The sequence below is a fragment of the Triturus cristatus genome, chromosome 5_2 (assembly GCF_964204655.1).
Source record: "Triturus cristatus chromosome 5_2, aTriCri1.1, whole genome shotgun sequence".
In the NCBI taxonomy this organism is placed as follows: domain Eukaryota; kingdom Metazoa; phylum Chordata; class Amphibia; order Caudata; family Salamandridae; genus Triturus; species Triturus cristatus.
Genome location: NC_140588.1, coordinates 998,827,660 through 999,116,017, shown reverse-complemented (window position 1 = coordinate 999,116,017; position 288,358 = coordinate 998,827,660). Strand labels below are relative to the sequence as shown.

Sequence of the window (288,358 nt, the reverse complement as noted above, 5' to 3'; positions counted from 1 at the left end):
ATCCCTATCAGACACCGGGGAGTACACAGCATGGAAGTAATCAGCAAAACACTCCACAATCTCACCAGGGTCAGTCACACTCACTCCCTTCGACGTCTGGAGCACGGGGACCACTCGATTCACTCTCTCCTTCTTATCAAGCCAAGCAATCAATTTACCCGCCTTATCCCCTGCATCATACAGCCTACCCTGCTGTTCCCTATACATTGTCCGAGCAGCATCCGTAACAAGGGACTTATATTCGAATTGCTTCAGGCTGAGAGCGTGGAGCCCGTCCTGAGTGACAGCCGTCTCCAAGGCAGCCTCCAACCCCGATATCTCAGCCTCCAACGCAACCACCTCCCCGTTCTTAGCTTTCTTGGCCTCCACGATCAGGGATAGGGCGTGTCCTCGGAGAACCGTTTTGAAAGCCTACCACAAGGACACTGAGGACAAGACGGACCCCTCATTCTCAAGAAAATACTGGTCAAGCGACTTAATGAGACCCTTGCGGATCTTGGGGTCACGCAGGTACCGGGGTTAATGGGGGCGACCCGCCCGGCGGATCGCATCCCGGTATCGAAGAGGAGCCACAATGGGGAATGATCGGAAATGCCCCGGGCCAGGTGCTTAACCTCCCGGACCCGGGTGGTCTGGGCCGCTGGCATAAGAAAATAATCTAGTCTGGAGAGACTCCCGTGAGCCCCGGAGTGGAATGTGTACTGACTCTGTGTCGGATGTATCAACCTCCAGCAGTCCACTAGGCCAAAAGTGTCCAAGAACCCGCCGAGCCACGCCTGGGCGGCAGAGAAGGCTCTGGGAGGGTAACGATCCAACTCGCCAGAAATCACGGAATTAAAATCCCCACCCACAAGCAAGAAACTATCAGGAAGTTCAAGTAACATACGACCCACATCAGAGAAAGTGGAGGTCTGGAGGCCCGGGGGAACATAGACCGAGACCAATGAAAGAGTCTGACCCTCCCACCGTCCAGTCAAGGATGCATAGCGCCCTCTATCATCAAGAGTAACTTTGTCAATCTCAAGCGGGAGGGAAGATCGCAGCAAGATGCCCACCCCTCTGGATCCAGTGGTGAAGCCAGAATGTGCAACCAGTCGGTAGCCCCCCCTGTTCATGGCATGACATACATTGCCCACCAAGTGCGTCTCTTGAAGAAATACCACATCAGGGGCCAATCGGCGCAAATATTGCAACACAACCCCACGTTTGATACGGTCCCCCAATCCGTTGACGTTCCAAGACATAAGTTTCAACCCGTCCCCCCCCATCCCAACACAAGAAGCTGGAGTCCCCGGGCACGCAGCCAGACACCTAAAACTGAAAGGAAACCAACACACCGCCTTGAAAAGAAAAAACACACAACCCAACAACCACTGTCCCCCTCCCACCCCCACGCCATTGCAACTCCCCCCACCCTGCACCCCTGCGGACTATACAGCCCCCCCAACTTGCAGTGTGCCTGTCGCCCTAACAATCCCATGCTACAAAAAGACCCTAGGGGAGGAAAGGGACCCGTCCCCGCCCGCATCCAAACAGAACATTAATAGACAAAATATACAATTGAAGTAGAACCTGGCTGGGCGCAGAAGGAAATGTCAAAGTAGAGGACCAAGAATCATTCCTGCGGAGGCCCTCCGCCCTCAGCACCGCCAGTATGCCCAGATCGTTCGCCCCGGTCCGGCAGGGAGTCTAACCAGTCACTCACAGTGTCAGGGCGTTCAAAAAAGATAGTCCGATCTTCATATTCCACACGAAGCCTGGCAGGGAAAAGCATAGAGTATTTAAGTTCCAGATCTCGAAGACGGCGCTTCACCCCCTGAAAGCCCATTCTCTGTTTCTGAACGAGTTGGGTGAAGTCCGGAAAGAAGTTAACGGAGGCATTCTCATAGTTAACTGGGCCGTGCACCCTCGAGGCCTGCAGGATCGCATCCCGGTCTCTGTAATGAAAAAGTTTTGCAATAATAGGCCTCGGGGGAGCTCCTGGTCGAGGCCTACCGCCCGGGACACGATGGGCACGCTCCAAGGAGCAAGATGATTGAGGACGAGATCTTCGACCATGAGGTCCACCGGACGATTGTCGAGAGTCTCCGGTACACCTATGACGCGGATATTATTGCGTCGTGCCCGACCTTCGAAATCCTCCAGCCGCCGGGACATCGTGTCGTTTGCCGACTTTAGATCGCCAAGAGTTGCCTGGAGGTCTGATACATCCGTAACAAGAGTGGATGTCCTCAAGTCCAGCGATTGAACCCTCTCGTTAGTCTTAGAGAGATCCGCCCGAATTAACGTAACATCAATGGCAACCGTGTCAATTTTACGGGCCAGAGCCTCGTACTGCCGGGCGATGGTCTCCCTTATGCCGTTGATGGCACCCATAACGTCTTGCAGCGATAATTCCGTGGGCACGGACGGGCCACCACCAGAGTCCTCCACGGCGGCACTTGCTGGCCCGGGGATCCTTTGCCCTGGGTATAACGATCCATGATATTACTCTGGACTGGTCCCCCACGGTGGGATGTCTTGGTCCTCCGTTTCTCGGGATCCCCCTTGCCCGCCATGTTGAGCGATGCTCACCGGAGGGGTCCGCCAGGACCGATAGCAAAGGGGTGCCAGCAGATCAGACACAGACTGTCCAAGAGCCCGCTCGGAAGAGTGGAGAAAAAGGCACAAATCAGTCCAGTACAAAGGCCGGAGGACGCCCCAGCCGCGCGAAGTAGCTCCTAGATCAGGCCATGCAGAAGTGCAAAAGCGAAACTGAAAGTGGGGTCGCGGTCATTGGCAAGGCTCCGATGCTGTTGTTGTTCAACTACTCCCCGGCCCCACAGTTCACCAAAGCCCCGGGCACAGCTTCCAGGTGGGCCTCCAAAATGCAAGACGCTATATTTCAGGTCTCCCAGGTCCGATTTACGTTCTGAAAAGAGTTATGGATTCAGCCAAGGTTCATCTTCCAGAATCCGTCCACCAATCCAGGATAATGTCAGGATAAGTTGCGAGGAGCGGGAAGGGTCCGGGGAGCCCTGTGCCTACGCGTCCATCTTGGTTGCGCGCTAGGCTCCTCCTCCACTACTTCTATCTTGTTGCTCTGTAGTTATCCACAGAAAGTAGCCAACTGTCTCCAATCTTTTATTCTATTTGGACATCTTCATGTCTAGCACTCTAGGCCCTTACCTATACATGGTAGCATGCTTCATCAAAAGGACTGCTCCACACCTAGCATTTTTTTCCGTTTGTTGAGAAGGGCCCCCACGGTCTGTGGAGCTCTTCGTGTGGGGAAAGCAGGTGTGTACCTAACATCTACCCCACTTGCAAGCTAGTGTGCTGTAGTACACCATCAAACAACTGGTGCTGTGCAGGCCTCCTCAAAGTTAAAACTGCCTAAGATTGAGTATTATTAGTGTGGCTTTATGACAACGTCTAAGTTCCTAGGTCTTTGATGAGATGCTGCAGTGTGTCTGTTGTCTTTCAGATGGAATAACACCCCTCGCATGAAACATGACAGTCCATTGCCAGGAAAGGATGCTGACCGCAATCCACACTTGAAGCCAAAAGTCAAGAGCAGTAGCAGAGGTCGCAACACTATGACCTCCACATAGTCCTAACTCAGAGAGGTTTTAAGGTATATGCAAAGTGAGCAATCACGCAGGGTCCGCGCCTTCCAAGAGACCTCTGGGAAAGTGAACTTTTTCTCTGTCTTAAACATCTATTTCTCCATCGCAACCTTTAACGTATTATTTAATATGGTTTGGCATCAGGGGGCTTGAATTAGTGGAAATTGGCTAATAAAAGGCAAAGTTTGTGTGAACAGGGCCGCTAAAAAAAGTCTTTTAGCACTATCCGCACTGCTGTTCCTTCACCCCTGCTGGAAGGAAAGACCACCATTCCCTTCAGAGCAGCTCTCCGGGCTCCAGCAGGTGTAGCTATCAGTAGCACAGAAGGTGCAGTAGCACCAGGGCCTGGGGGTGTGAGGACCCTAATACACCCTGATTAGTGATTTTTCTTTTACTACCAAACCAGGATGGGAGGGCAGGGATTCATTTGCCTGCAGCGGGGGCCAAAATCCTGAACCAGTTTCCGCCAACTGACCTTACACGAGGAGACCAAAGCCCCTGGCAGTGCCCCCAAGGCAAGACGCCATGAAATGCCACACAAATTACTAATGCACGTATTGCACCGTTGCCTCCATGCTGGGTTTTAACTAAAGAGCAATAATTTGTTTATAACAAGTTCCTTTGCTTTCCTTTTTGAGGAATTTACATATCTACTAAGGGCAATGCACTAAAAACTTTTAATTAGGTTATAAACTTTTATTCAGGACAGGATTTGATTCCTATGAACCGTGACCATTTAACCAAGGCCCATATAGATACCTCTGACAAAAGATTTACATATAGGAAGGTCAAAGTAATGGCAGAGTGCCCTCTGCAAACAGTGTGGTAGGATGGGGGGATTGGTGTATTTGCAAATGTAGGTGGGGTGAGTAGGAGAGGAGAATGGCCATCGAGTGCAGACTAGAGTGAAGCCCCCCCGCCCCCACCATGGATTGAAGAGTTGGAAATTAGTGAAGGAACCTGGTTTAATCGTGGCCTTGCTCGAAAAAGGCCAGTCTTTGTTGTTTCTTTTGAAATAAGTTACATATGCAGTTCATGTCTACTACTGACAAAAAGTGATGACTTCTAAAGAGTTACCTCAACTAATCTTGTAAAACAATTACGACAGTGACAAACACTCTCCTTCACCATGATAGGAATTGCTCAGTTGAGGCCTCCATGAAAATAAAACCAGTTTTGCAAACAAACATGAAGAAAAGAACTGGGAGAATATTATATACAATTTATGTACAGAGTAATGGTTGAGGATCCATTAGGAACTGAAGCCCCTCAAACTCTTGGTATTGGTATCAGGGATTCAACTAGAAAAGTCTGTATGTTGTTCCCTAAATGTTTTATTTTGTATTCGCCAATTAGTCTTTCACATTTCTCTTTTAAGAAATATACATGCCACACATTAGACAACTTAGATACTCGTGTATTTCCCTAGTGGTGCACATAATGCAGAATTTGTCATTTCATCACAGGAGAAAACTTAAAAGGTCTGTCTTAAATGCAGTCCTGGAAGCGCGTTTCTTGGGGTGGGTAATAGGTGTAAAAATGTTACTTTTTAAAGTCCTTCATTTCTCCGTTGTAATTAAGCTGAATTGGTTACATCCTACTGAAAAGCATTTATGTGGTGTGTTGTGACCCTTGGAACCAGTTTGTTGGGTCTTCTTCAGTTGTGTGTGTCCATATTTCGATGGTGTAAGGGATATAAGGTAAGAATGTAAATAGAAGATGTGTGCCATATATTGGTAAAAAGAGTAAATCAGAAGGTGCTGTCAATTTTAAGAGGGTGCAGAAAGTGCTGTGGTTTTGTTGGGAAGAAAATATCTACAGAAGTTCAAGGACATGCACAGCGCAAGCGGGCCCTGCTTCCTTTCTGCTGCTCAAGTAGATTTTCTACTCGAGCGGCAGCCTTCTCAACACAAACAGACTGTTTCTCAAAGCGAACAGTCACGAGCATACGCAGCCACATGCATTGAGAAATCCAACCGCCCGTGTTGAGAAATCTCTCCTGGAGGGGGATTTTCCTCGCTCGCCAATTTAATGTTGACGAGCGTGATTTTTTCAGAACTCGGCGAGCTCCTTGTAAAACAGTGTGTAAAACTCTGCGAGCGGTGTTCACCGCCCGAGCTTAATTATTAATTAAAAATGCATTTAAAGGTTTCAATTTTCATGATATGGAATTTAAAAGATTCTTTGGTAAATTGCAGTGCCTACCACTGGAAGGGAGTCACACTCCAAGCCCAGCTAATCTGTGTACCCACAATCCTGGAGACATTATAGGGCATATTTACTAGAAACTGACAGAGCGCGGTGTTATGCCAAAATTGGTAACATTGCAGTCTGTCAGTTTCAAAACACAGGGATGTGCCGTATTTACAAGAATGTTGTTCACCACTGTATTGCCCCTAGCACTAGTGCTTAAAAAAAAAAAAAAACTGCTTATTAACAGCGCAGGCACCTTTGTGCCATGTTGCAAGGGTGCCTGCGCTGTAGGGGCAATTGTTCAGGTGCAGAAAGGGACACCTTCCTGCACATAAACAATCTTTACAGGCAATTTGCTGTTTCTATGTCTGCTGCAGAATACAGTACACATATTGTCAAGGAGCTATCGCCGAGTTAACGTCACTTTAGCGCAGCCAAAGTCGCGATAAACTCATCACCCCATTCACAAGCTGGTGCTAACAGCCCATAACACCAGTTTAACTGCGATAGCAGTCACAAAAAATATCGCCACAGATGACCCCGGCAACTATGGCTAATGAGATGCAGAGTAGGCGTTCCCGAGCAAAAAGATGAAACAACACCACTCTACAACATTCTCAACGACCAGACAGATCTACGAAAAGACCACGAAACATGCGATAAGGCGTGTTAGCTGCAGGAAATTAACATCTGCTCCGACCTGGTGCAAAGTCGGACGGCAGCCTGCACCACAAAAGGGAGCCCAGCCCAGACCCACACCTGAAGAACAACAGATGCCATGGAGCCACAGAACATGCGGCCCGGACACCCAAGAGGGCGCCAACACCCCCATGACCGCCCTCCCCCCCTCTGACCATGTAACGCCCTGAACGTCTCAGGATCGTTTAACAGACACGATAATGAGAACGCAACCACTTGTGAAGGTTTAGTTATTTTAATGAAGGCAAAAATAATACAAGGAATAAACAAAGGTTATAGTCACTGGAATCCTCCAGGCTAAGTACGTTACCAGCCCACAGCACGGATGGTCCTAACCGTCCTCTGCATATACGCCGATCCCGGCGTATGCCAACAGAGGGCAGAAATGAAATGGCCGACAATGCCAATCGGTAGGCTGTGAGGGGGCACGAAGAGTGTTGGGGAGAATCGAGGAGTCAGGGAAACACCCAGCCGGGGTCTCTACCTGAAGGGAGCAGCCGCTCAACCTCTTCCTCAGACTGCACCGGGACGCGGAGTCACCTCCTGGTGATGCGTCACCGATCCCCCAATCACAAGCAAAGAAGACTGAACCGAGAGCAGCCGCTCGATCGATCCTGTGGACTTCCGAGTCTGTAACGCGGCAAACACCTCCTGGTGTGCGTTACAGCTGGCAGTCCCTGTATCTCTGGTCGGGTTGGGAGTTACGACTCCAACCAGCAAAAGCGCCACTGCGCTTTGACTCAGCCGAGTCAAAAAGCGAAGCTCAATGGTTATCCGGTAGAGCTTCCGGGTCCTTCACAGGTGACGATGGGGCAAGACACGGCCCAGGGAGTAACGACTCGACCTACCTCCGTTCTTGCCTTACTGAAGCACCACTCCAGAACACTGCTCTTCACTAAGCAGGTACGTCGGTGTAAACACAATATCCGACAGCGTTGTACCTCCCGGTTCCTCCCTTTATAGGGCGTGTTTTCCTTGAGTTATGTAACAGCTCTCCTGTTTACATAAGGGCGTGTTTTCCTTGAGTTATGTAACAGCTCTCCTGTTTACATAAGGGCGTGTTTTCCTTGAGTTATGTAACAGCTCTCCTGTTTATATAACCTCTCAACCGCTAAGCATCCTGGGAGATGTAGTCCGTTTTCGCTGGTTACCGTTTTCCTCCCCTCGCATGACAGGAATTCTTGACAGTACATCCTCCCTCTCAGCGGCTCCCCACGGGTCCAGCGCTGGCAGGAAAACGCCGATGGAACAAGGAGACCAAGCGCGGAGCATGAACCCCTTCAGCGGGTTCCCATGACTGCTCCTCCGGGCCATAGCCTTTCCACGCAACCAGGTACCACAGCTTCCCCCTGCGCCATTTGGACGCCCGTATGCCCGACACTTCATACTCCACCTCCGACTCCACGCATACCGGCCTAGGTGTCCCAGACGGCTTGGAGGGTGCTGGTTTGAGCAATGATACATGAAAGACAGGGTGTATCCGCAATGACTGGGGCAAGCACACCTTCACGGGACCCATACACTTGGTAATTCGATAGGGGCCCATGTACTTGGGATGGAACACACTGTTCTTTCGAAACCTCATGTTTCTTGTGGATATCCAGACGTAGTCTCCAGTGCGGTACAGTGGCCCGGGCCTTCTCTTCCTGTCTGCCGCAGCCTTGTATCTTCTCTTGGCCTCTATTAGGACAGCCCTTGAGCGCATCAACGTGTCTTTTATGTGTGCCACCCTGTCCGCTGTGGCGGGAATCCTGTCCTCTCTGAACTGATGTAGAAATGGCAAGAACCTGGGATGTTGGCCATAGTTGCTATAGAACGGAGATGACTGTGTGGAGCTGTGAGTGGCGTTGTTATAGGCTATCTCTGCAACCCATAGCAAGTCGACCCATTCTTCCCTGCCCTGGTCCACAAAACATCGCAGATACTGTTTGAGCGTTTGGTTCAGGCGCTCGGTTTGGCCGTCCGTTTGAGGGTGGTAGCTGGTGGACAGGGCGGTCTTAACATGCAGCGCAGTGCACCAAGTCTTCCAGAATAGCGCAGTAAACTGCGACCCCCGGTCCGACACGATCACCCCAGGTAATCCATGCAGTCGTACCACATTCTTTAGGAGTAGTGACGCCAATTCCCCGGCCGTAGGGACTCTCTTGCAGGGGATGAAGTGCCCCATTTTCGTCAAGTAATCCACCACCACCAGTATTGCCGTCATCCCCTGGTCTACCGGTAGGCCCACCACGAAGTCCAGTGATATGCTATCCCATGGTCTATCCGGGGTCGGAAGTGGATGTAAGAGCCCTTGGGTTCGGCCATGGTCGGCCTTCATGGTAGCACACGTAGGACACTCCTGTCCCCACCTCCTGACATCCACTCTCATGGTTGGCCACCAGAAATGCCGTCCCATGCTAGCCACCGTTTTTTCAAAGCCCAAATGACCTGCGCATGGAGAGTCATGGCACCAGATGAATGCTTGTTTCCTTAGCCTAGGCGTGGGTATCAATAGGCACCTGCCCTTCAGGGGTATCCCGTCCTTCAGCTGCCATTCTCTGTGACTGAGGAGCCACCTCCGCCATGCGAATGACCTGATCCCTCTCTTTATTCCCCCCAGGAAAGTATCCGGTTGGATAACCCCCAATACCATCCTCGGGGAAATGATGGAATGCTCGGTCGCAGGCAATGGTTCCTTAACTGCAGATTGACGGGACAGGGCGTCCGCCTTCCGGTTTTCCGTCCCCGGCCGATATGTGATGCGGAAGTTGAACCCCGCAAAGAAGATCATCCACCGCAGCTGTCTGGGAGAAAGGTGTCTTGTGGCCGTCATGAACTGTAGGTTCCGATGGTCCGTGTACACCGATACCACATGTCTTGCCCCCATCAACCAATGCCTCCATTCGGTGAAGGCGTCCTTGATTGCGAGAAGCTCCTTCTCCGCAATATGGTAGTTGCGTTCGGCGTCGTTGAGTTTGCGGGACATGTACGCAACAGGATGAAGCACCCCTGTGTCGTGGTTGCGTTGGGACAAGATAGCCCCCAGCGCCACATCCGATGCGTCAGCTTCCACCACGTAGGGGAGATCCGGATCGGGGTGAGCCAACACCGGCGCCTTACCAAAGGCGCTTTTCAGGGCATCAAAGGCTTTGTTCGCTTCAGGGGACCAGACAAACTCCTTGGACTTCCTCAGTAGCTGTGTGATTGGGGCCACCAATCCTGAAAATCCATCTATAAACCGCCTGTAAAAGTTGGCGAAGCCAATGAAACTTTGGACGTCCTTCACGCTTTGGGGCACCGGCCATTCTTTCACCGCCTTGATCTTTCGTTCTGCCATCTCCTGTCCCTCTGGACTCAGCATCACTCCGAGGAATTCCACGGATGTGACATGGAAGTCACACTTGCTGAGTTTACAAAACAGCATGTTTTCCCTCAGCTTTTGGAGCACAGCTTTGACGTGGTGTACGTGCTCCTCCACACTGGACGAATAGATGAGGATGTCGTCGATATATACGACCACGTAGATATCCAACTCCTCTCTGAATACCTCATTCAAAAAGTACTGAAAGGCTGCCGGGGCGTTGCACAGACCGAACGGCATGACGAGGTACTCAAAAAGGCCGAACCTGGTCTTAAAGGCGGTCTTCCACTCGTCTCCGTCCCTCATGCGCACCAGATGGTATGCCCCTTTCAAATCCAACTTGGTGTAGATACGAGCTTTCTTGACCTGTTCCAGAAGTACACTAATGAGAGGCAAGGGGTACCGATTCTTTACGGTTATCGCATTCAATGCCCTAAAGTCCACACAGGCTCTCAGCTCCCCATTAGCCTTCGGGATGAAGAAGAGTGGCGAGGCGGCCGGAGACTTGGACGGGCGGATGAATCCTAGCTTGAGGAGTTTATCCAGGTACCCCCGGAGATGCACGTTTTCAGGCTCCGTCAGGGCATACAGCCTGCCGCTGGGAACGCTGGCCCCTGGCACCAGGTCGATCTGGCAGTCAAACTGTCTATGTGGTGGTAGCACTTCCGCCTTCACCTCATCAAATACATCCTCAAAACTGTGATAAGCCTGGGGGAGAGCCACATCTTTTTCTGCCGCTGTAGCCACCGTCTGACTCCCGCTCTCATCTGCGTCAAGGGATTCCGTTCTTATTCCACAATGCAGGATGCAATACGGTGACGTCAGTTCGATGCGATGTGTTGGCCAATCCACAGAGGGGTTGTGTTTCTGTAGCCACGGCAATCCCAATATGACGCCATATTGGGGCGCTCGGATGATGTTAAAATCGATTTGTTCCAAATGGTTCCTCCCACATCTCATCGGAAGGACCCCCGTGTGCTGCCCGATGGGCCCCGTCACCAATCACCTTCCGTCTACAGCATAGACGTCTTCGGGTACAGCTTTGGGAAGAAGCACTAGCCCTAGCCTGCATGCCTCGTTGTGGTCCATAAACATGCCAGTGGCCCCTGAATCCACCATGGCCACAACGGGTATCCACTGGTCATGCACTCCCACGTGCACCGTGAGAAACAGGTGTCGTTGTCCCTTAGTGACCGAGTTGGAAAGTGAAGGGATGGATGAGTGACTCCGAGATGCCCCTTCTTTGGTCTGGGAGTCCTCTAGTTTTCCGCCGGTACGTCCACCACGGCTGTTACTGACCGGTTGGCCCGATAACGTGACGTCTTCGGTTTGGCAGGGCATTCACGTACGTAGTGGCCTTTTTTGCCACAATATAGGCACAATCCTTGTTAACGGCGTGACTCTTTCTCCGTGGCTGTGAGGCTCGCTCGTATTGCGCCGATGTCCATGGGTTCTCCCTTGGATGCGGTGGAAGTTGCAGGACTTCCCACTGTCACATAGGATGGAAGGGATTTTCCTGTTCTCCCAGGATCCCCCTTTCTTTCACTTAGCCTATGTTCCAGCCGTAATACCAGGTTGATAAGGCCCTCACATGTCTTGGGTTGTGGGTCAATATGAGCCACGGCGTCCTTGAGCTCATCGCACAGCCCGTGATGGAAGAGCGCCGTCTGTTTAGCAACAGGCCACTTGGTTTCCGCAACCAGACTTCGGAACGCGTTGAGATACTGCACCAGGTCGTTGGATCCCTGTCTCAACTCAAGCATTTCACAGTCCGCCGTGTACGAGTCAGCCCTTCTGTCGAAGACCTTCAGGAATTCCTCGCGAAAAGCACCCCAATCACATAAGATGGGGTCGTCCCTGCTCACCAGAGGTACGGCCCATTGTGCCGCGTTTCCAGCCAAATAGGATATAAGGAAAGCCACACAAGCCTGACTCGTGGGGAACGCCCTTGGTTTGCACGATAAATGTAGCGCCACTTATGTGAGGAATACCTGCACTGTGTTAGGATCCCCACTGTACCTCTCTGGTGTTGCCAAGGGGACGGCTACCGGCATTTCCACTACTACCGCAGGGGTCTGGTTCGTGAGGGAGGTGCTGGGCGTGAGCGGGTCCAATTGGATAGCATCCAGTCTGGCTTTTACATCGGCTGTTTCTTGCCTGGAGGCAGCCAATTCAATTTGCACGGTCGCTAAAGCAGCCAGCACATCATCAAGTGTTGCCATGTCTGTTATCGACCAGGAGACAGTTAGTGTTATTAGGGTCGGATATTTTGTAACGCCCTGAACGTCTCAGGATCGTTTAACAGACACGATAATGAGAACGCAACCACTTGTGAAGGTTTAGTTATTTTAATGAAGGCAAAAATAATACAAGGAATAAACAAAGGTTATAGTCACTGGAATCCTCCAGGCTAAGTACGTTACCAGCCCACAGCACGGATGGTCCTAACCGTCCTCTGCATATACGCCGATCCCGGCGTATGCCAACAGAGGGCAGAAATGAAATGGCCGACAATGCCAATCGGTAGGCTGTGAGGGGGCACGAAGAGTGTTGGGGAGAATCGAGGAGTCAGGGAAACACCCAGCCGGGGTCTCTACCTGAAGGGAGCAGCCGCTCAACCTCTTCCTCAGACTGCACCGGGACGCGGAGTCACCTCCTGGTGATGCGTCACCGATACCCCAATCACAAGCAAAGAAGACTGAACCGAGAGCAGCCGCTCGATCGATCCTGTGGACTTCCGAGTCTGTAACGCGGCAAACACCTCCTGGTGTGCGTTACAGCTGGCAGTCCCTGTATCTCTGGTCGGGCTGGGAGTTACGACTCCACCCAGCAAAAGCGCCACTGCGCTTTGACTCAGCCGAGTCAAAAAGCGAAGCTCAATGGTTATCCGGTAGAGCTTCCGGGTCCTTCACAGGTGACGATGGGGCAAGACACGGCCCAGGGAGTAACGACTCGACCTACCTCCGTTCTTGCCTTACTGGAGCACCACTCCGGAACACTGCTCTTCACTAAGCAGGTACGTCGGTGTAAACACAATATCCGACAGCGTTGTACCTCCCGGTTCCTCCCTTTATAGGGCGTGTTTTCCTTGAGTTATGTAACAGCTCTCCTGTTTACATAAGGGCGTGTTTTCCTTGAGTTATGTAACAGCTCTCCTGTTTACATAAGGGCGTGTTTTCCTTGAGTTATGTAACAGCTCTCCTGTTTACATAAGGGAGTGTTTTCCTTGAGTTATGTAACAGCTCTCGTGTTTACATAACCTCTCAACCGCTAAGCATCCTGGGAGATGTAGTCCGTTTTCGCTGGTTACCGTTTTCCTCCCCTCGCATGACAGGAATTCTTGACAGACCAACACTGAGGCAGCGCAGACAAAGACAGCGACCCTCCAAAAATGCACCAACCTCACAGACTCAACACCAAAGAATGTCATTGCCCACTACATGCTCGAAGGGACAACCCTCCTCCTCATCCTGACCACCATTGCCCACAGTCTGACGGTACCAACACAGCGGACAACCAACACCCCACCTCAGACAAAGCTGATGGCTGTGCTGCACCTGTTGGCATCTGGTACCCTCCAACCAACATCCGCCTGAGATAGAGGAGTCACACATCCAGGCCAATACAAGTCCCTCACAACGGCCATGGATGACACCATCAGCTTGGTATCCCACCATCTATACTTTGCACACACTGCGCATGAACAGCCCGAGACCAAGTAAGGCGTGTATGCCACAGCTGACTACCCGCACGTGTTGGGGGGGCAATTGACTGCACACATGTCCCACTAGTGGCCCCTGGCAACACTTCACACAATAAGCGCAACAGAAAGCGCACATATCCCACCAATGTCCAGGCAATAGTGGACCACCGGGGAATCCCCGCCAACGCCGCCGCAAACCACCCAGGCAGTGTGCATGATTCCCACACCTTCCGAGAGTCCATCATCAACCTGCGCCACCAGGATGGCACCTACGGAAATGCACTGCTCGTTGGCCAATACCAAATGCACACACCTCAACTCCACAATCATGCAACACACCACACAGGAAATGCACGTCACAAGCTCACATACAACATGCACACCGACCAGACACGACAGCACAACTCAGTGTGGGAACCTGTGCCAGCCATGTACATTACCCATCAACGGCATGGCACCTTGGCCACACCATCGCAGATAGTGTGAAGAGGTGGGCACCAGGCATGTGCGAAGGAGGCAAGTGACCCATGAACGAGTATGTACACAATACCAAGTGTGGCATGGATGTGCTGGACAGACTGGAGTATGCAGACCACACCCATATCAATGTCAACATACACAGCTGGTGTATGGGACAGTGGACGCAACCATGTCACCCCAGCCAGGGGGGAAGATCGGGAAATGTAGCCTGAAACGTCCCCCCCCCTGTAAGCGTGAGCGGAGTGGGATGGCCCTCCGTATGCCAGGCCAGCGTAGGGGTGTGAATAAAAAGCACGTAGCCATGACGCCATGTGGTCGTACTGTTGCTTCGGCACTCGTCGGATTTCACTTCACGGCAAACATAGGTTGATCCACTTCAAATACATAAATAGAGTCTACTACACGCCGGAAAGCCTGCATAGGTATGGCCTGCGGGAGGAGGCGTCATGCGATAGATGTGGCCACTCAGTAGCAGACTTCTATCACTTAGCGTGGGATTGCCCGGGCATCTTCAAATTCTGGGAAGCTATTTTTCAGGAGTTGGGCAGAATAGCTACACTGGAGCTCACCCCTGACCCTGTAGTTGCACTTTTGGGATACTCTAAGGGATTACCTAAGGCGGCGCGGAGGCTTGTCGACATGGGACTTCTGGTGGCAAAGCGCAGGGTGGCGATGTGCTGGATTCGGGGGCCACTGCCAACAATGGCACAATGGGAGCGGGACGTACTTTACTGCTGCACGCAATCAGAAACCTTTAGCAAACTACTCTCACTGCGAAGCAGACCGAAAAATTTCTGGGGCCTATATGCGGATTACCTTAGGAGGGACCGCACGGCAGCGGATATTGAGCTGGGGGCGGAAAATGAGGTGGATGCTGGGGGAGCTGTTGTCTAGCCAGTTTTTACGATAAATGTCAGGAGCGTGGGGTGTCGTCGGTGTTGGGGAGTGGGGGTACCCTCTGCGCAGATGGGGCGTAAAGATTGGGGATCTCACTACGGTCGTTGCTGACAAATTGCTGAGTGCGATTTGTATTGCAGTGGGGAGGCGGCTTCTGGAAGGGGACCACAAGGCTGGATGGTTTATCGGAGAGGGAAGTACGGGAGGGTTGTTGACTAGATGCTACTAAGGCTCGGGCGAGGGAGGTGTGGGAGTTGGGCGTTTTGTATAGTTATGTTAACTGAGAAAACTGTAATCTCTGGTAGCGAATACTGCTACAGAACTGATGTACTGTGCTGCACTATTGCCCGCTCATAATACATTGCATATTTGACAACTGTGCTATCAGGTTTCCTGGATGTGAAACGAGAGGTGCTGTAATATACCTCACGAAGTTCTGTCAGCCGGCCTCCGGGTTGTAGGCGCGATGCAATGTACATCACTCTGAGTTATCAGTAAAAAATAAAATAAAAAATAAATAAATAAAAAAAGCACGTAGCCCTGAGCGTGGTCCTCTTCTGGAATGCCCAACGTCTCTGCCAGAGCGGCACCTCTCACCCCGCCACGAGCCAGACGCCATCGTCCTGAGCGGAGTTTCCTGTGATCCTGTGCGCCTGCTGAACCCGGGGCCGCTGGTCCCCGAACCCGTCTTGCCTGTCCCGGTGCAGCCAGGCCTCACTGCTCACCTGCCGACACAGGCGTGTGTCAAGGAGGGCCCACCACGTGCCGATGCAACCTCCAAGCCCGAGGCCCGCAACCTTGGCAGCCTGCTCAGACCATCACGGCCTACTTGAGCAAGACCCTCAGTCCTCCTTTCTCGTTGACATACTCCACCGGCATACACAGTGGACAAGTGAGTCACACATTTGGAACTGAGTCTTGATTTATTCATTTCAGAGTGTGTACCATTGTATGCAAGGAGAGAAGTAAGAGGAAGACGCGGTTCAGTCCGGAGGAAGAAAGGATCATCGTTACGGAGGTGATCGAACACTACCAACAACTGCTCTTGTGCAACTAACTCTGTGCATCGTAAGCCAACGACATGTGACTGTGGGCCCCTGCTAAACCATGGCTCCGGACTGCACTGTGGACAAGTAGGTCACACATGTGGAACTGAGACAGGATTTATTTATGGCAGATTCTATGCCATTGTACACGCATCAACGCAGACTGCATCCCCTTTCAGCACTTGTGCTACTACCTATGTGCCCCGTAATCCATGTACACTCCCTGGTTGAACTTTGGTGGTGTGTGAGACTATGGCCTGGGTGTTATCATCATCATGTAGCCGATACTGATTTGCTGTCAAGTATGTGTCTAGCATTCATCTCCCACATATTGTCTGTGAGTGCTTGGTTCTGCCCTCTGCATCAGGCCCTGGAAGAACACCTTCCACTGTCCCCTGAAACACTCCGCATCATTCACCTTTGACATCGACGAGGACCCGCTCAGCTCTGGTGTCCCTATCTCACTGCACCGTAAATCACCATCCCGTGGCGGTGTGCCTGTGCCGGCCGCACTGCATCCGGGGCCACTAACTCTGTGCACCACAACTCATGGACCTGTTCTGATTGAGTACTGTGCTGTGGACAGTGCACGCAACAATGTTACCCCATGCAGTGGGGAAGACCTGGGACTATGATGAGGAAGATGTGGCAAGTGTGCGGACAGGAGAAGGCACAGACAATGGGAGGGCAGGAGGCAACAACCCGAAGGCAGGAATGTAGCCTGGAGGTGGTAGTCCAGCTTCACACCCGGATCTTTTACTGGGTATTGCGCTGTGGACTGCGGATGCAACTGTCACCTCAGGCAGTGTGGAGGACCTAGGACGATGATGGGTGAGATGTGGCAGGTGTAACATGTGAGAAAGTGCCATCTTTCTTGCATGGTATGCCCCCACTTTTTGCTAAATTGCTGAATGTACTTTGACTGAGTGTGCCCTGGACTCCTGCCAATCAGGTGCCCAGGGCCTATGTTCCTTCCTTAAAACACACAAACTCCAAATTGGCAAACCCTGGCCACATGTCAGCCCCTGGTAAATGGTACCCTAGGTACCCAGGGCCTTGTGACCAGGGAAGACCCCTAAGGGCTGCAGCACTCATTGTGCCACCCTTAGGGGCCCTGTACCCTTACACACACACTGCCTTTGCAGGCTGAGTGTCTGGGTGCAGGACAAAATGAAGAGTCGACATGGCACACATCTGTGTGCCATGCCCATCACCTACACTGCCAAGGCATATGTCAGTCACCCTTCTGGCTGGGTGCCTTTTGCCCATGGTGTGGGCACAGGAGCAGGAGCCCTGTGCCCCTACAGTACCCAGGTCCATTCCCGGGCACTGTAAGTGCAGTGCTGCCATTTAAGAGTACATGGTGCTGAGAGCTCGTCAAACACGAGCTCCACAGCACCATAATGGCAACACTAAAGACTGGGAAGTTTGGTATCAAACTTCTCAGCAAATTAAACCCACACTGATGCCAGTGTGGGATTTAATGTTCCAAGCACCCCAGAGGGCATCTTAGAGATGCCCCCTTACAACTAACCTACAATCCACATCTGCTCTGAGGCTGCCCAGGCTGCCACACAGCAGACACGTTGCTGGACCCCTGGGTGGGAGAGCCCCTGCTCTCCCGGGCCTGCAACAATGCACATCCTGGGTGAGGGGATAGATCTCCTCCCCCAGGATGAGCAAAGGGAAGCTTCAAAGGCCTGCCGCCTCTAGGAGTTTCCCCAGGCCACTGCAACCCCCCACTCTGGCGGGAAGCTTGGCCGGAAACCCCATACAAGGACAGGGGATGTGCCAGCCTGCCCACCCCACCCCTCAGGTGGGGGAGGCGAGGTGAAGCACATCTCCGGGCTCTCGCCATCTTGAAGATGGGAGGCCCTACCCTATCAGGATTAGGCTACTGCCCCCTCCCACAGGAGAGAGGCAGGATAGGGGGTGTACCCACCCCAGGACAAGGACCCATTGGTCCCTGGCCTTCACCTACCTGTAACACCCCTAAATCTAGTATTTAGGGGCACCCTGAACCTTCCTTCCCCAGATTCCAAATTCCGAAACTACAAGAAGAGCGAGAAGAAAAGAAGACCTGCCCTGCAGCTGCGAAGGAGAGGGAGACACCAACTGCTTTGGCCCCAGCCCTACCGGCCTGTCGACCTCGGACTTGCTCCTGCTCCAAACCCGGCATCTCTTGTGGCCAGCAACCTCAGAAACCCCGGAGGACCTGGCTACCTTTGAACTCTGATCCCCTGGGACTCCCATGAGTAGAGGCTCTACTCAGAACCTACCTTTCACCCCTGGCAGCAGCCCGGAACCGCGATCCCAGCCTACTCTGCACCCGCCAAGCCTGGCCGGTGCCGGAGTGAACTAAACCCACGAGGACGACCCCACGGCGACTGTGACCCCGAGTCCGGCACCCAAGGACCCCCCCTTGACAATCCTGAAGAAGCCTGCAGCCTCAGAACAGAGTGCCACCCCAACCGCGATCAACAGAGGGTAAGATTCCCGACCTCAAAAGGCACCCCTGCACCCGGCGCCCCACGGCCCTCTGTGCCCAATCCCGGGGTACCTACCTATCCTCCAACTACCCAACTTACCCCTCGAAGTGGTGGTGGCACCTGAAGAGTCCTCGTCCCCGAGCCTGCAGTCTTTTTCCAAACCGGAGATTTCCCATAGAAATCAATTGAGCGCCCGACGGCTCAAAAGCACCCTGCACCCAGCCGCCCGAGTGGCCCTGGCAGTGAAAACTCTACTCTAACCTACTTCCCCACTTGCCCTGAGTAAGTGACCAGGAGCCCAGCTCCCACAGCCGCGTGGCTTGCCAGACAGCAGCCACCAACCCAGGCCCCCCTATCCCTCATAGGATAACATTGGGCCTAACTCTCTCTGCACCCGGCCGTCCTAGAGTCGCTGAGGGTGAAACAACTATACCTACCTGACCCTGGGAGACCCCTGAGTCTGTGCCCAGAACCTCAACACTGCCAGTCGAGTACTTACCCTTAAACCGCAAACTCTATTTTCCTCATAGGGTAACATTGGCTGGCTTTTTCCTGAAATTTCTTCTAAGTGTGGACTTTTCAAATCTTCAAATAATCACCAAAAATCAGCCGAGTGACAAAAACGAATTTACTCACCTGCTCTTAGGTGAGCTCCCAGTGCTGGATCTTGGTGCCCAGCACGGACTCTGAAAAGTACCCACAACTATACTTACCTTTAACTCATTTTTCTTCCATAGGAAACCATTGACTGTTTTTCTGTGAAATTTCTTCTAAGTGTTGATTTCTGCAATTTCTAAATATTCGTCAAAAATCATATAACATCTGAAAACGTAATTACTTACCTGTTTTGGATAAAGGTCCCAGTACTGAGTCTAGGCACCCAGTACTGGATTACAAAAGTAACGATAACCTACTGTACCTGTAACCTACATTTTCTTCCATAGGGAATCATTGATTGTTTGCTCTGAAATATTTTCTAAGTGCTAACTTTTAAAATAGCTAAATATTAGTTAAAAATCATTACAGTACTAAAGTCGACTTTCAACAGCTGATTCTGAGAACTGACCCAGGACTGGATCTAGGATCCAGGCCTGGAATTACAAAAGTAATCTAAAAAGTAATCTGTTGCATATCATTTGAATTGATCATTTAGCTCAATGTATTGTGTTTAGAAATAGAGTTGTTTATTGCAACTACTAGTAACTGTTTACTAAAAAGTCTATTGCATATACAAAAGAATTTTTATGAAACATCTCCTGTCGAGAAAGTATATTTTAATTCCAAGTGTTGGTTCTAAAATAAAACAAGCATATATTTTTTATATACAAACCATTGGCCTAGAGTTCAGTTATTGAGTGTGTGGAACTATTTGCTGACTGAGTGTGTACAACAAATGCTTTACACTGTCCTCTGATACTGCCTTACTGCTCGACCAGGCTACCACTTTGGAGAGTAAGGTTATATCTAACTTTAACCTCTGTTAAACCCTTGGGGTCTGTGGACTCTGTACACCCTGTACCTATTAAGGAACAGTATATACAGAGCCACTTTCTCACATACACACCCTACTGCAGCTGCAGCAGGGATATCCCGAAGGGACACAATCCGATACAATATCTCACACGAGTACGCTCAGCCCTGGTGCCCCTACCTCAGTGTACTGCAACTCACGGAACCTCCTGACTGGATATTGGGTGACCTCTGTACTTGCTTCACCCATGTTGCTCTGCAGTTATGCTGGTGTTTTCTGTTTCCATTGCACTGGTGTCCACTGTTCAAGTTGTTGCCAGCACCATGCACTCCGTGAGGGCTGGCTTATACTCACCCCACACACATCCAGCACAGGCTTTATAGGAAGTTGCAAAACAGTAGGAGAGGGGGGGGGGGGGGGACAGGGAGCGTTAAAGAAAGTAGAAGGTCCAGTACCATTACCCACAAGAACAAATATGTACTCACTGGTTGGTGACTGTTCTTAGATTAAAGACTGAAACCTACTTGGTTACATAAGAAAGAAGTTAGAAACTGATCTCTATATGTGCTTCCAGTCCGATGAAGATGGGGGAATTTCTCCTTTGGAAATTAGTGCCCTCACACACTCTTGCGAGTGTCATGCTTCATCTTCGGGCATTGCTCCTTGTCCGGGTGGCACTGCTGTCCTCCATGGGCCCCGTGAGAGGGCTTTGTCGGAGATCTTTTAGGAGACCCTGCAGTTGTGCATGTGGGTGGTTTGGCCTAAAAGGGAATGGTGCAAGTGTATTAAAATTACCCCATCGGTACCCTGAAGTCAATTTTTATTCGTAGGTCCGAGAGGTAAATGTTAAAGAATTATCCGGGGGCGGTGAGGCACCTCTATTAGCAAATATGTTAGAGGTCGAGATATTACTCTTCTGCTCTCAGTGCCTGTGTGTGTTTAAGAATGTGAAACCTGGTCGACATGTTGTGCGCTGGAACAAAGGTCCCTAATGGATCCTGGTGCGCTTCATCAGGACCGTGTAGTGAAAATTGGTGAATAAATGTGAGTATAAAAATAGGAGCAGGGAAACAGACACCCTATAATCCTATAATACCTTTATTAAGGTTCTGAGTGAGTTATAGTACTCATGGGAACATCTCATTTGTGTTCCTATTATTACCCCTTCACAAGAATGGAGTGCCTCAACGGCGAGTCCCCGCGGTCTCGAGGGTAGGGGGTCTGAAGTCACCCTTCCGATCTGGCCTTAAACCTGCCCTGCTGCTGGATGAATGCCTGAGAAGTTGGCCTGGTAAATGCTGTCCACTAGTTATAGTGGGCACCTTGCACCAGTCCAAACAACCCTTTTCGATGATTAGGTAAAAGACAACCTTTATTGAAAGCTATCCTAGTGGTAGCAATGGAGAGCTGCCTTCAGGCTAAGTCTTGAAGGAATGTAAAGCAGCTCGGTTTAACAGATTATAACCTCCTGAATGACCAAATGAAAGGAGAACCACAAAAGGTATATATATATATATATATATATATATAAAATATATGTATTTATTACTAAACACTCTCTACTAACCTCTTTATGGGATTAGAGAACAAGATACACAATATTAAAGCACTAGAACGACAGTAAATAGCACAATACACAGTGGGCTCCAGGGGAAGACCAAACCATAATACTAAGAAAGTGGTATAACAACCACAACTTGACTAGACAGTGCCTAGAGCACATAGAAACGCTGAGACCCCAAGGAACCATCCAAGGTAGTGACACAGGGCACCCATGGAGGACGTGTGCAGTGTTAGAACACAGCCGCGAGCTCCATACAACTCTATGGGAAAGCCGTGGTTGGAATTTTAAAGATTAAGGACCCTTAGGGAAGGACTTCAAGCAAACCCTATGGAACATAGAAGGTTCTAAGGCCAGCAACTTTGAGAGTACCGAGGTACCTGTGTTACCTATCCCAGGAGAGCCGGGTGCATAGTGGTCAAGTGGTGTTGTAAACGCTCGTTGATTTCAATGGCGTGATGCGAAGAAGTGCTGCTGCCGGGAAGATGAGAAGTGTCCGTTGTGATCCTAGCCTGGATTGGAGCTGAGAAGAACCTGAAAGCAGAGGGGACAGAGTATGGGTCACATCACAGTGACCAGGGGCACGATAGACGAATGCCCACCGATGTCGGGTGTTTCAGGTGAGAAGAGTTGAAGCTTGACTCTGCAGCCAAGGGGACCAGGAGATGTTGACGACAAGCAAAATCCACAGGTGAGCTGTCCTACGAAGGATGTCGAGTGCTGGGGGGGTCAGTGTCCAGATTGAACACCAACAAGCCTTGGCAACTGCAACCAACGCAGTCAGAGTAAAGATGCTTCGGTGAGGACCAGCAAGGTCCTGGGGACTCCTCAAGTGATGGAGAGTCAGGGCACGTCTGGAGCAACCAGGAAAGCCCACTTAAAGTTACAATTCCCGTCTCAGGGACCCACAGGTCGACGGACCAGAGATCGCAAAGGGACCTCAAGCTGAATCACAAAATACCAGCCCACGGAACACTCGTGGAGTGTAGGCCAGAAATCTTCAGTGGAAATACTGCTCGGGGTCTGGACTACAAGTAGCCCAAAGCACAGCCTCAGGGATCACCAAAAAGCATATGCTGCTGCAAATGTACACGGTGCCCAGGGGTTCAGGTTGTACGGTCCCCACGATGGATGCGGGTCTCAGAATTGCTGAGCGCACAGATCAACCTCAGAGACAACGGAAACCCACCTCCTGTGTTGCAGAAATCTTCGTGGTCCTTCAGGAGCTGCGTAGATGCAAACCAGTCAGATGCGTTTCAGGTGCCTGCCTTGCAGGGGAGTAAATCCTTTACTCCAAGGAAGATTCATCAGTCATCCAGCGTCGTGTAGATAGTACTTTGTTTCTGTAGCAGATTTTTGTCCAGGTAAATCTAAAGTCCTGTAGTCAGTGGTTCCTACTTTATACCCAAGCAAGGGGTGGGGCAAACTATGGGGACCCACCTATGGGAGGGTCAGGACAGAGGGGTGGCTACACCCATGTCCTTTGTCCAGTTTCACGCCAGAGCAGGAGCAAATGGCTCCTGCAACCGGTTTGAGCTGGACTATGCACAGGGACACCAAATGTGCCCCCAGTGCAGACATCAAAGCACTCTCAGAGTGCACCCACCCAGCCCCAATACACTAAAGCCTGTCTGGAAGGTGGTCACACCTCCCTGTGACAGGAAAACTATTGTCCAGCCTTCCCCTGCCGGAGTTTCGTCCAGCAACAGGAGGGCAGACTCGTGTCTGTGGCTGGCAGCATCCATTTTGTGATGCCAGGTTCTGTTAAGCTGGTACCAGTGTTACAGGTGTTGTCATATTTCTCCCTCTAGGAAGGTGGAATCATACCTCCCACACCAGTTACTGGTGTGGAGGTATGATTCCAAGGAGTTTGACACCAAACACAACATGTTTCCATGCAGCCGTTTTAAAGTGAGCATTTACCGCGAGGTTATAATGCACTTAAGTATATATGGTTGGCTGCATCACAAACAACCCCAGAATATAGGTTCCGAAGGCTGCAGAGGGGTTCTGCTCATGCAGGTGCACCCTCTCACATAAAACCCAGCACCCCGCCTTCAGGATTGATAAGGCCTGCCATAGTGAACCTATATCTAAGCAAGGGGTGCATGCACCACCTTACACAGGCTGCAGTAGCAGACCTGTTATGTCATTTTAAATGGTCTCCCAGGGGTGGCATAATATATGCTGCAGCCCCTGAGAGGCCTCTGGGATACATATGCTGTGGGTACATAGAATACCATATACTAGGGACTCATAAGGGTACTCCAGTATCCAATCTGGAGTGTACCTAAAGTACATGCAATCAATATAGAGGAGAAAGCAGCTAGGCTGGGGTCCTGGATAGCAGGATCCCAGCCAGTCTAAGTCGAAAACAGTGAAACATCAGCAAAAAGTGGGGGTAACTATAAGAAGCAGATCCTACTCTCCTACAGGCGTCACTGTACATGTGGCCCTGCCAATAAAGGGGCCGGGCGCACGTGTTCGTAGCCAGTTCAACATGATATGCATGTGTCCCTGTGGTCTTGTATGCATGAGGGCCCTGGGCCCTACAACATTACATTGTGCTGTGTACAGAGGACGCAGACAGGTCACCACAGGCAGCGGGTACGACCATGGACATCGAGCTTTGACGTCAGCCACTCAATGCGTAAGAGGAGTGGACTGGGCCATCTTACGGAGGACCAGTGTCAGGGTGTGAATGATGATTCTGTGGCTCTGGGCGTGGTTCATTGCAGGACATGTGCACATGCATGTGTATCTGTCGCGGTGTGGGTCTCCTTTGTGGGGTGTAGGTGGTCCCTGAAGAGACTTGAACACCCACATATGTGATTTAGTTTGGCTTCCATGAGCTCTGACCCCACACGCACCTGTTCGGCCACCTCCTTTTGGCATTCTGACACGTGGCATTGGAATGCGATGTGTGCCAGGGTGAAGTGTTAGGAGCCAGCTGTGGTGGCGGGTGCTTCCTGCTGTGTGGTCTGTGCAGGGGCTGGGGTCTTCTCCATGTGGCTTGGCTGCCCTGCTCCTGGGGGTGAGTTGCCTGAGAAGTCCATGAGCTGTTGTAGGGCATCGGTGTCGGAGGTGTTGTGGTTGTCTCCAGCATCACTGATGGGTTGTCTGGTCTGACCTGCTGGGGGTGTTTTTTTTTTGTCCCTCTAGAATGTGAAAGGGGATGCATGTTGACATTGTGTTGTTCTTGTTTAAATGCAGACTGTGTGACAATGTACATTGTTACTGTTTTGGCGGTGCTGGCAATTGGGGGAGAAGAGTGGACATTAGGACTACATGACAGATGTGAGATTGTACCCGTGCATATGCATCTCACAGTTCCCGGCTCTGTCCAATGTGATTGGCCTGTTTCTGCGCATGGGCGGACCCAGTTGTGTCCCCTGTTCTGCAGTGTTGGTGTGGCACTTGGGATGTGCTGTGATTGCTCTGTGTGTGTGTGCGCGCTGCAGTGTGCCACGGGGATGAGGGAAATGATCCTGGGTCATTGTGGGTGTGCAGTGTGCTATACTTGATTGTGCATGTGTGCCATTGTGCCCATCTCCCCCCGTCCCCCGAGTCCCTGGTCTTTACTCACCCTGTTGTTGTATCAGGTCCTCTCGAGCTGTGTCCGTACTCCCACCTCCTTGCACAGTCTCCACACTGATGACTGGCCTCCATTTCCTCCTGCTCCTCCTGTGGCACAGGACTCCCACCTCCTGTCGCCATTGCTGCCTTCCTGTGGCAGCGGGTTTGTGCCTGGTTAATATTTTCAGGTCATGCTAGCGCCTCTTGGCCTCATCCATTGTCCTCCTCGACTCTCCGGCTGCATTCCAGGTCGTCTGATTGTGGGTCAGTTGCTGGTTGTGTTCTGTCACCTCCGTGACGCTGGTCTTGTTTTCCTGCGGACTGCACCCCATCTTCCTCTCCCTCTTCTCCTTGGCCTTCCCCAAGCCCGTTGTTCCTTGCTGGTGGTCTGTGGGGCTTTTGGGGTTCGTGTTGGCCTCTGCGCTCGGTCATGGTGCATTCATGTTGCTACACACTTTGGATTGTTTCTGGTGTGTTGTTTTTGTTGCTTTTATAGTTTAAAGGCCTGTGGCTGGTTTTCGTAGCTTTTTGTATCGTGCTCGGCCTCATCGCAGCTTTTTTTGCGTTCGTGTTTTGCATTTTTGTGGCGTGGCGTTGATTTTAACGCGGCCATTTGGCGCATTATCTGGTGACTATCGCATGGTACCGCCATGTTGTGAATACTTGGTTAACACGGCGTAAATTTCCCGCGTTGGACTGCGATGTTGTCGGTTGCATTAAGTTACTTTTGCGATGGTTATCACACATTCCGGAGAATATGCCCCATGGAAAGAGAAAAATACGAGGAGAAATTAAACATTGCTCCTTGTATCGCCAGCTTAAGACAAGGTATTTTCTGGTGATATTTTTGGCGCTGCCCCAAACCTAACAAGCATTGGCATAGCCAATAGGTCTCGCCTTTGGGACCTTATAAGTGTTTAGCCATGCAACAGTTGCATAACTAAACACTTATAAGGTCCCAAAAGAGAGACCTATTGGCTATGCCAATGCTTGTTTTAACTGCTGCAATCTATTGAAGCCTCACGGAGAACATCAAAGCGGCCGTGAATGTAATCGCGGTAAAGCGCGACGCGCGCGCCCACGCACATGCACTGTAGCTCTAGGCTGGCCTGGTAGCACTTTTTGGAGCCCTCAAAAATGTCTCGCCAGACCAGCGCATGCGCTGGGTCAGGCGAGACCTAAAAATGGGGCAGCGTCAAAAAGCAATGGGTGTTGAGGCGGAACGCCCACTGCAACACCGATTGCCTGCCCCTTTCATGCTAAGTGCTGCGTGAATAGGGGCATTATTTACAAGGCGGCGATGTTCTGGTGGCGTTAACTCCTTGTAAATTTCCCCCAATGTGTAACTTATGCAGCTACTGGCATGTACAAAGATGAAACATCACAGTGAATCACTTAGTTGTCTTCGGATCCGATATGCAAAGGACAGTAAAAAACAAATCGAGTAACTTGACAAATCGATGACGTACTATTCTGAAATTTGGGATTCGCTTAACAACAAAATGCATTGTGGGACTTGTAGTCCTCGTTCTCTTGAAATGAATTTACACCCGTAAACGCAATGATTGGTTAAACAAAAAAACTCCATGACAGGAATTCTGCGTCCCTTAAATTATCTGTACATGACGCTTCCGGATTGTGTTTTGGTGCTTTAAATACCAAGTGTGCAGATTAGGCAACGGAAAAACACTTATTTGCTGAAGGAGATGGTAGGTCGGCACCTTAAGAATTCAGGCCAGTGCAGGAGGCGGCCTAGCCACCGAGCGATCTCCCTGCACAAGACTTGACTCTGCTTCTAAAGACTCGACCGGCCTGTTCCTGCACGGTCTGTGCTCCTCACACAGATGAACAGAGGCCATTGGGTTCCTGCCAGTTGCTGATGCAAGAAACATGGCTGTTGGTGCAGCAGGGCTCGAACCATCACCTCGCCGCCTGCCCATGGTCTAAAGAAAGCTTACCCTGTGTCCTTGCTGGCATCGACCAAACCCTGGAGAACAAGAGCAAGAGCCAGTCACGTCCCCATACCTGCAGGGTATCCTGGACTGCAAATGGCCATGCCCCAGTAACTAGCATTGCTCCATTAAATGGGAACTCTGATCTCTTGCTGGAGAGGGCTGTACCGAGTTTCTTGATTTTTTTGCGCTGCAAACAAGTTGCACAAGATGTTTGAGTGAATACTGCCCTGCAAGCGAAGTAAAGTGAGAGAGTTAATATACACTGCTGTTTGGGGGGTCGCTCCTTTGTTCCCAGCCCCGTCGCCCAGCACTGGGCCCGCATTTCTGCTTACGAGTGAGGACGGAAGGTGAAAGAAGCGATGCCCTGTGCCAGGGGCCGAGCAAGTCCAGGGGTGGGCGAGGGTGACTGAGTGCACACCATGGAGACAGGCCATCGGGGCTGCAGTGGAGACCACAGAATACGAAGCCATTTTATCCTGAAAACTCTCAAATATCACCCTAGACTCTTTATATTTAAGGAGACTTGCTACTGTCGAATTCAAGGACTAAAAGAAATAGCTAACTTAATCATGGCTGAATTCGAAAATAAATTAATGTACACCGACCATCCACTGAAAAACCATCTTATTAATTGGAAGACATACATAGATGGTATGATTCTAATATGAAGAGGACCAACTGAAACTTCCATAACTCGATCAACAGATTTGTGTGAAACCAGCAATTCACAATAAAGGACAGCACACAGGAAATCATGTTTTGGGGATTTAAGGATACACCATGAGGACAATAAAACATACAGTAGACTACTTCGCAAACAGACAATACCAGAACTCCAGAGAGCCGTCCTTAACCCTTTGACTTCTGTGGACCACCACCGAGTCATTATTGGAAGTTAGGGACCTCCGGTCTAAGCAGATTCTATGATTTGGACAGCAAAGCAGTACACAAAAAAATACAGAAACAAGTATACACCAAACAAATCGCCAAATATTGAAATATTTTCAATAATACACAATCAAATATAGAAAAAGTTTGGAAATGTTCAATTGTGCTTCTTAAACTGTATATACTATAGTCATTTTAATGTATTAATGTTAATATCATTACATTTTGTTAAACAGACGCGGACCCCCGGGTAGGCCTTAAGGACCTCCCAGGTGTCCTCGTACCACAGGTGAAGAACCGCTGCTCTAGAGTTTAGAAGTCAAGGAGCCCAAGAGGCAATTTGTCATCTGGCCAATTCTTAAGAAGCAAGAAAAATTGTTCTAAACATGGATGGCTATTCCAAACACGCAGATGGCTCGATTGGCAGATTAAGAAAAAGAGGATACCCTAATAAATTACTCTCTAGAAGTATAATAAGATCAAACAGTCCCATTGCAACCCCACATATAAATTCAAAACACCTGCGATGTACATAGGACACGCACAAAAAAACTACAATATATTAGTGCAAACCAACCAAGTAGGAGGTGACTTGGAAGAATGTCTTCTGTAGACAAAGGCAAATCTTTTCCTGATGTTTAAGACATATCAGAAAGAATTAAACACAACAGAAGAAATAAGTGACTTACACTTTCTTGGCTTCTGAGCATGTCATGACGGCTTCCATTATTCCCAACTTTATCAACAATTCTGTCCTTCAACGGCAGATGCTGTAATTCATAGTCCAATAGCTTCAACTCACAATTCTAACTGGAGCCCTGCTTTGTCCATAATAAGTGGGTCTAGGGTTGCAAAAGATTCCCTCACCGGTCATGCCCCTGCAACACCTTGACATTAGACAACCAGAACCATCAATTTGTCCATGCTCAGTGCTGCTAGGTCTCAGGAAAACGCCATCCCTCGTCATGCTCCCGAGACGTCATGATATCAGATGCCCTTGTCTTTCAGCAGGCTTTAATACGCTGATGGATGCCCACCAGCTTCACGTGCTACTCCAAGAATGCGACTTTGACAGGGAGAAATCTAAGGACTGGGACAATGATCCAGCCAATCAGTGAGGCAACAAAGACGAAAACATAGGCAATCTTCCCAACTGGCAGACCATGTACAATGCACCAGCCCACAAGAGAACTCCAGCTACTCCACCTCTGGAGGAGCCCCTTAAATAACAAACACTCCCACAGAGAAGCTCCTATAGATAAAAGACTCACACCCTGCTTTCCTGCTAATTTTTCGGTCGTTGCTCTAGACGGTGCGCATGCGCTGTCTCGAACAGAGACATGCTGTATCTACATCTGGGGTTAAACCCCCCCCATAATCTTCCCATTGCTTTGCATCACTGTCATTCCATTTTTTCTTCTCCCCGTTTGTGAAGGGCATGCATAAGTCAACTACGATAAACCTCCGCAGCGACCATTGTTATTCATTGTTTCGGGACTAATTTATTATTTATAAAACTGGGTGACTTGTTATGCGCTTGTGCTTTTGCTTTACTTCTTGGAGCAGGCCCAAATGTGAGTGTCTTTTTCTGCATGCTCCCGCATGTACGTCTCCCCACCCTCTCGCATCTGTGTTACTTTCCCTTACTCTGTTGTTGTGTGTGTTGTTGCTTGACCCCACCTGCCCTCCCCTCCCTTGTTGCTTGACCTCACCCGCCCTCCTTTCCTTGTTTTTGCTTGCCACCACCTACCCCCTTTCCTTTGTTATTGCTTGCCCCCACCTGCCCTCAACCAACCCTCCATTGTTGTTGCCTGTCCCTACCCTCTTTCCCTAGTTGTTGCCTGCCTCCACTTGCTTTCCCTCCTAACCTCGTTGTTGTCTAAAGTTTACCAGTGAGTAATTAAAGCATGCACAGCCATAGAACACGTTGCAGGTCACATTCCATAAACATTCACAAAGAACATAGATCAACACATGAGCCAGCACAAAGCTGGAAACACTGCTTCCATGTGGATCATCTGTGCAGAAGGACCTACATACCATATGAGGGTGAGCTGAACATGTGGGATATCTCGTTCCTCCTGACACTCTTGGGGGGGACTCTGGCCGTGGATCAGTTTGTGTCTAGACAACCGGAGGTGGCAGAAAACGTACATACACGACCCACATGTTCACTAGAACTGGTTGGATTGACACTTTGTCTTTTCGTCACTGTGTCTCTGGTTTTCAAAAGATTTGTAAAATTAGCAGTCAAACTGTTGCTCCCTCAATCCGGGGGCCTAACAGGTTTTGGTTCTTGGACTTGATCGTTTGGTGCCCAAGCCAGCCTTTGTTCGCAACAGTAGGATTTGGTGCTCCTCTGCTAACTGATGTACACTTATCAGACGAGCCAAGTGTGGCAAGACCTCTGACTTCCTGTCCAGAGACCTGCTCTCTCCCTCTGCAGCTCCACTGCTGTGCCCCTGCCCTGTGCAGTACTCGGTGGAGGTAGGGGTTCGAGCCACTGCCTGGACTGTGTTGTGCCTGGACTGTGTTGTGCCCGTTTTTTGTCCTATATTTTTAGTGTTATTGTTGCCTTTCATTGTGCCTTCTCTGTGTTGTTGTGCTGTTTTTCAGCCCTGTAATTATTTGTTTTTCTGTCCGTTTCCCGCTCCCTTTCCCCCCGCAGCTGCCCCCGCGGCCCCTGCCGATTCAAGCTCCCGCCACCCAGCAGCGCCTTCCTTCCCCCTCCCTATTTAATGGCGGCCGTGCCACTGGCATGGCGAAGGCGTGCCAAAGGCAAGCCTGTCAGCGCCAGTACGCGACCAGCGCCAGAGACCCTGGATCTCCGACCACCCACCACTACGACTCAGCTGCCCTCCTAGCACTCAACCCAAGAAGGGACAACTGCCAGCTGTCCACACCAAACACCACCCACAGCCAGTTCACTGCCGCCAGACCTGCACCACCATCTGCACCCACATGTCCATCGGCCACATGCCAAACGCCAACACCTCAGAAGCCCTGAGGTGCATCCTCCTCAATGTGCGCTCCCTGCACAGACACGCTGTAGAGATCTGGGATCTCCTGACACCCTCTCGCCAGAGGTCGCCTTCTTCACAGAAACCTGGACCAACTCCACCTCCACCCCCGACATCGCCACCGCCATCCCAGACGGATACAAGATCCAGAGGAAGGACCCCCCCAACCACCCAGGAGGAGGACTTGCCCTCATACACAAGAGTTCCCTCCGACTGACAACCTCCAGCTCGAGCAACAGCCCGCCCACCACCGAACACATACATTTCCATATCCAGACAACTCCTAGAACGACCCTAAGAGGCAGCCTCGCCTACAGACCTCCCGGACTACATACTGCGTTCGCCACGACCATCGCTTACCGCATCACACCCCACGCAATCGCCTCCATGGACTACATACTCATCAGAGACCTCAACTTCCGCCTCGACAATCTCAGCGACCCCAACTCCACCACCATCCTGGACAGCCTCACCAACCTTGGGCTGAAACAACTCGTTGTCACCCCCACCCACAAGGCATGACACACCCTCGACCCATCTTCATAGGAGGTAACAACATCCACTTCGGCCACACCACGCAACCCCCATGGATGGACCACCACTGCGTACACTTCCACGTCGACAAACCCTCGGCACCCAAACCTGCACCCGCCCCCCACGAAGAAACTGGAGTAAAATCACCGAGAAGCAGCTCAACTCCACCCTCAACCGCGATGCCCCCACCACCTCGCCCTACGCCAACCTCACAACCAAAGAACTCCACAGATGGATTTCGAACTGCGCAGACAAGCTTGCACCCCTACATAACCCTGACAGACAGCACCCCGGATAGGCCACATGCTTCACCACCGACCTCCAAAAAACCAGACGCACCTGCAGACATCTCAAGAAGAACTGGAGATACAGCAAATCCTCAGAAGACCGGACCGTCTACAAGAATGCCATGACAGAATACAACCAACGCATCAGATCGACCAAAAGGTCCTTCATCCAGAACAAAATCCTCACCAATGCCAGCAACTCCAAGGAACTCTTCAACGTCATCCAGGAATTCACCAAACCCCCCAGCGAAACCACATACATCACCGCCTCCCAGGACCTTTGCAACAAGCTCGGCTCCTACTTCCATCTGAAGATCAAGGGCCTCTACGACAACTTCAATGACCAGACACCTGACTCCAAGACCACACTATCCTCCAGCAATGCCAGCCAGCCCACCATCTCCCCCTGGACCCCAGTCACCACCGAGGACATCGCATTAACCATGAAAGACATCCAATCAGGAGCCCCCACGGACCCCTGTCCCCGCACATCTTCCACAGAGCTGCTGCCATCACTCCGGAACTACGACGCACCATCAACGCCACCTTCAAATTTGGCATCTTTCCCAATGACTGGAAATGCGTAGAAGTCAGACCACTACTCAAGAAGCCCTCAGCAGATCCCACGGACCTCAAGAACTACCGACCCATCTGCCGACTCCCCTTAGTGGCCAAAGTCACCAAGCAGACCGTCAACATCCAACTAATGAAGTTCATCAAAGAAAACTCCATCCTCGACCCCTCCCAATCCGGATTCTGCAGCAATCACAGCACTGAGACCACACTACTCGCCGCAACAGATGACATCCCTACCCTCCTCGACCAAGGACACACCGCAGCCCTGATCCTACTCGACCTCTCTGCAGCCTTCGACACCGTCTCCCACTGCACTCTCACCGCTAGACTCCATGAAGCCGGCATACAGGAAACCACTCTCGACTGGCTCCGCTCCTTCCTCGCCGGCACAACCCAAAGAATCAGACTTCCACCCTTCCTCTCCGAACCCATGAAAATCAGCTGCGGGATACCCCAAGGATCGTTGCTCAGCCCCACACTCGACAACATCTACATGGCCCTCCTCGCCACCATCGTCAGACAGCACAGACTAAGCATAGTGTCCTACGCCGACGACACACAGCTCACCCTCTCCAAGGACCCCACCACCACCACCAGACTCAACTTCCAGGAAAGAATGAAAGCCGTCCCATCCTGGATGAGCCGCAGCTTCCTGAAGCTCATCTCGGAGAAAACAGAGGTCCTTGTCCTCGGACCCTTCACCTCTGCATGGGCCAACTCCCTGTGGCTCACCACCCTTGGCAGGCCCCCAACTCCCATGGACCACGTTGAAACCTCAGCATCGTACTCGACTGCTCCCTCTCCATGACCCGACAGGTCAACAAAGTCACCTCCACCTGCTTCAACACCCCCTGCATCCTCCAAAAGACTTTCAAATGGATCCCCCCCAAATCAAGGAAGACCGTCACCCACGCACTCATCACAAGCAGACTGGACTACGGAAACGCCCTCAACTCCGGCATCAACAAGTCACTGCTCCGCAAACTATAAACCATACAGGACACCGCAGCCAGACTCGTCCTCGGCAAGCCTCCACAAACACATTACCCAGCACCTGCGTAACCTCCACTGGCTCCCCGTAGAGAAAAGAGTAACTTTCAAGATACCAACCCACACCTACAAATGCCTCCACAACACTGGAGCCCAATACCACAATGACAGATTCACCTTCTACGTACCCAAGAGGAGCCTCCGATCCGCCAACCTCGCCGAACCCCTACACATCCACAGAGCAAGAACGCATGGAAGAACCTTCGGGCTGCCTATCAACATCAGACGTGCCCCCACTCTACACATCTTCAGAAAGACCCTCAAGGCCTGGCTCTTCGACTGACCGGAGCAGCTACCACCACCACCACCATTCTCCCCCCCAGCACCTTGAGACCCTTACAGGAGAGTAGCGCACTTATAATCACCCCGATTGATTGGCCTTTCAATAGCTGGAGTTTGGAGCTGTGACCAAGACATCAGTCGACTCTCTCATGCATCAAATAATAATCTTTCATTTATGTTCTACCTAGCAGCATGGGGCAAGGCAAATGAAATCGTTCAGGTGCTACCAGAACTCCGATTTACAATCTTAACCCCTGAAAAACACATTGAAGAAGCATCACTTTCAGAGCTGTTTAGTTGGTTCTGTCAGTTCATAAACCTCACCCTGTACTGAAATATGATCTGTCAATTTCATTGCATCCTTCCCCAGCAGTAACCAACTGGTGTCCTGGAAGGGTGTGTTTCTAAGTGAAATCACTCCTGCTTGGAAAATCGACAAACTTGGGACCCTTGCCTCTTCTGAGATCCACTGTCCTTTAGAGGGTCTAAGTTGTCTTTTGTAAGCATTCATTATTAATTTTCCAAGGCTCTGTCAGATTTCCATGCCGATCCCTTTTTCCCCCATAACTTCTCTTGTGAAACTGAAGAATGCTTCCTTAATTCTTACTCGGATCAGACTTCACAATTTGCACTAGATTATATGGCACGACAGAGTCTCCCATTATGTATGCAACATATTTACTGTTGCCCCATGCAGCATTCCAAAGCTTAATCATGACATCACAATCAAATTAGATCACAAGCCATAACATAGATGAACTCCCCAACATGCTAGCAGCTCCCCCTCTTTTGTTTGCTGCTCCGTTGCAGAGAAGTACGGTTTCTCATTTGATCATTGTTTGAAAAGATCTTGTGTTTGTGGGATCACACCAACAAACACTGAGGTGGACCCGCCCTTATCCAAAAGGAAACCATCACCGCCGCAAATGACCCCATCCTGTTCATGGAAGAACTCAACTTCCAACTAAAAACAAATGGCAAAACCACCATCAGAGGCTCCCTAGCCTACAGACCTCAAAGACCATTCCACGGCTTCTGTGATGCCATACCCGATTTCATTGCACCGCAAGCCATCCATACCAAACACTACATCCTCCTCGGATACCTCACCAACTCCAACACAACACACCTCTTCAAAAGCATGAAGAACATCAGCCTCACCCAATTAGTCACCGATCCCACACACAACGCAGGACACACGCTCAACCCTATCTATACAGCCATCGACAGTCCAGCACAGCCATGTCACCGAGCTTATCGGGATGGATCACCCAATTGTCCACAATCACAGGGGCAGCCAGCACCTCTCACCTCAGCTGGAGTAAGGTATATGAAAGCCAATGGACCAATACCCTCAACACCTTGCAACCTGACACTGCAGGCAACCTTGAACAGGCCGTCAGAACTTCACCACCTAAAACACTGACTGCGCCAATAGAGTTACCCCCATCAGACTCACCCATCAGAACTGAGAACTACGTAATGCAACTGCAACCAACTAGAAAGGAAATGGTGCACTAACAAGGAGTCCACAAATCGGACCACCTTCAAGACTCCGCTCAACCACTACCACTCCTGAAAGAGAAGAAAAAGAATGTCCTAGCTGACCGCATCGAAGCCAGCTCCAACAGCAAAGAGCTCTTCAGCATTGTTAAGAGGTTCTCCAACCCTTCAGCAACCGGTAACATCATCCCTTCCCAAGAAATCTGCGACACCCTGGTGGACTTCTTCCACGACAAGATCTCCACCATCTGCACAGGTTTTGAACCCCAACCCACCACCACTGACAATCTCCACCTCCTTGCTCCCACAGAAACAAGCTCTGTCCACCAGATCACCACTTGAGACCAGTTCATCATACAGAAACCACAGCCATCATGCACTCTGTCCAGTCAGGAGCTCCCATGGACCCATGTCCCCACCACATGTTCAACATCAGAAACAGGACTATCAGCAACAAGTTCACCACCATCTTCAACACATCCACCACATCTGCCACCTTCCCATAAGAATGGTGACATGCTGATGTCAAACCCCTTCTCAAGAAACCATCCACTGACCCCAATGAGCTCAAGAACAATCGGCCCATCACCTTCCTCCCCTTTCCTGCCAAAGTCCTCGAAAAGGTGATCAACTGCCAACTCACGGAATACCTGGAGAACAAGTTTCTGGACACATCCCAATCCAGATTCCGCATGAACCACAGCACTTTAACTGCCCTGATCGCAGCGAGCAACTACATCAGAACCCTCCTCGACCATGACGAAATGGCCATCCTGATCCTCCCTCAACTGTCTGAAGCCTTCGACACCGTGTCTCACCACATCCTGATCAAGAGGCTTCATCAGATCGGAATTCCCATCTTTCCTCACTGGAAGAACCCAGTCAATCTGTCTACCACCTTCTACCTCGGAAACCTAGAACATCATCTGCGGTGTCCCTCAGGGTTCATCGCTAATCCCCACTCTGTTCAACGTCCACATGACCGCCCCCCCACCAACATTGTCAGAGCACATGAACTGAACATCATCACCTGCGCAGAAGACACCCAGTGCATCCTCTCCCTATCTCAAGACCATTCCACCACGAGGGCCAAGTTCCGCTCACCCATGACCAGTGTCACTAACTGGATGCAAAACAGCTACCTCAAACCCAGCACAGACAAAACAGAAGTACTGATCTTCTGGAACAACACCTTCCCGTGGAATGACTCCTGGGAGACCACGGAATTGGGACCATCACCATCCTCCACAGACCATGCCCGGAATCTCGGCATCATCCTAGACAACAAACTCACCATGAAAAACAAGCAGTCTCCTCTGCCTGCTTCCTCACTCTTCACATGCTCCGAAAGATCTCAATATGGCTTCCAGTCATCACCAGACGTATTGTCACTCAAGCCCTCATCACAAGTCGCTTGGACTATGGCAATTGACTCTACGTAGGAATCACCACACTCCTATTGACGAGACTACAGGCCATACAGAACTCAGCGGCCAAACTCATCCTCAACCTCCCCAAATGGACACAGATCACCCCTCCACCAAAAGAAACTCTACTGGCTACCTGTCCATAAGAGATGCCAATTCAAGATTCTATCCCACATCTACAAAGCCCTGTACAATCAAGGATCAGCAGACATTAACCACTGCCTGAGCTTCCACCAACCCACAAGAGACCTGCGCTCTGCCTTCCTCTCTCACAGCTGCCAAAGCAATAGGGAAGGATTCTCCTTCTCCTACATCGCAGCGAAGTCCTGGAACAAACTCCCCCTCTGGACCTTACCTACCATCCAGGAATTCAAAGGGAAACTCAAGACCTGGTTGTTCAACTGATTACACCCAAGAAGCTTGGCTGTCAGTGCCTGGATACCCCCACGGGTGATAAGCAGCCCTTTATAAATCCTGATTGAGTTATTTTGGTGCCCTTTAATTGAGACTCGTCTGTTTGCTGTAGTAGTAAGGTACATTTATTTAAAAAACAAATTTCTTTCGCCTTCAGATCAAGATGACGATGCCTCGGACTCCAACTGATGTGGGGAGACCCCGAGGTGTGTACGCGGGGAGGTGGATATTAAAGATGTACAGTTCTGGGGAAATGCTTCCTGAGGGATTGTCTCTAATAGTTGCTACTGTACTGTTCTATATTGTGGAAAATTGCATACTCAACTGTTGTTTTGTACTGGACGTGGAAAAATACTTCTTGTGGAGGTCCCATGAGAGTAGGCGGCCATTTTGAATTAGGATCTTGCCCAGTAGCTTCCATTAGTTTTCGTTATTGCAAGTCCGTGGTGACTCTTTTGGATGCAAATATCACTGTTTCCAGTGGCCGTTGTGCCTGTGAGTCTTTGGCAGGGTTTTTGTTCATGCTGAGTTTTTCTTTAGTGGATAAAGGATTGCATCTTTTTTTCCCAAATATAATTGGATGAAAGCCACGCAGAAGCAAGTACAGTGTCTAGTAAGACTGTCAAATAGATGAAATTCTGAAGAGGCTCATTCAGATGCAATTACAAGAATTTATTAAGGAAGTAATGAAATCAGTCTGGGGTGGAAAAAAATAGATGAGGGATCAAAAAGGGAGTTCCGGTATTTAGATAAGAGTGAAAAGAGAGTTGAGAAAAGTGGTGGAAAAAATAGAGGAAAACAAAGGTTGATGTTAGTTTGCATGATGGCTCAGATGGGTGATGCCCTGCTGGCCAATGGAAAGAATTGGGCAGCACACAAAAAGGTGTCCTTTGCGGTACTCAAAATTCTCATCTGTTATCCAAGGTCCTCTGGTCTGAAGTTACTTCAGGATTAGAGTATTTTGTTTATCTCTTTTAGGGGGAGGGATGTGAGCCGGATGCAGGGAAGGAATTTTCTGAAAAGTTATGGGAAAAGGAGGTTGTTAAAAACCTGGAAGAATGGGAGATGTTCTCAGTCTGATTCCTAGGAGTGCAGAGTGATTGCCAAAGAGTAAACATTAAACATATTAAGCAGGTGATTTAAACCAAGATGGCGATCAAGCAATCATAGAAAGGCTACTAAGGCTCACAAATAGCCTTTTAACTGTTTCACAGCAAGGCCTTGCTGGGATAAAGATAAATAGAAAAGAAGAACATCTAATAACTGGGTCTGTAAGGGTTGGATGTGCTGGGCAAAAACAGCAAACTTCTCCCGGCAACCTGCAAAATGACATCACTATTTTGAGAGGGAGATCAACTGTTGCAGCTCAATCTCCAACCATGGAGGTGTAAGGTGTGCAGGACTTTGCCTTGCGGCACAAGGTCCTCCTGAAGAGGTAGCTGAATCAGAGGGCATATGATGTGCTATTGCAGATAAACATATAACTAGCACCTCCCAATCTCCTGCTACATCACATTATACATGGATTTATATCTAACCATGAGGGCTGATTTTCGTATTAAAAAATAGAAGGTGGATTTCAATAACGATTGGATCCTGGTTTCTAGAAATGAGACACTGTGGTCTGAATAACCTACTTCGCCGAACATGGCAATAATTGGAAAGACTCTACTTGCAAACTCAACATTTATGGTACTCTGATACCTTGCCTATCTCCTTACCTGGATCCGGTTGTTATTGAAATCTATTTTAGTGTACTACAAACGCTGGTTGTATTGTTGAGAACACCATGTTAGATTGCGACGCTGTGTCATTCAAAATACATTTTTAGAATACAGTTTTATATGGTATTGCCCTGAGGAAGCCTATGTTTAGGTGAAATGCATTGGTTGTGCTTGTCTATAATACTTGAAGAAAAATGGAATAAAAAAAGAAAACCACAAGCAAGAAAAACAAAAAAAAAAACATATTAAGCAATGGGCAGGCCGGCCCATGAAAAAGGAGGGTAAATCAGTGATAAGAGCGGAGCACTCTAGACCCACGATCTCTAGAAAAGCCTGCAATACTCTGAAACCAGATTTAATTAGCTTTCTTTTCCACCTTGTATGTGCCCCGAGAAAGATGTTAGATAAGGCACTAAACCTGTGCCAAGAAAAGCTGTTGGATATTTTGGGCTATATGGTACGTATCTTGGATATGGCCGAAGAGGCGCATTGTTGAAGTGGATATTTTGCTGATTAATGGCTGGGGCCAGAGACCCATTTGTTTTCTGGGTGCAGCTAAATCAGCACTAATTGCAGAGTTGCAAAGCAATACTGAGGATTAGTCCTAAGTTAGCCGACTTTGTGAAAAGAGAGAGTATTGTTGCGAGCTGGGCGGGAGTATTGGGCAAACCTGTTGGCAAGTATGTTATCGCTTTTACAGCCCTTGATAAGACCCATATTTCACTAGAACACATATTTGGAGGTAATGGTGTCTTTTCAATGGCTGGGAGATGGGGACCTTTCCCTGCCAAAGAACTGCAAAGTCTCAAATCCAGTAGCAAGACAAAGGACATTTTAGAGGGTTCCAATCTGCTACAGGTTTCTTTTCCAAAAGATGGAGGACAACAGGATGGTTTATCAGTGGGAGAGGCCAGCAGTCAGCAAGGCGAATATGAGGCCTCTTTATGATTCTTCCCCAAAAAGGTTGGAGATACATTAGGCATCTGTTTAGAATAGCAACCGTTGGGTGTTGGACAGTTCAGGGTTATGTAGTAGAGTTCATAGGGTTATCAGTTCAAAAGAGAGAGCGAGCATAGACAGTTAGGTTTCAAGGAAAAAGATCTGGTGGAAACATAAGTAGCCTTGATTCTCAAGAAAGGGGCAATTCTGCTGGTGCAAGAATGCATGAAGGGATATCGGATTATTTTTGGTGGAGAAGAACAGCAAGGGCTGGAGGACCATGATAGATTTGAGGGATGTAAATCGTTAAGTGGATCCCAGACATTTCAAGACTAAGTGTATTCAGCTCCTGAGGGACATCTTGCAAGAAGAAGATTGGTTAGAAAATCTGAATTTAAAGGATGCTTAACACTTACTTAAGCTGCTTCCCGCTTTTTTATGTTATGTGCATTTGTAAAGCGCACTATCGCCTCTATGGAAAGCCTTGTTCTGAAGGGAAACTGTTTGTGTCTTCCCTTTGGTCGAAGCTCAGTTCCTTTGCATTTTACCAAGTTGATTCAGCCTGCAGTAAGTCTTCTACGAGACAGAGGTGTTAAAATGATCATGAATTTCAATGATTTTCTATCCAGGACTCAAGTTTCTGTTCAGTTGAATTGGACAGTTTGCCATTTAGGGTTTGTGGTGAACAAGGAGAAATCTATTGCAATTTTGGGGTTTTAAGGTAGACACGTTTGGGACAGAACTGACGTGGTTACCACAGATGGTGACTAGAATAAAGTCAGATATCGGGTTCATTTTGAGGAGATCAGTATTCAGGCAATGAGAGCATTTGCATAAGTGATAAGCCTCCTCTCAGCTTTAATTCAAGCTTAAATGCAGGTAGTGTTTCCAGGAGCACTTCATTACAGAGCACTGGAGTGTTTGAAGGCTTCTGCCTTTTAAAGGGATCTTTGGTATGGGGAGGATGCGAAGCTAACAGTGGAGGCCAAAGAGGAGTTACAGTGGTGGTTAAAGAATTTGGACTCTTGGAACAGCAAAGCAACATTTGGTTTGAACTATCAATTTGTTTTGGAACCAGACGAGTCTTTCAAGTTAGGGGTCTCGATTGAAAGAGATATAAATGGGGTAAAACAGATCGAATTGTCTTTCAGGTTTAGGAAAAAGAGTTTCAGGAATTCTGTCTGAATCATCTGCCAGGGTTATATCAGGTGGTGGTCTGAAATTCCAGATGTCTAAGAGACTACACTGATTAGAGTTTGGACGGATAGGACTTTCTAGAGCTTTATCAGATGTGGGGTACTTTGGATGTGGATCTTTTTGTGTAAAGGATTACAGCTCACTTATTCCTGGTGGAGACCAAACGCAGGTGCTCAAGCAGTGGATGTCTTCTTGCAGAATTGGAGCAATCTGAAAGCATAAGAGTTTCTTCCGTTCACAATGACGCAGAGGGTTATTTTGGAAGTGAGGAAGCAGAGGTGTCCTTGTGTTTACAGTCCCCTATTAGAATTCTCAGTCATGGTTTCCAAGGGTTTTTGGAGGCAGCAATAGAGGAACTGTGGTTGATTTCTGTATACACAGCAACACTGGTAGGTTGAGAAGGAGAGGATAGAATACCCAACAGTTAGAAAAAAGCAACGTATTCTGATGGTTACATCTAACCGCAGATTCTTCACCTTGTGATAAGATACCAAAGCAGTACCACCCCAGGTGGTGGGTCTGATGAATGACTCAGACCAGGAAATCCTGCAGGGCAGAACAGGCAAAATACCCCTTCTGCCGCACCTGGCTATCCAGACAGTAGTGCTTTGTGAATGTATGGCATAACAGCCACATAGCTGTCTGGCAGATGTCCATAACTGGCACACTTTATAACAGTGTGGTTTTAGCAGCCTTTGCTCTGATAGAATGAGTACATAGTAGGCCTTCTAGATGTGATTTCTCAGCCAACCCACACCGAATTTTGATACACAAGACAAGAAATGGTTCTTTTTTGTACAGCTTTCCTTTTTTGCACCAGAGAATCCTTCAAAAAGCTGACTGTCCTCCCAATGTTCTTTGGTACGATTGATGTAAAAGCGGAGGGCTCTCTTTGGGTCTAGGCGATGAAGTTCATCATCCTCTATATATAAATGGTTCAGGACTAATAATGCTGGCAGGCTAATAGACTTCCCTATCTGGAAAGTTCCGACAACCTTTGGGAGAAATGCCGCTTTTGTCCTCAGCACTCACCTGTCCAAGAAGAAAGTCAAAACAATTGGTGTATGGTTGCTGGACACAGTGTCTGTAATTCACTCATCTGACAATTTCATGTGATCACTATGAGGAATGTCATCTTCAACGTAAGGAGGCTCACCAAACAGATGGGAATTGGTTCAAATGGGACACATAAGGAAAGCGAGAACAAAACTAAGGTCCCACTGAGGCATCACAAATGATGTTGGTGGGAACATGTGGGTTAGCCCTTTAAAAAGTGAAAAGACATTTTAATAGAGATGGCTGATCAGGTACGAATAGGAAGACCGAAAGATAAACTTTAATTGTTGCCCCAGCCAGACCTTGCTGGGCTAGAAAAAGGCACAACAATGTATCCGACAACCGGTGCCTTTACGGGCTCAAACACCATCAACTATCACTGCTCAATGTTAAACGTATGGAGGTGAAAGTTGTGCAGGCTTGGGTGAAGGACCTTGCCCTGCTGCTGTCAGTCAGTCAGTCAAAAAAGTCTTTATTCGATTCACATCATAAAAGACATTCTACACATATTAAAAAATTTCAACTACAATACAATTCATATACAATACAAAACAGACTATAAAACCTTTAAAATGTTACATAAAATAATACACTAAAAATAATCGCTGCAAGTTAAAAAATACAATAAAATGCAAATAGGGACGCGCCTTTTAGCCCAAGGACCAAAGAGAATGCTAATTTATGACAGCTAACAACGCAGTTCACGATTTAAGTTTCCTGGCCCTAAGGATCCATGCCCAACTGATAAATTTGGCAACACCAATTACTATAGGTTTTGAAGTATCTGTTTTCAAGATTCTACTAGCAACCTGTGCAGAACGGGTACTCATTAATCTGCAGGCAGGTCGAAGCCAGATACGTCTGGGGAGATGGTAAATTGGGCAACAAAAAAGGAAGTGATCCATAGTTTCCGTCATGTCTGGACAAAAGGGGCATTTGTCACTACCAAGAGGACTCCAACTTTTGGTGAGTCCTCGCAGTGGTAGGGCACCCACTCTGAACTGGTGATACAGTTTACGATCGAGAAACTTCAGGATAGTATCCCAGTAGCTTTCGTAGACAGACTCGTCCTTAAAAGCTAGGAAAGTAACAGTCATCGTGGAACCTATAGGGGAAGCACATCTCCTGTTCTTAATATAATTCCAGTACGCATCCTTAAGGACCTTTTTTGCCGGGAAGACTTCTGTCTCGGGGTTAGCCCATAGGTCACGCATCCCGAGATCAAACAACAGAGTTTTGATGCTAGACAACCAGGGAATCCTATGCGACCCCTCCAACCCTTTGATCTCCAGGAGGGCTTTTGCATAGTTAGTTAGTTCTGGTGTCGTCCACAGACGACGCCAAAACACCAGGGGTCTATACCCTGCCCAGTCCTCTATAGGTTGAATTCCCAGATCATATAATAGGGGGATGCGCGGGGTAGATTGGGGAAGCCCGATAGCTGACCGGAGGAATTTATTCTGGGCGGTCATCAGCTTAGACAAGTTATTGAAACCCCAAATCTCGGCTCCATATAAAATTGCAGGTAAAATCTTCGAGCCATGAATCTTCATGAGAGGAGCTATTGGTTTTGTTAATGAGTGTTTGTGCTCTTTCAGCAAAGCTCCTCCCAATTGAGCATGCTTGAGAGCGAGGAGATCCAGCTGGTGGGACCAGCTGCATGTCTCGCTAAAAGTGACCCCAAGATAAGTAAACACTGCCGTTTGGGATAAGTTGACATCACCCAGACACACCTCCGCCTTAACCCGCCGGGGGCCGCGAAACACCATAAACTTGGTCTTCCCAACGTTTATCTCCAGCTCATGCTCGCGGCAAAATGTCTCGAAGCGAGACAGGGCCAGCTGCAGACCCTGTCTCGTCTTCGAGACCAAAAGGGTGTCATCCGCGAACATGAGCAGGGGAATCTTAATTCCTGCCAAGGTAGGTGCATCAGTAGGGCTATTTAAGAAGTAATCTACAACCCCATTGATAAATAATGAAAACAAGGTGGGAGCGAGTACACACCCTTGTCGGACACCTTTGGATACTTTGAATCTGTCAGTCAGCTCCCCGGGTTTACCCCAACGGACACGGGCATACGTATTTTTATGAATGGTGACCAGAAAAGAAACCAGTTCTTTTGGCATGCCCATATCCAAGAGTACTTTCCATAACTTGTCCCTCGGCACAAGGTCAAACGCAGACCTTAGGTCTACGAAAGCCGCATACAGCTTGCCTCCCCCCAGAAAAACAACCTTCCAGTACAGAAGTACTACCCTGAATACTTGGTCCAGGGTCCCAGTGTGTGATCGAAAACCTGCCTGAAGAGGAGACAACACATCCGAATCGGACATCCAGATTTGGATACGACCCAGAACAAGTCGTGCTATAATTTTTTGTACTGCGTCTATTAAACTAATAGGTCTATAATTGCCCGGGGCAGAGCGATCGCCTTTCTTATAGATCAGCAGTATCTCTGCCCCGAGCCACGAATCAGGGACAGCAGCACCACCCGCAAGGGCATTAGCCAGCAGGGTCAGATATGGGATCCATGCATCTTGCTCCTGAATAAATAAATCGGCAGGGATACAGTCTGGTCCTGGGGCTTTGGCGCTCTTGATTGATCGTAAGACTAGCTTAACTTCACCAGGGGAGAATTTTAATGTGTTTTCAACACCTGGAGGACAGAAGATCTGCTTGTCCGACGGAGTACCAACCTTAAACTGTTCCTCAAAATACGCTACCCACTGTTGTGGTTCTACTTGATTAGAGGGGCGAATATCTGAGGGGGAATTACCCCATTTAAGGAGGTGCCAAAATTGGACCATGTTACGGTCGTGGCATGCTTGATATAAATCCCTCCAACGATCTTCATCCCAGTTTTGCTTGGCCTCGGATTGGGCGGTTTTGTAAGCAAGTCTACATTTTTGGATGGTAGAAAGAGAGCCAGATTTAATGGCCTCTTTCAGAGCACATTGGGCCAATCTACAATCCTTGTTGTACCACGTACATGGCCTCAACTCTTTACCCCTGCCTGTGGCGGGAAGACTTTTCACGAAAAAGGATTTAAGCTCAGCAAAGAGTTTGTTGTGGGTGTCCCGGATATTATCCTGGATCAGATTTTGAGATTCCATTTGATTAAGTGAGGCTAGGGTACTATTAATTAATTTTCTAATGGCCGCTCGTGAAAGTTCACAAGTGGCGATTTTCGGCCATCTCACCCTTCTGAGATCATTGGTAAGGATGACATCTATAGGGGAACAACCATCAGAGGAGGTGGGGGAGGCTGCAAAGCTGTTATCCTTGATACACAGTACAAGGGGGTTGTGGTCGCTCTCGACTCTGCTTACTACCTCCATGTCGTCTATGAGCGGCCACAAATCCAAACCGACTAATATGTAGTCAATTCGGCTCCCTGATCTCCCATTGTCAAAAGTCATCTTCCCCATCCTATCGGATTTGGTTCGACCATTGACTGCTCTCATGCGCTGATTTAAACATAAGCCCTTCATGAAAAGGGCAGCATGAGACCATTTGCTTACTGGTTCCAACTCCAACATGGGAACACCCCAAGTTGAGTCTTCTTCCTCGGTGAAGTCCCCATAGTCGACCCCCAAAGGCTCGAAACAAACATTAAAATCTCCAGCCACAATCTTATTAGTGAACATAGGAGCGGTCTCTAAATAATTCTCCAATAGATGGCATGTGGGAGAGCATTTGCCTCCCGGAAGACCTCTTACATAGATATTAATAATAAGGAGGTTGAGGCCGCTACGGGATTTAACCCTAATAATCAGAATATCAGAACTATCAATTGGAACCTCTGTCACGGTGACACCTTCGCATTGACGGACCCAGGTGGTTAAGCCCCCCATGGGTCTGCCTCTGTGACTCTTAATAGCAGGTTTGTAGAAGTTCAGGAACCCTGTACGAAAGTGGGGAGACAGTGCCCAGGTCTCCTGAAATGCCCATATTCCAAACTCATCAACAAAGTCAGCCCAATCAGGAATATCAAGCCTTGACCCCAGCCCTGCTATGTTCCAGGAGCCCATTTTTAGTAAAGACTTTTCAGCCCTGGTTCCAGCTGATTGACCTGGGACAGACTGGGGGACGATCGTTTCAACAGATGGTAGCAAGTTAAGACCAGATGAATTAATCAAACAGGAGCGATCTTTAGGGGAGGGTGTCATAATGATAATATCCTGGCTCGGATGACAAATCGGACCCATCAACCCTGGAGCAGGCACTGAGATGTGTAAGGAACCATCCATATGTCAATCATTATCCTCCAATGTAGAAAGAATTTCGAAACGATTAAAGGGCACAATCGGCTAATCTAACCTAACGGGAATTATTGGAAAATTACAGTTATCCTGTAAGGGTTGTATAAAGCCTGGCCTATAAAAAAAAAACCCAGTGGGAGGATCTTAATTGAGTTAGGAGCTGGGGGAAGGTGATGGGCTACTTCCAGTATGTATTTAACTAGAGCAGGAGACTTAAAACTTAACACAACACAATCCCCTGGAAATGACTTGTGGGACTGTCCAATCCATTTAATGCGCCTGACCATATTAAAATCATCAAATAGGGCCTTGCTATTTCCAATTTTGGAGCTCAGATAATGAAGGGATTTGTTCTTAAGATTGGACCAGTGTTCATAAGATCCTTCCAAGAGGGGTGGAACGTTTGCCAAGATAATCGTATAAGGGGTGGCTTGGGGTGGAAGATGTAGGCTAGTGGGCTGTGGGGAAAGTCCTGCACCCTCCCCCTCAGTGCCATCCCTGTTAACTAGAGAAGGGCGTCTTTGTCGGTCATGATGAGTATTAATACCCCTATCTGTAACAACTTCATGACCTAAGACGGTGTCATTCTCTTCCCCTATAGATGGTAGCGAGGGCACAACCCCTACAGGCCTTGGTAATCTAGTACAACCGGCCACATTAGGCACCTCCACTGGCGTCACTCCGTTCAACGATATAGGTGGCCGTGGGACTAAAAGCTTGTTGCCTGGGAATCTAGCTTCCAATTGGTCCAACCTGTTGGCTACAAGGTCTAATTTTTGATGAACAGGGACAAGGAGACTAGTTAGATGTTCTTTGAGGCCAACAAGAAGTAAATCCAGAAGAGGTTGTATCTGGGCCTGGCTGGAGGGAATAATAATATGGTCCAAGTGGCGCCCTTCCACAATGGGCCCACTAGGCTTGGAGGGAAGCGGCTCTACAGTAGGTTTACTCTTCCCTTGGCCTCTCTGTGATTTGTTCGTAGCTTCTTTTTTATTGCCTTTAACTTTGTGGGCTAACCTCCCTCTTGTTATAACCCTGGAAGGACTCTGGATGGAGACACAACCCTGAACAGGAACCAGAGACTCCTGCACAGGGGGAGTGTGCGCGGGGGGGGGAAATGTTACCATCTATTGGGCTGGAATGAACAGAGGTAGGCGAGTCAGTTTGTAACTGGGCACATGGAAGGGAAGAGTTAGTAGGATCTAGGGAGAGTCTACGTTCCACCGCTAGAATCTCTAAGTTCAATACTGACTCTGCTCTTATTAAATAATCGTCAAGTGTCCCCCCCGGCTTATCGCCAGCCCTCCTTTTAGACATGCTGCTGGGACGAATAGGGCCGAACCTCTTTGTGAACACCCCGCCTTCCCTTGGAATAACACAGCAGCCTTGGTACAGTACACAACTAACAAATGGTAACAAGTCTCTCTAGCAACTCACAGTTCTTGAATTGGGCCACTCGGACGCCAAGCCCCTCACAGCAACGTCGAAAGGCACTGTGGCTGAGCAAGGTCCCATCACAAATGATAGAGGGTAGGCCCAGCCCAGCCTTATCCGGGCAAGGACGGGCCCGGGCGCTGCCCGCGCGCGTCCCGCGCTGCGGTGAGCGTCCTGGGTTTAAGAGGGATTCCCCTCAGCTGATCACGATCGCGCTGCGTGCGCTAGGCCTTCTGGGGGTTGTAGTTTGGGTAGAACAGCCGGCCACTGCTGTTGCCTTTGTGACCCCTGAGGCACCAGCACGAACAAACCAAGGGCAGCAGCACAGGAAAGAACCGTTCCCCTCACGGTATGCCTGGAAACTCCTTCGCTGCTGTGACAGGAGGTCCTCTTGACGGGGCAGCTAGATCAAAGGCTCATAGCCAGGGCTCCTGGTAATCACACTCTCCTCACCCAGTCCGGAGCCACTAGGATGGCTTGGGACTGGTCTTTCCTGATCTTCAGAACTCTGGGTGGGAGAGTTGGAGGCAGGAAGGCGTACAGGAGCCCTGCGTTACAATGCAAGCGAAAGGCATCGCCAAGCGAGAGCTGCCTTGGGAACTCCAACATGCAGAAGCTTGGACACTGCATGTGCTCTGCAGAAGTGAAAAGATCAAGCCAGAGTCTCCCCATTGTTGGAAGGACCCCCAAGTCCCCATCTCACCTCGGAGTACAGCTGCCATTTTTGATATGCTAGGTAACATCGGTGAGTTAGTCTAGCCTTGATGATTCAGCCACTTCCAAAGGCACAAAGCCTCCTGGTACATGAACCACTACCCGACTCCACCCGGTTTGTTGCAGTACCACATCAAGGTAGTGCTATTTGTGAGGACATGTACCTGTTCCTTTTTGATGAATGGGAGAAGGGCTTTCCGTGGCAAGCAAATTGCTCACAGCTCCAACAAGTAGATGTGGAGACAGGCTTTTGTTGCAGACTATAGTACTCTGATCTCTACACCTCCCCAACCCAGCTACAATGCATCCATCACAACAATTCACTCTGGGAGGGGTAGGGAGAGTCTCCCATTGGTCTAATTACAGTCTAGCAGCGACACTGCAGGTCTTTTGCTGTTTCCTCTGTGGCCTGGCTTAATCTGACAGGTTTCCTTGGTGCTAAGCCCAATGACAATTCAGATCCCAGTGCAGAGCGTGCATGTGACACCTGGCCTGATCCACGAGGACGATGCAGGAGGCCAAAAATCCTCAGAGCTGCTCTAATTGAGACCCAGGTCAAAGGTTGAAACATTGGGATCAGAGCCCAAATATTCTGAACTCACCAGGGCGGAGAGATGGCTCAGAAAACCACTGTATCCAGAATGGTGCTTATGAAAGGGAGCTTCTACGAAGAAGACAGGTGTGACTTTGGAGCATTGATGGAAAATCCCAAAGGTGTCAAAAGGTTGGCTGTCATCTAGAGGTGGTTTGTGGTGAGGCTACCTTCAGCAACCAGTCAACAAGGTATAGAAAGATTGGTATTCCTAATGGTCGAAGATGTGCAGTGACCACTACCGTCCCTTTCATGACAACCTGAGGGGACTGGTAAGTCTGAAGTGGGGCATTTGTAACTAAAAGTGCTTGTGGCTCACAAGAAACCACAGGCAACGCCTGTAGGACAGAGATGTGGAAATAGGTTTCCTGCAGGTCTAACCTTACCATCCAGTCTCCTGCGTCCATGGCAGACAGAACTTGGCCCAGTGCGAGCATTGTGAACTTGTAATTTCTGAAGTACAAGGGGATAAGGTAGAGGATAGGGCAATGGCTTCCGTCCTTCTTTGGCACCAAGACTTAACAGGAGTAACAACCTGACCCAACTTCTAATATTGTGCACCCTCTCTATGGCTCCCTTGTTCAAGAGAGACAGAAGTTCCCCTTGCAGAATGGAAAAGTGGTCCTCCAGGAGGCGATGTATTATAGGAGGGGTGGAAATAGAATAGTGTATCTTTTCTGGATAATCTGAAGCACCCACTGGTCAGACGTGATGCTTCTCTACCCATGGAGACAAAAGGTGATAAAGCCTCCCACAGGGCGTTTGTGTGCCAGCAAGGGTAAATCAATGTGGTATTGCTGTAGCGGCAGAGTTGGGGGCTGGGGGTTTGGGTACATTGTGCCCCTGCCGGCATGGACGCTGGCTGATAGACCAATCCCCTGCCTCTGCAGGCTTGGGAAGCCTGTTACTGCTGAGGCAAAGTCTTTCACTGCCTCTGCTGAAATACCATGTGAAGCCTCAAAAGGGTCAAAATAAATTCTACCTGTCCATGTGTTATTGCCTTTGTATCCCACTGCCACGGTCTATATCTACGTGAGCCAATGTCAATGTACCAGTGAGACCTTGCTGCAGCAGTGTTTCCCTGTATGAACAAGTCTGACTCAGGTCAGTGTACATAAACCCGCATATCTGACCCTGCCACCATTTGTCATTTTAAAAAGAAAAGACACATGAGAAATGTCTCCTGCAAGATACCAGGAAAAGCAAAAACCTAGTGCTCAGATTGTAATTTCCAGCATTAAAATACTCTTTTCATTACACGTCTGGTACAAAGCAAATAACCAATCCCATAAACTATGAATCCCAAGCACTGCACTAATGGAACTAATGTCAGACTCAGTTTAACAAACCAGCCTCTGGCTCAACTGTAGCCCAGGAGCTATGTGATGCCAAAGAGGGACACATTCCACCAACATTAGCAATGCCTTTGCCTCAATGTTTGCATATTACAGTATAGCCTACAGGTGAGTGAAGTCAGAATTGGATTCCTGGCCACGGCTGAACTATACTGAAATGCTTAACTAAATAAATTGCACATACACCATCACCTGTAGAATTTAGACCAAGGTACGGACTCCAACCACGAGATGGCACCAGGTAGAGGGTACAATATGTTTTCATGTCAGACGTCCACCTGGATTAAAGTTTCATTAAAAGTTTCCAGCTAGCAGAGCGAGCGGTCGTGTCAGGGTTAAGAACATTTTTAAGAAGGGCGATGTGCAAGATCCTACCATTCACCAATGTATCGCATTCTTGAGCTCCATTTAGAAATGGTTGTTTACTGACATCCTATATAAAACATACTTGTAAGTGTTAATAAATGTATTTCTGGCATTCAGGGATTGGGAGGGAGTCGATTTATTTATGCAATGCAAAATGTATCTGGGCGTCACAAGGCGGTGCCCCTCCATGGATAAATTGGTCAGTAAATCTGAAGTAGCTTCCATTACGAAGAGAACTGCAAGTTAAAGAGTTTACACTTGCAAAACTTGAACATTGCATTCTTATCTATGGAAACTTTGCAGGACGTTATGTCATAGCAATCTTTGGGTAATTAACATAATCAGCTAATTTTCTTTTTAATGGGAAAAATATTTGGCACAGTCATTGGAGGCGCAGTTAAAACAAATTGTATTTTCACAGAAGCCATTTAAAAAAAAAGCCTTACAGGTTGAGCCCAGCCCCAAGATACAGGCAGTTGTGCCTACTCTAGTAAACTAATAGTAAAACAAATCTAAAGATTCTCCTCATTTGGCCCCGACATAGACAACACCCCGACACTGGAATTAAATGGCCATAAATTGGTCTACACTTCCTGTTTTTTCTGTCTCCAGAAACAGCCGAGTTTTATTCAAGCCCAGTGTTATACAAGTCAATGGTTCTTAATCGCTTGACTTCTGTGGAACCCCACTTAATCATTACTGGAATCCAGGGACCTGCCACCCAATCATTATTGGAAGCCAGGGACCCTGGTCTAAGAAATATCAATGATTTGAACTGCAAAACAATACACTAAAGTACAGAAACATGATGGAATATTTTATTTAATTCACAAAACAATATACATTTTAATGTTAATGGGATGGTTGTTGATTCTCTAAATTCAATAGAGGCCACCCATTGTCCCTACAATATTCTGTTTGATGCATGTGCAACACTCCCACAAATCCATTGTAGGATACCAACTTAGTTTTTAACCTCAAATTCGAAATTCCTTAAGATTTACAGGACGTTTTAAAATGTCCAAGTTTACATTTTACTTCTAAGTTTATAAGGACTTTTTTAATGTCTGAAATTATTTAATTTTCAAAGCAGTTGTGCATCACCCTTAGTAGGCACTGCTGATCCCCAAGGGTCCCCAGCCAACAGGGTAAGAACCGCTGTTGTAAGTAATAATTTTCTCTTTATATACTTGGTACCCACCGGACCTACTTCAGCACTCTCGTCCCAAAAAGTCCAATAGATTTTGGCTGGAGCGGTTGTGCCTTAGCCAGCATTCTACATGAGTTGCGCACCTCTACCTAGGGCCTTACGTTGGCATGCCCATCTATCACTATACAAGCGCGTGACCGGTGACAATGCATTTCTCTGCCTTGCTGAACGGGTCGTGCAATAAGTCGCCAGTTGCCTGATCGAAATAGACCATAAACTCTTGTTGTGATAGAAACAGCCTCAAGCAGGAAGCACTTGTTCATCTCAGAGGAAACTTGTTTAAGAAGTTTCACAAAATAGAGGTGGAAAAAAGCTGCGGTGAGAGCAAGAGGATTTGTAAAGTTAATCTTTGAGTGATAAATCACGAGGTATTGGGGAGACTTATTCCAGTGGTGCCAGGGGCATTAAGCTGTGACTGACATGTATTCCCCAAGCAGAGGCATCACAAATTGATAAAGCCTTTTTTTTGTGTACATTACTGCTGGTAACCCTGCCTGATGCATTGGGGTGATTCTTGGTGATAGTCTTGAATAGTGTCACCACCAATGTAATCTTGTCTGATGTGGTCACTATTACAACACTAATAATATCAGTAGCTTGGGAAGATTTTCATTGAACATAACTAGCTCTTACTACAGAAAGGCTAGAGACCCCTGCTGTGCACCAGTAATGTCAACCGTGGAATATTGGGCGATGTTCCTTTTGGATATTTAATTCCACTCCCTGCGTGACCTACGGTTAGTCTATAGCAGCACGCCGACAGATACAGATGCATTCTAGTAGACCTGGCAGCTCATAGAAGTTCCTACTTGTGCACTCACCTCTTACTGAGGCAAACCTTTGTGGTCCCCATCTTGAGCTGGTAAGAAGGGTGGTGCTGGAGGATTGGAGAAGGATAGTCGATGACACACGTTCAACCATTTATCCGGGGTCATTGCAGACTCCAAGAAGTCATTTGGTTGCCGTCCTGCTTCCACAGTTCAAAGCCGGTCCTTTTATAGGTGGTATCAAAGCTGGGGCTGGGAAGGGGGCAGGGCTTTTTCTGGTGTCAGTCCACCTCCACCATCACCTCCCCCAGTAAAACAGGGACTTTTCCCTGGTGGAACATTTTGAAGACAGCGCAGTGGAAGGCCACCTGAATACATCTTTAAGCAAATGGGGTAATTCAGTGGCAGATGCTTGGGTTATTCAGACAATTCATTAAGGATACAAGATTCAGTTCAGGTCCAGAATTCTTCCATTCCTCTCCTGCCCCTTCTCTTCATTGAAGAGCTCCTCTGCAGGGGATTCTGAGCTGTTGGTCATAGAATCTGTTTCTCATGTTTCAGAGGCATAGCAAAGGCTAGGACGTTTCTCAATCCTATTGTCAGTGCACACACAGAAAAGGGATTTCACACAGTTCTAGACTCAAAGTAAGTTAATGCTTACATTTATTTATTTGAAAAGTTTTATATAGCACTGCAAGACCCGGGGGTAGCAGAGCGCTTTACATGAGCATTAAGATTCCAGTCGGTACAGTAGAATTCAGCGGAATCAAAAAAATATACAGACATTACACATTAAAAACACTTCTTAAATAAGCAAATAGGCTAACAGTTATGGCCCCGAGTAGAACGAGAATGTCACGGCAGATGGTTAGCACAGAAACAATAAAAAAGGCAAGGGAGCTAAAGAAGGGTTGTTTACCCGGGACAAGGCTTTTGTTTATAAAGTTAAATGGGATAGGGCAGATCATATATCCTTTTTCCGAAACATGCAGCACAGCTCACATTAGGAAAGGGGGAAGGGAGAAATAGGGGCTTTTAAGTGAGGAAGCAAAGAAAAATCGAGTGAAATAGGGTGGGAGGGAGCAGCGGAGAAGGGAGCAACGAGTTTGGGGAGATTGAGGAGGGGCTAGAGGTAAGGGCTAAAAAGAGGGAGGGTAGCATTAGAGTGGAGAAAATGTCTAGGAGAGGGGAAGAGTTGGACATTGTCCCATTCAAGTTGGTAACACTTGAATCCTTACTGCCTTTGATGTCTCCTGTGGACTATTTGGTTTCTTTGTACCTCAAGGACACCTATTTACATACCCAATCCCAGACATTCCCATTTTATTTGGATCTTCTGGCAACATTATCAGTTCATAGACTTGCTTTTTTGTCTGGCATCCGTGTCTGTGGGTATTTGTAAGCTCCCTTGGTAGGCATTTTGCATTCTATTGGTATAAGAACCTTTCGATACCTTGATGGTTATTTCTTGCTTCTTTTTTTAACGGAACAAGGGATGTGCATGAAGTCTGTCAGTTGACCCAGTCGTTTTGGTGGATAATTGAAAACACCCATCTTCAACAGGTCTTTCTTCACCAATCAAGGAGGTAGACTCTTATATCAAGTGTGAGAACCTTGTTGGAGAAGGATCAAGCATCAGTCATAGAATGGTTGATGAGTGATGCGGAGATGGCAGATACCTTAGTTGGTCCTTATGTTGCAGGGATTCTGCTCATGCACAGAACTATGCGCAGGAAACCAGGACCTCAGTGAATTGTGGTGTACCAAAAACTCACCTCAGAACCCAGAACCCCTTATCCGACCAGCATCAGTGTCCCATTCATTATCCGATTTTATCTCGGCGGTCCCAATGTATAGACAACCCAGAACAAGCGACTTAGTGTATTTCTCAGGAATGGTGGGAATCAGAAATACCTGTTCATAATTATTCTCATATCAGTCCACAACAAGAGTAAACAGAGACACGGTAAAGTTTAAAGAGTTTATTTTATAAACCTCGTGTCCTAAGATGCAGTACTTTGGCTAACATAAGCAGACAAATGATTAAGATCAAAACCATCAGCATAGTTACAATACCATAGAAATTGAAAGGAGACATCTTAATAAAATGACAGTGGACTACAGCCACCTTCCTTTCGCTAGTAAACTAATATTATTATTATTAGACTAATAGAAGGTCTCTAGGCTTGAATGGGGAACCCCATACCGTAAAGATCAGCTTAGTGGAATCACATCACAGGATCAGGTATACTCTGCTCCTGGGAAAGCTCTTCTTCCGAATGAGCCTGTAATAGTAAAAGCACTCGACTTTTAGGTATTTGCAGCTGCGCGCGTGTTATGGCTAAATAGTGGGCCGATCAACCTGAACCCAACAACATGCACCGTCTAGCGACCCAGACTGTTTCTTTACACGATGTTCAGACCAAGGTCGCAGCTCACTGCTAGGGATGTGAACAACAGACAGTTCTCATGTGAAGCAAAGGCGAGCAAGCATTTCTCAAATAATAACATGTAACTGCAGTGTCGTGTGCAAAAGTAACATCTAACGCGGTTGTGCTAACTTAGCAATGTACGTATATAAATAGCAGTCCTCACTACACCCCCCCTTGATCGGACCACTAACCAGTGGGGGCTCTATTTAAGAACGCAGATTTCAAGTTTGATAGAACGGAACCAAGGGCACAAATTGTGAATCCATATAAGGGAAGTGAAAGTTCGAAGAGAAAAAAAAAAACATTTAAAGGGGAAAAAAAATATTATCGATGGATATTCCATGAAAAAACAAAAGGCATTCCCCAGGAATTGTGGATGACCTCCAAGTTAATCCATCAAGGTATAAGCACAATAAGTTGCAACGGCTTCCAAGAGGAAATCATTGGAACGTCCTGCAAAATTATCTGCCATCCAATTCAGCAAGGGGAATGAACACACATGTTCCTCGACCACTGGAGCCTCTAGTACCATCAGAGGACAACTGGCGTGTTCTTCAAGATAACTTCTTGCCAAGAATTCAGCTGCAGCCGTTCCGATGTCCCAATTCCCTAGGACTCCATGTGCTGCTCCACAGGCCATAATCCTGACACCAGAACAGTCCAACTCATGAGCCACTAAGGTGCTCATTAGTCGATCATAATCCGGGGCGGGAGACACCGAGTTCGACAAGCACAAATCCAGAGCCCATTGGAACGGACATTCTAGGCAATGAAAGACAGGCTGTATGCAAGTAAAGTAGGGAAACCGGAAGGACAACCCATATGCTATGCTCAATGTTGCCAGTGGTAGTGTTCCATAGAATTCAAGCATCCGGTTACGAAGATGGAGCAGCCGGGTCATGCTGTCGTGTGACGCAAGTTGTGCATCCATAGCGTAGTAAGCAGACCAACAACAGTACCCCAGCCACGAGGGCGAGAATCAACAGGAGACCTCCGAAGACTGTGGAAAAAATAGAATGAAAAAATGCCGGGATCACACCAAAAATAGTTTGGAAGGAGGTCACGAGGCCGGAGCCCACAATTTTGAAAAAATGTGCCAGGCCACTTGTTGACGAGGCATTAAAGATATTCTGAATCAGGGCACCAAAATGAAGTGGGAGATCAGTATTCAAAAGCGCTTCCACCTCTGTGCGCATGTTTGCTACGTGAAGGACAAATGTTTCCCGGGATGAAGTCAAGGCGACTTCTTTTTGAGACAATAGAGTCCTTAATCTGCTCATCTTGTTGAACTCTGCTTTCAAGGTTGGAATGGAAGGCCAGATGGATACATCAAGCCGTCCATGCAGGGGTGGGAAAAGGACGTTATTACAGCAGACCACTGTCTGTGATACAGTCACTATGTAGGGAATTCCCACTAACATCCCACAGCAAGCTTCATTATTTAATAGCAAATAACTACCGTTAGCCAGCAGTGTAAAAGACGGTGTTATAACCGGCACTGGGATCCCCTTTAGGACGCAAGCTAAATTAAGAGCGTGCACATTACATGCACCATGCAATTGAATGTGCCGACACACCACAGAGCGATCCGGAGTGGAAGTGCACTCTTCACCTTTTAAGTAAACCTCTTTTCCGTCCCTCACGCATCTGTACGTGAATGGGAGTGACCAAACTTCATGCAGGAAGGCAGTACCTAGTTGTTCATATCTGCCTAGCTCATAATGTTTCATGCAGGAACTGAACTTAAACAGGGGAAACGGTAATGTGATTAACCCGTGGATAAGCCACATAGCGGAGTTTAACTCGGCAACAGAGAAAGGTAAAGGTTCTCACTTTTCAATGTGCAATAGGACAGACTTCAGGTGTTGGCAGCATCTATAAAAATAAACTATCAGGCTGCACACTCTTATATAGGAGAGCCCAAACAACCTGTTAGCAGCCTTAGCCCATTACATTAAAGCATAACATTTAATAATTACAACTACAATCAATTCCATCCTACGGCAACACAGACATTGCACTCCTACTACACATCACCTCGATCCCTCTTTGTGCTGCAAATCACTCCAATGAACCGCACCTCATGGTGTTCCCTGTAGAACATCAGTCATTCCTCCCTAAGAGTTGCTGGTCTATGTTGATCGTCATGTGCAATGTGCCCTTAAATGTGTGTGCTTCTGGGTGCATGTATTATACAAAGGCCAAATTTACTGGGTTTGTCAATGTGCATATTCAGTTTGAAAGATTTACCATAAACCTATATGGGTTCCACACATGAACTCAATGATCTTTTAAAAATCTTTTGGGGAATGGAGCAGGGCATGAGTAGGTCTGATTTGTTGACAGAATTACACAATTGCGAAGGGTGTAAACACAAAGGCATATTTATCAAGGGTTTGCATCACCTTTGGGAAATGCAAGGGGGGCGCAGGATGACACAAAACCTACAATGAGATTTACCAAGCCACGCAAGGCCACCTTGCGTGGCCCTGCAATGTTTGGTAAATGTGGAGGAATGCTAAGCAGGGCAAGTTGCTGCCTTGCGTTACTCTGCCCCAAAGAGGCGTTCCAGGGGTGGAGCGTGGGTGTTCTCATGCATCCACCCGTGGGTTCTGAAGCATCCCCAGATTTACCAATACTATTAGACCTGGGAATGTGTCAGAATGCTATGCCGTTCCAGGGGAGGTGTAACAAGAAATATCATTATTTCTCCTCGTTTTTTCCTCTTTCTGCAGAACACGTAGGAGGAAAAAGCCTTGGAAGATAGTTTTTGTGCATGAGGATGTCCCTTTCTACACAAACAAAATCCTGCTTGTAACTCAGGCACCCTTGCAACATGTTGCAAATGTGCCTACTTTGGCGCTAGAGCAGGAATGCACCATATTTTGATAGATACAGGGCATTCCTCCCTTCTCCCTTTCAAGTAGCACAGCAAGGTGTCTTGCTGAGTTGCGTAAAATAATTATAAATATGGCTCGTATTCTTTCAGAGTGATATAAGCACTACACCAAAATTCAAAAGTCCACGCTGTGCACATACAATATTTTTATTTCATTTCTTAAAATGACACTCACATTTAACTGAAACAAGTAAAAAAATTAACAGATTAGAAAGGCATCTTTAACAAGAAGCTGGTATGCACACTTGTGAATCAGGACCATGGTGAATTCTATTGGATTTGAGCTGTTTTTTTACTCTTTTAGGAAGGTTTAAAGGATCCCTGAAGCCAACATCTGGCACAAAAACAAACAAATAAAACAAAAAAACAGAAACGTACAAAGAAGAATACATTTTATGCTTTTTGAGCTCTTACAGCTTTCTTCGCGGATCCTACATAGAGATCAAAAAGCCTAAATAAATTCACATGAGAAAACATCAGGCGATACAAGCTTCACTAATTACTCACAACTTACACTCCTTGGTGCTTGATTCTTTACATCATGGATAACTAACTGACTTTCTTGTTAATTTATGTTCAAATAAAATATATATATGTGTAGCAGTAACTCTACACTTTCATTTTGTTCATTCTATTTAATTAAGGGGTTTCCTAAAGAAGTTCATATTTCATCAATGATCGTCTAGAAAGTTACGTATTTGGGACACAGCAGAGAGCAGCCATAATCGACTCATTACTCCCCACTGCCCTACCAAAGGGAACCACCCAAGCAAACCAGCTTATATCCTCTACCTGAGCTACTCGCAGCAAATGGCTTGTATACTTTGCACAGAAATAAAAGAAAGACATATTGACAGAAATGTGTTGACCTGTAGAAGGCAAGGCAGTAGAGGCAAGAGCGAACACGATCTCGTTCAAAGCAGTAAGGCACTTCGGAGGAGTCTCGACAGAGGCTGGTGTAAACTTTTTACATAATGTTAGTCGGGGGCCTACCTGAAGCTTTGTTTATTACACCTCTTAAACTTTCTAGGCAAACATCATTCTTAAAGTGTTACTTTCATAGAAAAGATAGTTATAGTTCTGAAAGCTAATCTAGAAAGGTATCCATTGCCAATACTCAAGCTCAGAGACCATCGGTCATTTGGCACGGCACTGCGCACTGGTGACAAGTGGTCGACCCAGGGATCAGGGTCTTCCATGCAAATGACATCATTACTTTGTGAAGCACTCGCCCTCACTACTGAACATGTTGCCTGTTTACTGGGATTTTGAGATGGTCATCGATTTGGTAGGTTATGAAGGGGCAGTTTGAAAATAAGCCAAAAAGTGACTGGAGGTTTAAAACTGCACACAAAATATTTAAGATCAGTATAAACATCCAATAGATTGTCCTCAATGGAGAATAAGCAACAGTGGACAACCAGCAACAGACCTGCAGGCAACTCTACCTTTGCACGATATGTGTTTTAGCCCAAACTTCGGCTGTTGTGTGTGGTATTATCCACACATGCTTCAATTGTCGTCCTACTGGTCAGCAATGATACCCCTTGGGAATTAATGATAAATGAGTTTGCAGTCAAGCATTCTTCCTGCAGTGTTGAATTGACTGAAGAAGTGCTTTCACATCTGGTAGGTGAAATCAGGTCCTCTACCAACTTCCCATGCATGCAGCAACTGTATTACTTTAGTGATGTTCCGACTCTTCCTGGTGTGATGGGGTGAAATGCCTGTATCGTTATGACTGCAAGGGTAATACAGCTCAGAAGGCACCAGATGATCCAGAGAAGATAGCCCAGGATGTCACCAGATTGCCTCTATGCCCTCAATCACAGGCATTGTATTGTAAAACTGGGTAAAAATGACCTCCCAAAGCTACACCCTCACTTCAGGCAAAGATAAACAACACAGATTGCTCTGGTGCATGAAGTGCAGTCCATTGGGCCTCGGACTCCATCCACAGGAGACCTCACTGCCTAGCCAATTGTAAAATAGCAGGGAGAACCCATTCAGGCAGAAAGCACCCACCTCCAAAATGACTTCTGCAAATAAACTCCAGTTCCTATGGAGAAAAGGAGCAGGAGGGATCAGTACAGAATCACCACTGAGACAAATTATAGCAAGGGGAAGAAACAGCCCTTCTTACTAAAGCATGTAAAGAACTACACTGCTACCACCCCATCTGCTCACCCATGGGTATTGCTCCAAAGAACCCATCACTGCAATAGGTCAAGTATCTGGGGTGCTATAGCCCAGTTCTTTTTCCCATAGGATTACACTTAAAACTATCATTGAGACTGAGAGAAATGGGATAAACCCTCCTTGCCTCCGACTCGGTCTTGCAAATAGCTAGAAGGAAGCAATCTTTACTCTCCATTTACATAGGATCCATGCGAATGAACCAGTAGAGTGTATTCCGACTCTCCTCCCGATTAAAACAGTGCCAAATGTACATATATGTCAGACAACTGAGGAGCTAATAGAAATGCAACAGAAAAATTATATTCAGCGAACGCTTAGTAACCAAATTAAAAATCAAGATGCATTTAGTTTCGCAAGCCTGGCACTTGAAGCCAAACTGAAACACCAAACAATTCTGGAAAGATCACGTCTCAAGTAAACCAAAGCAGAGTCACCTGTGTAGATGGTATAAGGTTGACCGACCTACCTACCTACCTTCTCCCCAGCTCAGTCTCAACTCGGACATCCTGGACAAGGAAGCAATATCAATTCTTTACGAAATTTAGCAAACATACGACCACTTAAAATGTAAAACCGATATCCTATGGATAAAGCTTCACACTCAACATTAATAAAACACATTATGCAATTTGACGGACAAGCAATTTTCATAGGCACTTGGGAGCAGGGCAATACAAATGAATCCTGTTCCATTCATCTATGCTACCAAGAGGATTGACGAGGCAGGAGAATGAATTAGTTAAAACAAATAATTTACTTTAAAAAAAAATTAAAAAGATTCTCTAGAAGGAGATAGTCCACGGTTCTATCTTGGTATCTTGATATAACAGGGTTACCAATAAATTGATTTCATCAGTCCAGAAAGGGTTTCACATTTTCAATATCTTAATCCATTTCATGGAATTCTGGGTTACATATTCGCTTTTCCAGGAATTAGAGGAAAGGGCCAGGCTTCAGAGACCAAGTAAAAAAATAAAACCTGTTTCTGTGGAAGAAATTAGGTAATTACATTCATTTCAAAAGGATTTACAGTAAAGACCAGCAGCAGCCAGACATAATGCATTACAGACACTTAAATTCAAAGAAAGTAGGGCTGTCTTCAAAGACAGGGCTCCATGTTACCTTTGCAGGAGCCTTCTTAAAGCCTCAAATTTGATACAGTCAACAGGAGGGCCCCGGCCTCACTAATGATGCGTGATCACTATCAAACAAGTACTCTGCATGTGAGGTTAGTTAGAGACTTGCTCAGCGCCTTGTCTGTGGACTCACCATTGCCCCAGGGTGACAACATCAAGAAATTAGGTTGTAAAGCACAATGAGCCCCGCAACCTTATTCCAACACGCTTAGTCAAACAGTTTACAAAAAAATTGTCAGGTCTCCGGCACACCTCAAAGCTCCAAATTTTTAATAACTTGCCCTCATGATTGACATTCATTTCGTGTACTTCTTTAACTAAAAATACAAGGCACCTTTTACAGACTGGTACATAGCTAAGAGTTCAATCTTCAACTTGCAGCAGACGTAAAAATAAATAAAAAAAACTTTGATTCAGGGCAGATCATTCAAAAATAATATCTATAGGGTAAGTAAAGGTGAACATTTCTACTTTTTTCCCCAATCGTAGGAGATCTTCCAGGTACCTTTGCAGCTCTAACGGGACTGGGCACACCAAACAAAATAATCATATAGCAGTAGCTGTGCAACCAAAATACATCCTACAATGTAGTTGTTTAAAAAAAAAAAAAGCCAGACACTAAATTCGTTCCTATCTAGATTTCTAATAAATCCTTAAATCAAATTATGCATGATTTTAAGAGACCTCAAATGTCTAGAACCGCTGCTATATGTTCCAATTTGTGAATCGAAACAAATTATTAAAGGCACATCTTAAATATACAGACATCCTTAGAATGGTAAGCTATTTCTTCTCCTCTGTATAACGAGGCACTGTATGTAATGCCAAAATCAAAATACCTGAGCCACTTGACGACAAAAAAAGGGAAAAGGTATGACATTATTAGATGTTTTTTAAATGTGATAGTATTGGGGGCTTTACTAGATATTTGTGAATCTTAACATAGAAATATCTCCTCATAAAGCAACATGCTTATCTTTTGACAAAAAACAGTCTGGGACAAGATTTTACACCGAAAACCTATCTCTGGAAAACGTCTTTTATAATATATGTACAATGTGTACAGATTTCCAAAGTCAGGGCTGCAATAAAAGGCGTACCGATTATTAAAGGGCACGCAGGTACCCACTTTAATTTCTTCAAATCATCAAAGTAAAAAATCAGGTCGCAACAGACCATATTATGCAAATATCTTACTGGCATTCCAATTAATGTAAAACGCCCAATCATCGGACAAGTCCCTGTACATTATAAATATTTCGGTATCATAAAAGGCGTTCCCAATTCTAGTTATTGCTACGGGTTTTTGAATGCCATTCCAGGTATAGGGATCAGGGTTCTGGGATTAGCTCGCTTTGCCATTTGTGTACAATCCTTTGACTGTGACGTAGTCATAGCGTGAACAGGCCACTCAAACAAACTTGTGCCCGAAAGGCAATCCAGTTCCACTGGTATCCATGAAAAACCTGTTCTACTCGACTGTGTTGTGCAACTCCTGTTTACACGGCGATGAGGCACATGGGGTAACATTGTTCTATCTGCATTCTGTTTCCCAGGTAGAGTTCAACTGTGTACAACACATTCATAAAATCTCCAAATGTAGACTTCAAACGTTTCTGAACTGGATACAGTTCAGCACACACACGGACTGAAAAAAGAGCTACAGCCAGTCAGGCAATTCACAGTTCTCATTCTGCGAAAACAAATTTACGGAAAGAAAGATTAGATAGGTTTACTTCTCTCTCTCAATCAAGTATGCAACGGGTAATCCACTCAACCCCCTTGGATATTCTGTTAAAAGGCCTGTGTGTGTATAAGGCCACTTAAAAAAAAGTACAAATCCAAGAAGAGACACCCACAAAGCAAGCAAAGCATGCTCATTCAGCTGACCAGTGTCAATCCTTAAATCTTGCTGCTCTGTAGAATTACTAAACACAGGTAAAGCAGAGCACGAACCTCTCCATTTTACAACTCTGGGTGGTATTTCTTCAGCATGTGATAGAGTTCATATCTTCACTTAAAAGAATCTTAGATGTTTTCAAAGGCAGGCTACTGCTGGAAGGAAGTCTAGACTGAGTACGATGTTCAGAAAAAGCTTCAGAATTCAAGAATTCACAAAAATTTTTGAAGGAGGGTGAGCTTCTTTGGTAGTTCGTCCACACTACTGGTTTGCACACGATGCTAGTCTAAATGTCTATACAGTTTCCTGCACCCTCGCCCATCAGACAAGGCTCCCAGGCCAGGAGACCACCATCAGTGTGACCTTGTTCCTCTGTTCCTTCAGCATGGGGATTAGCTGCGAGTTGCTCATTCCGGTCGCAGATTTTCCATTTACAGCAACTATCTCATCACCACACCTGTTCAGAAGGACCAAAACAAAGATGTTAGCAAAGACGAGCCTCGAACAATATGTGCTTTTTGAAATCTACGGCAGGTTCGAAGAGTCTTTAGAGGAGGAAGCAGTACAAGACCTCCAGGCTTGAATGCGATGTTCTAACAGAAAAACATTGCTTATGATCATGTGTGCTAAAAGCCTGCAACTTTGAAACCAAGAAAGATTGCCCTTATTCCGCACAAGACATCCGTGCCATAAGTATCTGCTGTAATTTATCATTAGGGGGCGTAAGAGCCAGATCTTCCAGACCTTGTGCAGTGTGCCACCTTGAACCCAGATACCTCTGTCCTCCCAGATACACAAACAGCTACAGAAGAAAGTAGTCCAATACAGCTTGTCTTCCCTCCTCATCCTCTGTATCCAGCTGCAGGCCCTAAGTGTTTCTATCAGGGAGAATGTGCATGGGAGGTCTGAAACTGTGGTGGGTGGCAGGGTACCCCTTTAGCTTCCTGGAGACCTTTGTGTCCTACCCTAGCATGTCTCACACAGTGGACTATGATTCCTACTTCCGGTCATTCTCTGATTCATACCAATTATCCCTCATCCTTCTGACTTCCATGTCCTATATCTCCCCCCGCCTTCTCATCTATTCCAACATCTAGATTACCTTTCCAGCACCCTACCTGCTGGTCAGACACACAAGGATTGCTACCCCAAAAAGATCCATCGCTGAGAGTGGTGGGATGCTGGCATTTCAGAGCGGACCATCCAATTTACTAAGCTCCTTCTTCAATCTGGTCCCTAAAGTTCTTTTCTCTTTTACACATCTCCCGGTCTCAGCTCGACACTTCGAAGAGACCATAACGTGGCATCAGTAGGTGTACAATAATCGACGTAAAAGATATTACAGCGCACACTCCATGGATTGTCTGTGGCTATAATAATACATAATATTAAGTCAGTTCCACAGCAAGTGGCACAAGATAGCACCCTCATTTCAGTGCTCTCCATTTCCGGGCAGGTAGATGGGAATATCATGCAGTTTGTTGGGATGAAGATGCTGTGTTCAGCCCTGCTTGCTGCATAGAACTCCACAAAACGACTACTTTGGGCGCCAGGTAAAGAAAAGTCGCCTCACTCAGAGTTGTACTGTGGAGTTTGCTTTCACTAAACAAAGACAACACCCTTGCAGCCACACACCCTACACGGTCTAAAATGCTAACCTTGTAGGCGAGCACTTAAAAGCCCCACATAGGTGTGGTAAGCACTATATAAATGTTACAATATAATAAAATAGGACAGACCATCTATGTTGCACAGTACACACTGAAAATGTAGGGGACGTTCTTTCTCTCTAAACAGAGAGAATCTTCCTACAACTGTCAAATTCTAAAGGATAGAGTGCTTTTTGGAGAAAAGTCAGACAGCTCTGTTCGGCACGTCTGTGCAGGGCTGGCACTGAAACAAAAATTCCTCTATAGGCTCTAGGACACTGGGGTCGCACTTCCCCACCATCTCTGACCCCCACAAACAAACATACAAACACCCAAGCAAACAAATACACAAACACACAAACACATACACACAAATGCACAACCAGACACACACCACTCAGAGTAGAGTAACATGTGGAAGACTTAGATTCTTGCAGTTACAATACAGATGGAATTACATACTTGAGCCTCCCATCACAATAGGCGGGTGTTGCAGGCACAATGGTTTTTATGAAGAAGGGCTGGTATCCTTTGTGCTCCTCGAAGCCCCCAACGATGCTGAAACCCCAGCTCTCCGTATTGCTTTTCTGGAGCGATATTTCCCTGCAGCAGTGGAGTGAGCTATAACCAGAAACAAAAGCTCAAAGTTAGACATTTGCCATAAACAAAAAGACAGATAATGGCACACAAATAACACAAAAACAAGGATGTAATATTTTTTGGGGTAGTTGACTTTTCTGGATTGGGGCTAATGAACATTAATGACGTGTGTTCATAAAGTCTGAAATGGCAGACTTCACCTGGGACAGTTTTAAAGGATTGAAGATGTGTGGGTTCTCCACTGGTGCAAGTGATTCTGCGGGGCGAGATTATGCATTGACATCACTGCACTCATAGTAGAGGTGACCGGTCCTCAGACACACCTCTTGGTGAGTCCATAAGGCCAGGAGGACACATGGAGAAGAGTCCACTACAAGAATCTTCTGATGGGGAAGGAAGTCCAAAAGCAAATCTGGGTGCCAATTTCCCAGAGAGCTCTTCCTGAGTATATACAGGCAGAACAAAGATGGCACAGGGGCATGCATGCATTCTTTGTGCCCCTTACAATACTTATACACAACCCACACTCCTTCGCCGATCAGCGTGGTGATCACCTGGCTCATTTAGGCGGACTTTAACATCCTGAAACATAATTTCTGTGTGCATCATATTTATGCATCCATTGTTAGCACATCATCTCTCATATAACATTGCTCCATTTCATTTCCAAGTTTTGAGAAGCCTAGAAAATGCCTATAACGAAGAGCCCAAGGAACCTGTACCTCTCCGAGAACCCACCCATCACCTTTACCTCCTAAAAAAAAACCAATAGAATAAAGATGGCGAGCTCTCAAGTACTAACAACGAGAACCAATTAGCATATTCAATATCACAGCAAGTGAAGCATACACACTTTGACATTAATGACAACATAGGGAACTGTCATCAGTTAAACAATGAACAATCAAAATAAATGTAAAGTTAACAGAACAACAAAACCTCACTGGTAGACAACTGACACACCGATATGTCTAAAAGGGTTCCTCCCATCACATGAAGGAGCTGTTGGTGGGGTATTACAAGAGGTGGGCGTTGCTTCCTGGAGTGTCTGCAGTTCCCAGGAGCAGCTCCACACAAAGCAGAATTCTGAAAGCAGGTGCATTTATAGATCAGGTCCTAACCCTTCCCAGCAGGTATGGCATTTAGCTCACTGGGAATGAGAGCTCAACCTGACTTCAAAATAAGTGAGTTTCACTCGCAATGAGTGAGACTTGCAGTCTCCGAAGATAGGTGGGAAGATGATGATAAGCGAGCTGCTGCCACCTATGCCCAGGCAACTGCAGAAACTAGTGACTAGATCTGGAACTCCCAGAGTCTCCCAAATAGTGGTAAAGTAGACACGGCTGATGAAAAAAAGAATATGAAGGGACTCCGAAGGAGGACCCAAAATCAAATACATTTCAAAGAACCAAAGAGTAAAGAGTGATGGAAGGGGGGTCACTCCAGTCACGGAGAAGATAATGCACAAATAAGGGGTGGGAGGGGATGAAGAAGAGAGGGAGGATGTCATACGAAGAGATACCAACAACAGAGGCATATGGACAAGGCAGGCCGGCACTTGTGCTTCCATTCAAGTAAATGCTAGGCAAAAACCTCTGTTCCCTTCACAAACTAGGGGCACTCCATTCATAACCTTTCCATATAGGAGGTCTGGCCTCACTTGGGTTCCACCACTAAAAACATCGTATCCAATGCCAGTTTGACTGCAACTGGCTCGCTTGGTTCCAATGAATAATGTAAAGTCTTGGATAACGAGTGCTTACTTGCACTTCAATGTTTATACCACAACAGCGATGACCTGAGTAACCAGGGTTTGCATTGTGTTAATTAAAAAACCCTCATTCACATATGTAGGTCAAAGGCGGTATATCTTGGTTCTCCGCCAAATTAAAAATATGACAGCATCATCATAGAGCTTCTTTTTCATATGCTTACCTCCATCCAGAGGGATACCACTGGTTATTGCAGTAGTGATCAAAGAGAGGTGAGTGCTCAAGTGAAGTGGATAAAAAGACAGTGTTTTTAATAAGTCCAGAATCGTGCAGGTGTCGTGGCGATGAGGCAGTATGAACATGACCGCTATGGGGAGTACATGGTAAGCATTAAAGAATAAAGCGTAATTTAACTTCGGTTTGTCCCATTCATTACATTTATGTAATTCTCTAAATCCTTAATCAGATTTATGTTTTCATTCGCTGTGGTGTATGCCAGAAAGAATGAAATATTTAAATCCGATGATTTCTGAAAATAAAAAAAAGACGATCTCCCATTACTTCGCCTATTCCGAAGCACATTAGCCACCTTCGGACCCACAAGGAGCAAATTAGCTTGCATTTGAACCTAATTTACATGCTTTGATAAAACAGAATCAACGCACATGCACCAATCTGGCTTAAACCTAATCCCAAGCACCAAAGTGCAAAAACTACTTGAAACCACCCAGTGGTGCTGTCCGCTGGCGTGGTCTGTGGTCCAGTTTCTTCAATTGTCAACATTTATTTTCTTAAGTTTGCCCATTAGTATCAACACCATTGCGTTTGAGCCCACTGCTGGCGACATTGGCTTGTATCTAGTCCTGCATGTCCTCACCTAAGTCAAGAGACTGGATAATGTAGCCAGTGGTAAGTCCACCTCCTCATTAAGCTCCTCGACCTACCTTGGAAGTGCGAGCCACATGATCCAATAAGGCGACCAAACGTTGCCCTTCTCTCGGGATGGAGTAGACGGCTCATCTGAGGATTCAAAGTCTCTCTCGGGTACAGGCAACTCCAGAGCTTTCAGGACTACTGTATGCGAAGCCGCATTGGACTTCAGAGTGGAAACAGCTTCTAAATAACTCAGTTGCGTCAAATCAGCACCATTAATACTCAGCAGCACATCTCCTGCAAGATAGGGACACAAACAGAACATTGGCTAAAGGACGAGTGCCGTAAACATTAAATCGACTTCACACTCCCTTATTTAAGCTTTCACAACCCAGATTTAAAACTCCAGAAAGTCAGCATTTCTTCACATTCACAAAGAGAATTGACAAAAAAAGACGGAAGGAACATAATCAAAACACTGCTAGGCCAAGAAAAGGTGGCTTAGTGGCTGGAGACAAGGGAATGTATGGCAATCTCGTCAACTGTCATAAAGGCAGAAAAGTTTACTCCTTCGGATAATAATGATACCACATTCTCACTCTGGAGTGACTATGCAATGCATACATATTTATGTAGTGGTGTAGTGAATGGTTGGTACCTAGCTTGAAGTCACCAGCAACAGCATAGCTACTAAATATCTTAAAGACGGTTTGACACTTACTTGAATTATAATTATCTAGGCTTTGTTTAATTTGCAACAATAAATGTATGTTGTACTAAATCGATGACAACCAGAGAGACGCATGTCAGGGATGGGTGGAGGTAGGTACAGGGAACTGGCCATAGGTTCAACTCAAAATACATTCATTAGCTGCAATAAATGATTGTCCAGTCACATACTTGCTTTTATGAAAAAAACAGTATTTATATATCAACACAAAGTAAAGTACAGCATACACACATAATACGCACAGTCCCCTTAGGTTGGGGATGTAGTGGTCGAAAGGCAGATCCTGGAGTACCACTTCCCTCTCACTAATGACAGCCGTTATTCCCCATTTACTATAGGCAACATTCAGGATGAGCCCCACTAGTAGCTTGAGTCTTGGGAACCCACCCGGACTCTTTCAAAGTCAAAAGTGTTCCAGCGCCCGAAGCGCTATGCAGCAGAACATATTCCCCTGGGGTCCCCCAGCCCTATGACCAGTCTTACCTGCTCCTGCAGAAGCTGTGCGACCAGAGGCTCTGGGAGAGTTTTACTCGCGGACGTCACAGAGAGCTGCAGTGGCTGCTGTTGGTGAATAGCACTCTTGTCTCTGCAGGGGCAGCGGCTCGGCATCTAGAGTGCTTCCTCTGGTGAGACCGTGAGTTCCTCTGATCCTATTCACAGGTGGCAGGGTCGATTGCTGCAGTTCAAATCCTCAGTCAGGGGCTTGGGTGCATACGGGTCACTATGGTGCCTCATCTCAACAATGGCTTAAACCAGGCCATGATCCTTGTCCTTTCTGGTGGGGTCACCAAACTTTTCTCACACAGGCTACAGCCAAATAAGCATGGCAGTAATCTTTAAGGCAGCTCAGTCTGGCATACAGAGTAACAGACCTCACACAGCACGTGGGCTATGGCCGATTGGCTCTGCGGTAATGACAAGCACGGCTAAGTTCAGAATGACGCTTCTGGCATATGAGGTTGCCGACTTAAATCTGCACATGGGCAGTGACCCGATCAGTGCAGCAGCCATCTCCTCACACTCCGCTACAGGGATCCATTCACTAAGATCCAGTTGTGCCTGGACCTCGCTCCCTACAGTGCTCTCCTCTGCTTCACAAGCACATTGGTCTCAACAAGCAGGCAGGCACTTGTTTTCCAGGTTCCAGAGGCAGGTGGTCTTTGGTTTACCTGGGTGATGCCCCTCATCTAAATGGGAGATTGGCAGACCCCCAGTTCTGGTCACAGGCAGAAGTCTTGCAGAGATTCTCGGGTCACAGCTCAACTGACTGCTCTACAGTTGACCATTTTGGGGACACGGAGCTCCCCTTCTTCTAGTCGATTTTCAGACACCAAATGGGATTTTGGGTCGGAGCCTTTGAAGTTTGTGTTGGGGGTTAGCTTCCTTTTTAAGTGCCCTCTCCTCTGCTCGGCCCTTGCACCAGAAAGCAGTCTGTCACAGCAGGAGCGACTCCAAATCTGATAGCCCCACAGCGCAGGCCACAGGAGTGACTAGAGGTTCACACTTAGATGTAATCCAAAGTGATAAGTGTATTAAAAGTTTACCTCACGGCATCAGCCCTACTCTTTATGATTCTCTTATGAGCCCCATTGCCTTCCTGAGATATGCACAGGCCTCCTCCCAGAGGCCTCTGCCTGAAGCAAAGAGCACCCTTACAAGTGTACTGAAGAGCCTGGATCTCTTTCCTCCAGTGTGTACCAACCAGTTGACTGAAATGCAGTAATCCACAAATCTGTCTGGGGGATTCCTCTACCTCCTCATTCCCCTCCAGTCAGCCCTAGATCGCTCAAGATGGAGCCCAGAATCTTCCATGTATTATATAATTCAAAGGCACACACAGCCAGGATATGCATACAACCACACACGTGCTGGACAGCGCTACATATTATCTTGAGGCGGCAGAGTGAAGCATACATCAGCAATACTTCACGAATGAATGTGTAGGCCTCATTCCAGTGACACAGGTAAAAAGGCCTGTTTATTTCTATTGATCACTACATGGTATGCTGCGACCAATGCACGTGTGCTACTTGACTCCTGGTAAAGGCAGTAGCCTGTCACTGCAATGAGGGTAGCTATTTGGGCATCCCTTGTGGTCCAACAAGACGTCAATTCATGACACATGCCCATGTCATGGCGCAAACGCACGATCTGTGTTCACCCACACCACCAAAAATCAGCACCAGGGATCCAGACATCGTTGCAGCTGGGCAACTTTATGGCAGGGGTGCACATCTGTCACCGTGTGAGGGACTTTTCCATTCCAAGAGCCATGAATCATGTTGTGAGTTTATTGTGAATAAGGTTGTTTGTTTGTTGGGTATGTCTGATTGACAGGATGTGGCTGGGAAATTATTGTGACCTCTGAATGAGAGGGTCTCATACTGGTCTGTCTCGCAGTAGGAGTCGGGTCTCCGGTTTGGTGAGGTGAGTCAGGGTGCTCATCGTAAAGCATGCCCTCCAATTTCCAAACGATGGAAAAAGCCTAATGTGCAGCTTTTTCTTTTTTTAAACTTTCTCTGCAGGGATGGTGAGCTTGTCTGCAAGATAATCGAGGTGCTGGTTGTGATAGCTCTGTAAATTATGTGGTTGGTGTGGGTTGGTAAAGGGATAATTAAGTAGAAGTGGATAGAATCAAGAAGCCAAGTAGTCCAAATGGCTAGATAACCAAGTAGAGGTGGCTAGATAATCAAGGTGAAGTGGTTAGATAACTGGCGATGGCCAACTGGAACCGTTAATTTCTAAACCAGACTTTGGGGGGGGGGGGGGGGTTGGTTGGGGGGGAATTTTTTTTTTAGTTTAGAAATAAGTAGCAAGGCTGAGGTTCAAATCTCAAACAGGACCACGCAACACCTGCCTTAAAAGCTCTGATCAGGCTTCTGTAAAAACATGGGTCACATTCAAGGTCCTCTGTACAATGCACAAAGTTACTGAAATAAATATCTGGATACCTCCAGAATATAGCAACAATCTATGGTCATCATTTGGAGTGGAAGTAAATCTCAATTTGGTTAGCAAGAGGGGATACCATACCAGGATTCCAAGCAGAGTCCCAAATCAGGATTACAACTTTTCAGGAAAACTATGACTCAATGCCTTTTTTTCACCTGCATAGTTTACCAGGGATAACCTGGCGAACTATAAAGGTGATAAACAACCCAAAAGGAGAAATTACAGAGGAAATGTGGTGCGTTAACTCCGATTATGAATTTAATTACCCATTTCTCAGGCTACAACTCTGAGTTACTGATATCTGTTGATCTGTAATTAAAAATGTTAAAACACTGTATTAGTAGTGCAGAGGGCTTTTGAATGAGGGCCTATGCGCTAACCAAAATGTAGAGATTTACATTGGCCTGCATTATCACACAACCTAGTGCCACATTGTATAAACAGAGCCCAAGGGCTTAGGCTAGCACTCCCAGGAGAGCTAAACCAAATCTCCTTCAGTTGAGGAAATACCTTAAATAAATAGAGGGTGCAACGTGATAAGGAATAGCTACTTCCCTCTGCGGACAACCACCAACATTCCACACCGAACAGGATCACCTAATATTTTGAACCAACTATTTACTGCAGTTGCTGATTGAACCTAGAAGGGTACACCCGAAAGAAAGCAACCTGTTAACCTCCATTCCAGTCACAGGTCAATGTGTTCTCTGGAAAATTGAAACTGGGATCCCATCTGATCTAACAAATCGTGGTCATCATTATTAACTGGCAGTTCCTTGTCTAACTCAATGTTGGGATAAGAGAATAGAAATTACTAGCCATGTATGAGCCAGAGGCAAATCTTGATCTCATGCACGTTGTTTATGGAAATTGCTGTCCCAGTCTATAAAATCACAGAGTTTTATTTTGCACTCAAGAAACAGATAAAGGCCTTTTTCAGAACTCATACAGCCAAGGGTTCATAGTGCTATCTCGACAGGAGGATTCCAATTGTTTGAGACATAAAACTCTATTTGCGTTTCATACTTTTTAAAATATAACTGACCACAGTCAAATCTCTTAGTATCATTGAAAAGGCCGAATGGGAGAAGGTGTGTGTGAGAGAGGGAGTGTGTGAGATTAGGTCTGCCATGCGCTGCTTCTGTCAGCTTCCATAGGGAAGACGGGCACGGCCCCCAGCAACTGAAGCTGCAACAGAAGCTGGCAAACGTCTGACAGAGGGTACACTCATCCATGGGCCGAAGTTTACGTAGCTCGACATGTGAAGACAGCTGATGAAGCCATATGGTCTCTAAAGCACCCCTCACAAAGTGAAATGTGCCACAGACCCATCAGGGAACAACCCTATGACAGCAGGGTGTGCACTACCAGCCTTTGAGAACATTAACTTACACTTTGAATTCTAACTTGGATGTATTCTTAAACATGGCAACATCTGGAGAAGGTACCGACTTTGTTAATATGACAAGCTTGCCACCACCCTTTGTGCTAGAATGAACATAACCTCACTGTCAGGCAGAAGCCAACATGGCTCAAAGGAGGCATCACAAAACCCCAGACGTTTGACACAACCTACAAATATAATGGGAAGCCCCAGAGTTCTGCTCTACTTCTACTAAAATGCTTTTCTCAGTTTCAGGTATTTAAACTCAAAATGTTCTACATTTCAATTAGTTTCTACACACTTAGGGTCAGATGCATCAAAGGGTTTTGCCTATTCTGTGTCTATGAGAAAATGTGTTCATGCATATGGCCCCTAGTCAATAGGTCCTCTTCTGTAATAAGCTCTGGGAAAACAGCCCTTCAAGATAATAATCAATAAGATACAGGAGCCGATCAACTTGTTTGTGCACCAATAAACGCGACCACTGCGTTTGCTGGTCTGTCCTTTAATGCCCCTGATTGGAATAAGCTTTGTGCAGCAATCTGCGCAATTACCTGAAGCTTCACATATACAGGCAGAGAAAAGAATCCATTGTCAAAACATGGCCCTGCTTTTAAAGGAGGCAAACAAAGATTTCCAGTCCGCACAAATAGTCTTGAATGAAATACTGCTGGCAAAATTGCAAGAGATTAGAGAAATGAAGACAATACAAGTGCAAACTATGCTGCAGATACGAAAACTTCTTAACCTTGATCAGAATTTAGCCCAGATCATTGACAGAGTAGAGGAACTGGAGCAAAGCATTTCATATCTTGAAGATCAGAAGATCAAGCTTCAAGAACGTTGCAATAATTTGGAGAAAGAGATAATTCATCTCTGGAACAAATAGAGGGACCTTGAAACTCATTCCTGCTTACCTATTCTTCGGTTTCTCGGCATCCCCAAAACTAAGGAGAATGCCCTGGGCACTATTCCATTCTTCGAAAATTTAAACATGCATGTTCTACATCATTTTTCCTCTGATCTATCAATCATTGAGCCCAGCAGTGCCGTGCAATCATGCAGTTTCCATGCTAGATTTCCAAGAACAGTGTTGGTAAACTTTGCAGACTATTAGGATCCAAGAACAAATATTGACTAAAACTTAAAACAAAACAATAGTCACCACAGCTCGGAGGCAGAAAGAGTTCAGATGTATGAGTGAATAATTCTAATCCATTGGTGCTTATGCCTCCTTAATACACCAGTCTAAATTTAGGTTCCAAGTGTGTGCGACAGTGTAAGATGGCAAATATTAATTGAAAGGTCTTGAAAGAGGAATCTAGCTGAAATATGGTTGCGGACATAAATATGAGCTTAGAATTTATCTGTACACTCGGTCTTTACTGTGCACAAATATCACACTCCTTAATGATTCTAAGACGGAATTAAAATAGTAGAGGATGCTGTGATGTTGGGATATCCAGCTAGTAAGCCTTACTTGGCAGCTATTAATTTACTAGCTACCCAGATTCTATTCAGTTTCAGAGATGAAGACTGGTTTGCCTGTACAATGATTTAATAGAGTCATAGTTGGCTCTTATGCGGTGGTAGGACAGTATTGGCTGCATTATCGCATCGCTAAAAGTAGAGTCAATTTGCTGTAAAGAAAAAGAAACTCAAGATTATTTGGGTAAAGGGAACCTAGTAGGACTACTGATGTTTGCTGATATTATTAATTTGTAAATGTCCTCCCTCTGCTTTGCAAAACATAACATGTTCTTCGATGCCCTTTCAACTATACCAAAATATTAACTACAGAAGGGTAGATATGTCTTGCCATGACATTTTCTGCAAAAAAAAATCATTTTGCAGATTAGAATATTTTCTAGGTTGAAATACTTAAATGGGGGGAGGTAGCTAGATCCATGTAAGAAACCCGGCAAAAGGGGCAACAACATGGCACTGCTAAAAGAGGAGTCAATTTGTTGAATGTGGGTGAATGTGGACAGTGCTCAACAGCAGCCACACAGGGTAGGGGCGACGGAAAAGTCCTCTGGGGAGGAGAAGGGTCACTGCGGGTGACCGGGAACAAAAAAATGGGGGGAAAAAAGGATGAAAAAAAATCTAGGTTCAAATCGGATTCAATGCATCTTAGAAAACCTCCAATGTAAGGTTTTTGTTTTGTACTTTATGGGCGAGGATGAATAGTAACTTGCAATGTAAACGGTATACCTAACAAAAGAAAATACTGAGCTATATTAAAATGGATAAACCTACAAAATAGTGATATAATATTTTTGCAGAAAACTCATCTGAAGAGTAAATAAATAGATATCAGGCTGGACTTTTTGTTCCTTTTTACCATCTTCCAATACCGCACATAGCTAAGCTGATATTTACTTCAAGCCCGCTTTAAAATTTGAGATACATAATACAAAGTCTGACTCCACTGGCAGACTTTGGAAAAAAACTGTAAAGTTTGTGAGCTACCCATCGAACAACAACGTGATTTTTTAGAATAACTTAATTTAGCAATGGATTCCGTAGAGCCTGTATTTTAACTTTATTCAAAAATCAAATTGAGGTTTCTAGAAAAGGTAAAAGAAAAAAGAAAAATCAAGCCAAGAAACCCTTACATTAATCTTGTGCTTTAAAACTGATTCTTGACTAGTAGATCATTGACCTTGATGGGCTGATGACCTAATGACCCCACCATAACAGAGTATACAGTTTTTCTGACTATATTCAACTTCAAGGTTAGACGGTCTTTCATTTCCCAAAGTAGACAGTTGTAATGCATTTATATAGTATGGGACACTTTTAAAGCAGATTATACTGGGCAATTAATAGCCTACAGCTAATTATAGAAAAAAAAAATTACTAAAATTGTGGCTATGCAAGCAGCTATCAAAAAGGCAGCTGTCTCACGACAAAGGAACAGACTTAAGCCAAAGAATTATATTAGCTGAAATTAAATTGAAATGAATAGCTAAAGCAAAAGCTAGAGGTAAAAATGGGATTCCTGCCAAATTTTATAGAGTTAATTCCCCCTCAGTTGCAGGGCTACCTATTAAGATTATTTAATCGGTCATGCCAGGTGATCAGATAGCATAATTATTATTTGAAGCAACAGTAGTAAGTTCCCTGAAAAAAGATAAACAATAAAGTGATAAAACTCCTACAGAACAATTAGTTTATTACATTCCGATTACAAATTATTCCTGAACATTTGATCTAATCACATTGCATCAGTAGCTCATGCAATGAAACATCAGAATCAAAATGGCATCTTAGCTGAAAACATTATAGCGGCAAATATGAACTCTCTCATAGAAGCCATTAACTATTTTTCTCAGCATACCCGTAAAACCGATATAATTATGGGTGATGCTGAAATAACGGTCAATCTAGTACACTGGAATGCATTAGGTTAAATACTTCAAGGGTTTGCTTTTCCGCCCCAATTTATACAAGTATTACAAATGTATATGCCACGTTTCAACTACAATTATGATAGATTCAGAACTTACGGGAACATTTGAGACCCCTCTGGGGACATGACAGGGATGTCTGATTTTCCTTGTCCCCATAATATTTGCCCTGTTAAATGAACCACTTGCTATTTCTATGCACACTGAATATATTTCCCTCAACTAAGAATGGCTAAGCTTTATTCAGATGACATGATTCTGTATTTAAAGGCTGATAGAACAAATATCAATTAGATAAAATAAAGAGAATTCACTGAGATTAGGAGTTACAAAATCAAGCAAATTGGACATTTTGTTGTTCACTGCATTTATAGACGGTCTTCCATCTATTCTGCAATGCCAACACACTCTAAAATGCCCTATAAGGTATCTGGGGATATTTTTCTACCAGCTATTCTGATCTCTTTGATCTATACTGCACTGCTATTATGACTAAAGTCAAACAGCTGTTTGATAGATGGAAGCTACTATTAATTTCAATCATTGGCAGGAGGTAGTTTTTATTACAAATGGCCCTTCCCAAATATTTACAATTTTAAATCTAAATATCCATATATGTATCATGACACTACAGCAGCCCCGGCATGCACTATCATCAAGCATGCACACGTATGCAACAGGATACTGTGAAAGACATTTATTTATTTACCATTCCAAGTGTGCAGACACTCATCGTGGAGTGCTAAACTATAAAAAGATTAGAAGAGCATGAAAATGAATAAGATTAGGAAAGAAAGGCCTGGCAGCAGACTGGAGTTGCTGGACAGTTCAAATAAGAAACAAAAACAATCATTAGAGAAAAGAAAACGTGGTAGCGAGGGGGAAGACAAGCAAGGGGGGAGATTGGGGAGGGTGGGAGCCACACAGAGAAAGCAGGGAGTACATTTGATAGAAAAGTAACAGCACATAGGGGAGAGCAAGAAAATACCTGCAGTCTCATGGAGTGCTGAAAGAAAAAATGTGTTGCCTGATTTATAACCAAGTCGTCTAATTGCAAGCATGGTAAAGAAGCTATGCTACCGGGGAGGGACAAACAAAAGAAGAAGAGGTAAAGTCAGACTAAGAAGCAAGCAAATGCGATTGACAAGAAAGTCAACCAATGTTAAGCAATGGGCTGGCCAGAATCCCAACTTCAGTGTTGATATTATGCACAATAGGACAGGAAACAGCTAAACGCGGTCTATAGGTGAGACCTAAAAATGAGAATGAGAAAGCTACGTACCAATAGGACATTGTAATTGTTCACTTATAATGATTACCTCGTTTGATCCTGCCATCTCGGAAAAGGCATCCGATGGGTTGTACACTTGATACATAGATGGGAAGTTTGTTACGACCATCTCTACCTCCTCCAAGAGTTATTCCCAATGACTCCCGGGGCTCCTTCTTCATGGTCACGGTCTTTTCGAGGGATAACGTTGTTGGGGCTACATCCTATGGAATAAGTTGTGCAAAACCAAAGCTCAAATTACAAAGCATTAATTAATTTATTTATTTTTGATAATCAACTTTATTGCGTTTTTAGCACAACAATATAGCGATAGCAAATCAAACACATCATCGGGGTAAATTACAATCAAGGTAAGCTGACAGACTCAAAGAGCACTGGTGAAGTGGATATAACATTGCTTATCAGTATGTAGTTCTCCAACATACTCGGGCCTCTCAAGTGGGCAGCAAGTTAACCCACTTGCCCCATATTTTGCCAAAAGGTTCGGGACAGCCTCTGACCTCGAAGAGGGGCTCCTCCTGGGCGCCACACCAGTCCAACCCAAGCCTCCACTGCCTCACAGTCGGTGGTTTAGCCTGGGACCATAGCGTTGCTATATCGCGCTTCGCCACTGCAACAGCTGTTCCTAGGAGGCGCCTATCTGCCCGGGACCCATCAAGGCCGTTGAACACCCCCAGGATCAGACGTAGTGGGTCGTGGGGGATCTCCCAACCAAGGGCCCGCGTAAGCTCAAGTTCAACCCCCCTCCAAAACGGCTCAAGAACGGGACACTGCCAAACCACATGCTAAAAATCTGCTGGAGCGTGGCTGCAACTCGCGCAGGCCAGGGAGGGATGCATGCAGGCGCTGTACAGGCGTGCGGGGATGAGGTATGCCGCATGGAGGTAATAGAGTTGGACGAGACGCAGTTTGGAGGTGGTTGTCAGGGTCTTAGGGGCCATAAGTGCGTCTCTCCAGTCCGCCTCCTCCAGGGGACCCAGCCATCCCTGCCATCGGGAACGGAGTCGGTCGAGGGATGTGGGACCATTGTTCACCAGGGATCGGTATATCCATGGCACCCCGCCTTTGCCAAGGTTCCCCATCATCACCTGGGCCTCCAAGGGGCTGAATTCCGGAAGGGCAGTACGAGAGGGGATGTGTGTGTGGAGGGCATGTCTGAGCTGCAGGTATTTGTAGAATTGGGATGGAAGGAAGGAGTGATGTTGTTGTAGGTCTTTTAAGGATTTGATATGGTCCCCCACCCAGACGTACCCATATAACAAGATCCCGACAAGATCCCATTGGCGGAAACCCTGGAGAGATGAGACCCCCATACCCCCCCCCCAACCATGCCCCGCTCCACAAGGGCGTCTGCCTGGTGAGTTTCCGGTCCCACCGTACGTGGCGTAGGGCTGTGCGCCAGGCCATTAGCACCATCTTAGTGATGGGGGGAGGATCCCGTGGCACTGGGCTCCCATATAGGTATGCTTGAATGTGCGCAAAGTCCATCGATCGGAGTTCCACCCGTTACGTGTGGCCAAGTAGTAGAGGTGGAGATTATTGACCCACATGCCCCCGTCGTAGGGAGGAATACGACAATGTGCTAGCGACATTCGCAGCCTCCCGCCTCCCCATAGAAACAGAGTGAAGACGCCATCTATTCCCCGAAACCAACTACCTGAGGGATGGGTGGTAGTATTTTGTAAGATGTACAGGAAACGGGAGAGAACCATCCTTTTGAAGAGGGCACTCCGGGCTAGGAGGTTGAGAGGGAGGGATTGCCATTTCCTAAGGTCCGCCTTGGCTCTGGCGACCAAGGGAGTGATGTTCAGGGCCCACTCAAGCTCCGGGAGGAGGGCGATCCACACACCCAAGTACTTGAACGATTGCCTGCGTAGGGGAATAATAGTTTGCCAGTCAAAGAACACCCGGGAGGGGTGCAGGGGAACCAGCATGGACTTTACCGGGTTGAGCCTGAGGCCGGAGACCCGTTCAAATGCAGAAAGAGCGGCCAAGCATCGCGGCCCAGATTTCTTTGGGTCTGCCAAGAACAAAATGACGTCATCGGCGTACAGGGTTATCTTGTCGGTGTGACTTGGATCCCAGGGCCAGCCCCGGATGAGGGAGTCCTGGCGAATGAGGGAGGCCAGGGGCTCCATCGTCAAAGTGAATAGAATCGGCGAGAGTAGGCAGCCCTGGCGAGTGCCCCTCTGGATGGGGAACATCTCGGACAGCACACCGTTAATGAGGACCCATGCCCGGGGATTAGAGTAGAGGACCCGGATGAGACGCCGGAAGGGGGAGCCGAAACCTATCCTCTCCAACACCTCCTCGAGATAACACCAATCCACCGTGTCGAATGCTTTTTCAAAGTCTATAAAAAGCAACGCCAGGTACGGGGTAAGGTGATGGCGGTGTGCAAGGGCGAGATGGAGGCGGCGTATGCAATGCCGGGTACCCCGGGCTGGCATAAAACCGCACTGGTCTGGGTGAACCAGGTTGTGCAGGTGAGGACGGAGCCGTTGGGCCACCACAGTGGCAAAGAGTTTGACTTCCATATTGATCAGGGAAATAGGGCGGTAATCCGCACAGTCAAGGGAAGGCGGCTGTGTCTTTGGGATGAATACAATAGTGGCCACGTCCGTCTCTGGTGGGAAGGATCCCTCATCCACTACGTGTTTAAATAGGGCTGTTAAGTGGGGAACCAGTGTGTCGCGAAAAGTCACATAGTATTCTTGGGGGCCGTGTATCTTTTCCGGATTGAAGGGGAGGTCAAGAGCCTCTGAGGCCGTCTGGGAGAGGCAGGGCAGATGAGTTCCGGCCTGGGCCAGCAAGTCCGCGAAGGATGTCTGTGGAGGTCGGGCCGCATACAGGGTCGCATAAAATCTAGCGAAGGTTTGAGCGATGGCATGAGCTGTGACATAGTGAGCCCCTGTCTCGGCCCGGATCTCCGGAATCATACGGTTGGCTCTGGGGTAGGACACTAAATTGTGCAGCAGTTTGCCATTTTTATCGCCCCAGCCATACACGGGCGCCACCGAGGAGCACCATAGCATTTTAGCAGACTCTAGTGAAATCTGGCATATCTCTTCGCGGGGCAGCCTGAGCGGAGTCCTCACTGTCGTTGGTGGCTTGGGCTTCCTCCAGCTGCGCCGCCTGGGCCTCCAGCAGCGCGAGCCGGGCTGACTGCTCCACACGCTTCACGTGGAACAGACCTCTAGCCACGCCCGGTAGTTCGGCCTTGCCAGCCTCCCACAATGTTCCCGGTGAGGAGACAGAACCAGTGTTGGTAGAGAAATAGAGCTCCATTTCCTGCCCGAGGGATGCAACAAAGTTGGTGTCTTGCAGGAACCAAGCGTTCATCTGCCATGCCGTGCGGGTGCCGTGAGAAGAGGTCCCCAGATGGAGGGAGACAGGGGAGTGATCGGAGATACCCCTAGGTAATACATTGACCCCGGACAATAGTTGACAGTCCGTGGCAGGCAGTAGGAACAGGTCAATACGGTTGTGGGTGTGGTGGGCTACCTAAGTATGGGTGTATTGTTCCTTATGAGGGTTCCACACCCTCCAAGCATCGCAGAGACCCAGGGCAGAGGACCAATCATATAAGCGTTTTGCAGAGGCTAAGCGGGAAGCCGAAGGAGTACCTGTTGTGTCACGCGAAGGTTGTAGGACAGCGTTAAAGTCGCCCCCAACTAACATCAGACCCGGTGGGAAGGAAGAGATTATCGATGTGAGGTGGCGAAGGGCAGAGGCCATAGTGGCGGGGGGAATGTATGTACACAAGAGATTACGGTGTTGCCCCTCGATTGTATCCGTCAGTGCCGCATAGCGAACTTGGGTGTCCATCTCGGCGTGGGCCAGGGTGAAGGGAAGTACCTGCCGCAGTAGTATGGCAACCCCCCGGGGAACCCCGTGTAAAATCAGAGTGCCAGACCCTTTCAAACCCGCATCTAGCGGGGAAGGTGCAGTGTGAGCCCAGGAGGTGTGTTTCTTGCAGAAACAAGATGTCAGATGCATGGCGGTGGGCGCTACGAAGGACTGCAGTACGCTTAATACGGTCACGTAGGCCGTTAACATTCCAGGAGAGGATGTGGAGGGCCCCATTGAAGGTGGACGCCATCAAGGTCAGCGGTGTGTGGATGTGCGGGTGCAAGCGCAAAGATGCCCGGGTCCCATGGGAGACGACGTGGCAGGGTCCGAGTCGTGGAGTGTGTGGTCCGGTGAGTCTCGTGTCAGCGCCAAAGGTGAATAGATGTGTGTAGCTACCGAATAAAGCTGGGGACAGTGGCCCGTAGGCGGCCAAAAACAACAAACTAGTGGGAGACAACGGTGTTCCACCCCCTCCCCGACCCTCCCAACGCCCCCAACCTATACTTCTGAAGAGGAAGCATCTGTTGGTCCGGTCGTCCACCGCACCAGCTGCCCCCCAGCACGGGCTCCGGTCAAGGATGAAGAGGAGGGGGAGGCATGGGGAGCACCAACGCTTCACCACTGCACCGCTACCCGACGCGGTGGCTGGACCCACCCCCAGCCCCACACGCCAGAGGAGACACTGTTGAGGGGAGAAGGGATTCACATGAGGACCCAGGTCCAAACTTCACGACGGAGGAAGGGCCGCAGCGACCCGCAGAAGCAGGCCCAGAACATTCCAGTCAGCTGTGGCAGAGGGAGGCGCCTCGCGGGACCTCAGGCCATCCGGGAAGAAGGCCCTGGCCCACAAGGGGAGGATTAGAAGGTTGGCGGAGAGGGGGGCGGGGGGCACCAGGGCACCTCCTCGCCACTCGATATGATGGCCGTACCCCCCACCGCCGGGAGAACACGGGCGCCTCCACCAGTAGGACAACACCAGGAGGCCGATCTCACCCTCACCCCAGGCCCTCCCGACAGCGGGCACAGCGCAGGACAGTCCAGTCAATGGTGGCAGAGGGAGGCGCCTCGTGGGACCTCAGGCAGCCCAGGCCCATCAGGGGAGGATTAGGAGGTTGGTGGAGAGGGGTGGGGGGCACCAGGTCGCCCCCCCCACCCGATATGATGGCCGCACCCCCACCGCCGGGGGAACAAGGGCACCACCACCAGTATGGCGACGACTGGAGGCCGGTCCTACCCCCTACCTCAGGCCCTTCCGGCTGCAGGCATGGCACAGGGCGCCGATTGGAGCGAGGTCGAGCCGGAGAGGGCAGTCCGCCCCGCGCCTCAGCCAGATTGGAAGCTCCGCTTCACTTGTGAGTCGCAGTTAAGAGTTCGGCACGTAGGGCAGCAGCGGCAGGCCCAGCCCGGGAACAGAAGGCCGCACCCCCGGCAGGCCCGTGCACCCGCAGGAAGGTCCCGGTTACAGGCAGGTCCGACGCCCAGCGGCAGCCCAAGGCCTCCGGGCTCGTTCGCCCCAGCTCGTTGCCGCCCAGTCCCGGCAGCCCGCCCCGCCGGCCAGGCCTACCACTCCAATGCCCAGGGCACACAGGTCAGAGCAGGCCGCGAGCACAGAGGCAGGCCCGGTCACCGTCTACCGCTCCCTGCCGCTGCCAGAGAGCGGCAGCCGAGGCGCCGCGACTCGCCGCAGGCAGATGCCGATGAGCAGGTACTCCTCTGGGGCAGCGGCCCGGGCCAGCAGCCGGTCACGGGCTCCGCTCTCCGGTGTGCACCACAGATGGCCGGGTCCACCCCACAGCCCGGGGCCGCAGTCAGTGCTGATCCTCCCCGGTCCGGACTCCGGTCACACCACTGGGCCGCAGATGGAGCCGGCCGCTTCCGCCGCCACAGAGGGGTCCAGGGTGAGGCTGCAGTGGCACCCAGGGCTCTCGGTTCCGGCTCAAACCTCCGACGGGGCCGCCATTTTCGGCGCGCGGCCGTGAAACCAGGTTGGCAGAAGCACAAATCCGCTCAGAAACGGCCCAGGATGCAGCTAGGGAGTGCAGCGGATCTCCTGCAGCGGACAAGTACAATGGATGGCACCTATTGGCAGCGGATGCAAGGCGGATGACGGAGGGGGTCCGGAGCACTCTTAGAGTGCGACTGCCATCTTGATGCCTCAGGCCACGCCCCCAGCATTGGTTTTCATCATTATTCCACATTCTACATAACACTGGGCTGTATGCAGTTGATACCGACACCCCTTTAATCCTTTCTTTTTATTACAATTTATGCATTAATTTGTTCCTACATCTTGCAACTGAAAAGTAGCTAATGGCAATGCAATTTCAAACAGCAAGCAACAGCTTAACGATTATATATCAAAATCTGGATAAAATGCATTAATTTGTTCCTACATCTTGCAACTGAAAAGTAGCTAATGGCAATGCAATTTCAAACAGCAAGCAACAGCTTAACGATTATATATCAAAATCTGGATAAAATGCTACACAAAAAAGAGCATATGAAAGCGTGGTAAGGGAACACTCTGTAATAACATCAACTTGCAGTACTAATTCATTCCTTTTTTTTTTTTTTTTTTTACAAGTTCCAAGACAATCTCCCTCAAGTCATGAAACATATCTATTCTCTCATCACATTTATAGTTTCTATGCAAACCAGCCTTGAGAGAGTCTGTAACCTTTATAGGAACGTTATTTTTAGTTTTGAGTTCTTTATGTTCACAATATCTATATATTTGCTCATTTGGAGATCTCTTTATTTACTGGTAATGTAATTAACTAATTGTTCTCTTCCCTAGTTTACTTTTATCTTTACAATAGTGATCTCAAAACAAATCTTTCCCAAAAGTGTCAAATGAAAGTACTCATAAATGCGATCAATGACATATCTTTTTTTAATATCTTCAACAATAGCCATTCTCTATTAAATGTAATTTTTTTATTTTTTGGGGGGACTTTTATCCGGTCTTATTTTGATATATGCTCTCATAATTATGTGATCATTTAATCTGCTGTTCTCGCTATTGTCATCTTTTTCCTCATAATATGTTTGTTAAATCTGAAGATCCATACAACATACACTTCATCAAGAAACAAAGATTCATTTTTCACTACCTCATAAGTATGTCTGTTGAGTTCATAGAGGTTATCAAAGATTTTTTAAGCTGTTTTGATGAAGATTCAAATCTGATGCAATATCTTTCAACAACCTCCTTCTACCACTTTACTTTAGGTTTTTGTTTTTTTTTTTAAAATGATTTTTATTAGCAATTTTTTCACAAAATTATACATAAACCTCCCACCCCTCCCTTTGGACCAAGATATTACTTCACATCATATTCATCCACAAGAGAAAACAGTTCGATAGATCTGGAGAATAATACAGCATATATTGTCAGACTCAGTACAATTACAATAAATATTCACCCAAATAAGATCATAATATTGACCAAGCATTTTAGGTGTGATCTAGTTGCCAATGCAAAAGCGGACCCCAAATCTGCATCCCTCTTCTCTTTTTTCTCCTCCCTTTAGTTTTATATATAGCTACTTCCAGAGTGCAGATTGCTAATAGTCTGGATCTCCATTGTGCAAAAGCCGGTGCAGTAGCATCCAGCCACGCTGAAGCTATACATAGTCGAAGGACAGCCATAGCTATAAAAATAAGGTCCTGCATATGATTAGGTCTTTGATTATTAGATATTCCTAGCACAATTTCCTCCCGAGTGATAGATATATTAGCTTGAAAAATTTCTGAAAGGAAGTCAGAGATTCCTTTTATCAAACCTGACAGTTTCTCGCATGAGGCAAACATGTGAATCATGTCGGCAGTGCCCAACGAGCAGGGTGGACATGTTGTTCCCTTTCCTACTGCCCATTTTGCAATCTTATATGGTGTATAATAAAGGGAGAAAAAAGTTTTATAAAATTGTGCCTGAAGATTTATAGACATTAAACACACTTCTGATAGTTCATACGCTCTCAGAGGAATATTCGGTGGGATTGCAAGAGAGGTCTGCCACTCCATTAAATGTTTTCCCAAGTCATCAGGGAGCTTATCCCTAAGAAGTTCATAGATGACCCCAATTTTAGGGGTATTTGGTCTACATATAGTATCTAGTACGATATTATTTTGAAATTTGTCACGTCCCCCTGTTTTCTTTTGCAAAAAATCCATGATCTGTAGATATTTTAAAAACTCTCTATGGTTAATGGAATATTCAGTCTGAAGATCGGAGAAAGTTTTTAGGCCACTTGAGTTATAAAAACAGCCTAATTGCTGAATGCCATTCTCGATCCATCTCGGCATACAAGTGTCGTGGAATAGAGCTGGTAGCTCATAATTAAGCTTAATTGGGGTGGAACATGAAAAGCGGCCCAATCCTAGCAGTTTTCTTACATTAATCCAAACTTTATATATACTAGAGATGGTCTTGAGTTTTACTTTCTTAAAATAGTTGTCGTTCATGTGTCACCAAAGACAACCCTCACAGCCTGTCCCTAGGAGCAGTTCTTGTGGAGTGATCCTATCGGAGTTGTGGCCTTCTCCTATTGATAAGAGCACGATACTATATCTGATTACCGTAGCCCAATAGTATAGCTTAAAGTTTGGCATTCCAAGTCTGCCTCTTTCTTTGGGCAACATAAGCCATTTAAGTGCTCGGCGAGGTCTCTTATAACCCCAAATAAATCTAGAAAAGATATTCTCGATGTTTTTAAACTGTTGGGGAGTGAACTCCAGGCATATTGTGCGAAAGAGATATAAGAATTTAGGTAAATATAGCATTTTAATAACGTTACATCTCCCGCCAATAGTAAGATGTAGGTTGTCAAGTCGGAATAGTTCTTTCTTGGTGTGTTTAATCAATGGGTCTAAATTTAAGCTAACTACACTATCTATGTTTGCGGTTATATCAACTCCTAGGTAGACAGCATGTTCCGTTACTCTATAGTCATCCATCTTGAGCTTGTCATTAATAACTATCTGTGTTTTAGTTGAGTTCAGCTTGTATCCGGAAATCTTACCAAAGCTAATCGCTTCCTCTTCTATCGCTGACATTGCTTGGATAGGATTACAGGTGGCTATGGCTATATCGTCGGCATACGCTAGGATTTTTGTATCAATATTAAATGCCTTTATCAGAGTTATTAGCGGATGGTTTTCTAATTTCCGTATGAACGCATCTATATAAACTGCAAATAGTAGGGGAGAGCATGGGCACCCCTGTCTCATTCCCCTAGTGATCTCAAATCTCTCGGAGAGTGTCCCATTGATCATAACGCTGGCTCCTGGGTCAACATATAATCCTTGTATGGCTGTAGTAAATTGTGATGTAAGTCCACACCTACCCATAATTTCCCAAAGGAACCTCCAGGAGACCCTATCGAAGGCTTTTTCTGCATCCAACAATATTAAAGCCATAGGGTCTCCTGTTTTTTCTGTGAAATCAAAAAGTGATATCACCCGTTGGACATGGTCCGATGTCGATCTCCCTGGGATAAACCCATGTTGACGAGGAGACACTATATTATGGATAATAGGGGCTAATCGGGCGGCCAGTACTTTTGAATACATTTTCGAATCCCCGTTTATTAGTGTGATCGGTCTATAAGAACCCATTTCCATGGGGTCTTTATTTTTTTTCAGGAAGACCATGATTTTTGCTGTAGACCATGAGGGAGGTGGTTTACCGCCACTAAAGATGGAGCTAAACAATTCATGCATAATTATTCTAAGCTGTGTTGCAAATTTTTCATAAAATTCTGAAGGGATTCCATCTATCCCAGCAGCTTTTCCATTAGCTAATGTTTTCAATGCCATCTGGATTTCCTCCCACGTAGGGGTACTATTAAGATTAGCCTGTTCCTCCTCATTAAGGCAGAATCCCTCATATTGCTCCAAGTATTCAACCATGTTCTCCAGTTCTCTATTAGGCTCTTTATATAGATCTTCGTAGAATCTCTTAAACACTAATATTTGAGGCTTCCGTTCTCACCCCTCCATCTAAGTCTTTAATGTTCTTTATTGTATTTAATGTATGTTCTTCTCTTGTGCGAACAGCTAAGTGGTGTCCAACTTGTTCGCTGAGTTCATAAGTTTTTTTTTTATAGATCGTAGCTTTGCTAATAGCTTTCTCAATAAACACTTCCGATATCCGATTTCTTGCCACAGCCACCCGTTCTAATTCATCAGTTACCTGCCCACTTAGTGTTGCTTTGACTAGTTCCGCCTCTGTCATACTCAGGTTCTGTTGTAATCTATCGAGTTGAGCCTTTCCTTCTCGGTTAAACCTAGCAGAGAACTGGAGAGTTTCTCCTCTGATCCCAGCTTTCAATGCGTTCCAAACTATCTCTATCGGAGCACTACCGATATTAACTTCCAAGAAAGCCGAGATCCATTCCCTCATATGGTTATTATAGCCCTCGTTCATTACTTTAGGTTTTATGGCGAAAATGTTTTTTAGGGGAAAAATTCTAGATTTTTTAACAGCTTTTCTACTTAACAATTTTACTATTTATGCTGGTTAATGCACAGCTATACATCTACTTGCAAATCTAGCAACACAATTTCTATTCCTAAATAGTTTTCTTATAAGCCAACGTGCAGGCTTTTACATGAAACAATTGTAAACTTTTTTGTTAAAATTTTATAACAAATATACATTTGGCTTTTCAGGCTTTTGAAATAGCCCCAGTTCCACCTTTTCTGGTTAAGTTATAGATCTCATAACTTTATTCAGCAAGAAAGCATAGTGACCGTTCTCAGTAACTGGGAAGCCACACCCTGAGCTTCTAGTGATAGTTTGTATGCTTTGTGTTGGTACATTCATTTTTTCTTCTCCTGAAATAGAGAAAAATTGTGTCTGCTAGAATCGTGAAACAAGACAATACATGGATATATTTTAAAGACATGGGAAAACAGGAAGAGCTAACATTTTAATGCATGCACTGCAACTCAAATACCTACATTCAACTTTCTGCATCTTTCAAAGTTATTGGCACTGTTGAGCATTACAATACAACTTGTAACCTCCTAATGAGTTCCTATGACTTTGTTGGGCAAGCAGCACACTGCTATACAATGGTTCACAGAATGTAGCAGAACATTAATGTATAACTCCATTGTTATCATCAATATACCATCTGTAATTTTGTCCTTTACACCTTGGCTTAGCTTCCGGGTTTCTAACAGATTCTGTCCATAAGCCAGTAGCTCACCAGGTTTTTCTCCCTTCATCTGAAATGCTTCAACATAATCTTTTCTGTGGTCTCAGTATGATGCACACTAATCTTGCATCAAACTTTTAGGACCTTTTTTGATCCTCATGGCGTTGGTTTGCTGTTCTCTTCTAATATTTGTAACTCGTCATGTTAATGCTGTTCCTATTTTCTCAACTGTGTTTCAAAGCCGATGTGGTGATCCGCTTTGCTCTCACCTCTGCCTTCAGTTGTTCTCAATCATGTTTACATCTTTCACAGATTCAGCACATCTGTCCAGAAGTGGCACATTTATTTTTTAACCACTTTATCATCTTTCACAATGAAAGGATACATTCCTCAAAGCTTAGTCACTGCTGGTTTTTCATGACTTAAAAAATAGCTCAATATACACATGATCAGAGAAATATATACTTCAAATAATAAAGGTTAAGGTGCTCCCTACAGATTATAAAATGATCAATCCTTCAAATGAATGAGAAGCAATGAATTGGGTTTGCCCAAGCTTTCAAGCCTCCTCCGCCTGTAAATGTGTTTTGTGCAGCAATGAAATAGCAGCAATTTTAGGTTTTAAGAAATGCAATATCTTCATCCATTTCTTTAGAGGCTTAGACCATTTCCCATTCTGGGACACTATCTCCATTGCAGAAGTCACAGCTAGTGTAGTTCACCTAAGGTAATGATAGCATTAATGCTACTAATATTTTTGATTATCACTAAATAGAAAATAAAAGCCAAGGGAATGGCATGGGGGTGAAAACACCAAGAAAAGATTAACAACAAAGAAAAGAAAACTGGATGCAAAATTGCACTCCTTAAACAGATGTCATAATGTATATTATACATACATTTGTACTTCTAAATCAGTTTTCACCCAAGTACTGTGTGCAAAATATCTCTATACTAGGAAAATTAGGATCTCAAGCTCAATTCAAATGACTCTTCCAAAAGGATTCCAGTACCAAGTAATGCAAGTACTTGCTTGCACAACAGCACTACAGTCATCAATCTTAGGGAAATGCAAGGCCTGATCACACCCGGTTTTCCAGTGACAATCTTTGCTCACTGTCTCATTTACTCAGTTTTAGCCACAAGGAACATTTGAGGCTATAAAGTAAACTTTAACAACTTGATTGATGACAGTGCAATGTTAACATCATCAAAATTATGCCTACAATTAAAAAAGGTGGTGTTGCTTTGCAGTATCTGAACTCAGTTGATACCTTTGAATGTTACAAAGTGCAAAATTTAAAACTCAAATTTAATTTGAAAAATTAAAAGGCAATCCAGCTATTTTATCTTGTCCCTTTGTCTATACCGGTCTGGTAGCCCAACTTTTATCCATGCCATTCTCATGGACCAGTGAACTATTTACTACAGTGTACAGTCGTAGAGCTGTTTAATGTTTAATAAAGAATTGCAGATTTCTACTAATTCTGGGGAAAGAGTAGGATTAGGACATTCAGAGGATCAGCCAAGTGTAAAATCTGGGTTATAGTTTATCTCACATTTAAACTATTACACATATGCCGAGTCACGCAGCAGAGAAAGGTAAATGATTGTGGAGCAAGGTTTAAAGGTGACTGTGGTCTAAATTTGATTCTCTATAGTGAGTCATAAATGCCACAGCATGATTTAGTGCCATACTCTTTGAATGCAATAATTAAGAACACATAGGCTTCATCTGGTTTAAATTTAAAGTTACTTTCTAAGAGAATTCTTTCAGTGAATGACCATTTTGTGAATAGTGCTAGCCAGCTGGTTCATGTTCTGCAGGCCCCAAAAGGATGAAAGTGTTACTATATCCTAACTATTAATGATTGACTGGTCTATCCAATCCATAGTCGGGTACATCTTGGTGTATGCAGGTGGACCAAAGCTAGGATTGTCATGCACAGATATAACTTTGAAGATCTAGAAGGGCTTGAAGACAGTCTTTATGGCCGTGTACATCAAAATGCAGATGAGGGGAAGGCACAGGAGTTGGAAGGCTAATGGGTGGTGACCATTCATACATAAGAGGAATTCAAAATGGTGGAGGCCCGGATGCATCTGAAGACCAAAACTAGACCAACAATGCTTAGCTAATGGAATGAAAGATGAAGCAAGATTAGGTAAGTGATGGGCTATGAGGGCCCAAAAGGATTAACTCAGCAGAGTGCAGACGTGTAGAGATGGATGAATGAAGGAAAGGGAGGGAAAGGAAGTAAAGCAGATTTTCTGCATATTGGAAAACTAAAGTCTTGGTTTACAGATATTATAGAAATTCAACATTGTAAAGCCATCGAGCAGGAATTCTATATTAAAGTTCAATGCATAAAGAATTGGCACTACACAAGGCTACAAGTACAAACAAGTTAGCATACTGACCTTTACCATCTGGGTTCCAAGCAAATATTCAAACAGATAAGGCATACAGTGAAGCAAAATATCAGTTACGCATCTAGTGATTCAGCAAGACTTGTGCAAGCATTATAATTTCCAGGATGCAGAAGTCTCATACACACCTGCTGGGACCCAGGCCAATTTTAAACATTTTTATCATATAACAAGCTTCACAAGCTATAAATAATCAAGCATGCATTGGCAATTTCTAGGAATGCCTGTACTCCTTTTTCAGTTGTGTTGCTAACCTAGATGCCAGCATGTCAAGATAAAAATTTGCTCTGAAGGATACGGTTACTTCCTGCAAACAAAATGGTGGCATGTCTCACAGATGTAGCCCTCAAAGCACAAGGACTTAGCCACCCTATATAAAAGTTGTTAGAAATGGTGACCTCAGCTCCACAACATGTTACACTGTGCTATAAGGTTAATAAAATATATGCCTCTGGAGAAGAGTGTGTGTTTAGCAGGATGAAGAATAAAGATGAAGACTATCTCACAAATGTTGGATTTCATTATGCTGACATCCTGCTTGCCCACCATTGAGAACTTGTGATAAATCTCACAGGGAGATAAATGAACATTTGGAGAACCTGTAAACAGAAACACTGCAAATTATTTCCTGGGCAAAAGCAATATCATTCCTGAAAGAACACGCTTAGCTGGTGCAGTAGCGGCTCATGGAGGGAGTGCCGCGGGGTGGGGGAGAGGCAGGATGGGGGGTAGTAAACTCCAGCTTACGCCTTACGGGTGAGCGGAGTAATGTAAATAAATAAATAAATCAAACCTATTCCATTACGTGCGCTGAAACCCCAAATGCATTTCAGCGCGCGCAATGAAATTCATTTTATTTATTTAGTTACATTACTCCAGTTGGCCGTGAGCCGGAGTTTACTAACCCCAGCCCCGCAGGACTCCCTCCCCGAGCCGCTACTGAGCTGGTGGTGTCCGTAACAGGCATGAGCAGGTTGAAAATTTCAAGCACATATCTCTTGCTGGCATAGGATGCTGCTCGGACTCTGGATTAACTCTAGCCAAACCTAGTAGCCTAGTGGGACTACTCGAAAAGCCAGATCTTCAGCTTCTTGTAGAAGTCAAGTAGTGAGGAGGAGGCTCTTATGTGTAGGACAGTCGTTCCATGCTTTAGGAGTGATTTAGGAGAAACTCAGCAGTACACCCTTGTCTCTGAAATTTACAATCATTTTTAGACTAAGGACTTTAGTTCATTACCATTTCTAGCTAAAGTAACATCCTCAAAAGGAGTAGTTGCTTCCCGCTTCATTACTAACTTGTACAGAATGAACGATTGAATTACTCCCCACTGACCAGTGGGCAGATGATCCTCTAGAAAATGCTAAACGTATATCTGTATCTAAAACACACGCATTTAGCACAATGGCATTTTACAGCATATTCACCTTATTGTTAAGTCTGCACTGCAGCCAATGAGGCGGAGAGGCGGAGAGGCCTGGAGCGCACCTTCCCCTAAGATCCACCATACCTCAGATTTTTTTATTTTTATTTTTTTTTTATTTTTTTTTTAAACCTTTATTCTGTAAAATCATTGACACAGCTATTCAGCCGACAACCCGGAGGTACGGCAGCTTTAAAAACACAACACATGCTAGCGTCAACATTCCAATGACAGAAGAATCGAAGGTTCTGTTTTAAATAAACACAAATCCAAACCTAAACACAAGCAAGGCGATGAGTACCGTAAGCACCAGAAGGGGTTCTCATCAGGGGAGGCGAGCCCCATTTCGTCTAACAGGCACAGGTCTGTAGTAAGGGAAGGGAGGGGAAGTCAGAGACTCAAGAAAACATACACATATCAGCAAGAAGTTCAAAGCCGGAAAGAAAGCTAAGGGGGAAAGCTGCTCCTTGGGCGGATCCGGGTCCGGGGGCAGGCATATGCCCCCTCTGTACTGGTTCCAGCGCCCCCATACAGATTGCCATTTCCGAGGGCGCCCTCGAGCACAATACACTGTCTTCTCCCTAAACATGCTCCCATCCATGTTTTCCATCCATGCTGTCAATGTAGGAGGCCCAGTAGAGCCCCACAGACGAGCAATGTCGCGCTTGGCAATCATGTTACCCAGGGTCACCCACTGAGTCTGTGCCGCGTCATGGTCAGTAGGACCCCAAACATTCAGAAGACAACACCGCGCCTCAGGCTGCATGACGATGCCCGTCACCTCCCCCATCACCTCGTGGATGCGCCTCCAAAACTCCATAATCGCACCGCATTCCCAAATAATATGTAGGAAGGTGCCCACCATACCACAGCCTCTCTTACATAAGCCCTTCTCAGAGAAACCCATATGGACCAGCCTGGGCCCCGTCACGTAGACCCTATGGAGTATTTTAAGCTGCACCAACCGCAGGCGCGCGGGGATCGCGACCTCTTTGGGAGAGGAAACTGCGTACTGCCAGTCCTCGTCATCTAGTTCAAGTCCATCCCTGGTCCATTGAGCACGTAACCCTAGAAGAAGATCTGCCCGAACATTAATAAGTTTCTTATAAATGAGCGAGATCGTACTCTCTGGCATATGGCCATCCAGGATCCGGTCCTCCAACGGGGAGGACTCGGGCACCTTCTCCCCGTCTACAAGAACTGACCGCAAGGCGTGGAACACTTGAGCGTATCGGAAGAACTCCTTGCTCCCCAGCTCATACTCCTTCTGCAGCTCCTCGAATGATTTTATCCTACCCTTAACCAAGAGGTCTCCAACCCTGGATATGCCGATCAGGTCCCATTTCTCAAACCCTTTTGTGTGCCAAAGCTTACCCAGAATATCGGAGTCAAATAGAGGGGTGGCGAGGGTAAGCTTACCCTTCCAACCCAGCGAATCCGTCGCAACCTTCCATACATGCACAGCAACCCTAGTGGGCCCCGTTAGGGTTAAGTCTGACTACTTCGAATACAGCGCTCTGGAGTAGTTACCCCCACGTAGCAACCATCGGTCCATGGCGAAACCAGGGCTCAGCGCCGGACCATATACACCATGGTTAATCGCACTCAACTGGGTGGCCCAATAATAACGTCGGATGTCCGGAAGCGCAATACCCCCGTCGTACCACGGAAGCGTCAACTTAGCAATCGCTATACGCGGACGCCCTTCCCACAATAGCGCGCGCTGGTGGCTTTCAACCTTGCGGAAGTAACTGGCCGGGACCCAGTCAAGAGTATTCTGCAGGGCATAGAGGAAACGGGGAAGAGACCTCATCTTGAACAGAGCGGCACGGCCAAGGAGGGAAAGCGGCAACCGCCGCCAGCCCGCCACGTCCGCCCCGCAGACGCGCCAAGGGAGGGAGCAAGTTCTTCTCGTACCGCAAGATGGGATCGATGGAAATATAGATCCCCAAATACAAAAAGCCCTGCTGGGCTATCTGGAGCGGGCAGTTGCGCGGGACAGGCGGGACATCACCACACAGGACATACAAGTAGGACTTCCCCCAATTAATGACAAGACCAGAGTTTCTACCAAAAGAAGTCAAGACGTCACAAACCACAATCAGAGATTTCTTAGGCGAGGCGAGGTATAGCAGAATGTCGTCGGCGTAAAGTGAAATACGGTCTTCGTGGTCAGGCGACCAGCGAATCCCACGTATGTCCGGGTGCCATCGTATCCACGCCGCCAGCGGCTCAAGAGCAAGAGCGAACAATAACGGCGGCAGGGGACAACCCTGCCGGGTGCCTCTCCCGAGCTCAAACGGTGCCGACGCCCGCCCGTTCACCATGACGCTGGCGAGAGGTCCCTCATAGAGCAACCTCACCCAGCCCACAAATCCAGGCCCAAAGCCGAACTTGGCTAGCACAGCCCACAGGTACGCCCACTCCACCGTATCAAAGGCCATCGTGGCATCGAGGGACGCCACCACAGCCGGCTCCCGCATCGTGCCCGTCCTGGCAATCACACCATGAAGGCGTCGAAGATTCAGTGCAGTGTTACGGTGCGGGATAAAGCCCAACTGATCCGGGTGGATCAAGTCGCCAAGCACCCGGACCAGGCGGTTAGCAAGGAGCTTAGCAAGGATTTTCGGCTCAGCATTGAGAAGTGATATCGGCCGATAGGAGCCACACTTGTCACGGGGCTTACCATCTTTATGTATTACCACGATCGTCGCCAGCCGCTGGTCGAGCGGAAGAAACCCCTTCACCCGCGCCTCCACGAACATGGCGCGCAGGTGAGGAGCCAACTTATCCGGATGAAGCTTATACAGCTCAACCGGCAAACCATTTGGGCCTGAGGCCTTACCGGAGCACAACGCGCGGATGGCACCAGCTACTTCGTCGACAGTTATATCACCATCGAGGTCATCCCTATCAATGGCAGAAAGGCAGGGCAGAGCGATATCCCGCAACAGGTCACACGAATCCTCAGTCGGCCTATCCGAGACCGAGGTGTATACCGTGCGAAAATGGTCCGAGAAACACTGAACAATACCGTCAGGGTCAATAACAACCTCTTCCCCCATCCGTAGACAACTCCGGCACCACTCGATTGACACGCTCTTTTTTGTCCAGCCACGCCAGCAATTTCCCGGCCTTATCGCCGACATCATACAGTCGACCCTGCTGTTCCCTATGAAGGGTCTGAGCAGCGTTCGTCACCAGATCCCTATATTCCCGTTGCTTCAGACTCAAATTATGCAGTGTGGCCGGTGTAACATCCTCTTCCAAGGCCACTTCCAAGGCCGCTATCTCGTCCTCTACTTGCGTCACCTCGGCATCTCTCCGCCGCAGGGCAGCCACTACCAGGGAAAGGGCCTCCCCTCTCAACACAGTCTTAAAAGCTTCCCACAAGGACACCGCAGATTCGACTGAACCCTGATTCTCTTGAAAATAACGGCCAACTGACTTCAGCAACGCACTGCGCAGCTTGGGGTCACGAAAATACCAGGGGTTTATGGGAGCCACCATGCCCCCCGCCACCCGGCCAATATTCAAGCGGACCCACACCGGTGAATGATCAGAAATGCCCCGGGCCAGGTGCCTAGCCTCAGATACCAAGGAGGCGTGCGCAGCCAGAGTGAGCAAGTAATCAATCCGGGAGAGACTCCCGTGGGCCCCGGAATGGAAGGTATATTGTCTCTGAGTGGGGTGCCGTAGCCTCCAACAGTCTACCAGACCAAAAGTGTCTATAAAATCGGGAAGCCACTTCTGAGCACCCCCGGTGTCCCTGGGCGGACACCTATCAAGCATTCCAGAACCAACCGCATTGAAGTCTCCTCCCACCACCAGCGTCCCTTCGGGGAGTTCCAACAAGGCCTTGCCCAGATCAGCAAACGTGGAGGCCTGCAGGGTAGGAGGGACATAAACAGAAACCAATACCAACGTTCTGCCCTCCCACCTCCCCGCCACAGCCACAAAGCGCCCCCTGTCATCAGCAATGGTGGAATCAACCTCGAATGGTAGGGAAGCTCTAACAAGTATGCCGGCACCCCTGGAGCCCGAGGAGAACCCCGAGTGAGCAATGAATTTATAGCCCTTTCTGTTGAGTGCATAACACGTATTCCCTATAAGATGGGTCTCCTGCAGGAGGACCACATCTGGCGAGGTCCGTTTCAAGAATTGCAGGACTATCCCCCGTTTAATACGGTCCCCTAAGCCATTAACATTCCAGCTGATTATGCTTAAGCCCCTATCCCCCATCCCCGAACACAAAGAGACCTCCACCCCCCCGGAGAACCATGATCGGACAATGCTGACAACAATTGCTACGCCTTGCAAGAAAAGAAACACCCCCCCCAACAACAACCCCAACATCCCAAATCCCCCCCCTCCCTGCACCCCTGCGTCAGCTTACAAAGCCCCCCCAACTTGCAGTGTGCCGGTCGCCCTATCAAAAACAAATCTACAAAAAGTACCCCAAGGGAGGAAAGAGCTCCTATCTTCCCCCCGCCGCCCTCTCATTACTGCAGGAAGGTGCGAGTCACTGTCCGGGGCCGAGTCAATACGTGCCAACACCGGAGGTATCACTTCTGTCCATCACGATCGCCTTCCGCTCCGTCCACGCTGTCCCGGCCGGGCCGCCTCCGAGGGAGCGCATCCAACCAGTCCCCTGCCATGTCCGGTGATTCGAAGAAGAAAGTCCGGTCCTCATACACCACACGTAACCTGGCGGGGAAAAGCATGGCATACTTCAGGTCCATATCCCTGAGCCGCCGCTTCACCCCCAGGAAACTCTGCCTCTGTTTCTGCACCATCTGGGTGAAGTCAGGATAAAAACTCACAGAGGCGTTCTGAAAAGGGACCGGGCCTGTCACCCTCAATGCTTGCAGGATAGCGTCTCGATCCCGAAAATTAAAGATCCGGGCTACAATCGGTCTCGGGGGGGCTCCCACCTTAGGCCGTCCTCCAGGCACTCGGTGAGCCCGCTCCACCGCAAAGAACTTGCTGAGGCCCTTAGGCGCGAGATGATTCACCACCAAATCCTCGACGAGTAAATCCACAGAGACATCCTCTGAGGTTTCCGGGACCCCAATAAGGCGCACATTATTGCGCCGGGCCCGACCTTCGAAGTCCTCGAGCCGGCGGGCGGAGAGGTCACTCGCGGTTCGCAACTTACGAACCTCAGCCTGAAGTTCCGAGACATCGTCCGCTAGACCAGTGGTCTTGAGGTCCAGGGACTTGACCCGCTCGTTGGTTTTGCCCAGGTCCGCGCGAATCAAGTTGACATCGATCAGAATCATGTCCACCTTGTGCGCCAGGGTCTCAAACTGTCGCCCAATCGAAGATTGCATCCCATCTATCGCCCCTTTGATATCCTGCAGCGATGGCTCCGAGGCAGGGGGTGAATCGGCCTTCTGCACTTCCAGCGACTGTCCTGATCCACCGGGCGACCACTTCTGCTGGGCATAACGATCCATATTGTTGGATTGGGTATAGCCTCCCCGCCGGGTAGTCTTAGACTTCGACCTGTCCGCCTCCGATTTGGTCGACATCCCGAACAGCAGGACAATCAAGTGCCAAAGGCCGTCCCTCACGCAGCTAGAGGCAACAGGGTCAAATAGGACTACCACAGTCAATCAGGACCGAATGGAGGTCCTCCAGTCAGAGGAGGATATGCGTGAAGCGCTCCCAAGCCAGAGCAAACAAAGGGCGAGAAAGCGAAAGCGAAAGTGCAGCGGCATCCGTCCGTCAGTTCACACCTCCTAGGGCCGCTGTTGTTCAATTAGTGGCCGGGCATCCTGCCAATGCAAGCCCCTGGCATCCTTCGGAGGTAGGCCGCAATCTTCCGCCACGCACAACTTCGGTCCCCGGTGGGCGAACCTCGCCCGGACAGCGTCAGTCGCCCCAGCTGTGACTCATCTGCAAGATTCTGTGCATGAAATTCAGGATTTAGGACAGGATAAGTGCCGAGGGCGCGAGGGTAGCGGGAGCTCCGGGCTCACGCGGCCATCTTGGTCAAGCGCTAGGCTCCTCCCCCCATACCTCAGATTTTAAATTAAACACAGCCTCATATGGAGTGAGGAGTGGGTATCATATAAATCTATGAAAATACCAATTCCGGGGAAGAGTAGTTATGGGAAAGAAGCTTTCTCCTAAAGCACTAATTATTTTATCGATGTACATGTGTGAATTGTGAACACTGGCAATGTAAAGAAATCAGGGAAAGAGTAGAAAGGGCATATCTTATGGAAATAGGTACTTCAGGACTGTATGTCCCATTCTGGATTATGGCCTAGCCTCAGCAGGGGTAGCAATAAACAGACTGGATCATTACGGGGGAGGGTGGGGTGGGAGTCCAACAGTTATGGAGCAGTGTGAGATTGTTGGCTTAGATGATGGCATCTTCCGGAATTTAAACTGGGCCCTTTTTCCAGCAATGGCTTGAACTGAAAAGCTGTTTCAGCCACTTTAGTCTAAACCCCTTGATACTGCAGTGGGAGAATATAGACAACCTTTCCAAAGCCGTATCTGACTGCATGGTAGCCTCTGGGCAGGTCCAGGTCTTTGTGGTGTCCAATACCAGTCTGTGCATCAATGTCTGGATAAACCAAGCACAGGTCCTCCTTGGCAATAGGCATAAATCCATTATAGTACTAACCATCCATGGGGACCCGCTGAAGTATCTTGATCAGATTCAGGACTTGAGCAAGACTGGACCTGTAATGGTGGTGGAAATAGAAGTGGAGTCTGGGCTTGTCATAGGGTTAGAGAAACCACACCACAGTTAGCGGTGCCAGCAATGGATAGGCAGGAGTTGCACCAGAGATAGTAGGACCTTCATTGGCACTGAAGGCTGAAGGAGCAGGATAGAGTACTCACCCTTTTGACTCTAGCATTCAAGGAAGAGTTGGGGGTGGAATACAGCAGAGAGGCAAAACATGCACTCTGATTAGAGGGGAGCTGGATAGGCTTATACCACACTCCTTATCCTGCTGTGCTTGGCCAAATGGGGCAGGACAGTCTACCCAGCAAAGAGAAACCTACAGAGACAGAATACCTATGGGAGGGACCACCAGTGCTGATTAATTTCTTAAGAGCATTGTAGAGTCATCACAAAGACAAATGAAAACTCCTGTTCTTTGCAGCTCTAGATCAGCAGGGAGGGAAGTGAGCAAGCATACTCAGAGGTGCAGAGTTGGTTGGCCTGAAAGGTAGGCCAGTGCATTTGCTGCTTCTTGTGCCTCTTGTAATTTGGCCAGACACAATTGGAATGCCCTAAAACTGAGGGATGCAGATGTCCTCTGATTTTCCTATAGACAAGGCTTACATTTTCCAAATAGGAAGGCACATCCCTTCTCAACTATTCTGCTCAATTGTGGGGTGGTGGATGAGCCAAGAAAAGGATATGCCACATCAAGCTGGGAGGACAGACACTGCCCACAGTAGAATCTAGGATGTACTCCAGAATACAAGTCTCCAAAGTCACCAGAGGGAACAGAGACTTTCAAGCAAGATGGTGCATGCACTCCAGAATAGACCAAAAATGACAAACTTTCTTATATAAGGAAATCAAATTAGTGCGTGCAAGCAGGCTATCACTCACTGATCCAAGAGCATAACTATGAAATGAAGAAAAGCGGCACTCCAGGGGTAGCGTCCCCTGTATGCACAGCCAAATGTCCACAAGTGGAGTAATCCAATATTAATCAGGCGTTAAAACGTTCATCAGGTATCAATATGAATTTATTAAATTCTCAGACGATTACTCATCAATTCCAGAATTCATCTCATTCATTTCTTGACATGAAGACTTAAGTAAATCATATTTATGCAGACCCAATGCATTTCAGGATCGCACTCTTTTTCGATCCTCGACTAAGACGTCAGAGTCACGTTAACTCACTCATGACGGTGCAAACTCCCCTGATGAAGGGCTTTGTTTGCCCGAAATGTAGGAACTGAGACTTTGTCATTTGACCCAAGCCCTGGAAGTAGAGTAGCTCAACAGGCCTTGAAAACCGTGACCGGTATGAGAGGCTGGCAAATTCCCGAGGTGAACTACTGATGGGGAATTCTGCACCAAGATAAAGGGCTACGCTAGACCTGATGATGGTGCAACACTCACCACAGCAGAAGGAAGTCTGGCTGCGAAAGGTTCATCAGCACCCCCAACTGAATCATGACATCTATTCTATGGAATATTGCACAGAACTAGAGAGGGTGTCCTCTAGATCGAGGCAAGAGGGCCTTGGTAGAATGCCTTGCAAAGGAGTCCCAGACCATGCCTGGTAGAAGATGTACATCCCTCCTGACTACATCCGGATAATTAAAAGCCAGTGGCTGGAAATCAGTTCACCCTTACTCTGCATGCAAGCCAGGCACTTCAGAAGGGGCTTTATATTGATGGCAGTGCACAGAGTGAAATCATGCTTTGGACTGCAGTTACTCAGTCAAGAGACAGAGTTTTTGCAGGTCATCTGCATCGGTCATCTGGTTGGTGACATGACCAAAAAGACTTGCAGCCAGCAGGTTACGACAAACTCCACTAGATAGCAGGGTACCGAAGGCTGAGAATGGAAAAGAACCAGGGTGTAAGAGTAGTTCTACATTTTTGACAGCACAAATTAGGAGACTAAAGCCATAAACTGATAAGAATAAAAATAAAACAAGTAAACAGCTCCACCAAACAGCAGACCTCACCTTCAGGTAAGTTGACCTCCGTTTGTAGGTACTCTGGTTTGGCCTCCGCCGCTGACGAACTGGGCTTCCTCCATTGCTGCTGCTGCTACTGCTCCCGTTGCTGGACGTGCCGCCATCTTCGATAATATCAGGAACCTGTGCACCAGCTTGTCTCATTACCACAAAGTTAACTCGGGCTTCACTGGACTGCAAGATTGGAAAAATAAACAAAGTCTTTATGTGATTCCCGCAATTGACTCAACGGTATGATTCATTGCATAGGTTTTCTAAAGCATATCTACCCTACTCTGCTACTTCCATAGTCACCATCCAGTTTGAAAGTAAAGAAACTGCATTTAGGGGTGGGGACAGGAGGGTCAGAGGTCAGGGTCACATGTGCACTGCCTGGATTATATTTTTGTCAGGAAAGCTCCAAAACTCTTTAAAGTGACTTCATTGTCTTTTTATTTTCTGAAACATTTTCCGATTCTTATTGCAGGTGTTGGCAGTTTCTAACTAGTTGGGAAGGATGGAGAGCAGGGTGACAGTGGTTACCAAAACCTTTTGATATTGACAAATTGAAAAGGTTACTAGGGACTTTCTTAAACTCTACGGTGATTAACTTTAAATATCACGACTTCCTAATTTAAAAAATACTCATTCAGTGCAGGTGTAAACAGTGGCGGCAAAGTAGGCAACATTTCTGCTTTTCTAAAAGATGCATCACATGCGAACACTTCTGCAGTCACCAACTCTACAACATAAAAAAATTACAAAGTTTACATGATGAACATGGTCTATAATTTTAGTTAAGTGCTTGCACTGCGAAGATAAAGAAAAAAGGCCAGCTAAACAATGCATGCCATTAGTAATAGCCTCGGGTACAGACAAGCATTGCTAATGCTAATAGGTGTGGCTCATAAATGAAAGTGTCTTTTGTGTCACTGATGGGTGTACACACTCAATACGTCATCAGGTATGCACTGTCGCTCATCTCTGCGCTCGCGCATCCATTCATCATTCCTCTGACTCATCCTTCCATTCACCCTGACACAACCACAACAACACATGAGAAGGAAGGAAGGAAAGAAAGAGAGTGAAAGAGAGAGAGAAAGAGAGAGAGAGAAAGAGAGAAAGAGAGAGAGAGAGAAAGAGAGAAAGAGTAAACGAGAGAAAGAGAGAAAGCAAGAGAGAGAGAGAAAGCTAGAGAGAAAGCTAGAGAGAAAGCAAGAGAGAAAGAGAAAGCAAGAGAGAAAGAGAGAAAGCAAGAGAGAAAGAGAAAGAACGAGAGAAAGAGAGAGAGAAAGAGAGAGAACGAACGAGAGAACGAACGAGAGAACGAGAGAAAGAAAGAAAGAAAGAAAGAAAGAAAGAAAGAAAGAAAGAAAGAAAACATGCTGGCTTCTAAACACGGGCATATGTTTGCAATACCAAAAATAAACATAGCGGAGGGTATTCATCTTGCAAAGGTATTGTGAACAGTCTATTGCGATTTAAAGTTGTAGCATGGCCGCCACGTACAGAACCAACGTGTTGGCCACCTTGGAATGGCAAACCAACGATACACTATGGACAACATTCCATAATCTCCTACTTTAGAAAGAGGCCTTGTGGCAAGTGGTGCACTGCAGCCAAGATCAGCGCAAGCAAACAAGTCATTAGCACTGCCTGGAGCACTGTAGCATCCTTTTAAGGATCACAATAATAAAAAGAGAAGAAGTAAAGAAATGAAAAGGGAACTATAAAAAGGTGGGAATTTAAAACAGAAGGACTCGCCAGCCAGTCGTGCGATTGAAGCGCACTCATTTTCTAGGGGATCTGCACATGTAATAAAAAAACGTCATCATTTAGAGGGCAAAGGAGCCAAGACTGATACAGACTGAATGATTACCCCATGCAGCTCACTGTCATTTATACTCTGCTTCAATCCATGACACTCAGACCAATGGCGGAACAGAGTGGACCCAAAGGCCCTCTATGTATCTATATGGCTATATATGGATGCATGTACTATTTAATGATTTTTCTTATCACAAGATCCTGGCAGACATCTAAGAAGAGATTCTAGAAAAAATGATCACAGTGCAGATCTTCTCCCACTATGTTTTGTCAGAGGCAGTAACCAACACCAAAATCATTCCTTACAAAGTTAATTTGACATTGAGTGTAACAGAATACCTCTTTGCAGGGTTTAATACAGTAACATAACAATCCACCATTACATACCTGCTGATTTTAACCTATGCTTTTGATAATCATTATGTCAATCCTAGTGTGTTTATCCTACCTTTTCATAATAAACGGATCAGACCTACGGCAACAAAAACATGTTTTCCTAGTCAACCAATCAGGCCTGTTACCAATGGCTTATCACCTTAACCATCTGAGGCCACCCGTATTGAGCATCGGTGTTCCCATAAGGCAACCATCAGGCATAAAATTGCATAGTATATACAATTACAGGTGTAAAAAAAAAAATACAATATCTTTTAAGAGGGCCTAACAAGGTTTTGGACAGCAAAAATCTTCTACACCTAAGGTTTGTCAGAGGGATTAACAGCACCAAAATGCTTCCTTCCTGTGCTAATCTGTAGGACTCCACGTAACGGAAAACCTATCCACAGGCTTCAGTATAGAGAATAACAATATACCCTTATATGTCTATGGACTTTAACATATGCTTTTCACAATCAATATGTCACGCCGACTGCCGAGATCGTAACTTTTCATTATAAACAATCAGGCCTATAACCTCTCTCATTGGCTGGTCAGCACAAGCAACTCAAGCCTACTGTGTTGGTTTAGGTGACTTCCTACAAGCCAGCCATCTAGTGCATGTCAGCGCTGTATTTTAACTTAGAGTGCTTTTATCAGCGTGTATTTCTTCCTGCGCTTTGCTGCTTGGCCGGGGTGCTAGGGTCTCCTCTTACCTGCACTTAAACTGTTTGATGCACCGCCGTTTTGGTGGGTCCGGGTCCCGAGGGGGCATGTCGACTTAACTTTGGCCGCCATTTTGGATTGGGGCTTTGGCGCTTTTGCGGGCGCCATCTTAGAGCGTCCTGACGCTCGCTTCAGTACAGGGGACGCCTATTTAAGGCGGACTCGGGGGATTTGACGGCGGTCAGGCTCTGTTGCTACTTGTGACCTAGCGTTTTAGCGCGTCGCTCCTCAGCGCTGTATTTTAACTTAGAGTGCTTTTATCAGCGTGTATTTCTTCCTGCGCTTTGCTGCTTGGCCGGGGGGCTAGGGTCTCCTCTTACCTGCACTTAAACTGTTTGATGCACCGCCGTTTTGGTGGGTCCGGGTCCCGAGGGGGCATGTCGACTTAACTTTGGCCGCCATTTTGGATTGGGGCTTTGGCGCTTTTGCGGGCGCCATCTTAGAGCGTCCTGACGCTCGCTTCAGTACAGGGGACGCCTATTTAAGGCGGACTCGGGGGATTTGACGGCGGTCAGGCTCTGTTGCTACTTGTGACCTAGCGTTTTAGCGCGTCGCTCCTCAGCGCTGTATTTTAACTTAGAGTGCTTTTATCAGCGTGTATTTCTTCCTGCGCTTTGCTGCTTGGCCGGGGGGCTAGGGTCTCCTCTTACCTGCACTTAAACTGTTTGATGCACCGCCGTTTTGGTGGGTCCGGGTCCCGAGGGGGCATGTCGACTTAACTTTGGCCGCCATTTTGGATTGGGGCTTTGGCGCTTTTGCGGGCGCCATCTTAGAGCGTCCTGACGCTCGCTTCAGTACAGGGGACGCCTATTTAAAGTCGTCCTCTCCGCGCAGCGGGAACGCGCAGCTGGGACGCCGTCGCGTGGCCGGAGTCGTGCCAGAGTCCTGCCCGTCTGCGCCCGTCCGCGCTAGGGACGCGCTGGACTCTGGCGAGGCCCTGCTGGTACGAGGTGCGGTTGGTTTCTTCCAGCCATGCTGACATACTCTTGTGACACCCTGCGTGACCTGGGACGTTGGACTGCTGGCTGTAGTCTACCCCTCCTTCATCCACTGGACGGCCCTTATCTTTGTGCTGGCTGTCAGTGGTTTCTGGAGCAAGCTATTTCTATCGCTCCCGCATGTCCGGTGGCAGCCGCTCGTTACACCCGCCCGGAGCATGCTCTCCGCATTTTCAGTTTTAATGCGAGGTCTTTGGTGGCACATTATCAGGCAGTATTTGATCTGCTGCAGGATGCAAGCCCGGACATTGTGGCTATCACCGAGACATGGTTGAAAGACGAGGACGCAGCCATTATTAATCTGGCGTTCCCCCCGGACTATACAGTCCGTACCCTTAATCGATCGTCTAGGGGAGGGGGAATTGCCCTGGCTATTCGTTCTAGTCTTACGTGCTCCTGGACCGCACTGACCATTGCGGGATGTGAAAGTGCGCTGTTTAAGATTCTGGTCACTCCTCACTTTTCGCTTTCGGGGATGGTTGTCTATCGTCCCCCAGGGAGCGAGGCGGCGTTTCGCGCCGCTTTCCCGGATGTGGTTAGCTCCTTGGTGGTGGGGTGCCCCAACTTTTCGATTCTGGGGGACCTTAATCTCCATTTCGATAGACCTGACCTACCCGCGGTCAGCGGCCTTCTCATGGATTTGGAGGCCTTACAGCTGCTGCAGCTTGTTCAGCAGCCCACCCACATCTGTGGCCATACGCTGGATCCCTTCTTCACCAATCTGACAAATGCTTCTGTCACTGCCGTTTCGCCCTTGGGTTGGACTGACCATTCTTTGGTCGCCATTAGTACCCCTTTGTCAGGTAGGACCGTCACCCCTCCTGCAAAGTTGATTGTAAGGCGGCACTGGGGCAAATTACGGTTGGAAGATCTGCACCGTGTCCTCGCGGCAGAGCCATTAGAGCCGTTTGTAACCGTTGATTCAGGTTACGATGGGTTCTGCGCGTGGATCTCTAAAGCGCTCGATGCGCTCATCCCACTTACTGCCTGTAAGACCAGTGCCAGAGAATCTAGCCCATGGTACGATGGTGCCCTACGTGCGCTCAAGGGCAGTTGCAGGCGTGCAGAGAGGGCTTGGCGGAAGGCGTATGACTCGGGTAAAAAAGCTATCTATCTCGCCTCCGTCAAAGTATACCATCGGGCTGTGTGCCGTGCTCGGGCTTTGTATTATACGGCCGAAGTAGGCCACAGCTCTAACCCCTCGAAAACTATTTTCAAGTTGATGAAGGATCTTCTAGCTAAGCGCCCCGATGCTCCTACGACGGGCTCTACTGCTCACTGTGAGGCTCTTGCGGCGTTCTTTCAGGAAAAGGTCCAAAACATCTATATGACCTTTCCTTCCACAGGACCTCCAGCTGAGTCTCCAGTCTCCATCTGTGGAGTCGCAGCCCTGCACTCGCTTCCCCTGTTGACATTAGAAGGGTTCAACATCTTGGCAAAGCAGGTGAAATCTGGGTCCCCCGCCGACCCTCTCAGTTCGGCTCTCTTTAGAGATGAGTCGTTCGTGGGTCGGACCATGATACACTCCCTGATTAACATCTCGTTGGAGTCGGGCACGGTCCCCCGTAGCTGGAAGCGGGCGGTGGTCTCTCCCATCCTTAAGAAGCCCTCATTGGACCCAGACAAGCCTGAAAATTTTCGGCCCATCTCTTTGCTTCCCTGGCCTACCAAAGTAATGGAGGCCTATGTCAACAAAGTTCTCTCGGCCCACCTCATCCAGTTTAACATCTTGGATCCCACCCAAAATGGCTTCCGTGCGGGTCACAGCACGGAGTCTGCCCTTCTCTCCATGGCCGAACATCTACGCACAGTGATGGATGCGGGGCAGACAGCGGCGCTCGTCTTATTAGATCTGAGCGCCGCGTTCGACACCGTGTCCCATCCTATCCTGTTGCATCGCCTGGAGGAGGCGGGCTGGGTGGCTCTGCCCTCCAGTGGTTCCGCTCTTTCCTAAACGATCGTTTCTTTAGCGTTGCGCAGCCTCCGTACCAGTCCCAATTTCTCCCTCTGAGACAGGGGGTCCCGCAAGGCTCCTCGCTGAGTCCCACTCTTTTCAATCTGTATGTGAGACCGCTGGCTGAGATCGTCAAGCAATGGGACATGACTATGGTCTCGTATGCTGACGATACTCAGCTAGCGGTGACTATCAGCGGGGATGCAGATCGGGATGCCCCCAGGTTTCAGAGTGGACTTAGGGCGGTGGCAAGCTGGATGAAGAACAACTGTCTCCAGCTCAACGCGAAGAAAACTGAGATCATGATCGTTGGCAGGAAGGCGGAACTGTGGGGGGACAAGTGGTGGCCCATTGAACTGGGGCCGGCCCCTTTCCCGGTCACTGAACTTAGGAATCTTGGAGTATGGATGGATCCCGCTCTAAGTTACGTGGGCCATTCGAAGAAAATCGCGGCCGGTTGTTTTGGCATCCTGCGGTCGCTGAGGCCCATTCTTAAGTTCTTTGACCGTGGTACCAGGCAGCTGATAGTCCAGGCCACGGTATTATCTCGCCTGGACTATGCCAGCTCGCTTTTGGTAGGGGCCAATATGGCGGAGACTACCCGCCTTCAACGAGTGCAGAACGCTGCGGCTAGAGCCATCGTAGGCCTACCCCGAAGGAGCTCTGTTTCAGGCGTTTTGAGATCCTTGCACTGGCTCCCCATCAAATCACGCATCCAGTTCAAGGTGTTGTGTCTGGCGTTTAAGATCTTGAGGGGAGTTGGTCCGCCAATTCTTGCTGACCTCCTGTCGTGGTATGTTCCTTCCCGCGTTTTGAGATCGGGAAGCCATGCGCTTGCGCTGGTCCCCCGTTACAGGTTGTGTCGGGCGGGTGGTCGCTCTTTTAGGGTGAGGGCGGCCGAACTCTGGAATTCCCTCCCAGGAGACTTGCGGCTTCGGACTGACCTCTTGGCCTTTCGCAAGGCGTTGAAAACGTTTCTTTTTAATTAGCTCTTTTTTGGTGTTGTGTTTTCTGCTTTCTGTTGCACTTTGCCTGCCATGCGCCAGGACGCCCCTTAGCTGGGGCAGCTGTGCGCAATACAAAAGTGCATAACATAACATAACATACATTTACAAATATGTACAAAATACAGCTGCCACAGCAACGCACAATTCCGACCAATGGAGCCTAATAAGGATGATCATAGTGCAAACCATCCATCCTCATGGTTTGTTCAGGTTGGCCACCAACTGCAGAATCCTTTTTCTACTACATTAATCTGCAAGATTCCATCTAACAAGATGCCTACCCACACGCTTTAGCACAGTGCAATAACAATCGACCCTTAAAGGCGGTTTGCCTTTAACACATACATTTCACAACAGGCACGCAAGGCAAACTTGCTTTGTCATCACTTTTCATTATCAACAGATCACATCTAAGCAATTTGACAGAACTTCTCCAAATGAAATGATAAGACCTCTACCCTTTATCAATGGGCTTGACACAATATACAGCCCAGACCTACTGAAGTGCACAGAAGGTGGCTACCCTCATGCACACATTTATAAAATTACAATTATATACAAAATTACAGTTGACAAAACAATACACAGCACCTCTCAGTAGGGCCAGCAAGAATAATCACAGTGACATTCTACTCCCAATGTTTTTCAGAGTGGGTGGCCAACACCATTACTCTTGACTACAATAGTAATTTATAAGATTACATGTAACCAAACAACTCTGTATGGCCTGCAACATAATGTGACAACACTCCACTGTTAGTGGCCTACTAGCCTTACCATATTCATTTCCCAATAAATATGCTGTCTTCTTAGTACCTTCTCATAATTAACAAGCCTGACCAATGGCATCTGGCATAACATTTTCTTGCACAGCAATCAAATCCGTGGCTGTTATTATTGACTTGTCACCATAACCAACTCAGGCCTACTGTACTGACATTCATCATTCCCAACCATCGGGCATATAGCCCAACATCGCAAAGGGATACAAAACTACAGTTCGGCAAAGCAAAATAGTATCTCTGCTTAAGAGGCTTAACAAGGCTGTTCACAGTGCAAATCTGATATACTCCTGTTTTTTGGGGAGGGGTTAGGGGTAATCAAAACCAAAACCCTGCCTGCAAAAGTAACCTAGGAGATTCCATGTAACAAAAAACTATCTATAGGCTTTGATTCCGAGTAATATTAACCTACCCTTAAATGCCTATTTACTATATGTTTTTCATATCAGGCCTACTGCAACTTTTCATAATGAACAATCAGGCCTATTTCCTTTATCATTGGCCTTTCACCACAATCAACTCAACCATTGTACCGAGCATAAACATTCCACAATGCAGCCATCCAGTATACAGTCATAAAAGTAAAAAAATGTTCACAAAATTACATTTCGGCAAGAAAAATACTTTTTCTAATGGGGCTTAACCAGGCTGTTTACAGTGCACATCTTGAATAGCCATGGTTTTTTGGGGGGTAACTAACATTAAACCCTCGCCTACTAAGGTGATTTAGCAGATTCCATGTACTCAAAAATCTATCTGTAGGCTTGAATTCAGAGTAATATTAATCTACCCCTAAAAGCATATGGACTTTAGCATAAGCATTTTACAATCAATAGGTCAGGCCTATTGAATTTATCATAATAAACAAAGCCTTTATCATTTGCTTTTCACCACAACCAATTCAGTCCTTTGTAAGGAGCATACTTTTTCCACAGGGCAACCATCCGGTATACAGTCGTAAAAGTACAAATGTACACAAATTACAGTTGGCAGAGCATAAGAGTATCTTACCTAATAGAGCCTGATAAGGATTACTGTCTTGCACATCTTATAACCCCATAATTTCTTCAAGTAGATCACCAACATCAAAACAATTGCCTACTACAGTACTCTGAAATTCCATATAAAAAAGTAACCTGTCTACAGGCTTTAAAACAGTGTATTAACAATGCATTCTTAACAGCCTACTGTTTTTAACACATGCTTTTTACAATGATTAGCTCAAGCCTACTGGCTTTGTCATAATGTTTGATAATAAAGAGGTCAAACATATGGACTCTTTTCCCAATGAACCGATGAAGCCTTTAACATTGATTTTACGCTTTACCAAACATCAGCCTATTTAAGTGCACATAAACTTGCAACCATCACACATACAGTTATAAACTTACAAATATGTACAAATATGCAGCTTGCCGAACAATATACAACCCTGCTTAAAAGGATTTAACAAGAATCATCACAGTGAAACTTCCCAGGGTTTGTAAGAATGGGTGGCCAACATCAGAACCCTGGCCTACTACAATCTGAAATTCTATGTAAGAAAAAATGCCTATCTATAGGTACAATATAGAGTAATACAAATCCTCACCTAAATCCCTATAAACTTTAAAATACGCTTTTCACAATAGATACTTCAGACCTAGTGCCTTTATTAATTTTTTTCAAACTTTATTTTCCCAGTTTTCTCTTAGTTACACATTACAGCAATGGTGGTTCAGTTATACAATGTTACATGTCAGTATTAGTCACATAGCATCACAATGATCAGTTATCACGCCTTTAATACCAGATAGTCCAAGTTTTCACCCGTTAGGTGTCTTATTCACATCTGCGTAGTCATGTCCCAGTAATCTATTCATAGCTGTTAAGTCCCTCCTACTGAAGCCTCCCATCAATAAATATGCGGCATCCCCTCGAATTATGGTGGCATGTCCTCAGTGAACAGTCTCAAAGTCCTGTAGTTTACATTCTAATGGCCACTTGTCATTACCCCACACCCTCCAGAACCAGGCCGCTTGCAAGTTGTGAGTTTGCGCCCTGCTGTTGAGATTCCACATATGCACGATATGGGCCCTATATGTCTTTGGGGCAGGACGAACTCGGATCGATGCTGGCATAAACCTCGCTATTTAGGTTACAGTGTGCCAAGCTGCGTAGCCATCCCAGCAAACTAGGTACCTTTCTGCAGCCCCAAACTAAAGCTATTGCCAGTTTGGCCAATAGACAAAGGGATGCGAACCGCCTTACTTTCTTGGGGAAATTAACTGTATATCCTAGCAATGCCACTTCCGGCGTGGGGATAAGGGTGAGATTAATCATGGAACCCAGTACAGAGTCTATTCGTTCCCAATAAGTCTGCAGTCTAGGGCAGCTCCATGTTAGGTGTGCGAAATCGGCGAAAGGGGCGTTACATTTCTGACAGTTCTGTGGCCTGGAGCAGTCTAACCTGTGTGTTTTGGCCAGAGTACAGTAAATGCGGCGTAAAAACTTGAAAAGTAGCAGCTTGTGTCTGTTGTTGAGAGAGACTTCCCGAGTGACTGCACAACACTTGGCCCATTGATCATCGGTAATGTCTCGACCCAGGTCTTCCTCCCATTCCTTACGTACCTTGTCATCGCTTACCGGACAGCTACCTACGCAGGCTTTGTACATCTTCGAGATAAAGTGAGCACTCAATGACCAAAGTTAGTGGCGCTAAAGAATCGGGTTCAATAGGGAACGTGGGTAGAGTGGCTCGCAGAGCTGAACGAATTCGCCTCAATACGAATTGGTCCATGAAAGGGACGTTCTGAAATTGGGCGTCGTCCGTTACTAAGAGAACATGTCCATCCGGATACAAGTCTCCCATCTTCGTGATTTCGAACTTGGCTAAGGTGCGTTGCACCAGCTTTTCTCCCGTAATCGGCAACCATTAGGGGTTAGGGAGGGGTAGAGCAGATGAATAAAATGTAGAGGCGCCAGAAAGTCGCCACAGCTTGTTCCACGCCCAACTGGTAGTAGATACTGTTTGTATGTCTTTTGGGTCTTTGGGGACGCCTTTCGGCAGCGCCAGCTTCTCAGGTAAAACAAAGTTAGCCTCAGGGCGCAGATACGCAATCCGGGCGTCTGGATTGAACCAGGCATACGCGTAGCCACATTGGGCCACTAAATAGTACAAGTGGAGGTCTGGGACCTCAAACCCCCTCTCTCATAGGGAAGGGTCAGAACCTGCCAGCGAACCCACGCAAGTTTCCCTCCCCATACCAGTTTGATGAGGTGTGAACGTAATGTTAAAAAGAAACTGTGAGGGGTATAGGAATATTGTTAAAAAGGTACAGGAATTTGGGTACTACCACCATTTTGAGTAGCATCCCCCATGCCAGCAATAGATAGAGGAAAACGCAGCCAGCGTTCAAACCTGCATCTCCAAGGCACATACTGCACGCCTGTAATTCAGGCTGATAATCTGCGCAGGGTCTTGGTGTATATGTATGCCCAAATATTTAACCGAGTCTCTGCACCACTCAAGAGGGAATGCACAGTCCAATGGAGTTTTACTGGAAGTTAGGGGGAAGATTACCGATTTGTGCTAGTTTATGCCTAGCCTCGAGAAGCGGCCGAATCAAAGTATTTCTCTGATTAACGGTTCTAAATTTTCCTCAAGTTGTCCAACATAGAGGATAGTATCATCTGCATAGAGCAAGACCAGCAGGGGACCAGTGTTGAACTGCAGGCCCCTATGCAGGTGCCTCTCCTGAAAATGGCGAATTAAAGGGTCCATGGCCAGAATAAACAAGAGAGGAGATAGTGGGCAACCCTGCTGGGTACCACGTGAAAGAGAAAAAGGTCCGGACAGGGTGCCGTTCAAGCGGAGTCTTGCCGTTGGCTTAGTGTACAATAAAGCAGTAGTGGCAATGAATACCATGGGCATGCCCATACGTTGCATCACCGAGAGGAAAAAGGGCCATTCTAGTGAATCGAAAGCAGTTTCCGCGTCTAAAAGTATAGCAGCGGCGGGAACGGTCGGATCGATTCTATGGAGTACCGAGAAAAGTGTTCGTAGGTGGGACGGTGGGGGACAAAACCCGACAGGGCCGGGGAGATGATAAACTCCATTAGCTGGGAGAGACGGTTAGCGATCATCTTTGCAAATATTTTGTAGTCTAAATTTAAAAGGGAAAGGGGTCGATATGAGCAGCAGTTGGCTGGGTCTTTACCCGGTTTGGGGAGGAGGATAATGACCACCTCACGTAGTGTAGGGGGCAGGTATTGTCTTTCCAGAGCCTCAGCATACACTTCTATTAACTGCGGTGCCAGCACGTCCTTGTACGCCTTATAGAAGTCCCCTGTGAATCCGTCTAGGCCAGGATCAGAGAAGCCCCATAGGATATCTATGGCACCAAGGACATCCGCTTCTGATATAGGTTTTGCTAAGAAATCCTGCATGTCCTTTTCTAGATACACCAGGGCAATCTCCGACAAGTAGGCCTCCCGTGCCCCGGAGTCGTCTCCAGTTTTGGTAGTGTATAATCCATCCCGAATGGCAGTTGTAGAGGGGAGTGTTTGATTTGTGGAGGTGCGTATTTCAGTAATGTAAGCTTTGCTATATGGGGGACGGAGCATCTGCGCCAAGACCCGGCCGGGCCGCTCTCCCTCGCCGTACTGCCTGGCCGTCTGATATTTACCCAGGTGTAGGACCTCTTGTTCCGCCGTCTCTCGGAATTCAACGAGAAGAGCCAAGCACCTTCCCTCCCTTTCTTGGTCGGAGGTGTGGGCCGGGGAGGCGTCCAGGGAAGCTAGTTCCCTCTCTATGCGTGCCAGTGTGTTACGAAGATCTTAAAGAACTCAGGAGTGTTTCGAAATGCAAACTCCCCAAATATATGCCTTATGGGAGGGCTCCCATAAGACAGTCCAGGTGTCTACCGACCCTGTATTAAGTGAGAAATATTAGTCGATGGCTTTGCGTACCTCCGCATTAAAAAGGTCATCATGTAGGGCGCGGCTCGGGAAGTGCCACAGTCTCTCAAAGCCCGGAGGTCGTGGGACCCGTAGATGAAGTTGCACTGGGGTATGATTGGAATATGTTCTTGGCAGCATCCCCGTTGACTGGAACCAACCGGTAATACCCGGGGAAACTAGCCAAAAGTCAATCCTGGTCCAAAGGTTGTGTTGCCCAGAATAGTGGGTTTATTCCATGTGTGTGGGGTTGCGTAGGCGCCAGATGTCGAGTACTGAGCATTGTTCACACAACTCTACTATTGCGCGGCACGCTCGTGGTTTAGTGTCAGGGGCCGTTGCAGTGCTGTCCAGCCTAGGGTTCATTAGCAAATTGAAATCCCCCCCAATCAAAGACAGGTTGGGCTCTAACTTGGCTAATTGGGCACGTTTTGGGGGGGCCGTGGGGTGATCAGCACCTCAGCCGCAGTGCAGGCGGGCTGCAGGGAGTAGGGACTATGCCAACGGGAGGCCTGTCACAGCTATCTAGGAGCTGGCACTGGTACGGATCCCCCCCGCCCTCCATGTCGCCTCGCCAGTGGAAGGAAGCCTTTCTGGCCCACAGCGGGCCCTGTCCCCGCCGCGGCCTTCTCAAGATGGCGGGCACGGGAGCAGGGGAGCAGGCACGGTCTACCCCAGCCGTGCTCCGCTTCAATCCGCGCTGTCTCGGGGGGAGCGGGACCAACGCTGCCGCTACGTGACCGGTACCTCCACAACTTCAGCGGGCCCCCACCCACCCACTACCCCGCACATTCACCTCCTCGCCGTTGATCTCGGGGCTCCGCACCACACCTCTCCTCGGTCCAAGTTCGTAGGGCGATATATCGGCGAGGACAAGTCCGTTTATTTTCGGCAGCAGTCCGCTGGAATCAGGGCGACCTCCGCGATCCAGCTCCGTCAAACATGGGGTCAGAATCACAGGATTCACCGGATTTGCTAGGCCAGACCACGGAGCTTCAACAGCAAGCGGCCATCTTGGTCGCTTGCGTGGCCACGCCCCCCAGACCTAGTGCCTTTATCATAAATTTTCATAAGAAACAGATCAGGCATATAGCCATTATCATTGGCTCGCCACATAAACTCAATCTGGCTGCATCGAGTACAAACTTTGCCACAAACCAAAAAGTGCAATACATGCAATCTTTTTAGTGGAAGCGCACACACATCTGGCCTCTCAAATCCTGTACTCAGGGGGTCACATATGTGTCGAGCCTACGCCGCTCTCCCAGTAGGACTCTAAAAGCTCTTTTTTGTTGATCACACAGTTAGGTGACAGTTGCACTGCCAATTCAGACCTAAAGAACCATTAGGTTAATGACTGTCCTGCTCCCATCTGTGCAGCTACCAGAGAAAAACACCATAAATGATATACTTATTAAGGCACTAGAATAGCATTACAATGTCATGTGTGTGCCCTTGAAAGTTCAAGCTCAGTCATCTGGATAAATAAACAAAATCATCACTGCTGTGTAGAAGGCAAGGACTTTTTTGTGGAAGCACATAAACCTCTGCCCAATCAAAACACGTACTTCTGGCTCCCAACATTTGGGTGGAGCCAAAGTCCTTTTCCTTGGGCCAGATGTACAAAAAGTCAATTTGTGATTTTCTAATTGGGAATTTTTGCGATTCGCTATTAGGAAATTGCAAACTCCCATGTACAAATGTGTCTTAGACACAGTTTGCGATGCCCAGTGGGGTGGAGTCACAAATAGACGTGCCTCATTAATAGCTATGAGGTAGGTCTCCCATTGGGAATGGCCTGCCCTTGCAGGGATGGTGGCCTGCTGGGATCAGCAGACCACCATGTCTATGATTGGATGCAGTACAAAAAAAATGCTTTATTCAAAAAACTGTTTTCCTTAGGAAAACATGATGCATTTCAAAAATAAAAATGAAAAGCGACCTTCTCATTTTTTAAGAGCAGGCAGTGGTCCATGGGAATGTTGGCGCCACCTTTCACAAATGGGAAGGGGTCCTCTGTGGATCCCTTCCAGTTTGTGAATGGGTTACCAGCAACTTTAAGTTGGTGGTAACTGTGAATGTTTCGCGAACTTATTCTCAGTCGCAAGACATTTCTACATACCAGTGCGACTCGTTATTAGGAAGGGACACTCTTACACGGCCCTTCCTAATAGCTAGACGCAAACCCTATTTTGTGAGACGGTAACAGCTTACTGACTCACAAAATAGGGTTGGTACGCGATAAAAAAACATTCTAGCAGTAGCAAAACGTTGAATGGGCCATTTGAAACCACTAAAATGCTTCGTACATCTAGCCCCTTGTGATTCTCACATAATTGTATGGCAACAGCTATGCTGTCAAGCCAGACCGCAAAAAATGGATATAAATATTGAACTTTCCCTTTTATTCTAATATGAAATGATTAGCCTTAGCTTTCACCCAACTTGAACTTTCCATTAAGTGTGTTTGAGCAACTAACAACTTTCCCATGGTGTGCCAAGGGGTCAAATGTAGTACAAATCAAAGAGGGGTACCAGAAGAAGGGGTAAGGAACAGTTCCATGAGAGTGTTCTTATAGAGATCACCACCAAATTCAACACACAGTCATAGCTTCTTGTGAAGTACATGCTTCTTTTTCGAAAGCTGTAATTATGTTAGTGTTTTCTGAAGAAATCCTTACAAGAGAAGAGGAAAAGTAGCTCTTGCATATTTAGCAATTTCTGAATCTGGGTCAAATTAGAACTGGAAACTTGACGTGACTGGCATGACATTTTTAAGGCTGTTATTATGTATTCATGAATCCTAAGTTGGATCTTTGAATCAACCAGACTCAAAATGGTATGCCACTCCATTTGGTTTTCTCAGGAGAATCTATTAATTTGCATGGCACCTCAAATATGATCTGGGATTACCAAGTGGCTCTGCAGATCCAGTGGAACTTTATTCTCCCTCCTCTTCTGGAGGAACTGTTAATTTGCATTTTACCTCTTGACAGGTCTTCTAGTACAAGAACTCCAAAGAAAATGGAAGCTGGTGCATCTGTTATGTTGACTTTACACGTCCCTTTGAACTGAACCCATGTTTATTTAATCATCATGGTTAACATTGTTGTACTCTTCTGCTTACGTTATACCAAGCTGGCGGTCATTTATAAAGCATTGGTAGGAACTGCCGTTACAACAGTTCCCTTCAATGCATATCGCTGGTTGGTGCAGGGTTGTGTCAACATGATGTAACCTTGCACCAAACAGTTTTATGTTGAAAACAGGATTTTCTTTTTCAAAATAAAAAATAATGCTCCCTCTGCCATGGGAGTCACCAACTATGGTGGGGGAGCATTATCTACATTTTACTGTCCCTCACCGCTAGGGTTTGGATGCCGGTGACGGACAGTAAAAATTGCTACTTGGGTGGGCGGACATGTAGCCATTTCTCACTCCTCGGGTCGATAGAGAAATTTGGCCACGGAGAAGATGCAGCAGTCTCTGCCATAGCCAAACTGATGGCCGTCTGAAATTAAATTGGGCAGGCAGACCACTATGTTGGCAGGGAGAGAACTAAAATGCCGCTGCAACAGAGTTCCCTTTCTGCCACCATATAAATCGGGCCTTTAGTCCTGGCTCCCATGTCACAAAATGCATCTCAAGAACACCTTGTATAACAGGGAATACACAAACTTGTTCCCATTATTCTGGAGGCCAGATCATTTACCAAACTCTTTCAGTACCAATTGAACTCGGTATCACTGTTTTTGCATCTTAAAGATAAATCGAAATATTGTTGGCATACAAGGAGATGATATACTCGGTGTCTGCAATAATAATTCCAAAATTCCTCCCTCGGTCTCTGAATCTACTGGCCAGCAGTTAGAACGACCGCAAAGATTAGGGGCGAGAATGGGCATCCCTATCAAGTCCCTCACCACGTGGAAGGCATCCTATATTGTTTTTGTGGTTTTTATGCTGGTCATGGGATGGGTAGAGAGTAGCCAGATCTACCACAGCGCCAACTCCCTCATGCCAAATTTCCCAAGCACTTGAATCAAGAATCATCATCAACTGACCAATTTGAAAGGCGTTGCCAGGTCAACAGAAAGCACCGCTGGCTGCAAGTGAGCATCTTGTGCAGAATACATGACCTGCATAGGAGCTTAATGCTGAGTGATGCGTTACAACCCAATGCAAACCTATTGCTGTCAGAGCGGACCAGCTCCAGTAACACCTTCTGTAACTGACAAGCTAAAATCTTACTAAGTAGCTTATAATCAAAGTTTGGCACTGGCCAGTGCATGCTCGGTCTAGTACACACTGAGCACTTTTAGGTATTAGGACAATCAGTGCCTCCCTGGTTGTACTTGGCAAGGTATCATTCTGGAGCACCAGTTTAGTACACTGTGAAAAGTCTTGGTCACAGCTTGGTAACATATGTTTAATAAAATTTTGTAGTAAGGCAAGGAGTGCCCGGCATTTTCCTGAACATTCCGTTAGCAAAGTCTCCTGAACTTTCTGCATTTTTATTGATGCATCCAAATCTTCCTTTTCTTCAGGGGTGAGACTTGGCAGTTTGGTGTGTTCTAGATACACCTTTAAATTCTTTACATCTACAATCTCTGCATATATGTCCTCATAGTAATTCTAAAATATTTTGTTAGTATTCCTTGGGGCATGCGGCCTATATTGCCTTTCAGTTCTGTAATTGGTGCTCTCTTGTGTTCTGGTTGAATACGCCAGGTGAGTAATACACCCCACACTTCTCACCCTGTCTTGTTCTCATGTGTTTTCTATAATCATGGTATTTGAGGCGATGCATTAGCTACGTATGTTTCTCTTTGACCCCTGCTGTGGATTGCTTAATTGATTCATTAACAGTGCTTGTTTCCTCGATTCATTTCTAGTTTCTGTATCCTATCAGGAGTTTCAATGAGGTGCACCTCAAGAAACCCATGTATCACATAAGTTGTTCTCATGCGGCACCCCCATACAACTGTTTTAAATGCCTCCCATACTACCAAAAGCACTTGATGCTGTGCCCTAATTTTCGTAAAGTACTAACTTACTGCTTGTCCTATTTTGTTTTCTGAATAAAGGACCCTCAAGTGCAGCTGTTTTCAGCATCCACATGGGATGTGCATTCTGTCACATCCGCCATGCATGTGGGATAGCAGCAGTTTGAGGTCAGAGTATGTCTGCCCTGAATATTCTGTATGTACTACTCTGGTGAGGACCTTTGTCGTGCAATAGACTTTATCGGAGTGTCTAAAGCGAGCTCAGATGAATAATACGAATATTGCCGTGTCTCAGTATATAATGTGCAGCATATGCCCTCTATTTTCCACCCAATTCTCCAAATGCTTTGGCTACCCTCAATGTGGCCAAAGCAGTTAAAGGAGCTGTGATCCATCCTCAGCATGTCTTTTGCTATTGTAACCTCTGATCACCAATGCGATTCTCTCAACTTCTGCTAACCAGGATGTAAAGCATTTGCAAAAGGATGTTTGCTCCACATTCGGGGCGTACAGGATCACTAGTAATGTGTCTTAACCATCAAGTCTATCCCACTGTATTGATCATCAACTTTCTATACCTTTTATTTCTCTTACCATTTTAAATGAGACTCCAAGTTTGATCATCTCTCAAGTCTGAGACCTTCTTCCGCTGTTAAATGAGATTCAATGGAAACAGGAGTGCATATTTCACTCCAATCTCTCCCAGTTTCCTCAATATTGGTACCTCTTCCTCTCAGGTGCGTACCAATGTTCTCTCTTAGTAACACTGTTTAAACCCCTAACGTTCCATATATTTGTTTAACAGCTACTCAGCAGGTGTATCTGTGCTCATTGGTACTATCTTGCACCACCACTCCAAGTCCCACCCACGTGCCCCGGACGTCCTAGCAGCCATCCACCATGCTCGTATGCAATTCACACTCCATCCTTTTATCTCCCCAAGATAATTTAATGCACTCACCCAGGACCAGGCAATAACCTTTTCCCATCCACAACTATAAAGTAACATAGTGTCATGTTCTCCCAAAGTGTGCCCACAGAGAGAGAATGGTCGATGGGGAGACGTAGGGAGGTGCAGCATGGATGTAGGGGGTTCCTTTACACTACTTACTAAAGTAGGTAGAACCCTTCTACTTAGTTTCGCTGCTCTTTATATAGCAGTCTACTCACACACACACACAAGATGGGCCATCCCATCATATTATTGTTTTATTTTCCTTATGCTGCAAGGCCATTGACCATGATCATTGTAAAAAGTAATTTTACTGCTGCATGGGATGGGAGTTACAGCCGCCATGTCACTGTACCGTCGGACTCTAGTTCTCGGCTAAATGTGTTCTCATCTAGTAGTTCCTTCACGTTGGAGCACCAGGCAAGTGGCTTCTCCTTGTCCTCCATTATAAGTTTCCCTTTCTTGTACCGCTTGCAGTGGAGTGGGGCACCCAGTGCAATCTCGAGCTGTGCTCCTGCTCCTTCTGTGTTTGTAACACTTCCTCTTTGGATGTGATGGCTCTGTCATCACTTTGTTGCTCCATTTCTCCACCCAGTCACTTGCTTCTCTGGAATCCACAAAAACCAGGAATAGGTATTTAAAATAACTATCCGTCTAACTTTGAATTGGAGTTCATATTTCAATCTGCTAACTCAAGTTGCCTCATATCCTACAAACGTTTATCTCTGGTGCTGGACTACCAGCCTATAATCCGGGGTGCTACATTTTGGCCCCTATAGTTAATAACGTCATCCCTGCCATCCTAGCAGGCTACTACGGCAGCAGTGGTCTGAGTGGCACGTAGTAGGCTCTCTCAACCACAAACAGTTGTGATAAAGCTTGGGGTGACACTTCTTTCTGCGCTTTCCTCACTCACTGGCTCGTCCTTCTAGGAATCAAATTCTTTCCATAAGTTTCCACACATGCAGTTGTAACTCCCCTGTTTAGATATTATCTCCTCAAGACTGTCTTTAGTCTGCTTTACTCACTCTGCTAATTTCTTCTTGTCATCTTTGAAGAGTTTCATATCCTCCATCACAGCATCTAATTTCTGCTCTAATGCTACTGTAGTACCTGCAATCGCTTTCACGATCCCATCCAGCTTCAAATGCGCACCTTAACTTTCCTTCACATCATACGGGAATGCCCTGAGGTGGCTCGCTTTTGGCGTCGGGTGCATGCTGTAATGGAAGAGGTCACTCATGTTGCTCTGTTTCCAGAAGCTAGGAGATGTCTGCTGAACGTGTGGGAGCCAAACGATTATAATGCGGCGCAGACGCAGTGGGCGACTTTGGGAAATATGGTGGCTAAACGCAACATCGCACAGTTATGGGGTTCCCAGAGGCCGCCCACGGTCTCGGTGTGGAAGGAGAACATGGATTGGTGCATGTTTAGAGAAAAGACGGTGTATGTGGCGAGAGGCAAGCCTAGGAAATGGACTGGGGTGTGGGGTCCGTGGAATTCTTATCGCGGAGACATCTGTGCCCCTCCTCTGGCTAATGTGTTGGATGTTCCTTTTTCCCCCTAGCAGGACATTCCTCATCTGTTAGGTTATGAGTAGGTCACAGTCTGATTTTTCCTCTGTTCCCGGGCCCCCCCTCCCTCTATGCCGCAGGTCATTGATTTCCTACCCCGGGGAGCGCGCCCCGATATTCACAATGCCTATTGCCTTGTTTGTGTGTAATGTTTATTAGTTTTAAATTGAAAGATGAAACCTTATTTAATATTGTCATCCAACTACTGCTTCTGCCTTCACTGGGAGTGCTGATGGGCTGACTGGATCCTTTGATTGACAAATCCGTATGACGGTGAAATGACACGTCTCATACTAATTAGCGGCCGGCCCAAGGGGTTGTAGGCCCATGTCTGTAACTCTTTGAAGTCAAATAAAGGTTTCTTTAAAAAAAAAATAATAATAATAAAAAAAAAAAATGCGCACCTTAATTACATTCAGCTGGTCCATGCCAATTCACAACTGCACATTTTTTCCTTTCTTTGGGGCTGGTACTCAGCCTATCGTTTGCCCAGGAACTAAGTATAAATCTCCTGAGTGCCAATCATCTGCTCCATGGAAAAACATTCTGAAGAGCACAGGATTGTATTATAATGACACCATGCTGCCTAACTTGAGTAAATGTAAATCCTCTTAAGCGTCCCCTTATCACCTGCATTTGTAAATGCTGAATCTTGCTCAAGGAGTTTGTATTTAGGGATCTGACAAATTAAAAGAAGGACCTCCTTAATTGTAAGGTTTGATCTGCTCTTCCCCTCCCACTGATTTTAGAGTTGCTTGAAAAATAAGAAGTGCCACTTTGGCAATAGACTTGTATTGAATATTGTTTGGTTTTAAAAGTGACTTCCAGAGTTTATTGTCTTGTGGAGCAGTCAGCTGCCACGGTACTGTACACCCACAACCTCCCACCTGATAAATGTCTTGTGATAGTGTGCAAACAGCAAGCACCCAGCTACAATACTGCTGCTGCTGGCCTCCAGCACACAGAAGTGGTGACCCACTGTGAGCCCTGAACTCTCCGGGCAGTGTTTCACCATCATCCTGCCTGGACATCGAGCCTCTACGCAGGTGCCGCAGCCTACCACTCAGATGTTGACACTGATTCTCAGAGAGACAAAGCCAAGACGTGAGGCTGAGCAGTGCAGCTAACAACTGTAAGTAGTGCTGGTGTCAGGTGTACACTAGTCACTCACGCTAAATCAGAGCTCTGAGACAACAGCTAGTATGTCTTACTTAACGTTATTTTAAAGATAATGTGACGGTCGCTGTGCCAGGTTCAGAATTATGCTTTCCCCCAAACACTCCTGTCATTGAGGTGGGAGTGGTTGGTCACTTGAGGGGGAGCTCAGCTCTGTGCTCCAGTGTTTTCAGATAAGGTGGGAGGCGGTGAAGGTGGTGGAAAAGGACGAGGAGGATGAAGTAGAGGACGAGGATGAATAATTGGAACAGCAGGTCTTGGGGGAGCAGACAGGTGCCCCGGTCTTGAAGTTTTCTAAGCTTTGGAGGTGGAGGGGTTTCAATGTTAGTTTCGATCTAAAAGTCAGCTTCCTGTTAAGAGGGAGAGTCTCCTAAACCTGTGATGGAGGCTTTGCGGTGACTTTCCCTGTCTGGGGATGAACAGTCTGATGCCCAGAGGGATGGGCAGCTCTCAGTCCTGGGAGTCTGGGCACCCAAGGCAGTTTTGGCCTCAAGGCCATATTTGACATGGACTTTGGTTTCAGCAGGGCGGTGTCCTTCGGAGCCAGCGCGGAGCCACTAGAGGGTGTCGCTGGAGTTCTCCGCATTGAGCCAGTCCTGGTCTTGAGTGGGTGGTTGAGCGTCTAAGTGAGCTCCAAATATTTAGATCAGTGCTGGCCATGGCTGGGAGACAGTGTCAGCCCAGGAGACAGTGTGCGCTCGCGGGCAGTGTCCCCAATTGTGTGGTCATTGCTCGACCCCCGGAGGGGGCGGTGAATGCCTTGGTGAGAACTAGTAATCACAGTAGTCATCTTCTGTTGCTGGCCAGGCATTGGCTGTGGACCTTGCACTTCGAAGTCCAAGGGGGAATTGGTCACAAGAGGTTATCTACACACAGGATCAACACTCACAAATGGTCTATTTGGTGTCCAAGTGCAGTCTGCTAAAGAGGGTTCAGAGACTCCAACTAATCATCCCAGCCAACACTGGTGCATCAAGACCAAAGGAAACCCAGTCTTAATGATGGCATGGACTCAGTCAAAAAAATAGGGTACTATGCAAAGAGCTGGATTTAAAACTGGGAGAGCAATTTAAGGAACTCCATGAGTAGCGGAGGGATCACCACAGAGTAAATAACAGAATATAATACAAAAATAGCAAACTAGACAGTGTTATTTAAAGTAACTTTCAAGTATTGACCTTAAGCAGGTGCACCAAGTTGATGTAGAGGAGGGATAAATGAGTCATTTTATATTTTCTTTAATCTTGGACTATTCCTTTATTGTAAACCCTCTATGGAGGACATAGTATTAATTCCAAGACTTTAAAGATAAAATACTACTTAATAGAAGGAAAATACATGAGTGTTGTGGCAATGAATATCACAAGGTATATCACAAGGGGGAATTGCCCTGGCTATTCGTTCTAGTCTTACTTGCTCCTGGACCGCACTGACCATTGCGGGATGTGAAAGTGCGTTGTTTAAGATTCTGGTTACTCCTCACTTCTCTCTCTCGGGGATGGTGGTCTATCGTCCCCCAGGGAGCGAGGCGGCGTTTCGCGCCGCTTTCCCGGATGTGGTCAGCTCCTTGGTGGTGGGGTGTCCCAATTTTTCGATTCTGGGGGACCTTAATCTCCATTTCGATAGACCCAACCTACCTGCGGTCAGTGGCATTCTCACGGATTTGGAGGCCTTACAGTTGCTGCAGCTTGTTCAGCAGCCCACCCACATCGGTGGCCACACGCTAGATCCCTTCTTCTCTAATTTGACAGATGCTGCTGTCACTGCCGTCTCGCCCCTGGGTTGGACTGATCACTCTTTGGTCGCCATTAGTACCCCTTTATCAGGTAGGACTGTCATCCCTCCTGCTAAGCTGATCGTAAGGCGGCATTGGGGCAAATTACGGTTGGAAGATCTGCACCGTGTCCTCGCTGCAGAGCCATTAGATCCGTTTGTAACTGTTGATTCAGGTTACGATGGGTTCTGCGCGTGGATCTCCAAAGCGCTAGATGCGCTCATTCCACTCACCGCCTGTAAGACCAGTGCCAGAGAATCTAGCCCATGGTACGATGGCGCCCTACGTGCGCTCAAGGGCAGTTGCAGGCGCGCAGAGAGGGCTTGGCGGAAGGCGTACGATTCGGGGAAAAAAGCTATCTATCTCACCTCCGTCAAAGTATACCATCGGGCTGTGTGCCGTGCTCGGGCATTGTATTATACTGCCGAAGTCGGCAACAGCTCTAACCCCTCGAAAACTATTTTCAAATTGATGAAGGATCTTCTAGCTAAGCGCCCCGATGCTCCGACGACGGGCTCTACTGCTCATTGTGAGGCTCTTGCGGTGTTCTTTCAGGAAAAGGTCCAAAACATCTATATGACCTTTCCATCCACAGGACCCCCAGCTGAATCTCCGATTTCCATCTGTGGAGACACAGCCCTGCACTCGCTTCCCCTGTTGACATTGGAAGGGTTTCACATCTTGGCAAAGCAGGTGAAATCTGGGTCCCCCGCCGACCCTCTCAGTTCGGCTCTCTTTAGAGATGAGTCGTTCGTGGGTCGGACCGTGGTACACTCCCTGATCAACATCTCGTTGGAGTCGGGCACGGTCCCCCGTAGCTGGAAGCGGGCGATGGTTTCCCCCATCCTAAAGAAGCCCTCACTGGACCCAGACAAGCCTGAAAACTATCGGCCTATCTCTTTGCTTCCCTGGCCTACCAAAGTAATGGAGGCCCATGTCAACAAAGTTCTCTCGGCCCACCTCATCCAGTTTAACATCTTGGATCCCACCCAAAATGGCTTCCGTGCTGGTCACAGCACGGAGTCTGCCCTTCTCTCCATGGCTGAACACCTACGCACAGTGATGGATGCGGGGCAGACAGCGGCGCTCGTTTTATTAGATCTGAGCGCCGCGTTCGACACCGTGTCCCATCCTATCCTGTTGCATCGCCTGGAGGAGGTCGGGCTGGGTGGCTCTGCCCTCCAGTGGTTTCGCTCTTTCCTGAACGATCGTTTCTTTAGCGTTGCGTTGCCACCGTACCAGTCCCAATTCCTTCCTCTGAGACAGGGGGTCCCGCAAGGCTCCTCGCTGAGTCCCACGCTTTTCAATCTGTATGTGAGACCGCTGGCTGAGATCGTCAAGCAATGGGACATGACTATGGTCTCGTATGCTGACGATACTCAGCTAGCGGTGACTATCAGCGGGGATGCGGATCGGGATGCCCCCAGGTTTCAGAGTGGACTTAGGGCGGTGGCAAGCTGGATGAAGAACAACTGTCTCCAGCTCAACGCGAAGAAAACCGAGATCATGATCGTTGGCAGGAAGGCGGAACTGTGGGGGGACAAGTGGTGGCCCATTGAACTGGGGCCGGTCCCTCTCCCGGTCACTGAACTTAGGAATCTGGGAGTGTGGATGGATCCCGCTCTCAGTTACGAGGGCCACTCGAAGAAAATCGCGGCCGGCTGTCTTGGCATCTTGCGGTCGCTGAGGCCCATTCTTAAGTTTTTTGACCGTGGTACCAGGCAGCTGATAGTCCAGGCCACGGTATTATCTCGCCTGGACTATGCCAGCTCGCTTTTGGTAGGGACCAACGTGGCGGAGACTACCCGCCTTCAACGAGTGCAGAATGCCGCGGCTAGAGCCATTGTAGGCTTACCCCGAAGGAGCTCTGTCTCAGGTGTTTTGAGATCCTTGCATTGGCTCCCCATTAAATCACGCATCCAGTTCAAGGTGTTGTGCTTGGCGTTTAAGATCTTGAGGGGAGTAGGTCCGCCAATTCTTGCTGACCTCCTGTCGTGGTATGTTCCTTCCCGCGCTTTGAGATCGGGAAGCCAAGCGCTCGCGGTGGTCCCCCGATACAGGTTGTGTCGGGCTGGTGGTCGCTCTTTTCGGGTGAGGGCGGCTGAACTCTGGAATTCCCTCCCAGTGGACTTGCGGCTACTGACTGACCTCTTGGCCTTTCGCAAAGCTCTGAAAACGTTTCTTTTTAAATAGATCTTTTTTCTGTGTTGTGTCTCTGCTATCTGTTGCACATTGCCTGCCATGCGCCAGGACGCCCTTTAGCTGGGGCAGCTGTGCGCAATACAAAAGTGCATAACATAACATAACATAACAAAGAATGCTGCTACAAAATAGTTCATGTCACACTCACACAATTGCTATAACTGTTGACACTTTCTTGCCTGTATTCAGTGATGCGGTCTAGTTCATTTATTTTTATTTTCTTGCTTGTTTTGCATTTACACCAAAGTTCAATAAACTTCATTAAAATTAAAAAAATAAGAACCTTTCTTACCTGAATGATATGGGCAGCAATCTCGGGGGTCCCCTGCCTCAAGTCCTGCCCATTAATTGAGAGCACTTTATCATTATATCTCAGGCTCCCATCCTTTGCAGCCAAGCCGCCATCCAACAAGTCCAGGATGAAAATGCCCGCCTCTTCAGTCTTTCTGATCAGTTTGATGCCCAGAGGCTCAGATCGATCTCTCTTCGAGAGTGTGACGTGGATGACCTTGCAGGGGCCAGGACTGCTGCCGGCATCTGGCCTGGAGGGTCTGTTGGAAAACCCCTTTTCCTGCAGGACTGTGAGGAGGAGCACTGAACATGGATTCCTCAGCAGGGAAATTGCATGACTGTGAGAGACATTGCTGATGTTCACACCATTCACCTGGACAAAAAACACAAGGACAAAAATTATAGTCACCTCGGCATTCACTACACAAAATAAGATGAACATTAGAAAAAGCCAAAGCATTTTATATTGCACATCCCTGCAATCTGTAATAATTGGTCCAAATACAACACAGTGCCTACATCTTTATTAATATCAGCCTCATGGCCATGGTATTGGCTGAATGATTATTATTTTTGCTTGCTACTTAATGCCACGCCATGTACTATGCCTGCATATCTTTAGAAAGTTTCCAGGCCTTCAGCCGGATAATGGCTCTCTGGCACTCCCCTTAAGCAACCAGTCTTCATGGTCACCCTGCCCAAATTCTTAGATCTAACAATTAAATCTCTGACGAGAGGGGCGAAAGAGTAGCTCTGCAGTCTCTTGTATCTGCATCACTGTGTGAACAATGCCTCAGAGACAGGCCCAAAAGGCAGGCAAATGTATCAAACCATGCTTCCTGGCACATTAGGCCTTTGCTGGTTCGCATGGCCTTGTAATGTTACTCACTACAATATAGCTCTGTGGACAACAGAATTGAAGCTTCCTCTTTAATACATTTTTGTTATTTTTTGTTAGCAAGACTGTCAACCTGCTTGTAAAACAATATGGCGGGCTCCCACCCTCTGTTAGGTTTTATCACCACCCAAAACATTAGTTTTCTAGGCCCTAAGCCTTTAACGTACACTTTCAAGAAAGTAATGGCATCCATGTTTGCCTTACAATAAGGCCCAATTTTATGGAACATGCATGTGTCGTCAGACGTGCCCTACCACATAAGTCACTGTGTGTGGGGAATAACTGGGCAGGGTTTTAAGCTGGTAGACCCAGCCTGGGTATCTGCAGTTATCGCCATAGGAGGGCAGTAAACGAGCATTGAACTGTACAGAATTCCTAGTCTGACACTGGGCTGGATCTGGACATCTGATGCCATTCATGGCACATGATGGCATCACATGGAAGCTGGATACTGGCATTGGAAGATGGCAGTGGTATGTGACGGTAGTACATGGACTGGGATGAAAAATCTATGCAAATGAAGCTGTCCCTCACATATAACCCTTTTATTTTTTATTTTTTTTACTATTTACAAAACACATAGTTTTTGTATTTCCCATCTTCATAAACCTAAAAATAGAATATTTCTCCTTAGGTGATGAATCCTGGAAAGCTTTTCCAGGCAAAATCTCTTTACCGGAAACTTTTACAAACAATGGCTCTTTAAAGGCTGAATTGTCTACCGTGTAAAAAAGAGTGTCCTTTAGAATGAAAAACGAACTCAAACATGCAAACCGGTTGGAAAGCCTTTGTATCTCACGGACTCAGTTTGAGTCTTCAGCCACATCCAATGGTGCCCTTGTGATTCACTCAGACAGTGCCTTCTTTTATAGCCTTATAAAGAAATAGCTTTTGCCCCTTAGAGAAATCTTTGTGAACTGCTTCAAACGGTTAAAAGGGTGGTTTAGTTTATGATGGCAGAAATTCCATAAACCTTTTTCTATCCGAAACCCCAATGTTCGCATTGGTGGACGTTGATGGAATCTTTTTCAGGTCCATAAAAAGGATGGTAGATTCAGATTTGGATTCATCGTCCTAAATAAAGGATAATGAACAGCATGCCTAAGCATTTACTCCTGCCTCCTGCAGGTGTTTACATGGACAGATGTTTAAAGAAAGAAAATAGTAGAACAAGACAACTTGAAGGAACACAGGTTGGATGATTTAGAAAAACTAAAAATGATTTGGGGTGGTACCGTGACCCCTCATGAGAAGTGTACTCTCTCTAAAAGGCAAGGAATACCTTTAATGGTCTCTAGATGTTCTCACAGAGCATCTCCTCATGGGTTTTCTCTTCTTCTCATGAATGTTGAGCTTCTTTCTCGGTTATCTGCCATCCAATTTATAAGAGACTGGTTTCTGGCCCTAAAGTGGGCAGTTGGTAAAAAGTAGGTTCTGAATCAGAGACCTGACTCCCTGGGCAACCAAGACTCAAACGTGTCATGGGTGCCCAGGGAGTCTAAAACATCTACCCCACAGTAATGTGTCAACACCAAATTCAGTGGTATTAGTCGACACCTCAACCAACAAATGTGTCCTCCATGAAACAGGTTTCTGCTGAAACTATGCTGACTGGGAGCCGGGATGTATTATGAAAGTTTCTATTTATAAGGGGAAAACCTAGCCACAAGGCAGTGGAGTGCTGCATAGGGTCACAGACCTGCATAAAGTCAACGTGTGATAGGAGAGGTCACTGGGTAGTGGACGGTTAATGCATTGTGATTGGGAAGATGGGGCGCAAGCTCCAAGGGTCCCTCAGATGTAGCAAAGTGAGCCTTAAAGTTAGAGATGGAGCCCTCATCATCACTCAGCAGCCTTTCTTTGGTTGGAACCATTAACAAAAAAAATAGAACTTGTGAGAAAAACCAAGACCAAACTCTGCCAGCAGGAAAGGAGCATCTATATTTCCTTCATCTCCAGTGTATCATTTGACAAAAGTTACATATCAACTGTGGGTAAAAAAAGACAAGTGATGTTAATCCTTCCAGGACTTCTCTCTCACAATCCTCCAGAGGAGGAATATTTATCAAGGAGAGATGGCATGTTGACTAAATACACAAATATTTAATGCTTTGTTGACGATAGGACAATAAATACTTCTTACCTCCACAAAAAACGCTCCAGAGTAGACAGATCAAGTAAAGTAAAAGAAGTCCTCTAAAATCCAACTTTAATATATATTTTTTTAAATGAAAAGTACGAAGGCTTGTGTTTTTAGGGATCCTTACGCCCCAAAGTGGAAGAATTGACTGCATATTGACCGAGCACTGCCTAAAGAGGTTAATGTCTTAAAGGGACAGTGTGACATTCCTCTTGAGTAAAAGGCATTGTCAACCAAGTTGCTTTCAAAGCCACCCCTCAACTCAAATTGGAGTATTTTAAAAAAGCAAATGAAAAAACACTATTTAGATTGTGTCTGTGGAAGACCACAAAGGTCTTTCGCTTTCATTGAGCGTAGATAGCTTTAATCTGGAGAAGTAAATTCAGCTAAAAAGAATAAATGGGCTGGAGTTTGGTTCAGATGAAACTTAAGTGCTCATTTAGCGCAAACACTGGGATTCTCTTCAAAGCCTGATGAAAGACACCCTAACTCAGTGACACATCCGAGTTGAGCTGCAAGAGTCAGTACAGTTTTCTATGTTACATATAAGGGAGGGAGCCATGAACAAAGGGATGTGAGAACCCACCATGGAAAAATATATAAATATCTATCCCACACACAATATTTTCTAAAACATTTGGGCTTCAGTTCAAGGGACTTTAGGGCTACACACAAAGCCTACAATTCACTGAAATGTGCATGTTATAGTGAGTGACACCACTATAAATCGCTTGTGGATTGGACTATTCCTAGTGGAGGAGGCCAAAAGCCGGATTTGCTAGTGGCCAGTTTTTGTCTGACATGGCACAGTCTGCAACACAAATGATGGAATGGATTGCGGCCCAGAGTAATTATACCAGGAGCAGGGTTTAATGCAAGCAATCCACCCATCACATTTTTGTTATGTTCCTTGTGAGCTACAAGCAAGAGACTAGACTGGTTCTAATCTAACCTCTTTGACATTTTCTTCTCAGCCTCCTGATACTCCTCAGGTTTCACCACTGACCTCCTCCCACCAGTCGATGCTACAAGGTCAACCGGGACTTCCCTATTCTCCCCATGCAGAAGACAGAAGGCAAAAGAATGCTGCCCGCCACCACAGGGAGCTGCTAAATACTATTAGCAGGAAAAGGGGGAAGAGAGGAGGTTTCTGCATGTTCTTTTCTGCTATGATATTTAATTACTTTGCTGTCTTCCTGTTTCATTGAGCTCTGTGCATGCCCTGGCACACACATTTATAGTGCTTTGGCAGTAGTGCCAATGTATTACATTACAGCAAATCTCAGAATAAAAACAGAGCAGTGAAGTTGTCCAAGATACGTTTACAAATGTACAGCTTAAGGGCTCTTCTAGACGTTTCGGCTTGTGTTGGCCTGCAGTCTAGTACTTCATTGTAGTCTGTGTACATCATTACTGAAGGCAATGCTCCAATTTAAAATTGTTAATATGGTGCCTTGAAACACAGGGTAAACTCAGCATCCAATTGTTCATAAAGATCCATAATTGATCCAGATTTCTGTACTTTATAAACTAAAAGAAACAGGAGCACAGCTGACCAGACACAAAAAGTAAGAAAGTACCATCACATGAAACGGTAAGGTGGTAAGCTACCTCAAGGATATGATCACCGGGCGAGATTCTCCCATCCAAGGCAACCAGAGAATCCCGAAGGACTTCCTGCACAACAATGTTCCCCAGCGGAGTATCTTTCCCACCTACAATGCGCATCCCAAGCTCCTCCTCGGGATCCTCACGACTAATTTCCACTCCGTTTGTTTCCGCCACAAGACTCGATCGGTGAGAATGGTCTGCAAATTGAAAGAAAACAATAAAGAATAAAACTGTGTGTTATTTATTTACGTTAAGGACACTTCTACTTCAAGGCCACACCTGCGAAGACATAATACATATAAACAGAAAACTTGGAAGTTACTAACTCATCCAAGAAGGCAGCACATTCCACTGCTGGGCAACATGTTGGAATCGTCACAAAAACCCTCCCAACTCAATTCCAAATTTACTTCACGAGCAACTTCAGCAAAATAAGCAGAAGCCAAAAAGCAGCCAAATATACAATGTTTTAAAGGCAAAGGTTTGATTTGTGGCGTGTGTTGGCCAACAATGGACCTCTGTAGATTGACAAGCACTGTCTTTAAGGCATGTAAAGCATAAAGCACTGAGTAAGTATGGATATTTTCTTTGTTTAGAGAGAACATGGATACATTAACAGGAGTGGTACGCGGTGTTACTTGCCCCTCCACAAGTGGGACCATTGTCTACTAGCATCATAAGAAAGAACTAGCTACAAGAGGAAACCTTTAGAGAAGAAGTGCTAGTGAAAATAATTAAGAGCAGACCAAAACACATTTTCTCTGCTTCCACATTTAGGGGCATATTCACAAACTGCATAATAAATGAAATAGAACTACAAATTGCTATTCACTAATCTATGGACGGAGAGCTCCGCCTTCGCATCCCTTATCTTTTCTATACAGAAAGTTCCAACGCGGTAGCGATCTCAACACGTACGAGTACATTTTAGTAGTAAATCTAGAAGGGACAAGGAGTGGCTGGACAATGAGGAATACTCACTACAAAATAGAAGAGCCTTAAATAAATGTATGGAGGGGTTGATGAAGGGTCAAGCAACTACAAACACCCACCCCAAAAGAGTAAGCCCATTGCTATTCACAAACTACACTTCAAAAGTTACTACAGCCCTAAAGGTGTACTCCAGCCTAGCCATGTTAACTCACAGGTACTGCAACATACTCCCATCGACAACAGGGATTTAAGATAACATCCCATAGGAACTAGTGTTAAACAAATAAAACTATTTCAGATAGGTTGACACATATATATATATATATATACACACATATACATATATATATATATACACACATACATATATATATATACACACACTTCAATCCGAAGGTTAAGGCATAAATGTTGAAACGGGTCAGGAAAGATTCTCATTTCTTCTGCAACTTTTCACTCGAAGAATAAGCATCGCAGTGAACCGTGAATTGGCTTTAGCATCTGTTTGTGTGCTTTTAATAATGGGCAACTTTGTCCCCATCAGCTGAGGCCGTCCTGCAGGGTCAGGGGGGCCCGACGACGGATTTGTTGTGATTATATAATTTCCAGGTTGTACCTGGAATAAACAACTACTGGTGTCAGCAACACTCTGAGTGATCACTTTAATCGCAACCAGGAAATTATTCTACCGTTTGGCGTAGCTTTGCCAACGGTGAGCGATCCTCTGCAGAGGGCGGGGGAAGGCAGAAGAAGCCAACATTGCAAAATAGGGAGGCTAAAACGCGACCTAGCACCAGATACTGTTTGGATTTAATTAACACTTACTGCTTTAAGCGCTGTGGTAGTCGTTCCTCTCCCGGTTCCACCACAGCTTGTGCCGATTGTGTGGAGGGAGGCTAAAACGCGTCCTAGCACCGGACTGTGATTTTCCTACTTCCTGTAGGACACTCTGTGGGGGCCATTTTGTTTAAGAGACGGTCTAGTCTCCTGGTCCAACCGGCTGCCTAGCAGCAATATAAACTTCAGATGGCGCTGACACGCAGCGGAATAGCTGCTTACTAGATCGGGGGTGATCAGCAGAGCTCGTACGGTGGGGACACGCTCTCTGCAATTAGTACAATTCTGACATCTCTTTTAAAAGTACGATTTTGTGTATATTTTAAAGTGCTTCGTCGAAATTGTTTTGGTGTTTTACTTTCACCCTTTTCCCCAGATACTGTTTGGATTTAATTAACACTTACTGCTTTAAGCGCTGTGGTAGTCGTTCCTCTCCCGGTTCCACCACAGCTTGTGCCGATTGTGTGGAGGGAGGCTAAAACGCGTCCTAGCGACTGACTGTGATTTTCCTACTTCCTGTCGGACACTCTGTGGGGGCCATTTTGTTTAAGAGACGGTCTAGTCTCCTGGTCCTACCGGCTGACTAGCAGCAATATAAACTGCCGATGGCGCCGACGCGCAGCGGGTGCGTCAAAAGCAAGCCCATCTGCGCTCGTCCGCGCCTGGACTGGGCCAAGGGCCAGAACCGCTACATCTCCTCCGCTAGGCCTGCCACTTTCAAGGGAGTTTTTACTGTCATTCAATTCAGCAGCCACTGTGTCACAACTTATTAGACGTTGCCACATGGGAGGGTACGATTAGTTGTAAAACCTGCAAAAAGGTGTTTAAGCCCACTCAGGCTCTTCAAGTAAAAAAGATTGCCATGCTGAGCAGTCTGCGCGGTGGCCTCATAAATACTAGGTCAATGGGTAAACATGCACTTCATATTTATGATTTATTAACTAATGGAAATCTTGACTGTCTTTTTGTGACCTAAACTTGACCCTGGGGCAACATGCTTTAAGGAGATAATGGATATACTTCGTCTAGAACAATGCTCCTTAGATGCCACACATAGTGCAGGCCATACGCTGGACTGTATTTGCTCCAACTTGAAAGTTTAAGCCCCCAGTTGAGCAAACGTGGACCGATCATAAATTTATCCCCTTCGAGATTTTTTCAAAAAAGGGGCCCCCATCTTAGGAAAATAATACTAAGGCCCCTCAACAGGTCAAACCCAGATGGAAGGAATTAACAGCTCACCCAGATTATCTCTCGGAAGCGCTGATGTGTAGACCTAAGCTACTAGGAGACTATCGCCGATACCCAGCTCTTTGGCCAATGGAGGTGTGCCCTGAAAGATCAGTTGGCACCTCCAGTTCAACATCAAAATAGACCAAACAAGAAGACTTCTGCCCCATGGTTTACGCAAGCTCTAACAGAATTGCAAAGCCAAGTCAGGTCATTAGAACGCAGATGGCGACGAAATTATGAGGATACAGAGCTAAACAATTTTAAAGTAGCCCTTAGGAAATACCATGCCTTGATTAAAACTACCAAAAAAGCCTAGTATACGGAGGCAATTAATAACACCAAGGCAAACCAGAAAGTGATTTTTAAAATAGTCAATCAATTCACGAATCCCAAAAGTTTACAACAAGAGATTCCCCCCTCTGAGAGTCTCTGTAATGACATTGCAGATTTCTTTGAAGAGAAAGTTCGCATACTACAAAAAGATTTCCCCCCGCCTATCCTTTCCTTCACTAATAATTATTTGTCTGCAGATCTGGACAAAACTTGTATGCGTATTTTTAAACCAATTTCTCTTGAAGAATCGCGCCAGGCAATTCGGTCCATGAAATCCGGTTCCCCTTTTGATCCTTGCCCCCCAGTACTATTACACACTCTGATTGATATTGTGAACCCTAATAAAACAATATATTAAATTCCTCTCTTTCCACTGCATAGATCCCAGCTGAATGGAAACTAGCAGCTGTAAAGCCTCTTCAAAAGAAACACATTCCGGATCCTACTACCCTATCTAATTTGCGCCCCATCTCTCTCTTACCAAGTTTATGTAAGCTGACAGAAAAATGTGTAAATAAGCAACTCACAACATACCTGGAGAAATCAAATTTGCTTCACTCCAATCAATCTGGTTTTAGAGTCCAACACTCTACAGAATCTGCACTATTGTGTACGGCTGAAAATCTCAAAGCCGCTATGGATCAAGGCAAAAGAGCAGTGTTGGTATTGTTAGACCCGTCGGCGGCCTTCGACACTGTCTCACATGCCATCCTTTTGGACCGCCTTGCTTCTTTTGGTCTCACGGGTACTGTCCTGGCATGGATAAAAAACTTGCTGCAGGATCGCAAGAAAGTGATTACACTTGGCCAATAAGTCACAAGAGAAGGCACTTCCCTCAGGGGTACCGCAGGGATCGAGCCTCAGTCCGACTCTCTTTAATGCCTATATGGCTCCACTGATTAAGCTGATATCGTCCTTCAATATTAATATCATCTCATATGCGGATGATACGCAGCTTATCTTGGTACTAGAGAATAACACCACACAGGCAGAAGAAAATCTCTGCAAATGCCTCACTGCAACTTTCAGTTGGATGAATGCAAACCATCTTAAGTGTAATTCAGAAAAAACTGATATTCTACCCCTACGCCAAGGCCACCTTTTCTCACCCAAATATTGGTTGCCAGCCAATACCACCTCTCCTCCAAATACAGTAAATGTGGTTAGGAATTTGGGAATTAAATTTGACACCACTCTGTCATTTAAACAGCAATTGCTGGTAGTTGCTGGAACTTGCTTCCATATTATTAAAAGAGATTCTTTGATCTGATCCCCTTTTCAGCAAGGCAAACAGTGGCTGTAGCCCTTATTACATCGAGGTTGGATTACTGTAATAGCCTCTATGCAGGTACTAATAAGTCAGTCCTGCATATGCTACAAATGGTCCAGCATGCTGCAGCACGACTAGTACTGAGATGGCCCAGGAAGTCATCTGCATCAGCGGCTCTCAACACACTTCATTGGCTGCCAATTCACAAACGTGTTCTTTTTAAGGTCCTCCTCATCACCTTTAGGGCTTTCCACTCATCGGGCTCTCAATACCTTCACACATGCTTTAAGCAATACGTTCCTTCCCAAAGTTTAAGATCATCAAAGGCCAATCTACTAAAAATAACGGCTTTCAGACTGGCAATGAAGGGAGGAAAGTCACTCAGTGTTGGGCTCAAAGGCATGGAACAAACTTCCCCCACAGCTTCGCCAGATTACTTCCGAGTCCCATTTCAGGAAAGCTCTGAAAACCTGGATTTTCAGCGCATCTGATTCTCTCTGCAAAACTCTGATCTGAGGTCCCTATCAAAACCATTAGCAGTTAACTAGGTTTCGAAGTTCCTATCTCTGGTTTCCGTTTAGCGCCATGATGCTCCTTGGAGTGACAGTTTGCGCTTATAAATGGATTGCATTATATATACACATACACACACACACATATACATATATATATATATATATACACATGCATTTCAAAATTATAAATAAGAATAACATGCTATGTATTTAAGTAATGACCTTAATTTCAAATAAAACTTTAATCGATTTAAAGAAATGTAATAAATAAATTTAGCACATAACTTAACAAGGATACCCTCCTGGCTGATAACGTGGTCTACAAATCTGCATAACTTAACATTTAATGCCTATTAAACAGAAACGTTACTGTATGTTTTAATAATGTGTTAAGAACTATTATTTATAAATTAAATATATTGTAACTAACTATTTAAAAACACTGTTAATTATGTGGCAACATTTTACTTTATTAGCTTTAAATTAATTTTACATTTATATTTTAATATATGAAATTGGGTTTTTTAAACGTCTTAAATATCTTTTATATAAGGAGATCTACAGCTACGTGTTAAAAGTTAATAGCAGTATATTTACACTCCTAATTCTTGCTGTAGGGAGCTCCACCAGAGGGTGGATACATACAAGCTTACCCTTACGTATAAATCACCTTTGGAAAATAGTAAATACCAAAAAAGTGTAGAATTACACATAGATGTAGTGGTAAGTATACATGTAAGCAAATCTACACAACAATCAATCATTCAATCAGGATTTATAAAGTGCAGCCGATCACCCGATAGGGTATCCAGGTGCTTGCAGGTCCCGGAGACTTACTCAAACATCCAGGTCTTGTTGGTCATTCGGAATTCCGGAAAGGAGGTGATGGTCTGGAGGAGCATCCTCCACTTCTGCTTTGGTGGATGCAGGAAGTATGGTCAAGTAAAAGGGAGGCGGAGCATAGTTTTCTCAACGGTTGGTGGAAGTTCAGGCAGTGGTTAATGTATGCGGATCCTTGGTTGTGTGGAACTTTGTGTGAATGGGTCTGCAGCTTGAATTGCCATCTCTTCTGTATGGGGAGCCAGTGGAGGTGGGGTGTGATATGGGTTTGTTTGGGGAGGCAGAGGTGAGTCTGGCTGTGGGGTTCTGTATGGTCTAAAGTCTCTGTAGGAGGTGTGCACCAATTCCTACGTGGAGAGCGTTGCTATAGTCCAGTCGGCTGGTGATGGAGCCTGTGTTACAGTGCATCTTGTGTGCTGGGGTAGACACTTGAAGGTCTTACGTAGCATGCGTAGTGAGGAGGAAGCAGGCAGAGGAGACGGCGATGATCTGTGATTTCATGGTGAGGTTTTGTCAATGATGATTGAGGTTTCTGGCGTGGTTGGAGGGAGTGGGTGCGTGTCCTAGGTCTGATGGCCAACAGGAGTCGTTCCATGTGTTGCTGATGTTGCCAGAAATTAGTACTTCCGTCTTGTCTGTGTTCAGCTGCAGGCATTTGTACCAGTCGGTGACGTATGTCATGCATCTGTAGACGTTGGTTCTGGTGGTGATGGGGTCGTCTGTGAGAGGTTGAGTTAGGTGACTTCTACCTAGGAAATTGTGTTTTCTTCTTTGACACATGAATATTTACCGTTGTGATTGGGCCCCTGTAGTGAAGTGTCTGTGCTTAAACACAGACAATTTTCAAAAGGTTCTTTTTTGTCAAATGCAAAAATATATTTCATGGATTAATTCACTTTAGTTGATCATCACCTCCAAAGACCGAGTACTGCAAGATACATTTTATGATACTCTGACCCACAGTTACAATTTTTGTAGAGCTGCAGGAACCAGCCAATGGAATTACAGAAACACTATTCAGGAGGTAGTCGGTTCTAAATGGCAGTGCTCCTCCGTCCCCAAATTTCCCAGTAACAGAATGAATACAGTATAGCTAAGTTGAATCTCCGGTCTTCTTTAACAGGATCTTACAAAAGCACCAGCAAGATTTTAGAGGCTCAGACAGAGCCGATAAGCCCCCAGTCCAGAATCCAAACTATGCGAAGCAACGCAGCTTTTTTGGTTCACTTCATTGCGTTCGAATCACTAAGACCGGTATTTTAGCAAAGCATTAGGTTAGGAGTGTCTAAGAATTGACACATGTACTATTTTAGTAAATAGTCTGAAATGGGCATCTTAAAGAAGTATCTTTGTTCCTTTGGAAGAGATTGTCAGAACTGGCAAATAGCAGAGGTTAAGAGCGATCAAATGTGGCAGCTGGACGTTTTTTTCCATCAGCTGTTTCCTCTAGGTATTCATAGCAATATTAGTCAGCAGAAGAATCTTTGAAAGAACCATTTAATGCTTTGCTTTATCCTGGAGTGATGAAACGTGGCAGCACTGGTGTTACAGCGTGATAGCAAAACTTGACCCTACACTACTTAGTAATCTACAAATATTTTAATTTTTAAAAAAAGAATTGAAAAAGGAAAAATAGTTATCTAAATCTGGCAAGGAAATGGGGTCTGAAGAGGCAATTGCTCTTGAGAATGGGCTAACATGTTTAATAACAGAAACGAAGCAGGATTTAAAAACTCCAAAGCATCTTTCTAAGTTGTCCGATTGGCTTGATATGGGATTTTGCCAGATGAAATGCTGCAATAGATAACTAAGAAATAAAGTATTAAGTTGAACTGTTATGAGTTAATTGTATTCTGTGCTCAGTAAGACCGACCACAGGGATGGCGGAGGATGTGAGCTAAAGAATCACTATAAATCACAGAGTATAGGTCTTTGTCAATGCTGGTGGCATGGATATGCTCCGAGGAGGACGTGCCTTCCCAGAGGCGATATTTACCATTATGCAGACTGGTCCAGGTTAATAAATGTTGCAAATGTCAGACATGAATTGGCCGCGGCAGGGCAGTTGTCTGGAAGGTGTGAATCCCACTGACTGGATGCGTGATGAAGCGTCTTTAGAAGATCCTCTGATGAAGTGTTTTGCATTAAATGCACAGGTGAAAACCTTGAAACTTTGACATCAGAAGAGGACAGCTATTTTGGATGGAATGTTAAAACAAGTACAGTCCTCCCGCTAAGAACAGGGGGATCCCTTTTAATCTACAGTGGAGGAGAAGATGTGAAGACACCATGATAACTTCTAGAAATTGAGACACAGTGGGCTTTCCATTTGTCCCAAATTCATTTGCATAGACACAGGAGTTCATGAGTACCATAGCTGAAATGGATTGAAAACCATATGGGCGTCGAGGGTTTAAGGCTTAATGAGAACTACTCCAGTCTTGACATCTGAAGGAGCTTGTTGACGTATGGAAATCATGTTTGTCAAATTGACAGCCAACACCTTGACCATGGTGCTGCATTGAAAGCCAGCAGAAAAGGAGATATTGCATAACAGGAAATCTATGTCACCTGAAGATGTATTTAGCCCCAGCCCACATTATCGTACTACGCATAAAAAGGTTTCCCTCACCCTTGGTAAACGCACAGGGAGAAGATGAAGATCTCTAGCCATCTCATCCTATATGTTTACAAATAGCAATTAACACAGTGTCAACATATTTGCTTGGCTTAGGATTGTGTCTCAAACCTCAGTTTCAACTTTGACTAATCCGGAATGATGCAGCAGGTCATTTCCTGGCTTGAAGTTATAAATTATTTCAGTTCAGCAAACAGCACACTTCAATGGCTCTATATTGATGGATGTCAATATCATGAGCCGTAACCGTGATCAATAAGACCTACTGAGGAAGTTACACCATTGATATTTAAATACAGCAATAAAATAAATAATCCTTGGGAACCATGGTGAACCGCTGCAGCTGCAAAATTCAGTTTCAGCATCAGAAAGCAAACAACCTTATGTATTCAACATTGTTTGCTGGTCCATAATTCCATTCTCTCACTGAACATAGTTGACAGCAGAGGCTCCTCCACAATGGCGGAGGAGCATCGCCCAACTGGCGATGAGCCAGCAGCTGAAACATAAAACAATATTTTATTATGGTTTTATTTTTCAGCCGCTGGCTGAGCCAGCGTGTGCAAGGAGGGGCTGGCCCGAGCCATGAGAGGAGGGCTGAGGAGGAGGAGTGGTAGATGTGCACTTTTAAGTGCGCATGTCAGTTTGGCTGGTTGTCTTAGGCCAGCCAAACGGATATGCGCACTTAGGATTCTCCAACCCAGCTGTATTGTACACAGCTGTATTGTTGGAGAAACAGCACAGACTCCATGTGCCTGAGTGAGCGTTAATCCTGCATGCTCAGGCCTATCCCCACGCTGCTCTCATGCTTGAGAGCAGTGTGGACATTGGATGGGTAGTCCATGATGCTGTACCAGGGACTGCTGGGACCAGGAACTGGAAATAGAGTAGTGCGAGGCAGCCAGCAGTCCCAGATAGGTCTTAATTCTTTTTTTTATTATTAAACAACCCTGAGGAACGATTCCCCCCTCCCCCCCCCATGTCTGCCTACACTGATATTTGATCAAAAAGACTTGGTTGATCACCAAGCACCACCCCCCTTAATGGCAAACCGGCAGGGGGGGGTGAGGGGGAGAATGCTGGGCGTACCCGGGGAGGTACTATGTAACCATGCCAAAACTGATAATATGCCCTGGATGCCCTGCATAAAGTAGCATGACCCATTGAATTCATGTTCACGAAGAATGAGCAACTTGGAGGGCTCCATATGTGCAGATTTTACCGGCCTTGGTCATCCGCAGTATGGTACTGAAATGCTTATTGCCCTCTTGGAGTAAGATAATGACCTCTAATTGGTTTGAATGTCCCTGGAAGTGCTCACCCAAACTGCAAACTGATTTTAAAAGATAGTGTGCTTTGGCATCACTCCTAGCATTCAAAGTTTACCTCAGGGCAGATACCAGTGTCAGTAACAAACTGCTCTATGAAGTTAAATAGCCTTTGAAGTAATGTATAGTTTGGCAACCTAGCAGCAACGCTGTACTCTGGAGGAAAGCGCGAGTGGAGTGTGAGGCAATTTGCACAATGCTACAGAAAAAAAGGAATCAGGAGCAAAAGTGATCTCCCTGAATCAGAAGATTGATTTATCAGTAAGCAGACTGTGCCCCAGACAACAAAGTGTGTAGCTAGTCGAACAGGGAAGGGGTCACAGGAATACAAAATAAATCATCTTAAATGACTATTCATTTAGTTTAAAAACTGGTAGCTGTACCCAGGGAGCCACGCTTGATCGAGATGCTGAAGAGTCAGATCTACAGCGATGAACAAATGTAGCAAGCAGATGTTAACAGCAAATCAGTTGCAGAAGCCATCAACCTTTGTCGCACTCGTCTGAAGTGTTGCAAATGGATCAAAAAGAGTTTCAAGTTGTAGCAGCCAGCCATTAAGATATGGACTACTCTTATCAACCGTTTCAGGGAGGTTGCATTAAGGCTGTTCTGACAGTCGCTGACCTCTGAATGAACAGCTTCAGGGATTTTCACACAACAAGTTGTCTCATGGGCTCTCTTCACAACACCCTCAAGTCAGAAGAGAAGCAGCCCTACGGGACAGGCAGGACTACAGGTCATTTAACGTGAAGATCCACACGCTTCTTACAGACAGACAGAAGAAACCCTGGTACTGCCAGCACTTCCGGCAGGCTGATGACTACGGTGTTCATTTCTGGGACATCAAAGCATTTACTGGTATCATCACTGTTGGCCACAAGGTTTCACAATTATGGCTTTGAATTTAGATATGACACTTTTCACAGTTTGCCTCAGTATTAGTTAAATATTTTAAACTCCATTCTTCCCAGAGTATGAAGCCATTGATGAATAAATGTTGTAATCCATAACTTGGCAAATTACTTTGCATACCAGGCACAAGCGGGGATATAAAAGGATAAATGGAGTTCCATGACCCTAATCTCCTGTCAAATACCTTTCCGCCATGGGAGGCAGATGAGGGGTATATCTCCAGGCTGATCTCCCAAGAAGAAATGGAAGCCCCACTAGACACCACTGAAAATTAAAAAAGATGAATGCAGGTGAGGACAGGGACAGCCCTTCCAGACATTTGGTTGCGTGATGAAGCTTCTTTAGAAGATCCTCTCATGAAGTGTTTTGCATTAAATGCACAGGTCCCTTCCAGTCTCACCATCCAGTTATCTCACACATCCTTCTGCCAAAATGAGAACTCGTGTGGGAATAGTCAGATCACATTAAATATGAATAATCCAAAGCTGCATTCACAGGTTTCTTGGATGAAGTTTGTCAATGAGCTCAGATAGGTGTTATGTTGACAGTTGTTGACTCCACGCTAGCACCATCCATCGTCATCTCCACATCCTTCAAAACTAGAAGAATATAAGCAGGTATGACCTGCATTTATTGCCCTCCGTTGCAATCCCTCCTATAACGGAACCTCAAATCACTCTTCTTGAACAAATACTACAAATCGCTCTCATAAGCCCACCACACCAACATGTGCATTGGCATGGCTTCTTGACCCAGCGTCTAATCAATCATTAATGCCACTGATGGATAATGTCATTTTGATACCTTTTAATATACATTTATGATAATGCATTGTTTTTTATTCCCTTGAATCTTTTTATTAATGCTATGATCTCTGTTCCTGTGTTCTCTAAAGTGCTCTGATACTCTCGGGTCGAGCCAGTCCTATATAAAACTCTCAATAAATAAATAAAACTATAAATATTTCCATGGAAAATATGTTAAATGTGAGTTATGGTCCTTTACCAAGAGAAAATAAGTGAAATAAAACAGAACATTTCCTAAATCATTTGTCCGTCAGTTGAATGGACCTTAAGGCTAGAAACAAAACCAAAAATAAATATCATTGAAATGTGGAGGTTGTAATAAGCCACACCATCACAAATATCTTCTGGACTGGACTGTTTCTAGTGGAGCAGGACCAAAGCGGATTGTCATATGGCTGGTTCTCGACTTCCTTTCTCACATTTATGTGGCAGTGAAAACCAGGATACCCATGGAACTCTACAAATCCCCAGCATCTCTCCAAAGTAGAGATTCAGCGTAATTCAGGAAGATGCAGCCAGCAATGACCCCATCCAGAAAGCTCTCCAAATGGCAGACTATGCTCATGTGACACACGTTCCTCAGAGCTACCCCGTCGCTTGGCTGCAGTACTTTGACCTGTGCGTGGTCGACACTCGGTAAACTAACTCTACCAACTTCAGGCATTTCTGAAGTCTCCAGATCCAGGGCAGTCCAGTGAGGTGGGTTTTCACTGACTCCCACATTAAAAAGGCCGGAAAAGCACCAGTTTCGTTTACACTCAAGCCAGCTGTCTATAAAGAAATCTCTCCTTGGCATGCTATCTGCCATCTGGCGGCTGGAGTCAATAAGGTTTAAGGCCGGTCTCGGGCCTTCCAACCCATATTTGTACTGCCATGCAAAGCATGGTGGCCCATGGTTGTCAACACCCTGCATACTAGAGCCACTGATTTTTTTCTAGTCAGGCAGGTGGATTTGGGGGTCTCCGTTGCTCCACAGGATTTGCAGCCAACCAGCTGAACCCCTCAAGGTCCCGTATATTTAACACCAGCATTAATATGTGTTCTAACTTTAGCCCCCTCTATGTGTTTAATTGACGTGTGAGAAAATGAAGAACCTTCAAAGATGGTAAATGCCTTAACATGTGAACGCTGCTTCTAAAATCAAGATTGGTGTTGCCACCACCGAGCTGGAGTCGGGTTTGGTGTATCTAGGTTTTGCCACTATCCATCTATACCATTGTTCAGAACCTTGAGCAGAGGATCAAACAGCTGAGTATTCAGCACAGCGAAGGATAAAGCGATACATTTTTCAAACAGAAGAAATGTATTTCAAAGTAGAGTCCACGAGTACTCTCACCGATTCAAGAAGATTGACCAATAGTGCATAGTCAACTGTGCTGAAGGCGGCAGAGAGGGCTAACAGCACTGGTAAACCAGGATCTTCTCCATTAGTGCAACGAAGAATATGGCTCACAACATTGTTGAGAATAGTGCCAGTGCCATGACCCATACATGAATACCGTTTGCTATCATGGAAGCCATTAATCTGAAAAGAAAGCCACAGCTGGCCCATTTATGGAGGGCCACGTGTTCCGTTAGTAGTCTGTTAATGGATTTAGTACTGGTTAAAAAACACTGGGGAATTCTAGTAACCACCATTGAGGGCAAAAGTCATAATCATGGTCCCTATGTGTAAGCTTATTTAAGAGGTTAGCAAACACAATAAGATGATGGACCGAGCGCTGAAACTTTTCAGATACTACCCCCAGTCACTATTAGATCTGGGTTGAATTAATCATCATTCTTTAGCTCAATTCGCCTCTCCAGTTCAGACCCAGCCATATGCAAATCAGTCTTGACCCTGTTCCTCATGGGAACAGTCCAGCCCGAACTGCCAAGCCAGGTCCTCCCTGGACCGGAAACAAGCATCCTAGGACTAGTTTTGGGGTAACACCCCTCATCAGCCAGGCTACCTTGAATCCAGTGGGCCTAATTACAATGGGTCACGGTCTGCAGGTTTGTCTTGTAGTTTGGGATCCTGTTCCGATGCCCATAGACAGGCACTGCAGGACACACATTGATCAGCATTTTGATGCCCCGGCACTTACCACAAGCAAATGTCACAATCTCAGCCATTAAAGAGCTGTAAAAGAGGTGCTTGGAGATGGCTAGGAAGACGGACTATAGCACAAGGCAGTTTCAGAAGCCCATTCAGCTAATGAGGTGCAAACAACCTTGAATGTGTGAAAGTAAATCATTCTGGGGACCTGCCTGGGAGTAGGCCCTTGGTGTTTGTTTCTTCTATTAAGCCGGTTTCAAAGTGCTGACACATTGCAAAATCGGTGGAAGGTGGCAGAGGAAGAGTTTTATATGCACAGGATCAAACAGTTTGTTAAATTTGTAGACCCCAGACTGTACACTGCTACTTGCTGCAATGGCCATACATTTAGCACTGTTTTACATTTAGATGAATATACACGTCACTTGGCACTTCTCCCCTCCCCCAGGTAATATCCAGTGGGTAGTTACTAGACAGTGAGTGGTGTAGGCAGCGATATTTACCACTGGTGTTTTGAAGTTCAAGACTGTTTCATTCAATTTGGATACTAGAGATGTTTATTTTCTAACTTGTCCCTGAAAATTTGCAATAGCGAGCAGTCGAGACTTACCCTAGGAGGTGGGAAAGCCATTAGAACTAAAATATATCATGAAAAGTAATTACGCTTGATAAACTCAATCTCCAGGAGAGTTTTCTTATAAGATAGCCTGCTTTATACGACATCAATTTAGAAGGAAACCCCCAAAATGTGTTATGTACGTTATAGTCTCCCTGCTCCCCAACAAATATCTTATGATGTCTCTGCATGCGCAATGTATCCCCGCATGCACAAATTGTCCTGTGAAGTGATAATGGAAAGTTAGAAACCCTACCTGAGGCTTGCAGTGGTAGACCAAGGCAGTGAGGCACAGGGAAGGTGGCGACCCTCTGCAGGACTTCACAATGTTGAGTCATATCCTAGGGAAGGGGGATTGATGTGAGGCCCAGGAGTTGGAATACAGTTCACTGGACCTTGCAGCACTAGGAACAGACCCGCTGCCTGGGCTCCACAGTGCTAGATCACACGGGAGTCCCAGGGGAAAGTGCTCCCTTGCCTGGGCCTCACAGCGCGAGATCATGGATGTGAGGCATAATGGAATGGGGTCCCTGTCCTAGGCCCCATATCTATGACCACCAAGATGTAGTTATTGTGCTATGGGGTGCAGCGCTTACCTGTATGATAGAGTAAGAGGTTTAAATATAACTGTGTTTTGATGTGCAGTGGAGGGGTGGGGGGGTCTAAGGACCCTTTACTTTGCACCCAGGACCATGGCATCATTGGAAAGTGGTTACTTTTCTATGGGGATCACAGGCATTTTCCAGTGTTGCAAGGCCCAAAAGAAGCCATCCCTCCTCTGGACTTCGCAGCCATGGTTGGGCACTCAAGGGACAGGCATCTGCCCATGGGCTTTTTAACACAGGATGCCTATTGCTTGGGGCCTATCTAAGGGGGCATGGCTATCAACTGCAGCAGGAGTAGTAATACCAGGACTCAGGGATGTTAGGGACTAAATGAACCCTAGTAATGCCTGTGCTTTTATGTCCAGCATCAATTGCTAGGTGCTGTGGGGGAACCGGAAATGTGTTAGTCTCAATGGTGCTTTGCTAGGCAGCCCATGAATCAGTACACGTCTTCCATTCTAAGTTTGTCAATGGCTTCATCCCACAATTGACATGCTCTCAAAAAAGTATTTTGCCTGTGACCCTCAGGCCTTTAGATACTTCAGTAATTAGTCAATATTGCATATTACAGGAACTGTCCTGGGTGAACCCCAAATCGATCTTGTGTCCCGTATAGATGGCAAACCAATCACCCGGGTATAGGGCACTTAGAGTGCGACAACCCCCCACCCCTTCAGCATGATATGGTCAGGTCTTTGTTAATTGCAACCGTGCAATATTTAAAGATCTAGAGAATCAGATCAGCACTCTGTTCACCGCTACTTTCCATCCATGAGCGGGCGGTTGCACAATGTGAGGGCAGTACTTGGGGGAATGTCCCCTCCTCTCCCCATCCCATCATCAAAAGGAACTACAAGGTCTCCAGTCCCAGGTGCCAATCTTTTTTCCAGTTACCGGTCTCCTGGCACCATTGTGCCGCAATATATTCTAATTAGAGGCCAGGGAGGCCAAGGGCTCAACCTTCAATGCCCATTTTCAAAATATCCAAACTAACCTTAGTTCTCATACCAGCGAGATCAGTGAACTGACGAACTCCTTGAATGCTGCATGCAGATATCACACAATGGGTTTACAGACAGCGGGGGGAGGCAGGGGGGAGGCGGAACACCATATGAGCCACCACAATACTACCATTCAAGGATAGAGGAATCCAGAATCTCACAGAGGCTCCAAGACCATCAAGTACCCATCCCATATTATAGTTAGATTGTTTATCAGCTGTGCACTGTCCGCAAGCACAGATATCGAAACTTGTCTATTTCCCAGTGCAGGCATTCATCAGGGTGTTCCTCACAAGCCAACTTTGCCAATCTACCCAAGGGGAAAGAGCACTGTTTTTTCTCTGCTGATTTTCAAACCACGTGCATGACCAAACTGCTCCAGGGTTTGAATTAAGATGTGCATAGAGATGTGGCCCTGGGTGGGTTCCCAGCACCCACATAACTGGAACTTAAGGTCAGAATTATGCTTCATCTGCCACCTCCAATCACCTACCCCTACAGACAAAAACTTTATCAGAATATCTTTGGGACATGAAAAACCATCAAAGAATCCGACTTCGCTACTTTTATGACGGAGTGCTCAAATGTAACAAATTTTCAAAACAGGCATATGCAACAGACTCACCCTCATCAGCCTCTTCAAACGCTGGGTTCACCAAACCTGGCTCGGGTGTGCCCATGGAGACGACCGCAGCACTAGAACTATCTGCGACCAGTGCACACATGCGGCTTGGCAAACTCGTCTCGGCCTGCCCATCAACGTCAACCCTGGTGATGGCATCCTTTTTGTGTCTACTGGAGCGTGGGTGTTTTGTCTTTTCGGTCTCTTCTCTGTGCTTCTTAAAACCAGGACATCTGAAGGGAACAGTATAAAAGCAAACGTTATCAGAGGGCAAAAGCTGAGCGATGTCACCCAATGCACAGCAAACAAGATGGTGTGCTCATTTGCCCAGCTTTTATGCACTTCGTTTCTTCGAGGCACTTAAAGGTCCATAGGCACTTTTCACACCTCCATCTAAGCAACAACATAGGCAAAAAATAGAAGAACATGTTTGTAATGGACTGCTGCTCATACAGGCAGCACCTGCATTATGATTGATTATCACGTCTGGTTAGTACTATAGCCTTATATAGATAGCCTTGGGCTATAGCAGTTGTTAAAGGACCTTAACCAGAGTTGGAGGCCCGAGCCTCAGGAGAGGACTTCTAACGAGGAAGAGGGCCTTTAACAAACGGTTTAGCCCAAGGCAGGAAGGCTATAAGGCTACTAGAACATTCTACCCACTGAGGGTAGAATGTTCTAAATTAAAAAGGGAGATCCATGGAGAATGTTTGAGCATCGGGCTTATACCAGCCATTATAAGCCCTGAACCACTTCGTTGTGTTCAATGGAGCTCTCAACATTCCAATGTTTTGCTATACTTTATTCAATGGTGACAAAATTGCTTAAGCATAAAAACAATATTTTAAAGCAGCACTCAATACAATTGTAACCAGATTCTAAACACTGCAATTTAAACAGTTGAATATAACGGATCAGCTGTTGCTGGGATTTAAAAGTCTGGCCTGTAGATCAGAACTAGTGAAGTCAGTGGGCACTAACCACGCTCATCAACCACACTGACACTAATAACAATCTGTTTCTCCTTTGTGAACACCAGGTTCTCAATATGAATAGAACGTTTGGAATGTTGAGAGCTCCCCTGAAGGCAATGGAGTATCTCTGGGCTAACGCTGGAGCCTCAATGCTGATCTTCAAGTTTCTCCCTTCTTAATTTAGAAAATTGTACCCTTCGTGTCTGAAATGTTCGAATAGTTTTATAGCCCTTATGCCTCAGGCTATATTGGTTGTTAAAGGCCCTCTCCCTGGTTATAACTCGGGTTCAGGGTCTTTAACAACTGGTATAGCCTGAGGCAGCGGGATACAGGGCTATATTAATCACAGCAATGAGGTATCACAAGTTGTTTCCCACTGTTGCGATGTCATAAATGAATTCCAGGCCGCCTTGATAGGGGCAGCGCCAACTTTCCGATCCTATGGAGAGAGCACAGCTTTAGGACGGAGTAGGGGAAAGCCAGCTCATAGGTGGTGGGATGGGTCAGGTTGCTTTTGTTTGTTTACCAGGTTATACATGGCTCCCCCGTCACTTCTCTGTCTTCATGTGGCCGCTGGAAGCATATGCATATATACATACTTCTATAAAAGTGCCTGTGGTCCTCTTCATCCACTGATCTGTTCAACAGACATTCACATTTTGTTTCTGCCCACAACAGCTTAGACCATGGAGCACTGAGTCAGCCCACCTCAACAACTGTCTCCCTTTTACTTCAAAGGACTTTTCCTCATCACACGTGCACACCCACCTAAAAAGAAGTGCACTTAAATGCCAAGGCCGGGGAGACAAGTACTTTACCAATGCTTTTTTCCTTTCCATTTATTATCCCTTTTGTTTTATTTAATCAAACTTGTGTTTTTAAACTATGTATTCAGGTTGCAATAACTCCAAACCAATAGGACATATTCTGTCAATAGGATTCATATTTGCCTGTGATCTTCATTAAAACTAAAAAGCTTTCCTATACCAGTTCTAAGTACAGCAGGTAACTAGAAAGCATTGTACTATTCTATCATGTTTTTCCATCTGGTTTTTTTTTTTCTCTTATTTACATTTTGTGGCATTTGCCTTCAATAGAAAAAAACATATCTTGCAATGTGCAGCCTTTATGTCCCAGGTAAGTACAATGAAGGCTGCTTTTAGCCCCATTATATCATGGTACTTTACATCGCAGGAAAGGATTTTTAAAAAGGTTTTTAAATGCCACGACATTAATTTTATAGACATGTGTTTAAATATACATCTACATATTATATATATATATGCACATGCACCGAATGTTATGATGCTTACATGGGGGTAGTAAAGGGTTTTTGGGATTCAGGGATAGGTAGTGCTAATGTGTAGTAAGTAGTTGGGGAGTAAGAAGGGTTACATTATTGGGTTATGGGGTTTACTCCCATCATAAAAAAAGAAAGAATTCAGTACCTTTACAATACCCCTTTCACTTGTGTTTAGAAATAGTATGTATGTATATATATATATATATATATATATATATATATATATATATATATATATATATATATATACACACACACACACACATATACACACACACACAATGCTGTCATCAATCTTACGGACGTCATTCTAACAAAGGCTGAAACTCAGCTCCTTGCACTTGGCCTGTTATTTTGTCCGATCAATCAATTGTCTTATAATTCTACTAGGATTGATGTCTTCAAATTTATTCGAAAGATTAAACGTATCAAATATTTCCAGTTGAATAAACCTCCCACACCACTTGCTGATGCACCCACTGGTAATGCCATTACGGATGGGACTCTTCAAGTTAAAGATATACCTAATTTACAGCTATTACACTCATTATCCACAGAGACCCTTAATGCATGTTCACTACTCACATCAACCGCATTGGTTATCGTTACCAACAAAGCTGCACCAAGTCAGTTTCGTCCTGCGTCCACATTCCTTCCTATGATGCCGAAGGATGCAGTGGATGTGTTTAGTGACGGAGTCATCACCGAATTGAAAAGTTTGAATAGAACTGTGCCATCTACTCATCAACGGAAAAATTACAGAAACATCCAATATCATGCTCTAATTAAAAACACTCCAAAAGAATCATGACCTTATTATAAACAAGTCTGATAAAGGTGGCAACACGGTGTTGTGGTCAAGAAGTCAATATATGGCGGAAGCTGACCGCCATCCATCTGATGGAAGTTGCTATAAAAAGTAAACTAAACTGGAAATGCGAACAGCTCATGATATGTTGAGCAAACTACTCCATCACTGGAAAAGAAATGGTTTATTGACTAAAGATAAATTAAACTTCCTAAATATGGAACATCCAGTGACTCCTAAGTTGTACTTTCTGCAGAAAGTTCATAAAAAAACTACACCTATACCAGGACGTCCCATCATTTCTGCCCAGAGGAGTATGAATGAGAATTTATCGAAATATATGGACTTTTTTCTGCAGCCACATGTAAAAACCTTGCCATCATATATAAAGGATACTACAGACTTTTTATTAAAGGTTAATGATGTGGTATGGCAACCTAACTATTTACTAGTGGTTATGGACAGAGTCGTTATACACAAGTATCAATCATGTGGATGGTATACCTGCTACTAAGTACTTTTTAGAGAATAGAGACATTAACATGAAAAACCACAATTGTATGCTTTTGGAAATGATTGAACTGTGCTTGTTGAACAATTTTTTTGTATTTCATCAGGATATATACCAGCAGGTGAGGGGTGTGGCTATCGGGGCATGCTTCTCCCCCAGTTATGCAAGTGTGCATGTCGGCTGGTGGGAGAGGTGTGTCCTCATGACCACACACAGAGACTGGTATAAGCACATCGTACATTATTGAGGTTACATTGATGATGTTAGTCTGATTTGGAACTGTACTAAGGAGGCAGCAATGGAGTTTATTGAAACTATCAACTCGAACAAACTCAATTTGAAATTTACTGTGACAATTGACAATGAAAGTGTAAAGTTTCTTGATGTTTTAGTATATATCAGTGAAGAGAAAAAACACACTAAGCTTCACCGCAAATCCACTGCGGGAAACTCTATCCAACATGCCGATAGTTCACACCCACGCCATCTGATTAAAAGCATACCGTAAGGCGAATTTGTGCGGATTCACCGAATCTGCAGTTTGGATACAGTCTCTAATGAATGCCAGCAGGAAGCACTTTGTCGTTTTTTGGATCGAGGCCACAAGGGGTCTCACTTGATCCAAGCACTGACAAAAGCAAACAATTTATTTAGAGAAGCCCTCCTATTGCCTAAATATAGTAGCACCACAAACTCATGTCTTGTTCACAAGAGGAAAAACACACTATTCGACTGATTACCACCTTCAGTCAAAAAGAACAAAAACTGCGCAGGATTATTTATTCAGAATGGCCTATAATACTCACTGGCATCACTCTGGGTCCCATCCTGCCCAATCTGCCTTCCATTACAATTAGAAGGGCACCTTCCATGAGGGATGCCCTAGTGAAGCCTATGCCGGAAGTAATACAAAATAGTACTTGGCTTAAAAAATGGGTTTTTACAAATTTAATTCATGGTGTGCCTGCACTTTTGCTACAAATGCAACTCATATGACAGCTTTTAGTGAGAAGGAAATTGAAATCAAGGAACATCTTACCTGTCGAACGGAATTTGCCATTTACAAACTTAGATGCACTTGTGGTTTAGATTACATAGGAAGTACTTAACTCCCTGTGCACAAACGTATTCTACAGCATGTGCGGGCGAGAGTAAATTCCGACTCCAACCACCCAGTGCTAGTCATTTTAAATTAGTTCATCACAATAAGTTAAAAGATCTGTAATACACGCTATTGGGAGCTGTATGATGGATAAGGAGGGATGAGAAGTAGGAATGATGGATGAGAAGTTGGGATGTGGAGCAGCGATGAGAAGTAGGGATGATGAATGAGGAGCTGAGAAGCAGGGATGATGAACTGAAAGTAGAGATGATGGGTACGAAGTAGAGATGATGGATAAGAAGTAGATGCTGGATAAGAAGTAGGGATGAAGGATGAGAGGTTGGGATGAAAAGCAGAGATGAGGAGTGAGGAGGTCGTAAATGGATGCTGTACAAAAACCTTTCTTGCTTGCCACCATTGTAAGTTGATAAATTGTGATTTTAAGATTTCATAGGTCTACTTCATCAGAGTATTACTCTCTCCTTTCCACCAGCAAACACTAGATACCATCTCTTAGAAAAGATAAGATGCTGCCATGTGTGACAGTCACTCCTAGTTCACAGGCAAAGCATGATCTGGTAGTGAAATCTCAGCTTATGAGTTAAGTCTCTCTGAATGCCACCGACCTGATGCTCGACACTAGGTAAACATTAGGTATAAACAAAGAGTGGGGCTCCTCTAGCTCGGTCTATTGTTGGCACACAGGAAGACTGTTTACCTTTCTCAGGGACAAACAATTATTAACCAAACATAAAGGTCACTTCCTGGTATAGATTGTAATGCACCTGGACACCTCATGAGGTTTTACCACTTAGTATATCTTTATGTTTAATGAAATTGTTTTGTCAACCTGTACAGCAGTACAATGCAGGCAAGCCAAGCAAGGTTGTAGGTCCACCCTGCAGGTAGGTCAGACTAGGTGTAGCCAACCGCAAAGCCCCCCCAGAATGTAGAGGCCAGGAGGAATGAATCAACTCAGCAGGGTCTGCAGGGATCCCTCAGGGACAACGAACAGGTCTACCACACCTTAACCGCACCTTTGCTTTTTGGATGTGAGAATTTATAGCACAGGTTCAATACAAGCTCAAATTTCTTATTCAAAGAAAGGCTGCAAACAGTTCTAAACTAATTTGAAGAGTTCATTAGTAGAGTCCTGCCGAGATAAGATGGATTTTCTCGGATCTGATTTCTGCTACACAATTTATAGATTCTCGACAGTGGAGTGATGCCGTACACCAGACCAGCAGCGAAGTTCCTGAAGTTAACTGACCGCCTTTTGTGCGCTAAATTCATGTATTTAAAGAGGTAGCAGGTTTGCCTAGATGACCTCAATATCCACAACTCATGGAATTTGGAAAGGGTTTTGTCTGCAGCAGGAAATAAACACCTTACAAATTTCAATGCATTCAAATGAAGCTGTCCAAATATTTGATATGAGAAATCATTGTTTCACTAGGCATCCAAGGTCATGCTGTTTCCTGTTTTTTTATGGGGTACGCCTTTAATAGTTTTTTTCAAGTATGCACCCACCGCAATTACAGTTACATAGGATACAACTGCCCAGCACAATGTCTCCGCTTGTCATTACAAATGTATAACAAAGTTAGAGTTTAGTACCGGAGTCGTGCGTTTTAAATGCATTGGTGATCACAACTTTGGGCGTGGGTTGCGCATGTTTAACAATATTGCAAGATATATCCGTTATAACAACAATACTCTACTGTTAGACCTGTCAGCCCTTTGGGTGGTCCCTCCTCATCATTATTTATTTTGTCCCACTTTTGCCTCAAACCCTGTTAGTATTTTTTCCTTTTTGGGAACCACCAGACTTTTTAGTATTGATGCAGATTCAGGGAGCCATTTTATCTACCCCTGGAACTTCTGTCTGAGGGCCTGGAGCACAAAATGGTGGCCACCTGTGACATCATCAGAACCCACTGGAACCTACCAGCACCTTCCAGAACATTCCAGAACCCTGTGACAGTTGGAGGCGGTTTGGAATGTTGGGAAGCTAAGCCAGAGTTGACAGTTGGAGCTGGCAGTTGGCACCTGACTGGTGAAGAGAGAGGAGCAGAAACCTGAAGGAGGAAGGAGTGAGGCAGCAGGGGTGGAAACTTGTGCCTGGAGTGGGGTCCATAAACCCACCCTTGATACTAGTCCCTACTGACTGAGCCCAGCCTGGAGCCCTGTGTGGGACAAAGCAAGAAAAACCATCTTAAGGACCTGGACAGCAGGAACAGGCCTTAGAAGTAAAGAAAAGCAAGAATCTGACCTGTTTATTGGTTTCCCTGGAATCCGACGTCGAGAAGCCTGAGACCTGGAGCCCGAGGTGGAGAAGCGGCGCTGACTGGAAAGCAGACGTCGTACCCGGAGCCGCCAGAGGTCGAGAGAGGGCGCCGACGGAGGTCGTGGAGAGTACCAGAGGTCGAGGAGGAAGTCACCCGAGGTCGAGTGAGCGGCGTCGACGGGGGAGTGAAGTCCGCCCTCCGGAGTCGCCGGAAACCGAGGTGAAGCATGCCGGAGGTCGGGAGTGGAGATCGCACTCCGGAGTCGCCGGAACCTGGAGAGAATCGTGCCGGAGGTCGGGAGTGGAGGTCGCACTCCGGAGCCGACGGAAGTCGACATCGAGCCAAGACAGCCCGACGTCATCGAACCGGAGGCCGACATCGAGCCGAGGCCGCCCACATCGAACCGGAGCCGCCCGAAGTCGACATCGAGCCAAGACAGCCCGACGTCATCGAGCCGGAGGTCGACATCGAGCCGAGGCCGCCGACATCGAACCGGAGCCGCCTATCGACGTCGTCAAGAACTGACATTGTGCCGAGGCCGCCGACATCGAACCGGAGCCGCCTCACGGCGTCGACTCGACTCCACCGACGTCGGAGCTTCATAAAAAGGGCAGTAAGTGGAATAGAGGGCGCCTAAGGCCCTGTGGAGCCCTGAGAGACTAACCTAGGGTGCTGGAACCAGCTTGATTGTGCCAGGGGTGAGCTGAGACTAATACAGAGGGGTTGTGTAGTGTGGGAGAGCCAGATCTCTAGATTCCCCCTTTATCTACCTCAGTTTAGGCCTCAGCCTTGTCCAAGCCAGGGAGTATACCCCTCAGGCCATCCAAATCTCTACAAGCTGGGATTGGGTCAAATCATCCCATAGTACCTCAGGAATGTGAACTGATTTACAAATGTCACTGTTGGCTTTTATTATTTATTGAGAGCACTGTATTTATTGTATTTATCCTATTGCCTCACAGTATTTATTGTTTCACAATATTTATTGTCGTACAGTATTTATTCCCTCATAATATTTAATTGCCTGTAATGTAATGCACTTATATTTATGCCTTGATTATTTATGATCTACCTTATTTATTGAATCGTTAAGACAGTATTTATTTGACGTACCCTTCCACAGAAAAAGCCTTGTGTACTGTGATTGTATTATTATTTATTTAATCAGCAACTAAGAGAAAAGAAGATAAAGAGATATATTTTCAGTATAATTTTTAAGGTGTAGTGTCGTTTTTGGAACGGATGCACGCATGGTTATTGTGTGGGTATTGCGTATGCTTAACACGGTGCCTGACCCCTGACCACTCGAGCCAAGCTACCACTGTGTATGTCTGGAAAGACCCCGTTACCACCACCCTTTCCGGTGTGGGAGTGGGGTTTTTCTAACATCTACATAGTAATAAAAGTAAATGTTGGGGAAGAGCGATATGAGTGTAGTCTATACATTATTATAACTCCCATTCCACCCCTTTCTCCTCATGCCCCCCTCACTTCGTTAGCCGGTGGAGGGGATCTCAGAATGACGTGGGGTTACTATCATGTAATGTATTTACCTTAATTGTAACAGAGGTGTTCTAAGTATATTCAGGTAGCTTGGGGATCAAGTACATTGTGTGGGGGGGGCAATGACTAGCTTCTTATATTTGTGTAATGTAGGAAGCGCTAACCAGTTGTGTCTGTGTTGAGCCCTGTCGAGGCATCGAGTTTTAGTTGCGTTTGATCGGCTCAGGCACCTACATCTAAGTTCATGTTAACATCACAGACCATATCCTCAAGACATCAATTGTTCTAAAAGGGCAAATGGAATTTAGAAGAATCCAAAACATCTTGCATCTTTATAAGGCCTTATGATCTGGATCCATTGGTACCTTACAAAAGACACATGGACATCATAGACATGAACCCGGAGATACATCCTGCGGCGCTGCCTAATGAAAGAGGGGCTTTGAGAGATCCTAGAATGTGAACACAGAGTACACACGAGACTGAAGACAAGCCAAGGTACATTATTGGGACGTGCAGAATAAAAGAGGTCCATCCTTTATTACAAAAAGTTCACACCCTAGGCTTCATGTCTGCTAGGTGAAACTTACATCGAAGATGGTGACCTTATGCTGTATGAAGACAGATTTGCACGTATACCATGTTCGTAATTGTATAGGGCCAACAGGAAAGGCGATTCCCTTCAATCACATATAGTTCATGGCCGAGAGAGCCATTATCTGTCCAACTTCCTCAAGAGTAGCTCGGATCTGACAGACGCTGCTGCTCATGTCAGTTTCTGAATTACTTATTTAGCCGGCGGAACTCTCTATGGAGCGGATCTTCACCATAAAAGCCTTACTATGAAGTATGGACGTGACAGAGGAGCGCATCGTCACCATACAACCCTTACTATGAAGTATGGAAGTAACAGAGGAGCGTATCTTCAGTATGCAAGTGGCAGAGGACAAGCTAGTAGGAGACAGACTTAGTTGTATGATCTTTATTGCTTGAAGTTTTCCTTCACAAGGATTAAGGGAAACAATAACACTATCTAAAAGCTATTTCCAGCTACCCGGACACCATCCGTCTGCTACATCTTTTGTAAACATACCTACAATAGTGGGACCGTTTTTTAATACAAACAAAAAATACAAAATCTGCCCTTTTACCGTGCACATTCAAGTTTCGAGGGACTCTTAGTGCGAAGAGAGAGAAAAGAGAAAGAACAAGCATTGGCATAGCCAATAGGTCTCGCCTTTGGGACCTTATAAGTGTTTAGCCATGCAACAGTTAATGTTGTTGCAGTAAGGATATTGTGCTGCATAACTAAATACTGATAAGGCCCCAAAGGCGAGACCTATTGGCTATGGCAATGCTTGTTAGCTGGTAGCGGCTGGGCAGAGCACGCGCATGTGGTATAAATGTCCGATCATTGCCATAGTAACCAACGCCGTCACACACATGGCTGCCGGAGACATGGCGCACCTAAACGGATTTGCATGTCTGTGTGTGTGTCTGGAGTCCTCAGCACAACTCTCAGTGCATCGAAGTTGTGACAAGGCACTTTGGACATTTCACATGATGGAGCGTTTCATCTTTCCTTTGAAGCGCATGCACAAGATTTTTGCCCTAGAGATCCAAGCAGCACATGTTTTTCCTGCGGGTACAATGGCAGCAAAGGTGGGTGCAACCTTCGAATGGTGGATTGTAGAGGATTATGCAACTGCTCAGTGCTAGCATCAGGTCAGGTCTGACTGGTGATGGCGCTTCCAGGAACGAGTAATTCAAGGAACCCCAAGTCTCACTCCCTGGGTGTGGATATCACATTTTGGATTGGAGCTGGAGTCTCACTTCTCAGTCTCCTGCCTCGCAATAATAGTCATTTTATTAGAACAGTCAAAAGAGGTTCCAACCCTTCAAATCTCAGTCCTGTAGATACGCGGCCCGTAAGAATCCAGGTAGCAGTGGCAGAATTAACCTGATAAGAATTCAAATCTGAGACCACATTGCTTCACCAGTGTACGAATGAGGGGAGTTATTGTAAATAAGTCCCTCATTTTGCACCTGCCCCATTCTTTTTTTCCCTCAACCATTTTGATTGCGTTTTCAGCTTTACATAAACATTTAAGCGGTAAGCAGACAGGCATCATGGGAAGTGTCAACAGGTCAGTTAATACGGTAATTATGCAACAGTATGGTGCAGGTGTGTAATACAGTAACAAAAAAAATAAACAAAAAGCGGTTAGAGGGATAATCATATATTATAAATGAGAGGTTTAAAACACGGGAGTGTTTAGTGCAGGTGTATTCCACTGTGGGTGTATAGCCCCAAGCCATGAAATGTCATCTGTAGGAAGCTATGATCGCGCGATTAGCGCCATCGAATGAGGGGTGCACAATTCGAGGACTGAAGTCATGGTAAGGCTAGACTAGGCTGGTCTGGTGTCGTCTTTGCTATCACTTTTGAATGTGAGGACCAAGGCGTCCCATGCAGACACAATGGGGCATTTGCAAAGACTTCAGCCCCTCCTCGCTATGCAGTGATCAGACTCTGGTTCTGTCCGTTGAATCACTGTGTCCTGCCACAGAGTGACCCCAGGCAAGGACAATGCCTTCCATCTCCTTGTGATTTGGAGTCTACCCAGAAGTAGGGCTGGATCAAGGAATCGATTTGTCACCCCTCCAACCTTTCATCACATTTAGAGCCCTAGTATGCAGTTCTCTGTGCAATTCAATTCAGGGGGCGGGAGGGAGAGAGAGAGAAAGGAAAAGAGTGAGAGAAAGAGGGGGAGAGAGAGAGAGCGACAGCAGGGGAGAGAGAGAGAGAGAGAGAGAGAGAGAGAGAGAGAGAGAGCGAGCAAGAGAGCGAGAGAGCGAAAGAGCGAGAGCCCAGGAGTGCTGCGTGCGTGCGCAGTCTGCTCATTTTCAAGCACTGTGCTTGTGGCGCGCCCCTGCTCGCTCGCACAATGTGGATGCCGCCACAAGCACGAGTGTGTGCTTGAAAATGACCAGAGCGACGGCTAAAGGTCCTCCTATGCATCGCATGCGCGCTGCGTATGCGAGACCTACAAAATATCCAGTAATAGGGGTCAGTACCTGGCCACCAGCCAAACAGGAATGATTCCCAGTCCCAAACCCCCTCCAACCCAGGAATGCAGGGTCCTGTGTCCCGCAGTGGAATCAGGCGCTACAGCCCCATGCTCTGCACAGGAACACAGCGTCTCTTCCCACACTACACACCCATGTGGAAAGATTTCACGTGGAATGGAGTATACAAAACACTAGTATTCAGTGTTATTGAACCTTGTTTACTCAATCTTTTTCTAAAGTTAGTTAATCATATGGTTTATTGTCCATCAAAATGCGATCAAAACATAGTAGGCAAAAGGAGAAGCAGCAGCACAAACAAGTAGTGAAAACTTGCAGAACAAAGACGGCTAGCAGGGTGGGTGTCACAGTGGCGATTAAACCTCTGCTGGCATCAGGTCCCAGCCAGGTGACGAATCAAAAGTTGTAGGTCACATTAACATGGCCTTATAAAGCTACTAACTAGTGCAATGAGGCCATCATCAATTGTGGGTGAAGCTTCTGCCCACCTACATGCCACCACCCAGACCAGAAGTGTCCCCCAGGTGAAAGTCACAGGCCTGTGTCCAAAATCTTTCCAAAGTAAGGAAGATCCCTCCGCAAGGTCCGCTAATTGGGGCCCAAGTTTTGAAAACATGAAGGAGAGTGAGTAACTCTGCACGCCTCCACATCAAATCTTGAAGCTCCCATAAGGTGGTGCTCTTCTCTGTAGGCCGGGATGCGAGCAGCTGGATTTACAACCCCTCTCCATCCACCAATGCAGTGTCAACTGACATAGCTTTGTTGGAATGTTTACATGGGTCACATTAACACTTCAAGCACAGGATTGAAAACAGTGGCAAAGGCAAATGCAATAAGATTATTAAAGAAACTAAGAATACAAATTAAAACATAAAACAATATCTTGGGATTCAAATACAGATATCTAAGATGCACAACATTAAATTCTGCCCTACACCTTCACTCCATCCAACCTCTTCCCCACTGGACGCAACCCAAAACTAACGCTGGCCCCATGGAGCCTTCCATACCACCCTCATGGGAGACAATCCTGGGCAACTGGGTCAGAAACCCAGACCTTTGGCGCGGGTGAACCTCGCTTAAACCACCATGTGACCTAGACCCCCTTAAACCACAGGATCTATATCAGTACCCAATAATGGTCCTGAAAACCAATGGTAGCGCCTCTTAGTGTCCCACACTAAGCACACCCTGAGCCCACCGCGGGGTAAAATAAACTATACTTGTAATTCCAAATTTAAAGAATTACCTTAGTGAATCAAAGCATGCCATTACGGAGTGCTTCCGCCATTGCCCTATGTGGTTCCCTACCCAGAAATCTAATCAGCCCTACTCTGCGGAAAGGCTTCTACCTTGTATAATCCTTCTGTCATGAAACAGTGTCTTTACCATGCGCTGCTGTGAGAAAAACTGAGCACAGGGACCAAACGCTGGTCTGCCAGTGTGTATTATAAAATGTAACGTTGCATATTTTCCAGTCTTAAAGTTGGTGAGTTGAATATTTATTGTATTTTACGCTAAACTTGTTGTCTGTTGCAGACTGCTTTGTGGCACATGAAATTGGGTTCACATAAATAGCTAGACGTGGTAGGTGTACTGACAGTATGACTGAATAAGTGGAACATGGGTGGGACTCCAAGTCCCAGCATGGCTAATTTGGAATTCAGTTTTTCCGTGGTGGTGGGTAAATTAATTTTCATTAACTTGAATAATTCTAAAAAAAGCTACTTATACCTTTAAAAAGTAGAAGAACGGTGTCATGAATCCGCAATATATAAAAGACAAACTACTACTGTCATGGGCGACTGTTACCTCCCTATAATGTATTCTACATCATTTTCTTATTACGGGTACCTTCTAATGACACAATACAGCTATGATAAAGAAATCTGCACCAATACTTGGAATAACTTGCAAGAAGTGAGCAGTGATATTGGTGTGGTGCAACAGCTGGTGCCACTGCACTTCAGGACTGAACTCCTTCCCCCTCGAAGACCTTGAGCTGGGCGGACAGAGCCCTTTCAGTTGACAAAGAGGGGTCCTCTTGAGTATGAGCCTCTTTGCCCATCCCAGAGGAGAGCTGAACGGTCGCGACATGTGTAGGTTTCGTTCTCCCGCCCCTTAATCCCCCACTTCCACATATGTGCAGTAAGGGTGCCCCGATAAAGAAAATGACTGAAGGGGTGGCTATTCAAGGTGGCACCATTTGCCAGTACTTGCACTGCGTCTAGCATCTCCCGCTGCCTCCAACTCCCTTGCCAAGTCTGTGCACACTGGAGCCCACCTGTCCACCCAGCAAAGCACCTCCAAAGGCAGAAGAGTCCGGCATCCAGCGGTCACGCCATAGGCCACTTTTAATGCCAGTAAAGCCTAGAACTATGGCCACCATCCTGCCACAGATCCCAGGAGCGAGGGGGGGCCAGTTACACCACACCGCAGGGGAGGGAAAGCCTTGGAGTTCACTGTCCAGGATTCCCCCGGATCCGGTAGAGAGCGCTGCTTCCGGGCTTTGCTTTTTATTCTTTGCATTCTGGGGCTTGTTTTTCTGCTTTTATAAACATAAAACAAAAGTTAAGGAATGCAAAGAAGAAAAAAAACACACACGACCAGATGAGCTAATTATGTTTGACCTGGTACAAGGTTTGAGCTCTGTGGAATGGTGCAAACCACTTATTATGTGTGACAATATAGCCTCAACGCACACTTAAAAAGATCTTGCAAGTCACTGGGTCCTTAAAGAAGCATTCAGCCTGGAGCCTCGGACCTCACGGAACTACTCCGTGATTTGCAGTGAGAGCTTATAACGTGCAGCTCGGAGTACATTAGTGCACATCATAATGTTACAAGGGGTTGCAAACAAACAAGCAAGTGATGAGGGCTGCCAGTGCCTAACTGTATAAATAATTCACGCCAATGCGTGTTGGGACATTGGAAACGCTCCTGCGTCTGTTGAACATCGGTGTGCGGCCCTATATTATTCAACCAGTGCAAACTGCTGAGCTGGTGCACTCCATTGCAGCCTCGCTCTGAGGGGGTCTCACCTGCTATCTATGAATATGTGCAGGGGTCCCCACAGACTGAAGAGCAACCTGAAATGAATGTTATTGACACTGTCCACTCTTTCTCTATCGAGTGAGATTGTAAAATAGAGCATTTGACAATTCCTCTGTCTGTTGTTGCTGTTTGGTATCTTGGCATGCAGAATGGGAGATGAAAATGTTGTTTTCCTTCCCAGGCCCTTTGTCATGGTGGCCCCACACTGGACTTCAACAGGCAGGCGCTCACCGATGCAGGTGGCAGCTGCAGGATTCCAGCATCACTTGACTCTGGGCCATGCTTGAGCTGCCTATTCTGCCGCAGTTGCATTTTCGCTGTGAGCTGCAGACTAGAGGGCTAATGTCAGAAGAGGAAGGGCTGCCATGACTCAACCATCCCTTCCTGGCCCGCAGCCTCCAGCAGTGCGAGCCTGGTGTGAGCATTCTCCAATGGCCGCTTTTTATTTCCAGTTCAGCTCTGCTCTGGGCATTAACCAAGGCCTGGCTTTGAGAGGGGGCCATAGGGACCACCCTCTTGTGGCATGGGGCAGTAAAGATGCAGTACCTGAATGTAGACAACTTTGTGAGTGAGCCAGATTCTTTTTTTTTGTGATAACATTTTATTAAAATTTTGCAATAATCACACACAGGGTATCATCATTGTTAGCATTTTCGTCGACCACATTATACATAGGCAAAGAGTCGTGAATTGCAGTTACTGTTTCAACACTTCCCTGAGTTCATTCTTCCTCATTGCCAATTCCACCATCGGGGATGTACATATATTTCCTCGATATACATTCCAGGCCTTCCATTTCTTATCCCACTTCCTGGGGCAACCACGAGTTATGAACACTTCCTTTTCTGCTACCATACATCTATCAAGCTCCTGTACCCATACCCGTACAGCGAGTGAGCCAGATTCTTCTCTCACCTGGCATTTCCTATCCCCTGGCTTATGATCTGGAAGCCTGGAAGCCCAGGCTATTCATATTTCTTCCAGCTGCTTTGGCTAGGGAAGGATGCTGCGGAAGATCCTGCTTCCACAAAATTCAAGACATGTGGTAGTAAAAGCCCTTGTTCTCTTGTGTCTAGACTATGTCAGTTCATTGTACTTGGGGTCTCCTAAAGGAGTGACACGCAAAGTGCAGGTAGTTCAAAATGCGGCTGCACGCATTTTACTTGCGATCCCTAGAGAGCAATCAGACAGGGCCCAAGAGACCTTCAGTGGCTCCCCATTACGCAGAGAATAAAATTTAAGTCACTCTGCATCCTTCATCGTGCTCCCCAAGGACAAGGTCTTCCTATCCTATGCCAGTTGGCTCCCCCTTATATCCCCAGAAGACCACTACAGTCTTAGAACCTCCATTTGGCCATAGCTCCCAGTGTCAAAAGAGCCAGCTTAAATGCAGCTAAACTCTGGAACTCTCTGGCACTAGCTATTCCAGCAACAGATAAAGAACTATGCTTACGAAAAATCCTTTAAACCGGACTTTTAAAATATCAACCGTCTCTGAACGACATCCCATTTTGTATGGTGCAGCCTCTTCGAACTTAGCGCTGGGATGCCTTTGGTCACCATGAGCATTATAAATCATATAGTAAAGTATGGTTTAGTAATGGGAATAAGCACAGGGTAAATGGAATGTGCGATGAAACAAAGGGCTTTCCCTCATTTGTAGTGGGAATGACTCTAAACAAATGTTGTTTCCCTCTAGGAATGAGTGTCAGTGATTAATAGGAGATTGGGCCATGGTTGTGTCCGGGGTGGGGCCCCCATCAACCTTTACTTGCTCATTGAAACGTGTCATCAGATGTTGGGTAAAGGCGTTTTCCACCTGTTCAGTTTCAGTAGTCTCCTGAAGTTAAGGTACTTTAATAACTGTCCAATGGGTGGATTTTGAGTGACTCTTTGTGTTTCACTGTATGGTGCAAGTCAAACAAATGATGAAGTAAGAAACAGTTCCATCATTGCACCGTGTGCACCGATGACAAACTCGCGTAACGTAGCCTGATGGCTGTAACTGGGGCAAAGGTCTCCCTTTGAAAATGATTCACAACTCAAACACACTTCTGCTGGTGTTGGCAGCCTAAACAGTTCGAAGCAAAGCACCACAAAACTGCCGATTTACCAACTCCATACAAGGTCATTGTTTGATTCGTAAAAGCACAAAAGTTTAATGAATCGTGTACTGTCGCCGATGTTGATCTGCTGTCAATTGCTGAACGCATGCATGCTTATTTTCACAATTTAGCACACCACCCCCACTGTGGGAGCAAAGTTTCTCCTCTTAAGGTGATTGCAAGTTTTGTAGTTTTCCAACTACTAAAGCCGAAAAGCTGTACTGTTTTACTTCCAATTGAAACAGTTTAACATTTCAAGTAATACTGTGGGGCTTGCTGCGATCCAATATTGTTGGGGGGGGGGGGGGGAGGGGGGGGGGGGGGGTAATCCAAGCACGTCACGCATACCGTAAAACTTGAAGAAGGTATGGCAGTAGCAAGGTATGTCCCTGTTATGTACGACTCTCATTTGACGGTTCCACCCAAAGTTGTCTCAGAGGCATTATTAGAACGTCATTGGTAAAGCAGATCAAACTGTCCCGAATCAGACACCGTCCGTTCTTTCTTACTACGTCACTGCTCGAGGAGACGTTCTATCTTCATAACAGCTGGAGCGTTGCTCAATCATTTGCCCGTCCGTTCTGTGGGCATTGACCGGTTTGAACGCTGCTTTATGCCCTGGTGTTCGCTCGATACGAGGTTTGCCAGCCTGCCTGTTGGTCTCTTGGAATATTACACGAAATACGTGGTTATCTCTGTAAAGAGCAGTCCGGCAGCAGCAGGCGGGCCGTTTATCACGGACAGCAGTAATTCACGCCTCCTTCTGGGCCTCAGCCAGATGAAATGACGGTTAAGAATGAAACAAGCATTGGCTGCGCGCGCCTTGCGCTCAAAGTTAAACAAGCGCGTGCGCCTAAAAATGTGTCGGCAAAAGATAAAAGGTTTCCCTTGCGGGAGCGAGCCAGGGGCACCATGTGTTTGTAAGTTAATTACAAACATATGGTGTCAAGCTCGCTCCCGCAAGGGGATCGCCAAACGTGCACGCGTTGCCATTGAAGGCAATGGAACGCGTGCACGTTTTTGGCTGAAAAGCCGAAGGGATGGCTAAAGGTCTTTTTGCCTACGCAGCGCATGCGCGCTGCTAGGCGAGTCCTAAAAAGGGAACAAAGTGGGATGTACTGGCGGAATAGAAGATGAGAACTAAGGAGCAAAAGAAGTGAAAGAAAGAGGTAGGGGCGAGAGAGAATGAGAGCAAAGCAACCCTGTTATAGAATCATCTGTTGATGGCAGCCGGCATGAAAGACAGGCAGTAAGAGGAAGTAAACTTGGATAACTGTAAAAGGAGATCACCAGCAGCCCGAGCATAGAAAAAAGTAATCACCAGAGGGGACACTCCCTGCCCCACACCCATCCAGGTCCAATCCCAACTGTTCAACAATGGATTTCAATACAGAGTGTAGGACAGCAGGTGCTAAGCAGCAGAGGCGGACCACAGCTGCAAGGCAAACCAGAAGGTTTACTCCAAGAGCTGAAGGGGCTAGCAGAATATTGCTAAAAATATCAAATATCTTTGTTAGGGTGCAGACTTTATTTACCCTTCACTCTTCTCCCAAAACCATCGGTTATTTTGAAGCACACCTCGGTAGAGAGAGCAAGCGATTGAGGGGATCCGATTTCTGCAGTCTTCTGAACGGGGTGCATATGTGGTTCAACACATTGGCAGAAATGCGCCCTTCCCGGTGGTTTGTGAGCACCAAACAAGGATGAGGACATTAAGAGGGTCACCTGCTGCATGGAGAGAGTGGTGGCTCAGAGAAAGCGCTGGAGACACAAACGGCTTGTGCGACCAATAGCCCTGAGCGTTTGATGCGACTCAGAGGGCGATCTTGGTCAACTCTCAAGACTGGTAACATCATTGAGAAGACTGAACTCCAGGGGTCCGAGGAAGGGGGTTTCATTAGCATTTGCCCTCTCCATTATTATTTCCCACTCATAGGAAAAATGCCCATCGGAGCTGCCTGTTGGACATGTCACTTTTGGAGGTAGACAGAAATTTGCTGAGATTCATCAGAGGTAATGCGGAGGAATTACACACCACTGCATCGCAATGCCATTGGCTAGTTTTGACACGTGTCTCCATTACTCCAGATGCAAGAGGCATAGCCCCTGAGACCTATCCCTTTTTCTTTGCCACACCCACTATCCTGCCCTTCTCTTCACCCCGCCTTGCCACAGACCGAAGGTTTTTCATTCCTTCCCCTATAGTATGCGGTTTGCCACCCTCTTCGCCTCACAAGATCCTGAGATCCCATAGCACCCAAGCTTGCTGCCCAAAAGTTCTTCCTTTTTCCAGTGGGCAGGGGCACTAGAGCTATTGCCCCTGCTGTAACACCCAGAAATGAGGTCTGAGCTAGAGGATGACCAGCCGAGCTCAGCAAGTTGTTTTCTTAAATGACCACACTGAACTTGCTGAATCACAGACGGGTAAAAGATCAAAAAAGGGACGTTTTGGGGGCGTGGCCAGCGCCAGTAGAAGATGGCGGTTTATCCCTAACTCTCCCGAATCGCGGGAGGAAACGGCCGACATAGCGCGTTTCCGGGGCGACGCTCGGACCTCAAAGATCGAGCTTTCCTGGCGGAAATGAAGCTGCACACCTTGCTATAACTGAGGGAAGCGGCAGCAGCATGTAAGGGGCGTTTTTTCTTGTCAAGCACCTCTGAGCTATCTCGTCACAAGAGCGGCCGCCATTTTAACCCACATTCTGTGAGGAATTTTACTTCATATTGCTTATGGGGAGGCTTCTACATACTATGCCTATGTCTTGCACACCAGCTGACTGACAAATACTTAATATTAATTTATTGAAGCCCACAACTTCCCTCTGCCTGGTTTCTTGCATAATAATTGCGCTTTACCTGTAATAGTGAAATTCATTTCCTCATGCAGCTCGCTCTTATCGATGCTAAGAATGTTTCTACAGTCTTCAGGAAGCTCATAATTGACTTTCTTTTCCCTGCTCACAAGGGCTTTGCTGCCATCTACTGCCCAAGTGCCTCTGTGCGTCAGAGTTTAATTCTTCTTTTAAATTGAGACTGTTTCTTTTTCAAAGGCTTGCTTTTTGCTTTGTTAATCTTCCAGTTATTGGGGGGATATGGCTAAACGCCCAATGAATATGGCGGCGTTGGAATGTTGCCCCCCGAACCAGCGCGACGAGCTTGCGCTCACGGGCTGCTTGATATGTGGCTAGCCAGAGAAATGCTCCACTGAAACATCGTGCATCTTCAAGAAACTCCATTTGTCGCTTCTCAAGACAGCAAAACGCCGATTCTGTACGGTGTTAACACCTTCATGTGGAGTGTGTTTTCTCATTCAAATTTGCACCCATGGATGAACTTATGGATCTTATCTTCGATTTTTTTATGTCTTCAAGCATCTCTTTTTGTATAATGTTCGATTGGAGGGATACCTGTTGAGGGGAGACGTCTTACAGGGACACAACTGTGTTTCCTCTCATACATCTGTTATCTCTTTCTTCCTTTGCATGACCATGCTTGTTTTTGCCTCAACTCAGCTCTGCTTCGTCTTGTGGTGATTTTATTTTGTCATTCACGTTCACCTGCCTTCCTTGGATTCAGGTCCCTTGCATTTTCAGCATTGACCTACTGCTTTCCTTTTATTGACTCCCAGACCCCTCATGGGAAAACTTCGGAATTTAGAGCTGGCTGCTTCTTCTCAGTTGCCTGTGGACTCGGACTCAGATTCTCCTCCTCGGGACATGGTGGACGCCGCGACATCGAAGTCAGATTTAATACGAGGCGCCATCCCAAAAGCGCGCAACAAAGGGAAACTGCCGTCCTCTCTAGCTTCCTCTAAGCGCCTGAAGAAAGACCCACCATCCCCGGGGAGTAATTCCTCATCCGCTTCCATGGATCTCATTTTGGAAGAACTTCGAGCTTTCAAACCCTTTATGGAGGCAACCACAAAGAACATGCAGGCTATGCAGGAAAAATGGTCGACTCTAGAGTCACGTGTTCAAACTTTGGAAACCTCTACAGACTCTTTGCAATCCTCTTGTTCCCACATACCGTCAATGGAGGCGGAGATTCTTCTGCTCAAACGTCAGACAGAGGATTTGGAAAATAGAAATCGTAGGAACAACCTACGCCTTTATGGTCTTCCAGAACTTACAGAAGGGCCAAACCCCACCGTCTTCTTCCAATCCTTTCTTGCCAAGATTTTAGATGCTCCGGCCTTAACTTCCGTCAACATCCAAAGGGCTCATCGCCTTGGTCCAAAGGTCGCTAGTAAGCCTAGAGGCGTCATTATGCTTTTCCTACAATTCACTGACCTACTACAGGTCCTTTCAGCTGCCAAGCTCAAGAAGCAAATTGTGTGGGAAGGTCACCGCCTCTATCTTTCGCAAGATGTCTCCAAGGCCACTGCAGATCGTAGGAAGAAGTTCTTGGACATGCGACCTCAACTACGGGCCCTGAATGCTAGATATGGTTTACTACATCCTTGTCTCTTCAAGGTCACATATAAGGACAGAACAACCACATATGAAGACCCCGCAGCTTTGCAGGCGTTTCTCCAACGGCAACGCCCAGATGTTATGGATACTTCCAGACCTGGTTGACCGGTCCTACTATTTTTTCTTGGAATTTGTTGTGTTATGATTCTGTTGTCTTTTCATTATTGCTGATGTTGTGAATCCCCTATTGTCTCTTCTTCCAGCAGTCGTATCACTCTCATGTGTCTCCTTTGTAGTTCAATTGTAGTTTATTGTTTCTTGTTTCCCTGTGACGCGTCTTCCCCTTTATTTGTATATTTCTCTTTGTTTTTACAGATATCTTCTTCCTCCCTTCTACCCCGATGTGCTATGCTGTTTTCTATATGCTGCGTTCTTGGTCTCATGGTATTTGAGGTTCGATGTTTTGTTCTGGATGTCGTCGTCGCTGTCTCCTGGCGCCATCACCCCATTCTTGTTCTTGAGTTTTTCGTTCCGTAAGTATGTTTTTCAGTCGTTCGTTTCGAACATGTACTGTCTTTTTGTTGGTTTTTGTTTCTGTCCTTTCTCCTACATTTGATCTCTTACCATTTGCTTTTTCCTCTCTCCTTTCATTCTCTTTCCCCTCCCATTTCCCCTTTTTTTGCTCTTTCCTTACCTTTGATTCAGTATTATATTCTCAGTGGTTCCTTCCTTCCTTCCTTCCTTCTTTCCTTTCCTTTCCTTCCTCTTTGCTTTCTTTCCTTCTGCCCTCTCTCCTTCATCAATCTGTTACAATTCTCTCAGTTTTCTCTAGTTATTTTCTCTGTAATAATAAGCATGTTGCTATTAGCTGTTTTTCTTTGCTATTCCATTCCGTGTTACATCATGGAACGTTAAGGGTTTAATCAACCCCATTAAAAGGCAAAGGGTTTTATCACATTTAGCGAGACTTAAATCTGATGTTGCCCTCCTTCAGGAGACTCATCTCTCTGAAACGGAGGCTCTGAAACTCAAGCGTTATTGGGTGGGTCATGTTTTTTGCTCCCCCACAGTTTCTAAGAAAAATGGTGTTGTGATTTTATTACATAAAAAGTTGAAAGTTTCCTCAATTTCTCATGAATGTGATGTTGATGGTCGATGGGTTATTGTTACACTGCTCATAGATAATATTCCTATCACTCTTTTTAATGTGTATGCCCCAACTGGGATTGACAGGTTATTTTGGCCCTCTATTTCCACTAAGCTGTCCTCCTTTTCTGGAGATTATATACTTCTCGGGGGAGATTGTAACCAAATTGTTGATCCCTTCCTCGATCGTCATTCCAAGGTTAAATTTATCCCCTCTAGAATGCACTCTCAATTTGTCAACACCTTTCAAAATAATGCCTTGGTAGATATTTGGAGATTGTGTAATCCTGATCTTCGGGAGTACAGTTTTTACTCTCCTCCACATCAATCACAATCCCGCATTGATCATATTTTCCTTAGTAAATCCCTATCCCAGCACGCCATACGCTCTGATATTGGTTCCATCCTAATCTCGGACCATGCTCCGATTCATGTGGACCTTGACCTAATTCCTTTCTCCCCTCACTCTGGCAGATGGCGTTTCAATAATGCTTTGCTTTTGGAACCTACTTTCTGTTCTGATTTTACTACCTTTGCCACTGAATTTTTCCTTCTCAATCATACCCCTGACTCCTCTTTTGTTACTGTTTGGGATTCTTTTAAAGCAGCCTCTAGGGGTTTTATTATTAATTTTGTAGCCCGACAAAAGAGACTTCGAGAAGCCAAGTCCGAACGCATTTTAGCTAATATTAAGAATTTAGAGCTTGATTTTCACGCCTTTAATTCTGAGATTTCTCTTAAAAAGCTTATTGACGCGAAAATTTCCTTCAATAGGTTTACAACTAATGCCGCTTCTAACCTTTTGCTAAAATGTAATTCCAGGTATTATGGGGGTAAAAACAAAATGGGGAGACTTTTGGCCAATTACTTAAAGATAAAAAAGGAGCGTACAAAGATTGAGTCCATTAAGACTTCCACTGGGCACTCTTACTTTAAAGATAAGGACATTCTTTCTGAATTTGTTAAATTTTATGATAATCTTTACACCCCCGAGCACATCCCGGAGTCTACAGATCTTCTTTCATATTTTCACTCGCTTCCCTCTCCCCCGGCCTCTTCCGTTGATTTTGCTGCCCTAGAACAGGACATTTCGCTCTCTGAAATTTCCCATGCTATTTCTAAATTACGGCACGGTAAGTCTCCAGGCCCTGATGGGTTCACTATTGAATTCTATAGCCACTTTGCCTCTCTACTTCTCCCTAAACTGTTACTACTATTCCAATCCTTCCTTGCAGCGGGTTCTTCCAGCGGCTCTTTCCAACAGGCTCTAATCTGTTTAATCCCCAAAGAAGATAAGGATCATTCGTTGTGCAAAAATTACAGACCAATTTCCCTGGTCAATACGGATTACAAAATTTTGGCTAAAATTCTGGCATTGCGCATGGATCCCCTTTTACCCGACCTCATTGGCCCTGAACAATCAGGTTTTGTTAAGGGCCGTCTCTCTTCTGATAACTCCCGTGTTTTTCTTAATATACTTAGCAAGGCTCCCTCACTGTCACTTCCCTTCGCGGCTATATCTTTAGACGCGGAGAAAGCCTGTGACAGGATTGGATGGGATTTTATGTTTCAGACCTTACGCTGGATCGGCTTTTCTTCCAAATTCATCTCTATTATTTCTTTACTTTATTCTAATCCGCAGGCTTCCATTTTTGTCAATGGGTTGATCTCGGATTATTTCTCGCTGCACAGAGGAGTGCGACAAGGTTGTCCTCTATCCCCCCTACTTTTTGTTTTAGCCTTGGAACCCTTTCTTACCAAAATTCGTCTGGACAACAGTATTTCTGGTTTTAAATTTGGTTCGCGTCAGGTTAAACTCTCGGTCTATGCTGACGATATTCTTTTTTACTGCTCTGATCCTGTTTCCTCTATTCCCTCTTTTCTCCAGCAGGTGTCTTCCTTCTCCGCGGTTTCTGGTTATCGCCTAAATGCTGATAAATGTGAGATTTTACCTCTAAACCCTAGTTGTCAAAAACATCTTTTTTCCCAAACCGGTTTCTCATGGCAACCTTCTAAGATCAAATATTTGGGTGTTTGGTTTGCTCCTCTCTTGTCTGATATGCTCAAATTTAATTTTGATTATGTCTTCAAGAAAATGGACACAGCTATTCAACGTTGGCACCCGCTCTTTCTGTCCTGGTGGGGTCGGCTCAATTCTATAAAAATGATGTTATCCCCTCTTCTTCTCTATACCATTTCCATGCTTCCAGTGCACATTCCAGTTTCCTTCTTTAAACGGATTGATTCCTTGTTGCTGAAATTCTTATGGAATGGCAAGCGTTCTCGGATAGCTTTGGCTTCATTGCGCAAAGATAAGGCCCAGTCTGGTGTACGCTTTCCGGATTTTAGAGAATACCACCGAGCTTTCTCTTTGAAACAATCGACCCGTTGGTTCTCTTCCGATCTTCCGCTCTATCCGCCTGTCTGGCTAAGTATGGAATCTTCCTTCCTGTCCCCCTTTACTTTTCGCGAATTCTTATCCTTCACGTCTTCTTTAATTCGCTTTCGCACACCTATTATTTCTCATTCCCGTACTCTCTTTCTCCCTTACCTAATATCATCTTATCCCTCCCTTCTTTCTATTCACGAACAACCGATATGGCATAATTCTCTTTTTAAAATTCGTAATCGTACCATATTCTGGAAGACTTGGCATTCTAGAGGATTGTGTTGGATCTCTCAATTAATTTCCCAAGATATTCCTCTCTCATTCCAGGAACTTCAATCCTCTTTCTCCCTACCCTCTTCTGCTCGATTGCAATACAACACCCTTCTCCCAGTCCTGATCGTATATCTTCGCTCCTTGGAACCTTCTACCAATATTCCTTTGGCCCGCAAAGCTACTTCTCTATTATTGAATGCGTCTCCCTCAGCCTCTGCTATTTATAACTCTTTCCGATACGCCACTGACAGACTAAAGTCTAAAATCGAGATTGCATGGGAATTGGATTTTTCTCAGGATTGGCCAATACCTTTCTGGGACAAAATATGGACTAAACTTCATAAAACCTCTAGAGCTGCTAATACTACCCAAACCTTATATTTTATCTATAACAGAACTTTATGTACTCCACATGCTTTATCCCGTTTTTCGTCTGACACAACATCTATTTGTTGGTCCTGTTCCTGTCCCGTTGCTGATCTCAAACACATGTTGTTTGAATGCCCTCCTATTTCCAAGTTCTGGCACCTAATTTGGACGCAAATACAAAAAATATTCCATCTTCAAATTCCCTTCTCCCCTTTACAAGTTTTTCTAGGTTCCCTATCACCGTTTCTTCCGCAATCTCCTTCCCATTATTTACTACTTGATCTCCTAGTTGCTGTGGCTTTCCATACCATTACTTCTAATTGGAAGCAGGCTGCAAAGGTTTCCTATCAATCTTGGTGGAATGCAGTCTGCTTCCATCACCGCCTAGACACCAATTACGTATCTCCCGTTTCCCTAGCAATTAAGCGCGATCTGATTTGGCTCCCTTTGGTATCTTATCTCTCCTCCTTTGCTCCAGCACATGCCTCTCCAGACCCTGAAACAGTTGAGGTACGCAAGCCGCCATGATTTTCTTGTTTCCTTAATGCCTTTTTACTATGATATTGCGTTCTACTACATTATACAGTATTTTTCGTTCCTACACGTAGGTTCTGTTCATATAAACCTCATGCTTGTTATTTTTGCTTTAATTGAGAATTTTTATTGAAATGCTAATTGTTTGTATATGCATACCATGATGATTATACCCCCTTTCCCCTCCCTTCTCCTTCCCTTCTTATTTCTTCAATAAACTCAAACTTAAAAAAAAAAAAGGGACGTTTTCACAGACTGGTTCGGAGTGACATCACAGACAGCTCGAGCCACATTCAGAAGGGTACTGGCACCACAGGGTTGCAAATTACTGTGTTGGAGATGTTTTCTGTAACTGTAATGCCAATAACACCACACATAGCATATAGTTAAAAAAGAAAAACATCAAATTTGTGTCGTCCCAATTAAGAGTCATCTTCATTTAAAATGTAACCTTAGGTATGTCAGATCAAAACCATTCTATGGTTTGGTTTACAAATATCAAGAAACGGGCCCTCGATTTCGAGTAGCTTTTAGCCACCAACGGATTCTTATGGCACACATACCTCACTGATGCGAGTTGAATGTGAAGTAGAACGTGTACAGTGACGTCAATCTCACGACTGCACTGCACATTATTTCCAATCACTGTCCATTGTTCTATAAATAACTAATGCTTGTGATGAACTGGACTCCACCCTGCAACGTGAGCCAGACACAGATACAAATGCGTCCATTTAAGAACCACTGAAGGGGAAAGGGTGAACTGACACTCTTTGTCCAAGAAGGGAAAAGGCCCTGTGGCTAGGAAAAACCATGAACAGCCAATAGGCATGGCCTGCAGTGGGCGGGGCCTTTTATTCTTGTGTCTCTTTTCAGCAAGATAGGAAACAAGGGTGAGTGAACTAATTGGTATGACGAAGTGGAGCAGAAGTGGGTGAGCGTGTGGTCTCGGAGTTCTTCTCATCTTACCTGGGCCGTTCTGTCCTGCAGAGGTGCACAGGATAACTTTTAGGTCTACAGTAAGACAAACATGGACGCCACAGGGTGTGTAGGCCGTGTATTTACAAGCAGACAATTCCATTTAATAAACTACACTGAACTAATGCTTCACACATGCCCTAGGGTGGACAGAGAGTGGGCAGGGCAAACTGATGGCGTCATGGACCTGGCACTGCTCAGATTAGGTGGTGACCCAGCATCAGGACCATGATGCAATGCAATAAGCATTGGTTCGCGAGTACTGCAGGAGCCTCCTTTAGGTCATCTTTGCCACAGAACCTTGAACAAGCACAGACAAAAAAAAACGGTCTGGATACTGGGAAAAGCTTGTGCCAAGTGTGGACCATAATTTGTGAATGATCTTGTAATAGCTGGCGAAAGAGAAGAAGAAGTGCTCTTATGAGTGATATTGTCTGGTGACCAGTTCTGTGCACTTTCAGCCCCACTACAATGGAGCATAGCAGTTATAATAAGAGGAGAATGAGGACCAGGGAATATTCACCTTATATGAAAGGTCAAACTGGATGCATTGACATTTATACAGGATTTTGCCTATCTGCAGGACATTAGAGCTTGTGCACAGCTTGGCTCATGTAGGAGGCTTTTCCTAGTGGTAGCCTCACGACCAGCGGTCTCACAGATCTGATGTGACCGTATTTTGAGAGGGTTAGAGCAGCGGAGACCAACTCTGGTCAGACACTCACCCAAGGGAAGAGAGACAGCCAGGATCTCCATGGGTTCACACTACTTTAGATGTCCTGGGAGTGTCTTCTTGAAGGCAGGCCATGGCCGCTAGAGAGGCAAGCAATGGCTGGTGTTGAGGCGCAGGCCAATGGCCGGTGTTGAGGCGCAGGCCAATGGCCGGTGTTGAGGCGCAGGCCAATGGCCGGTGTTGAGGCGCAGGCCAATGGCCGGTGTTGAGGCGCAGGCCAATGGCCGGTGTTGAGGCGCAGGCCAATGGCCGCAGGGGAGGCACAGGCCAATGGCCGCAGGTGAGGCGCAGGCCATGGCCGCAGGTGAGGCAGGCCATGGCCGCTTGTGGCACAGGTGAATTCCACAAGTTCACCAGGTAGCGGTAAAGAATTCTTAAGCACTGGATGTCATGACCTGTAAGCAGATGGAATCAGACTTAATGTATTCTTGATTAATGCAACAACGATTAGAGACAGAGCTATATTTATTTTTGAAAGATTCGATATTTTTTTTAATATTGCAATTGTAAAGAAGGTACTCTTTTAAGACATTCTACAGCGCACCCCTGCTTTACATCTAGGTTTGGACTTAACAGGTACCTTACAAACATACTTTTAAGAACATGCTCCTGGACCTGGTCAGCTGTCCCAGCAGAGAGGATAAGGAAACATCTTGACAGTCTCAGCAGAGAGGCCAATACGTTATTCCACAATCTGGGAAGCAGGTATTAGCCACAAGTGTGCTTGTTTATCAGCAGAATCTTTCAGTTTCGATAAAGAATGATGACGTACTGTCTACAGAGTGCCCCGGTGAAGCCCCTGCGTCTCTGTGGGTGGCTCGGTTGCGTGTCTGTGCATATTTCGCCCTGCCCCGTGGGACGATGTTTAGAACAAAACTCGATGGATCTTTATTGAATGTTTGTCTCGTGCTCCTGGAAGGACAATGAATGTTCACTTTGGAGGGAGAGTAATTACTTGTGCCAACGGTGCCTGCTATTTAGGCTAAAGACAGGGTGGGCTTTATTTGACAACAATGCCGTTTAATGTCAGCTCTAATGTGGGCAATGTCGGAGTGGGCTGCAAAAGCAATCATTAAATCCGGCAGATTGACGCCTGTGCTCGATTACAAAGAGTCTCTGGATTTCAAGAGATCAGGTGCAGATCAGGGGAGTAGATTACGTTAGTACTGGTTTAGTGTCTGCCAATTACTTGGCCTTTTGGCTTCAAGCCGCTGCTCTGGTTCATCCCCTGGGGAGGTCTCTGCTGCCGCATTTCTACCTCCAGAACCACCTATGGTATTCCAGGTAGGAATAGAACATATAGAATTATAGACGGGTAACAGGAATTACCAAGATTGTTTTCAGAAAGTGGTTCTAAGTGATGTCAAATGTGGCCCCCAAGGCACAGGGGCAGCGCAGTACCTCCTCCCTATATAAAGTGATTTTGGCAATGGGGTGGGCTCCCCTAGGCCTCTGGAGGCACGGCAAGTGGTTTGCCCAGTCCCCCCGCTCCTTTATGACTACAGGGTGAGGTCCCTGGGGCATAAACATATAAAATGCGTCCCAGCTGCCATTTGTTTGATCCCGCTGGAGTCTCACAGGATTGCGGTATTTTTTGCTGATTTATTTTTCTTTTTGCCCCCGGGGGAGGCCGCCCATGGAGCTTAGGGGGTAAGCGTACCACTACCCTGCACCCTTATATTGTTTTTTTCTAACTTTAGGACAGGGGACCAAGTCCCTGAGCCCTGTAATGGCTGTCAGCAACATTCTTCTCATATTGTTGGCAGCCAATCGGAGCACTCACTCACGCGGGAGTCTGACTCTAGTGAGAGCAAAATGGCCCAACTGAAATAAAGCTCCCTGGCCAATCAGAATGCTCTATTTTTAAATTGGGGCTCCCGCAACAGACTCTCGCGGACCCAACTGTCCAGATATTCAATTATATGTCGACCTTAATTTCTCAAAAACTACCAAATGAATTAACAACAAATCACAAAAAGTAATAATCTACAGATCCAGATCTGAATTCCTACCAAATCTGGTGCAATTCAGTTCAGCAGTTTTTGCTGTAGTCTTGTCTAAAGAAGTCTATGTAAAACGCATAGGGATTATACGTTTTTGGACATCACCTTTCTCTCGTCCCCCATTTGACAGATCACCTTCCATGCACAAACTAGTCAAAAAGTAGCACCTTTTTTGGTAACTTTCCATGCACAAACTAGTCACAATGTAGCATATTTTTGGGAAGTTTTGTGGAGGTTCATCAAATGGCGCCAAAGTTATTAGCAACAAGAACAAAATAACACTTTTACTATGGAACAGCTGATCTAACTATAACTACCCAGTGGCGCCCATCACTAGGTGATATTTATATTCATTCCACATTGCATTCATAAGTATAGCCAAGTTGACGTGAAAAAATAATAAACATTCAGCTCCAAGATGTTGTAAGATTTATGGTAATTTGCCAATCTAAAATTCTCTGGGATTCCCCCACAGACATAACCGGAAGAGGCCTGTTTAAGAAATGTACAGAAACAGGTCTTCTATGCAGGTGACGGAGGACACAGAAATCACTGACATTAACTGGGTAAAATATTTAGAATTTTAGATGGATAACTGAGAAACTGGGATGTTTTCACCACGTTTCTCAATAGCTTAGCGGAAACTCTCGTTACTTATTTGGTGCGACTCAGAACCCCTTGTTACCACTATTACCATGTATAAATGTAGGTTATCTTTGGCCCCCACACCCTATTCACATGCCCAGATGAGCAACAGACCCATAGGGAAGACATACACAACAAGCCCTCATCTCCCTGGGACACTTTACACCATGTCATGTAAACATTAAAAGTTATTCCTGGAGTCCTGCCTGCCACCCCCATCACTCTTCACATCAGCCTTCACTCCCTGCCCAAATGTTTAATATGTGGAGCCCTGTCACCAATCCCCACCACCCTTCAGGTTACACGACCCTCTCTCACTTACAGAAGAAAAAAATCAAATCAAATACCTGTTGTACTGCCAACTACTCATACCACGCTCTGAGCATTCCCTCCCATGCCCAAGCTGAGCCCTCCACGCTAACAGCTCCAGTTACAGGTATGTTCATTAGTGCCCTCCATACTCACAGTCACAGGTTCAGTTACAGGTATGTTCATTAGTGCATTCCACGCTCACACTCACAGCTTCAGTTACAGGTATGTTCATTAGTGCATTCCACGCTCACACTCACAGCTTCAGTTAAAGGTATGTTCATTAGTGCATTCCACGCTCACACTCACAGCTTCAGTTACAGGTATGTTCATTAGTGCATTCCACGCTCACACTCACAGCTTCAGTTAAAGGTATGTTCATTAGTGCATTCCACGCTCACACTCACAGCTTCAGTTACAGGTATGTTCATTAGTGCATTCCACGCTCACACTCACAGCTTCAGTTACAGGTATGTTCATTAGTGCATTCCACGCTCACACTCACAGCTTCAGTTAAAGGTATGTTCATTAGTGCATTCCACGCTCACACTCACAGCTTCAGTTACAGGTATGTTCATTAGTGCCCTCCACACTCACACTCACAGCTCCAGTTACGCTTCTGTTCATTAGTGCCTTCCATGCTCACAGCTCCAGTCATAGGTATGTTCGTTAGTGCCTTCCATGCTCACACTCACACCTCCAGTTACACTTGTGTTCATTAGTGCCTTCCACGCTCACACTCACAGCTCCAGTTACAGGTATGCTCATTAGTGCCTTCCACGCTCACAGCTCCAGTTATAGGTATGCTCATTAGTGCCTTCCACGCTCACACTCGCAGCTTCAGTTACACTTCAGCACATTAGTGCCTTCCATGCTCACACTTACAGCTCAAGTTACACTTCTGTTCATTAGTGCCCTCCACGCTCACACTCAGCTCCGGTTACAGGTATGTTCATTAGTGCCCTCCACGCTCACAGTCACATCTCCAGTTACGCTTATGTTCATTAATGCCTTCCACGCTCACACTCACAGCTCCAGTAAAAGGTATGTTCATCAGTGCATTCCACACTCACAGGTTCAGTTACAGGTATGTTCATTAGTGCCCTCCACGCTCACAGCTCCAGTTACAGGTATATTCATTAGTGCCTTCCACGCTCATATCTCCAGTTACACTTCTGTTCATTAGTGCCTTCCACACTCACAGCTCCAGTCACAGGTCTGTTCATTAGGGCCTTCCATGCCCGCACTCACAGCTCCAGTTACACTTCTGTTCATTAGAGCCCTCCGCGCTCACACACTCAGCTCCAGTTACCGGTATGTTCATTAGTGCCCTCCACGCTCACAGCTCCGGTTATAGGTATGTTCATTAGTGCCCTCCATGCTCACACTCACAGCTCCAGTTACACTTCAGCACATTAGTGCCTTCCACGTTCACACTCTGCTTTAGTTAAAGGTATGTTAATTAGTGCCCTCAACGCTCACACTCTCAGCTCGATTTACACTTGTGTTCATTAGTGCCTTCCACGCTCACACTCGCAGCTTCAGTTACACTTCAGCACATTAGTGCCTTCCATGCTCACACTTACAGCTCAAGTTACACTTCTGTTCATTAGTGCCCTCCACGCTCACACTCGGCTCCGGTTACAGGTATGTTCATTAGTGCCTTCCACGCTCACACTCACAGCTCCAGTAAAAGGTATGTTCATCAGTGCATTCCACACTCACAGTCACAGGTTCAGTTACAGGTATGTTCATTAGTGCCCTCCACGCTCACACTCACAGCTCCAGTTACAGGTATATTCATTAGTGCCCTCCACGCTCACAGCTCCAGTCACAGGTATGTTCATTAGTGCCTTCCATGCCCGCACTCACAGCTCCAGTTACACTTCTGTTCATTAGAGCCCTCCGCGCTCACACACTCAGCTCCAGTTACCGGTATGTTCATTAGTGCCCTCCACGCTCACAGCTCCGGTTATAGGTATGTTCATTAGTGCCCTCAACGCTCACACTCTCAGCTCGATTTACACTTGTGTTCATTAGTGCCTTCCACGTTCACACTTCGCTTCAGTTAAAGGTATGTTCATTAGTGTACGTGAGCTAAGAAAAGTCAGTAGCTGTATGCAGATTCGTGATTCAGAGGCGTTGTGTCTTTTTGTTGAAATGCAATAAAGAGATTTGAACCATAAGAAAAGTCATGTTAGTGCACACTAGTGCAACTGTTCAACTGCGACAGGAAAGCAGGAGTTTCTCTGGATTTACCTATAGTGAATCCGGTTTTTTAATAATCAGTCACTACAACCAGAATAGCACAGCCATCAATCCAGGTTTACTTATTTAATTAATAAAAAACATAAAAGGCATTTGACCTGGTTGTAGGGTGCGGCCTGCCCACATCAAACAGTGGAAGAACGCAGGTGAATTGTGGGAGGAACCTACAAACACCTGCTCGGCCGGGTTATTTGCATCCCATCATTCAGTACCTCTCGAACAAGAAGGAATCGTAAGAAAACAGAATAAACACCAAGAAAAACAGACAAGGGGAGCATCAGGTAATTTGGCTTCACTAAAAAAAGAGATTGCCACAAAGCGTTGAACTGTAAGCCTGCTGCTGCTTCCCCTCTTTTCTTGGCATGGGAGAGGCGTCAATTAACAGTGGTACAGGAGTTTCCCGCTCAGCGGTGGTCATGCCAGTTCCATAGCATGGCAGGTTTATTTTTCACACAAGAACACCTGGTTCATCACCGGGGCAGATTCATCGCTTGCCTGGTGCACTCTGACAAGTGTCAGCATTGTGGCCAAAACTAGCAACAAAAAGGTGCCGTGACGCAGAAGAACGTCAAGCGGACTGAATCATATTATTTAAATATTTGTCAATTTAATGTGTGCTATGTAGTGCACAACATGGTGCCCACTAGGGAGAATGTTGCAAGATGCCTCACTATATTTGGGGTAGCAACACTTTATGGACAAATATACAGGAGTTCGGGGCACAATCTTTGTCAAGCGCCACAGGGCACAGAGACCAGATGATAGAAAAGGGGCAAATACCTGTGGCTGAAGTAGGGGTATAGTGGGCCCCGGGTGAGATCCTACTGGTGGGGGTGGGCAGGTCTTAGGGGTCTTGTGGAGTTAGAGCGAGTCCAGATTAAAGATATTGGGTCCCTGTACTGCAATACTAACCCGCTCTGTTCCGTGGTGCAAGTTCAGGCAAAATCTTGTTTCAAGGAGTTCAGACGAACAACAGGTGGTTGGACAATGCACTTACAGATTGCTTGAAAGTGCTCTAAAATGAGAGCAGCCTACTGCCTGCGTGGATTTACCTCTTCAATTTCAGTGGGCAAAGACTGGCTGCTGATGCGTTAGTGGCCAGAGATTCCAGGATGGTGTGTGGAAAAGATGAAGCAGAAGGGACTTCAACAGGTAGGTCTACTGTAGGCTTTATGAAGGATGCAGGGAGAAGGCTACAGATCTAACCCTGAGCTCCACCTGTCGTCAAAGGTGAGGTTTTGAAGGCGGGTTCTGCATGGCGTTTCGTCTTCCCAAGACAATCCAACCCATTTCACTCTCATACTCCCTTCCGATTTCTTTGCAACACTGACACGCGAGTCCTGGTCTTGGACCTTCTGTTCTTCCTTCACTCGTTACTCTATTCTCTCTCGCAATCTTCACTCGGCTTCTATTTCTTCTTGCATGTCCCCAGCCTCGCTTAACCCAGTCACATTTTCATTCATTTCCACAACTTGCCCTGAAACTGGGATTCTATAAAGTGAATAATGCACGGGGCTAATGGTGGACGTCTTGGACGTAAGCACTCAACAGCCCCAGTAACAGAGATTATTGGCTCATAATGGCACAGAACTGAATCAACTAGAAAGAAGATGTGGGCGGCTTAAGTACTTGTAACAGAGTCTAGGAGTTCCGCTGAAAGAAGTTGCGCCAAGCTATATATTCTGATTTCGGCACCAAGGGTGGGAACTTAAACAGGTTTGAGTCAGGATAAGAACTTATTTCAAATGAACTACACACAATTGAGCCTTATAGATTTTTGCACTGGAAGGTGTCTGACGAGGGCCTCAGAACCGATGACGGTCATGAATTACTTATTAAGTTCTATTAGCACTCTGGGTGGGACATTGGGAAGCCAATCATAATGCCCCCCTTGAGAGCTATAAGTACTGTTGTACGCCTCCTAAAGGAGCATTCTGTGGCTGCCTGGGCCGTGTACCTCCAGTAGGCTGGTTTTCTGGGAGGCTGCATCAGGGCTGGGCAAGTAGTCGTGGCTAGTTTGTAAGACCAGCCCCCGGGGGGAGTGGGGTCGCAAGGGTGTAGCACTGCAGCTTTTGGTACTTGGGCCCCGATATAGCAGCACCGCTGCAAACCCGACCCCCAGTAACAAAAAAACAGCCCCTGCTGCTGTAAAACCGGCTCCCACTCTTCCAGCCTCCCGGGAAAACACCTGATGGCACTACGGCCAGTCTGGCCCTGGAATGCACCTGTGCTCCATCAGACACTGCCTTCCAGCCTAAGGGTAGGCTCCGAGGAAAACAGGGAGCTTAGTGTGAGAAGGTGCTGCCTCACAGTCCAATCACAGGCCAAACCGCTCCATTCCACGACCTTCCGCTACCCAATAGCGCATTACTGCTTATTAATAAAAGGCTGCACTTTCAGACACGGCTGTCATGTCTGCTTGTCTTGCTGAGTTTGAACGTAAGCCCAACCAGTCACAGAAAAGTGGAAAAACACTAAAAAAAAAAAATTCGACTTCTATTTGTACTACTAAACAGGATTTTTGACTGCTCTGGAAACATAAAATTATTCCAGTCTAAACAACCTGCCTAGCAAATGCATTTAGGGATTTATATATTTATGATTTTATGCAAAGCAGGTTCACACAAGCATGCTGATGAAACCTTTCCTGGATTGTGACCTAATCTCCACTGATGCATGCAAGGAATGACACAAACTGCACAATTGCCTCCACCTGATTTTCCAGGCTAACACAGTCTTAAAAACCAGACACTGTCTCTTTAATGCTGGAATGACCAGAAACAACTTCTTAAAGAATGAAAACTGTAAAAAGAGGACAGTAGCCTACTGGCCACTGCTACCAGAATAGTCTGCAAATCTGAGGGTTTCCCCCCAGAGGCATCTTTATTTGATCACTGGTCCTTACACTTCATGCCAACTTCAGAGCACATCATACACAGAAAGATACTAACGGCCATGGGCGACGGGTCACGTCCCTACCATCAACCATTTAGAACATCATCAGACATCAAGATTGTGGAGCGTCTTTTCTGGTCTTCCACGAGGTACAGAGCAAGCCGATTGCGTGTTTTACTCTGACACAAAAAATACTTATTTTCTTAACCGAATAGTTTTGAAAGGTTTAGCAGTTTTGCAGACCATCAATAAACGTGTCCAAGTCAAAAAGTTTAAATACCAGAAACAGAGAGCGTAGAAATTGTGTGGGTGGAATGACATGGTGTCGGGAATCCTCAGTTGGCGCGTTGGGGGAATCTTGTCTAGTGTTGGAGAAATGCAGTCATATTGCTAGACTTCACAATGCAAACTTGCTATGGTCCAATCTCAGACCCTTATCAGAAGGCCGTGGCAGTTGGAGAGGTGAAGGAGGGCGGACGCAAGGGTAGCAAAGATCAGAACTTCCAGAGCAAAGTGCAACGAGCCAGAACCTTTCAGAAGCATGGAATATTCCAGAAGGAGCCAGAGGTTCTGGTCACTTCCAGGTCAGTAAGGCCATGGAGAATTTAAGCCCCAGTCACAGGACTGTACTTTGCCTGGCAACAGCGGTTGATGGGGTCTCTACTCCAGTTGCTTAGTTTGTACCGTTTGTGTTCACTGCACTTTTTTGCTCAACTTTGTCTTCGTGAGATATATATATGTGTATATATATATATCTTGCTCCTTGGGGTGTCCAACATGCGGGTCGCACTCGATCCAGCGTGCGCCTTCCCCAAAGCGTTCAGTAGCGTGGGCAGCTGTACGTCTGAATTTAAAAGCACCTGGTCAGCCCGACGCGTTTAGAAATTTTCTTCCTCAGGGGCCGTCAGTAAAGTGCATGAAGGTTACTTTCATCCCACATTTCACTATATCGTGCGCCCAGATGGGCTGTTCCTTATGACACCACACGTTGTGTTTATGGGAGAAGTAGTCCGTTTATTAAGTCCTGAATGGATGCACTTGCATGCAAGAGCCTGGGGATTGAGCATTCATTAAAAAGTGCATCCATTCAGGACTTAATAAACGGACTACTTCTCCCATAAACACAACGTGTGGTGTCATAAGGAACAGCCCATCTGGGCGCACGATCTAGTGAAATGTGGGATAAAAGTAACCTTCATGCACTTTACTGACGGCCCCTGAGGAAGAAAATTTCGAAACGCTTCGGGCTGACCAGGTGCTTTTAAATTCAGACGTACAGCTGCCCACGCTACTGAACGCTTTGGGGAAGGCGCACGCTGGATCGAGTGCGACCCGCATGTTGGACACCCCAAGGAGAAAGATATTTAAGCGGCAGTCCTGCCGCTATGATCGCACCACCCTGGTAAACGGGGGTCATGGGACCCGTCATTCAGAGAGTCCCGCAATTGAGACCTGCGTGATGGATTGGGGTAGCAATGCAGTCTGAAGCCCATGCAAGAGCCTGGGGATTGAGCATTCATTAAAAAGTGCATCCATTCAGGACTTAATAAACGGACTACTTCTCCCATAAACACAACGTGTGGTGTCCTAAGGAACAGCCCATCTGGGCGCATGATATAGTGAAATGTGGGATGAAAGTAACCTTCATGCACTTTACTGACGGCCCCTGAGGAAGAAAATTTCGAAACACGTCGGGCTGACCAGGTGCTTTTAAATTCAGACGTACAGCTGCCCACGCTACTGAACGCTTTTGGGGTAGACGCACGCTGGATCGAGTGCGACCCGCATGTTGGACACCCCAAGGAGCATATATATATATACACACACACATACATACATACATACATACATACATATATATATATATATATATCAATGATATGATAGCAAGCAGATATATGATATCTGCTTGCAATCATTCACAAATTTCTTCTCCAGCTTCAAACTCATCCAGGATCCTGGAGCCTCTAGTATTGGAAGCAGACCTTTGTATTTGGTTCCTGGGCTGTATCCTGGTGGTACAGGGGCTAGTCACAGCCTCTACAATTCCATCCACTGTGAGGTCATTGTAATGTTACTCACAAGACATTGTACTCTGTAGTACATTTAGATTATTGGTACTTTATCTTATAGGATTACGGGGTTTACCGGTCAATCCATTGCAGATCGATGGCCTTTGCTGCACGCCTTCCGCCAGCTGTGCTACAAAGGTCAACAAGTTCAGACACTTAAGGAGTGGTCCTTTTCTCTCTACCTCCCTTCCCTTTTTATTCCGCTCTACAGTCACTTTAGATTGTGGAATTCATTACAGATCTTATTTGACTGAATGGGGAAGAAGTAGGCTTAGCGTTGGAGTCTCTGGATTGATTTCTAGTGAAATCTTGACACATGCTCACAAAGTAATCAAGAGCTTAGGATAGAGATCCATCTTCTCTGCTCAGTAAGGATCATCATTCAAGGAAATTAACACAGGATTCCAAACAGGATCTTGCTACAGCCAAGCAATCTTTCCTAGAGGGGGAGCGGTGATACACCAACAGGCTATTGGACAAACTCCTTGACCTTTGCCCTTCATTTCACAATGGTTTGCTGTAACCTCAGTGCATAATTTCAGCCGGTGGCTTCCGGTGCTCAGCACCGGCACTTAATTGTCAGCACCGGCTCTAGTGACAGTCCACCACATGGTGGCACGGTCTGTTTGATTTTGAGAGGAGCACAACCGTGTTTATTAAACCAAATCACATTGAAAATAAAGAATACCAGTCTCTGATGCCATTCGCTTTGTGTGGCATGAAAAAGTCTGAATTGTCACACTTGTAGGAGTGTGATAGTTAGGTGTTGTGTTGGTACGGTCACTGGCAGCGCTGGCAGGGGCAAAGCATGGTGTAGGCTGCAATGGCTTTCCAAGGATTTTTACAAATAAAGCACTGACTTTAATCCTGTACCTATAAAATTGGCCCAGAGGAAAACAAGTTTTCTGCACCAACCTTTATAGCCCTAGAATGAGTGCACTTATGACAAGGAGCCCTAGAATGAGTGCACTTATGACAAGGAGCCCTAGAATGAGTGCACTTATGACAATGAGCCCTAGAATGAGTGCACTTATGACAATGAGCCCTAGAATGAGTGCACTTATGCCAGTGACACCCAGCTGGTAGTTAAACCATCCTTTTCTCAGTCTTCATCGCCAGTAGCTGTTTCTGTTCACAATCTTCTCACCAATGTCCTAACACCTAAACAACACTTGAGAACTACAAACTATTTTAAAAACAAACCATCTAAAACCAAGCTCCTTGTTACTAGGAATTCCTTCAACAAGGGGAGTCCGCCCAGGTAGACCAAGATCAAGGGGTGGACATGACCGCACTCTAAAGATTTTTTCGTAACTTGGCCATCTCCATGGACTATGATCTTTCCCTTGAGCCTCAGGTCTCTTAAATGGTGAATAGCTGTTTTTGGAAGATTAAACTAAGTAAGAAGATCTGGCCTTATGTTATTTCAGACTATCATGTCCATGTTGTGTTGGAATTAGTGGGATCCAGACTAGATTGTGTCAACTCAAGCGACTTAGGCCTCTGGAGAAGTTCTTAAGAACAGTCCAATGGGTATAGAATGCTGCTGCATGTCCCACAACCGGCACGTCCGTCATGATCAACTTTCTCACACCTGGTTTCCCGTTGCACTGGATGAACATGAAAAAAATAATTTGATTCCAGTCAATGGCTATTGCCTAATTCATGGTCTTGCCTCTTGTTTATTTCGGATGCGCAGACCGCGGAGCTCTTTGTGCTCAGCTGGCCAGTATCGCCTACACATTACCACGGTCATGACTTACATTGGTGATTGAGCTTTTTCCGTTTCCATAGCAAGAGAATGGAATAAACTTCCTTTGGATCTCTGCTGTGCTTCCCTCTATCACATTTTTATCTATTTTTAACTTATGTTAGGTCTACCCATTTTATAAAAGCTTCATCTCTGGTAGCACTAGATCAGCAGTTCTTAAACTGTGGTCTGTTAACCCCGGAGGGGGTCTGGGACAACAACCCAGGAGGTGTACGACTGCTTAGAAAATTCAATATTATTAACAGATTAATAACGTCTACCTAAATAAGAGGCTAAATGTAGAAATGAAAGTTTTAAAATGTTCTGTAAATGTGAAGGATGTTGAAATTGTATGCTTTATATTCAGTTGGTATCCGCAGATTGATTTGTGGGGGCAGTGCGAGTGCATCAAACAGAATTTAGTTAGGACATGGAGGACCTCAATTGTGTTTAGGAAAGCTCCAACCGTCACGTTAAGATAACATTTTTTATAATTTTTTATATTTGTTTGTGAATTAAACAAAATGGTTCAGCATTTGTGTATTTTATTTGTGGAGTGCATTTTTCCATATTTTTATGGATTGTTTTGTGGTTCAAATCCTCGAAATTGCTTAGGGCGCCAATAATTCCAATAATGACTCGAGGGCAGGGGGGAGCTGAATTCCAGTAATGATCAAGTCTGGGCCCACAGACGTCAAAAGGTTAAAAACCACTGCACTAGAGAACAGAGAAGTAAACAAATCTGAAATCAAACCAATTGGTGCAAAATAGTTATACGGTTCCGTAAAATCAATCTCAAAGTGCGTGCTGTCGACCCCAGAGAAACCTGCATGCAAATCTCTCTTGACTTCAGAAATACCTTTAAAAAACTCGCCTTCTGCAAATAAAAGTAATCTCTAGCTACTTTTCAGCTGAAATGATCACCGATTGCTAGACTTTGCCTAGATCTCATATGTTGTGTGACATAACATTTCTATCTTGAGAATAGTCTGTCCTTCCAGCCCTTGAACCACTGCTCTAGTCAGTTTCCTAACTTTCTAATCCATTTCATCTAGCAATGACCACCAACTGGAACAAGTCCACACTACGTGACAAATAACCTTATATCATCACACATAGGAATACCATCCAGGCTAATATATATTATTTGAAGTAGAAAATGTCAGGGTTGGATCTGTCAAAACAGTCCCAAACCATTAACCAAACCCCATGATCTCCATTCAAGGACCTTAATGGAAGTTGAACAGCAACTCAAAGAGCAGGCACGATCATCTAAGCGTGAGAGCTTCCATTTCAGGAAAATATTACAAGTTCAAATATGCTATAACTCTAAACATATACGTAAAGGTGTGGATACCTGTGTTGTAGGTGAGCATGCAGCTCACACCTCTGCATGCTCTGCTGGCAATCCTTCTGGAAAGGGCAGTCCACCATCAACTTGTCCAACAAGTTCCGCACAAGAAGGCTGGACTTTCTACAGTGCTGGAAGCTCAGTTTTTTACGGTCCATGGGGCAGAAATCCTGCTCCTTCATAAAGTTCTCCAGGCACTTGAAGCAGTAGGTGTGTCCACACGGAGTGTCCATGGGCTGCAGTAAAGGCTGGAGGCAGATCTGGCAGGTGAGCTCGTCGTCCACTTCATCCTGGAAGTTATAAATATGGCTCTCCGCCGGTGGGTGCAACTGTCCGCATTCCTTGCACAGCTCATTCATTGCAGCGCTGGGCTCTTGTGTGACTGAATCGGACATCTTTGGAGGGCATGAAGGGCCCCCTGTGATGAGTGTATGGCTGCAGCCTGGGCTAGGGTGAGAGTGCCAACAGCATCCTTCTGTCCTGGGGAGAGAACGGAAATAGTCAACATAAGCTACACAGGAATGAGAGGGACTAGAATCTGTTTCCACCTTTAGGAGTTACCGAGTCACACCCAAAACACCTTTTAAGAAAAAAAGATTGGCACAGTCCATCTTCCTTTATTCGACTCCTCTTTCAAATAACACTTCCATCGAGTGCCAGAAATACACAATACAGAGACAGGAAAGACAGCTAGAATGACGGGGAGACGGACAGGTAAACGGGACAGACAGGAAGGCAGCCAAGGACAAAGGGGAGTAACAATTTTTTTTAAAAAGAGTGAAATAAATTAGGCTTGGAGATCTTCAAAGAATGAAGGAAGGCACAACTGAATTTAAAAAGCAGAAAAAGAGGTGAAAATGTAATATAACAGCAATAGAAGCGATATGGAAGAAAGGCAAAAGTTGGTAATTGAATTAGTGTGGAAAGCAATTTGGGATGAGGGATGATAAGACAAGAAAGAAAGGGAGCAAATGGTAGAAGTAAGAAAGGAAAGATGAACAGTGGAAGGAATTAGGGAATGAAACAAAGGGTCAAAAAAAGTGGAGAAAGGGCAGAATTAAGTGATAGGTTGTCTGGATTTCTCTCCAGAACACAGCCGGAGATGGGTTTTCTAGATCTCCTGGCACCAAGGACTTGGTCAATATGCCAACTTGAGACAGAAATTCTGATGGACTACAACCAGCTGGCAAACCACTGAGCATTACTTGAGTGATATGAGTTTTAGAAAACGATCAGTTCTATGATATTTCACAGGGGTAGCTAGTGGAATCACCAAAACCCTCTTTCATCATGAACAGGCCTAGGAAAACTAGGAAACCTGGTTATATTTTCAAAAAATCAAATCAAAATCCTATCCCAACGCACACAACATGAATCATAATAAAATATATTGTAACATTATAATGCTTTCCATCAATATCCTAAGCCCCTCCTTATCTACTAACCAAAAGCGCCCATTATTTCAAGAATAAGACCTAGTTCACATCCGCATACCTTTTCTGAACAACAGAACCAATGTTCAGTAAAGAAACAGCAGCTGCGTCAGCTGCTGAGCTAGCGGCGCGGAGGTTGGATGCACCTCTTTCCTGTAGCCTTCCGCAAAGGAAGATGATTGAGGCTCTAAGATCTTCACACTCATATCCCAGGTAGGAAGGTCCTCTCTATCTCCTAACGCTCTTTTCAAGTTTATATAGTCTCTCTGTCTAGCATCGCTGAATTGTTTAAAAATAAACAATTACCAGGGAATACCTTCTCCCCTTGTGCTTACTTATATTCTGTGAGACACTACTCATTGTTTGAAAATGATGTGCAAGAATCAATTTCTATGAAGCTTTATTCATTATTAAAAAAAAGACCGAGATAGCACAATTCAGAGCAATGAAGGAAAATATGAACATTTCAAGCAAATGCTAAATTATAAATGATGGTGTAATGAAAAACAACATTTATAGACGTGCATCTATATTACACCTAAATAAATGAACGTATATTATTCAACAGGAAAATACCTAGAAGGGAAAATACAGAAGGAAAAGGGAAAAATAAAGGAGGTGGAAGTAAAGGAAGAAAGGGAGGTTACGAAGAACAAATAGAAAGAGTTAAGAAACGTTTGCTACAGATTTTGGAAGACCTAATTCTGTGTTCTAATTCCAGCTTTCCCATTTGAACAAAATTGTGTGATTTTAGGCTAATCATTTTATTAGACGGAGTTCAATCAGGATTCAGGGACCATAGAAACATGGTACACTTTAGTCTGAACTGTTTTAAGCGAGCACACGGTGGAGGGTACGAGGCAAGCAGGATTTTGCTGGTAGATTGGTAACTCTTTCAGTAAGTAGACAGTGACTATTAGTCGAAATGTGTTGTATATTGATTCTTCATGTAATATGTCTGACAGTGGTCATTAGTCCTTCCTTAGTGTTCTTACCTCCTTAGCCTCCCAGAATACCTGTGAGTTTTCTAACTTGTACCTGAGTGTTGTACTCTTGTCAGACCTGATTATTGTTGTTGTCTCCCATACCTTAAGCTTCATTTTTATGATTGTTTATTTATTTCTTTTTTCTGTAAAGGAGGAAGATATGTTGTATATTGATTCTTCGTGTAATATGTCCGACAGTGGTCATTAGCCCTTCCTTAGTGTTCTTACCTCCTTAGCCTCCCAGAATACCTGCGAGTGTTCTAACTTGTACCTGAGTGTTCTACTCTTGTCAGTTGATGGTCTGGTCAGCTGGCGAGGTGTGCGCTCAGCTGGGCCTTGAATAAACCTACATGTAACTTAACCTCTTCGGTGCCTGTGACGAGCTGGACTCGTCATGGGCCGCGGTGGCGCTGTGCCCATGACGAGTCCAGCTCGTCACAAACCCCGCCCGCTAATGTAACGGCCGGCACAGGGCGGGGAAAGGGGCGGGCACCGAAGGGGTTAACTAGAAGTATCTTGCTATTTACATACAACAAAATGCAAGAGAGCGGAGGATGTACTTCAATGGGGACTCCAGAATGCCCACCCTAAAGGATACAGTAATGGATGCTCTTTGCTACACAAAAACCTGAGATATCACTAACCAGGCCACAAGAGAGACAAACATTATATTATCTTCGCACAGCCACATGAACCGCAGACAACAACTTGAGTTTGAAGGAGAGTCACAAAGCTCATCTCCTTCCACGCCGCTGGGACAATCTCCATTGGCACTTTCTGCCAACGCACAGTTTGACACACCAACATGCTGCCAAACAGCTGGCAGCATATCTAATAAATAAACAACAAACCTCCTTCAGAGCAAAGAAACACAAGGTCTACAGAGCCAACTTCAACCGACAAACACTACAGCATCAAAAGATTACGCAAGTGCGGCGCTACACAAAAGCACAATGTAAGATTTAATGAGTGGGGCATGGGGGCCATAACAGTGCTTTAAATGAGCAGGTACTATCAGGTAGGCAGTACCGGCACTTTCTTTGATTTGAAATGGCTAGTAGCGGCACTGCTCAGCTCCACTCCAAAACTTTTAATGGGGAGGGGGACCGGCACTCCTCAGCAGCAACAGGTACTCCGAGACAAGGAGTACCGGCACTTCTCTGCTCCACTCCAATACTTTTAATGGGGAGGGGGACCGGCACTCCTCAGCAGCAGCAGGTACTCCGAGACAAGGAGTACCGGCACTTCTCTGCTCCACTCCAATACTTTTAATGGGGAGGGGGACCGGCACTCCTCAGCAGCAACAGGTACTCCGAGACAAGGAGTACCGGAACTTCTCAGCTCCACTCCAATACTTTTACTGGGGAGGGGGGACCGGCATTCCTGAGCAGCAACAGGTACTCTGAGACAAGGAGTACCTGCACTGCTCAGCTCCATTCCAATACTTTTAATGGGGAGGGGAACCGGCACTCCTCAGCAGCAACAGGTACTCCGAGACAAGGAGTACCTGCACTTCTATATTTCCATTTCAAGCCCAGGTCATAAGTGAGAAACTTCGCATCACTGCAGAGCACTTAAGACTGTTCTCAAACGCAGCACTGTAAGGAACAGTTATGGAATGAGACAGACGAACAGCATTAGCAACACTGTTACCATGAATCACTATAAGCAGTCAATGAATCATGGTATCAGGTTGATGGCCTATCCCCTCTCACAAAGAAGCTTACTTTATTCAAAAAAAATTTTTTTAAAAAGATAAAGACACCAGCACACAAACCCCGAGCTGTAACTTTTTTTAAAGCAGTCGCCCCATCCGCGGCCGTCTTCTCATTCACACAAACAAGCACTGTTGAAGTCCGGGAGTCTGAGAAAAGGCCACGGAAAATATTTACACTTGAAACCACCTTTTAACCGCTGGAAACTAAGGTGCCTTTGTTGGTGAACAGGGCACGTTTCTGGAGCATGAGATCACGTTACAAATGACGGCATGAACCGCTCAACCACTAGGATACCTCGTCTGGGCCTTCTTACATCTGACGCAGCAGACTCCATTTTGACCTGAAGCTAAAGTCAGTGGGAGGGAGGGAGGGAGGGAGGGGCAAGCGGTTAGGGGGTGGGGGGGATGGAGTTGCTGCTTCATGATCACCTTTAGTCGTCGAGCTTGTGCAGTGCCGGGTTAAACCCTGTGGAGACACCGGCAGTAGAACTTTCAGGTCCCCCCTCGCGAATTAACTCTTAATACGTTTTTAAATTTTCCTAACCAACAATTTTAATAAACCATTACATCACACCTACGTAGTGTGCGCTGTAGATTTGTTTTTTTGTTTTACAAACGGTCAGGTGCCAGAAGATGAGCTTTTAAGAGGCAAACTGTTATGTGAATCTGATGTCTCAGGTCTCTCTACTTTAGGCTGTTAATGGGTACATTACATTTTTACAGTATTTTCTCTAGAGTTTTTAATGTGAAAGATTTCTTTTCTTTAATTAATTTATTTTTTCTATCTTTTGGAAACAATATTCCTGAAAGCTGGATTTTAATTTGCTTTCAAGATCAAATCAATATAATTTTGATCCGTTGTCGCAGGGGCCCCTGAAAAGAGTGGCACCCATAGGTCAGTGCCTACTTTGCCTATTTTGTACTCCGGAACTGAGATTGTGTGATTTTTGAGACATGGGGGTGGTGTGGATTTTACTCTTGTCTTGACTTCTACTGTTTTCAAGCAATGCTGGCATCCCTCTGGAGTTGGACACGTTCACTACATCTAATAACGCGACAGTGGTTAGATGGGCCCACCTCCTTAACCTGGTTAGCAGTGGTCACCGAGGGCTCAGCGATACAGCCCTAGTTGTGGAGGTTATTAAGACGTCAAAGAGACAGCTCCGGTTATAAGTGGTAATCGAAGGTCCATAGCTGCAGCTCTCATTGCTGGGGGGCTAGTTATCTCGGGCTCAGTGATACAGCTCTAGTTGCTGGAGGTTACCACGGGGTCTAAGTTACAGCTCTGGCCGTCAGTGGCTAGTGAGGACTCGAACACAGAGCTCCGGGCGTCCATGACTACATATTAAAAAGATACAGCTAAGGTACCATGACTATCGGCGGCTCAAAAACACAGCTCCAGTGAGCTATGGTTAGAAAGTTCAAAGATACAGCTCTGGTTGTCAGTTTTTATCAAGGGTTCAGAGATACAGCTCCGGTTGTCAGTCGTTTGATAATTCAGACATATGTCTGGTTGCCACTGGCTAGTAAGCACTTAAAAATACAGCTCTGGTTGTCAGTGGTTACCGGGGCGCAGAGATAGATCACTGGTTAATGAAGGCTCTAACATAGGAGGTGCGGTTGCCAGTATCTGGATATTTCACTGATACAGCTTGGATGTAGTGGCTGGCAAGGATTCAAACATACAAGTCGTAGAAAGACACGACTCCAGTTGTCAGAGGTTAGCGAGTGCTCCAACACACAACTTCAGGTGTCAGTGGTTAAACAGTTTAAATATACAGCTCTGGTTGTCAGTTAGATAATTTAAAGATACTGCTCTGATACTGTCAGTGTGGTTCGATATTCCAAAGATACTGCTCTGATATGGTCAGTATGGCTTGCTATTTCAAAGATACTGCTCTGATATTGTCAGTGTGGCTCGATATTCCAAAGATACTGCTCTGATATGGTCAGTGTGGCTTTGATATTTCAAAGATACTGCTCTGATATTGTCAGTGTGGTTCGATATTTCAAAGATACTGCTCTGATATGGTCAGTGTGGCTCGATATTTCAAAGATACTGCTCGGATATTGTCAGTGTGGCTCGATATTCCAAGGATACTGCTCTGATATGGTCAGTGTGGCTTTGATATTTCAAAGATACTGCTCTGATATTGTCAGTGTGGTTCGATATTTCAAAGATACTGCTCTGATATGGTCAGTGTGGCTCGATATTCCAAGGATACTGCTCTGATATGGTCAGTGTGGCTTTGATATTCCAAGGATACTGCTCTGATATGGTCAGTGTGGCTTTGATATTTCAAAGATACTGCTCTGATATTGTCAGTGTGGTTCGATATTTCAAAGATACAGCTCTGATATGGTCAGTGTGGCTCGATATTCCAAGGATACTGCTCTGATATGGTCAGTGTGGCTTTGATATTTCAAAGATACTGCTCTGATATTGTCAGTGTGGCTTTGATATTTCAAAGATACTGCTCTGATACTGTCAGTGTGGTTCGATATTCCAAAGATACTGCTCTGATATGGTCAGTATGGCTTGCTATTTCAAAGATACTGCTCTGATATTGTCAGTGTGGCTCGATATTCCAAGGATACTGCTCTGATATGGTCAGTGTGGCTTTGATATTTCAAAGATACTGCTCTGATATTGTCAGTGTGGTTCGATATTCCAAAGATACTGCTCTGATATGGTCAGTATGGCTTGCTATTTCAAAGATACTGCTCTGATATTGTCAGTGTGGCTCGATATTCCAAGGATACTGCTCTGATATGGTCAGTGTGGCTTTGATATTTCAAAGATACTGCTCTGATATTGTCAGTGTGGTTCGATATTTCAAAGATACTGCTCTGATATGGTCAGTGTGGCTCGATATTTCAAAGATACTGCTCTGATATTGTCAGTGTGGCTCGATATTCCAAGGATACTGCTCTGATATGGTCAGTGTGGCTTTGATATTTCAAAGATACTGCTCTGATATTGTCAGTGTGGTTCGATATTTCAAAGATACTGCTCTGATATGGTCAGTGTGGCTCGATATTTCAAAGATACTGCTCTGATCTTGTCAGTGTGGCTCGATATTCCAAAGATACTGCTCTGATATTGTCAGTGTGGCTCGATATTCCAAAGATACTGCTCTGATATGGTCAGTGTGGCTCGATATTTCAAAGATACTGCTCTGATATTGTCAGTGTGGTTTGATATTCCAAAGATACTGCTCTGATATTGTCAGTGTGGCTCGATATTTCACAGATACTGCTCTGATATTGTCAGTGTGGTTTGATATTTCAAAGATACTGCTCTGATATTGTCAGTGTGGTTCGAAATTTCACAGATACTGCTCTGATATTGTCAGTGTGGTTCGATATTTCAAAGATACTGCTCTGATATTGTCAGTGTGGTTCGATATTGTCAGTGTGGCTCGATATTTCAAAGATACTGCTCTGATATTGTCAGTGTGGTTCGATATTTCACAGATACTGCTCTGATATTGTCAGTGTGGTTCGATATTTCAAAGATACTGCTCTGATATTGTCAGTGTGGTTCGATATTGTCAGTGTGGCTCGATATTTCAAAGATACTGCTCTGATATTGTCAGTGTGGTTCGATATTTCACAGATACTGCTCTGATATGGTCAGTGTGGTTCGATATTCCAAAGATACTGCTCTGATATTGTCAGTGTGGCTCGATATTCCAAGGATACTGCTCTGATATGGTCAGTGTGGCTCGATATTTCAAAGATACTGCTCTGATATTGTCAGTGTGGTTCGATATTTCAAAGATACTGCTCTGATATTGTTAGTGTGGCTCGATATTCCAAAGATACTGCTCTGATATAGTCAGTGTGGTTTTATATTCCAAAGATACTGCTCTGATATGGTCAGTGTGGCTCGATATTCCAAGGATACTGTTCTGATATGGTCAGTGTGGCTCGATATTTCACAGATACTGCTCTGATATGGTCAGTGTGGCTTTGATATTTCAAAGATACTGCTCTGATATTGTCAGTGTGGTTCGATATTTCAAAGATACTGCTCTGATATGGTCAGTGTGGCTCGATATTTCAAAGATACTGCTCTGATATTGTCAGTGTGGCTCGATATTCCAAGGATACTGCTCTGATATGGTCAGTGTGGCTTTGATATTTCAAAGATACTGCTCTGATATTGTCAGTGTGGTTCGATATTTCAAAGATACTGCTCTGATATGGTCAGTGTGGCTCGATATTCCAAGGATACTGCTCTGATATGGTCAGTGTGGCTTTGATATTTCAAAGATACTGCTCTGATATTGTCAGTGTGGCTTTGATATTTCAAAGATAGTGCTCTGATACTGTCAGTGTGGTTCGATATTCCAAAGATACTGCTCTGATATGGTCAGTATGGCTTACTATTTCAAAGATACTGCTCTGATATTGTCAGTGTGGCTCGATATTCCAAGGATACTGCTCTGATATGGTCAGTGTGGCTTTGATATTTCAAAGATACTGCTCTGATATTGTCAGTGTGGTTCGATATTTCAAAGATACTGCTCTGATATGGTCAGTGTGGCTCGATATTTCAAAGATACTGCTCTGATATTGTCAGTGTGGCTCGATATTCCAAGGATACTGCTCTGATATGGTCAGTGTGGCTTTGATATTTCAAAGATACTGCTCTGATATTGTCAGTGTGGTTCGATATTTCAAAGATACTGCTCTGATATGGTCAGTGTGGCTCGATATTTCAAAGATACTGCTCTGATATTGTCAGTGTGGCTCGATATTCCAAAGATACTGCTCTGATATTGTCAGTGTGGCTCGATATTCCAAAGATACTGCTCTGATATGGTCAGTGTGGCTCGATATTTCAAAGATACTGCTCTGATATTGTCAGTGTGGTTTGATATTCCAAAGATACTGCTCTGATATTGTCAGTGTGGCTCGATATTTCACAGATACTGCTCTGATATTGTCAGTGTGGTTTGATATTTCAAAGATACTGCTCTGATATTGTCAGTGTGGTTCGATATTTCAAAGATACTGCTCTGATATTGCAGTATAGTGGCTATCAAGGGTTTACAACACAGCTATGGTTGTCAGTCGGTATCGGGGTACAAAGACAGACCTCTGGTTGTCAGTGGTTAATGAAGCATCGAACACACAGCTCCAGTTATCGGCGGCTAGATATTTCAGATACAGCTCTGATATAGTGGTGCACTGGCTATCAGGGATTTCAAACATACAACTCTGACTGTCAGTTGTTGTCAAGGGCTAGAAGACAAGACTCCAGTTGTCATTGATTAGTGAGTGATCCAACACACAGCTTCAGATGCAAGTGGTTAAATGGTTCAAAGACACAGAAGGCTCAAAAATACAGCTTTCGTTTTTCATGTTATTAGGGGCTCAGAAACACCTTCGGTTGTCAGTGTTAAAAATACTGCGGTAGTTGGGAGTGATTATCGAGGGTCAGAGAGTCCTCCGGTGGTCAGTGTTAAAAAATACAGCTCAATTAGGGGAGTGATTATGGGGGGCCAGAGAGACCTCCAGTTGTTGGTGTTAAATACAATTCTAGCTGTGAAGGGTCATCAAGGGCTCAAAGATAAGATTCAGGTGCATCTATGTGATACCCGCGTGACACAAACCTAGGGAATAGGCAGCGGAGTTCTGTAGAGTGTCAGAGACAAAGATACAGTCAACGAGTGAAAGCAGAGACAGCTGGGCTGTTGGTGAGCGCAGAAGCCGACTGTTAATGGACGGTGATGTACTGTTCTTTAGAGAGACGAATCTTCAGCTCTTTCCTAAATTGGAGCAGGGTGTGGCTGTCACAGTGGATTCAGGGATGTTGTTCCAGATACTGGGTGCATTGATGAAAAAGGCCTGTTGTCTTACAGGACATGCTATGCATGTACTACAGCCTTCCGGGGGACCAGTGTTGAATCTGGGAGGCCGTGAAGGAGGGTATTGACACCCGCCAGAGGCAAGACCATAAGGGCTTGAACAGCAGTTGACGGAGGGTTATCGATAGGTGACCAGTCCTGTTGTAAGTAATGTGGCATATAAGGTCTTTCACTTTCCGCCTCTCGACTCCAAAATCCTTAAGGTTGGGAGCTGCAATTCAGTTAAATGCAATCAAGGAAGAGACTATGCAAAACCAGCTGAGCAGTAGAGCAAGGTTTTGATTATGCTTAATCTTCGAGAACATAAACCGAGGAAGTGTGGCAGAGCGATTTATAACACATAAAATACTGGCAAGCTATCCATCCTATGGTTACATAAACTGGGGAAAGAAAAAAAAAGAAAAATTGAGAATTCACTTTAGGTAATGGGCGTTACCATTAGCTCATGCAATGGCTCCCATTTTATCAACCTAGGAAGGTGGAGGCACCCTAAAAGGGATTCATATCTCGGACCTGCATTCTGCAGAATTAGTTCTGCCGGCGGTGTGTTGATCACCTCTTTGCACAGGGCTAATGATCCAGACTGCTCCCCTTTGGATAGCCACCAGGAGCCCATGGATGACAGGTGTCGCCAGTCAGTGACTTGTCAACCGTCACGATACCAGCTTCACGCGGGCATGCTGCACCGAAGCAGTGGGAAGGCCACCTAGGATTCCAATGACACCGCAAACCTAATCCCAGCGCCATCTTCAAAGCTGGAACTTCAGACTCATCAAAAAGAAGCACATACCAAAGAACCAGCCCCACCAAACACCAATACACGAACAACCTCAACATATATGTAACATCTACAATCAGTTAGGTCAGAGGATGAACTACCGACATTTTGGTTTAACGCATTACTCACTTGTACGGCCAAACGCCCACCAAGCCCCAGCCATACCTAGTGAAAAGGCATAATCTGGAACTGAGAATGACATTTGTGGACGTAAGGACTGACCTGACGGGTCAACGAAAGAAGCAAATATGGCCTCATGGAGAATCTGAGATTTCTGAATGCAACAGCTCTACAGCGGAACCTTGCACTGTGTGTTTGCAGCTTGCCCCTAGTACGAGCAGGTTCAAAATAAAATGCAGAAAGAGTTCTTAACCATGTTAGAGTCAAGGGATAACCAAGACAGATTGGTGACACCACCAGCAAACTACAGGAAAACGCAACCATTAAGGTGACATCGTCTCCAACCACAGAAGAGTCAAACCCAAGAAAGGCAACCTGCCACAACTGAACTGTAATCTTGACCTGTGTCGACCAGCAGACGGAGAAGTGGAACAGAGAACAAACATTTCAGCAAACTGGTTCTTTTCCTAGACAGACTCGTTCAAAGAAGGACACTGCCTTACAACATGCGCTGTCTTCTTCTCTACCATGTGGTGTCTTCACAGGTTCTTTCAATGTCACAAGTGACCAAGGCTAAAAAGAAGGTGTAATCACGCTGACCAGTCACAAATGACAAAGGTATGTTACAATCACACCATCTAATCAGGGCTCGTGTCGGGTGGTACACGCAGGTACATGGCGTCCCCCCACTCTTTTCACAGGGTGGACTCCGTCCCCCCTGCCAAGAAGCTGCGCCCCACAGAAATAAGCTGAATATGTCCTGGTGTAATTTTCAGACACGTTCAGCACGTGACGTCATAAGCTCATTTGCATATTGTCAGTCCCCCCACTTCTTTTTATAGGACTTGTGCCCTGCATCTAATCACAGGTGACCAACACAAAACGGTATGGTAAAATCACAGTAACCAATCACAAGTGACCAACGCAAAACATATGGCAAAATCACACCAACCAATAATAAGTGGGCGACACAAACAGTATGGTAAAATTACTTTAACCAATCACAAGTGACCAGTAAAATCTAGTGCTTTGTTTGTAAACAATAAGTACCAGGACCCAAGGTTTTGCTCAGATGCTCGAGGCGGGCACCAAGAATAGCTGCGTGGCGGGACCCCAAGGCTGCGTCATCTGGATTCCACCTCATGTCTCAACCGCCACCAAACACTCCCTGGCCATTCAGCTCACTCCTGCAGTGACGTTTTCATCCGCCTTTTCTCTTGGTCACTGTCTCTTCCTCCTTCGTTCCCCCATTTTAGTGATTTTCTCTCTCCGACACTAGATGAAAGACTGTTGAGGAAAAATAAGTGCCATTCCCCTAAAAAGAGCTCCAGCAGCTCAAATAAAGCATTGGTAAATTCACACTAACCAATCACAAAACAGACAGTAACTGTCACTTGGACCGGGACTCCGAGAGAAAGGCGCATCGGAGGGGAGGGGCATAAAGTGTGAACGCCCCCACACATCGATCGCCTTTAAACTCCATTTATGTCCTTCCCCTCTTCTCCAGAAGACCTCTTTTTACATTTTAGGTGTGTGAAAGGATTACTGTACACTTCTATGCAAAGGGCACTGCGTCCAAGTGCAGACATAGGAATCTGGAAGACTTACTTCCAAATTCGAATACAAATTCACTGAAATGTTCGAATACCCCAAAGTCATTGTGTCGATTACATTTCAGGAACACGTGCCACGCCACACCAATAGGACGCTGCTGAAACGTTGAAAAGCACCAACACACACAACCCATTAGATCAGAATAACTTGATTCGGCTGATAAAACAGCCATAAAAAGCATACAACACCTCGCGCGTTATTTCAGGGTCAATAGAATGGATTGATGCTGCCTATACAACGGCTGTCGTAACCTCTGGAGGGATAAAATCATGACGAGGCACGAACAGCCCTGCTTTGACCGACCCCAGACACGGGCAGCAGCAGTAGGTCGGTCGTCCTGGGCAACCACCGGACACTAGCCTGGGGCATCTTTTTGTAGAGGTTGTTTTTCTCGTCTGGCCCATCATTTCTCTCCCGTCAAAAAACAGGTTTTGCTCTCCTCCCCATGAACCCTGAAGGTGAAATCCGAGACCCCCGAAGAGAGACATTCCACCACAGGAGAACTCAAAGAGGCCCCCTCGCGAGTTCACATGACAAGGGGGGGGGGGGGGGGGGGGCAGAATAGTTCAAGGGAAGCAAAAAACACCTTTTTACGGTACATGAAAAATAGGCGAAACAAATACACAGCAAAGAGCAACAGAACCAAGCAGGCTGGCAGTCAAATAAGAATGCAGGCTGCAAGGGACACTTAAACACAAACAGAGAAAATCTGCCCGGCTCGGTTTGTTTACTAGCACACCCAACTCTCAAATATTTCAAGGACTTGGAAAGCGAACTGCAATTTCTGAAATGTCTGTGAAGCTGCAGAACCCGTTTCAGACGTTGCATCTCCCCTCAGCGCAGCAGTCTGTCAGTCCTTCAGCCTCGCGGGCGTTGAGGAAATTCGTGCCACTAAGTGTTAGAAACACCCGTTTTTGTAGCACAACGCAGCCCTGCACTGAATACATTAAAGTTTTTAGTGAGTTTGGCGCTCTGCATGCACGCGGCTGCCTTTTGTCCCAGTCACCTACCTCTGGCAGACACGCCTCGCCTTCAAACATAAAACAAACAGGACTCGTGAGAGGCGGGCAGGTGGGTGGCGTGGCAAGGCAGCTCCGCGCTTCTGTGGAGAGGGAAAGTGCGGCCTGCGCCCGGTGCCAGGCTGGAAGCACTGAGCACACACGCCTCCGCCACCTGGGTCTGTGGTGCGCACCCCCAGGGCGGTCCAGAGTACGTGGACCCCGTCAGCACATCCGCGCCAGCCCCATGACATCCACCCACCCCACCCAAAACATCCAACTCAAAGCGGCCTTATTCGAGACAGAGGCACGTGCTCTCCTCGGCACACGGTACGCCCCGCTCCCAAACAAGCCTCCTTTGTGAGGGGACAACATGGCAGCGCAGCCCGAGTGCCAGGTTTGGCAAGCACGGCGCCGAAGCACCCGGGGGTTATGCGGGTTTTAATTACGGTAATAGGATGCACACCGTGTGATCTTGGAGCTCCGACTCCAGTGTTCACCAAACAAAGACACCAAAGGGAGCAGCTCGTGCGGCGGAATAAGGCGGCCTGGGAGAGGAAATTAGATGCTTAGAGCGGCAAAGCTGCAGGCCTGCTGTTCGTCCCAAGTCAAACTTTAATTTAGCGCCTCGCACAGCCATGCACGAACAGCACGCTTGAAGCCTTCCACTCGGGCACCTGCGGGCCTCCTCGCCACAGGGCCAGCGGCCAGGGCCCTCTCACGTGGCAGAGGCGGCTGTGTTTGCCATGGGCTGCAGCCAAGAGGGAGAGAGGCTGGCAGTCAGGATGGGAGCAAGGTTTACAACTTACCTTCGAGTTGGGGAGTAATCTTCGCCAAAGCCTGAATTTTCCCTAAAGAGAACGCTAGCGTTTGGAGTGTATATTTTTAAATGTATTAGTGTTGTTTTTGTGCTGTCGAAGCGGAAGCGCGCATCAAAAAGGAAGGACTCGTGGCGCAATCCTTTTCAGGAAGTGAGAGCAGTACATGGGACTTCTTACCTCCGAATCTACACAGCAACACTTTAAAGGATAGCTGCAGATCGGAGCTGAAAACCCTTCTCCTTTAAAGACATTTTAGCAAACCTCCCCTTCCCCGGTTTGGCCTCTCTGGTTTAGTCTCTGCACTGACCAATGCCTTAAGATTTACTGCACTACAACCATTTCATTAGACACCACCCTCAATGTGACATCAGTCCACATCCTGTTACGCAAATGTGGACTGTTGCAACATATACTGAAAGTCAAAATAAGCTTTATTCGATTCTCATGGATAAAAACCATAAAAGCAAAAAACATCAAAAAGCACACGGTACAAATATAAAGTGCAAGGCACATATAAAGTGAAGAAGACAAAATAACGGAAACATTTCAAATCAATAGATGAATGAAAATAAAAACACAGAAGTAACACTTCAGTGCGACACAACCCTCAATTTCCTGATGCGTATCACGGACCATAACAAGCTGGACATCCTACAACAGATAGCAGCTGTAGACGGCAGTTGTAGATACAAAAGAGCAGGCGCGCATGGTTTAAAATTCAATTCACGAACATAGGAAAAATAAAGGGTCTACGGGGTACACCGTAAAAGGGGCAGAGGACAGTAGCGTGCAAAGTACCTTGCAGAGAAACACTGTCACCGGGGCGGGCAATTAATCAAGACATCTGACTAGTCGTTACTAGCAGGGAAGGTAACAACACAGTAAAATATGTCCAGTCTAAAACAAGTGAACACAAAAGTGTGCTGGCAGGTCAGAACAAACTGACTGTAAGGTTGTAAACCACTGAAAAAGAGAAGTATTGGGTGTGTAATAACGGTAGGTTTAATGATCTCCTGAGACAACCTACAATTTTCAAGTAAAGATGCGCATGGTTTCTTTAAATTTTTCCTACTGACAAGTAAGGGTGGTGAAGGGCGGTGGAGAATTCTGGATGCCCCATGTATAGAAAAAGCCGATATAAGATCATTCAATGTTCATGGCTATTTAAATGTACCTACATCTTCGGAATGTGTAATTTTGTACCTCATGTAATCAGTTCTGGAGTACCAAACAGGCAAAGTAGGCACCGGCCTATGGGCCCCACTCCTTTCAGGGGCCCGCGACAACATATCAAAATACAACTTAAAGTACATAAACCAGAGACAGATTCACATAACAGTTTGTCTCTTAAATGCTCATCTTCTGGCCGCTGTCAGTTTGTAAAAACATCCGGTGCATTGGGGACTAGGAGATTTGGGGGGGGGGGGGGGGGGGAGGGGGGCAATTGGGACTGCTTTGGTGCCTCCACAGGGTTTAATTGGGCGCTGCATGGAATGATCCATTTCTATTATAAAGCACCCTAGCCTCTCTGGGCAATGTCCACACTATTAAAAACGCACTGAGGTGTAGTGGAATAGTGGATTAGAAGAAGTAAAGTTGAAGGACTAACACCCTACTAAGACCCTGCATCTGTTAAGCACAGAGTAGAACCCTCTTGGCTCACACACTGCATGCGGATGTGTCTACTGTTCTCACAAGAGTGTGTGGCTTGCATTGCACACTTGTTCCTACACTTTGGAATAGTCCAAACTTCCTCCGCGTCCGACACATGCGTGTTGTGGTTCAAGGAGCTGCACGCTAGAGAGATCAGAGCCACCAAGTCGGTTATTTTCTACGAAAGACAAGTTAATAATTGATAGAAAGGTGCTTCTAGGAAACCTCTCGTACAACAACTACAGCAGAAAGGCAGCATGTCCTGGGGCTCACGTCGCTCATGGGTTTAATCTACAATAGGGTGCAGCTTTCAAATGACCCACCCAAAGATATGGAGTGATATGGGAGTTACCGCACATACAGGGACAACACACAATTCGGGCTGTGGCGTGTGCTGTAAAAGAGCAAAAAATATAACCTTTCCAAACCTTTTAACTTGGAAGATATGGATGTGATGGATGTAAATGATCCCAAATTAAGCACGCTCCAATCCTGAATACATTCAAAACTGCAAAAAATCACACGGGAAATGACACAGGCATTTTCACTGAAATCGAAGGCGGCCACAACATGGTCCAAAGGACACCAGGTAAAAAAATAAACATAAAATATATATACCACTGGTTAGACAAACTCCAGTAAAGCTCGCACTCCACAGCCTTGATTTCCACGAGGTTATTCTGGCTACGCGTTTCAACCTCGCAGGGGCTTCATCACGGCCAATTGACATAATCGGAAAGAGACGAACCAATCAGCGGGCAAAACAAAGCACGCCTATCCTGCACGCCAAGACTCGAAAACACCAATCACTGGAATTTTACTTTTAAGCAGTGCTCAAGTCAAAATGAAGGTGGGTAAAGGACGGTGGCCTATGGAGGTCACAGCCATCACCCATCTACTGGTGTTCACCAGTAGTAACCAGACTTATGAAGTAGTTTGCTGATGTGTCACGTAATTTAACAAACCAGCACTACCATTAATCCCATCAAACGTCCAACCATTCCTAGGGTACTCATCGCTTTGCAGAAGAGACCCATGTGTGGAGGAATTAATCTTTCTGCAATGATTAACAACGGAATGCGTGCTAGTGGTGGGGCTCGGATTTTTATCACCACATCTTTGAAATGGTTACAGAGATAAAAAAAATATGAAAGAACTTAAGAAAGTGAGATCCGATCCATGTCCAGACCCGTCATGTCCATCACACGTGGCCACGGCTTAGTCACATGTCTGGGACTCCTCAGACAGATTATTCATACAGCGCTACCCAGTCTGGGGAGAAGGAACAATTGACACAATCGGCCCTGTGGGCCTGCAGCTTCCAGACAGCGCAAGTGCATCATCCTATGTCTGCGAAGCGCATGCTTTTAGGAAAAAGCCATGAATAACCCCACCACACGGGCAGGTTGGATGGGTGCAGGCATGCCTCCTGAATGACTTCACTTCGGTGACATAGACATGGAGGCGAGGCGCAATCTCCAGAAGAACAGCTAGCAAGCAATAGCTTTCCTTCAAATGAGCTAGACTCTCATAATCTTATCAGTCCCTTTAATTCCATATGCAACAAAAATGAGTTTTTGAAAAGTCTTTGCCCCACTACCACCTACAGTCCATCTCTTCACATCTAGTTCACGTTAGTCCAATTTCTTGTACCGCAGAGATATAAAAATGTCCTTCATATTTCTTAAATACACGTAAAGCCTTGCTCCAAATATATCACCTTGTAGTCAAATTCACCTCATTACATACTAGCAACCTACAATTCAACATTGTTTCGTCAATGTCTTCTTCAATAAATCTAATTATGTAAATTCCAATAAATCTTTAAGATATAAAATTCATAATAACAATTGTAATGTTTAAAACTGCATGTCATGGTTTGCAATTTCTTACATAGTGTACTGTATGCCATATCAACTGCTCTTGGCGCACTCTGGTGTAACGGAGACCTGGTCATAGGTTAGCCAATGCGAAGGCGATTCTCGTGAATGGGGTTCGATCTTGCGAACATCAACCACAACCCGCATGAGCAAGCTCTTGTTCTTAATCTCGTAACACCATCAGCTCCCACAGAAACAAGCGCCGACCACCTGACTGACTACAGTAATCGCGAATCTGCACATAAAACTGTTCTTCCGATAACTCGAACCCAACTCTCAAAACTACGCAAGACTTCAACAGTAAAAGAATTCAATGAGTTAAACTTCTGGAATTACTTTGTTTGTATTGAGTCAGACTGTAAAATCCCTCTGCAAACATTTTTACAGAACCAGCTGGAGTATTCTGCAAGTACCTTTCACATTTCTGATGTGGAGAAAAGATGACCTTAATATTCTGAAACAATTGGATTATTGCAATACTGCAGGTGATCACAGCACAACAGTGCAATCCAGTTGCATGAGTTCAATAACTAACCCTAGTTCTCAACCCTGCAGTCAATTTCTTTCTAGCTCTTAATAGCATTGTGACAGGGATAAAGTATCCCCTGCCATACATTAAAAGGATATTGTATGTCACCAAGGAGTTCCAAAACCATATAGAGAAACTAGGCCGAATGCAGAGTTTCATTATGAGGTTATGGAACTCCGAGGTGACTTGCAATATCCTTATCATGTACAGTAGGGGGTATTTTATCCCATATAATACATAGCCACACCATCACCTGTACCACAAACAACTTTAAACCTTGATGTGTCGCTCTTTCATATAGAAGAGCATGTTTACAAATTGAAACACATCAAAAGCTTATTAGATATTTGTCGGAAAAAGATATATAACAGTTCACTACAAGTTAGTTAAAAGAAAAGCTGCAATAGCTCAGAATATTTAGAAACATGCAGAAAGATTCTAACTTTCCCATAATTATCTAAGCAATAAAAAAAAAATCTTGTTCTTTGTGCTGGTAACTGTAAGCTAGAAAAATAGAGCAGAAGAAAGAAAAGGAACATTTCATTTTTGCTGCTTCAAACAGCTGCTCCGTGACCGGACCTGCCTTACACCTGGGCTTCTGGCTTGCTGGCTCTGGCAGCAGGCATTGGGACGTCAGAAAGCGACTGCAATAACTTATTACAGTCGCGTTCTGAGGTCTTTTCTTTATACTGCAATTAGTAACCCACTTAGTCCCCGACTATAAAGGAAAGACGTCAGAACTCAACTGTCTTTTCTTTATAATCAGCGACTGAGTGCGTCACTAGTCGATGACTATAAGGAAATTAGACACAGGCATTTATACAGAGTTGGCAGAATCCCTCACATTAAATAATTATTAAACACACCTAAAGGTAGCAGGAGGAATGCCTGCAAATAATCTAACTATCGACAGTTGCTTGGGGTAGCATTCCACACAATTGTGCTTTTATTTTTTCCACTACAACCCCTCAGATTAAACCCAGCCATATGCAAATCAGACGTGGTCCTGCTCCAATAAGAGCAGTCCATCCCAAACTACCAAGTCAGGTTTCACCAGTCTTGGATTGCTTGTGTTCTGGTTCAGAGAGGACCTGGCCTGGCAGTTCGGGCTGGACTGCTCCTATTGGAGAAGAACTAAGGCCGATTTACATATGGCTGGGTTTAATCGGAGGGGCATAGTGGCGAAAAGCACAGTGGCTTGGAATGTTAGCCTGAACGATTCCCAGTGGTTAGACTATCTGTAAGCATTACTCCCATGACCTTTTGTGCGTTTGTGCTATAGAAGTATGGCTTCTGTCGCAAAAATAAACAGTTATGCACTTGTGGACTAGTTAAATTTACACAACGTAAGTGAAATGAGGCTGCGTAGGAGGATAGTGACAGGATTAGGATTGCCTTAAGAACAGCCATCTTGGCAGCAGGAAGCACAGGAACGGAGGCTGAATTTACCGGCTTCAATGCGCTTCATGCTGAAGAGGACGCGGCAAACAGAGGAGCGACACCACCCGACAGAGCAAGCATGTGGTAAATATGACTGAGTAATAGATAGAGAAGAGAAACTGGGCAACTGGGTTAGCCACTTTATGCTATAGATTCAATGTTTTCTCTTGCACACATCCCTCACACAAGAAAACCGAGCCTGCCCCCTCCCCTCCTGCAGCTGTAATGGGAGTGCTTGTGCAGCACATGGAGCCCAGAAAAAGTAAAAATATAGATGAAAATTGGCAAATTGATCATACATGCCATGGTTTTATCTCCCTATGCCATTACGGAATAGGTTCAAGCAACTAAAGCATTTGTTCTCCTCTTGAACTGCAGAATTACTTGCTTTTGTAAAATTAAAAAAAAAGCGTCATCAATTAAGCCTGGGAGACCGTCTTTAAATGTTGGAGCAAGGCAAGGTAAATCTAAATATAAGCTGTTAATCAGAACCCATCATAATGATATGAAGAGCGCTCAAGCCAAATCTTATAAGGAAAAAATATCTCAAATCTGCCAATTCCTCAAGAGAACTATTTAGAGTGGTAAAAACTTAAACGAGTCCACACGAAAATAGGAATACCCCTTCCCCCGACCTCAGTAGAAAGGTGCAATAATATAGCAGTTTTCTTTCAGAAAAAAGTAACAGAAATTTATGACCATTTCCCAAAGAAGGACAGGAACGCTATCCCTGAATTAGGCTCAGAGGCGAAGGAACTTATACCCTCAAGTAAACTAGCCAATTTTCCTAGACTTGAAGAAGAAAATGTCCGAAATTTAATTAAATCTACCAAATCTGGGTCACCTATTGACCCAGCCCCCACCCCATATCATAGCCAAAGCATTGGAGACCATTTTACCTTCCATAACGGGACTGCTCAATGTATCTTTAGATACGGCTTCGGTCCCTAAACCTTGGAAGCATGCGGTCATTAGGCCAATTGAACAAAAGCTAATATGGACCCCACTGTTCTTAGCAATTTGCGTCCTATTTCCCTCTTGCCGTTCACTAGAAAACTGTTAGAGAGGCATGTCAACAATACCTTGACAAATTTTCTGAAAATGAATAACACATTGCATCCCACCCAGATGGGTTTCAGAGCCTCTCACAGTACAGAATCAGCATTATTGGTGGTTACAGAGGAGCTTAAGGCATTATTGGTTGAGGGCGAATCGGCTGCCATCCTCCTATTAGATCTTAGTGCAGCATTCAACACCGTAGACCACACCACCTTAATAGAAAGACTAAGGGAAACAGGAGTCCAAGGCATAGCCTTGGATTGGCTGGCCTCTTTCTTGGAAGACAGATCCTTCCAAGTTATGGAGGGGGACTGTTTTTCAGAGCACTTCCCAATTACATGCGGTGTCCCACAGGGATCCTCCCTTGGCCCTACATTGTTTAATGTTTATGTACGACAGCTAGCTCATATAGCACAGGAATCGGGCATCTCAGTGGTGTCATATGCTGATGACACCCAACTGATAGTATCCCTAACAGATAACGTAAACCAGCAGCTGGGTAAATACCTTGAGAGAGTAGTAAACTGGATGTCAAATAGCTCTTGAAATTAAATGGCAAAAAAACTGAGATTACGATACTAGGAAATCCTACTGTCCAGGCACCTATGACACAGTGGCCCCAAAGAATGGGAAACCTGCCCACCCCCAAATTAGCTGTAAAGAATCTGGGGGTCTGGCTAGGAAATGTGTTTTTCTCTCCTGAAAATTCAATCCCTTATAGTGTCACGCCTGGACTACGGCAACTCACTTTATGTGGGTGTGCCCAAATATGTAACGAAGAGACCCCAGGTAGTGCAAAATGCAGCAGCGAGACTCTTACAAAAAGTTCCCAAACGCACATCAGCTAAAGACTCACTAAAACATTTACACTGGTTGCTGGTTGAGACAAGAATAACGTTTAAAGCCCTCTGACTGGCCTATAGGGTCGTCAACAATAAAGGTCCACTTAAATGTAGACAATTGTTGTCCAAGTATACCCTGACCAGGCATCTATGGTCTGCACAGCAACAGCTTCGCAGAACATACAAAAGTCTACCCCGAGCACGCTAAACATAAAACCAATATCAAATGTTGTATAAACAGTTCTTGAATTAGTGTAGGAATCCAATTAGTTCAGAGTTCAATGTCCATACATTTATTGAGTTTTCTTCAAATCACATTCTCTTTTCTTGGCACAGCTCAAAATCCACATCCAAGAATAAACAGTTCTTCAGTTCAAACAAAACAAAGCAGCCAACAGGTGTTTCGTCGTGCAACGTAATGCAACTTTGACTACTTCAGGGCTGCAAGCCCAAAGAAAATAAAATTACTCCTAAAATTCAATACATCAACACAATCTCTATGATTCCGTTCAAAGTTTGTTAAATAAAGGTCAGGGTTCAAAGAAGACCATTAAGGTTGTCTAAGCACACCGCCACCAAGGATATAAGAAGAGATATTTATAAGAAAAATCAATACATCATAGAGATTAAGGTCACCGAAAGACGTGAGCGCCCAAGAGCAGAAGGAATACAAATTTAAAAATAACTTCTGTATTCAAATCAACTGAAATGAAACCAATATAATGTCGATACCACTAGAGGGGAGGCCAGGTAAATTCCTCCTAGTTTAACCACCTAACGATGGTACCTATAAGTTTAGAATGGCATTATCAGAACATAGGTCTGAAAGAACCACAGTACTTATAACAGCTTCTCAGAACACCCAGGGTCAAAAGAGCTAGGTGGGGAGGCAGATCTTTCGCCCATCTGGTGCCAAGGATGTGGAATGCCCTCCCAGATGACGTCAGAACCCTACCCAATGAAACCTCTTTTAGGAAACGCCTTAAAACTCTGTTTCCTTTGTAGGCACTGCCGATCAGAGTTCGCATACAGTACCTCTTAGCGCTGGGAAGCCTTTGGGCAGCCATGCGCTTTATAAATCCAAAACATAAACAGAGGCAAAATCACCCTCTTTTAAAGTAGTCTTCTGCAGATCTCATCTTGGTCATATAATTATAGATTTAAAAAAAGTCTCCAATAATTACTATGGAAAGAGTTGGTGAATCACCTTCAGGCCCGGTAGAAGTAAAGCAGCTGCTATATGGAGTCCCCAACATACTAAAAGACTGTTCTTTATTTCAGACCAGAACTTGTTACTTTGAACAGGAAAAACTGTATTGTCTAACTAACGTGCACTGGCATGCAGCTTTCACGCTAAAATGAGACCCAGCCAGCCTCAATGTTCAGGTGCGTCTTTGACAAATGTATTCCTGGACACTCTCATGCAGGACCCGCCACTGGTCTTCCGTGCAAACCCAGTGCATTTTCTGGTTCTTTTCCATTTTAATTACCTTAATTCACTCTTTGCAGTGGTATCAGCGAGGCGCTGCACCAGGAGCCCCATTACATATAGGGCGCACTTTCCCTGTTTGCGCCACCGTGCTCCTTCAAACACATGTGCAAACAGGGAAAGTGTGCCCTATTATGAAGGATGTGCTGCCCTCAGGCCAGCTGTGAAATCATGGGGCCCTGGGGGCAGCACATTCAAGTGAGATACGGGGCAGCAGCTTCAAAGCCACTCTGCGTTTCACAGTGCAGGCGGCAACCCGCGGGTGCGTCGAGTGACTGCACCCGCCTGTAAGGGGATGTCTGGGGGGGGGGGGTCTATGGGACCCTATTTCATGCCTCTAGAGGGCTGCCCTCAGGGGACGCACTGACAGTGTACCACCTTTTTGTGGTGCACTTGCATTGAGCCTCCTGACAGCTTGTTTGCCTTTGTGCCTGTGCTGTATTATAGGAGTAAAGGCAAAGAGTTTTCCCTCATTTGTCATGGGGCCACATCCTCATGAAAATGAGGGAACACCTTCTTGAGATAGCACTGGTGCACATGTAGTGCCAGCGCTATCTATATTACATAAGGGGCCGCACAAGCGCCTGCGGCTACTTTTGTAAAACCAAAGTACCCCAGGGCGCACATTCCCTTTGCGCCCTGGGGCACTTTCTGTAATTTGGCCCTAGATGGGGGATGAAAGCACAGTGCGCATGTGGATGCTGTTGTGCATCATTTTGGATGGATGGAGGAGAGCTAGGCAGTGCTTAATTTGTGCCGGCGTTTTCCGGTGCTGAGCACCAGCATTTAAATCAAAGGGACTGTACATTTTTTGTCTCTCTCTCTCCGAATACCCAATAACTGTTCAAAATAAATATGCCTAGCTGGGTGACTGTGTGACATGCCACCACAGACTGGCCCACCCTGGTTTAGACATGATGAATGTGTATTGTTCATCACGCTAGTGATGTCATCAGGCCTTGTTGTCACAACTCTGAGCAATCACTAGATAATTGTGCCATGCTCTCTAATCTATTCATCGCTAGGCCTGCCAATGCTGCATTTCGGAGGCTCCCGTTAAATAATTTTTGCAGGGGGATGGCTCATTGTTGACTTGAGCGAGGAAAGCTGTGAAATCACAAGCAAAGGGCAGACTTGGCAAGGAGACCAAGTGAGGAATAAATGAAAGTGCAGTCTTTGCCATCGCCTTGCTGCCCAGCCCGGTACATAGTACTCGACATAAAACTGCGCTCGATGGGTCATGGTCACGGCCCTCTGACCGCACCACTCCGCCTTTTAGCTGTATGGGTCTACCAGTTTGCGCTCCCCAGCTGCTGAGCTGCACGAGTCTGGCAGCATTATGGGGATGTTTTACTCCTATTTGAGATGCTCTTGAAGTCTTTAGGATTGTTTAATGGATTTTGGCTGCGTTCTATCCGCTTATTTTAAGTACCTTCAGTAGTTTTGGTGTACATGATATGTGTTTCCACTTGTAGTTGGTCCTCTGGAATTAATGCAGATTTTTGGATTTTGAATGCTTTCATCACATTATCCATGCAAGCAGTGTCATGATGATGGTACAATTGAGTGGTGCCAGGAATGTACCTGGAAGGACAACTGGAAGAAGTGGCGGCAGCCGCCTAAGAAACATTTTGAGCACCGGGACTTGGTGGGATTGTGGCGGTGCAATATTAAAACAAGCGATTGGGTGCTACAGAACAGAAATATGGCCTCCATATTGGTAAAAAGATCTGACATAAAACAGTCCAACCTCTCAGATATCTTGTTACTTCCTGAACAACAAAGAAGCTAAATATAGATGCAGGGCACAGACTGCTTCTCAAATGTTGGCTCCAGGGAGACAACCTTACAGTAGCATCTAGGAGGGGTGGCATCTCTCTACATTACAAGAGTCGGTTCACGTGTCTCATTTACTCACACTCAGGTTTCAGCTTTCTAAATAGCTGCGAGAGCTCAAGCCCTGCAACAGCTTCTGGTTTTATGACGCAACTTGGGACAACATCGCAAATGTAGGACAATAAGGGGCGGAGGGGAACAAGGTGATCCTCGGGAAATTACTGTATTTTTAACATTCGGAACTGACTGGAAGAGCAAATGGAGAGCAAATAAAGGGTTGTAAAGTGATGGAAATTGATTGCGGATGGTACAACAGCTAGGCCATCGGTTGTCCAACAGGTGATAGACAGACAGACAGACACTACTACTTCTAGAAAGACTGACAAGGGGTGAGCAGATTCAGAGTGGTGGTGGTGCTGCAGGGTGCCCCATATAAAGGAGCTGTTCTCCACTTACAACTTGGAAACTACCCAGAGTTCCTTGCTTCCTTTTATGCATAGTTTAGGCAGCACCCTAAGCCTGAAAGGATATAGTCTTGATTTATGTTCTGTACCCCCGGTGTCTGGACAAAGATACACCTCTCCGATGAGCTCCAACAAGAGTGAAGCACGTGTCAAGGGTTGCTTGTATTCATTCCAGGATGGCTTGGATGGTATATTGCTCATCCAAAACTGCAATACTGCGCCTGGAGTGGTAAAAGGCGTTTGCCATTTTTCAGCTTGGTCTGGATTTCACTGTGCTAATCCTGTGCTTAAAGACTTTGCTGTTAAAATGACAAAAGGCTTTGTCACTCGGACTGTGTGACACTGCTAAAACTATGCTAGAAAAAGATACATTGGAGGTGAGCAGATTCAGGGTGTCAGTGATGTTGTAGGGCGAAAGGAGCTACTCTCCGCCTAAACTTGGGAACTACCCAGAGTTCTCCGCTACACCTACACATACCTACACACACATACACACACAGTTTGATCAAATCTGTGTATATAGGTAGAGAAATGCATTTCAAGAGAGAAATGACAATACACAGCATTGCCCCACGCATTACATCTCATGTGACGGGTTTAAAGTGCAGCTGGCCAGCCTCTGAAACAAGACATGGTGAAAAGATCCCCCCCCCCCCCCCATAGCATCCATCAGTGAAATCTCAACAAAACGTGTGTTGGAGCTAAATGTGAAAATCTGACTAAGTCAACAGCTTTAAGATAGCAGCTTTACTGAAACAAAGTTCCCAGTGACAGGTGGTGCATGAAATAGGATTATAGAAAGCTCAACATAAGTCAGGTTGTTACAATGAGTACAGAGTCACGGCGAGCACAGAGCCACGGCGCGAGCACAGAGCCACGGCGCGAGCACAGAGCCACGACGCGAGCACAGAGCCACGACGCGAGCACAGAGCCACGACGCGAGCACAGAGCCAAGACGCGAGCACAGAGCCAAGACGCGAGCACAGAGCCAAGACGCGAGCACAGAGCCACGACGCGAGCACAGAGCCACGACGCGAGCACAGAGCCACGACGCGAGCACAGAGCCACGACGCGAGCACAGAGCCAAGACGAGTACAGAGCCACGACGAGCACAGAGCCACGGCGAGCACAGAGCCACGGCGAGCACAGAGCCACGACACGAGTACAGAGCCACGACGAGTACAGAGCCACGACGAGTATAGAGCCACGGCGAGCACAGAGCCACGGCGAGCACAGAGCCACGACGCGAGCACAGAGCCACGACGCGAGCACAGAGCCACAGAGCCACAGAGCCACGACGCGAGCACAGAGCCAAGACGCGAGCACAGAGCCAAGACGCGAGCACAGAGCCAAGACGCGAGCACAGAGCCAAGACGCGAGCACAGAGCCAAGACGCGAGCACAGAGCCACGGCGCGCACAGAGCCACGACGCGAGCACAGAGCCACGACGCGAGCACAGAGCCACGACGCGGGCACAGAGCCACGACGCGAGCACAGAGCCACGACGAGCACAGAGCCACGGCGAGCACAGAGCCACGGCGAGCACAGAGCCACGGCGAGCACAGAGCCACGACATGAGTACAGAGCCATGACGAGTATAGAGCCACGGCGAGCACAGAGCCACGGCGAGCACAGAGCCACGGCGAGCACAGAGCCACGGCGAGCACAGAGCCACGGCGAGCACAGAGCCACGACGCGAGCACAGAGCCACGACGCGAGTACAGAGCCACGACGAGTACAGAGCCACGACGAGTACAGAGCCACGACGAGTACAGAGCCACGACGAGTACAGAGCCAAAGCACTTGATCATTAAACTGAAAGAGCTTGACAGATAATGAAAGGGTATTGCACAGCTTATGGGAGTAACTGTAATATTCTACGGGGTGGACTAGTTCAAAGTGATAATGAATTATGTATGCACACACCCTTGATGGTAAAAAGCCTTGGAATAGATAGTAAATACTCTACAAGAGCATCACAACCAGTCAAGGGACAAGCTCATCATAGGAGGTGAGAAAATAAAATCAATTTTCTGCAGGGATTGTTTTGGAAGTCCTCTGGTGCCCTGGCCCGAAAATTGTTATTGGAAAAAGGTCATTAGAACGGGATCACCCATGGAACTCAAGGCAAGGGCATTGACAACCAGTGTGTAAAGAAGCGCTACATGAGAAACTGCAAATAATTAAGAAACACTACAGCACTTCCAGCTTGAAGGAGGATTCAATGTTCTCAAGCCCACCCATTTGTGATACCGTAGAGCCCGGGACAGTGATGATTAGGACTATCGACCCACCTATTCCCCATGGCTTGTGCCCGCTCTGGGGCCTTGTCAGCTCACATGCTTTGGGAGTGCAGTCACCGGTCAGTCTTTTGGTCTGGAGTCCTGCTACGTACTGCAAACTAACGAGTCTCTAACAATCGGATAGCCGGAAGGCCTGTGCGCTGGAATGTTTGGACAGCTAAAGAAGGATAAACCTGCACTACCTTTCCCGGACTTGGAGCTTCTGCTTGTCAAACGAGCCATCACCAACCAATGCTGGCCACCGCAGACCCTCACTTGAGACGGCTGGAGTCGGGCTCTTCTTCATTGGGCCAATGCGGAGGGAGCATTCCTTGGTAGAAAAGAAGCCCATGGTCTCCACAAACATCCTATCGCTGGCGAGTGCCATGCATCATGGATGTCCCTCATAATGAGCCCAATGACGAGACCGCCTCACTCCACACCTTCAGCCCAGCGGGCCCTCAAGATCCCATCCCCCCCTCGGGTATCCAAGGACCACCATCATACTAGAGGCTCCACTGTCCTCACCTTTACGCCTCCAACTGATCCACACGCCAGTGATGGGCCCATACCTAGCACCCTGCCACGGGACCAGACTCGGATCTATGCACCCTGCCACGGGTCAGCTTCCTTTAGAAATGTAACCGCCCATGGCCTATTGGTGTCTGTTACGCGCAGCAGCTGCATCTGGTTTTAATTATAAACGTGTTTATAATTAGCGCGCGTTCGCTTTGCTACCGCGCTCCCTCGCCCCTGTGTGGTGCTCGCGCACCACTGGTTTCGATTCCGTGCTTGCTCTTTGTGCACTTACTGCTGACTAATCCCTTCAAAGAATTAAATCCATTGACTGCTGTCACATTACTATTGTTTTTGCTTGCGTTGCGTACCTCGCTCAGTGCCTCTGACACTTTAGGGTGACCGTTACAACAAAGAAAAAGATAATTCGTAGCTGATCTTTCCAGTGGGGAAACAATAGATCTATCTACAAGGCGTTCTTGCGAGTAGAAATAGCAGAATTAGATCATGCGCAGGAAGACTGTAACAAAGTAATGCCGCGGCGCTGACACCAAGCCCGTTTAGTGCTGTATCTTGCATTGTGAACGTGCGCAGTAGAATGGGTTGGAGTCCGTCTCTCAAGCGTTTACCCGGAAGTAGGTGACTGGCGTAATATAAATGTGGGGTCCTTTCTGTGATAATCCTTTGTTTGGTCAGCACGGTACCAGGGACAGGAAGCCTCTCTTCCAACCTCTTCCTCCGGGTTTCAAGAGTAGGTCCAGGAGAGCCAGATACATATTAGATTTCCCACAATCCCTCGTCGCTGTCCCTGGTGGAGATCTACAAGCAGCGCTGCGCCAAGAAGGGTATCTAGCACGACAAACCCATCTCTCGCTACTACGACAGGCTGGCGACGGTGCAGGCTCGAGGGATGCAGGCCAACCACCAGGTACGTCATGCGGGGAGTAATGAGAATCTGCTGCGTGCCTTCCATTCATGCAAGTACCACAGGCGTCACTCAACTAACAACCCCCCCACCCAGCAAGTACCCCGGATGCCACTAAACCTCCAACCTTCCCTCTCCTCCCCCACCCCACAAGTACCACTGGCATCACTCAACCTCCAAACCCCCCCCCCCCACACACACACCAAGTACCGCTGGGGTCACTCAACCTCCAACAACCCCCCCACACACACACCCCAGTAACCGCTGGTGCCACTCAAACTCCAATACCCCCCTCCCTCCCGGCAAGTATCGCTGGCGTCACTCAACATCCAATTAACGACCCCCCCCCCCCCCAAGTATTGCTGGTGTCACTCAACCTACCCCCCCCCGCAAGTAAAATTGGCACAAAGCAATGCAGATTTTCGACTACATACAAACTCCTATTAAGTTATGGTATTTAACAGTATGTTTCCCCTTCTTACTGCACCCTCTTCCTCTTGCCTCCACACGCCCCAATTTCTCCTCTTTCCTCCCCTCGTCCCCAGTTACACCACTATGCTGTTATGTTGTGTGATTTTTCTTCATTGCTCCTGGTCAAGCGACATATGTTCTGTGCATTATTATACCTGTATATGCATCATTGTTCTCTGTAAAGCGCCTTAATGCTAAAATTGCGGCAAGAGTGGTGTATAAAATACTGATTCTTTACCCAGCTTTCACATGGGACACAGTATTGCTCCGTTTTCACATGCTCTTTTCTCTAAAGCCTCTAACAATCCTAACAAGCATTTACAATGCAATAGGTCTCGCATTTGTGAGAATTTGAGCCATTGGCATTGTAAATGACAATGCCTTTTATTGTCATTTACAATGCCTCTAGCTTAAACTCACGCAAATGCGCGACCTATTGCATTGCAAATGCTTGTTTTTGTTAGGCACGAGGAGATTTGCCCAGAATCACAGGATGTTCAGCGTCATTGCCGAGACTCGAACACAGTTCCCCAGATTCGAAGTGGACCTCCCTAGTCGTTAGGCCAACTCCTCTCCCCAACCCACATGCAGTGGTGAACCAACATGTGCCTGATCGCTACACAGACTCCATGCTGTGTAACTAACCCGGGGCAACTTTACTCATCAGACCTGCAGGCAGCATTAGAATATCCCTGTGCAACTTCACTCAGACCTACAGCGACCATTCATACATCCTTGTACAACCATCTACAGTGCCTTATATCGTTCTGGAGTTTTATTTTTTGTCAGCGAAGAAGGCAACAATTTATCAATCCGTGATACTTGTAAAATAAAGTTACTTTTTTAACTACAAAATGCATTAACCACTTAGGTAAGTTTCTCCCACAATAAGTTCTCTTAAGAAAATGAGGAAAAAAAAAAAAGACCAGAAAAAAAAAAGTGCAAGCCATCTTAATCCCCTGCTCCATCACCATTAATGGCAACACACCGACCGTGGGGAATGAAAAATGAAATCGGTAACTGCCGTTGTCTGCAGCTCTAAAGTAAGATAACTTGAAGTAATTCAAGCGAAGGATGTGGGTAAAAAACACGCAGGGAGCACGCTCGAGCGCAGATGCCCAGTGGAATGTGGCTCTGGTATCTCTGTGTCAGCCGATATTCTTAGAATACATTATTAGCCAAACACACCGCCTCCCCCGCAGTGCCGGGTGAGTGGACTCGCCCGACTGTGGACACACTCCAAGGTACAAGTTCAGCAGGCCACTTTCACCTCAGCCGACTAGAGGGCCGCCCACAGGCTCAGCACTCCCACATCCCGAGGCGGTGACGCCATTTTCTCTCCTTTGACCCACGGCACGGGCGTAGCTTCAGGCAGGTGTTCGGGGTGTTACTCCCACCACCCCTAGAAAATGTAATATTTAATAAATAGCTGGGTACAGGAGCTTACAGTCGGGTATGGTAAGGTGTCATATCTCTCTCTCACAAATCTCTACCTCTCTCACATATCTCTACCTCTCTCACATATCTCTACCTCTCCCACACCTCTCTCAAGTGTTTTGAAGTTCTTAAAAACATGGTTATTTTACAAAATACTGTGTTTTAAGTACTCCTTACAGCCCGCACTCCTTTCCTGTTCCACAGGCCCTTAAGAGCCCCTCATGCGCTGCTTTGCATGTAATCAGGGCCACTGGAATTATGCGAATGTGAATCAGCTGCATTTTTTTGCACAATTGTAGATTTGCTACATAATCTGCAGATTTTAACAATACAAAAAAAAAAGTTGTTTCCATCAAGCAGTTCAAAAGTTACTAGAAGGTGAAGCGACACGTGTTGCCATACAGTGGGAGGCCCTTTTCAACGCTTGACTGGTCACCTCTCTGTTGCTTATCACTATATTTGAGTGTTAGACTGGAACAAGTGAGGTGCAAACAATGGCCAGTGTGAACAATGACAAAATAATGACGTAACACTATCATTTAATGTGCCCCAGTACGCCACATAATTTGCCTTTTCTTGCTGTATAATTTACTCAAGCCTGCTGCATAATTTGGCCTTCCCCTGCCGCATAATTCCAGTGGCGCTGCACATAATGATTAACAGGATATGCCAGAATGATTGTTGGAAAATCTGAAGCTCAACACTTGCCCACCTAGGCCCCCCCGTCTTACTGACCAAGCTGCGTCCCTGACCCCGAGTAAGATGTCCGACCCTTGGTCTAGGTCCACTCTCTCCCCGCAGCTCCGCTGTGCTGTCTCCTGCCTCCAGACCCGACCTCTTCCTTGGGAGGTTCGAGGCTGCTGCCCACTCCTGCGCCTGCTCCAACTGGAACCAGACCGCCTGCAACTACTGTAACCTTTCTCAACCGTTTTTTTTCTTACTTTTTTCCCTGTTGTGCCACTGTTATTGTGCCCATCTGTGTCTTGCTCTAATTCCACCACTGTTTTTTTTCTTCCCATGCCTGCCTGTTCCTTTTGCCGCTGCAGCCCCTGCGGCCCCTCCCCCCTGGAATTCCCCCACTCCCGCCTTCCAGACTCTCCTCCCTCCCACCTCCCCCTCCCCTACTTAATGGTGGCTGCTACAGGGGAGCGCGAGTAAGACCTCCGACTCTTGGTCTAGGTCCACTCTCTTCCCGCAGCTCCGCTGTGCCGTCTCTTGCCTCCAGATCCGACCTCCTCCTTGGGAGGTTCGAGGCTGCTACCCGCTCCTGCGCCTGCTGCCCGCTCCAACTGGGACCAGACCGCCTGCAACTAACGTAACCTTTCTCAGCCGTTTTTTTCCTTACTTTTTTCCCTGTTGTGCCGCTGTTTTTGTGCCCATCTATGTCTTGCTCGAATTCCACCACTGTTTTTATTTTCTCGTGCCTGCCTGTTCCTTTTGCCTTTCGGCGCTGCTGTCCCTGCGGCCCCTCCCCCCCACAATTCCCCCGCACCCGCCTCCCAGCCTCTCCTCCTTCCCACCTCCCCTACGTAATGGCGGCCGCTGCGCGGTCACGCACCAAAGGCAGGCCCGTCTGCGCATGTCCGCGGCCAGCGCCAGGAACCCTGGACCTCCCATTACCCATCGCTACGACACCACCACCCTCCTCGCACTCAACCCTGGAAGACATAGAGAATGCCAACAGGCCTCGTAGAACACGACCCACGGCCAGTTCTCCTGCCTACATTGCCGCCAGACCCTCACCACCACCCTGGCCTCCGACACAGCCGACGACAGCACTGGAGACACCCTAAAATGCATCCTCCTCAACCTACGCTCCGTACACAAACACGCCATGGAAATCTGGAACCTACTCTACTCTCTCTCACTCGACATCGTTTTCTTCACAGAGACCTGGACCAACGCATCCTCTGCCCCCGACAGCAGCACCGCCATCCCAGACGGATAGAAGATCCAGAGGAAAGACTGCCCCAACCACCCAGGAGGGGGCCTCGCCATCCCCCACAAGAGCACCCTACGACTCACCACCTCCAGTGAAACCTTCCCCTCCGCCGAACACCTGCACTTCCAGATCCAGACCACCCCCAAAGCCACACTCCGAGGAACCATCTTTTACAGACCCCCCTGGCCCCCGAACACCCTTCGCCACCACCATCGCCGACTTCATCGCACCCTACACCATCGCCTCAACAAACTACATACTCATTGGAGACCTAAACTTCCACCTTGACAACCCCAGTGACCCCCAACTCCACTATCCTTCGTGACAACCTCGCCAGCATCTAACTTCAACTGGTCAACACACCGACCCACAGAGCAGGACACACCCTCGACCCCAACTTCACGGCAGGAAACAGTGTCCAATTCAGCCACACAACACAGCCGACATGGATCGACCACCACTGCGTACTCTTCGCCATCAACAAACCCAAGGCACCCAAACCAGCCCCACACCCACCACGAAGGAACTGGAGCAAGGTTACCGACGAGCAACTTAATTCCACCCTCACCCGAGACAACCACACCTGGGCACCCGACGCAAACGACGAAGCCAGAGAACTCCACACCTGGATCTCCAACTGCGCAGACGAGCTCGCCCGCTACGCAACCCCGACAGACAACGCCCCAAGAAAGCTGCCTGGTTCACCACCGCTCTCAAAGAAGCCAGACACACCTGTAGACACCTGGAGAAGAACTGGAGAAACACCAAGACAACCGAAAACCACACCACCTACAATTTGATTTGATTTGAGATTGTATTTATATAGCGCACTATCACTCCGCGAGGAGTATCTTGGCGCTGGCGTCATACAGTAGTGAGGAAACAGATTATTGACTTGCTGAGAGTAATTAAATCAGAGCAAAACAACAGTCGTCCGAGATTCCATAAATCCAAGTTTTAAGATCTTTCCTAAATGAGAGTTCAGAATTACAAAGTTTGATCTGGGCTGGCAGCTTATTCCATGCTCTGGCACCCAAAAAGGCTAGGGTTCTTGCGCCTTTTAGTTTATATCTGTAGTTGGGTAGTTTTAGAAGGTTTGCCGAGGAGGATCTGAGTGGCCTGGTGGTAGTATAAGGAGTGACACGTGCCGACAAAAATTTAGGACCAATCTTCATCTTTGCCCTAAACGTGACAAGAAGAATTTTAAAGAGAATTCTTTTATGGACCGGGAGCCAATGAAGTTTATTCAAGGCGGCAGACGCTGAGGATCTTCTGGGAAGTTTAAGTACCAGGCAGGCTACAGCATGTTGTACTACCTGAAACTTCTTTAAGACTGATCTATTGCCAGTAGCCCGTTACAGTAGTCCATAGGAGAAAGTATCAGGGCCACTGCTACGGACTTTCTAGCCGACAAAGGGAGAAACCAGAAGAATTTTTTTAGAGTTTTGATTAAGCCGAAGCACGTTCCTGCGACTGCTTTAGTATGAGGAAGAAAGGAAAGGGAGTTATCAAATTGGACTCCTAGGTTCTTGGCTACCTTGACCACCTCAGGGGGTGGGGTAGCCCCATCAGGCCACCACATCGATGGGTGGAAAGAGGTGCCAGTCCCTATGGGGAGAATCTCTGTTTTATCAGTGTTACACTTCAAATGATTAATCGACATCCATTGGAGGACAGCAGTTAGACAGGCTTTAAAATTCATTTCAGCTTGCGTGGAGTCGTTCTCCAAAGAGATAATCATTTGAGTGTCATCTGCGTATGACAGAACCTCAATCCCGAAGGAACTAATCAGAGTGATGAGAGGGGCCATATAGATATTAAAAAGTAGTGGGCTTAGGGAAGATCCCTGGGGGACTCCTGCTGAAATGGGTCGTTCAGAAGAGAGGAAAGGACCAAGGGTGATAGCCTGTCTCCGTGAGGTCAAGAAGGATCTAATCCATTTCAGCACCGTACCTGAGATGCCGCTGCATTCGAGACGCCTCAAAAGAATGTCATGAGAGATAGTGTCGAATGCAGCTGACAAATCGAGCAGAATCAGTACCCCCTTCCTACCTCTATCTGCAATCATCTCCAGGGCATCAGAAACTTCAATGAGGGCTGATTCCGTGGAATGTTTGGGTCGGAATCCTGCTTGGCAAGGGTGAAGGACCTCTTGGTCTTCCAGGAATTTTGTAAGTTCCTTTAAGACAAAAGTTTCCGTGATTTTACCCAAGGTTGGAAGAAGTGAGATAGGGCGGAGATTGGAGAGCACAGCTGAATCAATGTGTTGTTTTTTTTTTAGTGGTTTAACCAGTGCCAACTTCCAGTCTGCTGGGACAATGCCCAAGCTAAGGGACGAATTTACAATCTGATTAATCAAGGGGTTTGCTACCTCTGACAGTTTGTGAAGAACTGATGGAGGACAGGCATCCAGCGGCGACCCAGATTTGCATTTTTTCATGGCCATAAGGGTCATATCTAGCGATACAGGTGTGAATGCCACAATAGAGGCAGAGCTACTCGTCGGAGGGGAGTCAAGGGAGCAATTGCCAACTGGAAAATTTTTCTGAATTGTGAGGATTTTTTCCCTCAAAAAACAGGGAGATCTGATCGCATAGTAACTGAGAGGCAGGCAACTCTCTTTGCTCCGCCATCGGTGCTGTGAAAGATTTTACAATTTGAAAAATCGTCTTCTGATTGTCTTGAGCTAAGTTGATTTTGTTTGTAAAGAATTCCTTTTTTGCCAGTTGAACTTGGGAGAGATATGCTTTCCTACCTTCCCTAAAAAATTTTTTTTGTTTCTCCGTATATCCCTTTCTCCACTGCCGCTCCAATTGCCTACAATGCAATCGTGCTTGAGCCAGTGTGGGCGTGAACCAAGGGGTATTTGAATTTTTTGGTTTTAACGGCTTGCTCCTTATGTCTAAGGGCATAATGGCCTTGCTGATGTTAATGAGCCAGGACTGAAAAAGGTAAGAATCAGTGTCTGTATTGCCTGTTAAAGACGGGGCCAAACTTTTGGCCACCGTCGTTAGATTAGGATTTTTAACAATCTGCGTCCATGAGGGTCCCTGCTGAGGTTTATTAAAGGTTTTTACAATCTGTGTCATTGGAGGCATAGTAATTCTAAGGGGGATAAAAGAATGATCAGACCAGATTAGGGGAACAGGGGTATCTGCAGCAAGATATGATAGATTTGAGCAGACCCCATCGAGGGTATGACCTGCCAGATGGGTGGGGCCATTCACTATTTGCTGTAGTGAGAACAAATCTAAGGTTTGAAAAAAATGATTAGTTCCAGATTCAGAGTTATCCTCTAAGTGAAGATTAAAATCACCTAAAAGCGTAAAATTAGCGTATTTGAGCATGAAGTAACTTAAGGAGTCGTTAAGTGAATTAATGAATTTCGCACTTTGACCAGGAGGCCGATAAATAAGAGCACCAGAGAAACATAGAGTAGCATTCAGAGAAAGACAGAAACCCAAACTTTCTACATCCAGCAACGCATCCAATTCAAAGAAAGTACAGACCAATGAGTCACGTAATAAAATAGCCAGTCCTCCACCTCTACCCACTGGCCGGTCCTTCCTATGTATGAGATAGCCTGAAGGGATAGCGTCCGCAATATCTGGGCTGCTCCAGTCCTTGAGCCAGGTCTCTGTTACAAAAAGGATGTCTAGTTGGGAGTCTAAAATAAGGTCCCTTAAGTCTTGGCTATGTTTACCCATAGATCGTGCGTTAATAAGGCCTCCAATAAGTAGACCCCCGTTCCTAGCATTGCCAGCCCCAGAGTAGACATTCTGATGAGAGACTCCAGTTGAGAGTACAAATGGAAGGTCTGACAGGCATCTACCACAAAAACAGGCTCCATATATGGAGTCAGGATGAATAAGGTGTTGGCAAGGGAAGGTCGAGTTTAAACTCTTTAGGACCTCGGCATTGTAAGTTATTCTGACCGGTAGAGGAGTACGTCCCGTCTTTGTCACGTCCTTGGCGCAGACGGGCTTACCTTTGGCGCACCTTCGGCGCGCCGCTGGCGCGCCCGCTGCGCGCGTCCGCTGCGCGTCCGGTCCAGCTTGATGTTAAATAGCTGCCCGGCTCGAGGAACCTCGTCTCTGCCCTTCCTGGAGGAGCGAGCAACAGAGGCACTGATAGGCCAAGGCATGGGAGGGGAATACCCGCTTCCCTCCAATCAAACGGCCACAAAGGCCGGCGTTGGACCGGGGAAGCGGAGGGAAGCTAGATTAGGCGAGGATTGACGGAAGGTTCGTCAATATCCGTGCATCAAAGCATCAACACATTTAGGACGTTTTAAAAACATTTAGAAGGTAACAGTTCAATTGTAAAATACAGCTATGCAGGTTTAAGCCAAGAAAAGTGCAAATATGCCAAGTGCAAACAGCAGAATAAGTGCAAATAGCGCAAGAAACGATATATTGTCACAATTATAATTCCCCCCTAATCTCTATGAGCATGAGTCACAATAAGCAGTTTTAGATTTATGAGAGATGAGGGATTGCCTCACCGAGTACGACGCTGCGCGTCCGGCCCAGCTTGATGTTAAATAGCTGCCCGGCTCGAGAAACCTCGTCTCCGCCCTTCCTGGAGGAGCGAGCAACAGAGGCACTGATAGGCCAAGGCGTGGGAGGGGAATACCCGCTTACCTCCAATCAAACGGCCACAAAGGCCGGCGTTGGACCGGGGAAGCGGAGGGAAGCTAGATTAGGCGAGGATTGACGGAAGGTTCGTCAATATCCGTGCATCAACACATTTAGGACGTTTTAAAAACATTTAAGAAGGTAACAGTTCAATTGTAAAATACAGCTATGCAGGTTTAAGCCAAGACAAGTGCAAACAGCAGAATAAGTGCAAATAGCGCAAGAAACGATATTTTGTCACAATTATAATTCCCCCCTAATCTCTATGAGCATGAGTCACAATAAGCAGTTTTAGATTTATGAGAGATGAGGGATTGCCTCACCGAGTACGACAAGGACTCCATGACGGACTACCACAACCAGATCAGAGCCACCAAGAGGAACTTCATCCACAACAAAATCGGGCCGACTCCACCAAGTCCAAGGAACTGTTCAGAGTCATTCAAGAATTCACCAACCCAAGCAGCGAAGCCACAGACCTCACCCCATCCCAAGACCTCTGCGACAAGCTTGGAACCTATTTCCACCTCACGATCAAAAACCTCTACAACTTCATCGATCATCCACCAGGCGCCACAGACGGCTCCCCGCCACCCAGAAAGACCAGCCAGCCCACCATCTCCAACTGGACACCGATCACGGCAGAAGGCACCGCCTCGACCATGAAAAGCATCCACTCTGGGGCCTCCACTGACCCCTGCCCCCCCCTCACATCTACCACAGAGCTGCAGCCACCATCACACCCGAACTACAACGCACCATCAACACCACCTTCAAAACAGGCACCTTCCCAGACGACTGGAAGCGCGCAGAAGTCAGACCCCTGCTCAAGAAGCCCACAGCTGACCCCGCTGACCTCAAGAACTATCGGACCATCTTACTAGTCCCTTTCGCAGCCAAAGTTGCAGAGAAAACAGGAAACGATTAATTGAAGAGAACGCCGTCCTCGACCCATCCCAATCTGGATTCCGAAGCGACCACAGCACAGACCACCCTACTCGCCGCCACAGATGACATCCGCACCCTCCTGGACCAAGGCCACTCTGCAGCCCTCATCCTACTTAACCTATCAGTGGCCTTCGACACCGTTTCCCACCGCATACTAGTCGCCGGACTACATGACGCAGGCATACAAGGAACAGCCCTGGACTGAATCCGATCATTCGTCACCGGAAGAAGCCAAAGGATCAGGCTCCCACCCTTCCTCTCCGTCCCCACGAAAATCACCTGCGGAGTCCCACAGGGTTCATCACTGAGCCCACCCTCTTGAACATGTACATGCCCCCCCTCGCAGCCATCGTCCGACAACACGGCCTCAACATCTTATCCTACGCCGACGACACCCAGCTCATCCTCTCCCTCACCAAAGACCCCACCACTGCCAAACTCAACTTCCAGAAAGGAATTCAAGATGTCACAGTCTGGATGACCAACAACTGCCTGAAGCTCAATGCCGAGAAGACAGAAGTCCTTGTCCTCGGTACCACCCCTTCTGCATGGGACAGCACCTGGTGGCCGACTGCCCTTGGAAGCCCACCTACCCCTTCAGACCACACTAAGAACCTCAGCCTTAATACTCGACTCGTCGCTCACCATGAACCGACAGGTCAACGTCGTCATCTCCAGCTGCTTCAACACCCTCCGCAAGACCTTCAAGTGGATCCCCCTGAGTCAAGGAAGACAGTCACCCACGCACTCATCACTAGCAGACTGGACTATGGAAACACACTCTACGCCGGCATCAACAAATCCCTACTCCGCAAACTCCAGACAATAGAGAACACCGCCGCCAGACTCTTCCTCGGCATCCCCCGACACAAACACATCAGCCAACACCTACAAAGTCTCCACTGGCTCCCCGTGGAGAAAAGAGTCACTTTTAAAATCCTCACTCAAGCCTACAAATGCCTACACAACAATGGACCCAAACACCTCAACGACAGAATCAACTTCTACGTACCCAAAAGAAACCTCCGATCTTCCAGCCTCGCGCTGGCTGAACCCCCGCGCATCCACAGAGTCAGAGCGGGCAGAAGATACTTCTCTCACATTAAAGCCAAGACCTGGAACGAGCTACCGGCAGACATCAGACGCGTCCCCTCCCTGAAAACCTTCAGGAAGACCCTCAAGACCTGGCTCGTCGGCTAAACAGATCCGTGGATCCACCCCTCCTCAGCACCTTGAAACCCTCACGGGTGACTAGCGTGCTTACAATTCCCTGACCCTTGGACTTGTAATATGGCGGAGGAATGAAACCGGACACAGAACAATGTCTGTAGATCTTACAGAAGCTACAGCGCACTTTCACTGTTCTGCGGATACTCTCATTCCTCAGCCCAGTACCAGAAGTGCTAGGCCTAGCCGGCACACAACACATGAAACCAAAATATCAACAAAAGGCAACCCAGGAGCACCCAGAGTGGAAAAACAGGTACATTTATTTATGGAAATCAGCATCTACTAACCTACCTGAAATATACAGCTGTGAAAAACTGAAGACACCAGCCTAACATGTTTTGATGTGAATGTGTGTGATCTGAGGCGGAGATCACGTTTGCAATTTATATAAGCAGGTCTCTGCAGAATTTAGGTACACATATTTCCAAATAGTACGATGGACCTGTGGCTGAGCAATCAGCCTACAGTCTGCCAGTCATAGGTGCAAGATGGTGGGATAGCTGCTGAGGTGCTTCAATCTTTCCTAAAGTAAGACAAGGACATTTGGTTTTATGGCTCTATGTACTCATCGTATACCATAACATTCTGTATGTGGTGTACGGTGCATAAATATTTTTTAATCTTGAGTTTTACGATGCAGCTGTCGAAGATAGTGGATTTTGGCTCCACGCATTAGAACCTTTAGCTGCTTTCAACCAGCCTCTTTCAACCACTGGCTTGAGAATGTCAGTGTCATGGCTCAGCCCATCTCTCATCTTCTGTTATTGGCTAGCTCAATGTATTCTTCATCCTCCTGTCGAGTGCTTGCATTGAACTACATCAGGGACTACTTTACAGCTTTAGAACCCCTTGACTGCTTCCGCTGGTGCCCTCCTGTGTGTCTGCATGTGTTACCAACTTAGACCCAGCCCTATTGACTGTGCCACTGCCAACACCCATACAATTACCCGTTGTGATGGCGTTCAGCAGTAAAGGAGGGGCACTGCAGTTGTAAATAAAGATTGTTGTAAGGTGTGTCTTAATTCTACTCTAGTTATTCTTAGAGCTAAATTCCTTTCATGTAAATTTTTTTACCTCCCGAACACCCTGCCAATGTTTGTCTAATTCCCTGTGCGTCTGTTTTGTACTTCAGAGACAATATTAGCAACTTTATTGCATCATGGATACTAAAAGATAGCATCTAATTTCGGCCTACCAGGTGATTTTAACATATAACCTAGATCCTCCAGGGTGACAAGAGAATGGTCTCTACATTGGCCGCACCTCTGTCGGTTTGGGAAAAAAAGCCGGACCATACACATCGAGCAGCGCACACTGCGGATCACAACTAGCAAAACCCCACGCATCAAGCAGGGCACATTATGGATCACAAAATGCAAGGCCTAACACATCGAGCGGGGCACACCGTGGATCACAAAGTGCTAGGCCCCACGCATCAAGCAGGGCACACTGTGGATCACAAAGCGCTAGGCCCCACGTATCGAGCAGGGAACACTGTTGATCACAAAGCGCAAGGCCTCACACATCGAGCAGGGCACACTGTGGATCACAAAGCGCAAGGCCCCACGTATCGAACAGCACACACTTTGGATCACAAAGTGCTAGGTCCCACATATCGAGCAGGGAACACTGGATCGCAAGGCCTCCCACACTGAGCAGGGCGCACTGTGGATCACAAAGCGCAAGGCCCCAGGCATCGAGCATGGCACACTGTGGATCACAAAGCGCTAGGCCCCACGTATCGAGCAGGGAACACTGTTGATCACGAAGCGCAAGGCCTCACACATCAAGAAGGGCACAGTGTGGATCACAAAGCGCTAGGCCCCACGCATCGAGCAGGGCACACTGTGGATCACATCTATTCCTCTTATGACAACATCACTCTCCAGCGGGAAACTTTATTCTCTGACCTCAGTGTGCTGATAAGTTTCTCGGTGAGGCTTCGAGGGCGACAAGGACGACATTTGTCTCCTCCCAGCCATGTCCTTGTACTAAAACAAATCAATATGAATCTTGCAGAATCTATGGCTTCATCAACACCCCCTTATTGAAGATTAACGTCCCTTTGAAGATTCATCGCCAGTCGATAGGGTAATACCTCAGATTGTCTCATCTGAATGACACATGATTCCTTAGTGAGCTCAAGTCACTTAAAGGTTTATTTAAAAATGGCAAGTGTAAACGGAATCTCTAGTTCTGTTCAGTAGAACGAACGTCCATGTGAGAGGTTGCAACCACAACTAGGAAAGCTCATTCTTTAGACATTTAAGAATAAAAATGCAATGTTTCCAATTACATTTAAAAAAAAAACCCTTGGCAATCTCAGTAAACCAGAATGTAGCTTTTGGGCCTTTGTGGAAGGAAGGATCTCTCCACTTATTTTTTTGAGAAAATTGAAAACATTCACATTTCTTTTATGACATGGGGGGGGTTTCTGATCCACCTCTGGAGTGATCAAACTCTTCATCGACCCTTCTCTCCTATGAACCCCTTACTATGAATCTTACTCCTAGTAAATTCAACTTGATTCAATTTGCGTTCCTACCAATGTCCAACTGATATTCAAGGACCTCTTTTAATCAAACTATGCAATTTCTGGCTGGTGAGAGCTAAACTCCCTAAAGAATTTGAAGTACCAATTATCCCGCCTCTTTGAAATCCTTAGCCAATCCAGCAGTGTCCTTCAGTTATAGCGCACATTCACGGGTCCATTCAATCAACAGTTCTTGAAGCTGCCGTGAATGCGCTTCGGAAAGCAGCTTTATCTACTTCCTGTACAGGTAGGTTTTCGTCACTCACATAACCGAGTCAGTCCTGATCTATATGCTCAGTTAAAATCAGACGACTCTTGATGCAGGAGGATTCTCGGTTGAGATTCTATTGGACCTGTCCACAGTTTGATAAGGTTGCTCACTCCTTCTTGCTTTTTCTGTTAAAGGATAGAGTGGGAGGCCTAGCTCTCTGATACGGGCGCTGCTTTCATATTGAAAGGGAGCAGACAGCGCCTCTCCCACCTTTCTGTTCTTCATCATGCACCAGACTCTCTAGAACTTTTAGATTTACCCTTAGCAAAATTGATTATTGGATTCAGTTTCTAAATCTTTCAGAATTTACAAAGATGCTACATACATCCAACAAAGGATGCAAACTGTGTGTTGACTACCAAAGAGAGTATGACTTCAACCATCTCAAACTCTACAAAGGAAAAACAGATCACAAACCTGCAATGCAGTGGAATCAACTGTAGAACCTCTTTCTATTCTCGTTGAGCTGGTTGGAAACATCTGAATTCTTATCATCAGGCACCATCATTTCAATCCCAAATTTGTAAGCTCTTATTTTACTGTTTTCTTGGCAAAGGCAAAGAAATCTATCACTCAAGGTGTAAGGTCTTCATGTTTAGATTACAGCAATGCCACCCAACACAGGTATCCCAAATACACCCTTCAGGGGCAGCAGCTTAATCAGAACTACAGCTAATTTTGGGGATCCTTAAGAGAAAACAAATCTTGGAGCATCTATCTAAGCTCCTCTGGCACCTGGAGAAGAAATGGGAGCGCTTTAAAAGCCTCTATCTGACATTGTGTTCTGCACAATGTTGGCCTGAATTTCATCCCACAGTTGGAATCTCAAAACCGGGACAATTTTATTTGGCATGTAATCCTCCGATTCAGTGTACGAGAATGTGTGGGTATATCGCGCTCTTATGCAGTCACTAAATCCAGTGACTATTTATGCCGAAATACATACCTTGTCAGATCTGCTTGCTCACCAATACTCTCCGAGTTCTACCCGTTGACGTCTCCTCTCCGGTCTGGGATGCTGCTTCGAGGCTGCTACGTGCGTTTGAAGCTCATATCATTCATTCGTAGGAGTCAGAGTGGATAAAGGCAGCTCTAGGGAGTGTCTCTGGATGTAAGACAATGACTAAAAGTGGGATTGGAGGCCTTTTTATATTGAGGATTGGGCCAATGTCACCATTTAAGGTTTAAAAAGTCATTTAAAGTAGAATATGCCTCGTAAGTGTCCGGCAATCTGCCCCATCCTGCTCGACCATCCATCAGTCCATGCTACAGAATGGGAGGGGTGATCACTCTCTTCCAATTGTATGTGTCGTACAGTCTAATAGGGTAATAGAGGCCTGTACACATACAAGGCAAAGAGGAGCTATGGTGATCGATGAATTAGGGGCAAGCGGAGAGAGAAATCCCTTAATTGGAGGACATTTTGTGTTCAATGTTGTGGGCTTTATGAAGACATTCTACAGAAGTAGTGAAGGGGGTAGGGTGTTGGAGTTGGTGCGAGAGGGCAATTAAATAGGGGAATAGATTTAGAGGTGCATTCAGGCATAAGATTAAAAGGAGAGAGAACGAAGACGCAGTGGGCTGGATGGAGCAATCATAACGTGAGACTGCGTAAACAAGAGTGGCAGCCACTGCAAACATCTCACTCCCAAAGACAGAGGCACAGTCAATGGGCCGCAGAGCCTTCGAAGGGGGAGCCCAGGCTGGCAGAATTCTCTCCTCCCCTCAGTTAGGAAAGATTGCAAATAAATGATTGCTGTAGGTTGCTTTCTTTTTGTTTGAATGATATAGTGTTGTAAATATATATATATATATATATATATATATATATATATAGTACACCTTTCATAAGGGCACAGCAAGGACTGAATTGTCAACCCCAGTCAAATTTGTGTTTTCTAAAAAACGTGTTCACATAGGGAAAAATACAACATTAATTTAAGTAAAGTGGATTACCCAATTAGTTTATTCACAATCAAACCTTGGTTTATTTGATAAAAAACACAAGTATAGACAAAAATGAAACTGAATTTAAGAATAGGATAATAATCAAGATACAAATGATTCAAGTCTTAATACCAGCAGATGGACGGTCTGCACTTATAATGTACACAACGCCTTGAAGGAGATCTCTTTGTACGCTGATGACCGAAGGAAGGGAGTTGTTAGCCAAAAAAAACTATACAGGAAAATCTGGCCATCTCAAACCAGAGGTAGATCAAGATATAGAAGCACATGCGGCAGTAGGCGGGCACCATGTTCCTGACGGGAACTCATTAACCTTAATGACCAATAACCAACATTGTTCGAGTTTCATCAAAGCATAAAAGGCAAGGACAAAACTTTGGGAAAATATAAACTTTACCACACACTTCCCATAAGCCTCCAAAGTTAAACATATCTAGAGCATCTCTAGTTGTCAGTAAGAGATATTTACTGAAGAGGGGTTTAAAAGGACTTGAGGCGAAAGCAAACGTGCCTTGCAAAAGAATAAAATGTATACGCCTCAATTAATGTTTGCAGACGAATGAAACACAAGTATGGGTGGGTTGCTGGTGGTAAACTCAGCCACTGAGAACTACTCAGGCTTGCAACTCAGTCCATTGTTTTTTTTGCTCACTGTGCCAACTTAGACAGGAACCGGCATTATGCAAATGATCTTTGGATCCTGCTCCAATAGGAATTGTCCAGCTGGAAGTGGCAGGCCATGTCCAGTCATATATTGATTCAAGGATTCCACCCATCACTTTTTTACTTTCTTCAATGAAAATGGTGTGCCAAGATGTGGGTACCGTCCCCTCTGTGTCATTTGACTAGAAGAGGTCCCAATAAACCAAAACAGTTCGGGGTTGATGTGTTCCTGTTACCTGGCCTGGTGGTTCAAGCTGGCCTGTTCCCATTGTAGCAGGACCAAAGCAGATGTGTGTGTGGCTGGTTCTTGTTTCAGCTGCCATGTTGGGCAGACGTACGATAGACTGGGATTGGCTCCAAGTAATTATCTGCGGCTGAGATTAATTCTAGCATGCCACCCGACACTTTTTTTGCTTTCTTTAATTAAGGCGTATGCATAGCCTATACCTCATCTGCATTCATAATTGTGACATCATGCATTGAAACTGGATGTCAACCTACAATGAATTAGCGACTTCAAACGGAGCAGCAAAAAGGAATTACATAATCAACATGTTCATTAAATGGTTTCAAACTTATGTCATCCGTGGAGCATTAAATTCCAAGCCACCACACCAGTATAATGTACCCTAACAAATATGTGTCATTCAACCATCGAATTAAGTGAATGCTGGACTAAAAAGCATTGGCAAACCCAATCTTTTTTTTTTTTTTGTTAAATCGGGGAAATGTCTAGTAATAGTTGGGTGACTTGGAGCATGTTCAGTCTCTCCTTCCACCCCAACCCGGCATGCTACTAAGAACATCCCATAATGAAGCCTGGCTTCAACAATAAGGAAGCGGATAGTGGGGCCTCTTTACTGATCAGACAGCATGCTGTACACTCAAAGAAGAATGATGTGAAAAGGTATCAGAAGATGAAGCTTTCGTTGCAACTACTGAACTTAATAGGCACGCATACACAGCAAAATATTGCATAAGCCATACTTTTGACAAAGGGCCAGAAAGTCAATGTGTGCATAGATCTTTGCTTTATGAACAAAAAAGAAGTAAATCCAACATCATGTTATTACCGCAAACTAAAATTAATGAAAGTGCAAGGGTGATTAGTGAATAGCACTGTGTCTTTATGACAGGCTAAAGCATCCAAACTGCACGCACTTCCTAAGCAAACAATAAATAACCCATATTTAAAATACAACTGTGTCTGCAAAGTAAATACAGCAAAGAACACACACCACAGTGATAGACCATTAAAAATACACATGCTAGCCAGGGTCGGACCTAAAATCCAAACCCTCTTTGTACTACTACTTATTATACTTCTTTAGAGCAATTGATGACATGACATCTTACAGGTGAGAGAAGCTGTATGTAGCCAAATTTTAAAAGGATCAACTTCAAACTATCACTTTTCCACAAAACACCTAGCGCGAGCCAACCACACCGTATGCATGGTGGCTTACTCGGTATGCTAGATCAATATAAAACACCAAAATAAATAATTAGAAATGTATCAAGCGTTCTGTGCTCAGGCAAAAAAATAACCTGCCAATCCGAAGAAGATTACTAAATCGCAAAGCTGCAAGCACAGCAAAAAAACGTATTTATGCTAAATCAGAAATACCATTCCAAGAGCCTAATGGGATTTAGAGGGATCTGCATTCCTTGAATCCAGTGACCTGCGTCATAAGCGGAAGCCCTGGAATGAATGCAGGCAGCCGGCAGCCAGGCGAAAGCCCTAGCCTCAACGGGTATGGAGACCTTGAGCAGAATGCCACAAGCAGCCAATCACCGTGGATCCAGACAAGCATTGGCAAAGGGTCTCAAATGTGACAGCACATGCCAGGAGTGGTATAAAGAAACTAGGTCTCCAAGCGACAGCACGTTGAAGCCAGGCCTATTGGCTTTGCCAATGTGGAGTACTGGTGGTAGCAGTTTTGCTGGCGGTGTACTTTTGGTGGTGGTATGTGTGCGATATTCGTGGTACCGATGGTTGAATTGGTGATGCTGGTAGTAATGCCGCGAGTGCTGATAATGCTGGTTATGGTATTATTGGTGTGCGGTAATGGCAGTGATGGTATTGGATGTCATTTATATAGCGCTTTCTGCTCTGGACAAGGCACTTTGCAGACAGGCAGTATATTTACAGCATTAGAGACATTGATCATGTGCAGTGAGTTATAATTTGTCCAGCTCTTTTTTACAGCCCTCCGCAAGCATTTTGTTATGCAATTTGTCATGCATTCTGTTACAGAGAGCGGCCATAAACAGTCATGCTATCTGTCATGTCACATATCCCGAATAGGTTTTGCAATCCGTCATGTATGCAGTCATTCAGGTGATTGTGCACGCGGTCATGTAGTGATCATGCAAGTGATAATGCTCTTGTACTGCCATCTGTCAATAGTGGTAACACTGAAATACTAGATGCAGTCAACACAGCAGTGAGAGAATCACAGCCCCTGGCGGCAGTGCTAAGCTACACCTTAGAAGTTCAACGTGGAGCCAATACGGGAGCGACAGCATCCTACCCTCTGGAGGCAGTGCTGAGCTAAGCCTTAGGAAGTCCATCGTGGAGCCAATACGGTAGCGACAGCATCCTACCCTCTGGTGGCAGTGCTGAGCTAAGCCTTAGGAAGTCCATCGTGGAGCCAATACGGGAGCGACAGCATCCTACCCTCTGTGGCAGTGCTGAGCTATGCCTTAGGAAGTCCAATGTGGAGCCAATACGGGAGCGACAGCATCCTACCCTCTGGTGGCAGTGCTGAGCTATGCCTTAGGAAGTCCAACGTGGAGCCAATACGGGAGCGACAGCATCCTACCCTCTGGTGGCAGTGCTGAGCTAAGCCTTAGGAAGTCCAGCGTGGAGCCAATACGGGAGCAACAGCATCCTACCCTCTGGAGGCAGTGCTAAGCTACGCCTTAGAAGTCCAACGTGGAGCAACTACGGGAGCGACAGCATCCTACCCATGGTGGCAGTGCTGAGCTATGTCTTAGGAAGTCCAACGTGGAGCCAATATGGGAACGGCAGCATCCTACGATCTCGCGGCAGTGCGGAGCTTGGAAGTACAATCTGCAGTAAGCCCATGAGGATTAGCAGTGTTGGTAATGGTGCTGGCGTACACTACTGATGGCAATATTTGTGGTGGTAGGGTTGGTGGAGATGGTATTCGTGATATTGGTGGTGCGTATATGGTGTGATGTTAGCGGTTCTCATCAAGTGCCCAATTAAAATGTATACACTTCGGACAATCACCTCCTAACTGCTTTTTGTTTATTACAGTGAGACAGCCTGACCTCAAGATGCTCCTTCCTTTTGAGAGAAAAAATTACAAGGCCATGTTACGGCCATGCGCAGACCCAAAGAAGTGTTTAAGAAATACCTACTACAGTAGAATGGAAAACACTTTGCTTTCTCTAAGCATGCCTGAGATTAACATTTTAATATGAAAACAAGTGTGATGTCCAGTGCACCTTTAGACCTAATATAGTGCCTCCTGCATTGAAATGCAAGCACTCCCTAATAGGTGGATTCATACACCAAACACCCAATAGCATGACGGTAAGATATCCTCCTCTGGGATGATCTGAGATGTGATTAGCAACGTCTCTAGAAAATAGCTGATCCATATAGGCCACTGGTTGAAGGAGGCTGGTGCATAGTCCACGGTATGTATACTGTAAGCAACAGGTCTTGCAGACAACCATACTGTCAACACAGGTCTAATATAGCACCGATATCAACCACTCATGTACCCAGACTTCTAAACTCAAAGTTTGCCTATGCTATGCAGAAATCTCCTCGTGTGAAGGAGCAGGGTTAAAAGAAGAGACAAAAGGAGGGACTGACGAGGCTGTTTTCCACTCACAAGGGAATGGGAGGTCCAGTAGGAACAAGGGCCCCTAGTACAATAATAACAAAGGATGTTCCTATAGTTCCTCAAAGATAGAGTAATATCAACGCGAAGGCTGAGGTGGATTAATGCACCATATAGACCTTAAGGAAAATCCATATGTCGGATTTAAATGCCCTCACACACCCTTGCAGGTGTCATGCTTCATCATTTGGGCTGCTCCTCGCCGGGCCGGCGGTGCAATGCCTAGCGGGCTCCCTAAAAAAGGGGCACTTTAGCGGAGATCTTCTATCCGACTGCCGTATAGGTGAAGTGCGGGTGTGGGGCCTGGTTAATGTAGATATAGAGCAGCGAGATTAAAATAAGGTTAGGAGTGCCTGGTGAAAGTGAGTTTTATTCTGATGGCCTCCTATCTTCATTTAAAAACGTGTGTACATGGCACTTATACGAGTGTAATGTCTCCTGTTAAGGTGGCATGTAATTTACAAAAGTCGGTCAACATGTTTCTCGCTTGGAGTAGTTATACTCGCGATTCTTCAGGACCTTAATGGAAAAAAAAACTATCTACATTCAACAGCCTACTTAGGTTAGGGTTATATGTCAATCTACGTATTTACGTCCAGACTAAATACCTGTTTGTGTCAGGAGCTACCCTAGTCAGTCACTATCCTGACATCAACAGTACTCGGTGGGCTGTACACGAGTATGACCTCCTCAAATTTATAGGAACGTCTTCTCCCCGTGTACCGTGAATCGACCTACCCTCTCCACTGAGTCCGGAAGGTCATGGTGCATTAATCCACCTCAGCCTTCGCGTTGATATTACTCTATCTTTGAGGAACTATAGGAACATCCTTTGTTATTAAGGAGCAGGGTTAACCACAGATGGGGAAGAGCATATGCCCAGGCTTCGAAAAATGTGAATTCTGGTTATGCTGTATAGACGGGCCTTCATTCCCTCCTAGAAGCTCTGTCCTAGGCTCTCACCATTCCTGACTCAAAAGCCAGAGCAGCAGAACCTACAGATCTATGTGACTTCCCACAGCAGCTTCCGACATCCAGATCAGAGTGAGGGCATCTCCTTTCACTGGAATGTGGGGCACCTCCAGATGCCTTGGAAATGCCAGCCAGGAAGTAATACTGCATTTTATAAGCTTATGTCCTACTGAGGTGTTGGGCCAAACTCAGGAAAAGCACCCCAGGGCAGAAGCAAGTCCAAACCTAGAACACATAAAAGGTACATGGACATGATTTTTCTGTTGGGCTGTTTTCATCTCACATCTTATGGGGGGTTCATCAAATCTACTATGCTACTATAAGCAAAGTAACATTTTGCCACCTGCCCAGTTCCGGTGAAAACACTTTCGGCCTCCCAGGATAAATATGCGCCCACTCTGGGGATGCCCGGTTGCCAAAACTGCATCAAAGCCTTTTAATGCTACGCTAAACTCAGCGGTCAGATTTATTTCAAAGCTTGGTTCCATCATCCAGGGGTGTACCCAACTCATTGTCCATCAATGGTCCTCCCACCTGTCGATCCATGCTAAGGGGTCTCTCCAACCCTTACTGGCCAGACACACTCACCCTTGCTGGCACGTGGTCTCAACACTCACCTCGCTTCTCGTACATCCAGATTCCATTGCATCAATGGAATCACAAGACACACAACTGAAGATATCAGCACAGCTGGAGTTACACAAAAACTCACATCAAGCCATGTTCAGGGATACCCGTAGCTCGACTACTTGAACAAAGCCAGGCAGGAAAAGGAACGGAAGGGTTTCGTTTTCAATGGGGCGGAGGGAGATATTGTGTTGTCTTCCTTTATCAGAGGGAGAGGTCCAGCAGAGGGAGGAGGTCCAGGCAGAGGGGGGAGGTCCAGGCAGAGGGGGGGCGGTCCAGGCAGAGGGGGGGCGGTCCAGGCAGAGGGGGGGGGAGGCCCAGGCAGAGGGGGGGGGAGGCCCAGGCAGAGGGGGGGGGGGGGGGGGAGGCCCAGGCAGAGGGGGGGGGGGGAGGCCCAGGCAGAGGGGGGGGGAGGCCCAGGCAGAGGGGGGAGGAGGCCCAGGCAGAGGGGGGAGGCCCAGGCAGAGGGGGGAGGCCCAGGCAGAGGGGGGAGGCCCAGGCAGAGGGGGGAGGCCATGTTGTAAGGAGGAGACTAGGACCATGCAGTCAGTTCATAGGTTCACAGCAAGGTCGGTAGACACCACTTCCTGTCCAGGCACTGGACATGAAGTTGGGAGGCAGGTGAGGGGGAAGGAAAAAGCATTGTGAAGCAGAGGGGCAGTATGAGTGGAAACTAGCTCCCCTAGAAGTGAGCAACAATGTTAATAGAGAGGACCAATTTAATATGGATTAAACTATAAAAAATATTTCTCGGAATGCAATGGACTATAAAAATACTTCTCAGATACTCTGCCTGGTTCAAGAATGAAGATCCATTAGTTGATCCTCTGCCGTTTTGTTGTCGAAGCCTCTATTGTCGAATCCTCCAGAGTATTCGTTGTAGCTGCTTTGTTGCTCCTTTAGACTCAGCTGGGCATACTATGGCTGTTGTTCCAGGATGATCCCATCAGACAAGAATAATACCCTCTCCCTAGGCTCAAAATTACATATGTATGCAGATGAAATTCAACTCCTTCTTAAAAACTCTTTCAATCTTATGCACATACTTTTCAGTTCACTGCCTGCCCAACTGCAGCACAACAGTGACTGTTCTAGAACTTTCTGAGGATGGTCTTCTCCGAGACAGAGGTCCTATAAACCTATGCCACCTCTCCATCCTGGAAAGCCACGGGGTTGTCCAGATCCATGAATCCTAAACCTATCCCTGCAAAAACTGTCCGCAATCTAGGCATTATTCTGGATGACGTGCTCTCTTTAGAACTCCAGATTTCAGCTGTCTCCAGTTTCTGCTTTTGTCATTTGGAATTCTAAGGTGTATTCGGCCTTTACTGGATTCACAGCACCATGCTCGCGTTCTCTTCGCCTTCTCTGCTTGGCATCTTCTTCACATCTCAGCTACTTGCAATACAAACTCAGCTGCAGGCTCCTTACCGGTTGCAAGTGATGGGAACACATTTTACTGTTCTCAACGATCTACACTGAATCCATGTCCCCAAGTGTGTTTATGTAAAAATATTAACCATTGTACACTCTTTTTCCTCCTTTTTCAGCCTCAAAAATGTACTGGGATTCTCCCACATGGTCACTCTGATCAGCTAATCCAGTTTCTTTTCCACTCTCCTTGCTCCTGTAAAGCATACTATGGCGCTAAAGCGGTCTCAACGGCTGCAGCTAGGCTCTGGAATTCGCTTGCTTTGAATCGGAGATCTCAGCTTTTCTTGGCATTGTTCAGAAAACAGTTAAAAACATGGCTTTTCAACTTATAATTCACTCTTCTCCCTTTCCAGAACAATTTACTGGCTGCAGCGCCAAGAAGCTTTTTTTGTGTTGCTGCACTTTATAAATACCTATCACATAACACAACACTCCTTTGGGTTGACCCCTTTTGCTGGAGAATGAATTCTCCAGAGCATATCCACCTCCCAAAGAGTAGCCTTTGGGGACTCCCCAGGCCATATTCAACATTAGGCTTTAAACTGTGGGATATCGACCACTCCATAGATGGTGGGCATCGCGTGCGTGGCCGCGTCACTTTCTCACTCTCTGCCCTTACATCCCTTTGTAAGTTCTGCTGTATAAACGCTGCAGCTCAGCTAAGCAGTCTCTGCCATCCTACTATGGCACCACAACAAATCCCACACAGGCCACACTGCGAGCACACCCGTCTATCCACTCGCTTCTCTCGAACCCTAGTGCGTTTTCCCACTGTTGGTTTCACGCTCATGTGTAGGGTCAGCAAAAGAACATGATACCGAATTAATCTAGTCCTCAAGCACAACATCAAAACACAATCCGTATAAGCAGGGCCACGGGAATTATGCGGAAGGGGAGGACCAAATTATGTAACAGCGTTGACTAAATTATGCATAGGGCTCCCGGTTTTATGGTATTTATTTTTTTGCCATTTCCGTCTGTATTTATCCATATTTATTTTTTGGAATTGTTTTCTGTATTTATCCATATTTATTTTGGGTTTTGTGGAAAAAGTATGCTGAAATTAGTATTTTTCCACATTTGCCCAATAAATACGCAGTCATGCTTGAATGTCTGCCAGATTTCAGTGCTGTGAACACCCGCAGAAGATAAATCAGTGCACTTACATGAAATTGTGCAAGTTTCAGTATCAAACTTATGCATATCTACCGCTGTTAAAGCCTCTTTACTAAAAACACTTTATTTTTTTACTTCTTATCTATCAATCCACACATCTATTGGCCTGGCAGTCATGGCAGACAGTATTAATAATACAGACAAGAAAATGAATGTTTTCTGTCTGTGTTTATCTGTAAAAATCAGTAAAAACGGAAAACAGGGAGCCTTAATTATGCAGCAAGTAAAGGGCAAAATATGTAGCGTTATGCTGTCCATTTTATGATAAGCTTACTTCGGAATTTTGTCATTTTTTCTCATGTTAACACAGTCTGGGCACATATTTAACCTTATTAGCACCAGCTCATACCTGCCAACCCTCCTGATTCAGGCGGGAGACCACCAATTTCAAGGTTCATCTCCCGATTCCTGCACAGAAAAACCAAATTCCTCAGCAGGCTACAGCTGACAGGAGCTGGTTTTGTGCAACTCGGAGTATGCACTGGCAATAACCTGCTCCCGCAGGGGAGTGCACAACATTTGTCAAGCTCTTTCTACCTGTCATGGCGCTTTCTCCGTGCTCCTTGCAGACAGGTGAGGAAGAAGGTATGTTTGCATTTCTCATATATGATCCTACAGCAGCCCACTTTTTTTTTTTAAAGAATTTTTTATTTTTTTTTCCCCAACCATCGCAGCATTAAATCAGCGTTAGATACAATAGCCTCGTGCAAGAGCGCTAGGCAATTTAGGACAGTGCAGGAGAAGTTAGTACCGCAGCATTTTCTTCCCTAACACCCCCACCCCGCCCCCTCTTTACCCCCACCCCCCCTTGTCAGTGTGCCCGCAGCAGACCCCCTCCCGGTGAGACATATAGTGCCCCAAGGATCAAGAGAGCCGAACTCAAAATTATGGGATGAGCCCCAGTGGTGCTCTCGAAAGGACCAAAGGCTGCACGCTGCCACTCATATGCACACCACAGCAGCCCACTTGCAAGTCCCATACACGCCCATAGACCCGACGCAGGCCTCAATAGAAGTCAATGGGAGAAATACATTCTCCCGATTATTACTTTCAAATCTCCCACTCTACTCTTGTAAAATGTTGGCAGCTATGCCAGTTTAACATCCAAATACAGCAAGAAATAAGCAAAGGAAAGATGGCCAGTCAACCTCTGCATAGCGTCACGCCTGTGCTGCGACACGTATTGCTGCGATTATAGTAACTTTTGATCCATTTCATCAGAAAAAAAGTTTGGGTTAAAATCTGCAGATTATGCCGCAGATGATGGATTGTGTTGCAAATGCAGCAAAATCGATAATTATGTGGAAAACTTCGCGGCTGCAGAATTCCAGTGGCCCTGCATACAGGTCGCCACACAAAGACACTTTATCCACAGCACTCTGACAGAGTAACTAGATGTCTCCACAATGAGCTTAGTGCCTCGTTGGGGGTTATAAAGCACTATGTAAACGAGGCTCTAACACACCTGCCTCTGGTGTCATCTGTTCATCGCATGTCTACAACATAGCAGATGCCCAGAGTAACCCCGCGAAAGGTTTCCTCTCGTGCCCATGGCGTTCCACCTTCCTTTCTCTGCACTCTTTCCGGGTCGGGCAGGATAGGGGCAGCGCGAAGGGGAAATGGCACCAGGGGCCAGTGGAAAAAAAAGCGAGCCAGACCTTGAAACGACAGGCAGGGGCTGCCTCACAGGGACGGAGGCAAACCGTGAAAAGCAGAGCCCAACATTCATTTCACTCTTCGGTAAACAGACGTCACGCGGCCGTGTTTGCACAGCCGGCTGCTCTTCACTAGTTTGCTTGGTGCTTGTGTCCAGAGTGATCCTTTCACTGACTGTGACTGAACTTCACAGACTCGAGCCCAGCCTCGGCTCCGACGTGTATTGAGAACTATAGAGCGCGTTCGTAAGGATTCTAAAGGAGTCGAGCACTCACTGCTCACGCTGGCGGGCTGCTTGTGATGTTACTTGCATACTTACTAACTTGGTTAGTCCCCCCCACTTCTTACTTTTAGGACTTGTGCCCTGATAAAGTTGTAAATACACAAACGGACCCGACAGCTCCAGATCACACAAGGACACATTCGTTTTTTCGGCACGGAGAGATTAAGTGATTTGCCCAGGATCACATGATATTGAGCCGACGCCGGGACATGCTGGTTCCGCAGTGTCATAGCCTCTCTCTCTCGCCTCTTTTTTTTTTTTTTTTTTTTTTTTAAATGCAGATTTACATGGTACCAACTCGACCCGAAGGTATTGGAGCGCTTTACATGAGCACCGGTTCCGTTACACAAGGACACATTCAGGCACGGTGAGATTAAATTAATTTTCCCAGAATCACAGGATGTAGACGCGACCCCGAGGCTCGAACCTCGGTTTCCAGCACCAAAGTCAGCATTCTAGCCGACGGTCCACACCCTCTCCTTTAACACTGCACTCGTCAAACTGAGCCGATGGGGGCTGTTGGGCGAGGAGGGGGGGGGGGGAGCGGATTTAAACGATTAACCAACTACAGTATCAAAGTACAACAAAATACCACGGGTTGAAAAGCTGCAGCTAATCTGGTTTAAAGGGAATACTGTGACCATTAACAAGACGCCATACTCCCAAATACCTTAGAGACACGTCAGGTGGGGTAATATTTGATGTAGCGTTTAAAAGGTTGAAAATTGTAGGTGTGCGTCATGTTCACTGTTAGTTGGCACCCACATATAATCAAATGTGTACTCAGGTATTTTGTGTGTGAAATGCTTAAGAAATGTATAAGGTATCGATATAATTTAGAAGTGTTAGCAATGTATAAGAGTATTGTGAATGTATTTAGAGAAATGCATAGAGTTTTAGTCTATATAAACGCAATGTGACGTTAAAATGTGTAACCTAGAAAACGTTCATGAAGATTGCTTAGAACATACATGAAAGGGAAGACGTAAATGTCAATAGCCTGATTTAGGCATGCTTGTGTAACCAAAGTAGTGGCCAGAATTCACATATATCGTTAAGGAGAAAGGCCTGTTATTTTCTTATGTTAGCCGAGGGCAATAGGCCAAAAGGATTTATTCCAGTAGAGGGTTTTAGGCTGTAGTAAATTGCAAAGTTAAAAGATGTGAAGTATGTCTGCCTTGCATGATCTCACCCCAGGTGCAAGGACAGTTGCTTCGTTAGTAGAGAAGTTCTTTGTTCACGAATTGACTTATGTAGTTAAAGCCAGACATGGGAGTGCATTGGAATGTGCCAATCGTAACTCCTAGGGCGGACAGTGTCTGGGACTCAAGGCCAAGCTGATGGAGGATGGAACTGGACAGCGCTCTGTGGAAAATTACTGAAAGACGACCCGGCTGGAGAGGAGGTGCAAAAGGGCGTGTTCTCGGATTTGGGGTTCTGTATTAGGGAAAGCGCCCCGAGGGTGGAGGCAGAACAGCCCAGAGAGAGAACAGAGTAGACCAGAGCAGAGAAGAGTTAGGCGAGGAGCTAGAGGGGGCATTTATGGATCAAGCTCTCCAAGTGAAGACTTCTTAGGAAGTTTCACTCTGACACCTTTTCTCGATTTGAGGGTCTCAAGGGATTGCTAAGTAGGGATGACATCTAGTACAGAGTAGGGACAGAGATGGTATGGTCCAGTGTCCCTAATATCGACATTGGCTTGGTAGTTTTCTACCTCATGCTTTTAGAAATTGTGCTTTTAGTTATTTTTAGTCGTATGCGGATTCTTCGTAGAGTAGCATTTGTGTTAGTGCCTATGTATTTGTTGTGCCTCGTATTGAGGAGTTTGTATCTTCAAATTTTTATGCTGATAATAAAAGCCAGAGAGCCAAGAGATGAAGTCTCGAGTCCTTGATTATGACAAATTGCGGACAGCATTCTTCGATAATTATGCTTATTCCCTCCACGCTGTTGGGCAAGTAAAAAGTTCCATCCGACCAGAGTGGGTTCTTGTAGATAATTGACGGATATGAAAATGGGCCGGAGCATATTCCTGTAAATCTCCCAAGTAGCGCACACCCGAATTAGTAAATACCTCCAGACACATACACATCAAACAACACAGACAATTGCAACACAAAAAACCAAACATATGCAAAAGCACCACACCACCCATGAAAGCATGGAGTCAGAAAACAGACCCTGGTCAATAACCAAACCCACAAGCCCAATGCCTGAAGGTACAGAGCTCCAACAGCGCTGCGAGGCCATCCTAATGGCAATACAGCTAACAAAAAAGCACTCTATAATAAAGAACTCATTTTTTTGCGTGGGTTCTGCTTTTACTGCACCAGGCCCCTCATGGTCCAGAATAAGTGGGTCAGGTGAGATAGACCGTGTGGGCGTGTCCTTACACAGCCTTTGAGACTGCTGGCCGGTTGCTGCTGGCGTCTACTGTGAAAGGGATAGAAGCTGGAGCCATGCATTCACTCCCCAGAACCCTATACCTAATACACTCTGGATGTTTCTAGAGCACAGACGGGCACTGCCCTCACCAGCCTAGGCAGCAGGGCGGGCCGCAGCTGACCTGGCACTCCAGGATCACCTAAAGCTAGGTGGAATCCCACGCAGCACCACCCTGGAAGAAGCATGTCAAGGCCTAACCCCCAACGTCCTGATGAAGACCACTTCCTAAAACGCGGGTAACACCTTCCGCCACATGCTTACGTTTGCATGAGGGGAGGGAGTTCCATGATGCGGTTCTCTGATTCACCCAAATTGTGATGCCGAATACATTAAGGGCAGAGAATAGGAACAGGCTGTCATTGCCTGCAACCTTCCTGGGCAGAGTACTGAGAACACGCAAACACTTGGACAAGCAATAAACTGGCACCAGATCAGAGAATGGTGCAATAGATCAAACATGAACTAGACAACTACATCCCCAAAACACCTGTGAGAACACAAAGGGACCATCAGTCCCCGCAACGAAGCTGCAAAAAATCTAGAGACAAGGTTGGGTTATGCTGAAAGCTGTGGTATACAAAAAAATATCTATCTATCTATCCAGGTTTGGGCACTATCTTGATGCCAATATCCACGTATCCAGATAGGGTGGGATGAAGCAATATCTATCTGTCCAGGTTTGGGTACTATCTTGATGCCAATATCCACGTATCCAGATAGGGTGGGATGAAGCACACAACAGCAGCACTTTTGCACACCAACAGGGGCAGTTGGAGGGAGAGCGATAATATTACCGGAAGAATCTTTTAGGGTCACCGGTAGAACCTTTGAATGCAAATTCAAGAGGGCACCCATGTCAATGTAGGCCAAAGGAACTTACCCTGCAAGGCACCGCAACCATGGTCCTCTTCCACCCCAATCTGCCTAACTGACCTGCTGACCATATCCATAGTAAAACCCTTAAACCATCTCTACAATGCCATTTTCGGCTCCATTAGCAAACCCCTCACCAACCTCCCTGTATGGACTACCCTGGTCAACTCTTCCCTGGAACAGAGTTTGTTCTCTGATCATCTAACAGTAGGTCAAATATCTCCTCGTCCATGAAAACAAACTTTGGATCCTGATATCTTGACCAACTAATCTCTACCCGTCCATTCCTAGGCAAGGTGACTGAAAGCTGCTTAGTTTCCCTTCTGTCGGCTCATATCCAGCCAAACAAACTCATTGAAACTCTTCAATCAGGCGTCATCAGGGCCACAGCACAGAAGCCGCCATTCTTCAGATCGTGTACGACTAGATACAAGGAACTCACACCTTGTCCACCTCGACCCCTCTGCTGCATTTGACACAGTCAATCACCAGGCTCTTTGAAGCGGTGAATGGGATGCGGAGGCACGGTCCTGAATGGGTTCCTCCTACTTATCAAACTGCTCCCAAATAGTGAACCTTGTGAATTCAGACGTGAAGTCATTCAGCCTACAATAAGGGGTTCCTCGAGTCTCCAGCCTCTCTCCTACACTTTTCAAATTCTACCTCAAATCTTTCTGGATGAACCTTAGGAACTCTGAAATCCTCTTCCACCTGTACGCCGAAAATACCCAAATCTACTTGAAGGTCACGTCCTTGGATGACTTAAATACTGGATGTCAAATCCCCACCTCAAACTAAATCTGGCAAAAATAGAATTTCTTTAGATATCTCCGAAGAAATCCACTCTTCCAGTTCAAGACTGGCTTGCGATCTTCCCTGCACAAGAGGGCCGTCTCTCCACTTTTTAGAATGCCAAGTCACTCGGATTCACTGTCGACAGCCACATCACATACATAGCCAAGAGCGACCAGTTTCACCCAAGGCTGCTATGAGGAAATCAAGCAACAGCCCTCAAAAGAGGAACTAAAATCAGCCCCCCAGGCGCTGGTTCTCTCTAGGCCTGACTATGGGATCTGCCTCCTATCAGGCAGCCCTAAAATTCAGAGCAATCCTACATGCGGCAGCACGCTTTGGGAACAGTCACAAAAGATTTAACCACACAACCCCAATCCTACTAACCCTACAGTGTCTTCCTAGGAAGACGAGTGGCCAATTCAAAACCTCCTGCATTACTCAAGAAACACTACACTCATCGTCTCCTGCGTACCTATTAGAGATATTTAAAATGTATGGCGCTAACCGAGAAACACTCAATCCCTTCTACTTGGGCCTCCCACCTTCAGTCGGGAGCAACACATGAGCCAATCATTTTCCAGAGGTGCCACAAGAATTTGGAAACCCCTGCCTCCTTCTGACCACATGCCATGCCACCTTAAAAAAAATTATCTCAAAGCTATTCTCTTTGGCGAGTTAATTCCTCCGGTCCTCACATGCTCCTCTATTTACACTCTTATCTATCTGAAGTTGTTGCTCTCACTCATGATTTGATCATTTTGGTCCTATTGTAATTTATTATTCACAATGGGATTATTTTACTCTGATCCTATTTTAAATTGGTACTCACAATGTTATTGATCTGTTCTGGTCCCATTTTAAAGCAAAATGATGCCCATGGGCCTAGTCTGCTCTATATTTATATAATCATAAAAATAAATACTAAAGGTGTGGCATTCACACCAAGCTCTGCTTTAGAGATCACAGACAGACACTACCACCCAATGTATGGGCTGGTGTAAAGTCACAAAACCACACCACACAGACAGCGGGGATGATAACCCACAACAGGGAGTTAGCAGTCATGAGGACAGAGAGCACATGGAAAGTGACAGGAGCAGGAACTACACAATAGAGTAATAGGGAGACATAGCCGCTGGATCAGAGAACAGTTAAATGAAGGGTACAAACCAGTGGCGGCTGGTGACATTTGAAAGTGGTGTGGTATAAAAGTTGGGTATGACTTATGTAGCAAGCAAGCCTAATTGGCAATTTCGGGGATGGGGGTTCCCGCCCGAGACAAAAATTGAAAAAAGATTAGCAAATGACGTATTTCAAAGTAAATTGATTTAGTGTGAAAGCAAGGTTTATAAAGCAGTGGGAACTTACAGGCTTGAAATATTAAGCACATTAAAAACTGCAACACATCTTACTGCATTCAACATTGACTAAATTGTGCAAATTGTTCAGCGCAACATCTTCAGGCCCTTTAAAGTGTGGGTTTGCCCAGTGTCTTGCTCCGCATGCGGCATCAACTTTGGAAGAAGATGCTCTAACCAGGATTTGGGAAGCACCCACAGCTGCTGGCTGCAATCAGTCATATAGAAATATTTGCAGACGGGTCTTTAAGTTTGATGAAAAAAGTGGGGGCTCTTTAAAAGGGAACATAACAACTGACTTGCACCTAAAACCTGCCAGTACCATTGGCTTGGCCAATGGTTGTTAGCTGGTTAAGATAAATGAATAACTGCAATAATTTGTTTAAAATACTTAACACTGGAGATGTTTCAGTTCTGAAATTGTGAGACCGTGAATTAAATTATTGAGGCCTGTGGAAGGAGTATTGGCCTTCAGTTCTGTACACTTTATGTTAGATATGTATGTGTTTTTCTCTGCACATCTCGTCAAACTGCATATCTTCAACCTCGTCTCTTGCATTTTCAGCATCCTCTTTACAATCTCCCAAAACCCACGTCCTCGCATCTCCCTCACTTCACTGCCCGAACATACCTGCACTCAAATTTAAGCTCTTTATCTTCTCTTGCTTTTGGCCTGTAAATATTTTGCCATCTGTGTACCCCTTCACACACACATTTAAAAAGAATTTCAATTGCAACTGGAAAACATGACCATTGTTCTCTGCCCTCTGCAGAAAGGCCAACCCACTGAAAGGCACTTTGCTTTGCCTTCAGCCTCATTACCAGAGCTCTCAATCAAAGCCCCTCAAACACCTGGCAGGACTCAAAGTATGCCCCACACAAGAGTAATAAGATGCACAAACAAAATACAGAAACAAAACATGATGGAAGCAGCCGGCACCCTCGGGCAATGCAAAATTAAGTAAAACCCATGAAGTAAGAGAGGACCTAAATCGTGGTCATGCATTCCCGTAAGTTTTTAAACATTGAATATTCGTAAATCAATCCATGTTTTTGGCATGAATGTTAAGGGCATGAAGACCGGGCCAGTTTTATTGCCATACAGGATGTAACTGTCCTTACTACAAGCACATATTTCTTCCTTTGCCATTGACTCGGATATTTGGATCAACTTCCCATGGGAGGATAAACCCTGCTCATCATTTGGATCAATTTTGCAGGGGAACTCAGTGGCCTGCAGCCAGGGCCTGGGATTCCAGTGGGGGAGGTTAGCGTAACCAGGGGTCTCAGCACCATATCGCTAACAGAAGATTAGCATGATAACATTTACCATTACCAGAGGCAGGGCTGCGAATCACACGTGCTTGCATCCAGTCCCACCGTGTGATGAATGGAAAGGGCGGGATCTATGCTTGTGAATGACGGGCATCGCCAGGGATGCAACACCTGAAACTGTGCCGCAGACAGCGTCACTGGCCTACAGTGGATACCACCACAGACTCCAATCGCAATGAAAGGCTTTAGAAAGGTAAGCTCTGAGTTGTGAATCACATTGCAGAAAGTTGATTTACTGCCTGGCTTCCGTCTCCTGATTCAAAGCGGGCGGGGCAGGCAGCCTGGGACAAACAGCCCAGACTTAAATGCACTGATTGGATTAGAGATTTGTTGCATCTCTAAATAGATAGATTTAATAATTTTGTATTGGAAACGTGTACGAATTTCAGAGGGGTGCAGCCCCAGAGCCCTAATGAAGAAACTGGCCCTGCAAACACACAAAGACCTGGGGGTAATCTAATCTCCCATATCAGCACTCTCCCTTTTGGCCTAATCAAAAGACTTTCAAATTCCAAACAGTGTCAAAGGGCTTCCAAACACAGTGGCCAAGACGCTATGAAAAACATTGCAACATTCCGTGGTTAAAATAGCATTAAATAAGTGTAGGTACCCATTGCTGCAGAGCACCTGTGTGCTGTTGAGAAGCGCTGATACTCTCTCATTCAAAGTGTTGAACCCCAACTGAGAAGTGCAGGCACTCTCCCATTACAGTTTTAGAAGTGCAGACACTCTCACATTAAAGATTTAGAAGTGCAGAAAGATTTAGAAGTGCAGACACTCTCCCATTACAGTTTTAGAAGTGCAGGGACTCAGTCAGTACCTGCCCATTTTAAAAGCTGCTAAATGGAAATCATGGGACTCTGACATGAATGTACATGGTCAACATTCCACCTAATAATTAATGACTCCTTTCGGGTTTTATGGCGTGGAGGACAACCTCAGCATCTGTCAGACGGCATCACTGACTTGGTGAAACTTTAGACAGACACTTACCTTGATACCACTGCTCAATATCCACACCAAAGTCTGGCCTCCTAGCAGCTGGTTCAACGTACTGGGGAAAGACTTGCCACTTACCAATGCGCGTGGGTAATTTTGTAAAAGTACCCTTGCAATAGCTCTCCTTTTCAGAAACGTAAATAAGCAGTCCAAAGTCTGCACTGGCATGTTCTACCCAAAGGCAGACAAAACCTCACATATCTCCCACCACAACACTGACCTCACAAGTAGCAGCATGAGCATGGATAGAATGTTGTCCGCTATTGCAGCAACACGGGCGTGTTGAAGAAATCCACTTTATTGTAATGTACAAACATACATTCAGTATAATACTCTACACACCAAATGTGTCATTTGAGGAATACATATTCTCTGTTGCCCATTGCGTTTGGTGACGAAAAGTCCAACAGGTCTAAAGATGCCAATGGACAAGTTTACAACTTAGCTTCTGCCTCTTCCAGAGCATGAGGGACATTTCAGCTGGCGAAAGCTCCGCCATGTTGGCTGTCGGTGGAGCAATAGACAAATAAGCAGTCTCCACTGAAGCCGTCCACTGCTCGGACAGCCTTCCATGACTGCCCAGAACATGATAACACAGTCGAGGGCAGACTGATCAATGTCCAGATGGATTACACGACTGCCCTCTACTCAAACTAATGCATTACGTGAATACCTTCTATTCCAACCTATGGATTACATGAATACCCTTTATGCCATCCTATGGATTACATATACACCCTCTACTCAAGCCAATGGGGTACGTGACTATCCTGTACACAAAGATGAATTAGTGAATGCCAATGAATGTAGTGACATGATTACCTTTTACTCCAGCCTACGTGTTTGCCCTCTACTCCCGTCATTGTATTACGTGAATACCTTCTACTGCAGCCAGTGCGTTAGATAAATACCCCGGCATATTAATGATGTGAATACCCTCTACTCATGCCAAGAATGCCTCCTACTCCAGCCAAGGTATTATGTAACTACCCTCTAACTCTAGTCTATGGATTAAATGAAAACCTTTTACTTTAGCAAATCAAAAATAATAGCCGAGCTGGCTCCAAAGAGCCCAAATTACATAACTACGCTGACAGCTAGCCAAGGAAATGAGGTGTAGATGCCCCAGTGCCAAGACAGCAACATTCACGGGAAAAAGTTAAACCAACAAGAACAATGGGACAACACAACAAAAGTTTGTTGCAATTCTTTGTTACTTCTTCACACAAACAATTTGCAGAGTTCCACAGGAGAATACTCAAGTACGTCTCTCGCCAAACAACTCCCACAAGTGGAAATGGGTTTAATAGAGATAGTAACGAGGGGACCAGAACAGAAACAATTGATATGCTATGTTATGTGTATTTGTATAGTGCACAGCGCGTGGGAGGGTATCCTGGTGCATGAAGCAGGATCTGTAGGGCCGAGCCAGGACTGGGGCTTGACGAAGAGCCAGGGCTTCAGTTTCTTGTGGAATTGGAGAGCCGAGGAGGTGGCACTGAGGCGCACGGCAGGTCATTCCAGGCTTTAGGAGTGAGGTAGGAGAAGGCACGGCCACCATAACTTACTTCTTTATTTTAGCCCCCCCCCGATATTTTTCGCACAGATCCTCGACAAAGGCACTCGTTCCCGCATGATGGCTAAAATCATATTTAAATCCTCTGCCTCAGCGCTGAATGCCTGAAGAGAACCATGTACCTTTAAAATATGATCACTAGATATGACCCCAAGAAGTCTCTCTGATCCTGCCGACCTCATGAAGTCCTTACAGGGGAGACAGTCCTGCATCGAACCCAAGGCAGAAAGACCTCCACCTCAACAGGTCCTAAAACCTACCAGTTCACACACTTGAGCAAAATGAGTCGTTCAGGACATGTTCCAACGGACAAGGCGCACCCATGTGCGGCTGAATCCACACGGGAGAGAGGCAACATTCCTTGAGTAAAAGTGAACACGCTAAAGATGGCGCAGGTGGCATGGGGTCTTATCGTAAGCTTGACCGTCATGAGGCATTTTTTAATCATTTGTGATTATGTAGGTGTAAGGGTACAAAAGTTGCTTGCGTCTGTGATTGTATAAGCTTTAGCTGGTGGGAAGCAACACATTAAAAACCAAACAAGCACTGGCAAATCAACAGGTCCAGGTTTAATGTGCTAATGCAAGCAAAGTTAGCACATTAGAGGGAGACAGACAGGGTAGAGCCAGAAGGAGCGACAAGGCCATCGCTGTAAAGTAGCCCCTCATGCCCTTCTATACAAGAAGTCAGTGGAGACGTACACTCAAACAGCCAATAGCATTAGGTGAGAAACAAATACTTCACTGGCAGCGTCCTAACCCAGGCCTCTGAGGTTCAAGGGGTCCCCTCAACTCTTCAGTGGGCTCCAAACCCTTCAGAGGTTCCCCATTGTGCTGAAGGACAATGAATATCTATGAAACATGGACGACTCAGGGCTCCTCGACTCATTTATTTTGTTGCACCACTGTTCACTGGCTGAGCCAAGAGGTGCATGACAAAATCTCAACCCAATGGCTGAAGGCGGCTCGTTGGAGAAAGCTAATGTTTGAGAAGAGCAGACCCAAATCCGCTCCATGAAGATTGTTAGCAATAGGTTCGAAAACCGAGACTTGAAAAGAAAGCGGATTTCACACTCTACGTATAGCAAAAACAACTATTTACACCTAATGTTGGACTTAAACTGAACTTTAACGAGCTTGGAAGTTCTTGCCGCGGGCAACTGTTGGTCAGTTATCATTTACTCAAGGACATTGTCGGCTACAGGAACTCCGTGAACGAGTGTCCACAACAGGGTTTATTTTTTGGACGTGGTGTCTAATGTAAGGACTTATTTATAGTTTCCACAATTTTAATAGTTTCCACAATTGTAGTAAAGTGTGAACTTTCACAACTTTCAAACAGGAAACTATAGAGTTGACTCATACCGCGTCAAGGCTTTTACATTCTATATTGTTTTAAGTAAAAGGTTACTATTCAGAGATATATATATATATATATATATATATATACATACATACATATACACACACACATATACATACACACACACACGCATATACAACGCCCATCATAAAATACACATAACAGACATGTTGGGAGGTTTTGGGTGAGTGAAGGAAGTCACATATGACAGGCAGTGAAAGGAGGGAGATTTGAGGCGAGAGGAGGGCAGGGGTCACATATGCCAGGTATGGAGAGACGTTTGAGGAGAGCAGGGGTTACAAATGCCAGGTATGGAGAGAGGTTTGAGGAGGGTATAGGTCACAAATGCCACGTATGGAGAGAGGTTTGAGGAAAGAGGAGGGCAGGGGTCACAAATGCCAGGTATGGAGAGAGGTTTGAGGCCACATATGCCAGGTATGGAGAGAGGTTTGAGGCGAGAGGAGGGCAGGGGTCACATATGCCAGGTATGGAGAGAGGTTTGAGGAGAGAGGAGGGCAGGGGTCACATATGCCAGGTATGGAGAGAGGTTTGAGGAGAGAGGAGGGCAGGGGTCACATATGCCAGGTATGGAGAGAGGTTTGAGGAGAGAGGAGGGCAGGGGTCACATATGCCAGGTATGGAGAGAGGTTTGAGGAGAGAGGAGGGCAGGGGGTCACAAATGCCAGGTATGGAGAGAGGTTTGAGGAGAGAGGCGGGCAGGGGTCACAAATGCCAGGTATGGAGAGAGGTTTGAGGCGAGAGGAGGGCAGGGGTCACATATGCCAGGTATGGAGAGAGGTTTGAGGCGAGAGGAGGGCAGGGGTCACATATGCCAGGTATGGAAAGAGGTTTGAGGCGAGAGGAGGGCAGGGGTCACATATGCCAGGTATAGAGAGAGGTTTGAGGAGAGAGGAGGGCAGGGGTCACATATGCCAGGTCTGGAGAGAGGTGAGAGGAGGGCAGGGGTCACAAATGCCAGGTATGGAGAGAGGTTTGAGGCGAGAGGAGGGAGGGAGTCATGCTTCATAGGTGAGTGGAGAGAATAAAAAATGAACCAGGAAACAGGCGGAGGGAAAGTGTTCAAATGGGCCAGGCAGTGACAGGAGTTTTAGGGGTATGGGGAGGGCAGGGGGGGGGGGGTCACGTATGAAAGGCAGTGTCGAGAGTTTTGCAGATAAGTGAAGGGCGGGGAGTCATTATCAAAGGCGGTGACAGGAGTTTCAGTGTGGCAGGGATTCATTTATGAAAGGCATTATCTAGAGTTTGAGGGGAGCTGTCATACGATATCTGTGAAATGGGGTTTGGTGCGGGGACATAGCACGGAGTCAGTTACATGTGCCAGGCATGGCGAGAGTGAGCGAACGGCAGGGAGTCAGATAGGGCGGGAGCGGGGAGTGAAGAGACAGGAGGAGGACGGGTGAAAGTGACGCGGGGCGCAGCAGGTGACATGGCGGAGGCTGAGAGTCCTCAGTGCTACAGAGTAGGGGGGATCCCGCCACATTCTCTAGTCTAGGACCCGGCGGCTCGAAGCCAGCACTCCCCCATGCTCCTAGGTCTGGGCGGGGCCCTCTCCCTGCCCCCGCAACCTCTCACCCGTCACCGACCCTTGCTCCCGCCCACAGACTCACCTGTGCGGTGCGGTGCGGTGCGGTGCGGCGCGGCCCCTCTCCTCCACACTCCGCTTCCAGAGGTGCGCAGACCCCACAGCGCCTCGAAGCCCGCTGCCACCAGCAGCCGTAAGCGCTGGAGACCCCGCGCCTCTCACCTGAGCCTCTTCTGCCGCTGGTGAGCGGTGCCAGGCTCCCTCAGACCGGTTGCCGGGGGAGGAGGCTGTGACGTCTGGGGAAGTAACCAGCTCCAGGTGCCGGAGCCTCGCCCACTGAAGGGAGGTTCATGCAGAGCAGAGGGTGCAGGCTGAAGGGACCGCAGGGAGAATCATGCAGAGCAAGGGTGCAGGCTGAAGGGACCGCAGGGAGATTCATGCAGTGCAGAGAGGGCAGGCTGAAGGGACATGGAGACCTGCAGGGAGGTCCATGCAGTGCACAGAGGGCAGGCTGAAGGGACCGCTGGAGACCTGCAGGGAGGTTAATGCAGAGCAGAGATGGAGGCTGAAGGGACCGCTGGAGACCTGCAGGGAGGTTCATGCAGAGCAGAGAGGGCAGGCTGAAGGGACCGCTGGTGACCTGCAATGAGGTTCATGCGGTGCAGAGAGGGCAGGCTGAAAGGACTGCTGGAGACCTGCAGGGAAGTTCATGCAGAGCAGAGAGGGCAGGCTGAAGGGACCGCTGGATACCTGCAGGGAGGTTCATGCAGAGGGTGCAGGCTGAAGGGACCGCTGGAGACCTGCAGGGAGGTTCATGCAGTGCACAGAGGGCAGGCTGAAGGGACTGCTGGAGACCTGCAGGAAGGTCGATGCAGTGCACAGAGGGGAGGCTGAAGGGACCGCTGGAGACCTGCAGGGAGGTTAATGCAGAGCAGAGATGGAGGCTGAAGGGACCGCTGGAGACCTGCAGGAAGGTTCATGCAGAGCAGAGAGGGCAGGCTGAAGGGACCGCTGGAGACCTGCAGGGAGGTTCATGCGGTGCAGAGAGGGCAGGCTGAAAGGACTGCTGGAGACCTGCAGGGAAGTTCATGCAGAGCAGAGAGGGCAGGCTGAAGGGACCGCTGGAGACCTGCAGGGAGGTTCATGCAGAGGGTGCAGGCTGAAGGGACCGCTGGAGACCTGCAGGGAGGTTCATGCAGTGTGGAGAGGGCAGGCTGTAGGGACTGCTGGAGACCTGCAGGGAGGTTCATGCAATGTGGAGAGGGCAGGCTGAAGGGACCGCTGGAGACCTGCAGGGAGGTTCATGCAGTGTGGAGAGGGCAGGCTGAAGGGACCGCTGGAGACCTGCAGGGAGGTTCATGCAGTGTGGAGAGGGCAGGCTGTAGGGACTGCTGGAGACCTGCAGGGAGGTTAATGCAGAGCAGAGAGGGCAGGCTGAAGGGACCGCTGGAGAACTGCAGGGAAGTTCATGCGGTGCAGAGAGGGCAGGCTGAAGGGACTGCTGGAGACCTGCAGGGAGGTTCATGCAGAGGGTGCAGGCTGAAGGGACCGCTGGAGACCTGCAGGGATGTTCATGCAGAGCAGACGGTACAGGTTGAAGGGACCGCTGGGGAACTGCAGGGAGGTTCATGTGGTGCAGAGAGGGCAGGCTGAAAGGACCGCTGGAGACCTGCAGGGAAGTTCATGCAGAGCAGAGAGGGCAGGCTGAAGGGACCGCTGGAGACCTGCAGGGAGGTTCATGCAGAGGGTGCAGGCTGAAGGGACCGCTGGAGACCTGCAGGGAGGTTCATGCAGTGTGGAGAGGGCAGGCTGAAGGGACCGCTGGAGACCTGCAGGGAGGTTCATGCAGTGTGGAGAGGGCAGGCTGTAGGGACTGCTGGAGACCTGCAGGGAGGTTAATGCAGAGCAGAGAGGGCAGGCTGAAGGGACCGCTGGAGAACTGCAGGGAAGTTCATGCGTTGCAGAGAGGGCAGACTGAAGGGACCGCTGGAGACCTGCAGGGATGTTCATGCGGTGCAGAGAGGGCAGGCTGAAGGGACCGCTAGAGAACCACAGGGAGGTTCATGCAGAGCAGAGAGGGCAGGCTTAAGGGACCACTGGAAACCTGCAGGGATGTTCATGCGGTGCAGAGAGGGCCGGCTGAAGGGACCGCTGGAGACCTGCAGGGAGGTTCATGCGGTGCAGAGAGGGCAGGCTGAAAGGACCGCTGGAGAACCACAGGGAGGTTCATGCGGTGCAGAGAGGGCAGGCTGAAGGGACCGCTGGAGACCTGCAGGGAAGTTCATGCGGTGCAGAGAGGGCAGGCTGAAAGGACCGCTGGAGACCTGCAGGGAAGTTCATGCAGAGCAGAGAGGGCAGGCTTAAGGGACCACTGGAAACCTGCAGGGATGTTGATGCAGTGCAGAGAGGGCAGGCTGAAGGGACCGCTGGAGACCTGCAGGGATGTTCATGCAGTGCAGACCGTGCAGGTCGAAGGGACCGCTGAAGAACCACAGGGAGGTTCATGCAGAGCAGAGAGGGCAGGCTGAAGGGACTGCTGGAGACTTGCAGGGAGGTTCATGCAGAGCAGAGAGGGCAGGCTGAAAGGACCGCTGGAGACCTGCAGGGAAGTTCATGCAGAGCAGAGAGGGCAGGCTGAAGGGACCGCTGGAGACCTGCAGGGAGGTTCATGCAGAGCAGAGAGGGCAGGCTTAAGGGACCACTGGAAACCTGCAGGGATGTTGATGCAGTGCAGAGAGGGCAGGCTGAAGGGACCGCTGGAGACCTGCAGGGAGGTTCATGCAGAGCAGAGAGGGCAGGCTTAAGGGACCACTGGAAACCTGCAGGGATGTTGATGCAATGCACAGAGGGTAGGCTGAAGGGACCGCTGGAGACCTGCAGGGATGTTCATGCAGAGCAGAGAGGGCAGGCTGAAGGGACCGCTGGAGACCTGCAGGGAGGTTCATGCAGAGCAGAGAGGGCAGGCTGAAAGGACCGCTGTATACCTGCAGGGAAGTTCATGCAGAGCAGAGAGGGCAGGCTTAAGGGACCACTGGAAACCTGCAGGGATGTTGATGCAGTGCAGAGAGGGCAGGCTGAAGGGACCACTGGAGACCTGCAGGGATGTTCATGCAGTGCAGACCGTGCAGGTCGAGGGGACCGCTGGAGGACCACAGGGAGGTTCATGCAGAGCAGAGAGGGCAGGCTGAAGGGTCCGCTGGAGACCTGCAGGGAAGTTCATGCAGAGCAGAGAGGGCAGGCTTAAGAGACCACTGGAAACCTGCAGGGATGTTCATGCAGAGCAGAGAGGGCAGGCTGAAGGGACCGCTGGAGACCTGCAGGGAGGTTCATGCAGAGCAGAGGGTGCAGGCTGAAGGGACCGCTGGAGACCTGCGGGGAGGTTCATGCAATGCAGAGAGGGCAGGCTGAAGGGACCGCTGGAGACCTGCAGGGATGTTCATGCGGTGCAGAGAGGGCAGGCTGAAGGGACCGCTGGAGACCTGCAGGGAGGTTCATGCAGAGCAGAGAGGGCAGGCTGAAGGGACCGCTGGAGACCTGCAGGGAGGTTCATGCAGAGCAGAGAGGGCAGGCTGAAGGGTCCGCTGGAGACCTGCAGGGAAGTTCATGCAGAGCAGAGAGGGCAGGCTTAAGGGACCACTGGAAACCTGCAGGGATGTTCATGCAGAGCAGAGAGGGCAGGCTGAAGGGACCGCTGGAGACCTGCAGGGAGGTTCATGCAGTGCAGAGGGTGCAGGCTGAAGGGACCGCTGGAGACCTGCGGGGAGGTTCATGCAGTGCAGAGAGGGCAGGCTGAAGGGACCGCTGGAGACCTGCAGGGATGTTCATGTGGTGCAGAGAGGGCAGGCTGAAGGGACCACTGGAGACCTGCAGGGAGGTTCATGCAGAGCAGAGAGGGCAGGCTTAAGGGACCACTGGAAACCTGCAGGGATGTTCATGCGGTGCAGAGAGGCCAGGCTGAAGGGACCGCTGGAGACCTGCAGGGATGTTCATGCGGTGCAGAGAGGGCAGGCTGAAGGGAACGCAGGGAGATTCATGGAGGGCAGAGAGGGCAGGCTGAAGGGACCGCTGGAGACCTGCAGGGAGGTTCATGCAGTGTAGAGAGGGCAGACAGTAGGGAGGGCCGGTGCTAGGCATGGGCAGTGAGAGCAGCTGCCCAGGGCCTCCCACTCAGCCTACCAGCATGGGGCCCCGCACAATTGCAACACACCACAGGTCCTCATGTACCCCTGCCGATCCAATTGAAAGAAAGAAGTCTCTTTGCAATTGGGCTTATGGGAGGGGGCCCCCCTCCCGGGCCCTCTCAGGGATGGTATAGGTAGGCTTAAGGAAGGGGCACACTTCTTCTTGTCCCAGTTTCAAGGAGACATTTTGCAGGTTTGCCCTGCAATTAGGCCTCCTGCTGGGCTGCCCACTCAGAGACACTGCGGCACGCCCATTGTCCAGCACTTTAGCACCCCACAGGTTTAACTCTCAGCCCCCAAGCTATTCCCACACCTTCAGCCCCATATGAGCCGTAAAAGAGGTGCTTGTAGGTGGCTGAGAGGAGGAGCTACGGCCAAGGAGGAGTCTCCACAGAGCAGCTGCCGGAGCCCTGAAGGTGTCACTTTGAAAATTAGAGGGGCCTTGCACATTCCCCTTTGCCCGGGGCCCCAAAAATCCTAGAACCGGCCCTGGCTGAAGGGACCGCTGGAGACCTGCAGGGAGTGCTGCAGGGACTACTTTTAGAAACAGTGAGTTGATGGACCCTGCAGGGAGTGCTGCGGTCAGAACTGCAGGGACTTCCTGGAACCGGGTATGGAATCGGGGAGCCTTGGAGGGAAAACTACTGGGAGCACCGGTACCAGTCCTGCAGGAACTACAGAGATGGCAGGCTGAAGGGACCACTGGAGAACTGCAGAGACTGCCAGGAGGGCGGCAGGAAGGGCTGCAGGGTCTAGCTTTGGGGTGCTAGAGCTTGTGCATGGAGTGAAGGGAATCCCTGCAGGGAGTGCTATAGGAAGAGCTGCAGAGAGTCCTGGGCAGTATGCAGGGAGTAGGGGAGCCATGGAGACAAAGCTGCTTGGAGGAATGGAATCAGTCCTGCAGGACCAGTAGAGAGCGCCGGGAGAGCGACAAGAAAAGCTGCGGGGAGTACCTCTAGAGGCTCGGAGTCAGGGGGGGCTGAGGGGAGTACCTCTAGAGGCTGGGAGTCAGCGGGAGCTGCGGGGAGTACCTCTAGAGGCTGGGAGTCAGGGGGAGCTGCGGGGAGTTCCTCTAGAGGCTGGGAGTCAGGGGGGGCTGTGGAGAGTACCTCTAGAGGCTGGGAGTCAGGGGGGCTGAGGGGAGTACCTCTAGAGGCTGGGAGTCAGGGGGAGCTGCGGGGAGTACCTCTAGAGGCTGGGAGTCAGGGGGAGCTGCGGGGAGTACCTCTAGAGGCTGGGAGTCAGGGGGGGCTGAGGGGAGTACCTCTAGAGGCTTGGAGTCAGGGGGAGCTGCGGGGAGTACCTCTAGAGGCTGGGAGTCAGGGGGAGCTGCGGGGAGTACCTCTAGAGGCTGGGAGTCAGGGGGAGCTGCGGGGGAGCTGCGGGGAGTACCTCTAGAGGCTGGGAGTCAGGGGGGGCTGAGGGGAGTACCTCTAGAGGCTGGGAGTCAGCGGGAGCTGCGGGGAGTAACCTCTAGAGGCTGGGAGTCAGGGGGAGCTGCGGGGAGTTCCTCTAGAGGCTGGGAGTCAGGGGGAGCTGCGGGGAATACCTCTAGAGTGTGGGAGTCAGGGGGAGCGGCGAGGAGAACCTCTAGAGACTGGGAGTCAGGGGGGCTGAGGGGAGTACCTCTAGAGACTGGGAGTCAAGGGGAGCTGCGGGGTGCACCTCTAGAGGCTGAGAGTCAGGGGGGGCTGCGGGGAGTACCTCTAGAGGCTGGGAGTCAGGGGGAGCTGCGGGGAGTACCTCTAGAGGCTGGGAGTCAGGGGGGCTGCGGGGAGTAACCTCTAGAGGCTGGGAGTCAGTGGGAGCTGCGGGGAGTACCTCTAGAGGCTGGGAGTCAGGGGGAGTTGCGGGGAGTACCTTTAGAGGCTGGGAGTCAGTGGGGGCTGAGGGGAGTACCTCTAGAGGCTGTGAGTCAGGGGGAGCTGCGGGGAGTACCTCTAGAGGCTGGGAGTCAGGGGGGGGCTGAGGGGAGTACCTCTAGAGGCTTGGAGTCAGGGGGAGCTGCGGGGAGTACCTCTAGAGGCTGGGGGTCAGGGGGGGTTGAGGGGAGTACCTCTAGAGGCTGGGAGTCAGGGGGAGCTGCGGGGAGAACCTCTAGAGACTGGGAGTCAGGGGGGCTGAGGGGAGTACCTCTAGAGCAGGGGTCTTCAAACTGTGGGGCGCGACCCCCAGGGGGGGCGTGGAGCGATGCAAAGGGGGTCGCGCATTCCCAAGCACACTTCTGCCGAGGCCCAAGGGATTCAGCCCCCCTCTTCCTCCATCCTGTGTCTCAGCCCGGGCTGCTGCAGTGCAACTCGAGCTGCTGGAGGCTCAGCTGGGCAGTGTCTGGAGTCTTATCTCCGGCACGCCCATCAGAGTTTTTCACAGGTCTTTAAAGACCATTTACATGCCTTTGTGAACCGGTTACAAAGGCTTAGTGTCCCCCCTCCCTTTCAGTACCCCCTGGGTTCTCACTCTGCCTATTCCTTACATTTGTATTTTAGATTTACTGCTATAGTGTGAGAATGCATTTAATAACAAGCATTTGCAATGCAACAGGTCTCGCATTTACTGGAGTTGGAGCTATTGGCATAGTAAATCACAATGCCTTTTATTTATGTTTTGTTTTTTGAAACATAAATACAACGCATTGTTATTTACAATGCCAATAGCTTAAACTCTCGTAAATGCGAGACCTATTATTGCATTGCAAATGCTGGTTTTTATTGGACATGAAACATTTTGAGTGTAAGTTCCGACGTTCCCTAGGTACATCTATCTTGGATACATTTGTTGGACCTCGTTCAATCTTGCCCTATATATAACTCCTGAATGTTTGTGTCAGGCATTCATGTGGAGAATTGGAATGCATTTCTCTGAATGAAGTCAATATGTATAGTTACATGCGCACCACCCATCCTGCCATGCATCACTTTAAGGACCTGGACAATATTGGTACAGAAAATATCTTACGACGGATACAAACAGGAACAAGCTGTAGCCCGGTGACTGACGAGGAGGGAGAGGGAGAAGGGCGGGGTAGTGAGAGTACTCACAGTTGCTCTTTGGAATGGCTGGCGACCCCCTGGGATTATGCATCGCCCATCACCCATTTGGCTGGACTGCTGATTTACAATATTTCCATTGTTTACAGCATTAGTACGCAGCAAATAGTGTCTTCTGACTGGGTCAACCAACATAAAGAGCAGTACCGATGAAGAAGGACAACTGGACAAAGTGAGGGGACTAAGGGCTATAGAAATTGAAGACATTTTGTGAGCTTAAAAAACACACTTATGAGTGTATGATTAGTTATTTAAGGAAGTACATCCAATTTTGTAATGCATGCAAATATGAAAAGCACGGCTCCCTTGGTATACAGAGCATCGCTGCTTCTGCAACATAACAAACTTAAAGTAGCATCTCCAGCAGCTCTGCCTGAAGCAGCCATTACGAGGGCAGCACAGCACCCCCGCCCCCTCACACACATCGCACTTGCAGCATGTTGGTTCTAAACAAAAACGAAAATAAAAGGAGTGCGAGAGATGCTCCAGCAACTCTGTATGACGCGAATCAATCACGTGAGCCAATTAAGGGGGGGGGGGGGGGGGGTAGCGTGGATAGGGAACTTCATGCGAGCTTTGCAGGGTTTTTTTAAGCAAATTTGCACCCGGACTCATAGGAAATGTGAAATGTACACATTAGTGGTCGTGAAAAGCACTGTAGGCCACAGAATTGCAGATGACCAGCTGTGGGGTAATGAGAGAGTGCACCTGCACTCACCGAGCAGCACAGCACCCCAGCCCCCTCACACGCTTCGCGCTCGCAGCGTGTTGGTTCTCAGTAGTGCTTGTGTTATGAGAGAAGCCTGCCCGCCCTGTGCTTCTCTTGCAGAGTCTGGAGAGCAAGCAAACTGTGCTGAGCCGGATCAAGAAGTGCGTGAAGGCGGGACACATCTCTGGGCTGGGTGAGTACTGAGAGAAAGTTCCTGAAGCAGCGTGAGAGGGAGCAAGGGGATGGGGAGACATGGAAAGTTATGCCGGAGAGAGACAACAGGAATGAGCTGCTAGAAGCAAAATAGAGTGGAGAGACTGATGAGTAACGTAGAAGGAGAGAGGTGGAGACTGCAGTGGATGAGAGAAGGATAGAAAGAAAAGGGACAGTTAACACCAAGGTGGAGATGAAGGTGAGAGAGGGAAAGGAAGCGGATGCCTCGAAGGACGGTGGGGTCAGGGTGACGAGAAAGGAGCATAGTATTGCAAACAAGTGCGCGCGCTGAAGGGAAAGACGCAGGGATAGGAAAGGAGATAAGTGGAAGTGGGATAAGGGAGGGGGTGGCAAATGGCGTATACATTTCGCGGGCGCTTTGATGTTCGCAGTGGCCGCGCGGCTCACTGAGAACATCAAAGCGCCAGCGAAATGAACACGCAGGCTGCCAAATGGTGCGCGCGCTGTGTGAAACTGATCGCAATCGCGATCACCGTGCGGCCCGCGAAAGTGAAAGCAAACGAGTGCTTTCAGGCCTCCAAATGGTGCGCGCGCCCGGCGCACATGCACTGTATTTGGAGGCCTGAAAGCACTCGTTTGCACTTCCAAAACTCGCTTACTATAAGTCTCGCCAGAGCAGCGCTAAAGCGCTGTCTCAGACGAGACCTAAAAAGGAACATAAAGTAGGGTTGCCAAAAGAAAAATGCGAGCCATGTGTTATTTAAAGAGCCTACAAAGACCTTCTCTTGACACCTAATAGACTTATAAATAAAAAAGTATGTATTAATTCGTTATGTGACTTTTCTGTCTTTGTTCTCTTTAATTATCAGTCATGGATCAGTGCGGCAGCCCTAGAACACAATTAAAAGTGCTTTCTATTTATATTTGCTTTTCAAAGTATGCACAGATACGTGCTTAAAATACTGTTTTAGGTGATTGCTTATTTTTGTACCAACTGGGCCATCAAAATAATCTACTGGCTACCCTAACCATAGGACTGGAAGTTTGTTGCAGGATCAGCACATTATTTATTTCCTCCACCCTCGATCCCAGATTGATGCCATAATAGCAATAGTTGAACTTAGATCTTAAACCCTACGCTGCCTCCAATAACATGCTGAGTTACTTCAAGTGCCTGGGAATAAACCCTGCATTCAGACAACTCACTCATCAGTCTCGCCCTTCTCTTTCACGCTTTCCCTGCACTCACAGCATTCACAATGCACTCACACTGATTACCATGCACTCACACCATTCACCTGCTCACCCTGCACTCACAGTTATCACTTTGCACTCACAATGCACTTGCGCTGTTCACCCTATACCTCACCCTGCAGTCACACAAGTACACTACTCACCCTGCACTCATGTGACACTTCACTCGCCTGTCCCACTCACTGCTCAATATGCAACTCACTCAAACAAGCCCATCAGTAATCATACATTCAATCGTCCCATTCTGAACTTGCATCCACACTCAAATTCGTACGGCCACCTCACTCACCCTGCAGTCACTCCTCTCACCCTACTCTCACACTGTTGCATCTCTCACCGTGCACTCACCTGGGCACTCTTGTCACCCACACAGTGCAGAGGGTTAAGGTGCCTGCTACAAAGAATATGTACCATGCCAATCACAAAAATGAGTATGACTAAAGTATGAGTAGCACTATAAAAAATGAAATGTTTGTCAGAAAGCTGCTATAGAGAGATGAAGTACATTGTTGGTGAGTGGTTGTGAGGGAATTCATGGAGAAGGAAACTGGGGTGGGGCACCAAAAAAGACTGTTGCACAGTGTGTAACCAGTGTTAGGGCCAGCCGTGGCTAGGAGTGTTAGCCCCCACCCCCCGAAGTTCTGATCTAGTGGCTCCCCTGCTTCTCCCTATTATTATTATTTATATTTGTAGTGTGCTACTGTTACCAAAAGATGTCCTGCGGCTAATAACCATCTGCTGCCTGAAGGCAAATGAGAAACACACAGAAGGAGAAGGAGACCCAGCCAAATGGGGTGACCTACAGAGCATAGAGCCAGGTTTTTATATCTTCCTAAAGCATAATAGATTCTTGGTGGAGCGAAGCAAAGGAGGGTGCAAGTTCCATAACTGCGCGGCCTGCACCAAAACAGCGTGACAGACAACTCATGCCTTCTTGAATTAGGGAACAAAAAGCAGATTGGCACAGGCCGAGAGGAGCATACGGGCCCGACCCGTATGCTTGGTGAGGAGCGATGAGAGAGGACAGCAAGGGAGTGAGAGAGTTAGATTGAAGAGGTCAGGGATGAGGAGAAATGTGAAGTGCCGAAGAGAAGTGTGGACACGCAAAAAGTGAGTGTGAGCCAAAGGTGAGTGCTTCTGTTAGAACAAAGGGTAGATGTGAAAGATGAATGGGGGGACTGGAGAGGTGTAAGATACAAATAGACAAAAATTTGAACGGAGAGACGAGGTGAATGAGAAGTGCTGAGGGGCACGGGAGGTGACGGGTCCAGAGAGGCCATGAGATAAATGCGAGGGACTGTTCGAGATGAGGGCAGTGAAAAGACAGAATGGCAAGAGGCGATTAAAGGTGAAGTGAGAGGTTGAATGGGGAGAGTTCAGAAGTTGTAAAAAGGGGTGACAGAAAATGGCCTGCAAAGTGAAAGAGGGATCCGGGTTTGGGAGAGGAGAGAGGGATGGAAGGGAGTGAGTGAGTGCGAGGAAAGCTTCATGGATAAACTGCCTAACTCTGCACAAAAACGCCAGGGTTTTAAGGGACCCCTGCTTCCCCCGGCCTGGGCCAGGTGAGCTTCTAATGTGGCAGCACGTATTCCTGCGGAGTGGAAGCCCCTTCACAAAGGTTGACTAGAAATCTTTCTGATGTTAATTGCTGTATTTTGGTTATAAACAGGTACTGATGGGGTGGAATCTTTTCTCTGTGTTACTGTGTGCAAAAAAATAATTTCATAATAATGAAGCAATGCTATCCCAAAATACGCTGCATCACATAACATCATTTACATTTTCTTCCCACACAATTTAGTCAAACCTGTTGCTTAATTTGATCCTCACCTGCTCATAATTCCAGTAGCCCTGCCTACAGGTTTAGACATTTTTGTCAGGAGGGGGTCCTTACACCTCAAAATGTTGACAAGGGGGTCTCGGCATCCAAAAGTTTGAAGACCTCTGATGTAGATATACACATATACACTTACCTTGCCGCCGGGTCCCGTGTCTCTGCTCCTGCTCTCCTTGTGGGACTCGAGGGACAGGAAGCCAGGAAGAACAGCAAGGCTTCTCTGACCAATCACAACGCTGTGCAGCGTTGTGATTGGTTTTAAGCGTCCTGGTTCGATGCTCAACCAGGGAATGAGGGCCCTGGCATGTTCTCCATGCAGGCTGTTATGCAGCCTGCATGGAGAACGGGGAAAGTGCGCATGACTGGTTTGGGTGGCCTGAGAGGGCTGACCAAACAGTCATTGCACACTTGGGAGTGGGCAAACCACTCCTCCCCTGCTCCGAGAGCAGAGCAGCCCCACCCACCTGCTCGCCCTCAAAGGAAACATCAAATGATAATAACTCAGTTATTATTTTATATTTTCTTTACTTCACTGCTCAAAAGTAGTGGGGCGATGCTCCTCCGCCATAGCAGAGGAGCTGCCACTGGTAGTTAGGGAATCTGTGAAGGAGGAGGTAATTGCGAGAGGGATGGTGGGCACCAACAAAGAGTGTCGTACAGGGAGCCACAAATCGGGTGTGAGATTTGACTTTGGACAGCAGAAAGGTCCTTTGGCAGACATAGGTCCACTTTAGAAGAGGATGATAACAGAGAGTCTGCCTGATTTCTGTGTTACACATCTTACTTTCAGTGCAGGGGAAGGCATTGTTTCTGATGGTAGTCTTGCTGCTGGTTCTGCCATGGGGAAGAGTCATGCCACTGACCAGAGATGACATTGGACCAGTTGCCATAGCTGGTCTAGTGCTAGTTCAGGTCGGCTTGCTTCTTTGCAAGTCCTCCATGTAAACTGTTGGCTGTTTTGCATAGAAGAACCTCAAAATGGTCCAGTTTACAAGATTAGTTTTTAGGTTTCGCATGCCGAACAGCACATGCTGTCTGGTTGCTAAAGACCTATTGTGGACTGACCAAGAACAGACAATGGGCCTAGAGTTCACCCATTGCTTACCATTGGCTGACTTTATTATTCGTCTCATTTTGCTTGATGCGTAATTAATAACTTGCCTTTGTCTTTTTGTGGTTGTCTCTTCTATGGAGAACATCCTTTTACATGGCTGACATTTATTCTTCTATTGCTCACTTTTAGGGAACTATATTTTCCTTTTTGGAAAAGCACCCCATGAGAGTGCTATGTGTTTTTAAACTCTCTTACTTGTGTGTGTCTTCCAAATGTCTCCCTGTGTTGCTTTCACCCTCTTCTGGTCTCTGTGTTTTACTCTCCATTCACAAGCACTCAGTGTTGCTCTCTGATTCACCCTCCTCTTGTTTTGTCTGCTTCTTCCCTTGCCTCCTAACCCGGGAGCCATGTTACTCTCTACCTCTCGCTGCTTTTACCCTCCACCCCCCAAGCTGGTTTAGCTTTTATTTTAGCTCCCTTTGCTTCCACCCACCGGCATTTAAAATGTATTTTTTTCACTGACCGCTCTAAGATCAGGCAATAAAAACAATGAAAATAGCACCAGCGTCATTCTGTAGGAGTGTGCATGCTTGGTGACGCATTCACATACCTACATATTAATACGACCACCAATAGCAGCTGCATAATCGCACTCTTTTTTGATCTTTTTTTAAAATCTATGGCAGAGGTCTTCAAACTTTTGGATGCCGAGACCCCCTTGTCAACATTTTGAGGTGTAAGGACCCCCTCCTGACAAAAATGTCTAAACCTGTAGGCAGGGCTACTGGAATTATGAGCAGGTGAGGATCAAATTAAGCAACAGGTTTGACTAAATTGTGTGGGAAGAAAATGTAAATGATGTTATGTGATGCAGCGTATTTTGGGATAGCATTGCTTCATTATTATGAAATTATTTTTTTGCACACAGTAACACAGAGAAAAGATTCCACCCCATCAGTACCTGTTTATAACCAAAATACAGCAATTAACATCAGAAAGATTTCTAGTCAACCTTTGTGAAGGGGCTTCCACTCCGCAGGAATACGTGCTGCCACATTAGAAGCTCACCTGGCCCAGGCCGGGGGAAGCAGGGGTCCCTTAAAACCCTGGCGGTTTTGTGCAGAGTTAGGCAGTTTATCCATGAAGCTTTCCTCGCACTCACTCACTCCCTTCCATCCCTCTCTCCTCTCCCAAACCCGGATCCCTCTTTCACTTTGCAGGCCATTTTCTGTCACCCCTTTTTTACAACTTCTGAACTCTCCCCATTCAACCTCTCACTTCACCTTTAATCGCCTCTTGCCATTCTGTCTTTTCACTGCCCTCATCTCGAACAGTCCCTCGCATTTATCTCATGGCCTCTCTGGACCCGTCACCTCCCGTGCCCCTCAGCACTTCTCATTCACCGCGTCTCTCCATTCAAATTTTTGTCTATTTGTATCTTACACCTCTCCAGTCCCCCCATTCATCTTTCACATCTACCCTTTGTTCTAACAGAAGCACTCACCTTTGGCTCACACTCACTTTTTGCGTGTCCACACTTCTCTTCGGCACTTCACATTTCTCCTCATCCCTCACCTCTTCAATCTAACTCTCTCACTCCCTTGCTGTCCTCTCTCATCGCTCCTCACCAAGCATACGGGTCGGGCCCGTATGCTCCTCTCGGCCTGTGCCAATCTGCTTTTTGTTCCCTAATTCAAGAAGGCATGAGTTGTCTGTCACGCTGTTTTGGTGCAGGCCGCGCAGTTATGGAACTTGCACCCTCCTTTGCTTCGCTCCACCAAGAATCTATTATGCTTTAGGAAGATATAAAAACCTGGCTCTATGCTCTGTAGGTCACCCCATTTGGCTGGGTCTCCTTCTCCTTCTGTGTGTTTCTCATTTGCCTTCAGGCAGCAGATGGTTATTAGCCGCAGGACATCTTTCGGTAACAGTAGCACACTACAAATATAAATAATAATAATAGGGAGAAGCAGGGGAGCCACTAGATCAGAACTTCGGGGGGTGGGGGCTAACACTCCTAGCCACGGCTGGCCCTAACACTGGTTACACACTGTGCAACAGTCTTTTTTGGTGCCCCACCCCAGTTTCCTTCTCCATGAATTCCCTCACAACCACTCACCAACAATGTACTTCATCTCTCTATAGCAGCTTTCTGACAAACATTTCATTTTTTATAGTGCTACTCATACTTTAGTCATACTCATTTTTGTGATTGGCATGGTACATATTCTTTGTAGCAGGCAACTTAACCCTCTGCACTGTGTGGGTGACAAGAGTGCCCAGGTGAGTGCACGGTGAGAGATGCAACAGTGTGAGAGTAGGGTGAGAGGAGTGACTGCAGGGTGAGTGAGGTGGCCGTACGAATTTGAGTGTGGATGCAAGTTCAGAATGGGACGATTGAATGTATGATTACTGATGGGCTTGTTTGAGTGAGTTGCATATTGAGCAGTGAGTGGGACAGGTGAGTGAAGTGTCACATGAGTGCAGGGTGAGTAGTGTACTTGTGTGACTGCAGGGTGAGGTATAGGGTGAACAGCGCAAGTGCATTGTGAGTGCAAAGTGATAACTGTGAGTGCAGGGTGAGCAGGTGAATGGTGTGAGTGCATGGTAATCAGTGTGAGTGCATTGTGAATGCTGTGAGTGCAGGGAAAGCGTGAAAGAGAAGGGCGAGACTGATGAGTGAGTTGTCTGAATGCAGGGTTTATTCCCAGGCACTTGAAGTAACTCAGCATGTTATTGGAGGCAGCGTAGGGTTTAAGATCTAAGTTCAACTATTGCTATTATGGCATCAATCTGGGATCGAGGGTGGAGGAAATAAATAATGTGCTGATCCTGCAACAAACTTCCAGTCCTATGGTTAGGGTAGCCAGTAGATTATTTTGATGGCCCAGTTGGTACAAAAATAAGCAATCACCTAAAACAGTATTTTAAGCACGTATCTGTGCATACTTTGAAAAGCAAATATAAATAGAAAGCACTTTTAATTGTGTTCTAGGGCTGCCGCACTGATCCATGACTGATAATTAAAGAGAACAAAGACAGAAAAGTCACATAACTAATTAATACATACTTTTTTATTTATAAGTCTATTAGGTGTCAAGAGAAGGTCTTTGTAGGCTCTTTAAATAACACATGGCTCGCATTTTTCTTTTGGCAACCCTACTTTATGTTCCTTTTTAGGTCTCGTCTGAGACAGCACTTTAGCGCTGCTCTGGCGAGACTTATAGTAAACGAGTTTTGGAAGTGCAAACGAGTGCTTTCAGGCCTCCAAATACAGTGCATGTGCGCCGGGCACGCGCACCATTTGGAGGCCTGAAAGCACTCGTTTGCTTTCACTTTCGCGGGCCGCACGGTGATCGCGATTGCGATCAGTTTCACACAGCGCGCGCACCATTTGGCAGCCTGCGTGTACATTTCGCTGGCGCTTTGATGTTCTCAGTGAGCCGCGCGGCCACTGCGAACATCAAAGCGCCCGCGAAATGTATACGCCATTTGCCACCCCCTCCCTTATCCCACTTCCACTTATCTCCTTTCCTATCCCTGCGTCTTTCCCTTCAGCGCGCGCACTTGTTTGCAATGCTATGCTCCTTTCTCGTCACCCTGACCCCACCGTCCTTCGAGGCATCCGCTTCCTTTCCCTCTCTCACCTTCATCTCCACCTTGGTGTTAACTGTCCCTTTTCTTTCTATCCTTCTCTCATCCACTTGCAGTCTCCACCTCTCTCCTTCTACGTTACTCATCAGTCTCTCCACTCTATTTTGCTTCTAGCAGCTCATTCCTGTCGTCTCTCTCCAGCATAACTTTCCATGTCTCCCCATCCCCTTGCTCCCTCTCACGCTGCTTCAGGAACTTTCTCTCAGTACTCACCCAGCCCAGAGATGTGTCCCGCCTTCACGCACTTCTTGATCCGGCTCAGCACAGTTTGCTTGCTCTCCAGACTCTGCAAGAGAAGCACAGGGCGGGCAGGCTTCTCTCATAACACAAGCACTACTGAGAACCAACACGCTGCGAGCGCGAAGCGTGTGAGGGGGCTGGGGTGCTGTGCTGCTCGGTGAGTGCAGGTGCACTCTCTCATTACCCCACAGCTGGTCATCTGCAATTCTGTGGCCTACAGTGCTTTTCACGACCACTAATGTGTACATTTCACATTTCCTATGAGTCCGGGTGCAAATTTGCTTAAAAAAACCCTGCAAAGCTCGCATGAAGTTCCCTATCCACGCTACCCCCCCCCCCCCCCCCCTTAATTGGCTCACGTGATTGATTCGCGTCATACAGAGTTGCTGGAGCATCTCTCGCACTCCTTTTATTTTCGTTTTTGTTTAGAACCAACATGCTGCAAGTGCGATGTGTGTGAGGGGGCGGGGGTGCTGTGCTGCCCTCGTAATGGCTGCTTCAGGCAGAGCTGCTGGAGATGCTACTTTAAGTTTGTTATGTTGCAGAAGCAGCGATGCTCTGTATACCAAGGGAGCCGTGCTTTTCATATTTGCATGCATTACAAAATTGGATGTACTTCCTTAAATAACTAATCATACACTCATAAGTGTGTTTTTTAAGCTCACAAAATGTCTTCAATTTCTATAGCCCTTAGTCCCCTCACTTTGTCCAGTTGTCCTTCTTCATCGGTACTGCTCTTTATGTTGGTTGACCCAGTCAGAAGACACTATTTGCTGCGTACTAATGCTGTAAACAATGGAAATATTGTAAATCAGCAGTCCAGCCAAATGGGTGATGGGCGATGCATAATCCCAGGGGGTCGCCAGCCATTCCAAAGAGCAACTGTGAGTACTCTCACTACCCCTCCCTTCTCCCTCTCCCTCCTCGTCAGTCACCGGGCTACAGCTTGTTCCTGTTTGTATCCGTCGTAAGATATTTTCTGTACCAATATTGTCCAGGTCCTTAAAGTGATGCATGGCAGGATGGGTGGTGCGCATGTAACTATACATATTGACTTCATTCAGAGAAATGCATTCCAATTCTCCACATGAATGCCTGACACAAACATTCAGGAGTTATATATAGGGCAAGATTGAACGAGGTCCAACAAATGTATCCAAGATAGATGTACCTAGGGAACGTCGGAACTTACACTCAAAATGTTTCATGTCCAATAAAAACCAGCATTTGCAATGCAATAATAGGTCTCGCATTTACGAGAGTTTAAGCTATTGGCATTGTAAATAACAATGCGTTGTATTTATGTTTCAAAAAACAAAACATAAATAAAAGGCATTGTGATTTACTATGCCAATAGCTCCAACTCCAGTAAATGCGAGACCTGTTGCATTGCAAATGCTTGTTATTAAATGCATTCTCACACTACAGCAGTAAATCTAAAATACAAATGTAAGGAATAGGCAGAGGGGGGGACACTAAGCCTTTGTAACCGGTTCACAAAGGCATGCAAATGGTCTTTAAAGACCTGTGAAAAACTCTGATGGGCGTGCCGGAGATAAGACTCCAGACACTGCCCAGCTGAGCCTCCAGCAGCTCGAGTTGCACTGCAGCAGCCCGGGCTGAGACACAGGATGGAGGAAGAGGGGGGCTGAATCCCTTGGGCCTCGGCAGAAGTGTGCTTGGGAATGCGCGACCCCCTTTGCATCGCTCCACGCCCCCCCTGGGGGTCGCGCCCCACAGTTTGAAGACCCCTGATCTATGGTAAAATGTATTAGCATAAGGCATTGGCAAATGCAGTAGGTCCCAAATAGAAGACCTATTGGCTTTGCCAATACTTGTTTACATGGGTTCATGTTGTTAATTCCACCATGTTGCCAAGTCAGGGAATACCTGCTGCCTTGCATATTTTTCCTTTTGAAGGGGCTCCTTCTTTGCAGGCCAAAACAGCTTCGGGGGGTAAATAAGCCACACGTCTGAGGTAAGAAGCAGAACATCAGGCGGGGCAGTCCACATGGCAGTACCTCCTCTGCCACCGGTGACCCACTTACTGTCCCTAAATTGGGCACAGAGCCATAACAGAAATATGCAGGGGCGCAACTAGATCCAAACTTCAGTGGGGGCTAACACTTCAACCAATGGAGGCAGGGCTAACACTTCAATCAATGGAGGCGGGGCTAACACTTCAACCAATGGAGGCAGGGCTAACACTTCAACCAAAGGAGGCAGGGTTAACACTTCAAACAATGGAGGCGGGGATAACACTTCAACCAATGGAGGCGGGGCTAACACTTCCATAATGAAGGCGGGGCTAACACTTCAAACAATGCAGAGGAGCTATCTTTAGAGCAAAACAAGAAGCTCGATTGATATATTGGACATTATAAACATACTGGTCAAACTCCCCGCAACTACAACATACATGTTTTAATAAATTTGATGATGTTTATAGGTTATTGACAGTACTCTTTAAAAATGGGAATGAGTGATTTGACAACTAAAAAGCAGCTTCTATATTTTTCAATGCAACGCACTCCAGAACTAGTTTTCAAAAACGATTTCAAGATTAAGCCCTTTTTCCCAATTCCTCCTGTGAAATGACTGAGAGGTCATAAAATATTCTTAATTCCATCTTCAGAAAGAAGTTCCTGCCTGACTGTGGCCAAAAGCATGTTTTCAGTCTGCTCATTGAGGCGTTCCAACATAAGCTTCTTTGAGGCTGCACACACATAGGTCCAGGAATATTGAGGTTAGTGGGTTAACACAGCAACTTTCAAGATCTGTGACTGGCAAGTCACAGATTGGTTTCTGAATACATCTTTCTTGCATACTGATATTGGATAAGCGAGTGCCAGTCAATTGGCAATGTTACCAATGTTTTGCTTTCTGCCAGGAATCTGTTTTATCTTAAATCAAAATAAAATATTTGTTCTTAGCACACCACATTGAGCATTTTCTAATAAAAAGGCTGAACAACAACCATACAGGAAGCCATCAGGCCTAAAGAACTGACAAAAAAGCTAGCTGCCTTGAAATAACTTAGCAAAAAGTTGTGTTCAAGCATTAATGGGTACAAGTATTTCTTCAAGTTCCAGAACGTGTAACATGTGTGGCTGACAGGCTGAGTCCTGCAAAGAGGTTGCTGCCGCAAAAGCTGAAAGTGAAACTCTTAATAGCACATGAGATGATAAAAACAACAGCCCTGCTCTCAATGCTGTTCTGAAGCCCTCAGCACCTAAAGTGCCAAGTCCACTAAAATATCTAAGTTATTTTTAAATCCTGCCCGGGCAATGCGCATTATTTAATGCAACATCTCTTACACATGTCTCCAAAATCCATTTGAAAAGAATGACCATAGTGTCTATATTGGTTGTTCCTAAATAAGTATATTCGTTATAACAATAAGCCCGGCCTAGGCAGAGAAAGGGGCAATCTGGACTAGAGTGCAAGTGAGACACCAGGCAGAGAGCATGGGTACCAGTTTGTCATTGTAACACTGAGATCCATGGAGCACAAAGCAGTGTTTCCATTGTGCAGCCCCTTTGGGGTTGTAACTAACCATGGGCGTAGTTCGCGAAGTAGCACTACGCGAAGCTACGCAAAGTACACTTCGCACTACGCGAGCTATGCGTAGCACTTCGCGAACTGCGTAGCACTCTTCGCACTGTGCAAGATGCAATTTTCAATGATTGCACAGTGCGGACAAGCATCCGGCACTGTGCAATCATTGAAAACGGCATCTTGCACAGTGCGAGCTGTAGTTTTCTGCCGCTCGAGTAGATTTTTATTCGAGCGGCAGCTTTCTCAACGCGGACTGGTAGTTTCTCATCGCGAGCGGTCGCGAGCATACGTAACCACTTGCAATGAGAAACCTGACCTCCTCGCATTGAGAATCTCGCTGGGATGTTTATTTTCCACGCTCGCGATCGGCAACTTGATGTTGCTGATCGCGAACAAGGAAAAAGTCTCGCCAGGATGTCATTTTGCTTGCTCGCGGTCGCCAACTTGATGTTGAGCACCGCAAGCAAGCAAAGAATGACCGCTGCACTACGCAGCGCTACGCTACGCATGTTTGCACTGTGCTATGTGCAATTCGCGTAGTGCAAAGTAGCGCAAACTTCGCAAACTAGGCGAGCGTAGCGTAGTGCTTTGCCCAGGCTTAGTTGTAACCTACTGTACCCAACATCCGAGTTATGCTGCTGTTGACAAACCCAAGAAGGAAGAAACAACAACAACTCTCAACTGGTATCATTCGACAAAGACAAATAATTTGCATGTAAAAAACATTACAGAAGAGATAAGGAAGACTCAAGAAGAGAATGATTTGAGAAAAGACATACTGTATTAAATTAGAAAAATTACTTACGTTGACAAACCCAGGCTCAGGTCGACAGCAGAATAAGGTTTTATGAGTATTCTGTTGCCAAATTACACTAGTTTGAAATGGCAGGCCACAGCGATACAATGCCTACACAAGCAGAGGGCTGGTGTACTTCCTCTGCATAGACGACATCCAAGAGAAAAACACACAAGGCATGTGTAAAAGCAAACTCTGCACCTGTCTTGCAGCAAGCTCTGAGAAACTGATCACAGAGGCATTTGCTTTAGGCGGCAGAGGGATACCTCTGCTAGACATACATTCTATCTTCAGGTTTCACATAGCTGAGCTTTCTCGCGGTCTGTCCACAGGTCATGTGCCAAACACCTGAGTTGATGTGTCACTTCTTCGTTCCAATGAACCCCCTAAGGCATCTCGGTGCTGAACCAACATCAGTAGGTGTTTACCTCACTGATTACTGTATGTTTTGCATATACATGTTAACATTTTACCCTCATAGATTTAATCATTCTTTTTCTGATGAAAATTGTCAGGAGAAATTTGCCGGGTGTGGTAATTGTTGCACAACTCAGAATTCCGATCCGCGTGCAAATATCCAATTGTGCATGAATTGTTATTTAAATCTAAATTTTGAATCTGGTCTGGGTAAACTCTGCAGCGTTATAGAAAGCAGAGATAGCTTATGTCAGTAGAGATTTGCCTCGCTCTGTATTGGCATTATTATGGCCTCATAGTGCTGTAGGGTTTGAGCGTGTTCATTTGTATTGTAGTTGCATTTGTACAGTGCTTCCTACTCCTAATGAGGCACCAGAGCACATTTGCAGGGCGGTGGCACACTACGCCATAGAGTGCCAGAGCTGGAACAGTGCATGTTTGTTGTGCGGCCTCCATAGGGAGGTTTCTGATGTCATGTACCAGGGCCAGAGTTCTGTCTCGTTGCTCTGCCCCTGCGTGACTTTGAAACAGCTCGCTGAGAGATCGGTCGTTTAAGCATTAGATTGTAATTGAATGACGTGGACGTGTGAGCGCAGTCTGGGATATGTATGACATGCTTTAATGTGTGGATATGTCTGTGACTGTGTCATAAACAAGAGTGTGGCTGTGCTTACTCATGGGTGTAGGAGAGACGCGGCTGCACAAGCCAGCACCTGCCATCTATGGAGTGGTCTGCGCATGCCCAGCTCAAACCACAGAATATAGGGCCCATAATGTGCGCAGAGTTGAAAGGAGATGCAATCTGGAGGTGCAAACACGGGGATTCAGGTGGTTATGAGGCCACAGAGTGGATCCAAGCAACCCCGAAACAGCCTGTGCAGAAGGAAAAATCCATATGGACTTTATAGTACAATGGGGCATGCAGCACCCACACCACACTTTGTTTAAGGCAACACCTGTGACAGGAAAGCGGATCGGCTTTCGAGGGCCACGGCATTAATTAGAATCAGTGATAAAACCTGATGACAGGATATGTCATTTTTTGTTCAGTCTAAAATGCTCTTTTGTTATGAATAGGTTCAAAGCAGAGAATCAAACAAAGCTACATTTCTGCCATACCTGCGCTTTGAGCCTCTCAAGAGTTAGGAAAGTGGTTCGGAAAATGCTATAGAAATGACAATATAATACAATGACACCGTCTCTTTCTATGACGTTTTGATAGGTTCTTGCCTGCACTCTCTTTTGTTGAAGTTGAAGGGTGGTGAAGCACCCCTGCTGTCTATTTCTACATGTGGTGGGATCTGATAAGCGGTCATTCCTCCCTTTTATTTATTCAAAAAGGGATGAAATGACCAAACCAAGGTCTGATTACAACTTGAACAGTACTGGAGGGGTATAATCTCTTCACCATTATTTCATTGGTATGGTGCGGTAACAACCCACCAGCGCCAGTACCGCGGAGTTACAAGTTAAACCCCACAGAACGGGTAATTACTTGTGGACTCGGAATTAGCAAGTGGAATTTTGCCTGCTGTTCCCTTTTCCATGAGGTTTACCACACACATTTACCACTTGCTCTAAGCAGGTGGTAAAAGTGCGCAGGGGGCTGTAGTCAAAGAGTGCAGGGAGTTGCTGAAGGTGGGGCTGAGGGGAGGTGGGGAGGAGAGCGAAGGAAGGTGTGGAGAAAGCTGGCCGGTGGGGGAGCATGTAACTCGTGTCTTGTCTGAGGTGTACACAGGGGTTTTGAAAGAATTTTTAAAGAGTGATTTCACCTGGGAAAATCTGGTTCATTGTACCCGCACCTAGTAAATATAGGTGCACGAATGCTGGACCTTTTATAAGTGTGTGGAATATAGTTCCAGTTGGGTCAACGTATTTAATGGGCACCTTGGAAGCCGACTGATTGACCAGAGAGATTGTGACAACATGAGGCACACGAAGCCGTGAAAAAACAAAGTGCCCTCTACCTGTAAATGGCTTTTCAGTGGCCTCAGTGGTTAAAGTGGGCGGGATGTATTGGAAATGATGTTTCTAATCTTTATTGGATTTTACAATAAGACTTTCAATACTTTTTGTTAATACAACAACAGTTTCAGAATGGATTGTGCTGACCTTGAGGTGCCTCTGGTTGAAAGAGAAGGAAGGGGGCGGGGGGGGGGGACTTTAGTTCTGAGAGGCGGGTGAATGACTGAAGGCTCTGATTCAGCTCGAGGTCCTCTTGGACCATCAGGTCCAAAGCAAGCTGAAGCTGAGCTTTCATGTGATTTCTACCTGCCGTGCTCTGAATTAAAAAACACAAAGAGACTTCTGATGTATAAAAAGGAGAGAGAAAGTATCCCGTCCAGTGGATGCACAATGTCAAACCAGAAAACCTGCAATCAATCCCAGCTTTCCCGCTTGACGCTTCTGTGATCCTAAGCAAATATTTCATTTCACAGAGCCTCCTTTTTTAGGTCTCGCCTAACCCAGCGCATGCGCTGGAGGGCTCCAAAAAGTTCTACCAGGCCAGCCTAGAGCTACAGTGCATGTGCGCGGGCGCGCGCGCCGCACTTTACCGCGATTACTTTCACTTTCGCGGCCCCACGGCTGCTTTGCATAGCCAATAGGTCTTGCTTTTGGGACCTTATAAGTATTTAGTTATGCAACTGTTGCATAGCTAAACACTTATAAGGTCCCAAAGGCGAGACCTATTGGCTATGCCCATGCTTGTCTTCATTATCAACTGTGAGAGCACCTTCAAGTACGTGCGTTCAGGACGTGTGTTTTACAAAAACGTCTCAGACTTGATGTAATAGACTATAATATTGGTCTATGCTTTATGAGAATGTAGGCCACATATGGGCACACATGACGATTGACTCTCCACTTAGTTCAGTAATGGCACTGTCATCATGGCGGGGGAGTGGGGAGCATGAATGTTTCAAAGTTCATATTTAAAAACTCTCCCTTTTAATTAGTGCCCTCAATGCAGTGATCTCATCTGCTGTGCTAAGGTGAAACACTTCTGCGTGACAAAGAAGTACATGATACCCGTCACTTGATTTACAGGCCAAGTATTTTCAAGGGCTCTTAGAGCCAAACCAGACCCTTGGCTCGGCACTCACTGGTCATTTGTTGGCTTGCCCACTTCTATCTGTTTTTAGAGCCAAGGGAGGGGTGAGCAGTGAAAGAAGAAACACGCCTTCTGCCAAGGATGCTTGCCACCTGAAAGAAATGTAAATGTGTGCAATTGGTTAATCAATAACCCTAAAGGCTGCTTGAGAGTCAGTATATATACCAAATAACACTGTCTCAACAGGTAATGATAAAAGGCAGTTTCAGAAAGCATGCACAATAGTTGCAAGAAGGAGGAGACAGGGAGGCAATCATGGTCATTGCAACAAATGCACACAGCAGTCTATATATTCGAAATAAGGTGAACAAAGTCAATGGCAGCACGGTATTACAATAGATGTACATGTAACCTGTACAAACTTGTGCACGTGTGTCCTTGTGAAAAAACACGGTGAGAGGCGCAGGTGACACTTGGAACAGTCAGTGTATGGCTTTAATTGATGGAGTTATTTGAGGCTTCATGGTGACACAGATGTATTCTTTTTGAGAGGTAATGTAAGGGTGTTATCAGCCGAGTTCTGAAGTATGTCTTTCTAACGGAAATGTATAATGAAAAAAAACGGTTTACAGTAGACAGTCTGCATAGTAAAAACATACTTTTTAAACACCCTTGTTTAATCTTAAATACGAATTAGAGTTTGTTGGACTCCAGGTGCTTTTTATTTTACCAGGTAAATATGGATACCCTAAGGTATGTTATTTATCTGGTGAGATAAATAGCACCTATTACTAGCTTTTGTGGACTTGTTTGCAGATGTTGCTGCTTTCCACATTAAAACCTGCCTGGTATATTAATATTGCACACTTTTCCCCTGTGACATTCTGGCAGGTTGGACCTGCTAAATGTAACCAAGGGTGAGGTATTAAACACACTTGGTAATTACCGGATGCAGTAAATACCACCCAACTCGCAATTCCAATCCTTGCGCAGACAGGGGTTTACGCAGGGGTCGGAAAATTCAGACTCATTCATAATCCAAGTCTAAATCTCCCTGCATGTTTTGCAGCAGCCTATGTAATACTGTTTGTAATCCAATTTTAAAATAATGACTTGCATATTAACAGTTCTTTCAGTCGCAGCCTGGGACCTCGCGGCACTATAAACACTCTTATCAATAATCCGAAGTGTACCAACCAGGATTCATTTCTGTGACTCTCTTGTTAACCACATAGACATCTGCAGTAACCAACTGAGCTTTCGGAACATAAAACAATGCATTTTTTTTTTACCGATTACCGCAACTTGCATTTTTTTTTATTTAAGCTGTGTGAATTATATTTTATATGTATTTGCTTGAAGTTGAAAGGCCTACAAATGTGCACTTTTTATCCACTTCTCTGGCCGGTCCCCCAGACTCCCCTGCCCCTATCCGCATTGCACTCAGCTTGCAGATGTTTTACAGGTGTTTGCCGGAAACTGCAGAGCTATTCCGGTTGCAAGCCTTAGCACCCATAGATACAGGAAAACAAAACCATTGCTAAGAAACTCAACAAGCACTGCAATTGCACCACAATAAAACACTTTAAAGAAACATCTTGAAGAGAAGATAATGTAATAATACTTTCAAATAAACACATTTTAGCATTGCTAACATGATGTTTTTCTGAATATAAAATAATAAAAATCTCTTAGGTTCCATACAGCTTTAATATGCGATGACAGATAATGTAACAGCAGATGCGTGATTTATAGGCAGGTGATGATAGGTTTAATATCACCTACTAACTGGAGTGTAACAACTGCATGAATAAGTTAATATGAGGAAAACTTGAACAGGTACAGTGTATAAATGTTTGAGTGAATAACTGCAGAGCATCCACCAGACATCAGTGGAGAAAATCTAGTACGCTTACATTTAGGATGCATTTTTGTGATGCCTGTCCTCTGCACAGCTCTGATATAACATGACTGGGTTCCTCAGTGCTTTACGTACTGTGAAAAAGGAATGGGGAGTCGCTAAAAGGGGCGTGGCCTAAGAAGCGTTGCTAGGAATCCTTTCTAAGAGGCGTGGTCTATGTAATTAAGGGTATGGCCTAAAACATGTAAACTAAAATCCTGTGCTCCACACAGCGAGCCACCTGACCAGTATTTGGGTGCCTCTCTATAAATTGTAGGCTAGTGAATCCAGACACGTCACACAACCAGCAGGTGCTTAAAACAAGCCCGAACTATTGCATTTGCCAAAACTAATTAGCTGTATCAGATTAAAAAAAACAACAACACTGATTTCATTGTGAGTAATTTTAATCGAAAATGTTTCAAATGTGAAAATATTAGACTGTGAATTAAACATTACTAAGGTTTTCGAAGGGGTAAGTGGTCTTAGGAATGTATCAGGCACTTCTCTTCTCCATGCCACACCACTTTCTTCTACCGTCTCTCACACTGACACTTATGCCCTTTTTCTCCCTACATTTTTCTGAAAATCCTTTATCTTCATATCTCACACTTTCCCACAATTACCATTGCCACATATGCCATTTTTTCTCTGTGCACTCTGCAGAGAGAGCAAAGATTCAATTTGTGAGCCAACGGCAGGTACCGTGAGAAACCTGCAGTGCCTTCTGCCTCAACTTTAGAGCTGTCAATCATGTACCCTCATAAACACCCATCCACAACCTGAACTCTCTCAGACACCTGGAGGTGACTCAGTTCAAAGTATGCACTATAGCAAGTGTTGCATGAGAAGAACTACAGAAATATAACACCCTGAACAAAGGAATGCTCTTAGGTAATGCAACTTGAAATAAAATGTGAAATGTGAACAGCCATTGGATCACGGACATGCAAGGTTTTTATAGTTCTGGTTGAGAAATCGGTCAGTCTTTTTGCAAGTGAGTTAAGGATATAACTATAGAGCCCCATAGGGGCCCGTTTCATAGTCGAGGTTTAGTGGCTGACAGGTTTGAGACCTGGGAGGGACCTCGCTACCTAAAGCCCTGAGGGCCGTCCTTGACCTCTCTTCATTGAGAGCATCGACCTCTTCCCATATAGCTGAAGGTATAACAGAAATTCTTCCCTTTTGGACATATTGCTGGTGGGCGCCTCTTCAGGGTGTGACGGTACGCTGCAGAGACGCATGTCTGAGTTCACCATATGCAGACGCCCGGGCATCCAGTGGAGTGTGGGAAAACGTCCCCTCACATGCCACAAAGACGCTTGGATTGTTGAATGCTCATTTTGGCTACACGTGGATTGTATGCTTGCACACATTTCAACCTATTGACTCCAAAAGGCAGGTGAAGTCTGGCGCTTAAGAGGGTGATCCCATTAAGGTGAATGGAGAATGAACACTTTTTGGAGGGTGATATAGGTCTGAAAAAGCGGGTGACCCCATTAAAGTTCATTGGAGGCATTTTGTTTTGTAAGGCAGGTGAATAGAAGTAACAAGCATTTACAATGCAATGGTCTCGGCATTGTTAAAGTTTGAGCTATTGGCATTGCTCATGACATTATTTTTGTTTATGTTTTTGTTTTTAAAAACATTTAAAGAAACGGCATTGTTATTTACAATGTCAATAGCTTAATCACTCTCAAATGCGAGACCTATTGCATTTGCATCCACACATAGAGCCACACACACAAAGCCACCCACACACACAGAGCCACTCACATAGAGCAACCCACACACAAATAGAGCCACCCACAGAGGCACCTACACACACACACGCAGTAGCCCACTGACCTATTTACATTATGTGCACTTTGTGATCTGCATGGTACATGTTCTTTGCTGCAGGCACATTAACCCTATGTGCTACCTTTCCAGGAGTCAAAACTTCCACTAGACAAAACTCCGATCTCTCTCTAGGAAGAACATTAAACACCAGAGTCATCATGACATTTTTATTGTTGCCGAAAATTGCTCGAGGCCAGGAAGGAGGCAGCAAGTGCTTTTAAAACATTAATTTACTTGCAAACATAATGTCTCCACCCAAAGTCAGCGCCCAGTCACACCGGTTGCATTGCCCTAGAGCTGGCCCTGCTCAAGGGTCCTGTGACCTCAGTGACAGAGTCACTGCTGTTCTTAGCTGTGCTGCTTCATAGGCCTGCTAGCAAGACTGGAGGTGAACTTCAGTATGGATTGTGGTGGACAAACCTTGAAGGTTAACCCAGACGTGCCAGTGCTAGGGTCCACCTGCTGGTGCTAAGACACCAGCGCTTCTAAGGTCTTACGCAGCCTTCTAAGGTCTAGCATGGGATTGTGCTCTCTCAGGAGAGTCGTCTGGTGGACTGGTTATTAAGGCTGAACCTGCTTCCCCAGTTCCAAATTCAGCAGCTCTGGCCATAGTGCCACATCGTCTCCATGGGTAGGCTTCTGATCCCTCAAGTCTCTGACTTAGAAAATCTTTGCCTCAGGGCTGCTGCACACAGGGATTTAATTGGAATGAAAACTGTGTGTGTGTGTGTGTGTGTGTGTGTGTAGGGGGAGGTACCGAAAGGGGACGTGGCCTGTGTAATTAGGGGCAAGGCTTAAACACCATATTTAAATTTAAATTTAATTTAAAACTAAATTTCTACAATTGTGTGATTTGCAATGCGTATAACCCAACCATTTTTTGGTTCCTCTTGGAGCTTACTGTAATGGCATCTTGATGCATACCATAACTGACATCCATCTAAAACCAGCCAGGACTATGGCTATTGTCAGTGGTATTTACGATAAAAGAGCAACAACAATGGTTTCGTTTGAGACTTTGAGCTAACACCACTGAGCACTGTGGAAGGAGTAGTGAGCTTCAGTCTCTCAAGAACTCCTGTTATGTTCACTCTGTTAGACATGTGCACCCATTGTCTCTCCACATCTTGTCTATCTGCATTTCTCACACCTCATCTCTTTCCTCTTTAGCACCCTCTTTTCACTTTGTTATGAATGCAGTTCCTCGAAACCCTTTCACTTCAACACCCCCAAACACATAACTCACCCACTCACAAAAAAGCCCTGCATTTTCTTTTACCTTGTCAATATTCTAACAACTGTGTACCCCCTCCTCACACATTTTTGCAGAATCACAATTGCAACTGTGAAATAGAAACAGGAACTTAAGTGTTGACATGGATTAGCTTAACGTTTTTTACATTCATAGGGGCATATTATCAAGACACGGCGTTAAAATTATCGCTGCTTTAGCCGCAGAAAACTAGCGGCGATAATGGGCTTGATAATATGCCGCAGAGAATTCCCATAGAAGCCCATGTTGACACCAGAACATGGCTTCTACGGGAATTCTCAAGGGCATATTATCAAGCCCATTATCGCCGCTAGTTTTCTGCGGCTAAAGCAGCGATAATTTTAACGCCGTGTCTTGATAATATGCCCCATAGTTCGAAAATTGAACAGTGTTTTTGCCAGTAAAATTAAGGACATGAATATATGATCTAGTAGGGAGCCATTTCAAAGTCCATTTTTAATTACTACCAGGTCTGAGTCCCGGAGGGAGCCAGTCCATTGAAAGCCCTGGATACACCACAATGCTATAGCCCTCAGCCATGTAGACAAAGCAATTGAAATGTGGCTTCTGGCACTGAGAAACCTCTCTGATGGGTTCCTCTTGAAACCTCCTTATGGTCCTTCAGTCAACTGCTCTCTGAGGACCTGGGAAGCTCAGTCTGCGCTCCTTCTCGCAGGCACTACAGCATGAATGAGGGCGGCCACAGCTTCATGATCTAAAGCAGAAGATCTCTGGAGCGTCCCAAGCAAATTCACTCCTGGTACATAGTCCTTAGCAGGAGCGTCTCTTTTGCAAGGAATTAAGATAGGACCGCATGACACTCCATAGTAAATCCTGGCTGCCGCACTGGTGGGGATTCAAAATTTAACATGATCAGCAGATCTTCTTTTAAAGAGTTGGTTGATGGCGCTGCAGATCGAATCAGTGATCTCCTGTGTATTTGAAAATAGCTTCTGGAATCCTTGCGGGGCGTGCACTCTCACCCAGCTGGCGATGCCCTATTGCCAATGTGAAAAAATCTTTTAGAAGGGCTTCTGCCTTTTAGTGACTCCTGCATCCTCCTAATCACAGTCCAAGAGGTGGTCCCTTCAAAATTTGATTCCTGCCAGGTTTGCAATACTCACCCCTGCTAATAGACTAGTAGCCCTTATTTAGAAAGGATAAAAGAAAACCTTCAACAATCTCTGGCTCCTCCAAAAGCTGACAACAGCTAGTGCCAATCTCCCTGAATTCCAGTGTCTTTCGAGAGAAACATCCGCAGCCGGGGATAGAGACTGCCTTCACCCGAGGAAGGGATGGAACACGCACAGAGGCAAAGAGAACCGGTCTAGCACTTGCTGGAGAGAAGAAGACAGGATGGCAGCACGTCTGGCATGGCAACTGGCCAGCCCAGTTCAGCTTACGGAAAGGACCTGCTGCATCAGGTCATTAATGGAAATGCCATGCTTTCCAAATTTTAATGTGCTGTGGGATTTATGAGAGACCTTGACTTTTGAGGGGATATTCATTATCACCTCTGGAACGTTCAGTGCTTAATTTGTAAAAATAATAAGTGCCAGGGCCCTCGTCAGAAGGCCACTGCAGCTTGCACCACCCATTGCCCCTGTCAGAACAGCCTCACAGTACCTACACAGCTACTAACCATCACACTGCTACAAGTGTGACAATCCAGACTGCCCAAGGCCCTCAAAGCTAATAGAATGGCTTGGGAGGCAGGTATTATTTGAATTAATAAAACAACTGTTGTTCTGCTTATCTCTAAATCACACAAACAGCGCCACCATGTGGCAGCTGTCATAAGAACTGGTGTTGACAATTTTATCCTGGTGCCGAGCACCCGGAAAAAAACTGGCTCAAATTAAGCAACGGGAATGTTCCACAGTATTTGTTTTGCCAATTTATTTTGTCAAGTTCTGGTAGATTGGCAGTGGCTAGGGTTGAGTTCTGGTAGAAAATATGAATATTTATCCATTTAGTCGAGGTAATCTGTTGATATTGTGATAGACCAATGGTTCCTTGGGCCTGAGACCAGTTGAAATCGAATTTAAAGAAATATCTGGGCCCTGATTGCTTTTCTGAATTATAGGTGACTGTTGATTATCTTTATTTTCGGCCACAGTTTGTAGTTTTGTACAGAAAATGATTTTCCATCCTTGCAGAGTCTCTTAAAAAGGGGAATGTTGTTGATCTGAGGTCCCTCCTTTGACGGCAGAGTCTGAATTGTAGGACTATAGGTCCTGTGCATAGACCACAATGGGCAATGATGAACTTTGAGGGGGATTCTTCTTGGGGCAGGCAACACATATAGGACTTGAGGGTGGGAGCCATTTGGTGACATCACCTCATGCTTAGAACGTCTCTACCTGTCTGTATTTGTTTGATTTGTTTCTGCAAACTGCAATCCTATCTCTCATCCTCTTTTTATTTTTTCCTCATGCAATAAAAAACTACTGTTGGGGCACCCACCTCGCAGCTCCGGACCATCACCTCTCTTCCAGAATTCTGAAAGGCCCTTAAGACCTGGCTGTTCGAATGAGCCTTCCGGGACCTGCAAACTCCTGGATACCCTGTTGGGTGATTAGCTGCGCTTTATAAATCCTGATTGATTGATTGGTTGACTGTATGCCCGGTGTATGACAATAGCACACTTGTGACCCTCGTGCATGATACCAAAACATGTTACTCATTAGCAACATCTCAACCAACTTTATTCATACCATGCATAACAATCAGAATAGCTCC

At 46.5% G+C, this 288,358-nt stretch overlaps 1 protein-coding gene across 5 annotated transcripts; it reads right to left on the bottom strand.

Annotated features, from left to right (window-relative positions):
• Window positions 1-58,080: 58,080 nt before the first annotated feature.
• LOC146829564 (ligand of Numb protein X 2-like) lies at window positions 58,081-256,921 on the bottom strand. 5 transcript variants are annotated; one of them, XM_085608267.1, is made up of 10 exons: window positions 256,714-256,921; window positions 188,959-189,432; window positions 148,091-148,320; window positions 131,561-131,757; window positions 126,913-127,284; window positions 101,339-101,524; window positions 77,817-77,991; window positions 68,090-68,315; window positions 65,296-65,454; window positions 58,081-63,641 (listed from the first exon to the last, which is right to left on the bottom strand). In XM_085608267.1, the coding sequence occupies exons 2-10, from the start codon at window positions 189,345-189,347 to the stop codon at window positions 63,506-63,508; spliced, it is 2,070 nt and encodes a 689-aa protein (XP_085464393.1). In that variant the 5' UTR covers window positions 189,348-189,432; window positions 256,714-256,921; the 3' UTR covers window positions 58,081-63,505. The 5 variants fall into 5 exon arrangements, with proteins under 5 accessions (XP_085464393.1, XP_085464392.1, XP_085464389.1 ...); XM_085608266.1 differs by having other exon boundaries at window positions 188,959-189,427; window positions 256,714-256,917; XM_085608263.1 differs by lacking the exon at window positions 256,714-256,921 and adding an exon at window positions 203,287-203,353.
• Between the last annotated feature and the right edge of the window lie 31,437 nt (window positions 256,922-288,358).

What these genes read in the sequence shown, in the direction of transcription:
- LOC146829564 (XM_085608267.1), bottom strand. Translation starts at nt 189,347, where the DNA reads ATGTCCGATTCAGTCACACAAGAGCCCAGCGCTGCAATGAATGAGCTG. An exon ending in CATGCTCACCTACAACACAG is followed by an intron (nt 148,321 to 188,958) that starts GTATCCACACCT and finishes TGTTCCCTTCAG; the next exon opens with ATGTCCTGGTTTTAAGAAGC. An exon ending in AGATGGCAGGATCAAACGAG is followed by an intron (nt 68,316 to 77,816) that starts GTAATCATTATA and finishes CCTATCTTGCAG; the next exon opens with GAGATGTGCTGCTGAGTATT.